The sequence below is a fragment of the Delphinapterus leucas genome, chromosome 2 (assembly GCF_059928025.1).
Source record: "Delphinapterus leucas isolate spDelLeu-1000000601 "Yukka" chromosome 2, BTC_Dleu_Yukka2, whole genome shotgun sequence".
Lineage (NCBI taxonomy): Eukaryota > Metazoa > Chordata > Mammalia > Artiodactyla > Monodontidae > Delphinapterus > Delphinapterus leucas.
This window is the reverse complement of record NC_143130.1, coordinates 113090698-113379055: the sequence shown is the minus strand read 5'-3', so window position 1 is coordinate 113379055 and position 288358 is coordinate 113090698. Positions and strand designations below refer to the sequence as shown.

The 288358-nt window shown below is 37.1% G+C and overlaps 1 protein-coding gene and 1 pseudogene across 1 annotated transcript; both read left to right on the top strand.

Annotated features, from left to right (window-relative positions):
• The first annotated feature begins 75625 nt into the window (after positions 1 to 75625).
• PRKD1 (protein kinase D1) lies at positions 75626 to 239735 on the top strand. The gene is made up of 18 exons (XM_089907541.1): positions 75626 to 77584; positions 156002 to 156133; positions 157477 to 157637; positions 167544 to 167567; positions 181393 to 181603; positions 181746 to 181823; positions 183626 to 183830; positions 187994 to 188117; positions 189653 to 189730; positions 192459 to 192738; positions 193805 to 193857; positions 196339 to 196411; positions 199086 to 199192; positions 215215 to 215376; positions 215945 to 216043; positions 216966 to 217233; positions 237667 to 237752; positions 238584 to 239735. The coding sequence occupies exons 1-18, from the start codon at positions 77470 to 77472 to the stop codon at positions 238800 to 238802; spliced, it is 2475 nt and encodes an 824-aa protein (XP_089763667.1). The 5' UTR covers positions 75626 to 77469; the 3' UTR covers positions 238803 to 239735.
• On the top strand, positions 190443 to 191463 carry LOC111164114 (thioredoxin reductase-like selenoprotein T pseudogene; annotated as a pseudogene).
• Positions 239736 to 288358: the final 48623 nt, after the last annotated feature.

Sequence of the window (288358 nt, the reverse complement as noted above, 5' to 3'; positions counted from 1 at the left end):
TAGTACAGGATCCAGCCTAGGGTCAGGGATTGTGTTTGGTGACTATGTCTACCTCCTTTAATGTGGACATTTCCACAACCTTTCTTTGTCTGCTACGACATTGACTTTTGAAGAATACAGTATACCTCACCCTCTTTTTTTTAGTAGAACATTCCTTCTTTGGAGGTTTGATATGTCTCTGTAGATTTTGCTTAATCATTTTTTTTTCTTAAACTAACAATGATTTGGATTTGAGCTAATAAGTTATTACCACATCTAATACAAGTAATTACTACATTAAAACTGTTTATTACTTAATTTTCTTTGAGTAACTTGATAATATTTGTGAAACTTCACACAGAAATAAAACAGATCTTTCAAAAAATATTTATACCCAAAAGAAGCAGATTGAATAAACCAATTTTTGGTGTTTAAATAGGCTCCTTATGGTACTGCAAGAAAAAAATACAATGCCTTCTATTGGGTTTTCATTAGTAAAATGGAACAAAAATAATTGTATTGAAGGACAGGTAAAATTTTTGTTTTATTTTAAAATAAAATGAAGTGTTTAGTTCAAGTGAACTATTCAATGTTTGAAATTTTAAATGTCAAGAAGATTGAATTCACCTCCAGTTCCATATGTTGATTAATTAAGTCTTTAAATAAAAGCTTTTGCTGTTATTTTGAGGAAGGTGTGCTATTTTTACTACAGGTACTTGTAAATTAATTCCTTGTAGAATAAAACCCTCAAGGTATTAAAACAATACATGAATATTTCATAGGTAACAAATATTTAGAATGTTTAAACAAGAAAGTAAATTAGCATCGAGTTAAATAAGCAGCTCTGGATACTCATCCCCACTATTGGAGAGAATTGTGTAGTTTGATATTTCTGTTTGTTGTTGTTTGTCATCTGTTCTGCCATCTCAGCTAAACTCATGAATTGAAAAGCATCCTGGGCTTATTTCCACAACATTCAGCCCTTACTGTGCATTTACATTTGCTTACAATATGCTTCTCTTTTCTTTGTAAGCATGGTCATCTTTCATTTTCACACCCTGGGTGCTCTGCACAGCCACTATATACAGTGCCGTCAAATTGTCATAGGCAGCAAGGTAGAAAGGATACTGTCAAATGCCATTTTTTAAAAAACTTTAATTTGTTTTTCTTTCTTCATTGTTTATGATAACCTCCTAGAAACCTGAAAATAGCTTTTCCTTCCCTGCTGTTTTTTGTCATTTGTGTTTGTAAGTCAATTTTTTTTTTTTATTTCTTACTTTTAGTGAAAAATAGTTATGTTGCCTTTAACTGAAAGGGAAAAAAACTCCAAAGCTCTATACACTTTCATTTTCTTCTGTAATAAAGATATTGTCTTGGTTTCTTATTGGATTTTTTGGTGGAGTTTATGAGAAGAATAAGGGAAGCAGTGGCCAGGAGAAGGCAGTTATTAAGAGCACGGCCTCTGAAGTCTTACTGCTTGGGTTCAGATATTGGCCCATGCAGTTTACTAGCCAAGTGGTCTTGCACAAGTTACTGCATCTCTCTGTTCCTCTACATTCTCATCTGTAAAATGGGTATTATATAACAGTACCGACTCATAAAGTTGTTATGAAGATTTATTGAGTTAATATTTGTAAAATACTTAAAAATAGTGCCTAGACTATAGTGAATGGTATGTGTTTGTTAAATAAAAACAGTGTTTCCTCCTCCCCCAATTTTACTACACTCATTCTTTTTCTTCATGGTATGACTTAGTGGAAAACAGAATGCACAGCTCCTCAGAGAGTCCTCCTCAGAGAAGTAGGGGGGGCCCTTAACTGAAGAACTGCAGGTCATTTTTGAAATTTAACCTTTTTAAAAGTTGAAATGTGTCAATGTGCCATTCATCCCTGTGCTTTGGTTGAGAGAAAGCATTATTAAAAGGTTAACTATTGTTTATTCACCCATGGGCTTCTACTTAGTCATGTGTGTCTTCATTTTGATTTAGAAGGAGCCCCACTGTGTGTTCTTGTGAAGAACATTTAGTTTAAAATTTCACAGATGTTAGGTATGTAAACTTGAAAGAAAACACGTTTTTAAAGATGATCCTAGGAGATATAACCTCATTCTTCAAACAAAATAAAAACAAAAACCCAGCTAGTGTGAAAGTAGAGTATATAAATGTGCATTTAGAAAAAATAGTTATAAACCTTCAGGCCTTAATATGTCTCTTTTATCTAAATGTAGTTAAAATGAGTCATCTTTGAAACCTAGTAGATCACCAGTAGTTTATATTTATTTTACACTGAAGGTAGCAACAGAGAAAGCATGATCTCTTGGACTTCCAGGAATGTGGAAGCATTTCAATGTGTGGAAACCATTTTTAGTAATCACAGGGTTACATGGAATAGGTTATTTACTTTACTGAGGACATAATATCCTGATGACAACTGTCTTAGTTCTGGTTGCCAAATTACCACAGACTGGGTGGCTGAAACAGCAAACAGTTGTTTCTCACAGTTCTGGAGACTGGGCAGTCCATGATCAAAGTGCCAGCATATCTGGTGTCTGGTGAGAGCCCGTTTCCTGGTTTGCAGATGGCCATCGCTTTGCTGTGTCCTTAGTTGCAAGGAGAGAGTAAGGAAGAACAAGCTCTCTTGTGTCTCTTCATGTAAGGGCGCTATCCCATCATGAGGGCACCACCCTCATGACCTAATTACCTTCCAAAGGCCCTGTCTCCTAATACCATCACATTGGGGATTTAGAGTTTGAACATATGAATTTTTGTGGGGGACACAAACATTCAGTCCATAACAACAGCTTTTACACTCCATTGAAATTTAACACCGTCAGCAAAGCTAAAGAAGCCTAGACCAACATCTTCACCCAGGACAAAGTCAAAGTAAATGTAAACTTCTGAAGATTATTAATGACGTGGCTGAGGATATATATTTACTGTTAGAAAAAGAAATCGCCTAGAAATTAAGGACAGTAGTTAATTAAAAGAAGTTCATATGTTGGGCAGTGAATAATGAGAACTTAAAAAGCAAATAACTTTCCAGGTTATTTAAATGTTGTGTTTGTGGGTAATAATTTTTCTATTAATTATGTTACTATATAAGCTTCATAGCAATAGATTTAACTAACAATAAAACATATTTTTAAAAAAGAATGAAAATCAACTCCCTACCACGGTGGTTCTGTTGTCATTCCTGAGTTTGTGGCACATGGTTAGTTCTTTTGTTAGGCAGTGGTGGTAGCTCAGGGAGCGTGGCTTTCTCTCCCTGCTGATTTCTGTAAATGCTGATAAAAAGCTTCTAAGAGGAGTATTGATTAATTACTGACATGGCTATGTTTCATTCGTTCAAGTGTTCCCTTTGCTTACACCTCCACTGAGGGTAGAATTACTTTTTTAAGTTAATGGAGAAGTGAGTATTATTAATATGTAGAAAACTGGCACCACATTTAAACTGGTAGACATAAAAGCTATTATAATTTCTGTAGTTTATCTGGAAATAAAAATGGAGTCTGAATTTGTGCTATTCCAACTGTGAGAAGCACAGCTGGAAGTATTCAGTGGACTGTGAGTCCACTTAAAGACTTGTAAAGAACATACATTGTTTATGGTCTGGGAAGCACCCCGTGATGAGTAGGCATGTCCCACTCTCCAGGGAGGCGGATACTACAAAATGTATCAGGCTGAGTTCTTATCGAATGTTCCATTGCAGAGTTCTGTAAATCGTTCCAGGCTCTCTAATTAAGTACCGCTTGGATTAATGATTAGATTGTTACCAGTAAATTTCACCACATTTTGTGTGTTCATTTTCATACCTCAGTTTGTGCCAAAGGCTTGTATTCTGTGCTTGAATTTTCTTCTCATTGTTGTGTTTAACATCTTGCGCTCAACAATTTCTCTCTAGGGACATTTTGAAACTGAATTTCTGGAATGGAGAGGTGAGAATATGCTGGGAGGAGGGTATAAATCATGAGACTCTCTATGGCATTCATGTCAATTATGATGTACTAGTGGATTAGAAATAGCTAATTACCGTATGATTGATTTATCTTAAATAATTTAGATATTTATAATGGTAGTTTTGCCATGTCGTGATTAATTATTTAATGGTATAGAAGTGTTCAGTCAACTGGTAATTTTTCTTTGATGATTGAAAGGTGATTTGATGCACTTTTAAAAGTAGCTCTTTAACTTTAAAGGCAGTGAGGAACCTCTGAAATAGAGCTAGGAAGAAGAGCAGGGAAGTTGGAGCAGCAAATGATTTCCATGGGACGCTTTAGAAAACTAGTTTCTAAGAATCAACACAAAACACTTTGCATTGTTTATCTATGTTAAACCACACATTTTGTCATCTTCTTTTGGACTGGTATTTATTTAAATATTGAGCCCTCCTTTACACTGTTTATATAGTGACACAATTCAAGTTGGCTCTTACCTATGTTTTGGTTAGTCATTAAAACTTTTGCATGTAGTTAATTAAATTTCATGAAATAAAATTCCTTCATTTCAAGTGCTGAGGAATCAATGGTAGAGTAGAGCAGAGGCAGGGTTTTTGTGGCGTGTAGATACAGAGCTGCATTTGTGTCAGTGCCAGCCCTGCAGGCAGCAGGGAATCACTGAGACGGGCGCGCAGCCAGCCTGGAATCTGCGCCTACGCCAGGTGGGGAGGGTCTGAATATACCTTTGAGGAAGTGTATGGAAGTCAGGTGTGCAGGCACAGGCAGACGTGAGAGGTGAGCGGTGCCAAACCTGAAGGCCGGAGATGGGCCAGGGAGAAGCCCAGTTCCTTAGTTCCCTGGCACAGTCAGAAGCACAGCAATCCACAGAACCTGGAGACTGCCAGCACAAACTAGGGCACCACGAGAAGGAGACAGTGATAGTCAGCCAGCGCTCCTCTCTGCCTGGGGAGGTTCTTAAATGCTTTTTGTTAGACTCCCATGCTCAAAGCTTGGCTAGACGAAGGCGCGGTAATTTGCCACACCTGGCAAAGCCTGACGGAGTTGTTGATCCACGTCCGACTGGCGCTGACAGTGATTAATTACGTAGCTGAGCCCGCACTATACCGTCAAGTGAGGTCGTGAGCAAAGTGCTGTTTTATTTGTGGTTCCTCCCCCTCTACTTTGATATGTTAACTCCAAAATGCAGCTGAAAGGGAATTTAGCTAGGAAAGAGAAAAAAAGCCAGGTTGGAGAGATGTCTGTGCAGATCCATTCATTAATTCAGTCTTTCATTCAACAAATATTTTTTGAATGCCTTGGTATGTAATTAGCCAAAGTGAATGAATATTCATCTGTCTTTGAAATTCAAATTCCATTTCACTAATGAACAGCCCAGTGGTTTACCCAGAGGTGCAGAGTTAGCAGTGGCAATATGAATTTGAATCTCAAACTTCTTTCATTGCTTAATCAGTTCTTCAGGTCTCTGCGAAGTTCTGGCTTGAACCAAAGGTGAGCTTATCTTGGCTATGAGCACTGTCTGGTGGAGCAAGAAATCGTAATTGGATGCATAATTTATATGGAGTTGGTGCTGAGCACTTGAGAGGTCAGAGTGGGAACAGGCTGCTATGGTTGATATAAATTGTTAAACTCTGGTGAGTATTTCCAGTGTGCTGGGCTCGGTGGTGTTCAGAGCATCTCTTCTTTTACCTTATTTATGGAAGTCAGGGTAGAATTAGGTGCCCTTTGGGCAGTTTCTGTTCCTGAGGCCCTATAGAAGTGGCCTTCCCCTTCCCCTCGGACTGTGACGAGATCCATCCCCTTTGGGTATTTGCTCCCATACACAGTCCTAAAAGGCAACATGGAATTCTCACCTGGCTCAGTTCCTTGGGAACTCAGCCTGGAGAATTCAGAGTTTCCCCATTATATTTGTGATGTCTCAGCATCTGACAGGGAAGATGTTTTATATTTGTATATAAAAATTAAGTCACTGTACCAGCATCAAATATGTCCTTTCAGTTGTAAATGGTACACTGGCCAACTCTTCGGATGCAAGAACATTTTAAAGTTGATTTTGTGCTCTTCCATACACACTTCTCCCTCTTTTGTGAATAAAGGTATGCTTTTGTGTAGACCACTTCAGTTTCCAGTGTATTTCTGTAGTTTCTTGATGGTGTGTTTTCATTTTATCTCAAGTAGATAAGAGAAGTTTCAACAAGAAGTAGAGCTGAACACATTCCTCCTGATAGTACGCTGGGTGGTTAACGTGCTGATTGCAGATTTGTGTTTGAGCTAGTTATTTCAAGGATCGCTCTTTTACATCATGTCAAGTCAAATTATATACAATTTAATGTTCTGAATATATCCAGGTAGAGGTAGTTTTGGTAATGATCTCCTGTATGCTGTATTTTGTCCATTTAATAGGCCTTGGACCTTTTTTCAAATTTGAGATAATTAAAATATTCAGCTGTAAGAAATAATACAGTTGTACAGTTGACATGGTTTCTCCCAGTGGTAACATTTTGCAAAACTGTAGTGTAGTATCACAGCTAGGATACTTACATTGATACAATCCACCTTTACCCAGGTTTACTCAGATTTTCCCAGTTTATACTTATTTGTGTGTGTGTGTGTACGTGTGTGTGTTTGTATTTAGTTCTATAAAATAAAAATAGGGAGCACATAATGAATTTGAATGTCATCCTATGTGTCTCTGTTGTTCAATCTAAGTGTGTATACTGCAGAAGTAAGCACAGGCCTTGGGTTTTTATATGAATCAGGGCTGGCTTCACGGACCTGTGACCAGAGCACTCAGTTGGAGTTCAGTGCTCTGGCTTTCCTGACTTGAAGTCCTTAGTTTTATGTTTGAATTTGTGTTTTATAAGTGAAGTCTGATAGGATAACGGAGGCTGGCCCGGAACTGGGAGCTTTAGTTTTGGTGGAAGCTTTGGTGTTTCAAAGCTGGAGCAGGTGCGTGCCTTGCTAATATCATTAGCAAGCATTTTCTTAAGTGCCTTGCTAACATCAACACGATGAGACCGCCTCCTTGGGATGGGTTCTCTTCTGCTCTCCACTGCTCATTTCCCCAACTCCTAGGATCCCAAGGACCTGGCCTCTTCCTCCCTGCTTCTTCCCCACAACTGCTGCTGCCTTCAGCCCCTGGCAGGGGAGGCTCAGAGTCTGGAGCAAGAGCCTAGGATGTCTCAGGACAGGACACTGATGCGGCCATCCACATCCTGGAGTGTCACAGCAGTACCTCAGTAGGGCGAACCTCTCACCCACCACAGTCCAGGTACCCAATCCAGGCACCTCCTTGCGTAGAGATTGCAGTGCTCCCGGGGAGCGGGGGAGGGTTTGTGGGTTGGGAGATGCCTGACTTGACTTAAGCTCCCCGGTTGGTGTGCAGAGCGCTGGTCTGCGGCTGGAAGGAGGGGAGCTCGGTACCTAGTGGGTGGGTTGTTAGTGTGCACTGTGGGAGCACACGTGGGGTGGTACCCAGATCTGCACTCACCCTGCAGGTATCCCTGTGCCGGAAGGATTGAAACATTGAGTAGCAAATAAACAACACCATGGCAGGTTGAGAGAGGAACTGCAGGAAAAAGGGAAACCTTGATACTTTAGTACCTTTACTAGAACTTTTACTCTGCATTTTGAACAGGGAACCTCACATTTTCATCTTGCATGGGGCCCTGCAAATTCTGGAGCCCATTCTGATAGGCACAGTGTTAACTTCAGCAATCATGTACTGTACACATTGCCCACTTGTTTCCACTGCATCATCCTATATTTGCTTCAAATTTCGTTGACATAATAAGAAGATATTCAGTGAGACTGTGTGGGGACTGGAGCAGCACAAAACCCATAATGATATAAATATGTGGTGGAAAATTACAATAAAACCCTTACATCTTCCACTTTAATTTTGCCTCAAGGAAATGGCAAAATGCCCAGCTGGCAATAACCAGTTCCAAATGAGCTGCCAAAACTGCTAGGTGCTGAAATATATAGTTTGTTGCTCTTCCCCATTTCGGTGCTTGACTATAGGTTTTGAGGTTGGTGTTTCAAAGCCGGAGCAGGTGCTTGCCACCTGGGAGTGTTTTCTTGAGTGCCTTGCTAATATCAACACAGTGAGACCTATTGAAGTGTATTTTTAAATAACACTGAAACTGCTTTACATGTGTATACATGTCTATTGAAATACAATCATAAATAGGCCTAAAATGTTTCCGTCTGGAATTCAAAGGGATATGATTTGTGTCTTGGAACAATGAAGGATTCTTATTAAAAAAAAAAAAAAAGGAACATGCTGATGAAAAACATTCAGATAAAATTAAAATATTTGAAAAGTTTGTAAATGTGGGTTGAAGTACTAGCATAACAAAATTAGATTGCTTCACCTTAGAGCCCTACAAATAGAGGTGCCTTGTAAATATCAGGCAGCAGTGCTCCTGGGGGCGAGGTGATGATGAAGAATAAGTACAGCTCTGAGGACACATTTCTATCTTGGAGACCAAAGGCCCTCTCTTGTTTTATTTGAAAAAAGTACCTTCATTTTGGTACCTGTAAATACATTTACATATCAGATCCTTTCGGGATGCTAGAAGGCAGTTCCTTGTCTCCAGTTAAGGTTTTCTTTTCCTTAAGCTAGTGCTAGAGTTTTCCGTATCTCTGCATATATATTGCATCAGGGATCAGTGAATGTCAAAAGTTTCTGAGGTCAGTTTTTGTTTTAATGCTTGTCTGAACAATCTGAACTGTTTTCCAGTTCTCATCTAAGCAAACAACTGCTTTGTTTATAGTTCTGCCTGACCTGAAGTCTACTGTGCATAATGTGCTAGCTGTTTTCTGATTCAGACTATATACTTCAGGCTGGGTACACTCAGCCCATTTCTTCCTCCAGCAACATGAAGCCCAGGCAAAGAGGGTGCATTGAATTCTAGGCTTAATAAGAACGTATTTTCATCATTAGTTTCACATGCTCGTCTCCCTGGTCCAAACCTATTGCTAGACCCCCAAATAAGAACAAAAAAAGCAAAAACAAATAAACCCCAAAACCCTGACTTAATCGTCTTCTCTTCTCCCTACTTTCACAAAGTTGCTGATTAGAAGCAAAATGTCCAAACAATCCTGTAGGAAGAAGAAAGAGACCTAGCAGGGGGCCCAGATAATCTATAACTTAGGTAATTTGTGTAAGGATAATCATGACTGTTGTCTTTAAGCGCTTTTTTGTATATTTGGTGGAAGTAAACTGTTCCTGTCCTCCTGTAGTTGGTGAGATCTACCACTTGACTTGCTTTCCTCTCTGGGGCGTTTATTTGCCAAGCAGATTGGTCTTCATTCAGTGCATCTGTGTCTGGTTGGATGATACTTCCATTAACACAGCACTCTCCTAAATCTATTTTTCTCCAAATATTACTTCCACTTTCTAAATTTTCGCTTCTCCAGCTTGTTCTTATTTCCTGTCTTACCCTAACTTCTCAGTTTTCCTCTTTCCTCTCCATCCCCTATTCCCCTTCACTGGCAACTTAAAAGTACTCTGTCACCTTGCAGTGATTCACACTTCCCATCAACACTGAAATGTGCCTGTGTTCCAGAGATCAGTCTCTGCTCTGGAGGCAGCCTGCCAGGAGTTGCATCCTGGCCCTACTACTCACCAGTGTTGTGACTTTAGGCAAGTTACTTAACCTCTCCTTGCTTCTTTTTTCCCACATCTGAAAAATGGGGATAATAATATAGTTCCTACCTCATAGAGTTGCTGTGAAGATTAAATGAATTATTCCATATTAAGTATTTAGAGCAATGCCTGACATATAGTAAGTGTTTAACACATGTTAGCAATTTGTTTACCTCAGTTACATGACCATTGAGTCTCCTATTAGCATCTTATTTTTCTGACAACACCTATTAATATCCCAGATAATTAGGGCTCCTTGGGATCCATTTGGAAAATGCTGCTCTTCGAGGTAAGTTTAGTATTGCCATTTTTTTCAGTGATTTTCCACGGAGGGCAGTTTGGGGTAGAAAATCTAGAAGTAGAATCTCTTGCAGTCAAGTCCTTCTTTTGTAAGCATCCCTCTGCCGATGTGCTGTCTTTCGCTCTTTCTCCTGACCAGTCAGTAATGTATTCTGTCATCTTGCTACTTCAGGGATGGTCTACTGACATCACCTGGGAGCTTCTAAAAATGCAGATCTCAGGCCCCACCCAGACCAACCGACTCAGAATCTGTGTTTTAACAAGATCCCCAGGTGATTCTTAAGCACCTTAATGGTTGAGATGCACCAGGCTAACATTTCTGCCCCTGCAGCACCAAAATTCTGCTCGAGGGAAATAGGAAGAAATCAACCTGAATTCTATTTTACAACACATAATATTGACTACCTCTACAAGTATAGCAGTTTAAGCCCTATGAGATTTCCTGGAAGACCTATGCTGACATTCTCTTGGGTGTAATTGTTATCGATTAATGTCATGATTAAAAGTGTAGCTTAGGTCTACTGGGAGCCTTAGCTCATTGAAAGAAAAAAAAACCCACCTCATTGATCTGAAGCCCTCAGCCAGTCATTCTTACCTTTTCAGAAAACACTTCAGATAAATAGCAATAATCTTAGCAGTGAGAGATTTGTCTTAAGGGATAATCTTTCCAACAATGACTTGCATTGATTAAGTTCATTGCTTTTTAACTGTTCAGTTTGTTGCTGTGGTAACTCTGTTTTAAAAATTAGAATGTATTTTCTTAGTCGGGGTTATATGTGGGGATGGTAGCACAAAGAAGCACATTTGGGCGGCTTCTACTACTGGTTTGGTACTTGCTGAGAGCGTCTAGTGCTCTTGATGTTTTCAGGTTAGTGCTTTGTTGAAAAAAGGTTCTGGAATGGGGAGACTTTGGACACGTGTAAGGGGTGGACAGCATACAGGAGGGTCAGGCTAGTATTACGGTTCTTGGTATCTCTGTCAGCTGTCAGGAAAGGACCAAAAGTGCTAGATTGTTAGCTGGAAAACTGCTTTTGAACAGTTTAGTCTTGTAAACCATGTAGAGTAGTGTTGTTAGATTGTTGCCTCGCCCTTTACATATTCCTGTCTATGGGTGGGTGGAACATTTGGAAAATCTCCAGCTTGCTGTGGTTGTGAAGAGTAAAGACTCAGCTTGCTAGACTGGATTTTTTTTTTTTTTTTAAAAACATCTTTATTGGGGTATAATTGCTTTACAATGGTGTGTTAGTTTCTGCTTTATAACAAAGTGAATCAGTTATACATATACATATGTTCCCATATGTCTTCCCTCTTGCGTCTCCCTCCCTCCCACTCTCCCTATCCCACCCCTCCAGGCTGTCACAAAGCACCGAGCTAATATCCCTGTGCCTTGCGGCTGCTTCCCCCTAGCTATCTACCTTACTACGTTGTTAGTGTGTATAAGTCCATGACTCTCTCTCGCCCTGTCAAAGCTCACCCTTCCCCCTCCCCATATCCTCAAGTCCGTTCTCCAGTAGGTCTGCGTCTTTATTCCTGTCTTACCCCTAGGTTCTTCATGACATTTTTTTTTCCTTAAATTCCATATATATGTGTTAGCATACGGTATTTGTCTTTTTCTTTCTGACTTACTTCTCTCTGTATGACAGACTCTAGGTCTATCCATCTCATTACAAATAGCTCAATTTCATTTCTTTTTAAGGCTGAGTAATATTCCATTGTATATATGTGCCACATCTTCTTTATCCATTCATCCGATGATGGGCGCTTAGGTTGTTTCCATCTCCGGGCTATTGTAAATAGAGCTGCAATGAACATTTTGGTACATGACTCTTTTTGAATTTTGGTTTTCTCAGGGTATATGCCCAGTAATGGGATTGCTGGGTCATATGGTAATTCTATTTGTAGTTTTTTAAGGAACCTCCATACTGTTCCCCATAGTGGCTGAACCAATTCACATTCCCACCAGCAGTGCAGGAGTGTTCCCTTTTCTCCACACCCTCTCCAGCATTTATTGTTTCTAGATTTTTTGATGATGGCCATTCTGACTGGTGTGAGATGATATCTCATTGTACTTTTGATTTGCATTTCTCTAATGATTAATGATGTTGAGCATTCTTTCATGTGTTTGTTGGCATTCTGTATATCTTCTTTGGAGAAATGTCTATTTAGGTCTTCTGACCATTTTTGGATTGGGCTGTTTGTTTTTTTAGTTATTGAGCTGCATGAGCTGCTTGTAAATTTTGGAGATTAATCCTTTGTCAGTTGCTTCATTTGCAAATATTTTCTCCCATTCTGAGGGTTGTCTTTTGGTCTTGATTATGGTTTCCTTTGCTGTGCAAAAGCTTTGAAGTTTCATTAGGTCCCATTTGTTTATTTTTGTTTTTATTTCCATTACTCTAGGAGGTGGGTCAGAAAGGATCTTGCTGTGATTTATGTCATAGAGTGTTCTGCCTATGTTTTCCTCTAAGAGTTTGATAGTTTCTGGCCTTACATTTAGGTCTTTAATCCATTTTGAGCTTATTTTTGTGTATGGTGTTAGGGAGTGATCTAATCTCATACTTTTACATGTACCTGTCCAGTTTTCCCAGCACCATTTATTGAAGAGGCTGTCCTTTCTCCACTGTACATTCCTGCCACCTTTGTCAAAGATAAGGTGTCCATATGTGCGTGGGTTTATCTCTGGGCTTTCTATCCTGTTCCATTGATCTATCTTTCTGTTTTTGTGCCAGTACCATACTGTCTTGATTACTGTAGCTTTGTAGTATAGTCTGAAGTCAGGGAGCCTGATTCCTCCAGCTCCTTTTTTCATTCTCAAGATTGCTTTGGCTATTCGGGTTCTTTTGTGTTTCCATACAAATTGTGAAATCTTTTGTTTTAGCTCTGTGAAAAATGCCAGTGGTAGTTTGATAGGGATTGCATTGAATCTGTAGATTGCTTTGGGTAGTAGAGTCATTTTCACAATGTTGATTCTTCCCATCCAAGAACATGGTATATCTCTCCATCTATTTGTATCATCTTTAATTTCTTTCATCAGTGTCTTATAATTTTCTGCATACAGGTCTTTTGTCTCCTTAGGTAGGTTTATTCCTAGATATTTTATTCTTTTTGTTGCAATGGTAAAATGGGAGTGTTTTCTTGATTTCACTTTCACATTTTTCATCATTAGTATATAGGAATGCCAGAGATTTCTGTGCATTAATTTTGTATCCTGCTACTTTACCAAATTCATTGATTAGCTCTAGTAGTTCTCTGGTAGCATCTTTAGGATTCTCTATGTATAGTATCATGTCATCTGCAAAGAGTGACAGCTTTACTTCTTCTTTTCCGATTTGGATTCCTTTTATTTCCTTTTCTTCTCTGATTGCTGTGGCTAAAACTTCCAAAACTATGTTGAATAAGAGTGGTGAGAGTGGGCAACCTTGTCTTGTTCCTGATCTTAGTGGAAATGCTTTCAGTTTTTCACCATTGAGGATGATGTTTGCTGTGGGCTTGTCATATATGGCCTTTATTATGTTGAGGAAAGTTCCCTCTATGCCTACTTTCTGCAGGGTTTTTATCATAAATTGGTGTTGAATTTTGTCAAAAGCTTTCTCTGCATCTATTGAGATGATCCTATGGTTTTTCTCCTTCAATTTGTTAATATGGTTTATCACATTGATAGATTTGCGTATATTGAAGAATCCTTGCATTCCTGGAATAAACCCCACTTGATCATGGTGTATGATCCTTTTAATGTGCTGTTGGATTCCGTTTGCTAGTATTTTGTTGAGGATTTTTGCATCTATGTTCATCAGTGATATTGGCCTGTAGTTTTCTTTCTTTGTGACATCCTTGTCTGGTTTTGGTATCAAGGTGATGGTGGCCTCGTAGAAGGAATTTGGGAGTGTTCCTCCCTCTGCTATATTTTGGAAGAGTTCGAGAAGGATAGGTGTTAGCTCTTCTCTAAACATTTGATAGAATTCACCTGTGAAGCCATCTGGTCCTGGGCTTTTGTTTGTTGGAAGATTTTTAATCACAGTTTCAATTTCATTGCTTGTGATTGGTCTGTTCATATTTTCTATTTCTTCCTGATTCAGTCTTGGCAGGTTGTGCATTTCTAAGAATTTGTCCATTTCTTCCAGATTGTCCATTTTATTGGCATAGAGTTGCTTGTAGTAATCTCTCTTGATTTTTTTTATTTCTGCAGTGTCAGTTGTTACTTCTCCTTTTTCATTTCTAATTCTATTGATTTGAGTCTTCTCCCTTTTTTTCTTGATGAGTCTGGCTAGTGGTTTATCTATTTTGTTTATCTTCTCAAAGAACCAGCTTTTAGTTTTATTGATCTTTGCTATCGTTTCCTTCATTTCTTTTTCATTTATTTCTGATCTGATTTTTATGATTTCTTTCCTTCTGCTAGCTTTGGGGTTTTTTTGTTCTTCTTTCTCTAATTGCTTGAGGTGCAAGGTTAGGTTGTTTATTCGAGATGTTTCCTGCTTCTTAAGGTGGGCTTGTATTGCTATAAACTTCCCCCTTAGAACTGCTTTTGCTGCATCCCATAGGTTTTGGGTCGTTGTGTCTCCATTGTCATTTGTTTCTAGGTATTTTTTTATTTCCTCTTTGATTTCTTAAGTGATCACTTCATTATTAAGTAGTGTATTGTTTAGCCTCCATGTGTTTGTATTTTTTACAGATCTTTTCCTGTAATTGATATCTAGTCTCATGGCGTTGTGGTCAGAAAAGATACTTGATACAATTTCAATTTTCTTAAATTTACCAAGGCTTGATTTGTGACCCAAGATATGATCTATCCTGGAGAATGTTCCATGAGCACTTGAGAAAAATGTGTATTCTGTTGTTTTTGGATGGAGTGTCCTATAAATTTCAATTAAGTCCATCTTGTTTAATGTATCATTTAAAGCTTGTGTTTCCTTATTTATTTTCATTTTGGATGATCTGTCCATGGGTGAAAGTGGGGTGTTAAAGTCCCCTACTATGAATGTGTTACTGTCAATCTCCCCTTTTATGGCTGTTAGTATTTGCCTTATGTATTGAGGTGCTCCTATGTTGGGTGCATAAATATTTACAATTGTTATATCTTCTTCTTGGATCGATCCCTTGATCATTATGTAGTGTCCTTCTTTGTCTCTTTTAATAGTCCTTATTTTAAAGTCTATTTTGTCTGATATGAGAATTGCTACTCCAGCTTTCTTTTGGTTTCCATTTGCATGGAATGTCTTTTTCCATCCCCTTACTTTCAGTCTGTATGTGTCTCTAGGTCTGAAGTGGGTCTCTTGTAGACAGCATATATAAGGGTCTTGTTTTTGTATCCATTCAGCCAATCTGTGTCTTTTGGTGGGAGCATTTAGTCCATTTACATTTAAGGTAATTATCGATATGTATGTTCCTATTCCCATTTTCTATATTGTTTTGGGTTCGTTATTATAGGTCTTTTCCTTCTCTTGTGTTTCTTGTCTAGAGAAGTTCCTTTAGCATTTGTTGTAAAGCTGGTTTGGTGGTGCTGAACTCTCTCAGCTTTTGCTTGTCTGTAAAGGTTTTAATTTGTCCATCAAATCTGAATGAGATCCTTGCTGGGTAGAGTCGTCTTGGTTGTAGGTTTTTCTCCTTCATCACTTTCAATATGTCCTGCCACTCCCTTCTGGCTTGTAGGGTCTCTGCTGAGAGATCAGCTGTTAACCTTATGGGGATTCCCTTGTGTGTTATTTGTTGTTTTTCCCTTGCTGCTTTTAATATGCTTTCTTTGTATTTAATTTTTTGACAGTTTGATTAATATGTGTCTTGGCGTATTTCTCCTTGTATTTATCCTGTATGGGACTCTCTGTGCTTCCTGGACTTGATTAACTATTTCCTTTCCTATATTAGGGAAGTTTTCAACTATAATCTCTTCAAATATTTTCTCAGTCCCTTTCTTTTTCTCTTCTTCTTCTGGAAACCCTATAATTCGAATGTTGGTGCATTTAATGTTGTCCCAGAGGTCTCTGAGACTGTCCTCAGTTCTTTTCATTCTTTTTTCTTTATTCTGCTCTGCAGTAGTTATTTCCACTATTTTATCTTCCAGGTCACTTATCCGTTCTTCTGCCTCAGTTATTCTGCTATTAATCCCTTCTAGAGTACTTTTAACTTCATTTATTGCATTGTTCATCGTTCCTTGTTTCATCTTTCTTTCTTCTAGGTCCTTGTTAACTGTTTCTTGCATTTTGTCCATTCTACTTCCAAGATTTCGGATCATCCTTACTATCATTATTCTGAATTCTTTTTCAGGTAGACTGCCTATTTCCTCTTCATTTGTTAGGTCTGGTGCATTTTTATCTTGCTCCTTCATCTGCTGTGTGTTTTTCTATCTTCTCATTTTGCTTATCTTACTGTGTTTGGGGTCTCCTTTTTGCAGGCTGCACGTTCGTAGTTCCCGTTGTTTTTGATGTCTGTGTCCAGTGGCTAAGGTTGTTTCAGTGGGTTGTGTAGGCTTCCTGGTGGAGGGGACTAGTGCCTGTGTTGTGGTGGATGAGGCTGGATCTTGTCTCTTTAGTGGGCAGGTTCACGTCTGGTGGTGTGTTTTGGGGTGTCTGTGGCCTTATTATGATTTTAGGCAGCCTCTCTGCTAATGGGTGGGGTTGTGTTCCTGTTTTGCTAGTTGTTTGGCATAGGTTGTCCAGCACTGTGGCTTGCTGGTCGTTGAGTGAAGCTGGGTGCTGGTGTTAAGATGGAGGTCTCTGGGAGATTTCCGCCATTTAATATTATGCGGAGCTGGGAGGTCTCTTGTTGACCAGTGTCCTGAAGTTGGCTCTCCTACCTCAGAGGCAGAGCCCTGACTCCTGGCTGGAGCACCAAGAGCCTTTCATCCACACGGCTCAGAATAAAAGGGAGAAAAAGTAGAGAGAATTAGTAGAAGTATGAGGAAAGAAAGAAGGAAAGGAGGAAAGGAAGGAAGGAAGAAAGAAGCAAAGAAGGAAAGAAAGAAAGGAGGGAGGGAGGGAGGGATGTAGGAAGGAAGGAAGGAGGGAAAGAAGGAAAAAAGACAGAAAGAAAGAAGATACAGTAAAAATAAAATATAATATAGTTATTGAATTAAAAAATATTTAGAAAAAAAAAGGGACGGATAGAACCTTAGGACAAATGTTGGAAGCAAAGCTATACAGAGAAAATCTTACACAGAAGCATACACATACACCTTCACAAAAAGAGGTAAAGGGGGAAAAATCATAAATGTTGCTCTCAGAGACCACCTCCTCAATTTGGGGTGATTCGTTGTCTAAAGGAGGGAAGGAAGGAAGGAAAGAAAGAACGAAGGTAAAGTATAATAAAGTTATTACAATTAAAATTAATTAAGAAAAAAATTTTTTAAAAAAAACCATGGACGGATAGAGCCCTAGGACAAATGGTGGAAGCAAGAGTATACAGACAAGATCTCACACAGAAGCATACACGTACACATTCACAAAAAGAGGAAAAGGGAAAAAAATCATAGATCTCGCTCCTAAATTCCACCTCTTCAATTTGGGATCATTCCTTGTCTATTCAGGTATTCCACAGATGCAGGGTATATCAAGTTGATTGTGGAGCTTTAATCCGCTGCTTCTGAGGCTGCTGGGAGAGATTTCCCTTTCTCTTCTTTGTTCTCACAGCTCCCAGGAGCTCAGCTTTGGATTTGGCCCTGCCTCTGCGTGTAGGTCGCTGGAGGGCGTCTGTTTTTTGCTCAGACAGGACGGGGTTAAAGGAGCCGCTGATTCGGGGGCTCCGGCTCACTCAGGCCGGGGGTGGGGGTGGGAAGGAGGGGCACTGCGTGCGGGGCGGGCCTGCGGCGGCAGAGGCGGCGTGACGTTGCGGCAGAGGCCGGCGTGACGTTGCACCAGCCTGAGGCCCGCCGTGCGTTCTCCCGGGGAAGTTGTCCCTGGATCCCGGGAACCTGGCAGTGGCGGGCTGCACAGGCTCCGCGGAAGAGGGGTGTGGAGAGTGACCTGTGCTCGCACACAGGCCCCTTGGTGGCGGCAGCAGCAGCCTTAGCGTCTCCCGCCCGTCTCTGGGGTCCGAGCTTTTAGCCGCGGCTCGCGCCCGTCTCTGGGGTCCGCGCTTTTAGCCGCGGCTCGCGCCCATCTCTGGGGTTCACGCTTTTAGCCGCGGCTGGCGCCCGTCTCTGGAGTTCCTTTAAGCAGCGCTCTTAAACCCCTCTCCTCGCGCACCAGGAAACAAAGAGGGGAAGAAAAAGTCTCTTGCCTCTTCGGCAGGTGCAGGCTGTTCCCCGAACTCCCTCCCGGCTAGTCGTGCACTAACCCCTTCAGGCTATGTTCAAGCCGCCAACCCCAGTCCTCTCCCTGCGCTCCGTCCAAAACCGAAACCCGAGCCTCAGCTCGCAGCCCCGCCCGCCCTGGCGGGCGAGCAGACAAGCCTCTCGGGCTGGTGAGTGCCGGTCGGCACCGATCCTCTGTGCGGGAATCGCCCCGCTTTGCCCTCCGCACCCGTCGCTGTGCACTACTCCGCGGTCCCGAAGCTACCCCCTCCGCCTCCCGCAGTCTCCGCCCGCGGAGGGGCTTCCTAGTGTGTGGAAACTTTTCCTCCTTCACAGCTCCCTCCCACTGGTGCAGGTGCCGTCCTTATTCTTTTGTCTCTGTTTTTTCTTTTTTTCTTTTGCCCTACCCAGGTACGTGGGGAGTTTCTTGCCTTTTGGGAGGTCTGAGGTCTTCTGCCAGCCTTCAGTAGGTGTTCTGTAGGAGTTGTTCCACGTGTAGATGTATTTCTGGTGTATCCGTGGGGAGGAAGGGGATCTCCGCGTCTTACTCTTCCGCCATCTTCAAGGTCCTCCCCTCGCTAGATTGGATTTTGACTTATATACCACTGACTGGAGTGTATTAACTCATTCAGCTTCCTCAGCTACCATGTGTTCTTTATAATTGCAACCATGAGTATTAATAGAAAACGATTTACTCGAGTTTTTATAACATTTACTGTAAAGAGAGAGCAGAAATGTAAGACTGGTGTCACCTGTCTCCTACACTTTGCCTCACAAAAGCAGTCTTTCTAAAATATAATTCACATCATGCCTCTCTCTCACTTAAAATTCCCCTGTGTCTTCCATCACCCCCGGGCAGAGCACGACTCATCAAGACAGAGCTTCTGGTTCAACCATATTGTGAGCTGATTATACAGAAAGGATTTTGATTTTATTTCTTTTGGTTTGTAATAAGAGCTAACTTACTTACCGTTGAGTCAGGCACTCTCTCTTAGGCACACGCTCTCTCTTTTTTTTTTTTTTTTTTTGGTCACACCGTGTGGCTTGTGGGATCTTAGTTCCCCGACCAGGGATTGAACCCGGACCCTCAGCAGTGAGAGCACAGAATCCTAACCACAGAACTGCCAGGGAAATTCCCAAGGCAGAGCTTCTGACCATTCCCTATGTGCACCTGGATTATACTACAGCCCCTAACCTTGCTCCCTTCTCTGCCTGGTGCCATAGCTTCAAAAGACTCAACCAATGATATCACCTCAGTGGAACCTTCCCTAACCTCACAGGTTGTTCACCTTGTGTGCTCATACTTCTGCCATGGCATTTATCATGTTGTATTAGTCAGGATACTCTAGAGAAACAGATCAGTAAGGTGTGTGTGTATAAAGAAGTTTATTTCAAAGGGTTAGCTTATGTGACTGTAGGAGTTGGCAAGTCTGAAATCCACAGGGCAGCCTGTCAGCAGGAACTGATATTACAGTTACGGGGCAGAACCTCGTCTTCCTCAGGGAAACCTCTGTTTTGCTCTTGGGCTTTTTGACTCTGGATGAAGTCCATCCAGATTATTGAGGGTAATCTCCCTACTTAACGTTAATGGACTGTAGATACTAATCACATCTACAAAATACCTTTATAGCAACATTTATATTTAGTGTTTGATTAAATAATTGGGTACTATAGCCTAGCCAGGATGACACATAAAAATATCCATTACGTGTGTCATACTGTAATTGTTTATGTACCTGTGTTTTCAACTTAGAACTGTGAGCTCTCTCAGTCATAAACAAACAATAACTTTAAATAATTGAAATATTATTTTATAGATTGTTCAAATTGTGAAATAAAAAAATGATAGTTCTACCATTTAAATGTATAGTCCTTAAAAACTTGAGTCAGTTTGCCCATGATTTATAATGAAGTTATCCATTAATAACTTGCTAATATTTTTAATTGAAGGGAAACAGAGGAAGCAGTATATTTATTAACAATATTTTATATATTATATATTCATAGGCATTCATTATGTGCTTTATTAAATTATTAAACTTGCAAAGTATAGGTATAAAAATGAAAGAAAAAGATCTGTGTAAAAATGGTGATTCAGCTTGTTTTAAAATTAAGAGATCTGTATCATTGTGTAAATATATGCTACCTTTATTTTCATTGAGAAAAGTCCCCAACTATACATAATATTAAGTACAATTATTTAATAAATATTTAGTGTCAGCTTTTTACCATGTTGTGTCACCACTGAAAAGGCAATCCCCTTATTTTGATCCTATCTTTGTATTATAGATGTTTGAAAATATAGCTCAAAGCACCTTTCTCTCATGAAAACTTCCAGGATTAATTGATATATTTTAATGTTCCTTTCTTCTCCTTAATATGTGTATATATGTTCACATTTGCTCTTTTAAAAAAAATTTATTGGTATGCTGTTCTGTACATTGCAAACATCATTTTTACGTGTTAATGGTTTGAATCTCTTAATATCACTGGTTAGCATCTGTAAGTGGGTTTACTATTTAAGGCCAAATTTACATTGTCTAAACCCAACCTATTTGTCTTTCCTGCTATCCTATGTGTGCTTTTTTCCCTGGCATGTGTATTTCTCTTAGTGGCACTATTATACTCCTACTCGTAACCTTGGAGTCCATATCAACATTTCTAGGCCCCTAATCTTTCACATTCAGTCAGATGCTCAGTGAATCCCAGTGATTATCCTTGCCTTAGGGTCTCACCTTTACATCTTCTATTTTTTATTCCAACAACCATCTTTCCAGCTTGGATTATTATTATCTCCTATGTAGACTGTTGTCGTAAACTTCATGTTTACCAGTCCCTCTCTCCTCAAAGACATCTACTGTGCTCTTAACAAATTAATTATGCTATTGTACTTACAATTTTGATATTGACCAGCTCAAAAGAAAAATCAAAACTTGGTGGCTTCCTATTGCCAATAAAATAAAAATCATTATCCAGTTTGGTCATTTAAAGTGCTCCAAATACCCAGTCTACCTGTACAATCTTCTTTTTCAATCTTCCTAAGATTGAATTAGAATAAATTGGATTATTGATTCTAATCAGTACATACATTGTGTTTCCCCATCTTGGAACCTTAGCTATGTTTTTCTCTCCATCAAGAATGGTCTACTCAAAATTTCTGCTCATTAAAATACTTATCCTCCATCTTTTTTTCTGAATCCTCTGGGTCCTTTCAGGCTTCAACATACAGGAATGACTCAGAGACCACTGCTGGGTAGGAGTACAGAAGGGCCTGTCAGGCATGGCCTGTCAAGCTGGCCTATCACATGACTGGTTCACTGAGGTACAGTTTCTGGTTCTCAGATTTTAAGCTCCAGAAATTTTATTTTTTCCTTCCAGCCAGAGTTTCTATAGCTCCTCAAAGACAAACGCCATCTAATAAAACTCACAAAAAATATCTTTATGAACCAGAATGCCTATTTATCAATTCACAGTGATTGATATGCCTTTCTAGGGCATTGCCTCGCCATAGCAAGAGGCCTATGAAGCAGCGTTAGTAACTGGAAAGTTGCTAAATTGGCTCAGAATTGAAACATAAGGAATTGATTAGTCTTGAGGGATATTCCATCTAGGTTATGCGAAAACCTCATTGCCTTATTGGGTCACCTGATAAGGTTCTTTTCCTTGGATAATTTGATATAAACATTGATGGATCTTCAGGTTCTAATCTCTTATCTGTCACTCCAACTGACTGAATTACAGTTCTCCTTTACATTTTCCATTCCAATAGTGTCATTCTAAAGATGTTGCTTTGTTACCTTGTTTTAAATTTTGCAACACTCTATCCTTATCAATTAATTTGTAAGGTAATCCAGGTTTACAAAACCACAATTAGATCCCTCTACTATGGTGTCTTTGGATGGCTGATCTCATATATTGTGCTTGGTTTTTGACCCTTCATAGTCTCAGAATGTGCCTCTTGTTTGTCTTACACCAGAATTCTTTATGCATTAGATGCATTTACTTCTGTATTGCTTTCTTAATATGTTTGTATTATGTTTATAAATGTTAGTATTTGCAAGCTGGACTTCTTTACCACTTGTCAGGTCTAAATTGTTGGAAAGCGGGGACTGTTTTTTGTTTTTGTTTTGTTTTTCACTTTTTTTTAACGTTTTTATTGGAGTATAATTGCTTTACAATGGTGTGTTAGTTTCTGCTTTATAACAAAGTGAATCAGTTATACATATACATATGTTCCCATATCTCTTCCCTCTTGCGTCTCCCTCCCTCCCACCCTCCCTATCCCACCCCTCTAGGTGGTCACAAAGCACCGAGCTGATCTCCCTGTGCTATGCAACTGCTTCCCACTAGCTATCTATTTTACATTTGGTAGTGTATATATGTCCATGCCACTCTCTCACTTCGTCCCAGCTTACCCTTCCACCTCCCCGTGTTCTCAAGTCCATTCTCTAGTAGGTCTGCGTCTTTATTGGGGACTGTTTTTTATTCTCATTTTTTTTCCTGTAGTCTCAAGTACTGTAACTTTGGGTTCTTCCAGAAGTGAACTTTGACATTTATTTCTTCATTTACTTATACATTAATTTTTTCCTTCCTTCCTTCTTTCCTCCCTCCCTCCCTTTCATTTTTCCTTTGTTCTTTAATAAGCATACTGAGGTTCAGGGAAGAAAAGTGACTTACTTAAAAATACACAGTTAGTGAGACAGCTGGGATTTAAGCCCAGGACTCTTGCCTCAGTTTGTTCTTTTTCCCTATTGCTTATTAGTGTTCATTGGAGGCAACTTTATGGGGTAGGGTACTGTGATTGTTAGTTATATGTGTCAACGTCATTTGGCTGTGGTGTCCAGTTGTTGGTTAAACATTAATATGAGTGTTACTGTGAAGGTATTTTGTAGTTGTGGTTTACATCCACAGTCAGTTGACTTTAAGTAATGATCTGGGTGGGCCTCATCCAATCTGTTGAAGGCCTTAAGAGCAAATACTGAGAAGAAATTTTGCCTCAAGACTGCTGCACTGACTCCTGCCTGAGTTTTCCAGCTTTCCTGTCTGACCGATAATTTTGGACTTGCCAGCCTAGACAATCGCGTAATACACACACACAGAATATATACGTACACACACATAACACTGTTGGATTCTGTTTCTCTGGAAATAAAGATTGATTAGCTGCTAAGCTCATACAGGTTCTGACAAGTAGGCAAAAGTATTACACAAAAATGTTTATTGCATTATCTTAAGTTCCCAAGTTAAAACAGTGTTTTAAATTTAAAATTCATATGGCATATAGTAATTTTTTTAATAAGGAGGATTGGTGCCAGTGGCCTTATCGGGTAGGGAGCAAGTGTGGAGAGAGAAGGAAAGGGATATGAAGGATTGGATTGTTTCCCAAAATGACTGAAATAGTGGGCTGAAACAATCTACTCATGTGATAGCCATCTAGGGAAAGATTTATAATATTGCTAAAGGCTTTTTCTTTCAAGGAAATCCAGCAACAAGAACAAACTCCGTTTTTTTTTTTCCCTTCTATTTGATGTTGGCATCTATCCATATATAGGTTTTGTAGTGTTCAAAATTTTACTTTTGGGATTTTTAAGGTAGAGCATGTCAAATATTTTCCTGAAACATGTTTTTTCCAAATCAGAAGATACTGAAAAGGAAAAAGAGTAGTGATTTTAGGAATTTGGATTGTATAAGAAAAGTAACGTTGTTAGACCCAAAATCACCATGGTCAATCCATAGAAGTAAAGTTTTTTGTTTGCTTGTTTGCTGTAGATTGGAGATAACACTCTTAATAAATCCCCAAATGTAAAGAACGGATTTTTGTTAAATAGAAATGGACAATATCTAGGAACAAAGTGTTAAAGAAATGTGAATGTTCTGCTTTTCTCCCCACACGGCCTCTCCTTGGGATGGTATACCATAGCCAAATTAATTAGAAATAACACAGTCGATGGTACTTATGCTCTACAAAGTTATTTTGAACACTGAATTAGTAAATATCAAACCATTGTTCATAAGGGAAATATACAAGATTGGTTTCTTTGAGCCTCTGACCACATTTTTGTCAACAAATCAATATGTAATCTTGTTTATGTGTGTTTTTGTTTAAAGACACCTTGTTTAGTATACTCATTGGCCACCAGAAGCCTTAACTCATGCCCTGAATGAAGCTAATCTGACTCACATATTTCTCCGTAAGGCCCATTACAACCTTCTTACACTCAGGCACACCGGACAGCACTTCAGCACCATTCTCAGGGGCCATTTTAAACAGTGAAATCATCAAAAGAAGCAAAAAAAAAAAAAAAAAAAAAAGTGGCACTAAATAGACGGAGAAAAAAGTATACTTGTTTACAGTATGAGAGGTGAAACAAGAAGGCAGAGCCTCAGCCTGGGATGTGCATGTTGGGTGACTCAGAACTTTTGCCACTCTGTAAATGACCCTGAAATGTCTGTGCATGACCCTGAAAGCACTGTTGAGTATTGGTTTGGGGGTTACAAATACATATTAGCCAATAAGTGAATTCACAAATACAGAATCTACAAATAATGAGGATCTACTGCAAATAGTTCGGGGCTTTCTGGAAGATCCATATATTTGTAGTTAAATGGCCTCCTGCAAAGCCACTCTGTAAGAGAGTACAGTGCTGTGAAAGAAAGTTGTTGGGCCTCTAAACATTTTATGTTCATTTGCAAGATTCTTTAATAAACATTTTTAATCCTTGCTATCGCAACCTTTTAGGAGAAGGAAATAAGTGCTATAAATAACAAAACTCCAAATATAGCAATAGGCTTTCCTCAGAAACCCTAGCAATTTCAGGTGTCTGTTTTGAACCATTGGCATGATTAATAAAATCAGCAAAAGTAAACAATACCTGAGCAAAGTAATTTGTCATCTTTTCCAAAATATTAGAGGAGAAGCAATTTGTTTTCTTTCCCTAAGATTTACAAAGTTAATTCATTAAAATGTCGCATGTTTAACCATGTTAAGACAATTGCTTGTTTAATTTAGGTTTTCACCTTTTAGTGATTTTCGTCATATTGAAATTTGCCAAGAAATTAGCAAGTCTACAACTTTGATACTTGCAAATTGTTTATGTGCTTTTAGATTGATACCAGTCCTATAATTCTTTATTTTTCAAGCACTTATGTACAAATTTCTGTGCTTAAAAGTCCTGAGGGACTTCCTTGGTGGTCCAGTGGTTAAGACTTCACCTTCCAATGTAGGGGGTGCGGGTTAGATCCCTGGATCCCTGGTCAGGGAGCTATGATCCCACATGCCTTGTGGCCAAAAAACCAAAACATAAAACAGGAGCAGTATTGTAACAAATTCAATGAAGACTTTAAAAAAATGGTCCACGTCAAAAAAAAAAAAAAAAAGTCCTGAGTTAGCAAACCAGGGCTTTTCTTGGCTTAAGCAGCTGCCACATCATGAAGGTACGTAGCCCCCGTGCCCACCCAAGAAAGAGGAGTAAATGGGAGATCTGCTCATTTATAGCTACTAAAGCAAAAGTAGAACTCAGGGCAGAAGAAGTAGATAGGCTCAAATACTGGTGAGATTATTATCAAAAAAAGAAGAAAAGAAAAAAAATGAAGAATCAGTGATATGGAAGATGATTTGAGTATTTTATTGTCTGTGTTTCAACCGCTAGACCATTGTACACTGAAGTGAAAGAAAGGTTAGGTTGTTATTTCTTTATTTTGAAAAGACATTGCAAACCACTTTCCTCAGCCATTTCATAAATTAGAATGGGAGAAAATAGATTTATGTTACAGCAAGTAGAATTTAGTTTAGACTAGTGGAAGGGGACACTACCAGAGGACTTTGGTTATGAATATTTATAACCTGAAATACATATAAGAAGTAAATTAGAGAAATTAGCATTGGCAATAATCATATTCATATAGTGACACTCTGACTTGGAGGGAATTATATTAGGTAGTCAGAAAACTTAAGTCTATTGCTGCTTGAAATTATGTATACGTGGATCCCTAATGTTCTGGGCTTGAATTTGAAAGGCTCGCTCATCAAGATTTTTAGACACATTATATTTGCTTTTGCAAATTAGAAGCTCCAACCACAGATGCAAGTATACATTGCCATGTGTGGAATTAATGCTTCAGACATCTTATGAATATGTATGTGTATTTTGGTGGTGCTTCTGCTACATAAGTCTGAAAAGCAGTGGGAAGTGGGTGGATCTGTGTGGAACTGCATATTGCTGTCAGAAAAGTGCAATTCTCAAAGAAAAAAAAATTATAGGGGCAAAATTTCATCTCAGACACGTCTTCAAAGACATAAAATTTTCCAGAAGAGGAAAGCTGATATTTGTCCATTTTAATTGTTAAAATTTTTGTTGACATTTTCATAACAACTTGGAAATAATCTGATGATAATCCTTTGTATTTAAGTGTGCATACATCTTCGTGATGGTTTCTGGAATGCCTTAAGTATTAATATGCGGTGAAATTTGGATGATATTTAGTTCTGTAGTTACAGTTGTACCTGATTGAATGTCTCTATTACTGGTATGCATCAGTTGGGTTCAGCTTAAATTTTAGTGTGAGGTTTCATTTCTGTATGTCACCTGGATTTGGGTATTAACTAGTGATTATCTCAAAAGTCTGTTTTGGCAAAAAAAGAAAAAAAGCAAAGTTAATGGTAGTGCAGTTGCAAAATCCATCTGTTTTATGGTCCCCCATTTAGATCATAGTCCCTGGGCAGATTGGGGAAGAAGAACAGGAAAGCTGAGGTGAGTGGCTGCTCGTCCAGTGATGTGTGTTTCTGCAGTGGTGGATGTGCCTTGAGATTTCCTGGGCTCAGTGGAACACAGGATTTCCACCAATTAATTGAGGCCCCCATGTGTAGTTTGAATTAATTATCCATTACAGTTCAGTGCAAAGAAGCCTCTTTCATAAAGGTTTTAGATGTTCTGAGAAACCTTGTTACTTGGTGACAAGTTGATGTAAGGGTGTGGCTAGAGCAGCATCAGATCATAGTTACATATTTTATATATTCTAACAGTACAATTCTGATACTTCAGACAGACATTTAAACCATTCCTTCCAGAACACATTTTAAACATCAAATTGAACTGGTGTGAATAACATCATCCTTCCAGGTCTATTTTATTGAATTAAGCTTATTATTTGACCAATCAACACCAAAGAGATTTTAATTTATCACTTACATATAGTTTGTTTACAAGGCATGCTAATATTCTCCCTAAAAGACCACCTAATACAGCTTTGCTTTTTTACCTGTTCTGGGAATAGTGTCCCTCAGCAGATTTCCCATTACCCCAGTATCATTTATGAAAGGGAAAAGAGCACTTGACTGTTGCTTTTGATATGTAGTTAGAATCCTGGTAAATTTTAACTACTTTGAGAATAGGGCTGGCCTAATTGAGGGTTGAAAGTTTTCTAGACAAAAATATTTTCCTACAGTTAGCCCAGGTCATCATTTCTTAATGCCCTTCCTCATTTAGAGCTTTAAATTGGATTAAGAAACTATGTTGTCTGGGGACTTTATAATTGTTGTAAATTTTCCATTGTCTTAAAAACAAACAAAACCCTCTTGCCTTTTCATCTTTCTTGCCCCACTAGCCATTCTTTGTTTCCCTTGGCAATGAAACTCACAAGTCTATACTTTTTGTCTCTACTTCTCCTTTAATTGTCTTTTAAATGTACTTCAATCAGATTTATGTCCCCACCACTCCACCAGAAATCTGATCAGGTTCAATAGTGACCTCACAGTCACTTGAATTGGTCAGTGTTTTGGTCATCTTACTTGATCTATCCCAGAGCAGCAGAGACAGTGCATTTTCCCAGATGCCCGTGACTCACTTTTTCTTTCCCCTTCTTTTGCTGTACATCTTCACATTGGAGTGCCTGAAGGCTCAGTACTTAGTCCTCTTCTCTTTATTTGCACTTATTGTTGGGTACTTCATTCAGTCTCATGACATTAAATATCATTTATAGGCTGATGACTGCCAAATTCATGTCATTAACCCAGAAGTCTTTCCCAAACATTCAGTTTTTCTATTTCAGAAATTATAGGAATCTCTGGTTCTACACCCTAAAATTTAAATAGACCAGTTTTGCATCTTCCACCAAAAGAAAAAGCCATCTATAAGATGATAAGTAAAGAACAAAAATTTAAAACATTGATATCATTATAATTAAACATTCATTCTAATTTCCGTATTCAGGAGTTGGGAAATTTAACTTCAGATAGACAAACTAGAATCACTCAATTCAGGACAACATCATACACGTTTAAATGATTTTTATGCATACTTGTTGATTGCTATTTCATGTTTAAATTTATTTACCTAACAAACTAATTCATACCAACATAATATACCATGTAATCCTATTGAGAGATATCATTTAGCCAGAGAATCATTTGCTTGTTTAGGAGAGTGTTACAAATATGCATAGCACCGTTATTTATATATCAATAAATAAAAGAATAATATAGCATTTATAATTAAGGAAGAAACATATATACTAATATGGCCAACTAACACATTTAAAATGATCTTAGTAAATTATTTGTTTTGCTTGCCTCCCTTTATAAACATTGTACTTTTTGCTTACCTACCAGTAAAAAATTAACTCACTGTTTCAACCAAGTTGAGATATGCAGTCCACAGCATACATCTTGTATTTTCAGGCTTAAAAATGTCCAAAGTAATAATGATGAGCATCCTAGAACATTTTGTGTCACATGTTTTAAATGATTATTTTAACACCTAGAGTTTGGGAGTATTCCAAGTTATTATATTTATCATTCTTAACTTCTTGGTCAATTTTGCAATAATTTCTCACTAGAAAATAACTCTGATTTGAAAGCAATTCCATATTACTTCATTTCAACCTTAGTCACCAAAATGTTTACTCATTATCTAAGTCACACAAGTACTAATTCTGCTGAAGGAAAGACAAGGTTAAACTGAAGATTTCGGAAATGTTTGTTGGAATTTGTTAGATGAAAATTAGGTGAGAAGATAGTGAGAACGTGAGTTATTTAATGCACAATGTTGTAAAACTGAGGTAAGAATATAGAAGTAGATAAATTTTCCCTATACCTCATGTGATTCAAAAACAGGAAGACATATGTAATGTACAAAACAGATTAAAATAATTACATATATGTACGTAAATATGTGTTATATTTAAAAATGTAAAAATAGAAGAAATACAAAAATTGACAAAAGCAAAATGGTTTGGGAGTGAAATTTTCTGGCTCTATATTTAATATTTCAATAAATTTAATAGTATGATGAAGTATTGATAGAGTTGATAACTAAGAAATTGATATTGATGTCATTTTGGAGAATTAATGTAAATTGTGAGATTCAAAGGAAAGATAGGTGTTCAAAGAATGAAAATAAATTTTCGTATAAATGAAAACACAAATATCAAAGTTGAAAAGTATCTTAGTAATATTACAGAAATGTAAATTAAAATAAGTGTGGGGTGTGTACTACTGTCTATTAAATTATTAAATAACTAAAAATTATAAATCCACTTTAGGTGAATTTGTAGGGATATATGTGAACTCACATATTGCTGCTAGTATTATAAATTGGAAGAATTTATCAGTATATCGGGAGGGTTACAACTGTGATCATACCTTTGACTCTACCATTTAGCTTCTAATTCTAAGACTTTTACTCAAGAAAATAACCGCCAAATTAAATACAGTGGCAGAGAGAGAGAGGGGGGAGGAGGGAAGTATCTAAATTTTTTTATATTTAAAGTGGTTTTATTTCAGTAAATTAAAAAAAATTTTTTTTATATTGGAGTATAGTTGATTAACAATGTTGTGTTAGTTTCAGTTGTACAGCAATGTGATTCAGTTATACATATATATGATTCTGTTCTTTTTCAAGTCCATTTCTCGTTTAGGTTATTATAGAATATTGAGCAGAGTTCCCTGTGCTATGCAATAGGTTTTTGTTGGTTATCTATTTTAAATACAGCAGTGTGTATAAATCTTTTATATTTATTATAAAGATGTAGTATAAATTGATGAACAGCCATATATGAAATAAATATATCAGTATGCAGCATTTTATCTACACAATGATTATAAACTTCTAAGGGTCTGTATGTGGAAGGGTAGTGAAAGGAAAAGGCTAAGGAAAAAAAAACCCAACCCTAATAATTTGTAGATGTTATATAATGTAATTTAGCTTTGTTTACTTCATTAATTTAAGCTTCTGGTTATAATAGTTGTTGCATATTCATACGTTAAAAAGAAATATGATAATTTTATATACTAAAATATACTCTACCATATATTGTAATATATAATATAAATCATGGCCCTTGTTTTGTATGAATAAAATTAAAACTTGAAAATAATCTGAAATAATTTTTTGAAATTCTGAGCCACCTTTTTAAAAATCAGCACGTTAACCTTAAATTACAAGTTAGATTTGAAACTAAAATATCTGTTAATATGTCTGCATTTTGTGGCAACAAAACGAGCTTAATCACCTTTGCACAGCAGAAATCCGCAAAATGCTAGTAAGCTTGACTTAAAATGGCCACAGTAAAAATCTGATGTTAGTAAATTCACAGCATGGCCCATGAATTGCTGTGTTGAGAGAAGGTACTCCTCTAGCTTGCTTATTTCCTGTCTCTCTCTTTAGCATTCCCATTAATGCAAAATACACCTGTACATGGAATAAAAATAATATTATGTGTTTAAGAAAAAGACCTAATTAAATTCTACATCTCCTTTTCTGTGGTTAGACAGCAACTGTGGATGACCTAAAACCCACCACTTCAGTAGAGTTACACAGAAGAGTGCTGGAGACCAGGTCCATTTTTCAAAGCTTGAGAAACTGACAACAAATGAAACCCCCTGGCCCCCAACCAAAAACAACCCAAAAGACCAAACTTGTACTTCTTTCTTCCTATTTTTATCGGAAATACCCACTGTTCATGGACATGATTATTTTAAACATGGTACCAATTTAAGTGTAAGAAACTTAATTGTTCAAACAAAATAGTGTTTTTACCCTCCCACCTTCCCAGAGAACACACATTGAACAGGTAGCTATGATATTCTTTACAGAATGGGGGATTTAAGTACGCAAGTATCTTAGAACAAATCAATTCTTGGTAGTGGCTTTTGTTTTCTTTAAGGAGAGCCTATCTCAAATTTCCCTGAAACAGGGAAATAAAGTGAACAGACGAAGTGTTTTCTTTGGTTATTGTAGTTTGGACGATTTTAAAATAGTCTGCTTCTTTTATTTTTCCTGTGGATATTTTTTTCTTGCCGGCATTTTAAAGATGACTACTGTACATGAGGTATAGAATTTGATATTTTTTTAAGTGCAATTCCATTTTCTCTTCTGCAGAAACACCTACCATTTAAATAAAATTACAGTGCTCCTACAAGCAAAAAATAATCTTTCGTTACCCTTGTATATTTATGCATATTTTGCTTTTATTTTAACCACAAGAGCTTTATCCAGTTTTGGCAGCGCTAATAATCTGCAGATTGTCATTTTTTTGTGATGCTTCTGTGAAGTTAAAAAGGAATCTGATTCATAGCTGTCTCTATATTGCCATTATATTCTCTTTTATTTTTGAATATATTTTATTTTGTGATTAGGTCACTTTTGATCCAGTGAATGTTAGAGGAATGTTTGGCTTTTTAAAGCAATGTCTTCAAATTGAACTGGTGTGAATAACATCATCCTTCCAGGTCTATTTTATTGAATTAAGCTTATTATTTAGCACTTTATATATAAAGCACTATATATATAAAGTGCTATATAATAGCACTTTAACATTGGCTATTTTACTAAAACCTTGCTAAGTGAATTCGAATAATTTTTCCTGTCTGTTTTCCATCATGTCATTGCTTTGTTTGCAGGTATTGCTGTGTCCTGGTATTTGGGAGTTGGTAGCAATTTCCATACAGATAATAACCTTTTTCTTTTTGCCTGAGTTCTTCAACAATGTCATGTTCTGGCACTTATGACATTTTAGCAATTTTCCTGACTGCTGCTGTTACTGAGATGGCAAATTATTTCCTCCCATTTTTTTGTTTTTTTTGACTTAGTTATCACGGTCATCAAATTTCAGCCTCCTGGTTGCAGTTTCACAAGCTCCAATTGTGCCAAGTATTGGCCTTGGAAACTTTAAATATTGAATAAAATTTTTTTCTACAAGGAAATCACTCATAATAACATTTGATAAATGTTATTTATCAAATAACAGAAATAAATTGATATGTGAAACATTTGAAATATTACTAATATTTGATAACTGTACTAAGAAGGTCTGTCATCCCGCCCCACTCTGTAGGATTACAGTACAAAATTTGGACCTTCTGACTCTGTAGAAGATATTTCGTTTTTTTATAATATTTCATATTCTAGTCTGTGTTTGGGATTAAAACTCATTTGCCTGCTAATTTTACTGTGATGTAAATCTGCATTATGAAAGTTCAATTATAATATCAAATGGCATAAGAATTTTGACATTTTTTAAGTTTAAAATTTGTATATTAGAACACAATTTTGTGAACTCTGAAGGGACTTTTTGTAATTTATCTCATTGGGAGGAAAACATGAGCAGAGCTTCATTGTTCTGATCTATGATGTGGAGATTATATATCTTTTTCATAGAATGAGAATTAAAGAAGGTATAACTATAGAATGGCTAAAAGTAAAATGATTTACCATACTCAGTGTCAGTAAGGATATAAAGGAAGTGGAACTCATACACTGCTGGTGGGGAATATAAAATGGTACAGTCATTTTGGAAAACAGTTGGGCAGTTCCTTAAAAAGTCATATATTCCAGCTATTCCATTCCTGGGTACTCACCCAAGAGAAATCTACTATACCTTGGTATGGTATGTCCATACCAAGAATTATATACAAATACCTATAATAACTTTGTTTGCAGTAGCCTTAGACTGAAAATAACCCAGATGTCCATTTCAGTAGGTGAATGTATACGCAAACTATGGTATATCCACACAATGGAATCATACTTGACAATGAAAAGGAATGGAGTATTGATATATGGTACAATATGGATGAATCTCAAAATAATTATGCTAAGTGAAAGACGCCCCATACATAAAAAAGTACGTAACAAATGATTCTATTTATAGAAAATCTCAGAAAGCATGCAGTCTAATCTGTAGTGCCAAATTGTAGATCAGTGGTTGCCTGGAATCAGAGGGTAGGGAGGAACCAAGGGAGGGATTGCAAAGAAGCATGAGACGTGATGCATATGTTCCTATCTTAGTCTGTCTGGGCTTCTGTAGCACGATATGATAGATTGAGTGGCTTAAACAATAGAAATTTATTTCTCACAGTTCGGGAGGCTGGGAAGTTTGAGATTATGGTGCCAGCATGGTCAGGTTGTGGCTTGCACACAGTACTTTCTTGCTGTGTCCTCACATGGTGGGGTGAGATCATCTCTTTTGTGTCTCTTCTTATAACGTCACTAACCCCATTCATGAGGACTTCATCCTTATAGCCTAATTATGTCCCATAGTTCTTATCTCATACCATCACATTGGGGATTAGGGCTTCAATGTATGAACTGGAGGGCGACACAAACAGTCTGTAGCAGTTCCTTTGGGATAAAGCATATATTTGTTATCTTGATTTTGGTGGTGATTTCAGTGATGTATTCACATGTCAAAACTTATCAAATGGTGCACTTTCAATAAGTATAGTTTATTATGTCAATTACGCCTTAGTTAAGCTGTTAAAAAATTTAAAAAGGTAATGTATATGAAAGCACCTACTATGTTGCCTAGGAAATGGCAATCTCACAATGCATGACATTAAACTGAAATGATAAAATGATGAGGTGGGGGAAAATCAGTTTCACTTCTACTACAAGGAAGAAAATGGTTAAACACTAGTTTCCCTTCCCGTGAGAAGATTGCTGTGTATACTTAAGGATTGTTGTATACACTGGCTTTTATTTATTTCTGTGTGTGTGTTCATTGAAGCCACTGTCACCCTGTTTTAGTCATCTGGTTGTCCACACATGTGAATGCTTATACTGGCAGGTTCTGGGGCTGAGGCCGATCTCACTGAAATGGCCCAGTTTGAAGAGGAGCTACGTGACTGAGGAATGTGGAGAGATACAGAAGGGCGGAACTGAACAGGTCAAGGATGCTAAGTTTCTCAATGGCTTCATGCAAACTGGAGGAATGAGGGGCCTAATATGATTGGAGCTGCCTGACCTCAGCCCTAGCTCTTCTCTTTCCTGAGTAGCATGGCAACTCCCATTTGGATCTCAAATAACATTTTAGAAGAGGAGAGCTAGAATCTAGGGAGGCACACACTGTTAAGGCTCTGATGAGCAGAGTCTACGATAAAGTAATGGTAAAGATAATGAAATGGACAGCTACAAGCTCTAAGGCCCTTTGTCGTTATTCCTGAAGCAATAGACAACATACAGTTGTTCTTAGCACATCTGGTTCTATTCATAATATATTCTAAACATGCCTGGTCTGGAGGACTAGGAAGATATTGAGCTGAATGATTTTAATTGTGTCATATCATCATCATTATCACCATCACTTCACTGAGTGGCTGCTATGTTCTGGGCCCCAGGCCATATGCTTTTCACGCATTTAATTTTCACAGTAACCCTCAGAGAAGACTTCCCTGAAAGCCTTTTCTCCCATCCCTCTTCCTCAAAGTCAGAACTTTATTTTATATGGTCTCATAGCATCCTGTACAGCTGTTTAACACTTGTGACCATTGCAGTCATATAATGGATTACATAATTAGTTGATTAATATGTTTATCCCCTCTAGAATATGGAACTAGATATGTCTTGTTTACAGCACCTTGTACATACTTAAAGTTTAATACTATTTGTTGAGTGAGTGAATGAATAAAATATCATCATAACATAACTTTTATAGAATTGCAGTAAAGACCCTGTGATACAGTGATTCCAAGTTCTGTATAAAGATGTTTAGTCTGGGGATAATTTTAGTTTTAAACAAGTGAAACAACTGAACAGAAATATGAGCTATGACATTGAAAACAAGAATAGAGATTGGGAAATTGGGATGTTATAAATAGGTTAAATCAGAAAAATCCCCTGGGACTGGCTAGTTCCAGGGACTGTTAAACTCAGTCAGTTGATGAATATCTTCATCACTGAGAGGCATCAGCTTTTTTGTTCAAAAAGCAGAAGTAAAGACCTAGTGGTATTTATGGCATATGATCAGCATGTTGTTGAATAAATTACAAATCTTCTGTTACAACTGGCAAAGTAAATAATAATTAGACTGTATCCACAATATACATCTTTCTTTCTCTTTTTTTTTTTTGTGGTACGCGGGCCTCTCACTGTTGTGGTCTCTCCCGTTGCGGAGCACAGGCTCCGGACGCGCAGGCTCAGCAGCCATGGCGCACGGGCCCAGCCACTCCGCGGCATGTGGGACCTTCTCGGACAGGGGCACGAACCCGTGTCCCCTGCATCGGCAGGCGGACTCTCAACCACTGTGCCACCAGGGAAGCCCCATCTTTCTTTTTGTCATAAGATGCTCTCTCAGCCAAGCATACATCATTAGCAAATATGACTTTTATGATATGTATTGCTAGATGCAACATACTTAGATGATGCTTCTAACCGGTTTTCCTCCTTACTATTAAATAAACAGTGAAGAGTTCCCAAACCAAATACAGCAGAAGATAATTTAAATATTAAAATTTTTCAAAGGAAAGATTCATAGTTATAATTCCCCGAAACTGTATAATTTACCTAATATAAAATCAAATTTTATATTTTGCCTCAGGACTTTTCTGTTGTTGTTAGTAACACTCAAAACTCAGGAGAAATCGCAAAAGTAAAATAGTCTTTAAGATAAAGCAAATGACCCAGAATTCATTTGTGAATCAGATCAGAACATATTAGTGCAAGTGCTCTTGAGAGCAGAATGTTTCACTAAGACACAGAGAAGCATCGATAGTGGTCAGAAATGTTCACTGGTACTTTAGAGTTTCTTTGATAACTTCTCTTCTCCATTGTCCAGAACCTTCTCAAAGCGAGTAGTTTTTCGGTCTTCAGTGGAACTGAGCATCACGATACAATGTCTTACAAAAGCAAATGTTTTTAGGTATTCAAGGAATATAAGGGCATAAAGAATGCATAGTAGATATATTTCATATATATGAGATACCTCAGTGCATTTTCCAAGAATATTCACAAATGATACAATTGTCTCCGTTTCAATGCTTTTCAGAGAGAATATGCTGACTGCTCTTTTTTCCTCTGTCAAGTTATTTAGTAAGAGTGTGTTCTATGATTATGTTATAGAAGTGTTCCTGTAAACTCAAATCCCTGAATATACAACATAAACAGTGAACTTAAAAAAAATTCCAACTCTAGCCAAACACTTTAGGCTCATCGTGACCTTATTCCAGCTGCCCTTCCACAATGTCCATCCTCTCTGGTCGTACACAGCCCATTCTCTCCAGCACGTGCCACAATAACTACCCTTCCTTTGTCGTTTTCACGCTCAATCCTACTTCCAATGCAAATAGAGAAGGTTTTTGGTTTTGTGACTGCTTCTCCCATGAGCTTATTCACATAGCATTTTTTAGGACTGTTCATATTTCACCTTTTCTAGGAAGCGTTTTCCATATACTCCAGCCAACTGATCCTTCCTTTCCCTGATCTAATATTTATGGTACATAAAACTTAACACTTCAGTGCTCTACTGTTTCTTATGAATGTGTATTAGTTTGTGTCTTTCAGGCTTGAAGTATGAGGCCCTGGGGGTTGGGGCCACAGTGGCTAACTGGTCATAATGGTTGGTTTTCATTAAACGCATAGTCCTGAATTAGTCATTTTGGAATAGTTTCCTGGTTATGTGGGTCCATCTCATAGTCTCATGTCTAGCTTGTGGTCCCTTATCAATTTAGTTCTCTCAAAATAGGAATAATCAATTTTAACAAGCAATGGTCAAAACTAATGAAAACTTTGAGTAAGTTGTTATGTTTCTCTCTATAGAAATAACATAAAATGTGATTGAATTATATAACAGTATATATTTATATATATATCTATCTTTTTTTTTTTTTTTTTTTGCTGTACGCAGGCCTCTCACTGTTGTGGCCTCTCCCGCTGCGGAGCACAGGCTCTGGACGCGCAGGCTTAGTGGCTATGGCTCACGGGCCCAGCCGCTCCGCAGCATGTGGGATCTTCCCAGACCGGGGCATAAACTCGTGTCCCCTGCATCAGCAGGTGCACTCTCAACCACTGTGCCACCAGGGAAGCCCTATATTTATATTTTTAAAAGGAAGTAACAAACAGCACAAATGGCTGTGATGAGTGCAACTGCTCATCAGAAAAATAGATCTGATGGTGATTTATGTGTCACCTAGAAATGCATTGTATATACCTATATAGCTCTCTTGGGTTGTCTTTACAACTCAAAGAGTTCTCTCTTTTTTAAAGCTAATTATTTCTGAAAGGATTATCTGAAAGCGTTGGCAGAAGGATTTAGCAAAAAGTATCTTCATTGGTTTTCCAACCCTTATTGTAAAACTATTTTAAGCAGTCCTAAAAAATCTTAAGATTTTATAAAGTACATTTTAACATTTAAGAAATCTTAAGGCACTGAGCACCAAAAAAAATTGAATATGTTAAAACAAAAAAATGAGCCCAAACAGGGAGACACTATCAAGTGAAGATAAAGAATGCAGTCATTAAGATTTCTCTAGAATAAAATCTTATGAAGAAAATTCTTGTTATCAGTTGTACTTCCTAAGGAAATGTAGAGAGCTGAGAACTGTGGAGGTGAACATGCAAGGGCTAACAAAGAGAAATGGGCACTGTATTTGCAGAAAAGGGGAAAGAAGCTAAGATTTCTGAGAAGCTAAATCCTGTAATCTTTGAAGGCATGGAAGAGTACTTTAATTTGTTTGTTGATCAAATGTGCATAATCACATAACATTCTATCTTAGGCAGAGCTTTGCAACCTGTGGGCAATTGTGAAATGTCAGTAGAGACAGGATTGGTATTAAGTAGGTGTCAGGAACATTTCAGATGATAAATAGAAGAAAAATGTATACTCAAACACATAAATTAATATGAAATATATAATATGTAAGCTATAATGTATGAAATATGATTTATAATATGTAACATAATACATAATATATATCATTTATTGAGAGTTATTTTCTATAATACACATAGTATTTAATAATTATTAATATGAATTTTTGTTTATATTCATATAGATAAATTTCCTGTATAACAGTCTATATCACTATTTTCCTGTACATTTATATGTATGTATGTGTATATAGTATATTGTTTCTTTGTTAGTTTCCTTAATATACCAGTGGGTTGGGGGTTGAGATAGCAAACTGCTGCTTTTTTCCACATAAAGGAAAATATTGGCATGGACTCCTCCTCAAGAAACTTTTACATAAATTCTTGCAGAGCTTAGATATTCCATATTAAAAAAATAGGAGAGAAAAGAGTGCCATATAGAGTCTCTCTCTGGGTGTGTCCCTGCATGATAGACCTGTGGTGCTTTGGTTTTCTCCCTCTGGTGATGTGTGGAGCTCCTATGACCTGCATTTCTGTCTTCCCCGCCCCCCCAAGACTCTTATCTGTTGATGCTTCTGTTATTTCCTGGTATTTGTACAAGTTACTGTAATGCTTTTAGTTTCCTTCTTATCGGCTAACATTGGGCCCAGGTTCAGCATTTTGGGGTGTGGGGAGGCAGAAGGAAATGTACAGGTCAGGGATTACAAGTGACTTGGTCTCCCAGATTCAGGACAGTGCATATCATGTTGGCCCTGAGATGTATGTAACCAAGGATGGTTATAACAGAGGGAGAGTATCTTTTAAAACTGGTTTCAGAAGTTTGAGGCATAGCATAATCTAAAATATACAGCATAACCTCAAATATACAACATCCTGCCAAAAGAGAAGGCATTTGAAACTAGTTTCATAATGAGATCATGGAAGAGGTAGACTGTTTGAAGACTGTTGTATGGTGTTCCTAGATGATAACAAGAAAGCAGAGGTACTTAATAATTGTTTTACTTGGATTTTTTTTTTTAAATCAAGGAGAAAGATCTTCAAATTCTAGAGGTAGAACGAAGCTAGCTAACAGGAATTTGATGCCTTAAAAGATGTGGAAACAGTGCGTGAACCCTTAGATAATGAAGGAGTTTTGTCTTGAGTCCAGATTTACCACTTAGGGATCTTGGAAAATCACTTAGTCATCTTTACAGATTCAAGGAATTGAAGAGTCCTAAGAGATTAAAGATAATTTTCCAGAAGGGGTAATAGAAAAATTTATATTGATAAATTACCAATTAGTTATTTTAATCTCAAATTATAGGAAAATTTCAAAACAGGTTATGAAACTGTGAGCACTTAGAAAACTAGCAGTGATTAATAGGAGATGGTACAGCTTCCAGAATCTAAGAGGAAATCATGCCATACCAACTTGTGTTAAATTAATTAGACAAGGGGTCCATTAGACTGAGGCAGTTCTAGTGCCTTAGTAGCCTATGTAAGCAAACCCAAACCTAAGCCTGTAATACCTCAAGGTTAAGAAATCAAAACCTAAGGACAACCAATCAAAAACAGCCAAAAAGGCTTTCCCAAATAAGGCAACAGCTTATAGTCAATCGAGTAAGTTTGTTCTAGGTCTTCCTTGTAATAATCTTGCCCCTAGCTCCTGTCAGTGGAGATGTCCTAACCACCTCTTGCTTGTCATTGCCCTGTTTCAATGGATTTTTACTTAAATATCTTTATCTTTCAACACTTGATATCTCTTTTCAGACAGTTATTTGATTGGGGGTACAGGGAATTTTGTGTATGTGGTGAGTCTGGATAGTTTTTACAAAATTTCTTTTGATAGTCTTAGGAAGTAGATGGAAAAGTGTGGACTTCCTGGAAATGGTTAACGTAGTTCTTAGTTGTGACGTTAATCCATCAAGGACTGTTGTTGAATGGGTCAGTGTGTCTTCGTATGGGAGGTTTCTAGTGTGTTGCAAGGTTTCTTCCTTGGTTTTGCCCCGTTCAGAGGTTATCAGTGACTTGGGTAAAGACTAGAAGGCCTACTTGTCAATTCTGTGTTTATCTAAAGTCGTGGGATGAGTAGTAAAGGGCAGGGAGGTAGAGCACAGACTTAGGAGTCAGATGAGGCATGAACACTGATTCCAAGGCAAGTTACTTTTGAGGTTTTGTACCTCTATTCCCTTATCTTTAAAATAACAATTTTCTTTGTTACAGACAGTAAGTACTCATCGAATGCTAACTAATTTACCTCTTGGTTAAAAGAATAAAAGATAAATATGTCAAGCGACTTGAAAGTTGGTTTATAATTAATAGGGTGATATTTATTATATATAAGTATAAAAGTAAACATAACTATTGAAATTGATCACTTATACAAAATATAATTGTGTGTGTGTGTGTGTGACAGAGAGAGAGAGAGAGAGAGAGAGAGAGGAGAGAGTGAGATTCTGAAGGTTTGCTGATTTTCACGTAACAGTGTAATAGCACTAACAAAAACAGGGTTTATTCCAGGCTGCATTAATAGTAATGTGGTGTAAGCACAAAGTACCATGTTGAGTTTGAGCACTTTATTTTGGAAAGAACATTGACAAAATTGAGTTCAGTCCAGTAATGGATCTTGAAACCATACTCTTTGAAAAACAGCTGAAGAAATAGAATATGTTTAACCTGGAAATAAGAAAATAGAATCCTCTCTCTCTATATATATCTATATATCTATATTATCTATATATCTATATCTATATCTATATATACCTACAAGACCTACATGAGGTTGAGAGATTGGAGATATTTTACATGGCTCAAAAATGTACAAGGGGGCTTCCCTGGTGGCACAGTGGTTGAGAGTCCGCCTGCCGATGCAGGGGACACGGGTTTGTGCCCCGGTCCGGGAAGATCCCACATGCCGCGGAGTGGCTGGGCCCGTGCGCCATGGCTGCTGAGCCTGCGCGTCTGGAGCCTGTGCTCCGCAACGGGAGAGGCCACAACAGTGAGAGGCCCGCGTACCGAAAAAAAAAAAAAAATGTACAAGGGCCAGCTGGTACGGCCTACAAGAAATAATTAGAACATCCTTACTACTACTCAGATTATGGATCTGTCCCATTGGAGTTTGGGTTCACTACTGCTGAAGGTTTTCAAGCTGGGTAAGCGTTCAAAAGAGATGAAATAGGTGGCATTATTGCCTGGGTTTGGGGAGACTGTTTTCTCGGAGCTGAAGAAACTGAATAGGTTGCTCAAGAGAAACAGGAAATTTGGGCAAGTTTTCTGTTTCAGGGACAGAAAAGATTCAGGAGAGTCTGATAACATGAAAATCAGGATTTAGGGGTAAGGGTTGGGCACTGTTATTAGGAATAATATAAGATTAAGTACAAGTAACTTTTAAAAACTTAAACATGACATGAAATACAAACCATTCCTTTTCGGAGAGTGCGTTTTAAATAAAACATGGTTTCATTTGGGAGAAGGAACAGATTCCTAACCTTAAGTAGAATTTCTCCCTCAAGACAGGGATTGATTAGTTAATTTAATTTTATTTTATTTTATTTATTTATTTTTTTGCAGTACGCGGGCCTCTCACTGTTGTGGCCTCTCCCGTTGCGGAGCACAGGCTCCGGACGCGCAGGCTCAGCAGCCATGGTTCACGGGCCCAGCCACTCCGCGGCATGTGGGATCTTCCCGGACCGGGGCGCGAACCCGTGTCCCCTGCATCGGCAGGCGGACTCTCAACCACTGTGCCACCAGGGAAGCCCCTTCTTCCATCTCTTCTTCCCTCTTCCTATTACTCCTTGTTCCTCTTCTTTTTAAATATTGTTATTATGAAACATAACATGTGACCAGGAGAGTCCATGAAGCTGAAATTATGGTTTAAATAATTACCATAAACACAAATCCATGCAGTTGTCACCAGCTCAAGGAAAAGAACATTGCCTGCTCTCCTGTGTGTCCCACCCCGCTTATAACCTCTCCAACTCCCCCATTCTTTAACTTTTTCTTTAGAATTTTACTATAGGGGCTTCCCTGGTGGTGCAGTGGTTGAGAGTCCGCCTGCCGATGCAGGGGACACGGGTTCGTGCCCCGGTCCGGGAGGGTCCCACATGCCGCGGAGCGGCTGGGCCCGTGAGCCATGGCCGCTGAGCCCATGCGTCCGGAGCCTGTGCTCCGCGACGGGAGACGCCACAACAGTGAGAGGCCCGCGTACCACAAAAAAAGAAAAAAAAGAATTTTACCACGATGTGTGCATATCTAAAGAGTATTATCTGATCTTACCTGTTTTTGACTTTTATGTAAGTGTAATCATACTATAGGAATTTTAGTGGCTTGCTGTTTTTCATTTACTGTAATGATGTATGTTATTGTGTATAATTGCAGTTTACTTATTCTCATTGCTGTATAATACTCTATTGTGTATACCACATTTTATTTATCCATTCTACTGTTGGTGGACTTTTGGGTTGTTTCCAGTTTGGGCTATTAAGAACAGTGCTGCTAAGAACATTATTGTGTGTGACTCTTGATGTTCCCTGTGCATGAGTTTCTGTAGGATGTATACCTTGGAGTGGAATTTCTATAGCATGTGTGTTTCTTCAGTTTTACTAGAAAAAGCCAAATGCTTTCCAAAGTGCTTTCCCCCCCCCCCAATTTATATTCCTATCAGAAGGGTATGAGAGTTACTGTCTCTCAATTCTCCAAAACATGTCCCATTCCCTGGCTTCAGAACCAAGCAATCAGGAGGGTGTGTAGTGTCTTTAATTGTGGCTTTATTTTGCATTTCCCTGATTATTAATGAGGTTGAGCACCTTTTCATGTATTTATTCACCATTTGGATTTCCCCTTTTGTGAAGTATCTATATAAATCTTATATAGGACTATCTCTATCCTAGACATTAGTCCTTTGTCTGTTACATGTATTACAGTTTTTTCTCCCATTAGGTGGCTTGTCTTTTCTCTTTCTTTATGATGTCTTTTGATGAACAGAAGTATTTTACTTGAATATAGTCACATTTACTTGTGTACCGGAATGAATATACCTTCTCCCAGAGGGAATCTGTATTTGCTTCTACCAGGCACCTGGAGGCACTTTGAGTCTAGCACCAACTAAGTTCAGGGCTTGAGTTTCTTTGGCTGACCCTCATAATGCCAATCAGGGCTGCAAATCCATTCTCTTTCACCTGTGCCCTGAATTTAAGTTGGGATTCCGAAAGGAATCTATATCTGCTCCTGCCAGAGTGATCTCCTATTAGATTCCCCATCCTGTGTCAACTTGGGATTTTGATTTCAAACACCTACTAGTGAGCCCGTTAAGAGAAAATTCAGATCTGTAGGAACTGTGAAATTTGCACTCAAAGAAAGGTGTTGTCCCATGCTAGCTTATCTCTCTGGGTTCTTGTTTTCCTTTCGGTATTGATCTGATAATTCCTTATTATCTTGTTAGCTCTTTGATGCTTTTGAAGTGATTTATTAAATGATAAAACTACCTAGCATTTTTTTTGCCAGTGGAGGGAGATTGGTTTGAAAACCTAGTTCGTCATTACTGCAAACTGGCACCTCTTTAGTGGTTCTTTATCAAGGGTGTACATCCGAACCAAATAGCGACTTCTTTTTTAACCCCCAAAATACACATGCTTGGGTCCCACCACAGCAATTCATGTCTGTGGCATAAGACAGGTCTAATCTTGAAAGTCTTCCTGGGTGATTCTATTCTGTAAAATGATTGAAGTATCATTGTGAAACAAAATCAATCTGTTACCTACCTAGAAAGAAACAATACAGGCTATCCTAATTTATACAATTAGAGCAGATTAAAATCAACAATTTATAGGAAGGGGAGGGGTAATTTAGGTTGCCTGGATTGCTTTGGGGTCCAGTGTGAGCCAAAATCCAACAGACAGCTTATCCTAACTAGAGCAAGAGCTGTTGCAGTCAGTTCTCTACTCTACGTATTCTTCAGCAGGAAGAATAACAGGGTAAAGCAGGCTTTTAGGTACTTGGTTCCCAGTCCGTTGTTTTTTCTATGGTTTCTCCCATGAGGCGCAGACCAAATCATCAGTACCTTGAACATCTGTGGAAGCTTCTGGAGCACCACCCAAGGCTCCAGAAGCTTCCTGGCTTTGAAGCTTCTGCCTTTTATTCTATGATCCTTCTGCCACCAGGACACTGACTTAACAATAATCAAATGGCTCCATTCTTCCTGTTACTAATCATAATTTACTTCTGAAATACTTCAGTACAGTCAGTAATATATGTGTGTGCTCAAGTTTGCTTTCCATGTAGACATGGTTGTTTATACAAGAGGAATCTTAGGGGGAGTCTGCCATCTAAAGTGGTCACTAAAAACACTTCAAATATTGCTCTATAAATATGAACCACAAAGTTAATTAATTAATTAATGGATGTTAGAAGTAATTCTCCGATAGTGAGATGAGCGTGGTTCGTTAGGAGTTATATAGGTACCTCCATCCTTTGCATGAAGGGTGTGTAAGAATCTTGCGAGTGGAGCAGCTAACACCCGCAGAATAAAGCCTCTGAACTGAGAATTCCAGTGAGTCCACTCAGGAGCATTCTGCCTCCTTGTTTGACTAGAAGGTTAGCTGATCCTCTGGGAATGGTGAATCTTTCACGCAGAGCGGTGGTTGGAGTGCCTAAAAAGTTAAGAGGGGAGTTCAAGAGTCTACAGCAACAGGTAGCATGGTGGTGTTTATGCCTGTTTGCTAATGCTCATTTGAACTGGCGGCCAAGTTCCATCTAAGACTTATTTTCATTGCAAACAGGTTTTGCTGATTATCCCAGGATACACATGTGTTTATCAAAAGAACTAGACAGTTGTGATAGGCCCAGTTGGTGTAAATCAGTTTGTAGCACCTCTTCTTCCTCCATTTCTCTTCAGGAAGCTCTTTACTTAGGGGAACCCATTTCTCTGCTTACAGGAGGAAAGAGGAGAACTCTTTTCTGTTTTATACGGGAAGGTTCCTTTTATTTGTTGTATCCTGTACCCCCTTTTTACTTGATAGACCACTGGCTAACATAATGATGGCAGTGATAGCATCAGCCTATAGCACAGGCAAATAGACAGTAACGATCAAATCAAGCCTGAGAACTCTGAATGTGCCGTGGTCTGGAGCTGTGAGACTAGAGGCAGAAGTTTCACCTGTCTCAGCAGATTCTGAGAGCGCTCCAGCCTTCTAGAGGAATGATGTGGACTTGTGTTTTTTGAGTGCTCTTAATTATCTAACTCAGTCATCCTGACAACCGTAAGAGAAATGTGTTCTTATTGCCATTTTGTGCATAAACAGGCCAGGGGTCAGACAATCCCAAGTAACCTGATGAATTCGAACAATGAGCCCAGGACTTTATTTATTTAAAATTTATTTATTTATTTGTTTGTTTGTTTGTTTATGGCTGCGTTGGGTTTTCATTGCTGCCCTCGGGCTTTCTCTGGTTGCGGCGAGCGGGGGCTACTCTTTGCAGTGCGCGGGCTTCTTGTTGCGGTGGCTTCTCTTGTCGCGGAGCACGGGCTCTTGGCGGGCGGGCTTCAGTAGTTGTGGCACGTGGGCTCAGTAGTTGTGGCTCGCAGGCTCTAGAGCACAGGCTCAGTAGTTGTGTCACACGGGCTTAGTTGTTCCACAGCACGTGAGATCTTCCTGGACCAGGGATCAAACCCGTGTCCCCTGCATTGGCAGGCGGATTTTTCACCACTGTGCCACCAGGGAAGTCCCGAGCCCAGGACTTTTGATTTTGATGCTCCATTGTGTTGCTTCCAGTAATTATTGATGTTGATTATGATGACTTCAAGCTAATGTTCAAAATTTAAGTTATGTTTAACAAAATATCCTTTGGAGGGAAGGAAGCATGTTTTCCATGTTAGAAATATTTCAATACCTGTTACTTAAAATAAGGGGTTAAACAATGCTAATTAAAAGTGAAACATTAGGAAATCTAGCCAACAAAGGTATGCCTAGGACCACCAATTCTGAACAAGCTTTGTTGGGATAAACTTTTACTATGTAGCTAATATAAATACAAGCTACCTATTATTAGGGTAGATATATGTGTTACAAAGGATCTAGAAAGACTGAAGAACAAAGTGGAATGACTGCATCATAAGGCTGGTAGAATGGAGCTACAAGGTAGTAATCAAGAAATAATTCACTAATATGCATGTTAACTAACATGTTTGGTGTTTGCTAAAGGTGAGAAAATTCCAGATGGTGATGAGACCTAAGTGGCACTTTATAGTGAATTTGAAATCCAGAAGCTGTTGTAATGCACCACTGTTGCAGGCAGGAGTGAGCTCTGTGTGGTCTCTTATTGGCAACTCAGAGACTCTGCAAACTAGAACACAGAACAATTTCTCCAATATGAGGAAAGAGGGAATTTTTGGTTGGCTGAACGGAATGCTGCCTATTAAAAGGAAAATTAGAGAGCTATTGAAAACTGCCATCATATGAAAATAGTAAACAATGGTTCTTGCCCATTAACTGGACACAATAGTCTCTTATTGAATAACATTGGGGAGGTCTGTATTTCTACAGCCTTTCCATGTGTTTAGTCAAGGGTCTGATTGGCCAGATTATTTTAACTTTTGACCATAAACCTGAATTTGAAAAAGTTCAAGTTATTTTTTATAAACAAAATATTTTGCCAGTGACTAATATGCAGTGTCTTAGTCGTAAAGAAAATATACGTACGAAACTTTTCTGCATGAGTGCCTCTTTAAGAGTTTTCACTTAGTGAATTTGCCACGATGTAGCAGCTTTTCACCTACATGAGGTTGGTGCCTGACTGCAGACAGTACCAACTTCTGCCGCTGTGCCGCTGTGGCCCTTACGTTTCCTATGTGCTTGGTGGGCTCTCATATTTCTTGCATCAAAGTACAATGTTGTACATTTTCATAGAAGCCCTCCCTTTTGTGCTTATTCTGAGTATCACTAAATTGTGCGACCTTCAAACTGCTGCCAAAATGCAGAGGGCTAGGAATGCAGTTGCTTCCTAGTCTGTAGTGGCTTCTGGAATGTTTATATTTTTAAATTAGTGTTAGGCCAGTGTTTAAAGTTACCTGAAGTGTGAAGATGCGTAACGCATTTTAGCAATGTGACCTGTTTAATGCTTGAGCTTGCCTTCATAATAATAGAAAGATAGCTATTTTTAAACTAAGTAGGGTTCGTTATAAGGGCCCTGTGCTTTTCACACACCAGATGATTCACATGCTCTTTCAGGTGAATTCCATGTGCCCTTGCATAGTCCCAATAACTACTCTTCATGGAGCCCAGAAAACCCAGCACAGTTACAACAGTCTCCTTATACTAGAGAACCCTGTGGTGGTGAAGACCAAAAGACCACCTAATATTAATGAACACCATCTGTAAAATGTTGATACTTTTGCTCTGGAGTGCAGCTTTATTCTCATATATGAAAGTTTATAAGTTGAGGGTTTGTAGGTATAGGAGCTCTTGTATTTAAAAATTTCTTTCTACTGGAAGAGAATGTGCTAATATCAAATGAATATGGTTACAGTATGGGAAATGATTGTGTGACGGGAGGATTCTTTTCTTGAGAGTGATAGATTGAGGTTCCAAAATTAGCAAGTTCTTTATCTGAAGAGGGAGGCTTCTCTCAGTCCCAACTTGGAATGTCAATGTGGCCAGATTTCTAATTTTTGAAAAGAAATGATGTGAAACCTCCCAGTTTTTAAATATTGGTCAAAAACGAAAAATAAAGTATAGACTACACCCACAACCTTGATGGAATTGACCTCCTGTGCTCTAAAGCTCAATTGAGGAATTGTCTCTTTGCAAATATAAGTCCTGATATGGCAGTTAAACTTCTCCAGTTATATATTTGCTAACTGTCCGCATCGGTGGAAAAAAGGAGTTCGGTAAGTCCCGCTGACCCTTTCTTGCCTTGGCTCCCTCAGAGAGAGAACAGGCTTCTGTTAACAAAAGTTATCTGAGGCCTATGGCCTCCTGCTGAACTGTCAGCGCTCTCTGGCAGTTTTACTGTAGTGGTTTGCTGGTCTCACTGGTAACCACCTTGAAGTCAGGTCTGCACAGCTGCAAAGGCTTGGTTCACTCTCGCTGGTGCTAATTATTCTCTTTCCACTTTCTGTGGGTATCACTTCCCTCTTCATCTTCCATATGTTCACTCTGCTCATTGAAGTATCTTCTTTTTTCTCTTTCTCCTTTCCATGCTTTTATCCCCCTCTCTTGGTAAGAAGAGATTTTTATTTACCCCATAGGAAACTATAATTTTGGCAGAAAATTACTAGCTTCTGAGCAGTGCAATCAGAAAGAGAGGCACACCCAGGAAGCAAAGCTTGCATCCTGGCATTTTGTACTCCCAAGAGCAGTTCTTCATCTTCTCCCCTAACTTCGCTCTTCCTCCGGTATTCCCAGTTTTGGAGACTATCAACATGAACTATCTAGTGGGTCAGCACTCAGATGTGAAAAATGTCCCTGTACACACTACACCCTCCCGATCAGAGCTGCTTCCCTTCACTGTGTCCTCACTGCCCTGCCCTTGGATGGTTCTCAGTACTTCCCGTTTGGATCTCAGCCACTCCCGCCCTCATTCCCTTTACTCCAGTCCGTGGAATGCCTCATCTATGATCACATTTCTATTGAAAAAAATAAATCAAACTTTTTTGCACCCATAATAAAACAAAAAGTTCTTGTAACAATTAAGGACTTAAAAAAAAAATCAAGGACTTTTCCCTGTCTACCTTTCCTGCCATTTTCCTGAAGTATGATTTGTTACAGCCGTATTCAGCTATTAGTCATTCTCAAGGAGTGCTGTGTATTTTCACATGCTCCTCTCTCTTTGCCCAGTGACGCCTCATACTTCGAAACTCAGCTGAGAAGACACTTCTGCCATGTAGCCTTCAGGTGGGCCAGGTACCGTCCATCCCTGCATTTAGCTTTATCACTGTGTACATACTGCTTGGTTCTCCAGCTCTTTCATTAGACTGTGAGCTTCTTGAAAGCAGGAAATATCTTTCATCCCAGAATCCTTAGAGTTTCGTGTGATGCCCAGGTACTGTGTTAGAACCTAAGAATGGTGAAACAGTTAACAGACGTCAGTTATTCAGCTGTTCAGGGTATGGAGCTGTTGCAGTTTACTAGCAATATGACATGTTAACTCTGGTGATCTTTATTAAGACTCATGTACAATAGATTCATTTAGCCCGTCTTATAATTATTATTATTTTTATATAGTTTTAAACTCTGAGTTATAATTATTTTTAGTCTTTTAACTACTTAGACAAATCTAAAATTTAAAACATGAGGTTTATATGTGATAAAGGTGCTATTGGTCTGAATGTTTGTGTCCCTCCAAAACTCATATGCTGAAATCCTAATGCCCAATGTGATGGTATTGGGAGGTGTGGGGCCTTTGCTTAAGTCATAAGGGTGGAGCCCTCATGAGTGGGATTAGTGCTCTTACAGAAGAGACCTCACAGAGATCCCTAGCCTTTTCCATCATGTGGGGAAAATGTGAGAAGTCGATGACCTAGAAGAGAGCCATCACCCCCCTGATCATGCTGGCACCCTGATTTCGAACTTCTGGCCCTTAGAATTGTGTGAAGTAAATTTGTATTGTTTTTAAATCACCCAGCCTGAATAGACTAAGACAAAGGGACTTCAAAGTCAAATAATCTGTTCTACCAGAGAGCATTCAAGTTAAAAGAGGCATTGAAATTGGTCTCTAGCCACTCTGCCCTTTTCATAAAATTCATGAACAGCTAACTCAAAGGGTAGTCCCTGATGATGAGTCCTGAGCCTCTCAGGTAGTTTCTGAAATACCCCATCTCCGAAGTCTGGGGCTACTGCTGTGGTTTTGCCACTGCTCAGGCTCGCAGAGCTTTGTTTGCAGGACCTCAGACTTTTTGATTATGTGGTAGAGACTTCAGTCTGCCGTGAAGGAGGAACCAATGGTGTAGTTCCTGAAATGAGTATTCAGTATCCACACTGATCCTATTTCCATCAACGACAGACTAAAGGACAAACATTGGACAGTTTTGGTGGAAGTTTTATCTTGCTTGATTTTAAAGTAATATTCCAAAGAACTGTCTATGCTCTTAGTATTTGAGGGTTTTAGTTAGTTAGTTTGTTTGTTTGTTGTATGTTGCTTTTATTCTTGAAAGCTTGATTGGTAAGAGATGAGCTACCATGTGCATATTTTCAAATCCTACTTCCCCCCAAAATCATCAAAATCTTGGATATACCTTTATTACTGAGTAAATTTTGATTTAAGAACATAGAAAGTCTTTATACACATCACAGAGAAAGAACACTTCAAGCAGACTTTGGCAGCATGTGTCATTGTTTCTAAATGTAAAGTTTTTAAACATAGCTTGGTACAACAGTTTGTTACAGTTAAAATTCCGTTTGTGTCACTTTTAGAAATCTAAACATTGTTTCTCTGTCATATGTCTTTGAAATGATATCATATGTTCTGGAAACTCAATGGAAGTATTGAGAGTGCCAGAACTTACTAGAGGAAGAAATAAATATGTATAACCACTATAGATATAGATATGACTATATATAAATATATGTTTTCCTTCTTTCTCATTAAGTTTATGAAACTGTAAAGTCACAATTGGGGACTACCTAAGGAAACTGAGTGATAAATGTGTGTGAAAATTGGTAAATCTCTATTTTATCTGCAAACCTCTGACACCGTGACCTGGGCAGTGTGGGGCTATGGTGATTGGGTGGAGAGCTAAAGAAAAAGCTTGGTTGTTCAGAGTCAAAAGATAGCCAGGTTCTGAAAGTGAGATCAAGACTACTGCTTCAGAGAGCTCCGTTCCGCACACCCGAGAGCAAGCAGAAACTGTGGGCTCAGGATATCAAGGCAAAGGCCAGGAGTCAACAGTTTCCCTCAGGGAACATTTTCAGGGGCAGGAGGTCAGTAATCCATCAAGAACCAAGGAGGATCCAAGTTTACAGGCCAAGGTATTAAGACCAAATTTTTAGGAATCGTGTGATTGCAAAAGTCAGAAACTAGTTGAGAAACATCTTCTTGAGGAACTCTTGGCACACCAAACTATGCTGACCAGGATTCAGTCTCACAAGGGCTTATTTCTTGGCTTTGTTGGCTCAGATTTGGGTCCAGCTACACAGTGAGCCTCTAAAATCCAGCGTCTCCCTTTATGATTCCATACCTCATATTCTTATGCTACTAAGCCAAGCAATGAAGAGCTTTGTTTATCATTCTTCACAAAAAAATTCTGGGTTTTCTGTCTGGGCCAATTAAGGTAATACAGCTAATCCCTAGACCATTCATTATGGCAAAGGTAACTGATTTCCTAATTGGTAGGGTTAAAATATATGGCCTGACTCTAGAGCTGGAGAAGGGTCACTTCTCCAAAGAAAAATGTCTGATTTGTAAACTTAGATGAAATGAGTCCATTTCTTAAAAGATATAAAATGCTCAAATTGGCACAAGATGCAGTAAGGGATTGGAATTAATCAGGTAACTATTACAAACACATAACCCAGGATCGGATGGCTTTATAAGTTAATTGCACCCAACTTTTAAAAAACTCTAATTCCTATTCTTGAGAGTTGCTCCAGAAAATTGAAAATGAGAAAAAGCTGTCCAGCTCATTTAATGAGGCTAGTATAATCTTAACTCTAAAGCCCAATGAGCACAATAAAGAAAAGATTACTATAGGCCTGTTTCTCGTATGACTATAGATACCATGGTCCACACAAAGGAAAACTTCAGCTAAGCAGATCCTATGGTGTATTATAAATAATGCGTCATGATCAAGTAGAGCTTGATATTTGATATTTAAAAATATGTCAGAGTAAGTCAACATACTATTAGATCAAAGGAGAAATAAAATCAAGTGACCATGTTTATCGATCCCAAGAGAGCATTTGATAAGGTTCAATACCTCTTTATGAAAAATGTATCTTGGGAATAAAGGATTAGAAGGGTATATTCTTAATTTGATAAATTTTATGTACAAAAAACTACAGAAATGATTATATTTCATGGAAAAATTTACAAATTATTATATTTCTTGGAAAAATTTACAAAAAATTACATATTTTGGAACATGAAAAAGTTAACGAGTAAAGGACAACACTTAAAAAAAGAAGTGGAAGGGGATTGGAATGAGAGAGATAAGACTCATTATTTGCGGATGAGATGACCATCTATCTTAAAAGAAAAAACCCAAAGAATTAACAGGGAAACTATTAGAATTATTAAAAGAGTTAACCAGGGTCCTGTATGCAAGATCAGCTTTCGTAAATCAATACTATTGCTCTATACCAGGAATAATAAACTAGAAATTACAATGGAAAAAGAGCAATACAAAGTGTTAAATACCTAGGAATTAACAATTGAGTTTATACAAGACTTCCATGGGGAATGTTAAAATAGAAAGCATAATAGGTGTTGTGTATAAAAAGAGATAGTCCATACTCTTGGGATGATATAATTTGATATTATAAACATGTCAAATCTGCCTAAATTAACCTTGATCTCAATTTCAATTGGATTAAAAAATACTAATTTGATTTAAAATATTTATGGAGAATAGAATTCCAGAAGCAATTGAATTAACCTTAAGAAGAGGAAAGCAGAGAGATTTGACCATCAAATATCAAGATATAATACAAAGTCATAGGAAAATTTTTAGAAAGTTTTATTGGTATAAGAATAGACAAGTAGTCTGAATAGATTGAATGAAGAGCACAGAAATAAACTGGTATATATGGACAAATTTTATATATGACAAAGCATCGCACCACAAATCAATAGGGAACAGATGGATTGATCAGTAGATGATGTTGGGAAAATTGGTTCAGCAATATGAAAAAAAGGAAACCTCATGCCTTCTTAATACCATATACAAAGACGTACCTCTTCCAAATAGGTGAAAGACCTAAGTATGAAAGGTAAAATTGTAAATTGAATTGAAAAAAATTTAGGAGACTATCTTGTAATGGAGAGAGGGAAGAAGGCCATCTTCAGAATTTCAAAAAGCAAAATCATAAAATGAAAAACTGATGAATTTTATATAATCAGTTGTAGGATTTCTGCTCATCAAAGGATACCATGGACAACATTAATAAGCATGTAGCTAAATGGGTGAAGATATTTGGAATATCTAAAACCCAACAAGGGACCAATATATAGAATACAAGGAGTTTCAAAAAATCAACTAGAGAAAGAAAGCAGCACCAATAGAAAAATAGGCAAAGAATATGAACAGCTAATTTATAGAGGAAGAAACCCCTAATGCTCGCAACCTCAAATTATTTTGTAATTAGATAAATGCAAATTAAACAAATTACGAAATGTCATCTTTCACCTGTTAAAGTGAAAAAACATTAAAGTTGGATAATGCCAGGTGTTGAGGATTTGTATAGTTAGGAAGCCTCAGGCACTGCTGGTGAAAATGTGTGACGGTACAACCATCCTAGAGAGCAATCTGGCACTATTAGTGAAATTAAACTATACAAATATTGTAACAGCATTTTTGGGTCCATATGTCCCCCCAAATCTTCTTTCACTGGTATATGAGGAGGCCTGTATCAGGATATCCATTGCAGCATTGTTTGTGGAGAAAGCAAGTTGGTAGAAATATGGGTGTCATCACTAGAAAAGTGCATAAGTAGATTATAGTGGTCATCAAGGAACATTATGCAGCAAGTAGAAATTGTGAATTTGATGTGCATATGGCAACATAGATACATCTCAAAAGCAAAAAAGAAATAAAATGATTACTTTGCGTAACACTGTTTTTGCAAATCAAAATATATGCATATACATACAAACTAAAGATACCCATGAAACACATTATGATGGCTTTCCCTGGGGTGGAGAGAAAAAGGAAGTAAGTTGTGGGTATAAAAGAGAAGCAGAAAAAAAGATATATCCCAAGGGAAGCAAGAAGCATAGATATTGTAAAATTGAAGAATGAATCTTGTCTGGCCAAAAAAAGCCAAGTGTCTGTCTCAAGAATGTTCAAGAGATCAGGACATCAAAAGTAGACTCTAATAGGCAGAGTATGAGAGAAGACTGTGTGAACACCAACCTAAGGCACAGAGCACTGACTTCATTTATAGTCATTATCAAATCAGCCACCCAAAGACCTGGGCCCCCCCCCAAATGTGGAGAAAATGGCTAGCTACTTAAATTTAAGGAGAAGGTTTGGCAAGCATTTGCAGAATGGATTCTGAAATATCATGGCACAGTAAGCCAGAAACTAATCATGTCACACACAGAAGTTTCTCCCTAACTCTGATAAAATTGGTTTCATTGTGATGCTTTCTTTCTGGCTTCTTTTGCTCTTCCTTTTTCTTTTATATGCCTCCTAGTTTTTTCTGTACCATCATTCACATTCCTTGGCTGTGTCCTGTCACAATTTTTTTTCCACCACATCAACTTGCTTTTTTCCACTTTTTTCCTTTCTCTCTGTATTAAAAAATGACTGTTATTTCTCTTTCTACACTTTTTCCTGTTCCAAACAGTCATACAGCCTCTGTCCCCATTTCTTTCTACTAAGAGATTGTTTTTCCTCAGCCTGTAGATCTATCCTGCACACCTCCCACACTGTTTTCCTAATATGACTTGGGGAGGAAAATGGTAGGAGGGAATAAACTACTAGGTTCCTTGATCTTATTTTCATGCACATATTTTAGCAATAGAAAGTAAATGTTATGAAAAAACTCAGGAAATCAGAAAAGTTCATTTCTAAATATACTCCTTTTTACGTTTTAATTTTTGGTACCGTAGGTTGTTCTTTGATGATTTCACAGAAATGAAAAAATTAAATTTAATCACTGTATCAACTAATCTCATTTTTCGGCCTTTGACCTTATGTTAAGTTGGTGATGCCCTCATGGATCCTCAAAAATGAGGCCCACATGAGAAATTGTTACCTGATTCCTATTTCTAATTGATGAAAACAGTTCAAAGAGCATGGATATAATAATAAATTTTAAGAATTGATTTCTCACTTCTGGGGAGGAATGCAAATAAAAAGTCCTTGTATTTGGAAATCCACCTCCCCACCCTACCTCCCACCATTATTCTAGCTTTCCCTGCAGGTGTATAAGGAAGTAGAAACCTACTTTCACTGATTATGTCATCCTTTTCCTATAGAGCTGAGCAGCTTTCTCTTGGGGAAAATAATTTATTATCTTTCTTTATGATGTAGAAATGGAAGAATCTCTTTTCTGTCTCAGCCTTTGGGAGTTCAGGGGACAAGGTGGCATGTTATCCCATACTCAGTAGTGTGCTGGTAAATGTTTAACACCCAACTCTCTGAAAAAAAAGTATTATAAATTTTAATGATATAAAAGGTGTAGCGTATAATTTACAAATAATAATAAAATGTACAATATCCTTTATTATAAATTCCAAATAGCCAGTTATATCTCACAGAATAACTTTGTCTTTTTTCCCCCTAAACTCTTGCATCCTGTGGATGCAACCTATGGTTGCAAATTATGAATAAGTATAGTTCTGACATGACTGTTGGTTTATAATTTTTTTATATGAACATGAAGATGAAAATGAAACAACAAAGGTGGAGGTCAGAACACATGCTCATCAGTGACATGAATGAGTTCTTTGCTGAGTTGAATAGCGGTTTTGAATACTGGAAGAAAATTTCCTGTGTGTGTGTGTGTGTGTGTGTGTGCACGCATGCACGCATGTATGTGCTCTTCACCTGGCAGTGGCAGGTGGCAGGTTTCAAAGGTAGCAAGAGAGGACAGACTCTAGTCTCCAGAGCTTGAATCACGTTTGCTTAGATCATGTTGGCCAAAGAAAGTCACACGGCCAATCTCAGAGTCAGAGTGAAGGCACTAAAAATTACAGGGTAACTGAATGGACATGGATACAGGGAAGGAAATAATTGCCAGTCATTTTATGTATTCATTCCATCATAGATGCATTCAGCTGCATCACAGAAAACCCACAGAACGATGTTAAACTATAGGGACATGTAAATGTATTTAGCGTGGAGTTTGTAGGTAGGCATTTCCAGGGTCTCTTCTACTGCTCCACAGTATCAGGTTGAGGGATGGTATCTCTGTGATTCTCTTGGCTTTATCCTCTTTGTCATAAGATAGCTGCCCACATTCTAGACATCATGGCCTTATAAAACTTTGAATAAAGGCAGAAGGTATCTGAGAGGTCAGGGCAGTGAGAGAGCTTAATTTGCATGACCCATCCTTTCATTAGGAAGGAAAAAGTGTTCCCAGAAGCAGCCAGTAGACTGCCCCTATGTGTCATTGGCCAGAATTAGATCACATGACCTCCCCTAGCTTTGGGTGGCTGGCATACCAATTTTCAGGCTTTCTCCAAGAAGGATGGGAATAGCTCTGAGGGATAGGCAACTGTGACTGAGCAGGACCCATTAATAGCCTAGGATACTATAATTAAGAGTCAAGTCAGTGTCCCCTCTCATGCACTTGTATGACTCAGTTCAAGGATTAGAGGAACAGCAGAGTTTAGTTTGCATAGCTTGGGTCATGTCATCACCCCTTTACCAGAGGAGGAAATGAACTGCTCCTTTTTTTGTACATCTGATGGACCAAAGATGTGATAGTAATTTCCTCTACCAAAAAGTGAAATGCTATTTCTCCAAGAGAGGGATGGATATAGAATGACAAAATGTAGTGACACCGCCATCATAGGACATATTCTCCATTATGGGGGACAGATCTTTTGAATGGGAAGATACACTTTTCTGACTAACTAGAAGTAACTTCTCTGCTACATCACATACTCTCCTGACACAAAAATGTATGATTTGAAGTTATGGTAAGCTAAATAAATGTTAAAATCCATAGATGATTTTTCACAAATTTGCTTTGCTAGAATGAACTGATTCTCTTACTGGGTGTCCCTTGGTTCACATTTGTTAGAATATTGATCACACCTCTGAGGGAGACTTATAATGAACTGTGATGCAGTGAACCTTATTCCATAGTGCAAAGACGAGGTAATAATTCCTTTGGCAGTTCCTCAGACTGTGCCTCGTGATACCTCTTTTATTGTGATCTGGAATACATTTTTCTAATATCTTTTGCTCTGTAATTTTTCATGTATGTATGGTATACATACCAACGAATTCTGCCAGCAACTAATTAAATTTTCTCTAAATCAATCTTGCACATGCAGGAGGAAAATAAATATTTGTGATTAAATAAGGGTTTAGAGGTATAGGGTTTCATCTTTCAGTTGCTGTTTTTATATTGTCTCCTTGTCTTATTTATTTATTTATTTATTTGCGGTACGCAGGCCTCTCACTGTTGTGGCTTCTCCCGTTGCGGAGCACAGGCTCCGGACGCGCAGGCTTAGCGACCGTGGCTCACGGGCCTAGCCGCTCTGCGGCATGTGGGATCTTCCCGGACCGGGGCACGAACCCGTGTGCCCTGCATCGGCAGGCGGACTCTCAACCACTGAGCCACCAGGGAAGCCCTCCTTGTCTTATTTATTAGTAAGTAATTATAGGGACTTCCCTAGTGGTGCAGTGGTTAAGAATCCGCCTGCCAGTGCAGGGGACACGGGTTCGAGCCCTGGTCTGGGACGATCCGACATGCCGCGGAGCAACTAAGCTCGTGCGCCACAGTTACTAAGCCTGCGCTCTAGAGCCTGCGAGCCACAACTACTGAAGCCCACGTGCCTAGAGCACATGCTCCACAACAAAGAGAAGCCACCACAATGAGAAGCCCGCGCACCGCAACAGAGTAGCCCCTGCTCGCCACAACTAGAGAAACTCCACACGCAGCAACAAAGACCCAACACAGCCAAAAATAAATAAATAAATTTATTTAAAAAATAATAATTATAATAATGTCGATTATTTATTACACTTTACTACATGCCAGGCCCTGTTTGACAACTTTACAGACAGCCACATGATTTATTTGCACATAGGTAAGGAAGATGACACCAAGCATGGGTCAGTAATGACCATTAAGTAATTGAGCTAAGTGGGCCTGACCTGTCCTTCCTGACCTCAGATGTGTTCATAACCCCATGGTTCCATCTTGGTGCTGGGAACTGTACTGTGGTGGAGGAAGCACCCCAAATCTGTTGGTAGGAAATGCGTCCCTGGAGGAGCGACCCCTATATACCATCCCAACATGGACACATGTACACACATACAGACGTATCTGTTGTATGTTCCAACCTGAATAGGCTGTAAAATTGTATCCTGGAAGGCGGATCACAACCCATAGCTGGTTCTTGCCTGTCTCTGTAACTGCCTGCTTGCCACCCCTCCATCTTTCTCTCCTCCTTTCCTGTGTATTTGAAGAATGGGGCTACAGTCTGGCACATAATGTGGTATGAGCTGGCTGGCTAGAGAGTGGGAGAAGAGATAGTAAGCAAAGTAATTTTAGGAAAACAGCAGAACCAAGTCCTTCTGCTGTACAGTAGCTTTTTCCCCCTCAATTATAAAGGGATTACACATATGTAGTGGAAAGTTTGAAAAATGAAAAAAAAATCTTTCACAATCCCATTCCTAGATATATCTACAGTTAATGTTTTTTGATTCTCTTCAAATCCTTTTTCTATGACTGCATTTAGTTTTAACAAAATAAGGGCGCCATTGTCTATATTATTTTATAATCTTCCTTTGCACTTACGGGAGCATCAAGACAAATTTCTCACAACATTAAATATTTCAGGTGGGGGGTGGGATGAATTGGGAGATTGGGACTGAAATATATACACTAATATGTATAAAATAGATAACTAATAAGAACCTGCTGTGTAGCACAGGGAACTCCACTTTGCTGTACAGTAGAAACTAACACAACATTGTAAAACAACTATACCCCAATAAAAAATAAAATAATATGACTGTTGGGAGTAGACAAGTCTGGATATAAATCTCCAGGCTATCATGTACTCGCTTTGCGTCCCTGGAAAAGTTGTGTCCTCCCTCTTAAAAAAAAAAAAATTAAATATTTCATTTCCCACTGTCCATTCGTTTGTTCGTTCATTCAGAACGTATTTATTGAGAACTTCGTATATGATTGGCCTTGGATTTTAAAGGTGGCATAGTGGTACATTAAAGTGACTCAGTTTATTTAATTTTCTATTAATGGCTATTAATTCACTCAATAGACAAATATATATTGAGCACCTATTATTAACCTGGCCTGTTGTAGGTGCTGAGGATATAGCAGTGAATGATGCAGATGAGATCCTTGCTCCTTGGAAGGTTACCCTGAGGGAAACAGTAGTCAGTCTCCATGTAAATATATGCACAGGACAGGTGAGGGCCTGTATGAGATCTGTTTGCATCAGATTTCCATCTCCTTGATATTTGTCAAAAGTTTGGTTCATTGATGGTTCTTGCCACTCCCATGTTCAGTGGTGACATGGATTAAATTCTCTTTATACAATACTGTCCTTTCAGTAGAATTTTTCGAAATGAAACATTAATGTTTCTGCTTCATCTGCCATCTTGAACCAGAAGGCTTCTTAGCTTAAATGATTAGAAAGGTATTTCCTAATCAAATAAATATACCCATATTTCTTTCTGATTTATTTATTTAACTACTTATCTTATATTTAATTCCTTTAGTATGTATTTTGGTTGGTTGTAGAGATTTCAATTTATTTTTCCCCAATATTTTGAAATCCATAATCATAGTACATTATATGTGTTCAGTAAATTATAACTGTTACTCTAATTATTAATAGAATCAGAATATTCTGATTTCTATTGGGAAATATTTCAATAGTAATTCTGTAGCCAGATTACACAGTGCCCATAGACATATTTGTTACATTAAGTATTTGGAGTGGTTTTGGCATATATGTTTAGGAAGAATTTTAAAGTGTAATTCTTTGAAGCTACTTACATTGAAATTATATAAAGTATACTGGCTGTAGGAACTTACAGAATGGAGTGAAGAAATTGTTCCAGAGAAGCAGTGAAACAAAATCCTAGACAAAGTCATGTCAATTCACAAATTAATGAAATATATTAATAATTGTTAGCTGTGAGTAGTATTTGTTTACATTTCAGTAATGTTCTCCAGATCAATAAAGTGTGTCATTTCATAACTAAGAAAGAAAATTATATTCTAAAGTAGATGTCAAAATAGCCTATTCTTAATAGTTTTGAAATAAATGAAAATTTTCTCAATGAATAATGAGGGGAACTAGCGTGAAGATGTGCTGTTTATGGAGCATTCATTCAACAATTGTTTATTGACTATCTGCTCTGAGCCTGGCCTTGTCCTGGATCCTGGGATAGAGCAGTAAACCAAACACATGGTTTGTGCTCAGATGAGGTCACATTTTAGTGATCAGAGAGATACGATACGTGCACGTGATGAGATTATAACATAAACATATTTGGGCATATACCAGTACCCGATGGTGTGTGCCAGTGGACTGTTATGTGGAAGAGTGTTTCAGGCAAAGGGAACAGCAAGAATGAAGACCATGAGTCAGTGTGCCTGGTAGTTGAAACGCCCCGAGAAGAGTGACAGAGGGGAGAGTGGAGAGTAGTAGTTGACAAGAGAGAGAGGTGAACTGAGCCAAGATCGTGTAGTTTTCTATTGATTTTGCGAATCAGCATATTTAGTTTTCCTTGCTTAATCTAAAGTTTTATAGAGGTGATAAGGACAAGATTCTCTGATAAGTCAACTGAGGAAATACCCATAGTGGCACAAAAACTGAGAATTAGGCCCCGGATGCCTGGAGTTTCTATATTGGGGAAACATGCTTCTCCAGTGTGAGCAGTCTGCCAAAGTCATTGTAAACATTTGAGTGTTCGAATGTGTCTGGGCTGTAACCTCTGCAGGGAAAGGAAATCCTGATTTCTAAAAATAAAGACTGCTTTTATTTTAAGAGTCAAAGGGGAACAGACTGTCCCAGTAAATATAGGCCATTGACATGTTTTAATTGTGAAATTAGAACATGAAGAGAGATCATCACTTTAAATCCGTGGATCGCTAGATACCACTTTTTTTTTTTTTTTAGACACCACTTTTTAAAATGTCTCCGAACATATTTTATAACCTCCATCGAGAAGTCATGAATTGGTTTTCAGTATTGATAGGTTGGTAATGTTAAAGGAAAATGAAACAGTAGTTAAATTCCTCTAATACTTTTGTGAGGTGAAATAGCTCGCTTTGTTGTGACTTATAAATTTATTCATGCATTCAGTACTTCATACTGAGCACATACTATGTACCAGACACTATTCTAGGCTCTTAAGTTATAATAGCGAATAAGATGGAAAAAGTCCCTGCTCTAATGGAACGTATATTCTAGTTGGGAAACAGATACTAATTTTTAAAAATGAAGATAGATACATTATATAACTTCAGATAGTGATGACTTCTCGGAAGCAAAAGGAGGCAGGATAAAAGAAATCAGTTAGAGGAGCTGTCATTTTACTTAGGGTGGTCAGGGAAAGCTTCACTGAGGAGGGGACGCTTGAGCAACATGAAGGAATTAGCCATGTGAACCTCAGGAAAAGGAGTATTTCAAGCAGGAGGAGAAGAGCAGGTGCACAAGCCCAGAGGAAGAATTTTTTATGATTTATTTGAAGAACAGTAATGGGGCCAGGGTAGAGGAAGAGCAGTAGAACATGAGAGCAGAGAGGTAATAGCTGGGGTAAGAGCACTGTGGGCTCTGGTTACCACTGTGGTGATGGTTTTAGGTATGAAGACAAGCCATCAGAGGGCTTTGATCTGATACTTGTTTTAAAAGGATGACTCCAAATCCTGTGTGTAGAATAGACCATGGGATCAAGAGTAGAAGCAGGTAGCTTGAGCAGTTATTGGGTTTTGGATGAGAGATGTGGCTCGGACTAGGGACATGGCAGTGGAGATGGTGAAAATTTTTAAATTTGGAGTATATTGTACTTTTTTGTAGAGCTAACAGAATTTGTTGATGGATCACACATGAAGTGAGAGAGAAAGAGGAAACTTAAAGATGTTTCTAAGGTTTTTGACCCAGCAACTGAATGTTGGTGCCATTCCTTCAGGTGTGAGCAGCAGGGAGGACATCAGGAGTTCCACTGTGAACAGGTGAACGTGAAGACCTCATAGATATATCTACGCAGAGATGTTGAGTGTTGTTAGATTGATCGGTCTGTGTTTCGGGGGAAAGCTCATTAACAGAGATGGACGTTTGTATCACCAGACTCAGAGTATGATGATACAAATGTCTATCATCATTAAAGCCAGAAGACTGGATGAGGTCCTCTAGGAGAGTGATTATAAATAGAGAAAATAAACTTCCTGAAGAATGAGCCCCGAACACTGTAGCATCTAAGAGGTTGGAAAGAAGAGAAAGTTTTGGTAAACATGACTGAAAAGTTATAGCTTATCAGGTAGGAGTAAAAGCAAGAGAATGCACTATTGCAGAATCAAGGGAAGAAGGTGTTTTGAAGGAGGAGGAAATGAATCACTGAGTCAAGTTCTGCTGAGATGTTGCCTATGAGGACTGAAAGTCACCCATGGAATCTGGCAATGTGAAGGTCATTGACAGTCTTAAGAGATTGGCTTGAGAGTAGAGGCTGGGCAGACAGCTTGCCTGCAGTCACTTCAAGTGGGAGTGTATGCATTGAGCACCAGTACTTCTTGTGAGGAGAATTTCTCTAAATGGGATGAGGGAAATGGGATGGACTTTGGAGTGCAATACATCTTGAGTGTTTTGCTGGCAATCTGAATCTGATTGTTGAGTTTGAAGTTTCATAAAGCATGGTGTTCTGATTCTTACCATGTTCCAGTCTCAACTAATGAATTTCCTTTTCTATGAATTTGAAGTGAGATATCAAATTTCTTTTGATTCTCATTTTCTTGATTCTCTGTGTTCAGGAAATTACAGTTTGTTTTCAGTGCTAATATAATCACTATGGCACACATATATATAGTGAACTTTAAAATACCGTATTCAAATGTTTGTTTTAATTTTTATATGCAGTGAAAAGGAATATGAATTAGTGCAGTGACTGGATCTAGATGAAATGACGTCATCACGGGCTGCACTCTTATAAACTCCCAGTTGCTTTGAGAATACTTTAGAGAATTTTGATAACTTGCAGTTGCTGGGCTATTCAGATCACCCAGATTTCTCAGATTTCACACTGTAAACTAGATTCCTTTCAAGAGGATTTTACTCTGCCCTCTTAAAGGCAAATAGAAACTTATCTCAAAATGTCTCACTTAAAACATGTTCCACACTGACTACCATCTTCACTGTGCTGTGATTAGTATAAGCAAATTAGATCATAAAATACCAAGGGAACAGGATGAAGAATGGCAAGAAGTTAGCTTTTGGGGGATTGTCTGTGGTAACTAAGATAAAGTCATGAATTTTAGGCAGAGAAAATAGAGAGGATATCTTAGATTTTCATGAAGGTGGGGACTATTTGTCTATTGTTTACAACTGTGTCTCCAGGCACCCAATAAAATAAAAATATAAACTTGTACTGGAATAACTTATGTCACGAGGTATTAGTATAGCTATTGGCAGCCTAGCTATCATTGTTTTTCTTCTTGAAAATACAAGTTATTTTATATTAGCATACATATGTATTTATAGGTGACCTTTGATATGTATGAAAAATGAAAGAAACTAACCTACTTAATGTTAAGTCATAGTATAGGGTTTCACCTTTATATTCATCTGTACTATCTACTCTAAATCAAAGAACACAAACATCTATAGTTGTTGTTTTTTTCCCCTCAATGTTTCATCCTTTACTTCCACCTCACTTGGGATCCAGTGTACTTGCTCTCTCTCACCAGTTTTCAGATTTAGTCTTTGCAAGTTATCTATATCTGCCTTTATGAGCGACAGTATCAGAAGGTTGGTCAGTTTTGCTGGAAATATAATACATTTCTCTATGACCCAATAACTTGAATCAAGGTCCAAGGCATCACAGATATTTGTAAGAGCCTTTGCAGGTATCTTTTTAATATAAGCTTAGACAGGTCTTTGTAGCTGGGGTCAAAACCTTTTCTTGACAAAGAACTCAGCTGAGGACATCTGGCCACTTAGAAATTAATTGAAAGGCTAATTTATTGTTACTTCTGGTGGGGTGGCAGGTGGTTTTATTATCTTTGGCCACTCCTGACTCTTAGAAAAGCTATAGCATTCTTTCCAGAAGCTGTATAGCATTTTACAAGGGGAGAAAAAATTCTTTCCTATCTTGGGGAACATCAAAGTAAATGAGAGAATGTTTTAATTTTGATCCTATAAATCAGATGCACTGCCTGCTTATCAGTACAAAGAAGAAAAAAAAAATACACCAGCTCCTTGGGGATTTGGTTTTAAGGAAATGAGATTTTTATCCATGGAACCAAAGGATCATTAACAGCACAATCAGACAATGGAATTCCGCAGTATGGATGCCAACATCCAAATCTATGGCCCTTGCTTGGTTCTAGTACAGTACTTGGAATTAACATTAACAGTATAAATTAACAGTATAAATTAACATTACAGTATAAATAAATCCAAGGAAGGGAGCTGTTTAAAAATCAGTTAATTTATTTTCACCAAAAATAGGTTAGTTTTGAAGAAACATATCTTACATATAATGAATATATGTATCAGAAAGTTCACAAAACTGGGAGTGAAGAAGGTCTTAGCCTACCTAGCCTTTTGAGTTCCAGGATGTGGCTAGAGTCAATTAGAAATTACATGAGCTGTATTGGAGCTACAAGGAGCCAAGCAGAAATAGCAGAACACTGAGCATGCCTGACGTATGCAGCTGAGTTGTCCCTCCTCTGGAGTTTTTGATGAAGAACAAAGTGGCTGGAAAATCTTGCTTTTATTATAGCTAACTTACTTATAACTAAATGTTGTAATTATTATCTATAATAACGACAACAGACACTTATCAAGCGTTTACCGTGGGTCTGGCCCTATTAGAAATACTTTACATATGTTCATTTAATCTCTACAGTGGTCCTGGGAGGCAATCAATCAATAAACAACTAAACAAGTATATGTGTGTATGTATTGAATATATATATGTATTCATATACATGGATGATGTATATCACATATATACACATATAGGTGTCAAATATAGAAATATGATTTGGACACAAGTTTCTTTGTAAACATTAATTATGATAATGTGCATGGTGGGTTTTCAAGAAGGGCATAGCGTATGACACATTTTCCAAATTTATTTCAAACCTTATTGTCATAGAGCTTCATAGAGCTTCTCATGGAGTAAATACATACGCTTTGAGAGATATTAATTTAGTCATTGAACTCAGGTCTAGGTCTAAGTCCAGGGGATTCTTAAATGAATGCGTGTTTTGTTGGGTTTCATGTGGTATCAGAGCTACAAAGCAGCTCCTGCCGCAGGCTTTGGACCCAGTGCGTATGACTATGGGATCTGAAGGGGTGATGGCAGCAATACTTTTTTCTACCCTTAATCAAAGGAGACTTAGAGCCATTATTTTTAAGGATAATAAAGAACATGTAAGATTTCTGCACAGATGCTTGCTCTGCTGGGAACTCCAGCCTCCTGCCACCCTCCATCTGAAGTTACTGAGTTTGAGCATTGGATCTGAGCTAAAATGTTATCTCTTCAGGGGAGTCTTTCCTAATTCCCTGTCTAGTCCTTTGTCATAGTCCTTGATTATATGCTATCTTAGAATGGCGCTCCATTTCTTTATAACATTGATCTCACTGTGCCGTTACACTCTCATTAGTGCTATATTGCCTCATGTCTGTCTCCCCTACTTGTGTTCTCCTGCTTATACAGCCTCCCCTGACTTATCTCATGACAATGGGGACCATCTGTGGTTTGACTTATCATCATATCTCTAGCTAGGGACACAGTGCCTAAGTGTCTCCTTCATTCCTGAGTGAATGAAGAACCATGAGCCCTTGTGGTGTGCCCAATATCTGTACCTACCTCTTGTGAGAGGTGTTATGTGTATTCTGTGTGCTGTGGTGATCCAGGCAAGCTCTCGTCATGAGTGTTGGATTCATGACATCAGCTTTTCAATTTCATTTGGAAAGCCAGTGTCTATACTCATTCCTTTTTCCTCTAAGGCATATCATTCAGATAGCTTTGGTAAGAAAAGTATTTTACCTCCAAACTCTTAGGAAATGTCTATTTCTGTATTTATGACCTGAGGTTCTGTATTTATGATCCAGGAAGTTCTCCTCTCTTCCGCATCTATCTCCAGTGTTGTTATAATCCCTGATTTTTACACGTACTTAGATCTATCCCATTATTCTTTTTAATGAAAATTACCTAGAATAAAATTTAGTAAAATTAAACATTTTATAACATGACAGTAAACAGTTAAAAAGGAGATGGTTTACTTATTTATTTAGTTATTTTGCTGAAGATTGATTTTTTTTAAACTGACTTTCATAAATTGGTAAACTGTTTATGGAGTCCGATAATTATTTGAAGTTAGTACCATCTTTAAGGATTACATATATACTTTGTTGCAAATGTGTGCTATTAAATCAGCATTTCCTAGTCATTGGCCTATGTATGTTTAATGTTAAAATTTAGTTTTAATATAATGGAAAATTATACTTCCTGCATCTGAAATACAAACCCAAATTGTGTACCCTAATAGAGTTAGCCTTTCTTTATCATCATCAATGAAGGTGGTATTCAGATGTACAAACTTAACAAATAAGAGTACATTTTATTTTTCAATTTTATTTTAGATAATTTAATGGAAATCTTTTCAAATGTATTATTCAATGCTATGTATATGTTTCTTTTTATCTAAAAGGTCAATAATTCTGTAAATATTAGTTGCAGTTCCATGTAATGCAATACTCCTTTGAGGGTGGGATGCATAAGGCTAACAGCCCCTTGTCTTAATGACCTCAGCCAGTTTTTCTGCTGCTGTAAGCTGCCATTCTACTGTCAGCCAGCCTTCAATGAGCTACCTCACTGTCACTACCCTTTTAATAACTTGTCTGTCTAGTAAGAACTGGAGATTGCCAGGGAATAGCTGCTACAAAGCTCATTAAGCCATTTTACCTTGGTTTGTTCAGAATCCAAAATCTGGAGGCCTGGGTCTGTACTTTCTGGCCAAGAAAAGTGCTCAGAATTTGCAATTCTGAGTCACTGTTTGCTGGACATTTGGCTACTCTTCCTGTATTTTCTTTCTAAGAGAAGCAGAACTGAGAGGAAAGATCAAGGAGTATGTTTTAAGAGACTAGGCCACTCACCTTGTTCTGGCATTACCTAGCATTGCCACCTTGGTAATATGTTCTGGGCATCAGTCTTCTTATCTCTAAATTACAAGATACATAATGCAGCAGTTTTTCTTTTCCAAAGTTAATGATTCTTAATTTTTGGTAAAACCTTTTTAGTTGCTGTCACAGTCTTCATTTTATCCAGTACATGCATCAATTATCGTTAGTTCATTAATGAGCAAACATGTAACCTTATTATGCAATGTAAAAAATCTACAGTATGCTATAATGACAGTTTTATTCAGAGTGAGACAAAGAGTGTGAAGTACATTTTTTTCCATTTTCAAGCTGCACATCCACACACCTAATTACTGTTGTGTGAATAATTTCACAGTGCCTACTAAGATTTCTAATAGCTATCAGTGACTAGTAATCTGTCAAGCTATAATGCAGGATAATATGTTTTTACACAACAATGGTGAGGCTCTCATTAATTATTACCACCTATAATTGCTTGATGTGAACCTTTATTCTAAAACTTAAAAATTATATACAACAAAATAATGATTTAAAATACTTCTAGGAAGTCTATACGCAGACGTTGCAGCATTAGAGTTAATGATGTATTAAGTCATTTCTTATTGCTTTTGTCTTTTTAATAGGTGACATATTATTCAAATTGAAATAGAATAAAAGTCTCTGCCAACAATTAAGCATCACACTTAGTCACATCTGCTGCCTTAAAGATAAGCATATAATTTATTAGACAGACTTCTTTAGCAATATCTGATACAGAACATCAGTATATGCCCAAGGAAGAAGAATTTATAGTCTAGCTTTATTCTCCAACGGTATTGCAAGTTCAGGTTTTATGCATGTTCTATGTCTTGTAGTATATCTGACTTTCAGATCTCATAATCAAAATCTACCATTTCACCTTTAATCTAAACTTTAATTCCAGAAGATTTCAAGCAGACCTCTTTTAGATAAAGTATATTCTTTCTTTTCTCAGATATCTTATTCCTTTTACTTTTTTACTGTAAAACATATAGAGGGCAAGGCTAAGGTCCAAATTTAAAATTATGAATGAAAATGATTGTTTAAACAAGGGGATTTTGAATTTAACGGAAAGGAGAAGGGCTAAAAAAGGAGGTCTAAGCAGAAGAAAATCCGTGTGTCAGATTCTAGATTTGCCTGTAGGAAGGCAAGAGTGGAATAAATTAAGGTTCTGCCTTGAATGAGAAATGGAAGTTTTTGGCGGTGGAGGGGGGAAAGGAGGACTAACTAGAGTGACTTGTTTCTAGGTTTGGACCTTGAAGATTTCTGAAGTTGATAGACCCCTGGTGTTAGGCATACCTTTTCAAAGGCAGCATTGGGTTTGTGGAATGGAGAGTCATATGATTGCAGGTGCTCATGTGAAAGAAGGAACGACAGAGGAAGCAAGGCAAGGATTGTGATTGTTTGCCAGGGTGATCTGCATTTGGGCAGTATGCCCATGGCCCGGAAAATAGCAAAGTGAAATGGAGAATGATGCTCTGCAGTGGACAACAGTGCCGTTTTTCATGGCTGGGAAATGTATAATGAATCTTCTTAAAGTCAACACTGTAATTATCATTTAGTCTTTATTTCAGAAACTGAAATTTTTCATAGGCTTTTAAAAACTATTTCATGAAAGTAGGTATTGCAGATTTATTTATATGAATCACATCTTTCAGACTGAGAGATGAATGATTCAACCAGGGATCTCTAGGAAAATAGATTGCCACTAGGAAAGATAGTAAAGTGCTACCTTTAATAGTAGTTCTTAGTTATTTTGATTCAGCGCTATTCATTTTCTGCCTAGCTTGGGTGGCATTGGGTGGAGGAGGGAGGGAGGGAGGGGAAGAAAAAAGAAAGGTCTAAAAATTTTTTTCTGGTTTCTGTTTCCTAAGATTACATTCAGACACTAGTCACATAGCTATGTGGTCATAGTGTGGAATTCTTTTCAAGTGCCTCCTTTTGAGGATATGAAATCACCAAATAAAAGATCCTGTGCCCAAATTTGAACACATTTCAGAACTATGCCTGCAAATAATACAGATTATTCACTTTATCTTTTATGCTTTCGTTGACACATTATAACTTGTGTTTCTAAGTGAAAATTTAGTGTTCATGCTTTTAGTGGGCTTGAACAATCTCATGATTTTTTTTTGTCATTATAGCTGTAGTGCTGTGTACATGACACTCACCCAATGTTTATTCACTGTGTTGTTTTTTCATTTACTTAAATTTTTATACACTTAAATTTTCAATCTGTTATTAGATGCTTTGTTAAAAAAGGGGATAGGTTTAATTTCCTAGGCAAAGTTAATAATACAAGTTTATGACTCGTGTCTTAGTTCTCGCCCATGAGACCCCTTGGAAGGATCCAACTGATCTTAAGGATCTACTGCTTTCAGAACCATCTTTAAGTGCCTGCCCTTTCCTGCTTTTTACAGCTCAATGGCCACATCACTCAGGTGCAACTCCTCCAAGGGAATCCAGAGATCACTCAGGTGCAACTCCTCCAAGGGGAATCCAGAGACATTTTCACCCAGTGGTTTAGGAATTCTCGTTAAAATAGTCGCTTACAAGGTGTCCATGTTGTCCTGTACTCCAGCAACAAAGGGAGAATTTTGGTCAAGCTAGGAAGCGGTAGCACCTTTTTAATTTCTTTGCTCATTAAGGGTGACCAGTCATGGCACTACTTGTTATAAACAGGAGAGTCCTTGGAAAATGACTTGGGAATCATCTTTGATGAGAAGAGTGCTGTATCCACCTGCCTGATGTGTTCTCTTATTGAGCAGAAAAACTTAATTTCAGGACTTTCGTCACCTTTTAGCAAAACTAAACTGCAGTGTATTTTCATTTCCTAATCAGGCCATTTCTCTTTCTTTTTCTGCTTGACTGAGTCATGGCTTAATTTATTTCTGATATTGCTTGTTCCTCGCCCTTTGTGATTGGCCTCAACTGTGGAGGAGCACCCTTTGTTCCCTAGAGTTCTCTTTGGCCAGGTCACATTTCAGCTACTCATTGAAACATATATTTATTCTACTCTGGATCACATTGTCTGGCCAGCCAAGAATTTATATAGTGAAATGTAACAGTAAATTGTGCTCTGTGGTCAAAAAATGCCAAATGATACACACAGCAGTACAGAGATTTCCAGCATAGGGTAGAATTAAAGAGCTAAGGACCAGTGCCAGGATTGTTGGCCGTATTTTCACAGTGGCCAGGTTTGTTAGAGTCGAACTTGGAGAGAGCTTGAAATCACTTATCTCATATGTTTGGGCTCACAACCACAAAGCCTCTGAGAAACACAGAACTGATCTTGTAATAAGCTCCAGCTGAGTTTACAAGCCTCCGAGCCTTTCTGAAAGCCTGTTTAGTTTAATGAGGGTTTTCAGATTCCAAAGCTCACACACCTTCACATAAAAACAGACGATTATGACCAAATTAGGGAATGTTGTTCCATGAGTGTTTTCCCCAATATGTTCTCTTCCCAGTTGTCAGGCACTGTTCCTTTACACTTTTCACCTTCCAGGCATCATTTTTAAATATAATTTTTGAAAGTCTTATTGTATATAGTTTCCATTCAAGCAGAATGTTACATTACATAAAAGAAAAGGTTTTCTCTTAACAGGGAAAGACAAATATGCATATATTTTATTCTGGTCAATAAAAAAAAAAGGTACAATCTTAAAAAAAATCGAACCCTTAACTTCTGCTGCCATGACAGCTGTCCTGAGAGGCTACATCTCCATGTTCACCCCTGTGCCCTGCTTCACAAGGCTCTACAACCTGTTCCTGAATGTCTTGTTAATGAAGAGAGAAAAGCCATGTCTGTGACCCAGTAGGAAGGAATGTGGGAGAGTGGCTATCCACACCTCAGTCATTTATATATTGGACAAACAACCTTCAAGAACATTTATAACACTAACTTCATTTTTTCAATTTAGCCTTTTAAAATAATAGCTTTAATGTGTGGCATATATTGGTGGTATTCTACTTATTCTGATTTTTCCAAATGTTTTCTGAGTCACCCTTAGAAAGAAACATAATTGGGATGTGAGGCATTCAAGCCTTACTTGAATACCAAATCTTTGATTACACTATACCCATGGTCTTACAAAGAAGCACGACACAGAGTGTGATGTCCACATGTCAGCAATACAGGACCACAAGGGAATGGTATATACAGATGTCCAAGGGACATGTGCATAAAGGCCAGGCTGCGCTGACATTGTGATGAGCCAGCAGAATCCTTGTCTCCTAAGCCCCTCTTCAGTATTCCCACCTATTCTGCCACCACACAGGCTCATTGACAAGGTATTTGTTAGACGATGCGGTAAAGTTTAGCTCTTCTTTGGGGAAACAATTGCTGTTTCATCTCTTCCTTTCCAGCTTTTATTTTCTATTCACTGCAGCTCAAGTACTGAATCTCTTGAATTTTCTCTTCTCTCTTGAGTCAGAATCAGCTACCCATGGTTTTTGAAAGAATATGGTAAGAGGACCTGTGCATTAATTAGTGTATTATATTTTGAAGAACATTTGTATTCCAATCAGGGACAATCCTTTAACAGTTAAAGTTTAACTCAGGATAGGTCAAACTATGTTTTGAGAGTTATATGATAATTATTAATTTGTAATTCTTATTTCATTAAATATACTTTGCATTTATTTCAATGTAATATTAAAAATGTACTCTTACTAACTATGGATGTTTTATTTTTCTTTAATTTACTTTTCTTGCAAATGCTATTTGCATAGAATTAAGTAGTCAGAAGTTTGGGTAGAAAAGATCGGTATTCTATATTTAAAAAGCACATGAGACTTTGGCTTTCATTCACAAGGAATATCTGGTATGGGACATGCTCACCTGCCCCAAACAAATAGAAAATAATACAAAATACATAAAATGCCTGTTATGGACACTGGCCAACAGGCAATGCAGGGTGACCCTTGAGAAAAGGAAACAAACAAGGTAGGTATTACAGTCATCTGAGGTTTAGTGCAGGGAGAGAGAACCCAAGAAGAGCCTAGTTCTGTGGCTGCATAGAGGAGACAGGTAATAGAGCTCAAGGTGCCCAAGTCAACAGAATTTTTAGGGGAAGAATACTGGAAAGGTAGGACTTATACAAAGGAAGAGCTCCAGAAATCTGGTTAAGGGTCCACTTGAATATTAGACTGAATACAAGTCCATAGGGTAAAAATCTATAAGGCAGAATAAAGAGCAACTGTTGGGAAGCTCTGAAATGAAAACTTTTCAGAGCCCATATAGGGCTGAGAGATGGTCGAGTTCCTACCAGACAAATAGAAGAGATTTCACTGAACATTTGAAGTGTTCTATAGAGATAAAGAGTCATGCATTAGTAGTGGGACTAAATTATCCTTAGAACAACTATTATTCTAGAGCTGCCATAACAAAGCTTAAAAGTAAGCCTTGAAAAGATAAAGCCAGTCTGCAAGTACCTTAATGTTTTGCCAAAACAAATATCAGTGTTCTTTAAAGGAAGACAACAACGTACAACTGCTCACATTAATTCATAAAATCTGGCATCTAATTTAAAAAACACAGGTATAAAAAAGCAGGAAAATGTGACCCATAACCAGGATTAAAAGAGCTAATAGAAACAGTTCAGAAATGGTAGAGGTGATGGACTTAGCAGAAAAGAACTTTCATGGTTACATGAAAATATGAGGTGAAAGACTTGTACACTAAAAGATCTCTGAAAGAAATTTAAGCAAAGACAGATAAATAGAAAACATCACATGATCATGTATTGGGAGAATTAATATTGTTAAAATGTCCATACTACCCCAAGCAACCTACAGATTCAATGCAATCCCTATCAAAATCCCAAGGCATTTTTTACAGAAGTAGAAAAAACAATCCTAAATTCATATGGAATCACAAAAGACCCCCAAATAGCCCAAGCAATTATGAGCAAGAAAAATAAAGCTGGAGGAAGGACACTTCCTGATTTCAAAATATATTATAGTAATCAAACAGTATGACATAAAAACAGATATATAGACCAATGGCCAGACTAATCAAGCAAAAAAGAGAGAGGACACAAATTACAAATATAAGAAAATAATAGACATCACTACAGACATTAAAGGGTGACAAAGGAATAATATGAAAAAACTTTTTGCCTGTAAATTCAGCAACTTGGATGAAATGAATTGGTTCCTTGAAAGATTCAAAATGCCAAAGCTCACTTGGAGGAAATTGAAATCTAAGTAGTGATATATGTATTAAGAAAATTGAATATATAATTTTAATCCTTCCAAAAAAAAGATAATTCCAGGCTCAGATGGCTTTGCTAGAGAATTCTACCAACCATTTAAGGAAGAATTTATACCAATTTTATACACATCTTCCAGAATATGCAGAAAATGAACCTCAATCCATATTTGTTTATTAAAAAATTACCTCAGAGTGGATCATAGACCCAAATGTAAAACCCCAAACAATAAAATTTGTGGAATAAAACATAAGAAAAAACCTGTTACCTTAGGTTATACAAATATTTATTAAATATTAAACCAAAACCATGACCCATGAAGAAATTTTGATAAATTGGGTTTCATAGAAATTAAAAACTTAAGAAAATAATGTTAAGGGGATGAAAAGACAAGCCACAGACTGGAAGAAAATATCTGTGAAACACGTATTTGGTGAACAGCTTTTATCTAGAATATATAAAGAGCTATCAGAACTCCACAATAAGAAAATAACTCAACTTTTAAAATGGGCAAATGAATTGAGCAGGTGGGTCTGTGTGTGTGTATGTGTTAAATAAGTACAAGAAATGATGCTCAATATCATTAGTCACTAGGGAAAAGTAAATTAAGACTATGAGATACCATTATACACCTATTAGAATGTCTAAAATTTAACAACCCAACATAGCCAAGTGCTGTCAAAGATGCAGAGCAACAGGAACTCTCATGCGTTGCTGGTGAGAATGCAAAATTGTATAGCCACTTTGAAAACGGTTTGGCAGTTCCTTATGAGGTTATCCAGATACTTCCATATGCCCCAGAAAAATAAAAACTTACTATGTTCAGGCAAAAACCTCTAAGTGAACATTTATAGCACCTTTATTTGTAGTAGTCAAAAACTGGAACTAACTTAAATGCCCCTCCACTGATTGAGGAATAGATACACTGTGGTCCATCCATACCCACAATGGAGCAATCCTCAGCAGTGAAAAGGAGTAGATCAATGATATATGCAACAGCATGGACAAATATCAGCTTCACTGCACTAAGTAAAGTCAGATTCAAAGTTATGTATGTACCGTATGATACCATTTATATCACATTCTTGAAAAGACCAAACTATAGGGACTGGAGCTGTTTTGTATCTTGGCTGTGTTGTGTATACTACATATACAGCATGTGGTTATGGTATACATCTTTCAAAACTTTCAGAACTGCACACTAAAAAGGGCAAATTTTACTGTATGTTTATTATACTTTAATCAGCCATTTATAATAGCATAAAAATATAAAAACTTAGAGATAAATCTAGCAAATATATCTAAGACATGTACACTGAAAACTACAAAACATTTTTGAGAGCAATTTAAAGGAAACTAATAAATAGGGCGATATGCCATCTTGTTCATAACAAAATAGAAGTCTCCACATTGTTAAAATAGAGATCTACCCAAGTTGATCTATGTTTCAATATAGTATCATTGAAAAATCACAGCAGATTTATTTTGTAGAAATTGACAAAGTGATTCTAAAATGTGTATGGAAATTCAGAAGACCTATAATATCCAAAGCAATCTTGAAAAGGAAAAAGATGGAGAGCTTACACTAACTGAATTCATGCTTAGTATAAAGCTCCAGTAATAAGTATAATGTGTTATTGACGTTAAGATAGTTATATACTCAAACATATATTTATACGCCCCAGAAATTCTTTTCCTAGATATTTACTCATAAGAAATGAAAACCACGTACCCATCGAAACACTCATACATAAATGTTCATAGATTTATTATTTGTAATAGCCACAAATTGGGGGAAAAATACAAATGTCCATCTGTGGGTGCACAGATAAGCAGTTATCCTAGATCCACATAATGAAATGGTAATAACATAATAAAAACAGGTGAATCTCAAATACCTTATGTGTAAATGAGTCTCAAAAACATAATGAGCAAAAGAAGCCAGCCAAAAAAAGAGTACATAGTACATGTTGTATGATTTCATTTGTATGAAATTCTATAGCTGGCTAACCTTTGCTGACAAAATAAAACTGTGTTGAGTCAAGATTGTGGGTAGCATCAACTGCAGGGGGTACAATAAAACTTGGGGGGTTGATGAAAATGTTTCATGGCTTGGTTGTGATTTTGATTTCACGTGTGCCGGGGCAAGAGTCAAAACTCATAGACTTATATCCATTTTATTTATTGTAAATTACACATCAAATGAGGTTGATTTTTAAAATAGTACATGAACTATTTGTTGCTGTAGTTTAGAAAATGGTATTTTAGTTTCTCCCTTTCCTTGCACTCTAATATTATTATTGGAGAAATTACAAAAAAAAAGGAACTATTATTTTTGTTTTAATTAGCGCAGTGGAAGCAGTGACATCATTTCAGCTGTTGCATTTTATTTTACAGAAGCCAACTTTACTAAGTGATATGCAGAAGTAGTTTTAAGCCTGGTTGTCAACAGACTCTTAAGAGCAAGAGGATGTTTTGTATATACTTATTTTTAATTCACACAAAATGTCTTACATGATTGTAGCCCCTAGTTTTATTAATAAGAAAAATAAGGACGAATGCATCATATATTGTATTTATCTTCAGAAGATCTCATATGCTGGACATTTCTTCATGTCAGTAGCTCCTTAAAAGTCAACCTTTATTAACATACGTGTCAGAAATATCACAAGTTTCAGGAACAAGACAATTTTCTCTCCTTGACTTATGACCTTTTTCCACACATGGCAAATATCAATTTATAAAAGCAATAACAATTGCTAATTATGTGAAAATATCATATACAAGAAAAGAGCCCTTTTCACATACCTACTAGCCTAGGTTGTTTGTTTTAATAAAAATATTCAATGCTAATACAGACGGATCTTTGCTTACACTGTTCCTGAGATTGTGGTTTGTGATAAGTTTGAAGTTGGCTTTAAGATTCTTAAGGATGTTCCTACCCTTTGATCAAATAATTCTACTTTTAAGATGGAATTCAACAACCAGGACTATGGTTTGAATTTAGAGTACTTTCTTGCATTAGAAGGAAGAGAGGAAATGAAAGGAATAATATTAATTGTTGATATTCTAATAGTTATTGTTAATATCAGAATTTTTTAGGTTCCTCATTAGAAAATATCATTCATTTAGCTTTCATTATATGCCTGCTATTGGGAGATAGTCTTGAGTAATAAACTCTTGGATTTATCCCTGTGAGGAGAATATAAGCTATGTATACTTAAAATGAATTGACTTCTAGCTATTGTACTTGTCTATTTAACCTAGATTGCATGAAAACTAAATGCAATGTATGGGCAGCAACAAAAGGGAGGGTTGGGTTGTCTCCTCTGGTGCTTTCCTGAATCAAAGAATCTAGATAACACCTCTGCCCACACACAGAACATGTTTAGATTTATTGAGTCATCTCTTATTTTTGAATATGCCAAAATGGACTGACCGTTGTTTTTTTTTTTGCAAATAAATTGCAACAATATTTGTAATGGAATTGTAACAAACTCCCATTTTAATGTAATTGAATTGCTATAAATCATGTGAAAATGCACAGTTCTTACCACCTGTTGTATTTCTTAACTGCCTTACTGCCAGGACTTTCTTTGAATCTTATCTCAGATTCTCTTGTTTTCTTGCTCTCTAATTAGAAGATCATTTTGTCATTATTGCCCTTATGATATGTGATTTCTTTCCTCCTGCTTTGGAGTCATGTCAATATCAATTTGGCCATTCATTTTTATTTTTTGATGTTCTAGATATTTTGAACTTTTCTAATTAGCTTGTGTTGGTGCCCTGACATTTGTTTATTTGGTTTTGATTAAATTTAGGAAGATTTTGACATTTACCCTGTTGTGGTATTTGTATTTACAGTTCCCTGAATGTGGTTTCTATGGAATGTATGATAAGATCCTGCTTTTCCGCCACGACCCTACCTCTGAAAACATCCTTCAGCTGGTGAAAACGGCTAGCGATATCCAGGAAGGCGATCTTATTGAAGTTGTCTTGTCAGGTAGTATACTTTTTCCCTCTATCCATAGATAAATAATTTGTATCTGGAGAATTCTTGGCCATATGTTTTTAAGGCATCATAGAAAGCGTACATCAAACCCGGCCCCATGAGGAAATTTTAGGGCTCTGTCTATATGAACTTTCAAAATTATTTTGAAAAAAGCAAAAGGTTTCCCTTGAATTGGCTGTTTCCCTAGCCAGTCCTGTCCCAGTCGCTTCTCCCAACTTCACGCTCTCCCCAGGCTTCCAACAACACACATGAATACCTTCATGCATTACCTCAGATCATCTGGAAGAGCAGTAAAAGCCAACAAAAACAAACTCACCAATAGTGAAGCTAAGACAGATGTCAGGGCCCCAAATGTACTGAGTGTCTGGAAGCCAAGGGCTAGGGAACGATTGCTTTAGACGAGTCAGAAATCCATTAACTACTAGCCAAGACCATGTTGGAAACCAGAGCTCAGGAGTTACAGCAGGTCAGGCTATGCTGTGTGACTTTATCTAACTCACTCCCTGAGAAATGGCTGCGTTTCCCTCTGCCCAGATTTATATTTCTTGTTTAGGATTTAGAAGTTAGTAATCAGACTGTGCCTGTCGATACAGAAAAAAATTTAACTTTTTAAAAAAATGCCAGAGAACACCTGTAGCAGGGATCCTAACAACAATGATCAGTGCAATATTCTGAAGAGGTACAGATTTTTATTGTTTATTTTTGTTAAAATTGAGTCATTATTGAGAAACACAGATTACATTGCTCTTTCTCCCTTCTTTGCTTGCTATCCCTTTGACTAAAGGAAATTCATTCGCTTTAAAAATGATTCTAGGCTTCATTTCCTCAAGTTCCAGAGCCTAGTACTTGGATGCACTGATTATAATTCACTTGGTCTTTGTTTTGATTCAGTCCAATTCATGTTGTCTGTATTGATCTATCATTGTAACAGGTCCTGGGATTGCCCCACTTTCATTGGGTAGATAGATCCTATAAAACAACTTGGTTTAGCTAGATAAAAGTAACAATTTTCCTGTTGTTTATAAGTTTGCCAGTTGCTAAACAAACCAAAAAAGGAAAAGTTTTCATTTTTTAAATTTGGGGGGTGGGGGTAGAAATCACTTGCTTTGAGTTCTCCTTTTTACTTTTCTCTGGCTCTTTTGACATTGGCTCACCGAGCCTGGCCACACAAAACTAGTGCCTAGACATGTTGTTCTTTAAGTTTCCTGTTTCTGAACACTAGGGGCTGCCTGAAATAAATTATTCAAGGACATCATACACCAGATCTATTCTCACCATGATTCATATTAGACTCATAGCAAGGCGGCTTCGCAAAGAATTTGCTTTATGAGTCTTTTCCCTGTGGCCGTGTCCAGAAATATATGAATATTTTCACGATTGCATTTTGAAATTATTTATTTTTCTTTTCATTTTACTTTTGTTATCAAGCCCTTCAGAGTAGTACCAGACAGATCGAATGCAAGCTGTGTGTGAGTGTTCTTGAGGTGGGGAAGAGGTGCTGCCCGTTTGCATGTTATTCCCACGCCCTCCATGAGCCAGACCTGCTCTACCCCACGTTGACGCGATGCAGCCCTCTGGAGGGCCCCTGGGCACAAGGATCAGCGTTCTGCTTTTCCTCTCCATCTTTGCAAGCCGAGAACCTCATTGTGCCTACACTCCACTTCTTTTGCCATCCACCCTTTATGTTCTGTGTCCTGCCTCTCCTTTGTCCCTGGCCACAGTGCTGAGGGGGCATTTAAGGGCAGCCCTTTTCCTCACCTGCTGTCGCAGCACCTGGCTCAGGAAAGCCTCTCCTACTCTGTCAGTAGCTATCTGGTTGCTAATTAAAAGGAGCCATTTTATAACAGCCTGATTCCAATTTTGAAGCTTGAACCTTTGAACCCTTTTCACACTCCACATAGTTGCACTTCACCTTAAATTATTCATATATATACACACACACATTCAATTATGTTTAGATCTCCAGCATTCACCTGTAACTTCTTTGGTATTCTCCTACCACTCTAACACTCAGCATTGTGATTTTCTCAATACACGGTAAAAATGTTTTTCCTGGGGCTTCCCTGGTGGCGCAGTGGTTGGGAGTCCGCCTGCCGATGCGCGGGATGCGGGTTCGTGCCCCGGTCTGGGAAGATCCCACATGCCGCGGAGCGGCTGGGCCCGTGAGCCATGGCCGCTGAGCTTGCGCGTCCAGAGCCTTTGCTCCGCAACGGGAGAGGCCGCGGTGGTGAGAGGCCTGCGTACCGCAAAAAAAAAAAAAAAAATTTTTCCTTAAAACCTCCCAGTCCTCCATATTACAACCCTGTTTCCCCCTCACAGCGCTTACCTTTGCTGGTTGTTGTCAGTCAGCTTCAGTGTAACCACAGACCTGACCTCACCAGTAAGGTGTGGCCCCCGCTCTGAGATCTTCACTTGAGCGGCACCCCTCCTCCATCTTGTCAATCGCCACCAAATGCACACACCCATTCCCTGTCTTTTTCACTTTAGCTTTTAATCACTAACTCCCTACCATTTTTGGACTATATTTTTCCCTTTCTTCTTTGCCCACAGCACATGGCCCACTATATTCATGTCTTACATCACTTTGATGCACTCTCGACTACTTGGGTATTCTCTTATACCTTAGCAGGCCCTGCTATACCTGTCTGTAATCTGAATTACTTTAACATCCATTTTTGCCATTCCTGTTCCTGAGCCACACATGACTGCTAGACGCACGGTCCCTTGCCAACATGGCTCAAGGCAGATATGTCTTTCACTTGGCTTTACTGTTGTTTCTCAATCTTCTTCTCCCCCCATCCTTTTGTTACCATAGACATGAGGTTCTGAGTAAACATATGTGGGTTGCTTAAGTGACTATTGGCTATCACATTAGAAGTTATCATGTATACAAAATTTTGTAAAAATACTGATTTGTTGTAAAAATATTGTTTTTAGATATAGACTCAAAACTAAACTGAAATTCAAGTCTCCTTGGTGTGCATTTACCCAGCCCTGACAAGAAATTAGTGCCTGTGATATGGGCAGGATTGTATCGTATTATAATGTGAGGCAAGACAAATGATAGCTACTAAGACACTTCAGGACATCGTGCAAAGGAGCTCATAAACATACTCGTTCCTGAACCAGTCCCTGAAGAGAATGGATGCTATGATTGGCCAGAGAAATGTGCCATTTCCTGGAGGTGTGGTTAAGGATCAGCTTCATTCAAAATGCAGTGGATAAGCGGGGTAGAGGAGCAAGACACTGAACATCCGCTCTGTGGCCTTTTGACCAGTTCCAGAACATAAACATGCTCTGGAAATTTTCCTCCTACAGACTATAAATATTTTACTGTTAAAATTCATTTCTCCATATTTTCTGTTTTTCCTCATTAAAAATTAAATTGGAGAACACAGCAGGTGCCTCATAACCTCTTGCTCTCATTGGAGGAGCGCTCACATTCTCAGGAAGCTGCACATGAGAGAGGTGCTTTTGCGGAAACCAGCGGTGTCTGGTCCAGCCTCCTCTGGGAGCGGGCAAGTGGCGACCCCACACTAACCCACGCAACTCTGTCCCGATCCCCAGATTCTCACACGGTGCCCGGACAACTGTGTGGCTGACAGGGTGTTGGTGCTCTGGGCGGGTGTCAGACCTGTGCCTCTGAGGTGGGAGAGCTGAGTTCAGGACACTGGTCCACCAAAGACCTCCCGGCTTCACGTAATATTAAACGGCACAAGCTCTCCCAGAGATCTCCAGCTGGTAAGACCCAGCTCCACTCAATGACCAGCAAGTTACAGTGCTTGACACCGTATGGCAAAAAAACTAGTAAGACAGGAACACAACCCCACCCATTAGCAGAGAGGCTGCCTAAAATCATAATAAGGCCACAGACACACCAAAACACATCGCCAGACGCCATCCTGCCCACCAGAAAGACAAGATCCAGCCTCATCTTCCAGAAGACAGACACCAGTCCCCTCCACCAGGAAGCCTACACAACCCACTGAACCAACCTTACCCACTGGGGGCAGACACCAAAAAAAATGGGAACTGCGAACCTGCAGCCTGCGAAAAGGAGACCCCAAACACAGTAAGTTAAGCAAAATGAGAAGACAGAGAAACACACAGCAGATGAAAGAGCAAGGTAAAAACCCACGAGAACAAACAAATGAAGAGGAAATAGGCAGTCTACCTGAAAAACAAATCAGAGTAATGCTACTAAAGATGATCCAAAATCTTGGAAATAGAATGGAGAAAATAAAAGAAATGTTTAACAAGGACCTAGAAGAACTAAAGAGCAAACAAGCATCAATAGGAATCAATAGCAGAATAACTGAGGCAGAAGAACGGATAAGTGACCTGAAAGATAAAATAGTGGAAATTACTACTGCAGAGCAGTATAAAGGAAAAAGAATGAAAAGAATTGAGGACAGTCTCAGAGACCTCTCGGACAATATTAAACACACCAACATTCAAATTATATGGGTCCCAGAAGAAGAAGCGAAAGAAAGGGACCGAGAAAAAATTTGAAGAGATTATAGCTGAAAACTTCCCTAATATGGGAAAGGAAATAGGTAATCAAGTCCAGGAAGTGCAGAGAGTCCCATACGGGATAAATCCAAAGAGAAACACGCCAAGACACATATTAATCAAACTATCAAAAATTAAATACAAAGAAAAAATATTAAAAGCAGCAAGGGAAAAACAACAAGTAACATACAACAGAATCCCCATAAGGTTAACAGCTGATCTTTCAGCAGAAACTCTGGAAGCCAGAAGGGAGTGGCAGAACATATTTAAAGTGATGAAAGGGGAAAACCTACAACCAAGATTACTCTACCCAGCAAGGATCTCACTCAGATTCGATGGAGAAATTAAAACCCTTACAGACAAGCAAAAGCTCAGCACCACCAAAAGCAGCTTTACAACAAATGCTAAAGGAACTTCTCTAGGCAGGAAACACAAGAGAAGGAAAAGACCTACAATAACAAACCCAAAACAATTAAGAAAATGGTAATAGGAACATACATATCGATAATCACCTTAAATGTAAATGGATTAAATGCTCCAACCCAAAGACATAGATTGGCTGAATGGATACAGAAACAAGACCTGTATATATGCTGTCTACAATAGACCCACTTCAGACCTAGGGACACATACAGACTGAAAGTGAGGGGATGGAAAAAGATATTCCATGCAAATGGAAATCAGAAGAAAGCTGGAGTAGCAATTCTCATATCAGACAAAAACGACTTTAAAATAAAGACTATTACAAGAGACAAAGAAAGACACTACAGAATGATCAAGGGATCGATCCAAGAAGAAGATATAACATTTTTAAATATTTATGCACCCAACGTAGGAGCACCTCAATATATAAGGCAAACGCTAACAGCCATAAATGGGGAAATCAACAGTAACACAATCATAGTAGGGGACTTTAACACCCCACTTTCAACAGTGGACAGATCATCCAAAATAAAACTAAATAAGGAAACACAAGCTTTAACTGATACATTAAACAAGATGGACTTAATTGATATTTATAGATTGTTCCATCCCTGAACAACACAATACACTTTCTTCTCAAGTGCTCATGGAACATTCTCCAGGGTAGATCATATCTTGGCTCACAAATCAAGCCTTGGTAAATTTAAGAAAATTGAAATCAAGTATCTTTTCCGACCACAATGCAATGAGACTAGATATCAACTACAGGAAAAAATCTGTAAAAAATACAAATACATAGAGGCTAAACAATACACTACTTAATAACCAAGAGATCACTGAAGAAATCAAAGAGGAAATCAAAATACACTTAGAAACAAATGCCAATGAAAACATGATGACCCAAAACTTATGGGATGCAGCAAAAGCAGTTCTAAGAGGGAAGTTTAGAGCAATACAGTCCTACCTCAAGAAACAAGAAACATCTCAAATGAACAACCTAACCTTACAGCTAAAGCAATTAGAGAAAGAAGAAGAAACAAGCCCCAAAGTTAGCAAAGTAAAGAAATCATAAAGATCAGATCAGAAATAAATGAAAAACAAATGAAGGAAATGCTAGCAAAGATCAATAAAACTAAAAGCTGCTTCTTTGAGAAGATAAACAAAATTGATAAACCCTTAGCCAGACTCATCAAGAAAAAAAGGGACAAGACTGAAATCAATAGAATTAGAAAAGAAAAAGGAGAAGTAACAGCTGATACTGCAGAAATACAAAGGATCATGAGAGATTATTACAAGCAACTGTATGCCAATAAAATGGACAACCTGGAAGATATGGACCCATTCTTAGAAAAGCACAACCTTCTGAGACTGAACCAGGAAGAAATAGAAAATATAAACAGACGAATCACAAGCACTGAAATTGAGACGGTGATTAAAAATCTTCCAACAAGCAAAACCCAGGACCAGATAGCTTCAAAGGTGAATTCTATCAAACATTTAGAGAAGAGCTAACACCTATCCTTCTCAAACTCTTCCAAAATACAGCAGAGAGGGAGGAACACTCCCAAACTCATTCTATGAGGCCACCATCACCCTGATACCAAAACCGGACAAAGATGTCAGAAAGAAAGAAAACTACAGGCCAATATCACTGATGAACATAGATGCAAAAATCCTCCACAAAATACTGGCCGACAGAATCCAACAGCATATAAAAAGGATCATATACCATGATCAAGTGGGGTTTACCCCAGGAATGCAAGGATTCTTCAATATATGCAAATCAAGAATTTGATACATAATATTAACAAATTGAAGGAGAAAAACCGTATGATCATCTCAATAGATGCAGAAAAAGCTTTTGACAAAATTCAACACCCATTTATGGTAAAAACCCTCCAGAAAGCAGGCATAGAGGGAACTTACTTCAACATAATAAGGCCATATATGACAAACCCACAGGCAACTTTGTTCTCAGTGGTGAAAAAGGGAAAAAATTTCCACTAAGATCAGGAACAAGACAAGGTTGGCCACTCTCACCACCATTATTCGACATAGTTTTGGAAGTTTTAGCCACAGCAATCAGAGAAGAAAAAGAAATGAATCCAAATCGGAAAAGAAGAAGTAAAGCTGTCACTGTTTGCAGACGACATGATACTATACACAGAGAATCCTAAAGACGCTGCCAGAAAACTACTAGAGCTAATCAGTAAATTTGGTAAAGTAGCAGGATACAAAATTAATGCACAGAAATCTCTTGCATTCCTATACACTAATGATGAAAAATCTGAAAGAGAAATTAAGGAAACACTCTCATTTACTATTGCAACGAAAAGAATAAAATACCTACAAAAAACCTACCTACCGAGACAAAAGACCTGTATACAAAAACTATAAGACACTAATGAAAGAAATTAAAGATGATACAAGCAGATGGAGAGATATACCATGTTCTTGGATTGGAAGAATCAACATTGTGAAAATGACTGTTCTACCCAAAGCAATCTACAGATTCAATGCAATCCCTATCAAACTACCAATGGCAGTTTTCACAGAACTAGAACAAAAATTTGCACAGTTGTATGGAAACACAAAAGACCCCAAATAGCCAAAGCAATACTGAGAAAGAAAAATGGAGCTGGAGGAATCAGGCTCCTGGACTTCAGACTATACTACAAAGCCACAATAATCAGGACAGTATGGTACTGGCACAAAAACAGAAATATAGATGAATGGAACAGTATAGAAAGCCCAGAGATAAACCCACACACCTATGGTCACCTTATCTTTGATAACAAAGGCAAGAATATACAATGGAGAAAAGACAGCCTCTTCAATAAGTGGTGCTGGGAAAACTGGACAGGTACATGTAAAAGAATGAAATTAGAACACTCCTTAATACCATACACAAAAGAAACTCAAAATGGATTAAAGACCTGAATGTAAGGCCAGACACTATCAAACCCTTAGAGGAAAACATAGGCAGAACACTCTATGACATAAATCATAGCAAGATCCTTTTTGACCCACCTCCTAGAGGAAGAGAAATAAACACAAAAATAAACAAATGGGACCTAATGAAACTTAAATGCTTTTGTACAGCAAAGGAAACCATAAACAAGATGAAAAGACAACCCTCAGAATGGGAGAAAATATTTGCAAATGAAGCATCTGACAAAGGATTAATCTCCAAAATTTACAAGCAGCTCATGCAGCTCAATATCAAAAAAACAAACAACCCAATCCAAAACTGGGCAGAAGACCTAAATAGACATTTCTCCAAAGAAGATATACAGATTGCCAACAAACACATGAAAGGATGCTCAACATCACTAATCATCAGAGAAACGCTATTCAAAACTACAATGAGGTATCACCTCACACCAGTCAGAATGGCCATCTTCATAAAATGTACAAACAATAAATGCTGGAGAGGGTATAGAGAAGAGGAAACCCTCTTGCACTGCTGGTGGGAATGTAAATTGATACAGCCACTATGGAGAACAATATGGAGGTTCTTTTAAAAAATAAAAATAGGGCTTCTGTGGTGGCACAGTGGTTGAGAGTCCACCTGCCAATGCAGGGGACACGGGTTTGTGCCCCAGTCCGGGAAGACCCCATATGCCGTGGAGCGGCTGGGTCCATGAGCCATGGCCACTGAGCCTGCACATCTGGAGCCTGTACTCCGCAACGGGAGAGGCCACAACAGTGAGAGGCCCATGTACCGCAAAAAAATAAAATAAAATAAAATAAAAATAAAAATAGAACTACCATAGGACCCAGCAATCCCACTACTGGGCATATACCCTGAGAAAACCATAATTCAACAAGAGTCATTTCCCACAATGTTCATTGCAGCTCTATTTACAATAGCCAAGACATGGAAGCAACCTAAGTGTCCATCAATAGATGAATGGATAAAGAAGATGTGGCACACATATACAATGGAATATTACTCAGCCATGAAAAGAAACAAAATTGAGTTATTTGTAGTGAAGTGGATGGACCTAGAATCTGTCATAGTGAGTGAAGTAAGTCAGAAAGAGAAAAACAAATACCGTAGGCTAACACATATATATGGAATGTAAAAAATATATATATATATATTTTTGAAGAACCTAGGGGCAGGACAGGAATAAAGACGCAGATGTAGAGAATGGACTTGAGGACACAGGGAGGGAGAAGGGTAAGCTGGGACGAAGTGAGAGGGTGACATGGACTAATATATACCACCAAATGTAAATTAGATAGCTAGTGGGAAGCAGCCGCACAGCCCGGGGAGATCAGCTCGGTGCTTTGTGCCCACCTAGAGAGGTGGGGATAAGGGAGGGTGGGAGGGAGACACAAGAGGGAGGAGATTTGGGGATATATGTATATGTATATAGCTGATTCACTTTGTTATAAAACAGAATCTAACGTACCATTGTAAAGCAATTATACTCCAATAAAGATGTTTAAGAAAGAAAAATTCAATTTTATTCTGTAGTTTGACATACACATAATCTGAGTCTTTTCATGTTTAACCAGTGTTCCACCAAAAGGAACATTTTCTGGAATAGTACAGTAATAAAAGGTGAGAAAATGTGGAAAATATTAATTTTCAGGAATGTTAAACACTCTTGTCTCTTCAGACAGCATCAAGAATTTTCTCTTGCTTATGTCATTTTCTGCTGAGACCTTTCATCATGTTAGTACTAACTAGACTGCTCCTGGCTAATTCGCTGGCTTCCCCCGCCAATCCCCGCTTTTTTTTTTTTCGGAAAACATGGCATGGTTGAGCTAATGCTTTTAGAACCAGTAAGCCAGGAAAAGGTTGCTCATGGGTGGATGGGTTGGGTTATGGAGGGAAAAAAAAAACAACTCCTTGGAACTTTCCCACCATATATACTCCCATGGCTGGCAAACTTTCTTTGTCTGTTGACCAAAGGGTTAGCATTGTTACTATTGTTATGAAGTAGGAAAACACTGCAAATGGAAATTTCTTTTCCTAAAGCCAATGTCAAGTTCAAGTGTATGGTACTGAACTGTAAATAAAGTTCATGGAATTTATCTGAAGTCTTCTGCATGATGGATCTCTGTTGAAGCATGGTAATTCATCCGTAGCAAAGCATATTAATAACAGGACTGAATTCATATGACTCAACCATTTTTTGCTTTGTTTTGTTTGGAGTTGAGCTCTAATAATTGTCTATATGTGTGTATGTATCAATCTTGTAGGTGATTAAATAGACAAGGACTACAAGAATTTCTCAAATAAAATCATGGTTTTAAAGTCTTAGAGCTAAGTGTTAGATCTTTCCTTCTTTTATTAATAGTAAAAACCCACATTTTTTCCTGGGAAATTTTTGTCATCTTTTACAGTAGATTATGCTGTATTATTTATAACTTGCAGAATGCTGTTTCCCCATGTGGTTATTTGTTCCCCACTATCTAGAGATGGGAGCCTCCTTAGAAAGCTAGTACTGTAGCCCAGGCAGAAGGGTATGGATCTATTCTCAGGCAGTGACAGAAGAGTTGGAAATGAGGTACAGAGATCAAGAGATATTTTAGAGGTAAAATTAAGGAGATCTAATAACCATTTGTATATAGTTGATGAAGGAGATGAGAACATGAAGGCGACTCCAAGGAGGGCTACAGCTACCTAAGCGTGATCTCATTTCCTTTCCTTCATCCCAAGTGTTGCCCTTATACAGTCTTCAACATGTTTGCCAAGTGGTTTGGGTACTGCCCCGAAGGGCTGAATAACTGATCATATATAATCAGGATATATAGTACCATTGATTTCCTTCGTGCTTTTGTATAAGTTGCATAACCTCTGGGATTCATGGGTTTTGTTTATTTTTTAATCTAAAAAGGAGCTTATACTGGATGAAAGTATCATACAGTGATAATAATACATGGATTCCATGTTTTCTTCAGCCTGCAAGTAAAGTGGTATGCATAAGGATTGAGTAGTTTCCAGGGCCAGATCATCTGGGTTCATATCCTTTTTCTGTGCTTCACCACTTACATCTTTGCTAAGACATTAAATTATTCAGCGATCCAGTTTCCTCATCTATAAAATGGGGACAACAATAGCACCTACATTGTATGGTTATTATAAAAATTAAAATAAATTAATGCACGTAAAGCACTTCAGAGAATTTCTGTGCATAGCAGCTGCACAATAGATGTTAGCTGTTTTGATTGCTCTCCTCACACTCTAAGTGGCCTTTCCCATGATGTTCATGGTGGTTAAACATACCACAAAAGGGAATCCTGGTCTTTGATAACTTTGAGATAACTTTGAGAAATGTTGTGTTAAGCAATGTTGAAAGAATTATTTACTGCAGGACTCTTCAGAACGCTGGCGCATGCTAATAGGAAACATAATTCTCCAATATCACTTCCCAAATTCATTGTATCACGAAATACTTTTTTTTCCCCTCTATCTGGGGAGTTTTGGGTCAGCAGTTCACACTGGAAATACTCCTCTAGGTCAAGCCCATAGACAAGTGATGTGAGATGATATATCCATTATCTTTATACAGGCCACTTCTTTCTCACAGAGGGCAATGTTTAAACCATGGAAAAGCAGGAGTTAAGAAGCAATAAATCATTGTTTACATAGTGGCACAGGCTTTTGAAGCAGTTTACATAAGTAATGTTTCCTTTGCAATGACGCCATGAGGTAGTGAAATCAGGTATCTTAAAAGCTATGGAGGGCTTCCCTGGTGGCACAGTGGTTTGAGAGTCCGCCTGCCGATGCAGGGGACAGGGGTTCGTGCCCTGGTCCGTGAAGATCCCACATGCCGCGGAGCGGCTGGGCCCGTGAGCCATGGCCGCTGAGCCTGCGGGTCTGGAGCCTGTGCTCTGCAACGGGAGAGGCCACAACGGTGAGAGGCCCGCATACCGCAAAAAAAAAAAAAAAAAAAAAGAAAAAAAGCTATGGAATATAAATTTTAACTTGCCCACATCCTACAGTGAGTAGGGGTAGTACTAACCAGAGCTTGAATCTCAGTGACTGAATTCTTCACACCGCTTCAAGTTAGCCCTTTGAACTTGTACCGGTAAACAGGAATTCTTGAGAACCTGTTCAAAGAATTCCTACTATAGTAAGACAGTTTATATTTCGAAGAAACATTGATGGTATTTGTAACAACAAAACCAGCAATGAGCTAGCTACAAGTTCCATTGACATGATTTTTATCACACAACCATTATTTCCCTCTTCCTCATAAAAAATATTTCATAAACATACAAATTGTGATCAGATTAGGAAAACTCTGGAGGCTCTTCTCTGTAGAGTTATGATACAAAATATGAAATAATAAAGTAACCATGTCCTTGTTTAAATAGGATCCCATCATGTAATTTCACAGCTCTGATCAAAATTGAAATAGTGCCTTAGGGTCACTATATTTAAAGTATTCTTATGCCCATGTTTTTCTATTAGTAAGATTCATTGTCTAAACTATAAGCCAGAAAAAATATATGGTAACAGAATTCCAGGTAGTCCTCCCTTATTTTATAGAAAGTGTAAATTATTGATTTATATGGTGCTATGCCAGTTATATCCATTTCTCTCAGATATAGTACATTGCCTAGCACTGTTATTTTCCCCCTCTGAAATATGGATGGAAGGGAGAAACCTCGAGAGTGATGTATTAGATCACTGCATTATTATTTCTCCAAGAGTACGTTATGTAGACATAAGTTTGTTTGCCTTTAAGAAGGCAGATTTAATCATGGAAAGCACCTCCCCAGCCGTAATACTGCTTGGATAATTGTATTTCTTTGTAGTTGTTCTTAGACATCTAAATCTGCCAGGCTGAGTGGTCCCAATTCCTATCCACCTTTAGTTGCAATTATCTGTGCAGGTGGTTTTTTAACAGTGGAAAACTTAAATGTGAGATTAGGTCATTACTCTTTTCTTCTAAATATGGTTTATGTTAACTGTGTCTTTAGTATTTCCATTTATTAGTAATATTAATTCTCTTTACATTCTCATCTTTCAGATAAATCTGGTTTTGGTCTCATTGTGCCACTCTAAACCATTTTCATTAAAAAGTGAATGCAAAGAGCAGACTGTTGGAATGTTTCCATAGATTTCCCATGTCCTACTTGTGACCTCCATGATCACAAGTAGGAAAAGGGGCCTTGGAGCCCTCCCTCCTTACTTTGATAGTTTTCTCGATTATTTGTCCTTTTGTTGAGTGTATTCTCCAAGGAGATATAGTACAATAGTGCATTGCTTCTCTGTCTTTTTTTTTTTTAAACTTAACTATCCTTAAGTGTCAAGGCAAAGTGAAGACATTCTTCCCAGGTCACATGGGGCATAAGACAAGCCCTAAAGGAAAAAAGTTCTTTGAAGAATCTTATTTCATTTGAAAATTTTATGCACATGTTGCATTCTGCTACATTGTATTTCTCTTAATTTTTTTATTGAAGTACAGTTGATTTTCAATGTTATGTTACCTTCAGGTGTACAGCAAAGTGATTCAGTTATACATACATATATATTTATTTTTTTCAGATTCTTTTCCCTTTTAGGTTATTATGAAATATTGAGTATAGTTCCCTGTGCTATATAGTAGGTCCTTGTTGGTTATCTATTTTATATATAGTAAAGTGTATATATTAATCCCAAACTCCAGGATTAACATAATTTTGAATAACTAATTTTTCTTCCCCATGTTGTTCTTTAAGAAAAAAAAATGATAACATTACTGATAGTGATATAAGGACATATAGCATTTATGATGTGTTAGGCACTGTTCTAACTGCTTTACATATATTCATTCAGAAATGTGCACATTTCTTTTGTGGCATATATCCTCGTAACTTCAATTTGATAAATAGTGGACTTCTAATAAAAGACTTCAGTTTAAACCGCAGAGCTGCCATTTGTTTCTTATATAGTGTATCGCAAGTCACCTCATTCCCCAGTCTTTATCTATCACCTGTCAAATAGCAATAACAGTATCTCCAAGATAGGGTTGGGTTATAGATTTCATGAGAATAAATAGAACGCCTTTCACAAGATGCCTGGCAAATGTGAAGTTCTCAACTTTCATGCCCCACCTCCACCCCACTGGACTACACTTTACTTGAAACAGGAACCGTTTATTTTGGTATTGAATCCTCAGGACCTAACATATGACATGTAATCGATATCTGTTGGCTCAGTGAATGAATGAATACTTAGGTAAACAAAATGAACAAACCAACAAATGAACAGTTAAATAGGTGCTCTGTATATGATGTTGAAAATTGCTGTTCTTTTGTAGGAATTGAATTTCAGTGCTTACTGTTGACTCTCCTTGGCCTAATCTGTTAGTAGGATTAATATTATTATCATCTGACTAATCCTTTTTTTTTCTGTTTTTTTTTGCTATCTTCTACATATCCTTAAAAACTATTTTTTGGAAAAAAAACAAACAAACTATTTTTTGGGAATTATTTATTTTTAGAAATTTAGTTTGCTTTCAAAACATTGCAATGTCTTTGACAACATTTCTCATGTACAATGAGACCTAATTCATAAAATACCAATTGTTTTCCTATCTTAATTCTTACAACTCCTTGATTGTGCTCATCACCGTGACCAAGTGACCTCATCTGCCACCGAAGTCCGTCCATTCATTCTTGCTTGAGTTAGCTTTCCCACCCATTGTTCTTTTCTTTCAAATATCCTTGCTTTCTTTCTAAAACATGTTTAATAATCACTTCTTTTTGATGCGCTCCCCCTCAATAGTAATCTCACTTTCCTTCATCAACTTGCCATCATTTCTTCATCTGGAGCCTCAGGGTTTCCTATCTGGCATTACAGCTCAGAGAGGTGACCATGGAGCTGGCCTCGGGCTCTGACCTTTCTATTTCAGCATTTGGAAGGAGTAAGGAGTGATATTCTGAGATGCTGGCTAACCTTTCCGGCCGCTCCCCCTCTTCTTTTCCCTCCTCACATTGGAGCTCTGTAGCTTTGTCCGTCCAGTAGAACAGCTGTCAGTGCCTAAGGGTCAGCTGGCAAAAGATCTATAGGAGAAGCTGCGTCACCCGCTCCAAACTGGAGTCTAAATCTCTATAGAGATCTCTGTCCGTGTACGTACTGTGGTTTTCAGAGAAGGACATATCAAGCCCCTCTGCTCTCTCAGAATTAGCCTAAGGTCTAGTTCTTAACCATCTGACAAGTGAATAGCCAGAAATCATACTTTTTCCGTCTCTTCTCTTTTAGTCTACTACTTCTGTAATTGAGGACAGTACTGTAAGTCATCCAGATAAACAGGAAAAGAACACATGGGTAATGAAAACCACACAGAGGGGGATTTTTCTCTTTATGTTCCGGTCTCTGTATAACCCCAAATTCCTTATAATTCTTCTTAGGGTGGACACTCAATGTCTCACATATATAAATCTTACAATGTTAGCATCTTAATGATACAACAAGAGCTCAGAGGACTTGCATATTCAGAATCCTTCTAGGAAACATAGTAAGATGTTCTTGTTCTTTTTGCCTTTTTACATTAATTTTGTCTTTATAATTGGTTTATAAAGCACACAAAAAAATGTCATTAATGTATCTTATTTATCAGATTTGACTCAGAATTATTTGGAGCTTATTTCTAAAAATCACACTCCAACTCAAAAATGAAGATTTTGACACATCAGAGATACTGAAATAGATGAGTTACAGAATCTGACCATAATATAAAAAATATTTTAAGCAATAATAGTATCATATAAATAGGTATTGCCTTGTCTCAATTCTATACAGAGGTAATACAGATTTTTTTCAAGTCAGAAACTTTGAACAAATGGTTAGTTTTCTGCCGAGTTAAATAACATGAAATTCTTGTGCTGTAGACTCAAACTAGAAAATAAAAGTGTTTGGGTTTTTATTTTGTCCATCTATTGTGAAAATATGAAATTGTATTTGTGAGAATAGGTTGAGGGCTATGCAGTCCAACCATGCCTCTGGCTGTTCCCTGTCCGGTGTGGTAGCCACTATGTGTGGCAATTTAAATTTCAATTAACTAGAATTAACGTAAAATTAAAATTTAACTCCTTAGTCACATGACTGCATTTCAAGTGTTTAATAGGCACATTGGCTAATAGCTGCCATATTGATACAGAACATTTTGACCATCAAAAGAATTCTATTGGACAGAACAGCTAGATAAATGAAATTTTACTCCTAAAACTCTGGAATACATTCTTTACACACACACACACACACGCACACTTCAAAAATGCTTTTAACTGAAATGTTTTTGGTATGACATACTGAGAGATGTTATAAATAACACAACTGAAAATTTTGGTAGCATATTTATTACTGAAATCTCATGGGAGTCCTTGTCTACTATATCATCTACTATATCACCCTTTCTTATTGGATAAATTCCTCAGACTTTAGTACCCAAAACAGCTCTATTTTATGAATAATATTACTCTTAGGACATTTAATTTTCCTTCTTGCTTTGGCCTTGACCTCTCAAATCTGAATTCATGGGCCACCTTTAATAATGGTGCAAGTCAGTATTACATTGCTTTCACTATACTAATCCTTTGTATTTGGCATGATATTCACTTTCCCCAGGGCTTCTTGATTTCTTTATCTCATTTCACTGTGTGCTACACAGAATACCCTAGTAGTTAAAAGCACAGATTCTGGAGCGAAACTGCCTGAGTCCAATTCCCAGCAGCCCATTTATTAGCTGTGTGGCGTTGGGAAAGCTGTTTTGTGTTTGGGTGCCTTCAGACTAAGGCTTGACTATGATAATAATGTAAAGTATCTAACACATTATGTAAGACATCCAGATCTTGTAAAATCATCCTAGAAAGGAAGGAGACAGGGAAAGTAGATAGTAGAAAAGAAATAGGGCAGGAAGGATAATGCAGCATGATGGTATAGTATATAGACTATTTGTACAGTATATGAATGGGTTCATTTCTTTGTTTTATCTCACATTTTTCCAAGGTATATTTATAATGGTTTACAAAAACATACAAAATATAATAAAATATCAGGGGTTAACAATGGATCTTGTGCAAGTTAGAAAAGACATTCAGTTAAGTACGTAAATTCTAAAATCTTTATTTAAAAAGTTATATAACCTTAGCCTCATACTTCATAAGGTGCCTTGAATCAGAGAAAAACCTGCTTTTGAAGGCCAAACAGTGCCCAGCTGTTTGTTCTCTGGAAAATCATGTCTCTGGGTTTGCAGGAAATTTACATAGTAGCATTCTGAATGCAATTTTTAAAATGTATTAAACAAGATTGATCAATGAAGATTAATATTGATCAAGATTGTCTCATGATCTTACATGGATTATTTTTCACTATGATGACAGGACATACTGAAATGCTTCTTGACTTCTTCCAAGATAATCCCCTTAGTAGTAGGAGAAATCGTAATATATACTTTGTTTCCATATTCCTTCCTCCCCCCTCCCCCCATCTCTCTTTCTGTCTCTCAACACACACACACACACACACACACACACACACACACGCGCATGCACACACACGAGAGCCCAGAGGAGGAAAGGAAGGAAGGAAAGGTAGAATTGTATGTACCATCAAAATCCGTGAAATAAAGTCATTGAAGCCTGCCTGTGTTGACAAAGGCCAGTTGGAGAATGGCTACTGAATGGCTATCTGAAGACTTCGTGGACTTGAATTATTTTTGCTTGAGGTAAAGGATTGGGCTTGACTTGAAAAGCTGCCAAATATCCCTTTTTGATGTTCCATGATTGGTAGCACATAGCACTTCAATTCAGTAACTCAGCCGTGCTACCATCTGCCCAGCACTCTCATTTTGCTGGTTGGCATGTCGTTTATTTGCTTTTAACATGCCACCCATATAAAAATCCCTCGTAATCTGCCAAAATTAGAAATGCAGCTGTTTTAAGTCTTAAACGGCAATAGACTATTCATTTTGCCAGTATGGAGGAATAAAATAGAAAGATGTATTTGAAAAGAGCAATACTATACCAGAATGTATTTGTACCTCCACTTCTAAGAATTTTTAAGACATCTATATACTGTTACCAGTGTTGACTTCAAGAAGAAGTCTACACACAAATATACCAAGTACCTCTTTTCCTACATATACTTTAATACAAGAATTGGGATTTGAGTCAAACTCTGAATTCATTTTTTTTTCATGTTATGAAGCAATTTCAGCATTTTGATTTCTAGAAAATGAAAAATTTCTAGCTAACTCTGGGTCTCATTCTATTTTTATTTTCCCCAGGAGTTTTTTGAGGTTCTGATCATTATAACTTGTTAATCCTGAGAACGTGATAATGTAGAGCTGTGTGGAGAATTCTCAATGAGAACAAGCAGTTGGTCCTCTGTTTAAAAAAAAAAAAAAAAAAGAGAAAAAAAATTTTCCCCACATAGTAATCCTGTGATGCTGAAAAAAACAAAATTAAAACAAATACTACCCCTTGTTTCACAATGTTACCCACAATCAGATTATTTAGGAATGATGGACATGAGGAAACAATAAAGATCTGGTATGGATCACTCTATCCAGAAGCATCTTTCCTCACAGTGACTAGACATAACCATTCTGAAACTCAAGTTGGATAGTTTGAAATTGTTCTGCTCCAGCCTTTACACTTTGACGTTCATATCGGTAAAGGTCTAAGTTGAATTCATTTGGTTACATGTTATGTTGCCCCCACATGAGACCTTACACCGTGTGAGTTTTGAACGCTCAAAAAAAAAAATCATGTATATTTTTGAAAATGACCTGTAAAAAATTACCTCCTGTGGAATCAGGGCATGAAAAGCAACAACAGAGCAAGACACAAGTTTGCTAAAATGAATGTATTGACATGCATTTATCTTATGTATCCAACAATATTAATAATACTAAAGAACAGGGACAATATGTTACAGTTCTTCAAAAATATGTATAACAATTAGCTCAGTGCCAGACATATAGTAGTCACTCTGTAACTACTTGTTCACGATATACTTAGCTTGGCAACTTAAGCCTTCATAAATGGATCTCAATTTGAAGGTTAAAATGTTTGGGTAATTCCAAAGTTAAAAGACACACTAGACCTTATGACATGTTGTTAATAACGATTGTTTTGAAAATTTTAATGAAAAATATTTGTTTAATTCTATAGCCTTCATATACTACCTTTTCCCCGAGAACAAATGTGTAATGTTTATATATCCAGCCAGATAGATTCATCTTGTCCTTCAAGCTTAACAGCAACCTCAGTATTATCTCATGTGTAAATCTCCACTCTTGCTGGTTTTATGCTTTCAAAACATTTAGTGCTGAGCAGAGGTCTTGGTTTGCTATCGCTAATGACTGAAATCTATTTTTGGTCTCCTGGAATACTTAACATGCAGAACAAGTGAGACAAGCACAAATGCATCTTTCCCACTTTGAAATCAGACTGGCCTCCTTAGATGATACCACCCTAGCAAGTGAATCAGTAGTCAAGCATGATAGATTTTTAACTAAACTTTTTATTTTTTGAATAGTTACAGAATTACAGAAAAGTTGCAAAGACAGTACAGAAAGTTCACCTCACTCAGATTTACTTTCCTCCAATGTTATCACCTTACATTGTCATGGTACATTTATCAAAACTAAGAAATCAACATTGGTCAAGGATTTGAACTTAGCAGTGTTTTCCCATTAATGCCCTGTTTCTGCTCCAGGACCCAATCCGGAGTATCGCATTGCATTTAGTTGTTAACGTTTCTTCCAGTTTCCTCTGGTCTGCCTCAGTTTCTCAGACGTTCCTTGTTTTTCATGACATTGGTGGTTTTGAGATTTATCTCTTCTCCATTTATTTATTCAAAACCCGATTTTAGGTGTTTATTCTTTTACTACATTTGATAACACAAGTTCTAATGTCACTTGTTACAGTAATATCTTTGAGTTCAGCTTTTTTTATTAAATGTATAAAGAGGATACACACACATATATATGTATAGTTCAAAGAGATAATTCTGAACACCAGTGAATACCAGTATAACCAACCATGATGGTTAATTTTATATGTCAGTTTGAATGGGCCACGGGTGCCCATATATTTGGTTAAACATTATTCTGGGTGTGTCAGTGAGGTTGTTTCTGGATGAGGTTAAAATTTGAATCAATAGACTAAGTAAAGCCAGTTGCTCTCCCCAGGGTTGGTGGACCCCATCTAGTCCCTCATAAGCCTGATTAGAACAAAAAGGCAGGGCAAGGGAGGACAGTCTGCCTGACTGCGTTTGAGCCGGGACATTGGTCTACTTCTGCCTTTAGACTGGGATTAGAACTAAATCACTGGCTCCCCAGTTTGCTGCTTGCTGACCCTGGGACTTGTTAGCCTCCATAATTGTGTGAGCCAGTGCTCTTTCTCTATTGATAGACATAGAGATAGAGATAATCTTCATCCTGTTGATTCTTTTTCTCTAGAAAGAACTCTGTTTATTATACCAACCATCCCACTGAAGAATTAAAGAAATACCATAAACCTGAAAACCCTTTGTGGGCCTCTTCCCTGACTCGATCCCTTTCTACACTCCTGAAATTTAAGTTAAATCATCTCCTTGCATTTATTGTATTATGTGATGATATTTTACAACTTATAAATTGGAATTCTTCTGAGATGGTTAAGTAGCTATGGTTCTTAGTCAGCAAAAGCTATAAAATAATTTTCTTTACACTTTGAGTTTGACTTTTCCCTTTTATTTAGGGGGATAAAAGGCATCTCTTCCTTAATGCTTTAGTAGTAAAGATGATGAATCAAACCCTGTGTACTGAATAAACTAACTCTTATGGAGTTTCTTTACTCCATAACTGATCTGTTTCTGAAGCAGGTACTAATCAATGGGTAAGGATCCTCTTATCTTTAGATCTGAAATTGCCATAAAAAAAGAAACTTTGCTTAAGGACAACTTTTTCAAGTATTGCAGTGCAAATTGAAGAAACTTGACACATTAATACTACAGTAAAAGTTAAGTTGCATAAAAATATGTCTTGGTATAAATATATAAATGTTTACTATCTTGCTGTAGAAGGAGTGATTGTAGCTTTATCTCAATTTAAAGACCTAGAGTTTTTTTTATAAAATAAATATTATAGCATAAAGATGCTGGGTGTCTTTACCTTACCGTGACTAATAGGTAAGGAAAAAATACTAAAATCTCTTATTTGACATCATGGCCACCGTATAAATTTTGAAATAAATTTTTTTAAAAATTCAAATATTTATGCACTTATAACAGTAGTCATACAATCACTAAAACAAAGTCTTGCAGGGTTTAAACCCTAATAGTTATCTCAATTCTCTAAATCATTTAAGTTTGCCCACTAAAGACTGCAAAATAATCCTAATTATACATTTTAATGTCATCCTTTAAATACTTAATCCCCTAAAGTCTCCTCTTTTCTGGGATGTGTTTTATTTTTTCACTTTGCAGGTACAATTTACTTCTTTACGCTTTACTCCCACTGCCTAGAACAGAGCCTGACAACTAGTAAACACAATACGTATCAGTTGAATGAATGAATGAATAATAAATTGGCAAGTTCTGTGATATTACCTTTCACTAAATATCTGCCTCTCTTACTGTTTTCTAGTTCAGATCACCATACTTGCCCACCTGCATCACTGGAATAGTTTCCTAATTGGTTTCCTTGCCTCTAGTCTTGTCCCTTCTCATTCATTCTCTTCCATCATGCAACGCTAGTAAATTCTAAAGCCTAAACTGGATCATGCCATTCCTCTGTATAATACCCTTCAATAGCACAAGGATAAATCCTCCTACATGCTTTAGGAAACTGATTTGCCTTCTGCTTATTTCTCCAGCCACATGGCCCCCTATTCCACTCCGTACCCTACCCAACTCTAGAATATGGACGTATGGAACTTCTTTCATTTCTTCCAATGTTTATAATATCCTGTTTTACTTCCAGTGCCCCTTTATACCTATTAGTCTTACAACCTGTGCTATTCATATGCACCTCCATCCTCTTTTGACTTGCCTGGCCAACTTCTATTCATCTTTTATGACTGGGTATATGTATCCTCCAGGAAGTCTTACCTGAAACACCAGGTTTGGAAGCTCTTCCTACCAGCTGCTCCCTTCACTAACACTATGTTTGTAACAACATGTTTATTGGTTTCTTTTTTTCTTTTTCTTTTTTTTTTTTTTTTTGCGGTATGCGGGCCTCTCACTGTTGTGGCCTCTCCCGTTGCGGAGCACAGGCTCCGGACGCGCAGGCTCAGCGGCCATGGCTCACGGGCCCAGCCGCTCTGCGGCATGTGGGATCCTCCCAGACTGGGGCACGAACCCACGTCCCCTGCATCGGCAGGCGGACTCTCAACCACTGCGCCACCAGGGAAGCCCATGTTTATTGGTTTTAAAGTAAATGATACCCTGTGAGTAAAAGGGTCATGGTTATCTAATATGCAAATATAATAGTAATATTATAGGACTATTGGTAAAGATTATATGAGATACTACTGTCAACTTCTTACATGTTTTAACTTTTCTTCTGATTATTATCATCTTCAGTGCCTTGTGCACCATATGGCAATAAATGTTCACTAAGTAATTATCCTTAAATATATTAAAATTCCACACTTATTATCATCATGGGCACTTAAATCAGATTTGGATTTAAATATGATACAGATGATAATCAGTTTAGAACATGATCATTAGTACTTGTCAACCCAAAGAGAAATTTTTCAAATGAATGTTTATGTGGGTTTTTAAAATTCATAACTTGAACAGCATCTAACAACAGTATTCCTAAAAAGCACGCATCAGTGAACAAGAATAAAGAACATATGGAATTAGTCTCCATTGAAGTTAAAAAGCTTAAAAAGAAGTGGGGAAACCAAATTAAAAACGGGCAAAAAATTTGACTAGAAATTTCTCCAGAGGGGTTACATAAATGACCAATAAGCACATGAAAATATGCTCAACATCATCAGTCTTTAGGGAAATGCAAATCAAAAGCATGTGAGGTACCACTTCATACCTACTAGAATGGCTGTAATCAAATAGGCAAAACAAGTTTTGGCAAAAATATAGAAAAATTGGAACCTTCATATATTGCTGATGGAAATGTAAAATGATGTGGCTGCTTTGGAAAAGAGTTTAGCAGCTCCTCAGAATTTCTCAGCAATTCTGCTCCTAGGTATATACCCATGAGAAAACACATTCATGCAAAATCTTCAACACAAATATTCATAGCAGCATTATTCATTGTAACCAAACAATAGGAAAAAAATTTTCATTAACCAATGAATGGATAAATAAAACGTGGTATATCCATTCAATAAAAATGAATGAAGTTCTGATACATGCTACATCATGAATGAACCTTGAAAACATTATCCTAAATGAAAGAAACCAGAGGCAAGTCTGGCATAGTGTATGATTCCATTTATACGAAATGTCCAGAATAGGCACAATTTTAGAGAGAGAAAGTAGATGAAAAATAAAAGAAAAAATAAAAATAAGAGAATTTGGCTTTTCTGTTCACCTAGAGGATAAAGGTTTGGTGAAGGGAGGATAAGGAAGATATTAGTGTATAAAAAATACCATGGAGGTTTTTCATACACAATTTCAATTGCCCTAAGGGCTTTTAATTGCTTACAATCTGTAGAATGTAAGGATTAAAGAGTCAAGAAGTTGAAAATAAGCTTTATTTCTGGGAACCTACTTAATGAAGGATCATTATTCAAATTATCTCTTCTGAGGATAGCCTGTCAATATAATTCAAAGGATTTGGCTATAGCACCTTGCAGTTCTGAAGTACAATATGCTTTGATTCTTTTGCAGCAGAGATTTTCCATTCTTGCCAATGCAAAGCTCTCTCATCTTCTTAACTTATACATGTTTATGCAGTGATACGATATTCTTGATAGAACAATACAACATCTTTAGCTTTGACAGGACAAAAATTGCATGGACTGAATTGTGTGTTAGTCTGTGCATGCGTGTGTGTGTGTGTGTGTGTACAATAATTAGTTGGTACTCTAATTATTTCCAGTGGTGTTTAACAGGTATTTATTTTTTTCTTTTTCACTGTGTCTTTGTTTTACGTATTACAAGCTCACAGATTTTTATATGTTCATTTCAGTTAAGAGCACTGGAAACACCCCCAAAATCCAATGGAGTGTGATGATTCACATGTAGCACTCTGCATGATCTGCATACCAAAACAGTGGCCACATAATTTACTTGCCATACTTGATGTAGTGGGGGGCTTCACAGAGGTGAAGTAGATTTCTTGAAGGATGAAAGGCAGAAAGTAAAAAGGAGACATTAGCTTTAGTCCACAATCTGGTAGATTTAGTCATAAATGTTATCATCATTTTTATATGGAAGGTGATGGGAGACTTCTGGATTTAAATGGGATAGCTCCATGAGCTGAGGATCAGTAAATGGAGACGAGGTAGCTAAAGAGAAAGCACAGACAAAGGATGATCAAAAACCCATGGGAAAAAATCAGGGATTGGCTACATGGCAAAAAAAAAATCTTAATAAATTCCTCAAAGTAGAAACCATCCAAGCTATGTTCCTTAACCTCAGTGCAATAAGATAAAATAAAAATCTAAAGGACAAACAAAATCTATCAACTTGGAAATTTTAGAAGATTGTACTAGAAATGCAAGTTAAAGAAAAAAAGCAAGCAATGAAATGATAGACTATTTGGAAATGACTGGTAGAGAGCACTGTACATCATGTACTTTTAGGATATTGCCAGTACGGTCTTAAGAAGAAAATAAATATTCTTAAATTCATTTATTAGAATACAAGAATGTTTAGAAATAATGAATTCATCATTCCACTCAAGAGCATGTAAAGGGAACAAGAAAATAAGGGAATTGTAAAATGTTAAAGAGGATACTATGCATTATTCTTACTAATACATTTGAAAATCTAAATGGGGTTTATTCTAGGAGTGAAGGACTGCACACTTTCTAGAGATATATTGATATAATTTCTTACATTAATAGATTAAAAGAGAATAAATGATATAATCAGCTCAACAGGTACTAGAAAAGCTTTGCATCCATTTATGCAATAAATCTAGCAAGTTAGGAATAAAGGTAAACTTCCTTAACTTTATAATGCATATTTTAAGAAACCTGTATCAAGCATCTCATGTTAACAGTAGAGTGAGAAAGAATCATTCTCATAAAAATCTGAAATAAAACACAGTAGACTGGTCTAATGCCATCATTATTAAATATTGTACAAGAGGTCTTTGCTAATGACATATGTAAAACAAATTGTATATAAGTATTGAAAAGAAAACCAACTATCATTTTTAAAACAATTTGATTCTCTAATAGTTAAATCTAAGGAATTTAACTGAAAAGCTCTTAGAGTGATTAGAGGGTTTAGAATAAGGTGAGATAATAGACCATAAATCATGGGAGAAATCCATAAAGCACATAGGAGTACACCTTAGAAATGTTAGTGCCTCTAAAAGAAAACTACTATACATTGCTGAAAGGCATTAAAAGGAAGAGCAAAGGAGATAGTTCCATATTCCTAGATAGGAAGTTTCAATAAAATAAACATTTCATTTCTTCCCAGAGTAACCATGAATTTATTGCAATCTTAACAATGTTTAAGAGACTTTGATTTAATCTGAAAAGCTGATTTAGAAGGGAAAATGTGCAAGTATAAGACTATTTGGTGGGGCTTCCCTGGTGGCGCAGTGGTTAAGAATCTGCCTACCAATGCAGGGGACACGGGTTCGAGCCCTGGTCCAGGAAGATCCCACATGCCGTGGAGCAACTAAGCCCGTGCGCCACAACTACTGAGCCTGCGCTCTAGAGCCCACGAGCCACAACTACTGAAGCCCACGTGCCTAGAGCCCGTGCTCCGCAACAAGAGAAGCCACCGCAATGAGAAGCCCGTGCACCACAACGAAGAGTAGCCCCCACTTTCCACAGAGAAAAGCCCATGCGCAGCAACGAAGACCCAATGCAGCCAAAAACAATAAATAAATAAAATAAATTTATTAAAAAAAAGACTATTCGGCATATTTAGATTATGGCCTTTTTAGGTGATTCTTAGAAGGTTGGAGGATTTATGTCTGACACAGGAAATATACAAGATAAGCTGGTCACATTTCATTGTGCCAGGAAGTGAAGAAGTTATCAAAAACTAATGAGTCTTGTCAGAAAGATACAGGAGCCATCATGAAGAGTTTCCCATTGAGTAAATGTGGCACAATTTAAGCATCAAAAAGCAATAAGTCCAATTTATGGAAACACGGAATATATATTTAAAAATCTATGAGCTCATGATATTTAAGACAAACCTAGAGTAAAAAAAGAAAAAAAATAGATAAATAGTTATTGAACACTACTGGAAATAAGTAGAGCACTAACTAATTATGAAAAATAATTACAAGTAAAAGGAAAGAATTAGGAATTTATTTTGCCTTCCCTATACTGACTGTAATGCGAAATAGCCAGATAGCACCAGTTTATGAGGAAAAGATATTCTTTATAGAAATATTCCAACTAACAATGTAGAATGAATGATAGAATTAAAATCGCTATTTTGCAGCCTCTAATGAGATCATTGATTCAGGCAGCGTTCATCAATGGATGAGACCATTACAGCATCAGTTCTGAAAATTTTAGTGTGCATCAAAGTCTCCCAAGGAACTTGTTAAAATACAGATTGTTGGGCTTCACCTCCAGAATCTCTGATTTAGAATGTTTAAGGTATGGCCAAGAATATGCATTTCTAACATGTTTCCAAGTGATGCTGATGTTGCTGGTCTGAGGACCACACTTTGAGAGCCTCTGCATTAGGTGAAATTTTGGTGGGGAACTAAAATGGAAAAATCAGGCTGTCATCAACTGAATCTATGCATCAGTCAGCGCAACTAAAGTAGGGCAACCAGATACTGTGAGTCTCCAGATGTCATGCAGAAGGAAGTACATAGTACTGACCTATATGGACAGGGTTCTCCAAAGAAACATAACCAATAAAGAGAGAGAGATTGATTTTAAGAAACTGGCTCATGTGATTGAGACTGGCAAGTCCAAAATCTTCAGGGTAGGCCAGCAGGCTGGAAACCCAGGGAAGAGTTGATGTTTTAGTTTAAGTCCAAAGGCAGTCTGCTGGCAGAATTCCCTCTTTCCTCGCGGGAGGTCAGTCTTTTCCTGTTAAGGCCTTTAGCTGATTGGATGAGGCCCACCCACATTATGGAGGGTCATCTGCTTTACTCAGAGTCTACTAATGTTAATGTTAATTTCACCTTTAAAATACCTTTACAGAAACATCTAGAATAAATGTTTGCTCAAATATCTGGGTACTGTGGCCTAGCCAAGTTGACATATAAAGTAACCAGCACATGAACATAAAGTGTTCTTGCCAACAAAGTTGAACCTGAATCCAATCAAGCCTCCAGAGCTAACTTTTCGTAATAAGAAAGATGGGAGAACGTGGAATAAGTTAAATGAGAAAACAAGATGTCAGAGTGATTAGGCTTCTTCAGTGTATCAGTGGTATGAAAGAAAGAAGGAAGGAAGGAGGGGAAGAAGGAAGGAAAGGAAAAGGAGGGGGATCTGCCCTCAACCAAGAGATTTAAGAGATATAACAACCACATGTGATGTATTGAATTAGTTTGGACTTATTCAAACAAATCAATTGTAAAAAGAAGTTTTGAAACTATTGGAGACATTTGTTTGTGGAATAGAAATGACCAAGAAATGAAGTTGTTAGTTTCATTTAGATGTTATTATGGCATTTGTGATTACGTATGAAAATGTCATTTTTATTTTAAGGAATTCACTCTGAAATACTCAGGGCTGTAATGACAAAATGTATGGAATTTGCTTTAAAATACTTCAGTTGAAGTAAAAACAAGAATTGAAAGGGATAGGTGAAACAAATGTAGCAACTCTTGATAGTTTTTGAATCTCGTGCTGGGCATGGAAGTTTACTGTACTGTTTTTTCTTCAGGCTTAAAAATTTTCATAATAAAAATTTTAAAATACCTTGTAAAAGAAAAATAATAGAGGGGCAGGGCATTTACTCCTCCAGATATCAAAACATACTATACATCTACATAATTAAACAATGTGATTTTAACTTATAGAAGGCAGATCAGTAGAAAAATATAGTCAAGAAGAGACATATTTGTGTAGGAAAATTTAGTTTAATTTTGAATCAATAGAAAAAAGAATGGATTATACAATAGGTGATGTTGGAACAATTGGATAGCCACTTAGAAAATAAATTTAAGCAGTCAAGAGCTAAGAAGCAAATCTTTAAATTTTAGGTAAAGCCTTCTGAAGTGTGACACAAAACTCTAAATCCATAAGGGTAATTATTGCCAGATTCGAACTTATTAAAATATTTAACTTCTGGGGACTTCCCTGGTGGCGCAGTTGTTGAGAGTCCGCCTGCCAATGCAGGGGACACGGGTTCGTGCCCCGGTCTGGGAAGATCCCACATGCCGCGGAGCAGCTGGGCCCGTGAGCCATGGCCGCTAGAGCCTGCGCGTCCGGAGCCTGTGCTCCGCAATGGGAGAGGCCACAACAGTGAGAGGCCCGTGTACTGCAAAAAAAAAAAAAAAAATTTCTGAACAATTAAAAAGCCATAAATATAAAGCACTGATGCAAGGATTGGAGAATGTTTTGCCATAATAGAGGATTGAGAGTTTGGATATTTGCGGAGCTCCTTCAGAAATCAGAACAAGAGAAATTAATCAAAGGAAAAGTATGCAAAGATCTGGATAGCCCACAAAAGAAGAACTAAAAATATATGCAAACAAATGGGGGACTATTAATAAACATTTGAAATGATGTTCAACCTCATTTTTACTCTAAGAAATGCACATTAATATAATATAGCTTTCATCTAGCAGATTGTCCAGACTTAAAAGCGGGGGGAATTCCCTGGTGGTCCAGTGGTTAGGACTCCGAGTTTCTATTGCAGGGGACCCGGGTTCGATCCCTGGTCAGGGAACTAAGATTCCACAAGCCGCGAGGTGTAGCTAAAAAAAAATCCAGGCAATGTCCAGTACAGATGAGGCTCAGAGAAGTCTGCAACCTCACATATTGTTGGTTGGAAAACAAATTGGTAAAGTTCTTTTGGTGGCAACTTGGTAGTTCCTTTCAAAAATCTTTAAAAAGCAAACTCATTGACCAAGCAATTCTACTTCTAGCAAAGCCTTTTTTAGAAATACTCTCACATGTAGAAATACTCTTTCAAGGTTGTTAGCAACCAATTAGAAATCCACTATAATAAGTCCTTAATGACCCAATAAATTTTGATACTTCATTGCCAGGAAATATTATTTAATAATTAGAAGGTAGAATTAAGGAGATCTATATTTACTGACATGGAAATATTCATAATATTGAATTAAGTGAAAAAAAGTCAGCACATTTCATCCTGAGTTATGCTCTTTGTTAAAAAGCTGCACTTGACCACATGAATCTATATTTGAACTTTAGCATCTAACAGGAAAAGACCTTCCTCATTTGCCCAAACAAAATTTCTTTTGCTTCATGAGGGCAGTACAGGCTGAGCTTTGTGTTTTGTGATTTTTTATGGAGTCCTAGCTGCTTTTGATTTTGTCCTTAATTTTAGGGCAAGTGGATCATGATTAAGTCGACTGTCAGGACTCACAAACTAGCAGTCAGTGCTGTTAAGATACTGCATGGAGCTGTGTCTGGAAGGCCTTTGCATTGTCAAATGGCTCTACATGCTTTCAGGCAGAGGGTTAGGATAATGTTCTTCCAATAAGCAGGGTAGACCCTCTCCCAATTTTAAGAGTAATAAATGTTTCTTGATTAGAGAGCTACAAAGGAATTGGGAAAGCCAATATTTCCTTGTAGCATTGAAACTTCATTGGCAACCTGGGAAGGCAGAAATTAATTCAAACGGCCAAACTATCTACCGTCTTGGATTTTTTGTAATAGATCATTTTCTGTTATCTCATTCTTTCCCTGTCAAGCTTGATAGAGCTTGATAAAGCTTGCTTTACAAAATTTCAAAACTGTAAGCAGTTTTCCTTATAAATAACACTGTTAAACTTGTTACTTTGCTCTCTTCATTAAAAGATGACATCCTAGGGAACTATGTCTACTTTACTTAGTTTTAGTAATTTAAAAGGTTTTATATAGTATCTCATGATCCAGATTATAGAAATTAGAAACATTTATTTATGTTTGAATATCATTTTTCAATTTTCCCAAAATTTAGTTTCAAATATCCAAATCTTTAAAGTGAGGAAACACTGGGTTATTGCTCCAAATATCGATGCTTGACAGATGCCATGTCATTAATGATAACAGGTTTTAGAAAAATTTGAAATATAGGGTGTAATCAGAAGGGCATATTTCAGTAAATTTTTTGAGCATCTCTTGTTTCCTTGTGAATTTTGACCTCAGGTTACTTTAGAAATGCATAATACTGCTTCAGATATTGCTCTGCAAGTTTGAATAGGCATTTATTCTCAGGTGCTCTGTCTTCTCTGGCATATAAAATTACAGGGTTCTTATATAATATCAAAAAAGTAGAAAGCTGTGGGAGTTATACAATTTTGTTATGTCAAACAGGAATACATTAAGGCTTACTGTTTGTTAAAGTTAAAAATGCATTTGCTGAAATTACTGGAGAAATTCAATTACAATCATGTCAAAAAAAAAGTAAAAAAGAACTGAAGTGTGACTACCTAAAATTATTTTAGTCCAGTTCATGAAACAGAATTTTATATTACTACCTTATTGCCTCTCCTCCAAAGTTATTTTGCACATAGATTTTAATAAAATAGATGTTTGCAGTGGGAGAAAATACTGTTAATCAGGGGCTGCCCTAAAACATTTTGCTTCATGAAATTTAAAATGTTACTAAAAGCAAATCTGCATACATGATACAGACATCCTTATTTTAGAAAATAGTAATTCAAATGACATTTTAACGTTTTATTAAATGTTTAATCTTACGTACATATATTCAATTATGCTGTTGTAACGCTGGGAGGTGTGCTGGTGCTATCACTTGCCAACTGAGTAGAAGTGGCCGTCTCCCTTGGAGCACAGTGTAAGAATAGTTTTCCAAAGATGCAGCCCCACGTTTTAGCTCTTAATACTGAGATTTTAAATTATCTGGTCAGAGTAGGAGTCGACTTAAATTTGGGCACATGATTTTTATTTTCTTTGACTATGTATCAAAATGTGGCAACAAACTGGCAGTGCATGGGCCAGATACAACCTGTAGACATGCTTTATTGAGCCAACAAAATGTTGTTTTTTCCAGAAACTTAGAGCAGACATATCAAAATACAGAGATTTCACATAAAATCTGGATTCCAGAATTTTCTTGAAAATCCAGAGGGCCTGGCGCTCAGGCTCAAAACATTCCATGGCAGCCACTTCTCAGAGCAGGCAGCCTCTCTTCTGATGGATCTTCCACTCTGCTGTCATCTCCACTCTCTGTTGTCTTCCTGGCACTGAGGCTGAGTGTCCATTACCACTAATCTTTGCAATGGCAAATTGTATCTCTCGTAATTCAGAAATATTTAGTGGCAACTATATCTCTAGCAAATGACAGAAAACAAAAAATTGAAATGGCTGAATGTTTCAAGCAGAATGTGTTGAAATAATATAAATGATTCACTTCATTTATTTTTGTTTATTTTCTGCCAGGTCTTACAGACATTTAAAAATATCTTTATTGACATATAAATCATATACCATAAAAGTCAGTCATTTAAAATGCATAATTAATGGTATTCGGTATATTTACAAAATTCTGCATCCATCACCATCTAATTTTAGAGATTTTCGTCACCTCCGAAAGAAACCTTATAACCATTAGCAGTCTTTATAGACATCTAAAAGTATGAACCTGGTAGAAGATGTGAAACAAAGGAATCAGCTTTAGTCCGTAATCTAGATTTTATTTCAAAATTTGGGGAACTCAGTTTTCATGTCTCATGAACACCTGGCCTTTCCTAACTTGGTATGTACTTCAGATTTCATTTCTCCATCCAAAATAATGATTTGAAAAAAAAGCAAAACCACAAAAATCTTGTACATGTGCACAAATATAGATAAGTACTTGGCTTAATGGAGTATGACTAGATGCTTTCCTAGTGATACATATGAATTCATTAATCAGCAGTTTATATGTTTAAAGTTCAGCCCGTATTTTTTTGTTTTGTTTTTTAATTTATTGGGCTAACCCAAGACACTCTAACGTGTGTTTTGCAGAAAACAAGATGCTTCGTGCTCTGGTTATTCCCTTGTCTTCATACACCAAAAAGAACACTTACTCCTAAGACTAAGTGAATTTATTTGGCTGAAATGAATGAACTGATCACTATTTTTGTTTCCCTCAGGGTTTCCAACTTGTCTAATAATCCAATAAGAAATTTATATTGTAAATCTATTGGTTTATCATTTTCCCACTTTCTTCCCCCTTTTTAAGATCTAGGATAATATGTGCCAGTTTTCATTGCCTGGCAATCTTCCTCTTTTCTGACATTTCCCTACAGATTCACTCTAAACTTTTTCCAATTTGAAGATGTCCCCCCTGAACTCCAGACTGTCATATCCACCTGCCTCCTCAGCATCTCCATCTGGAATGTCTAATAAACTTTGCAAAGGCAACACGTCTAAAACTGTACTCCTCTTAGTTTCCTCTAGACGTGCTGCTCTCATACTCTTCCCTTCTGGTTGAATGGCAACTCCATGCTTTCTATTGCTCAGGCTATGAATTTGGAGTCATCTTTGTTTTCTCTCTTTCATACCCTACCTCTGCTCATCAATCATAATCTATTCTGCCTTCAACATATATCCAAGTGCTGATCACATCTCCCTTTCCCTACTGCCTTCACCCTGGTTCAAGCCAACATCATCTCTTACCTGCTTCTGCCCTTGATCCCATACAGTCTGCTCACAATACAACAGCTAGATGATCTAATTAAATTCTAGAATTCAGTGCTTGTGGAGTAGCATTCAGGGTATCCTGAATTGGAGGAAGTCGAAGACAGTGGATAAGTGTCATATCAGACCACTGCCATCCTTATTAAAAAAAAAAAAAAAAACCCACAGTGCACATTTCCAGTAATGTACATTCATACTAAACTTTCATTACAAAAAGAAAATATTCTGGTTACCCCGCTAATCAAAATTTTAAATTTCCTTTTTCTGATGGCCACCAAATTTTGCAGTTCTTTCTCTCCTGCCTCTAAATAAAAATAATCCTTTCCCTAGAAGCAACCCCAAGAACTGTCATTCTGTGAAGTTTTCCCTGATTAAAACCCAGTCCTTAAGGTACAGCACTCTCTTGCTTCTAAGAACACAAATGAGGTTAAGTGCTAAGACAACTTAAAGTTCTAAGGATATTTAATTTTTATTTAACTGTGTACACTGAGAGATTTAAAGGCAGGGATTAAATCATCCAGGGATTAAATCATCCAAGACTAAAGGCTTGCTGGGACACTTCACTTTCTTTTGAGCAGAATTTTTTAAAATGAGTGGGAAGTCTGTTGTGAACTCCATTTGAAGACATTTTTAAATTCCTAAAATGCCCCTCCCAAATTATTGTAATGGGGATAACTTATAAGGTCACTTATCTCAAGCACACAGTATCATCATAGGAAGATTTAAGTTGTACTCAAAGCTTGACTGTGTGGCTTAAGTTTTACATTTAAAATATTGCATTTATATGCATCCATGAAAATTTAACATGTTAGTTATTCTGGTGGAACACTTGCCTAGAATTGTATATGTGCATCTTTAAAAGCCCTAGAGGAAGGCTGCCTCTTCATTAAGGTAGGCAACGGGGAGGGGAAAACATCTTTTTTAAATAAGCTCTCATAGCTGTATGCAAGTGCTGTTGGAGAAATGGCACCTATAGACTTGCTGGACACAGGGTTGCCACAAACCTTTAATTTGTAGAAATCAAATTGATGAGTTTGACTTTGAATATCTTAGACAACATCTAAGGCTCCTGTGAACTGAACAAATGAGCTGTGGAATAGTAGCTGGTCATACAAATCTAAAACTCATAACTGATGTTGGGTCTAGGGATGACTTGGGGAGTATAAACATTCATAGGATAATTAAACCAGGGGAGTGGATGACATTCAGAACGTGAGAAGAGAAGAGGAGCCTGGATTTAAAAATTTCAGGAATAAAGGAGTTTATTAGTGGGCATCCCTGTCCAATACCAGTACATTGGACATCAGTATACCTAGGTTATAGTTCTGGCTTTGCCACTTCTTATAACTATGCCACGGGCAAGTGATTAAATGGTTCTCATTTCATTTTCCTAATCCATTCCTGGAAAAGCCTCTGCCTCCACCTTTGGTAATGCTCCATCAAAGTTGTCTATGTCCTAATCCCTGGAACTTGTGAAAATGTCAGGTTACATTGCAAAGGAAAATTAAGCTTGCAGATGGAGTTAAAGTTGCTATCAGCTGACTCTGAAATAAGGAGATTATCCTGGATTATCCTGGTGGGCGCAATATAATCACAAGGGAGAGAGGCCAGAAAGAGAGAACCAGAGGTAGCATCATGAAGAGAACCTGGCCTGAGTTACTGGCTTTGAAGGTGGAAGAGCGGGCCGTGAACCAAGCAAGGCCGGCCACCTCTAGAAGCTGGAAAGGCAAGAAAACTGATTCTCTCCTGGGAACTCGAGGAGGAATGCCACTTGCTGCCACCTTTGATTTTAGCCCACTGAGGCTCATTTTGGACTTCTGACTTACAAAACAATAAGATAATAAATGTGTGTTGCTTTAAGACACTAAGTTTGTGGTACAACAGCACAAACAGTGGAAACTAAGGAAACTTGTGTTAGGAAACTAATACAAGTGATGGGCAGATGAAATGAGATTATGGCTATGAAATAATTTTAAAGACAGCAAATGGATATACAAATGGATATGCTTATGAGGGCACGTTTATGTTTTCCTCTACTGATTTCAGTGACAGATATTGAGCACTAGGTGGGGGTGAATTGTGCCAGATGTGATTGGTTTTAACATTAGACTTTTAAGCAGTTACTAAGTAACAGGGAAAATGATCAGAAGACAAATGTCGCATGAATATGCAATCGATGATGATAATTCTGGTATTGAGATATCTGTGAAGTGCCAGGTAGTGTGTCAGAGTGGTTGTGATAACTGAAGACAGCTTCTCTACCCTACTCAAGGACTGTCCACATTCAGGGCTCCCTTTCCACCTACAACAAATTGTGCTGGAGTCTTAGGTGAACTTGGGCCTCATGCTGTTGACCCTGAAGAAATTAGCAAAACATTTTGAGCCTAAAGTGATACTAGCCTGTGGAGCTGTTGTAAAGAGATAAGTATATACATGATTAATCCCTTTTCCCTCTTTCTTTCCTCTCCACTCCTAATTTCAACCCTTCTCTCTTCCCACCAAAAATATGAAGACAGCCAGTTTCAACTGGGCTTTAGCACAGCTGGTAAAATAGCTTCAAGTACTTATCTTCTGTTATTAGTATATCATCGTAAGAGACTAAAGTGTGTTTTCTAAGAATATGCAAGAAGTTTTCTATTCTGATAAAATTTTTAAGTCCGTATTATGGAAAGAAATATGTTGTAGATGGTGACATCAGCCTCAAGAAATGCCCAAAGAGTCGGGGTGGCTGAATGCTTAGGAGGGCTCAGGCTAGCAGGTCTTAGAACCTGGGGCAGGGAATGGGTAGTCAAGGCCAGGCTGTAGAGAACGAAGTGAAACAGACTGAGCTTTAGGAATGGGATGGAAGGCTCTGACAACAATACAGTGGCGCATTCTTAACAGTCAGCTGGTAGTAAGTTCTGTGCCGTGGTCAGCATAAACCCTGTTTAACCTCAGGTAGAAAGAAGGGTAATGATAATGGATTTCCTCCTTGAGTATTTAACTGAGTGCCAAGTGTTGTCTTAATTATATTACAAAGAATCCTCAAAATATTCTGTTAGGTAAGTAATGTGACGATCATTCACATTTTTACAGATGGAAAAACTGAGGCACAGAGAAGTTTATGAATCTGGCCAAGGCCACATAGCTGGTAGCTGGCTGGTAGAGTTACATGACCTACAGACAAACCCCTTGACTGGGAATCCAGAACATCTGTCAGATGCAAGGCCCCAGCCCCTACTTAGTGTCTGTGGCTAACCAGTGAGGGGAAAACTGGCAAAATCAAGATGGGGCAACAGATGTAGAGGGGATTGTCTGTATCCTAGTACACACAATGGGAAAAAAGATTCAGCCATCAGAACTGGATGCTTAGAGTACTCTGGATGTCGAGAAGAAGACTGAAGAAGTACGTTTGTCACAATTGACTGACTCACAGGGGTAGCTGGGTATCACATCAGAATGTAGAGCACCAGCTTGAAGCCCCCAACCCTCTCCCAACTGACCACACTTCCTGTAGTCACTCCCCTAAATGCCTCCACCCAGAGACCTTGTGAGAATCCTGGTGTTTGCTAGTTCGCCCAGAGTCAGGCAAGTCAAGCAAGCATGTCACCAGCTGAATTGGGGAGCACCTCTCCCCTCAAACAAGAAAGTACCCCAAAGGATACAGATTAAGAGGAGGAGGTTTCAAGCCACCAGTGGGACAGGAGCTCTGTATCCCATTTCACAAAACCAATAAAGAAAATAGGAAGCCCCTTGAAGAATTGTGCAAACTGAATCTAAAACTGCATTATGCCTTCCCCCCTGATAATACTGTTACTGTGGAAAGTTATTATATGTGTGTCTCTGAAGACTTTAAAATGGAAATAAACATTTTCCCCAAATCAGCTGTCATCATCAAAATGAGAATCTGTCTTACTGTTAGAAATTCTGAGTTTAAAAAGTTTCTATTTCTAAAACTAAATGCTGATGAGAGCTATACAGTCCAAAATAGAAACATTTTTTTCTTCTAAGAATAAACATCTGAAGTTCGAGTTATAGTTAGCTGGTCCAGTATTGCATAGAAAAGACTGTTAATACACACACATTCAGAGTGAGCATAAAGATACATCTTTGTTCATTGTCTGAATTATAACTATCCATCTTTCTAAAGTATTAAACTAAAGATCCACAAAGGATGCTATTTGCTTCCAAAGGTTTATCACCTTTCCTGGAAAATATGTCAGAATGTTGATCACAGGATTGGGAATTTTAACCACCCACATTTTTGTTCACTTGAACAAGATGGAGCTAAAGCTGAATAAGATGGTCCCCTTGTCGTAACAGAGTTTGTGATGCCAGATTCATTTCCATGCAATTAAAGGAACACTTTACTTTTTTTCCTTGGAGAGGATATAAAACTGTGCTTGTGTAAGAACACTGTTCAGTTTAATATTTCAGAGAGATAAACGCTGATTATTTACGGAAAATTTTAAGGTAAAAACTTACGGTGTATGAGGAAAGTTCAGTTGTAAAAAGCTTCATTACTGTAGTCTTTTTTTCACCAAAATGAAACTTTTTAGATGTTTGCGTGTACTATACTATCATTTCTATCAAACCGAAGTTCCACTGCAGTTGCTGTAAGGAAGAGTGGTTTTACATGCATTTAGTTTGGCACTTGCTTTCTCAGGTACACTTGGAATAATAGTATGGAGTATATTTAAACAAGCTGAAAACAAGCACTCAAAGCAGGGGGAAGACGTACTTTCTAGCAGTTGTCAAGTCAGATGTTCTGGATACAAATAAGGTGTCCCTAGTCCCAAGGGCAGTCAAGCTTTGGCCGAGTGGGCAGCTCCTTTGCCCTCTGAGTGGAAAAGAAGTCACGTTGAGTCTGTACCTGAGAAGTGCTGCCGGATGGAGACAAGCCAGGGAACTGGAGGGGCTTACATTTTGGAGTTGGTCTCAATCTTACTCTAAAGAGGACTTCATCTTTGTTTTTTACCAAAAAAAAAAAAAGTAAAGTTTTGTTTGAGAGGCTTTTTTTTGTAGAATACTCCCTAGAAAGGGGAAAAATTCTTTCAGACTTCAGAAACCAAAGAACGAAAGGCAAGAAAGCCTTCTAAAATAACTTTAAACGTCTCAACCATTGGAAAGATTGTATGCCATAATTCGCTAACAGTTTCAGGGGTCTGATAACTGTGTGAGAAGCCAGGTATAATTTCAGAGCTTCTAGCTTGGAACAGCCCTCCTCAGCCCCACCCAATGAGCAGGGTCTTTCCTTCCTAGTCGTCCATTCAAGCTTTTTGGTGGGCTGAGGATATCTTTCTGCTCTCTTAGAACCATCCTGGTAAATCCATATAACTGAGAACATTTCTGCTCACTTAACCCTCAGCGCAATTCTGATTTCTTTTAGAGTCTGGAGGAATGGGTTAATTCACGACAAATATTTCCTCACTGGGTATACCACACCTCTCACTGACAAATTGCTTTGTCGGGTACAGAAGAAATATACAAGGTGATAAATCTCTGTCTGAAGGCACCAGCTACTTAGCTGAGTGAGAACAATGCACTTAAATCTTTGGTGCATAACATAGGATGTTACATAAAACTAATGGGTCTTCTACGTGTTACATAAAACTAATTGGTCTTCTACGTCTTGAAAAGTAAAATGCTGTGAATGTTATAAAGAGGATATTTGGAGAGTCAGAGTTATGGAAACGATGGCTCTTGAATTAAGCTCTGAGGGCTGGTTTTGAGGAGTGAGGGACATTTTAGCTAAAGAAACCTCACAGCAGCGGGGCATGTGGCCACAAGGAATTTGTTAACTGTGAGAAAATGATCATCGGGGTCCAACCACTCTGAATGCATCCCTGCTCTGCCAATAAAAACTAGCATTATGTCTTCAGACAAGATGTTTAAATTCCGAAAGCCTTAGTTTTTTTATCTGTACAACGACAGTAGAATCTACCTGTTGTGATTTGGTGTCAGGAATAAATGAGATCGTACCCAGAAATCGTTTAACGTAGTGCCTGATGTATGCTATGTGTGTAATAAATGTTCGTTATTATTTCTCAGTCTGTATCCTACTCCATAGCCATCTTTGCAGTATTTGATAGTGGTTTAAAAACTGTTCAATTTGGACATCACTTCTTCCTTAGCTTCCATTGAACTCCTGCCTCCTCTTTGACCATGGCTCTTCCATCCCTTAGAGGACCTCCAAATGGCCTCTTTACTCTTTCTGTTGGTGACCTTTTCACTCCCATGCCTTTAGGAACTACCTGTGTGGTGGGTGACTTCTCCAATCCTGAAGCACATTTCTAACCACTTGCTGATATTTCCACTTGGATATCCCACTGGCACTCTTGGCTCAATATATCCAGAACAGAATTCACTGTTCCTCTTCCTCAGCTCACACCTGTTGGTCATCTGCCATCCTTAATGGTGCCAGCTGGTTCCCAGTCAGTTGTAAGGGTTCAGTGTCACCACTGACTGCTTTTCTCAGTAACTTCTCATTGCATAAGTTGTCAGGTCTATAGCACGCATTTGTTTTTCTCTTTGCTTCCACTGCTAGAATCCCTGTAACTCCTTCTGGCTGGTGTCCTTGCCCCTCTGCAGTCCATCTTCTCTGCAGACCATTGACATATTAATCTTCCCCAAACCTGGCCATGATCTGATACCACCTCTGCTCCAAGGCTTCCGTTTCCTCCCTGTTCACTGTCTGCTGAATACAGCTTCCCTAAGCAAGTGTCCAATCCACCCAAGTCCTGACTCACCTTCCACATTTTCCCTGGCACACTTCTGTACATCCCATTTGGGTATTCCATGATCCAATCAAACTGAATGGCTATACTCTAAACTGCCCTTTGCTTTTCTGATTCTGGGCATTTCTTTCTGCCTGGAATACCTGCCTCTTTCTAGCTTTTTTTTGTGTGTGTGTGGTACGCGGGCCTCTCACTGCTGTGGCCTCTCCCGTTGTGGAGCACAGGCTCTGGACGCGCAGGCCCAGCGGCCATGGCTCACGGGCCCAGCCGCTCCGCGGCATGTGGGATCTTCCTGGACCGGGGCACGAACCCACGTCCCCTGCATCGGCAGGTGGACTCTCAACCACTGCGCCACCAGGGAAGCCCTCTTTCTAGCTTTGCCTCTCACGTTTTATATTTCCCCGTCAAGATCCACCTGAGATCCCAAACTCTGCATGAAGTTCTCCCTCTTCTGTTACAGTATTTGTCACATTATACCTAGTGTAATTTTATGCACATTTTATGTCTTCTACTAGACCATAAGCACCTGAGCCATATTTTACTTCTCCTCTGTTAATATCCCCACCTCTCCTTTCCTGCCCACTTCCTAGTATTATGTCTTCTGTATAGTTGCTGTTCAGCAAATGTTTCTCGAATCAGTAATGCAGTGAGAAACATAAAGCCATTTCATTTTAAGCAAGGGAGGGGTAGTGATGAAAATGGTATTGGAGGAAGATTAGTCTGATACTAGTTACATGAGGGATCTGAGCTATGTTTTCAGAATATTTGAAACTTAAAAAGGGAAGTAAAATTATTTTATTGAGACCCTGAATCCAATTTATCCTTTCAGGCATAGGGAAGGCCTAGAAAAAGCCTTTGAGATGGAGGTTAAAGGAAATTTCTCTAATTTGTACTGATATGCATAGTTCAGTATCTAAACTTTAACCAATGCTAAATAAATAAGTGCATAATAATTACCAAACCTTGTTGATATTCTCAGACATGACATTCACATTTTAGATGACCTAGTATGATGGAGAACCCGAAGTCAAATCTCATACCTAAATTCTTAATTACATGAATACTCACACACACAGACACACTACTTTATAATCAGTGGGTATCAAATTATGCACTATGATCCGTGGTCATTTTGCTAGTTTTTACTTTCCATTTGTTCATTATCTTTAGGTTCAGTGTATTTTTTTTGCCATGGAAAATGTCATTGGTAGTGTAATTGAGAATTACATCTATACTCAGCAATTTTGAAAGCTTAACTGCTCATTTTCTCAGCATCCTCTTAGTGTTATTGGCTTGAACTGATCCTTCTGGAAGAATTTCACCATTATGTGAATTCTTGAATATAATTTGTGCCAGCTTTCAGGTTTAGAATCAAAATCACAGAATCAAAACTATGATCCACGAGGGCAAGTTTTGGTTCTACACAAAGGACAATGTAACTATGACAAAAGGGAAACATCTCTCAGATATTATTTTTTCTTATTTTACTTAAAGATATTAAAGTATATAATTACTTGACGTGTCTAAGTGCCCTCCTAATAATTGCAGCGTAATAAGTCTCTGCTTCTTCACCATACTCAGAATGCAATGGAGAATAATGCCTGTCAGAATGACTTTCCAAATACACACTGAATGGGGACATGAGGAGGGCAGGGTTGGTCCTCTGTGGACATTGTAGCAGTGACACAGACAGTTTGTTCACCTTTCCCTTCCCTCAGTGTGAAAGTATTACCCATCTCTGTTATGGACACATGTAAATATAATTAATTTATGATTACTCAGAAACAGAACGAATTTTCCAGGATACTAGGTTCTTCCCTCTTTTTTCCTTTTATTGTTGAACTTTTTAATTCATCCCATATTCTCATTTTCATGAAAAGACAAAGGATCAGGAAGCAGACTTGAAAGTAACACAGAAAACTTTAAATTTTACTGGGGGAAAAAATTGAGGGCAGTAGCTAAATAAGGTTTGGGGCTTTTCTAATGCATTAGTCTTCCATTTTTGAAAGCAAGAAAATATGAAAGAGAGCAGGCAAGCAAGAAGTAATACCTTATTTGCAGCAGGAAATTTGTCCCAAAATACCAGTATAGGACTCTACAGAGCTAAACTGAAATACATGGAACAGTGCATCTCTGTATTAGTTTTCTTTTGCTGCTTTAACAAATTACCACAAACTAATTGGCTTAAAACAGCATAAATTTCTCTTAACAGTTCTGCAGATCAGAAGTCCAAATGGGTCTCACTGGGCTAAAATGAAGGTGTTGGCAAGGCTGCATTTCTTTCTGGAGGCTTTAGGGGAGAATATGCTTCCTTGCCTTTTCCAGTTTCTAGAGGCTGCCTGCCTGCAGCACTTGGCCCATGGCCACCCCACCATCTTTAAAGCCAGCAATGAAGAATTGAGTCCTTCTCATTTTGCATCATTCTGCCTTTGACTCTTCTTGCTTCTTTCTTCCATATTTAAGGACCACTGTTATTACATTGGGGATTAGATAGTCCAAAATAATCTCAGTATCTAAGACCAGCTGATTAGCAACCTTAATTCCAGCTACTACCTTAACTTCTCTGTGCCACTATACATTCACAGGTTTGGGAGATTTAGATGTGAACATCTTTGGGGAAGGGGTGATAATTCTGCTTATCACATTTTCTCTCTGGCTCAAAAAGATTCACATTCATCCCACATCCCAAGATCCTCAAAAGTCATTGTAGAATCAACTCAAAGTCCAAAGCCTCATCAGCTCCCTCAAGAGCCCCAAATCTCATTATGTGCATTTGAATCCACTGGTTATCTTGTTAAAATGTAGATACTGATTCAGTATGTCTGGCAGAGCAGGGATAGGAGTGAAGGGTACGGATGACTGTGATTTCTGTGTTTCTAATAAGCTCCCAGGTGATGTTATATTGATGCTGTAGATGCATGGACCACATTTAAAATAGCAAGAATTTAACTTCTCTTCTAAAATGCTTGGTGGCTATTCTTAGAAAACTATTCCTGAAATTTAGGTGTAGACTTTTAGATTGAATACGTAGAGCAGGTCTTTGACAAATTTTAATACTATGGTATCACACACACACACACACACACACACACACACAGACACTCAAGTAAAGAAAGGAATGGAGGGAGAAAAGGAGGGAGGAAGTAAAGAAAAAAAAGATTATAAACAACAACAAAAAATAGTTTATACTTGCTGCATGTTTACTGTTTGCCAGGCACTGTTCTAAGAGCTCATTCAAACCTCAAAACCAACTGCGTCTTATTTTTATTCTCAACTCCTTTGTCACGTGAAGAAACTGAGGCACAGAGAAATATGTAATTCACCTAAGGTTACCTAGCAGATGAGTGATGGAGGGGCCAACGGTTTATGCCCAGGGCTCTGACCCCAAAGCATGTGCTCTTTGGCTATATCTTAGATCTCTCTTATTTGCTCTACTCCCATATTTGCTATAGTGCAATGGATATACTAGCTTCAAATAAGATCAAATTGATGAGGGCAGTAGTTTAAGCCATAGGTGGCTGCAACAGACTAGAGAGAATACCATGGAAGGCTGTCCTCACCTCTCACGTGCAAGGTAGGCTGCAAGGAAGACTGGAGAGAAGAGACCACACCCCTGCCCGTAACAGACTTTAATCTTCTGAATGTCACACTGGCCAAGAGCAAAGTGTGTATGTTAGAATCCAGAGAGGAGACTTAGTTGTCCTAGCAGCTAATTAAGGTAGAGATGTCAGGTAAGGAATAGTACATGTATGGCCCATGTTCTGCCATCAGCACTTCCTATTCTTGTGGGAGAAGCTCACAGCATTGCCTGTGGAGAGTAGTTGCTGAATTCACAGGCAAACACTGACCAGGTGGTAAAGGATGCACGGAAGATTAAAGAATTTTACTCCATGCTTCATTGCTTTATAGTCTCACCAGGCTTATGTTAAGCTAGAATATTCTCTCCCATACTTTGAACAGTAGCATCAGGCATATAGTTTTGACTGTGTTAGCTCCCATTATTGTCATCATACAATTCAGCTCTGAGTCATGTATGTCTTTTGATGTTCTTAAAATTGTTATATAGAATGTTGTTTTATTTCTCCATCTAGCAAATTATGGATGGCAATCACATCTTGCTTTAAATATGCTCCTTAATACCTTGAAAAATAATGAACCAATGCTAGGTTCTAAGACTTTGTTAATTGAATGAGTTTTGGAGACCCATGAAAATCAGTGAGGTCACTCTTAAGCAGTGATTCTCACCCTGAGCACTCATGAGAGTTTATATATATATATAAATTAGAATGTATAATTTATTAATTTTATATTAATTATATAAATATATAATATATATTAATTATATATATATATATATATATTCTCTCTAACCCAGAACAATTCAATCAGATTTTCTAGAGGTCAGGTCCAAAGCTTTCCATTGGTTTAAAGCTTCCCAGGTGATTTTAATGCACAGCCAAGGTCAAGAATTTCTGCACTAGATAATTTGTGAGAAGGAGGCATAGGGAGGTTTAGGAAAGGCCAACTGCTTTGGCAATTGAATAGGAAATATGTATTGGTTTTTGTTTCTTCTTCTTAAGGCGTGAAGAGGCTGGAACGAGAGAGTGGTGATGAATGTCTCAGCACTGCTCTGGGCTTATTCTAGGTGCCAGAGGGCTGCTTATGGGTTTTCACAGCAGAAATATCATTACATGGCTGCAATCCAAGGAAATTTCCTCTTCCTCCCATGACCGAAAGAGATCACTGTGGACTTCTGCTGTCCTTTAATGCCAATTACTGTGGATAAGAGAAGCTTAAATATATGATATTCCTTTGGAATTCTAAGTGAGGGAAGAAGTCCCTGCACAATCACTTTCTCTTTTTCATCCTTTTCTTTGTCAGCTTCCATCAGGCTGGACTCTGCCCCTCTACTCCCTCTCACAAAACTCTCCAACTGACTTGATGTTAAAAAATATGCAGGTGTGTTCTCAGGCCGCACAACTCACCCTTCTCCCAAAGCTGTCATCTTTACTTGCCTGTGACACAGGGCGCTTCTGTTACCCCTCTGCCCTGTGTTTCTACTTCTGACAATCCCTCCATCTGTTTCCTTCTTAGCTCTCAAGCCTCAAATCTTAACTCTTTACTTCTTACTTCTCAAAAGGCTCATGTAGTCTCAAATTATTCAGCAGGTGTTTGGGGAAATTATTTCTTGAACTCCTATCCTTCACCTTGGCTTCATTGTGCATTTTCTTCTACTGATGTAGTTTTCGCACTTAAATGTCTCATTCCCTCAACTGTGGATCTAAAATACAGGCTTTCCCTTCAAACCTTCCTTTCTTTTCCTATTTCTTTTAGGGGTACCAATATTTTGTTTCATTAATGCCAGAACAAGTCAAATTAAAACAACTTCAAAAATAAACAAGCAAAACAAACACAACAGATTGAGTCATATTTGCCTTCCAATTTTTTCATAACAGTGTACTATAGGTTTTTCCTTTCTTCTATATTCCCACTTCTCCTTTCTTAGTCTAAGGCCCCCGGGATTCGTATTGCTCTCTAAAGCATGTCTTTTTGTATCTCCCTGGAAATGCTCCTGAACATCCTTGACTAATCTCACCAAAACACAGACACTTCTCTATTTAATCCACCTACCTGCGAAAGGGATCATAAGGTAGCTTCAGAGGTAATGGTGATTTTTCTTTTTCTTCAGTTTGATGGACATTACAATGGCTGTTTATTATTACTCTTTAAACTACACATATGTTACCTATGCTCTTTTGTGTATGTGATACTTTTAACTAAAATGAATTACAGTCATTTTTTTAAAAAAAAGTTCAAACTATGTCTTATTGTATTCTAGAGCCTAAGCTTGAAATACCAGAGTTGGCCATCAGCTAATCTCAAATAAACTGTCCCCTTTCTCACTGCTTGGCGATAGTAACCTTCCCTTCCAGTCACATTAATTCCTTCAGTATCCCTCACTTCCCACATGTGTTTCCTCTTCTGAACCTTATTCCCACTGTTTTTCTATCTGAGAAATTATGTTCCTTCTTCCTTCCAAGATTGATAGTTTCCTTCATCTTTCATAGCACATCTTTCTGTACACTCTCCCTTCTCTTTGCCTGGAACCCTTCCTGATGGTCAAATCTCCAAATCTATGTTTGGTTACATGCTGTGTTATAGTCTTAACTGACCTAGTTTTTTTGTTTTTTAGTATATTTATCATCTTTCCTCAGTTAGAATATAAAATCCTAGAGGGCTGACCATGAATCTTATGCTACTTTGTTCTAAATATGCTGGAGTATGCTGTTTTTGTTTGGTCTAATCATGTCGAGTGTCGAAATAATTTGGAGAATGTTACCGTAAATGTTGAGTGAGCCAAAAAATGTTGAAGGCCAGATACAGTCTTTAAGTGTCAAAAACAATGGCCTTTGAAAATGAATTCAAAGCTTTACCAAGTGTAATAATCCTGCAGGCAAAATCACCTTTTGGAACGTTTTGTTCAGAGTCACTTGTGCTAATGTTATGTTTATAGCACACTTTAGGAAGATGGGCTAACGTTGCCATATGGTACATGTTTATTCTCTGCTTATCATCAAATCAGTTTTCTTCCATTTTAAATTTCCATTTTTAGGTTCATTTCATCTGCTTTTTTGATAAACATGGCACATGACTTGGTTTCTGAATTTTGTACTATTTTTCTTTATCATTTTCATCTAGGAAAATTACTTAAAAGTGTCCAGGAAAATGACTGCATTCTCTCCTGCCATGTGGCCTTCTGATTAACAGGAAGCTTTTAATAATGGCTGAAGCTTTTAACTCACCTAAAGCTGAAAGTTGATGTACAAATTGTCCTTTGTTTTTAATGTTTGTCTTAATGCTTACTTATTATCATTTTGAATAATGTTTGTTTTAATGCTTATTATCATTTCAAGTATCATTTCAAATAATATCTTATGATTTAAGATGAGGATTATCATGTTAAATGTATGCTAATTGTGTTGTGACCCAAATATTCACAGTTTATTAATTTAAATCTGACCGTTTATGTTAAAATTCATTATTTTTATAAGAGATACAATTAAAATCAATTATTGAAATACATTTTAAAAGTAAGGTTTATCCACTGTATGATTTTGGTTCTAAGAAGTTATTGGAATGTCCTCTTTACTCCCTGGTAAACATACACACACACACACACACACACACACACACACACACTTTTTGATAGAAAATGAAATTTGCTCAAGATGTACAAAGTACCCAAATTTTCCCTCAAAAAAAAAAAACCCCACATTGTTAAGGCAATTTTTATTTATTATTTTGGGCTGTGTTGAGTCTTCGTTGATGTGCATGGCCTTTCTCTAGTTGTGGCGAGTGCAGGCTTCTCTTGTTGCGGTGGCTTCTCTTGTTGCAGAGCACGGGCTCTAGGCACGCGGGCTTCAGTAGTTGTGGCACACGGGCTCAGTAGATGTGGCTCGCGGGCTCTAGAGCGCAGACTCAGTAGTTGTGGTGCACGGCTTAGTTGCTCTGCAGCATGTGGGATCTTCCCAGACCAGGGCTCGAACCCATGTCCCCGGCATTGGCAGGTGGATTCTTAACCACTGCGCCACCAGAGAAGTCCTAACTAATCTTTTTATTGTATTTTTATAAATTTATTTATGTATTTATTTCTGGCTGCGTTGGGTTTTTGTTGCTGTACGTGGGCTTCCTCTAGTTGCAGCGAGTGGGGGCTACTCTTCATTGCGGTGCATGAGCTTCTCATTGCGGTGGCTTCTCTTGTTGCACAGCACGGGCTGTAGGCGTGCGGGCTTCAGTTCTTGTGGCTCATGGGCTCTAGAGCGTGGGACCAGTAGTTGTGGTACACGCGCTTAGTTGCTTCATGGCATGTGGGATCTTCCCAGATCAGGGCTCAAACCTGTGTCCCCTGCATTGGTAGGTGGATTCTTACCACCGTGTCACCAGGGAAGCCCGTGTAGGCAATTTAAGTGAGATTTCTGTCAAACACTTAAGCAGAAACTATTTCAGAACACATAAAAGTTGAATATCTTGTCCAATACGTTATCTAAATCTAGCAAAATTTTAATACTGAAACCTCGAAAAGAAAGTATACAAAAGAAAGGGAAATTGCAATGGGTTGAATGTTTTTGTCCCGCAAAATTCATGTTGAAATCCTAACCCCCAATTGATGGTATCAGGAGGCAGAGCCTTTGGGAGGTGATTGGGTTGAGAGGACCCCACCCTCATGGCTTTAGTGCCCTTTTAAAGAGAACCCAGAGGGCAGAGCAAGAGCACCCTCCCCCCTGCTGCGTGAGGTAAGAGAGAAAGAAAGTCATCTTTCAACCAGGAAACAGGTCTTCATCAGACACCAAATCTACTGGAGCCTTTATCTTGGGCTTCTGAGCCTCTAGAACTATTGTTTGTAAGCTCCACAGTCTGTAGTATTTTGTTATAGCATCCCAAATGGACTAAGACAGAAAGAAAACTGTAAACCATATGCGCTAATGGAATGGTTAATGTTTTTGAGTGTTTACTATTCACTAGGCACTATGATAAGCCTTTTCCAGAGGTGTAGAGACATTAAATAATTTGCCAGGAGTCGCCAAATTACTTAGTAGTAAAGTTGTACATAAAACCCAGGAATATCTGAAATCAGAACCCATTAATCAGGCAAAATGAAGTATTATTTTTGCTTCCTGGATGCAAAAGTTTTAAATAAATTGTTGGGAAAAATAGAATCCATAGGAAATCAAAAGAATAATACAAAATAGCCAAGGAAGTTTATTCAAAGAATAAAAAGATGATTTGGCATTGTTAGTAAATTAATTCATCGTCATGAATTTTATTACTCTTTTAAAGTAATAAGGAACAGCTAACTCACGTCAACAGCATCATATGAGGTATAGTCCGATCAAGCTTAAGGAGAAAAGAGCTGTCTTTACTGGAATTCAGCATTGTTCAGGAGATTCTTAGCAAATGCGATAATGCCACAAAAAGAAATGAATTGGAAATATTGGAAAGGGACAGCCAAAGTGATACTTACTTGCAGTTGATATGATGACTGGAAAAATCCATATATAAGTCTGGATTCAAATTGATCTAAATTATTCTCCGGAACTTCTCTGTTATTAGTTTGTAGCCTAATTTGTCCACAAAGTCTTAATCTCTTCATCTATAAAATGATGGTAATAATAGCACTCATTTTGTGAATTTGGGAGATTAAATGAAATAAATAATATGTTGCTTTTAGCATGGAACCTGACTAAAAGTAAGTGCTCAATAAATGTTAGCCTGTTATTACTAAGTGCAATACTTATAAAGCTTGAGAATAAAAATGAAACGTAAGCTTAGAAAATACATGTAGAAAAATCACTCTGTGTTTTATGTGCCAGCTACAAGATCCTTGTACTTTGCTAAATGCTCTCTCTAGAGCAGTGCTGTTCAATACAGTTTTCTGCAATCATGGAAATGTTCCATGCTTTCCAATATACTGGGTTGGCCCAAAGGTTCGTTTGGGGTTTTCAAAACCCAAATGAACTTTTGGGCCAACCCAATAGCCACTGGTCACCTGTGACTATTGAGAACTTGATATTTAGCTACTGTGTCTGAATTTTTAATTTTATTAAATTTGAACAAATTTAAATCAGAATAACAACCTGTGGCTGGTGGCTACCATACTGGAAATTAAAGCTCGAGAGGATCTCATAAATTCATATAGTTTTAATTACTGTTGTTATGCTGTCGATTCCCAAATTAACCCTTCAGCCCACACCTCACTCTAAACCTCATTGTGTATCCATTTGCCTACTCCTCACCTACCTCTGCTTGTATTTCTCCGGTTTTCTCAGTTGCACCTTGCTCTTAGCAGATCCAAAATTGAACTCAGAAATTGATCCCACTGATGTTCAAGAAAATGAAAAATGTTTAAAAGTCCACTGTGAAAGAGACTAGTTGCCTCCCAGTATCCATCTGCTCCTCCTTCTTTAGCCATATGAACCCCTATTTTTTTTTTTTTTTTGGACACATTTTCTGCAGGGTTCCTTGCAGTTGGTGGCTTCCAGCAAGTGTGAGTAAAGGGAGGCGGGCTGTCCTGTCTCTCTATCCTGCTGCCTAGAACTAATGTCCGTTTTGGAGCTGGAGGACAAACCAACTGAGGAGATACCCAGGTGGTAAGCTGGAAGGAGCATAGGTTCATGGAGTAGCCATAGCAACATGGAGCTTCCTACCTCTTTGTGAGAGTGTAACACATTCCCATGTTGTTTATGCCACTGTTATTTTGGGTTCCTTTGAAATAAACATATGAACCTAATCCTATCCTAAAACAACAACAGGACCACCATTATAAAAACATTAAGGACTTCAAAAAATTGAATAAATGGAAATTCATACAAAATAACAATAATAATGATCATCATATTAATGTTTGACATGTAACCTGAAGATATAATAAGTGTTAAAAATTTTTTATTTATCTCAGCAACAATAAATACTTGTTGAATGAATGAACATTCCTTTGAGAAAGATAGAGATAATGCATTTGTTCAACATATATCTACTGAGTAGCTGAAATGCTAGGCAATGTGCCGTTTTAAGAATAAAAATGAAACAAAAGAGGGGCTTCCCTGGTGGCGCAGTGGTTGAGAGTCTGCCTGCCGATGCAGGGAACATGGGTTCGTGCCCTGGTCCGGGAAGATCCCACATGCCGCGAAGTGGCTGGGCCCTTGGGCCATGGCCACTGGGCCTGCACGTCCAGAGCCTGTGCTCCGCAATGGGAGAGGCCACAACGGTGAGAGGCCCGCGTACTGCAAAAAAAAAAAAAAGAAACAAAAGAAAACAAAGACAAGCAAAGAAAACAAAAACAGGGAAGTAAGATCCAGTACCTTGGTATAGTTCTTTTCATTGATGATTTGCAAATGTTGACTTGAGAGTTAGCTGAGATAAACTTTCAATTTAGAAACAGCATTTTAAAAATTACGCTATGAAAGCTAAATGAAAAATTGTTACACTGTTTCATGTCTGCGATATTCACATAACGTGAAAACAAATGAATTATAAAATGAATATGGGAGAGACCTTCAAGATGGCGGAGGAGTAAGGCATGGAGATCACCTTCCTCCCCACAAATACATCAAAAATACATCTACATGTGGGACAACTCCTATAGAACACCTACTGAATGCTGGCAGAAGACCTCACACTACCCAAAAGGAAAGAAACTCCCCACGTACCTGGGTAGGGCAAAAGGAACAAGAAAAAACAGAGACAAAAGAATAGGGACTGGGGCTTCCCTGGTGGCACAGTGGTTGGGAGTCCGCCTGCCAATTCAGGGGACACAGGTTCGTGCCCCGGTCCGGGAAGATCCCACGTGCCGTGGAACGGCTGGGCCCATGAGCCATGGCCACTGAGCCTGCGCTTCCAGAGCCTGTGCTCCGCAACGGGAGAGACCACGACAGTGAGAGGCCCACGTACCGCAAAAAAAGAAAGAAAGAAAAAAAAAGAATAGGGATGGGGACCTGCATCTCTGGGAGGGAGCTGTGAAGGAGGAAAAGTTTCCACACACTATGAAGCCCCTTCACTGGTGGAGACGGGGTGTGATGGAGGGGAAGCTTCGGAGCCACGGAGGAGAGCACAGCAACAGGGGTGCAGAGGGCAAAGCGGTGAGATTCCCGCACAGAGGATCAGTGCCAACCAGCACTCACCAGCCCGAGAGGCTCGTCTGCTCATCTGCAGGGACGGGTGGGGGCTGGGAGCTGAGGCTCAGGCTTCAGAGGTCAGATCCCAGGGAGAGGACTGCGGTTGGCTGCGTGAACACAGCCTGAAGGGGGCTAGTGTGGCACAGCTATTCAAGGGGTAGTCTGGGAAAAAGTCTGGACCTGCCTAAGAGGCAAGATACCATTGTTTCAGGGTGCGTGAGGAGAGAGGATTCAGAACAGTGCCTAAACAGGCTCCAGAGAGGGGCACGAGCCATGGTTATCAGCGCAGACACCAGAGACGGGCAAGAAACACTAAGGCTGCTGCTGCAGCCACTGAGGAGCCTGTGTGCAAGCACAGGTCACTACCCACACCTCCCCTCCCGGGAGCCTGTGCAGCCCACCACTACCAGGGTCCCATGATCCAGGGACAAATTCCACGGGAGAACGCATGGCATGCCTCAGGCTGTTGCAACGTCATGCCAGCCTCTGCCGCAGCAGGCTTGCCCCACATTCTGTACCCCTCCCTCCCCCAGCCTGAGTGAGCCAGAGCCCCCTAATCAGCTGTTCCTTTACCCCCGTTCTGTCTGGGTGGGGAACAGCGCCCCCAGGTGACCTACATGCAGAGGCGGGGCCAAATCTAAAGCTGAACCCCAGAAGCTGTGCGAACAAAGAAGAGGGAAATTTCTTCCAGCAGCCTCAGGAGCAGCGGATTAAATTCCCACAATCAACTTGATGTACCCTGCATCTCCGGAATAGCTAAATGGACAATGAATCATCCAAAAATTGAAGTGGTGGGCTTTGGGAGCAACTGTAGACTAGAGTTGGGGTTTGCTTTCTGCATCTAATTTGTTTTTGGTTTTATGTTTATCTTAGTTTAGTATTTAGAGTTTATTATCATTGGTAGATTTGTTTATTGATTTGGTTGCTCTCTTCCTTTCTTTTTTATATAGAGATATATATTTTTTTTCCTTTTTCTCTTTGTGAGTGTGTATGTGTATGCTTCTTTGTGTGATTTTGGCTGTATAGCTTTGCATTTACCATTTGTCCTACGGTTCTACCTGTCAGGTTTTTTTTTCTTTAACTGTAGTTTTCAGCGCTGGTTATCATTGGTGAATTTGTTTTTTGCTTTGGTTGCTCTCTTCTTTCTTTCTTTTTTTTTTCTTTTTGATAATTTTTAAAATTTCTTATTTTAATAACTTTTATTTTTATTATTTTTTTCTTTCTTTCTTTTTTTCTCCCTTTTCTTCTGAGCTGTGTGGCTGACAGGGTCTTGGTGCTCTGGCTGGGTGTCAGGTCTGTGCCTCTGAGGTGGGAGAGCCGAGTTCAGGACATTGGTCCACCAGAGACCTCCCAACTCCATATAATATCAAACAGCGAAAGTTCTCCCAGAGATCTCCATCTCAACGCTAAGATGCAGCTCCACTCACTGATCAGCAAGCTACAGTGCTGGACACCATATGCCAAACAACTAGCAAGACAGGAACACAACAACACCCATTAGCAGAGAGGCTGCCTAAAATCACAGTAAGATCACAGACACCCCAAAACACACAACCAGATGCGGTCCTGCCCACCAGAAAGACAAGATCCAGCCTCATCCACCAGAATGTAGGCACTAGTCCCCTCCACCAGGAAGCCTACACCACCCACTGAACCAACCTTAGCCACTGGCGGCAGACACCAAAAACAAAGGGAACTATGAACCTGCAGCCTACGAAAAGGACACCCCAAACACAGTAAGTGAAGCAAAAGGAGAAGACAGAGAAGCACACAGTAGATGAGGTAGAAAGGCAAAAACCCACCAAGCCAAACAAATTAAGAGGAAATAGGCAGCCTACCTGAAAAAGAATTCAGAGTAATGATAGTAAACATGATCCAAAATCTCAGAAATAAAATGGAGAAAATACAAGAAACATTTTCCAAGGACCTAAAAGAACTAAAGAGCAAACAATCATGAACAACACAATAAATGAAATGAAAAATTCTTCCCTAGAGGGAATCAATAGCAGAATAACTGAGGCAGAAGAGCAGATAAGTGACCTGGAAGATAAAATAGTGGAAATAACTACTGCAGAGCAGAATAAAGAAAAAAGAATGAAAAGAATTGAGGACAGTCTTAGAGACCTCTGGCACAACATGAAACGCACCAACATTCGAATTATAGGGGTCCCAGAAGAAGAAGAGAAAAGAAAGGGACTGAGAAAATATTTGAAGAGATTATAGTTGAAAACTTCCCTAATATGGGAAAGGAAATAGTCGTTCAAGTCCAGGAAGCACAGAGAGTCCCATACAGGGTAAATCCAAGGAGAAACACGCCAAGACACATATTAATCAAACTATCAAAAATTAAATACAAAGAAAAAATATTAAAAGCAGCAAAGGAAAAACAACAAATAACACACAAGGGAATCCCCATAAGGTTAACAGCTGATCTTTCAGCAGAAACTCTGGAAGCCAGAAGGGAGTGGCAGAACATATTTAAAGTGATGAAAGGGAAAAACCTACAACCAAGATTACTCTACCCAGCCAGTATCTCATTCAGATTAGACAGAGGAATTAAAACCTTTACAGACAAGCAAAACCTAAGAGAATTCAGCACCACCAAAGCAGCTTTACAACAAATGATAAAGGAACTCCTCTAGGCAGGAAACACAAGAGAAGGGAAAGACCTACAATAACAAACCCAAGACAGTTGAGAAAATGGTAATAGGAACATACATATCAATAATTACCTTAAATGTAAATGGATTAAATGCTCCAACCAAAAGAAATAGACTGGCTGAATGGATACAAAAACAAGACCCGTATATATGCTGTCTGCAAGAGACCCACTTCAGATCTAGGGACACATACAGACTGAAAGTGAGGGGAAAGAAAAAGGTATTCCATGCAAATGGAAATCAAAAGAAAGCTGGAGTAGCAATTCTCATATCAGACAAAATCGACTTTAAAATAAAGACTATTACAAGAGACAAAGAAGGACACTACATAATGATCAAGGGATCAATCCAAGAAGAAGATATAACAATTAAAAATATTTGTGCACCCAACATAGGAGCACCTCAATACATAAGGCAAATGCTAACAGCCATAAATGGGGAAATCGACAGTAACACAATCATAGTAGGGGACTTTAACACCCCACTTTCACCAATGAACAGGTCATGCAAAATGAAAATAAATAAGGAAACATAAGCTTAAAATGATACATTAAAAAAAATGGACTTCATTGATATTTATAGGACATTCTATCCAAAAACAACAGAATACACTTTCTTCTCAAGTGCTCATGGAACATTCTCCAGGATAGATCATATCTTGGGTCACAAGCCTTGGTAAATTTAAGAAAATTGAAATCGTATCAAGCATCTTTTGTGACCACAATGCTATGAGACTACATATCAATTAAAGGAAAAACACAGTAAAAAACACAAATACATGGAGACTAAACTGTGTGCTTCTAAATAACCAAGAGATGACTGAAGAAATCAAAGAGGAAATCAAAAAATACCTAGAAACAAATGACAATGAAAATATGATGACCCAAAACCTATGGGATACAGCAAAAGCAGTTCTAGGAGGGAAGTTTATAGCAATACAAGCCTACCTCAAGAAACAAGAAAAATCTCAAATAAACAACCTAACCCTACACCTAAAGCAATTAGAGAAAGAAGAACAAAAAAAAATCCAAAGTTAGCAGGAGGAAGGAAATCATAAAGATCAGATTAGAAATAGATGAAAAAGAATGAAGGAAACAATAGCAAAGATCAAAACTAAAAGCTGGTTCTTTGAGAAGATAGAGAAAGTTGATAAACCATTAGCCAGTCTCATCAAGAAAAAAAGGAGAAGACTCAAATCAATAGAATTAGAAATGAAAAAGGAGAAGTAACAACTGACACTGTAGAAATTCAAAGGACCATGAGAGATAACTACAAGCAAGTATATGCCAATAAAATGGACAACCTGGAAGAAATGGAAAAATTCTTAGAAAAGCACAACCTTCCCAGACTGAACCAGGAAGAAATAGAAACTCTAAACAGACCAATCACAAGCACTGAAATTGAAACTGTGATTTTAAATCTTCCAACAAACAAAATCCCAGGACCAGATGGCTTCACAGCGAATTCTATCAAACATTTAGAGAAGAGCTAAAACCTTCCTCTCAAACTCTTCCAAAATATAGCAGAGGGAGGAACACTCCCAAACTCATTCTATGAGGCCACCATCACCCTGATACCATACAAAGATGTCACAAAGAAAGAACACTACAGGCCAATATCATTGATGAACATAGATGAAAAAATCCTCAACAAAATATTGTCAAACAGAATCCTGCAGCACATTAAAAGGATCGTACACCATGATCAAGTGGGGTTCATCCGGGAATGCAAGAATTACTCAGTATACGCAAATCAATCAATATGAAAAACAATATTAACAAATTGAAGGAGAAAAAAACCATATGATCATCTCAATACATGCAGAAAAAGCTTTTGACAAAATTAAACACCCATTTATGACAAAACTGCTTTTGCTGTCCAGAAATTAGGCATAGAGGGAACTTACCTCAACATAATAAAGGCCATATATGATAGACCCACAGCCTACATCTTTCTCAATGGTGAAAAATTGAAACCATTTCCTCTAAGATCAGGAACAAGACTAGGTTGTCCATTCTCACCACTATTATTCAACATAGTTTTGGAAGTTTTAATCACAACAATCAGAGAAGAAAAAGAAATAAAAGTAATCCAAATCAAAAAAGAAGAAGTAAAGCTGTCACTCTTTGCAGATAACATGATACTATACATAGAGTATGCTAAAGATGGTACCAGAAAACTGCTAGAGCTAATCAGTGAATTTGGTAAAGTAGCAGGGTACAAAATTAATGCACAGAAATCTCTTGCATTCCTATACACTAATGATGAAAAATCTAAAAGAGAAATTAAGGAAACACTCCCATTTACCACTGTAACAGAAAGAATAAAATACCTAGGAATAAACCTACCTAGGGACACAAAAGACCTGTATGTAGAAAACTGAGACACTGATGAAAGAAATTAAAGATGATAGAAACAGATGGAGAGATGTTCTTGGATTGGAAGATTCAACATTGTGAAATGAGTATACTACCCAAAGCAATCTAGAGATTCAGTGCAACCCCTATCAAACTGCCACTGGCATTTTTTACAGAACTAGAACAAAAAATTTCACAATTTGTATGAAAACACAAAAGACCCCTATTAGCCAAAGCAATATTGAGAAAGAAAAATGGAGATGAAGGAATCAGGCTCCCGGACTTCAGACTATACTACAAATCTATAGTAATCAAGACAGTATGGTACTGGCACAAAAACAGAAATATAGATCAGTGGAACAGGATAGAAAGCCCAGAGATCAACCCACACACATATGGTCACCTTATTTTGATAAAGGAAGCAAAAATATACAATGGGGAAAAGACAGCCACTTCAATAAGTGGTGCTGGGAAAACTGGACAGCTACATGTAAAAGAATGAAAATAGAATATTCCCTAACACCATACACAAAAGTAAACTCAAAATGGATTAAAAACCTAAATGTAAGGCCAGAAACTATTAAACTCTTAGAGGAGAACAGACAGAACACTCTGAGATAAATCACAACAAGATCCTTTTTGACCCACCTCCTAGAGAAATGGAAATAAAAACAAAAATAAACAAATGGAACCTAATGAAACTTAAAAGCTTTTGCACAGTAAAGGATACCATAAAGAAGACAAAAAGACAACCCTCAGAATGGGAGAAAATATTTGCAAACAAAGCAAGTGACAAAGGATTAATCTCCAAAATATAGAAGCGGCTCATGCAGCTCAATATCAAAAAAAACTCAACCCAATCCAAAAATGGGCAGAAGACCTCTAAATAGACATTTCTCCAAAGAAGATATACAGATTGCCAACAAACACGTGAAAGGATGCTCAACATCACTAATCATTAGAGAAATGCAAATCAAAACTATTTGCAAATCTGACTCACACCAGTCAGAATGGCCATCATCAAAAAAATCTACAAACACTAAATGCTGGAGAGGGTGTGGAGAAAAGAGAACCCTCTTGTATTGTTGGTGGGAATGTAAATTGATACAGCCACTATGGAGACCAGTATGGAGGTTCCTTAAAAAACTAAACATAGAACTACCATAGGACCCAGCAATCCCACTGCTGGGCATATACCCTGAGAAAACCATAATATAAAAAAGTCATGTACCACAGTGTTCTTTGCAGATCTATTTACAGTAGCCAGGACATGGAAGCAACCTAAGTGTCCATCAGCAGATGAATGGATAAAGAAGATGTGGCACATATATACAATGGAATATTACTCAGCCATTAAAAGAAATGAATTGAGTTATTTTTAGTGAGGTGGATGGACCTAGAGTCTATCATACAAAGTGAAGTAAGTCAGAGAGTGAAAAACAAATACTGTATGTTAACACATATATATGGAATCTAAAAAAAAAAAAAAAAGTACTGAAAAACCTAGGGGCAGGACAGGAATAAAGACAGACTTGAGGACACGGGGAAGTGGAAGGGTAAGCTGGGAAGAAGTAAGAGAGTATCTTTGACATATATACACTACCAAATGTAAAATAGATAGCTAGTGGGAAGCAGCCACATAGCACAGGGAGATCAGCTCGGTGCTTTGTGACCACCTCGAGGGGTGGGATAGGGAGGGTGGGAGGGAGACGCAAGAGAGAGGAGATATGGGAATATAGCTATATGTATAGCTGATTCACTTTGTTATAAAGTAGAAACTAACACACCATTATAAAGCAATTATACTCCAATAAAGATGCTAAAATGAATACGGACAGAGACAGAGTAAGCTAGACAGGACAAGCTCACTTTGCAAATATCATAGTATGATAACAATAACTTTAAAGTGAGACTAGAGAGCAAAAAATTTCCTAAATGTTAGCTAACATTTTTTATAAGGTTATTACATGCTAGTCACTGGTCTAAATGCTTATATACATATTGAATACTTCAGCAGTGCTGAGGGAATTTCTTTTATATTCATCACTCTCATTTTACAGATGTGGTAACTAAGACCTATGCAGTTAAGGAATATAGCGAGGCTCAGACACTTAGTGAAGGTGGATTTCAAAACCCAACATTCCTGCTCCAGAACTGGCGTTCCTAACCCATTACATGGAATGAAACAACACAGTCCTTTCTGCCTCCATGTTATCTACATGCTCAGCACAAAGTAAACTCTGCTATCACATGGAATAATAGTCACAGGAGAATATTCTTCTAGACCAGGAAATCAACTGCTATCATAATTTCAAGGGTAGATATATAATTTGAAAACTGCTTTGTTCCCTTCCCTCCCAATTCTGGAACATCACTGGGAAAATATTACTACTGTGTGAGAATCACTTACCTAAACAAACCATAAAAGGAAACATCAAATTTAGATTAAAATTTACATCTCTCTCCTTTAAAAATTTTTTCCTACGCTGTTTATCCTTTATTGTCCTGAAACCACTGAATTTAGAATTCTGGTAGAGAATTTATATGATAATGAAATTAACCCCTTGTTTTTTAATAATAATGACATTGTGATTTGTGATTTTAGAAAGGGAGAAAGGATAGTATTAAATACTAAAATCAGGTATGACTGTATTAGAACAAGGTGAGAATAAAGTACATATTAAATGATTAAATGAACAAAGTTGAAATAATAATTCACTTACCATATACATGCAGAGCATTTTGATAATCAAAAAATGAGTATTATACAAAATTAATTAAGGGCTGTCCAAACATAGTTAATTTTATATTAAAAACCATAACCTGCAATTACTTGTGATGTTTTCTAAAAATTGTTTGGCAATGATGTCTTGATCTTCCAAAATATTCTCTTAAGTAGGACTATAGTTTGTGATTTCAGTTACAAAGATGGAATATGGTATAATGTCCTAGGACAGACATAGATTGCCCTGTGTATGGGTGAGTTATATCCCCAAATGTATTAATTTGTAAGTTAAATATTTAGAACATGAATGATTTTGGATTGAAAGAGTTTCATAAATGGTGATAATGATCCCAAACTAGTTTACTAAAGACCACTGAACCACAGTGTACTTCAGTGAACTCGGTTTCATGTGCTTCTTTGCCATCCATGTAGCTTCTTTGGTCAACTTGTCTTTTCAAGCCTTTTGCCTATTTTTAGTTGGTTCTTTTCTTAATAATTGTTAAGAGTTTTTAATGGAATCTGGATACAAGTCCTTTATCAGAAATATATTTTGCAAATACTTTTTCCCAGAATGTAGCTTTTCTCTTCATTTTTAAACAGTTTTTCCGAAGACTAGAAATTTGTAATTTTGATAAAGTCTATTGATTTTTATTTTATTTTATTTTCTGCTTTTTAAATTTTTGTTTCATATTGGAGTATAGTTGATTAACAATTTTGTGTTAGTTTTCAGGTGTACAGCAAAGTGATTCGGTTATACATATACATGTATCTATTCTTTTTCAAATTCTTTTCCATTTAGGTTATTATAGAATGTTGAGCAGAGTCCCCTGTGCTATACAGTAGGTCCTTGTTTGTTATCTGTTTTAAATATAGCAGTGTGTACATGTCAGTCTCAAACTCCCAATCTATCCCTCCCCCTCTGGTAACCATAGATTCATTCTCTAAGCCTGTGAGTCTGTTTCTGTTTTGTAAATAGGTTCATATGTGTCATTGTTTTTATATTCCACATATGAACAATATCATATGATATTTGTCTATCTCTGTAGGACTTACTTCACTTAGTACGAAAATCTCCAAGTCCATCCATGTTGCTGCAAATAGCATTATTTCATTCTTTCTAATGGCTGAGTAATATTCCATTGTATGTATGTACCACATCTTCTTTATTCATTCATCCGTCGATGGACATTTAGGTTGCTTCCATATCTTGGCTGTTGTAAACGGCGCTGCAATGAACATTGGGGTGCATGTATCCTTTCAAACCATGTTTTTCTACGGATATATTTCCAAAAGTGGGATTGCTGGATCATATGGTAGCTCTATTTTTAGTTTTTTAAGGAACCTCCATACTGTTCTCCATAGTGGCTATACCAATTTATATTCCCACCAACAGTGCAAGAGGGTTCCCTTTTCTCCACACCCTCTCCAGCATTTATTGTTTGTACATTTTTTGAAGGTGGCCATTCTGACTGGTGTGAGGTGATATCTCATTGTAGTTTTGATTTGCATTTCTCTAATAATTAGTGATGTTGAGCATCTTTTCATGTGCCTCTTGGCCTTCTGTATGTCTTTGGAGAAATGTCTGTTTAGGTCTTCTACCCATTTTTTGATTGGGTTATCTGTTTTTATTATACTGAACTGCATGAGCTGATTGTAAATTTTGGAGACTAATCCTTTGAAAAGGGATTAGCAAGCAAGACCCTATTGATTTTTTTGTTTTTTTTGGATATTTATTTATTTATTTTTTGAATTTTATTTTATTTTATTTTTAGAGAGCATGTTCTTATTAGTTATCGATTTTATACATATTAATGCATATATGTCAATCCCAGTCTCCCAATTCATCCGACCACCCCCTCCCCGCCCCACTTTCCCCCCTTGGTGTCCATATGTTTGTTATCTACATCTGTGTCTCTATTTCTGCCTTGCAAACCGGATCATCTGTACCATTTTTCTACATTCCACATATATGCATTAATATACGATATTTGGTTTTTTTTCTGACTTACTTCACTCTGTATGACAGTCTCTAGGTCCATCTATGTCTCTACAAATGACCCAATTTCATTCCTTTTTATGGCTGAGTAATATTCGATTGTATATATGTACCCCATCTGCTTTATCCATTCATCTGTCGATGGGCATTTAGGTTGCTTCCATGACCTAGCTATTGTGAATAGTGCTGCAGTGAACATTGGGGAGCATGTGTCTTTTTGAATTACGGTTTTCTCTGGGTATTTTCCAAGGAGTGGGATTGCTGGGTCATATGGTAGTTCTGTTTTTAGTTTTTTAGTTTTTTAAGGAACTTCCATACTGGTCTCCATAGTGGCTGTATCAATTTACATTCCCACCAACACTGCAAGAGTGTTCCCTTTTCTCCACACCCTCTCCAGCATTTGTTGTTTGTAAATTTTCTGATGATTCCCCTTCTAACTGGTATGAGGTGATACCTCATTGTAGTTTTGTAGTTTTTATTTATTTCTCTAATAATTAGTGATGTAGAGCATCTTTTCATGTGTTTGTTGGCCATCTGTATGTCTTCTTTGGAGAAATGTCTATTTAGATCTTCTGCCCATTTTTTGATTGGGTTGTTTGTTTTTTTAATATTGAGCTGCATGAGCTGTTTATATATTTTGGAGATTAATCCTTTGTCCGTTGATTCATTTGCAAATATTTTCTCCCATTCTGAGGGTTGTCTTTTCGTCTTGTTTATAGTTTCCTTTGCTGTGCAAAAGCTTTTAAGTTTCATTAGGTCCCATTGTTTATTTTTGTTTTTATTTCCATTACTCTAGGACATGGGTCATAAAGGACCTTGCTGCGATTTATGTCAAAGAGTGTTCTTCGTATGTTTTCCTCTAGGAGTTTTATAATGTCCAGTCTTACATTTAGGTCTTTATTCCATTTTGGCTTCATTTTTGTGTATCGCGTTAAGGAGTGTTCTAGTTTCATTCTTTTACATGTAGCTGTCCAGTTTTCCCAGCACAATTTACTGAACAGACTGTCTTTTCTCCATTGTATATCCTTGCCTCCTTTGTCATAGATAAGGTGACCATAGGTGAGTAGGTTTACCTCTGGGCTTTCACCCTGTTCCATTGATCTATATTTCTGTTTCTGTGCCAGTACCATGTTCTCTTGATTACTGTAGCTTTGTAGTATAATATGAAGTCAGAGAGTCTCATTCCTCCAGCTCTGTTTCTTTCCCTCAAGATTGCTTTGGCTATTCAGGGTCTTTTGTGTCTCCATACAAATTTTAAGATTTTTTGTTCTAGCTCCATAAAAAATGCCATTGGTAATCTGATAGGGATTGCATTGAATCTGTAGATTGCTTTGGGTAGTATACTCATTTTCACAGTGTTGATTCTTCCAATCCAAGAACGTGGTATATCTCTCCATCTGTTGGTATCATCTTTAATTTCTTTCATCAGTGTCTTATAGTTTTCTTCATACAGGTCTTTTGTCTCCCTAGGTCGGTTTATTCTTAGGTATTTTATTCTTTCTGTTACAGTGGTAAATGGGAGTGTTTCCTTAATTCCTCTTTCAGATTTTTCATCATTAGCATATAGGAATGCAAGAGATTTCTGTGCATTAATTTTGTACCCTGCAACTTTACCAAATTCATTGATTAGCTCTTGTAGTTTTCTGGTGGCATCTTTAGGATTATCTATGTATAGTATCATGTCATCTGCAAACAGTGACGGTTTTACTTCTTCTTTGCCAATTTGGATTACTTTTATTTCTTTTTCTTCTCTGATTGCTGTGGCTAAGACTTCCAAAACTATGTTGAATGAGAGTGACGAGAGTGGACATCCTTGTCTTGCTCGTGATTTTAGAGGAAATGCTTTCAGTTTTTCACCATTGAGATTGATGTTTGTTGTGGGTTTCTCATATGTGGTCTTTATTATGTTCCCTCTGTGCCCACTTTCTGGCGAGTTTTTATCATAAATGGGTGTTGAATTTTTCAAAAGCTTTTTCTGTACCTAATGAGATGATCATATGGTTTTTATACTTCAATTGGTTAATATGGTATGTCACATTGATTGATTTATGTATATTGAAGAATCCTTGCATCCCTGGGATAAATCCCACTTGATCATGGTGTGTGATCCTTTTAATGTGTTGTTGGACTCTGTTTGCTAGTATTCTGTTGGGGATTTTTGCATCTATACTCACCAGTGGTAATGGTCTGTAATTTTCTTTTTTTGTAGTGTCTTTGTCTGGTTTTGGTATTAGGGTGATGGTGGCTTCATAGAATGAGTTTGGGTGTGTTCCTTCCTCTGCAGTTTTTTGGAAGAGTTTGAGAAGGATGGGTGTTAGCTCTTCTCAAAGTGTTTGATAGAATTCACCTGTGAAACTGTCTGGTCCTGGACTTGTGTTTTTTGGAAGATTTTTAATCACAGCTTCAATTTCATTTCTTGTGATTCATCTGTTCATATTTTCTATTTCTTCCTGGTTCAGTCTTGGAAGGTTATACCTTTCTAAGAATTTGTGCATTTCTTCCAGATTATCCATTTTATTGTCATAGAGTTCCTTGTAGTAGTCGCTTGTGATCCTTTGTATTTCTTTGGTGTCTGTTGTAACTTCTCCTTTTTCATTTCTAATTTTTTTGATTTGAGTCCTCTTCCTCTTTTTCTTGGTAAGTCTGGCTAAAGTTTTATCCATTTTGTTTATCTTGTAAAAGAACCAGCTTTTAGTTTTATTGATCTTTGCTATTGTTTCTATTTCATTTATTTCTGCTTTGATGTTTATGATTTCTTTCCTTCTACTAACTTTGGGTTTTGTTTGTTGTCCTTTCTCTATTTCCTTTAGGTATAAGGTTAGATTGTTTGAGATTTTTATTGTTTCTTGAGGTAGGATTGTGTTGCTATAAACTTCCCTCTTAGAACTGCTTTTGGTGCATCCCATAGCTTTTGGATCATCATGTTTTCATTGTCATTTGTCTCTAGGTATTTTTTGATTTCCTCTTTGATATCTTCAGTGATCTCTTGGTTATTTAGTATCATATTGTTTAGCTTCCATGTGTTTCTGTTTTTTCCTTTTTTTCCCCCTGTAATTTATTTCTAATCTCATTGTGTTGTGGTTGGAAAGGATGCTTGATATGATTTCAATTTTCTTAAATTTGCCAAGGCTTTATTTGTGACCCAAGATGTGATCTATCCTGGAGAATGTTCTGTGTGCACTTGAGAAGATAGTGTAATCTGCTGTTTTTCGGTGAAATGTCCTATAATCATCAGTTAAATCTATCTGGTCTGTTGTGTCATTTAAAGCTTGTGTTTCCTTATTAATTTTCTATTTAGATGATCTGTCCACTCGTGTAAGTGAGGTGTTAAAGTCCCCCACTATTATTGAGTTACTCTCGATTTCCTCTTTTATGGCTGTTAGCAGTTGCCTTACATATTGTAGTGCTCCTATGTTGGGTGCATATATATTTATAATTGTTTTATCTTCTTCTTGGATTGATCCCTTGATCATTATGTAGTGTCCTTCGTTGTCTCTTGTAACATTCTTTATTTTAAAGTCTATTTTATCTGATATGAGTATTGGCACCCCAGCTTTCTTTTGATTTCCATTTGCATGGAATATCTTTTTCCATCCCCTCACTTTCAGTCTGTTTGTGGCCCTAGGTGAAGTGGGTCTCTTGAAGACAACATATATATGGGTCTTGTTTTTGTATCCATTCAGCAAACCAGTTTCTTTTGGTTGGAGCATTAATCCATTCAGATTTAAGGTAATTATCGATATGTGTGTTCCTATTACCATTTTCTTAATTGTTTTGGGTATGTTTTTGTAGGTCCTTTTCTTCTCCCATGTTTCCCACTTAAAGAAGTTCCTTTAGCATGTGTTGTAGAGCTGGTTTGGTGGTGCTGAATTCTCTTAGGCTTTGATTGTCTGTAAAGCTTTTGATTTCTCCATCAAATCTATATGAGATCCTTGCCGGGTAGAGTAATCTTGTTTATAGGTTCTTCCCTTTCATCACTTTAAATATAGTTTTAGAGTTTCTGCTGAGAAATCAGCTGTTAACCTTTTGGGAGTTCCCTTTTATGTTATTTGTTGTTTTTCCCTTGTTGCTTTTAATAATTTTTCTTTGTCTTTAATTTTTGTCAATTTGATTACTATGTGTCTCAGTGTGTTTCTCCTTGGGTTTATCCTGCCTAGGACTCTCTGTGCTTCTGGACTTGGGTGGCTGTTTCCTTTCCCATGTTAGGGAAGTTTTTGACTATAATCACTTCAGATATTTTCTTGGGTACTATCTCTCTCTCTTCTCCTTCCAGGACCCCTATAATGTGAACGTTGGTGCATTTAATTTGTTCCAGAAGTCTCTTAGGCTGTCTTCATTTCTTTTCATTCTTTCTTCTTTATTCTGTTCTGAAGCAGTGAATTCCACCAATCTGTCTTCCAGGTCACTTATCCATTCTTCTGCCTCAGTTATTCTGCTATTGATTCCTTCTAGTTTGTTTTTCATTTCAGTTATTGTATTGTTCATCTCTGTTTGTTCTTTAGTTCTTCCAGGTGTTCATTCTTTAATTCTTCTAGGTCTTTGTTAAACATTTCTTACATCTTCTTGATCTTTACCTCCGTTCTTTTTCCGAGGTCCTGGATCATCTTCACTATCATTATTCTGAATTCTTATTCTGGAAGGTTGCTTACCTCTACTTCATTTAATTGTTTTTCTTGGGTTTTATCTTGTTCGTTCACCTGGTACATAGCCTTCTGCCTTTCCATCTTGTCTATCTTTCTGTGAATGTGGTTTTCATTCCACAGGCTGCAGGATTGTAGTTCTTCTTGCTTTTGCTGTCTGCCCTCTGGTGGATGAGGCTATCTGAGAGGCTTCTGCAAGCTTTCTGATGGGAGGAACTGGTGGTGGGTAGAGCTGGGTATTGCTCTGGTGAGCAGAGCTCAGTACAACTCTAATCCACTTGTCTGCTGATGGAAGGGCCTGAGTTCCCTCCCTGTTGGTTGTTTGTCCTGAGGCAACCCAGCACTGGAGGCTACAGGCTCTTTGGTGGGGCTAATGGCGGACTCTGGGAGGACTCATGCGAACGAGTACTTCCCAGAACTCCTCTTGCCAGTGTCCTTGTCCCTGTGGTGAGCCACAGCCACACCCCTGCTGTGGAGGGTTGGAGACCCTCCAACACTAGCAGGTAGGCCTGGTTCAGTCTCCTTTGAGGTCACTGCTCCTTCCCCTGGGTCCCAATGCACACACTACTTTGTGCCCTCCAAGAGTGGAGTCTCTGTTTCCCCCAATCCTGTTGAAGTCCTGCAATCAAATCCCGCTAGCCTTCAAAGTCTGATTCTCTGGGAATTCCTCCTCCCATTGCCGGACCCCCAGTTTGGGAAGCCTTACATGGGGCTCAGAACCTTCACTGCAGTGGGTGGACTTTTGTAGTATAATTGTTCTCCAGTTTGTGAGTCACCCACCCAGTGGTAATGGGATTTGATTTTATAGTGATTGTGCCCCTCCTACCATCTCATTGCGTCTTCTCCTTTGTCTTTCGATGTGGAGTATCATTTTTGGTGAGTTCCATTGTCTTCCTGTCAATGATTGTTCAGCAGTTAGTTGTGATTCCAGTGCTCTTGCAAGAGGGAGTGAGCGCATGTCCTTCTACTCTGCCATCTTGAACCAATCCTGGGCCTATTGATTTTTAAAAATGAGGTATATTTTTGGCATTGTATCTAAGACATCTTTGCTTAAACCAAGCTTATAAACATTTTCTCTGAGGTTCTCTTCTAGAGTTTTTATAGTTAGGCTTTATATTTAGGTCTATTTTGAGTTAATTTTTGCAAATAATGCAAAAACATAAGATTAAGTCTACATATGCATATTTGAGAAAATGTCTATTGTGTTTTACCATATTTTGTGCACTACCACAGTGTAGTGCCAGTTACAATGCTGTTATTTCAAAATATTTTCTCAATGAAATGATTATGCAACTATTCTTTGAGTTAATAATTATACCCATTTCAAAGATGAGGGAAATGAGATACAGAGAGATCTTGCAGCCTAAAAGTGGTAGCCACTTTATCTCACTCTAAAAGTTATATGCTGTCCACTGTTGTAAAAAGATAATTGTTTTCAGCAATAAAGTTCCCATGCTGTGAATGACGTGTTCAGATCATAAATTATTTCTTTCCACCTCTTTCTCCCTACTGGAGCCTGGGCTCTGCACCCTAGATCCCTACTGCCCTCAAACCCAGCATGACCCTTGGCCCTAATGCCCAGATGAATGGATAAACTGATGCCCTTTTCAAAAGATTCAACTGGTGAGTGGATAAGCAAACTGTAGCATATCAGCCAAATGGAATTTGACTCAGCACACAAGGATGAATTTCAAATGCATTATGCTGTTAGAGGCTACACTCCAAAGACTACATTTATATGACATTTTGGAAAAGGGACAGAAAATAAATCAGTGGTTGCCGGGGAATGGGGGTGGGAAAGAGTTTGTCTCCAAAGGGGCCCAGGGGAATTTGGGAACGGTTGAAAAAAATTGTTCCATATTTCGATTATGGTATTGGTTACACAATTGTATGTGTTTGTCAAAAGTGTTCACAACAAAGCATAGGTTTTACTTTAAGTAAAATATTTACTCAGTAAGTGTGACTAAAAAGCATAAAAGCAGGTTTTCAATTAATAAAGCTCTTTTATTCTGATAAATCAGAGCAGACCAACTGAGTCAGTCAGCCTGATTCTTCTACAAGAATACAAGGAGTCCCTTAGCAGTAGATTCCCTCCTCTGGGCACCCTTGAGCAGCAGCCAGAACTATTCCTGTTCACAGCAGGTGCCTGGTCAGCAGGCATTGAGTTGAATTCAGCCATCATTGAACTGTTGCTTCTTTGGGAGTGGGAATATCCAACAAATGTCACAGCTTTTAAGGTTTTTGTTTGTTTGTTTATGAATCAAGAGTAAGCATCTGTTTTTAAGAAAAGTACAGTGAGACTTAAAGAAACTTGAAGCAAAGCATATAGGACCTCAGCATGTTGTCTCTATATGCAAAGATATTTGACAACAGTGATGCTATTTGTTGCCAGAAACCCCGCTGCCTATAAGAACATTTCATTATAATACTGTACCTAACCTTTGTCTACCAGCCTTTTGTAAGCAGTCTAAAGGGCAGTTTGTATGCTGGTATTCCTCATTCAAATGAGGTCATTATCCTTTTAAAGGTATAAAGTCTCCTGTATGTAATGGAGCTTTCTAAGAAACAGGCTTGACCTTTCTTTCCCCTGTTTCGGGTGCCTGCAGAGCCTGCACTCATTAGCTAGAATTTGACTCCATGACATTTTTACTTAATTTTCTTTTTCCTCTATGTTGGACACATGGGGCAACAATTTATGTTCTTTCTTGACCCGAGATGCTCTCAAATCTCTTTCCAGCTGTGGCATTTTTCATTCAGTCACATCAGGATATAGTGATCCTTCTTTCCCCTCTGCAATTCCCAACTGTTAATTGTTTCATTTTAGAGAAGGGACTAGACACAGTCCTATGGACTTAGCACCATTTAATTAGCATTAACCAGAACAGTGGAAAGAAAAGCAATTTCCTCTGGAGTGGAAACATATTCTTTATGAGGCAGTAGAGGAAACGAATAATAATAGTTTTTAAAGGCCTTAATTTTTTTATGTGCTGTGATTGATGATGGATTTAAAAGCAGTACTTCCCTCTATTAGTATTGATGATGATGACAATAATAATAATTACAAATAACAAATAATAATTGGGATTCAAACCCAGATCTTTCTGATTACAAAGCCCATACTGTTAATTATTATGCTAAGAAATCCCTGTGATAACTACTACCAGTATGCCAAGGACTGTGCTAATCACCTTGTGTCCTCCTCACATCCTACCTAACAAGGTGAGCTTCGCTAAGCCAGTTTGAGAGAGAGGGACACTGAGGTTCAGAGAGGGGAAGTAACACATCCAAGGTCACCCATTTGCTGTGACTGGGATCCGAGCCCAGATATGCTCTGACACTTAAGTCCGTGCTTATCACCACTGCCTGCACCACTCTGCCTATAGAGTAATGAGACACTAGCAAAGACATCTCTGGAAGTGTCAAGGACATTGCTAGTTACTTTTTAAAATGTGCAAATTGTGAGCCATGTTATGAGTCTGATGGGCTTTGGGCTTTGCTTCTGAACTTGAAATACTATATTTACAGATTATTAGGACTTAAAATGTAGAACCTTAGAACTGCAGGCTAGCAATATCAGTTTTAAAGACATTGCTTCATTTATTCAACCATGGACATTAATTGATTGCTTAATGTGTGCATAAACTCAGAGAAGGTATACTCTCTATCCTTCAGCAATCTGCTAATGTCAGGTGTGAATGCATAAAGGGGTAAAGGGTGTCAGTATAGCATGATACATTTTATGATACGAGTGTGCCCAGGAGCTTATCAGAACATAGAAGAGGGCAGTTAATGTCAGGTGGGGGTGGGCTTATCACTGAAGGCTTCCCAGAACAGGTGATACTGTGCTGAGTTGTGGGATGGGAAGCAGAAGGGAAGGTTTGTGTGAAGGGCAGGGAGGCATATATCAGTAATGACTGGATCAAAAAGTATGTTGAGGGGAGTGTTAATATGAGGGTCTTTGGCAACTTCTTAATATGGAGGTGGACAGATATAATAACTCGTCTTACAGCGCTCTTCCTTTAGTTACATAGAGTTCCATTTTGTATCTGTTTCATCCCAGGAGCCTTCCTGGCAGAAGACATTGCTACTACTGTAACAGTTATTCTGCAGCAGCTACAGAGCTCAGTTGCCTGAGAGGGAAACAAAGGATTGATTGCTCAGGTGTTAACTGTAACTCTCCAGGTTCATGAACAGATCCTAAACTTCTTGTGCAGAATTTTTAGCCCTGCCATCATAACTCCTACTGTCCTGCTGCTTGCCTCTGGTTAAAAAGAAAAATAAAAGAAGGCAGATAAGGATCTGTTTCCTTCTGAGAAGGAATGAATGAATACTTGTGAACTTCCTTAATTTTCATACTAGAACATAGGCCTTGTCACCTGCATGCCTGACATTTAACAAGCGTAGGGATCTCTCCTTGAATGTTTGTGATTATATTATAAATGCTTGAAAGTATTGAACATAATTCTGTGACCTAGCACATATAATTATTATAAATAAACCTATACTAAATAAAAGAGAATATTACATGACTCTTAAGGCACGTCAGTCAGTAGTGCCTGCTACATGATCATGCTGATAAATCTTTCCCATTTGATTTTCCATCACTTTGAAGATTTATGAATTTCTTTTACTTTCTAAAGTCTTTTTTTCCTCCAGAGATTTGATAAGCACTCACTTCTGTTTCCTTCTAGTTTTTCCATGGTTTGTTATTTTAACTTTTTACTCATCAGGTATTTTATATATATATATATTTATATATTTGTATAACATAGGAGATAAGCTTCTAAATTGTGTCCCCCCAAGTAGCTAAATGTTACTAATTGTTAATCATTTGTTAAATTATGTTTCCCTGCTGCATTGATTTATGATATCTATTCTATCATATTTAAAATTCATACATAGAGTAGATTTCTATGTTATCAGCTCTATCCTATTGATCTCTTTTGTCTTACACAACCACCACTTACTTTTTTTTTTATAAATTTATTTGTATTTATTTTTGGCTGCGTTGGATCTTCGTTGCTGCGCGCGGGCTTTCTCTAGTTGCGGCCAGCGGGGGCTGCTCTTAGTTGCGGTGTGCGGGCTTCTCATTGCCGTGGCTTCTCTTGTTGCAGAGCACAGGCTCTAGGTGTGCAGGCTTCAGTAGTTGTGGTGTGCGGGCTCAGTAGTTGTGGCTCGCGGGCTCTAGAGCACAGGCTCAGTAGTTGTGGCACACAGGCTTAGTTGCTCTGCGGCACATGGGATCTTCCCGGACCTGGGCTCGAACCCGTGTCCCCTGCATTGGCAGGTGGATTCTTAACCACTGCACCACCAGGGAAGTCCCACCACTTACTTTTTTTTTTTTTTAATTTATTTATTTTATTTTTGCTCTGTTGGGTCTTCGTTTCTGTGCGAGGGCTTTCTCTAGTTGTGGCAAGCGGGGCCAACTCTTCATCGCGGTGCATGGGCCTCTCACTATTGCAGCCTCTCTTGTTGCGGAGCACAGGCTCCAGACACTCAGGCTCAGTAGTTGTGGCTCACGGGCCCAGTTGCTCTGCGGAATGTGGGATCCTCCCAGACCAGGGCTCGAACCCATGTCCCCTGCATTAGCAGGCAGATTCTCAACCGCTGCGCCACCAGGGAAGACCCCCACCACTTACTTTTAAATATCATAGTTTTGGGCTTCCCTGGTGGCGCAGCGGTTGAGAGTCCGCCTGCCAATGCAGGGGACACGGGTTCGTGCTCTGGTCCGGGAAGATGCCACATGCTGCAGAGCGGCTGGGCCCGTGAGCCATGGGTGTGCTCCACAATGGGAGAAGCCACAACAGTGAGAGGCCCGCGTACCGCAAAAAAAAAAAAAAAAATCATAGTTTTATAGAATATTTTGATATCGACTAGGGCTAAATTTCTTCATTAACTCTCCTTTCAAACTCTTCCATTCTTATCAGAGTATTTTCTATTTTTCTTACAGAAGGCCTTTGGCATAATTCCACAAGCCCAACAAGAGTCTGTTCGAATATTGTGGTAGATGTTTTCATAAGATTAAAAATAAATTTATATAACTCACCTGGGCCTATTGAGAACAGATCAGATTAGATAATCTTTGTTCATCTACCCTAGACTTTGTTTCCTTCTTGAGTATATTTGATATTTCTTCTTCCCTTTATTTATTTATTTAGTTTGAATATAGATACTCCTCTTCTAGAAAAGGTAGAAGCAAAACTACAGTTGAATAGTTTAGCTTTTTCTACTTTTTTAGCATTAAACTCTTTTTTCCATGGTGCAGGCCTGTCTCTTCCTCATTCTTGCCACATATGACACACAGCTAAACGGCCTTTTGTTCTTTCCAGCTTTTTAAAAGCTTCAGCTTTCTCCTCCTGTTAGCCTTCTTAAGGTGGTTCTCACTGGCCAGGCCACTATTTGCTGTTTCCCTGACTCTGCTGCTCCTTCTGTAGCTGCATTCTCTTTCTGAGTATAAGCCTAACAGAGTTCCCTGGGCAGTTACATCAGTTTCTCTAGGTACTACCCCTTCTTCTCCCTAATTAGGGTAACTTGTTATTGTGCTGTCACTCTGGCTTGTGAGACCTTTTTATTCCTCTTGGAGCCTTTTTTTTTTTTAAACATCTTTATTGGAGTATAATTGCTTTACAATAGTGTGTTAGTTTCTGCTTTATAACAAAGTGAATCAGCTATACATATACATATATCCCTATATCTCCTCCCTCTTGCATCTCCCTCCCACACTCCCTATCCCACCCCTCTAGGTGGTCACAAAGCACCGAGCTGATCTCCCTGTGCTTTGCGGCTGCTTCCCACTAGCTATCTATTTTACATTTGGTAGTGTATATGTGTCCATGCCACTCTCTCACTTCGTCCCAGCTTACCCTTCCCACTCCCCGTGTCCTCAAGTCCATTCTCTACATCTGTGTCTTTATTCCTGTCCTGTCCCTAGGTTCTTCAGAACTTTTTTTTTTTTTTAGATTCCATATATATGTGTTAGCATATGGTATTTGTTTTTCTCTTTCTGACTTACTTCACTCTGTATAACAGACCCTAGGTCCATCCACCTCACTACAAATAACTCAATTTCATTTCTTTTTATGTCTGAGTAATATTCCATTGTATATATGTGCCACATCTTCTTTTTAAGAGTCTGGCCATATACTTATAAAATATTTTCCCAGAACTTTCTGAACTGCCTGATCAGCATATCTAAATACATTTTATGTTTCTTCTCTTGGCTGCTGTAATCTTTGGGATGATATATTCACAGCCTCCCAAGTTCCCATCATTGCTCCTCACTAATGTTTTTCTGGTCATATGTGAGTGAAAAATTGAAATTTCTGTCTTTTTTTCTCTAGTTATCTAAAAGATGCTTTTGTAAGTGTCTCAACAAGAATTTGTTTAATGCTCTTGTTTCTGAAGAGCTATGGGACTTTCCCGACTCTAGACATCTCCACGGATAACAAAAATGTGAACCGTGTGATTAATTTGAACAGTGCTTGCATGAAGGGAGTATCTGGTACAACAGTGGCTTGGAGAGACTGGGATCAATGGAGAAGCAAAAAGAAATGACCAACCTCAGGGTGTAGGTATTAGGTAGTGGAATGGGGGGAAGGCAGGTACACATCTGCAGGCGTAATTTTTCAGGCACAGAGATATCTGGGCCAGGATAGTGTGTAAATGATCTATTGTAATTTCTCAGATACCTGTGTCATGGACAATTTGTTGGAGTCACTCTTGCTAACTGTCCTGACAGTGCACCAATGATCAAGAGCCTACAAAATTATAATTATAAAGAAATGTGTAGGTAGTCTTACAAGTTTTCTATAATTAAATAAAATCAGGCTATACAAAATGTTTCCTCTTTCCTTTATCCTATTCTTTGCTTTTCAAAACACTCTTCATCCTTCAAGATTCTGTTCAGTGATCCCTCCTTGATGAAGCTTTCCCTGATAGACCCAGGCAGCCTTAGTTGCCCTTTCCTTTGTGTTTCCATCACTGCATCTTGTATTATGATTATTTATGGGTCTCTCATCCTCATTTTGACTTTGGACCCTCCACAACAGATACTATTCCTTGTTATTTTTCTATTTCTAATATATACTATATTACAATACATATATATTACTATATAGTAGGTTCTAGATATATTAGTAAAACATAATATTAATCAACTATATGCTTGAAGGTATTAGGCCTGCTTGACTTACATGAGCTGATTTAAGAAAGACACAAAAATGTCTTAATTTAAATGCTTGCTTTTAGAACTGTCACCTCCAAATAGAAATTACAGAGTAGTGTTTGGGACTCAATATAAAAAAATATTTCTAATAATTTGAGATATTTACGAATACAGTAAACTGATTTGTGAATAGTTATCATTCCACTAATGAAAGCTCTCACGGAACAGAGGATTATTTATGTGTATCTATTATGTGTGTGTATGGATGAATGATAGGATGTTAAAGTGGATATGGTTTCTTATCCACAGAATACCTTAAAGCTGATGAGTATTTGTATTTATGTGGGGAGAGTGATATTCAGAAGCTATTTTCAATATTCCAGAGGTTAAGAAAAAAACAAATTTATCTACAACAAATCTTAATTTTTAAAAGCTTCATAATATTTTGCTTTGGGCCAGACTTATCAATTGAATGACACTGGTTATCATGTAGACACAAAACTCGAATTGGGTGTTAGTTATCATTACCTTTGATTTTTGTAAAAAATTTAAAACCAGTTATTGTAACTAACTCCAATTTGTTTGGAGGGAGAAGGATTTCAAAAAATGGAGTATATGCAGAAAGCATGTTAAAAGAATTTTTGATTATGAACTGAATTAATTTCATTTTATACATTATTTCATGGACTTTTTTTCCTCAGTATTTTTTGCATCTCTGAGATAAGGATGCACCTTACAATAGTGGTGTGTTGTATTTAATTGCAGTGTTTTTTAAGCCTTTGCTAGTAATTCATAAAATAAAGATGCAGCTTTATAATCCACAGAATTTTGATGGTCAGAGAATATGATGATTAGATTCAGAGTCGATGAGAGAATTTGTATGGTTCAGCTGTCAGGCTGTCTGAATCAAGATTCTGCGTTACCTAGGGCAGCTCCTTAATTTTTCTGAGACAGTTTTCTCATCTGTAAAGTGGGGACAATAGTATCTACTTCATAGAGTCCTTGTGAAAAATTGAATGAGATGATACTTGAAATGTGTTAAGCTTTTCTTCTTCTTATACCTGTTCCAACTTGGCAATGCCAGAAAGAGTTAACACTTCTCCCAAATTGCCAAAATTACCAGTAAAAATAAATTACTAAGAATCTTGGAAGATAGGACATTATTTGATTTTATTATGCAAATATTTTTGACCTCCAGAGATTATTTATTTTGCTTTGGAAGCCTGATTTCTTCTGTACTGCTAACCAAACAGTTTATTCCATTTTGTGCAACAATTTATCATGAACCTTAAAAGAAGTACTGATTATCTTAGAGTTTTTGGCTCAATTACCTGTTTTAAATGCTCAGTGACTAAGGAAAGCATGTTATTTTCTCCTCTCCTGCACGGTGGAGTATAACAATAGACTGTGAACAAAGCAAATCAAAGATACACAGGTACCAGTATAAGGGGCCCATTGTGTTTAGTTTGTAGCCCTGTCATATGGTTTTAATTTAGGTCACCTGATTGATTATGACATACTGACAGATAGCACATTGTTCTCTCTTGGAATCTCTAGACACTTTAGTATTTCTATTCTTATCTGTCCATTTTGCTTCCAAACCTTAAGTGAAATGGAATTACAGCATTCACTTTGTTTTCCTGTGCTAAGTGATTATCTCTGAAGTGCAATTTTGTGATTAGGCAAGATGGCATGCATACACTCAGCTAATGCTGATTTCCCCCAGGGTGCAGAAACAGGTAAATTCATAATGAATGGATGTTGTGCTTTGATTTCAAATGCATGTGAAACCTCACCACACTTGGTAGTTTTATTTTAAAAAATGTATTTAATTATTCGAAAATTAACAGGAGAATATTAAAATTGAACTTTAGAAAATGGCATTTAAACATAAGTCAAGGGTGCTAACTGCTTATGAATGTTAATCCCCTTCAGAAGGTGAAAAAACAAACGTACCTGACATAAACTGGATTTGGGGGGGGGTCATTGAAAATCTTCTTTTTAATTATTTATATTCTTTCTGATTAATTCAAAAAATATCTGAACACATCTAGGTATTAGTATTGTCAAATTTTAACATTCCTTATTTTGAAAACTACCTTAATTATTCAACTAATTGCTGTCATGGTATTGTCACCATTGTTTGGGTGACATTTGGCAGGGGTGGGAGATGGGGGGAGAGGCAGGGGAGAAGTTAGGAGTTAATGGTTGGCGCAAAGTATTTTCTTTAATTATTTTCTTTGATGTTTTAAAAACAAATTTGTCCATGACTGTGAGAGACCAATTTTAAAGAAGATTTAGCATTTACAAAATTAGACACACTTTGACCAAATTATAAAAGTAGTTGATTGGAACCCAAACCATACTTTTTTACTGATTTACTTAGAATAAGCGTTGACTGTAATATTGTGAAACTTGAAGTGAGAAACATAATAATACAATTTCCCAATCTTATTTCAATTGAAATCCTTTTTGTAAGGAACCTTGACACTCATCAGAACTCCTTGTAGGCAATGCTAGAGCAACTTACTTGGCTGCACTTCTTTGATTAGCTCCTTCTTCCCACACTTTAATCTCTTAGTGTAGTGTCTGGTATACAGTAATAGCTCAATAAATCTTAACCTTATTATTATTCTCATTATCTTTCCATTGAGTAAAACTAGTACCTTTAATAAGTTGATGGATGATTTCCAATAGTAAAGCGTATTAATTTGGAATAAAGTACTTTTATTCAAGGGAAAACTGACCCATTAAAAATTTTAATCTCTTTTTATGGTCCAGATATACGTCTGTGAACTATCAGTAATATCCTTTCTGGTTGAAGTGATTCACTTTCCTGCATGTTCTGTTGTCACTTGCCCTGAGGGATGTGATACCCTCAAAGTTGTCCTCATAATTTTGGACACCTATCTAGCAGAGATGAATCGCCTACAGTTTCAGCGTTCACTCTGTCACACCTTGCATACTTACCAAGGTAAGCACTTCATAAGTATACTCCACAGGTGATTCCTTAGCCCATACCTGCTATCCAAGACACCATCAGGAAAACTGCAGATGTTTATTTCCCTCACCATGGGGCTGTTGGATAGAACTCTTTGGGCAGAGTTAGGAAAGGTAAGATGTAACACTGGTATGATGAAGAGGACAGTGGATTGGGGACAAAACACTTGTGGGTTGTAGTCTTAGTTCTGTTTAGTAACTTAGGCCAAATTTTGTAGCGTCTTTGAACCTTAGAAGTTATTTTATAGTTATTGTGGAGTTTTTTTGTTTGTTTTTATCTGCCTTTCTGCTGGTCTGGTAGGCTCTGTAAAGATGTCTTACTTATCTTTACATCTCTGTCCCTGGAATGGTGCCATTGACAATATTGAAAAGGTGTTTAACAAATGTGTGTTGAAAAAGTAAGGCAAGAAGACAAACAGGAGGAAGAGAAGGGAAGGCAGAATAGAAAGATGTATTTAAGGCCTAAATTTTCCCCCAAATTCTCTTTGCATAAAACCTTACGAAATCAAGTGCACATGGTTCTATTCTAAGTTAATGGAAGTTTACACCTGAAGGGTTAGGAGAAGTCACCATTGGTCAGACCTTCTCTTTTTATGTATGGGAAACTGAGGCTCGTGATGATTAAGTGAGTTGTCAGTAAGGTAATGGCAAAGCCTCATCCAGCTCTTCTCACTCGTAGGTCAGCACTCCCTGGACTATTACGGGCAGCCTTAATATCGGGCTATATGTGTAAATAGATCCAGAAGGATATAGCCCTACACACTAGGATTTGGGGAAAAGGGGTGGTCTTTCACTTTCATTTATCTGTACCTTTCTATTTCTTGATTTAAGCAACACCAAAACACCGTGAACTATTTTTATAACATAATAAAAATATCATGTGGAAAAGTATAATTTTTAAAACATAATGAATTTCAATACTCTGTACGAATACCATATGGGATAAATAACAATAAGCATAACAAAAAGTACCCTATAGCATGAATATGATTTGCTGAAGTATATTTATCAGAGTGGGCTGGAATTCACCAGTGTGTGTATTAAATCCCTCTGTTTGGCATATTGATGAAGAGGCTGCCTGTTATTTTTAGGTCAGGATTTAAATGCTTGGTTATATTGCCTAAGAGTTCAAACAACTGTATCTCCCCAAAAGAGGCTGCCCAGATTTCTTCCAGTTGGGCCCCACCCTTCTAATGTACTTCTTCAAGGTCATATTCAAGTACACTGTCTTCTGATCTGTCTAAATTCCATTCATCAAGTGTTTCCTTTCCATTAATATTTCTGAATACCTCTCTGGCTCATTTAGGTAAGAGAAAAAGCAAAGTGTTTTAAAGCAACATCCCGTATTTATAGATTGAATTGAGTTATTCTTTCATTCATTCTTTGTTCTAGCGTTTTGGCTATTTTTGAAGTGGCCTGAGACCTTGTTAAGCAGGAAGACAAGAAAGAGGTTCCTTTGCCACCACTTATAAAGCTGTGGTTGAGAAGAATGGAGTGGAATGGCTAAAAGTCAAGCAGTGTTGCATCTTATCTTTCCTGACTTTGCCCAGTTATACCCATACTTGCATGTTAAGTATCTTGCATACTAATTATCTACAGATGAGCGTATTTATTCAACTTATTTTTCAATGTTATTATTTTCACAGCTTCCGCCACCTTTGAAGACTTTCAGATTCGTCCCCACACTCTCTTTGTTCATTCGTACAGAGCTCCAGCTTTCTGTGATCACTGTGGAGAAATGCTATGGGGGCTGGTGCGTCAAGGCCTTAAATGTGAAGGTAAGGTATTCCTTCCCCAGCCAAGTGGAACGCATGCTGGAGTTAGCTACTTATGTCGTGCCCTCTTCTGCAATGCCTTCTTTCCTTCAGATACCTTCCAGGGATCTGGGTACTGCATGGATTCTGTTCGGTTCATTTCCTATCTTCAACATGTTAGCCCTGATCTGGGAAGCCAGATTCTCCTATCTTTTCCCCTATATCATGTGGATATGTTTCTCTCCCATAACGTGTTGTTTATTTTGCTAACAGGCTAAACATATAATTTGCATCTTAAGCCAGAACTTGGAATAGTAGGCATTCAATAAATGTTTGCTGAAAGGAGCTGAGATTCAGGAGGTTAATCAAACCATCCAAGGTCACTCAGCTGTTGAGTGGCAGGCTGGAACGTGTACCCAGTTTCTACACCAAGATCATAGTTCTGTCATCCTCCATGGACAGAAATCCTTGAAGTGCATAATTCAGGTTTATAGGATACCATGATATAATCTTAAAAACGGACCAAATCATACCTTGCTCCTTTTTGATGAAGGGTGGGGCGGGGAGGGATAGAGCTGTTTGAACTTTGACCAAAAACCCCAAGCTTTTATGATGAAATCCATAAATAAAATAACCATAATTTCTGAATTTCTGTCTGTAAGAAGGGAAGTTAAGAGACAGTGATCTGGAAGAAAGTCTACCTAAAGTGTAGTTTTATGAAAATTTGCCTGGCCTGCTATGTGACACATGGGGAAATTCTGAACAGTAAGATTACGTGATAGAACTATGAACAGTGGAAATATTGAGAGGAAAATGGTGCTTTTTCCTAATTATCTACCATGTAGAAACTAGCATGCGTAGTATTTTACATATTTTCTCAACAATTCTGCAAGGTAGTTATTATCCTCATTTTACAGACAGGAAAACTGAGGTGAAGTAATTTTTCCAAGGCCATGTAGACAAACAAGTTGTGGAGCCATGATTCAAATCAGTGCAAGTCAAAAGTTGTGAAGCGTTATGATTAATTTTCCCTTGCAATAGAACTTGAGGCAGCTAAAAATAGGTCATCTCACTGGAGTTTTATTGCTAGATCCCTCAAAGCCCAAGTCCCTTATGTTAGAAAACATTTTTTTAAATGATAACCAGGGTAGTTGCTGGGCTCATCCAATAAAATCAGATGTCAAAACCCAGCTTATTGACAAATTGGGAAAATAAATCAGAAGAGCTCAAAAGAAAATTTAAATTTTCGAGCAGCCACAAGAAAAATGGAAGGAGTACTGTTTCTAAAAATTCATAATCTACAACTTATACTAAAATAGCTTTTAATTTATAGTTGAACAAAAGTCATTTTTACTTTCCCCTTCCAGGATGTGGGCTGAATTACCACAAGAGATGTGCATTTAAAATCCCGAACAACTGCAGTGGCGTGAGGAGGAGAAGGCTCTCAAATGTTTCCCTTACTGGGCTCAGCTCTGTCCGCACAGCATCTGCCGAGCTTTCCACCAGTGCCCCCGATGAGCCCCTTCTGGTATGGCCTCCTGTTTATCCATTTGCCCGTTTACATGAGAAGTCTGTAGGACGATGTGGTCACAGTGGTAATCAATCCAAGACAGCGCCCTGGGAGAGAGGACACAGCCAGGGTGTTAATGACTGTGTTTCTTCAGGGCCTGTGCTGTAGATTGGTTAGTGCTTCAACAAATATCCAACAGCTTCGAGTTTGCTTTTATCTGTGAGCTTAGAGCAATTTTAAAATCTGTGAGGTTTCATCATGGTCATGGAGCCAGAGCAGCACTGACTAATACGTGAATGTGACAAAACATAATTTGTCAAAATTTGGAAACCAGAGATAAAAGATTTTCTTCTCTGATGATTATTAGAGTATTTCGTGGCATGGTTGACTGTTTATTCTGGGAGAAAATCTGAACTTCGCTCATATGAAAAGATGAAAGCCTTTAATTGTTTGGCATTAAAGGCGTACATGCTGATGTCAAAGTGACACTGGTTGACAAATGCCATGGGAAAAATAGCATTTAATACTTTAAGTATTTCCATTGGCTCTAAAATATATATCTGTGGATGTGGCTTAAATATTTTTCTTTAAGAAAGTTAAATTTTGATTTTCCAAACATTGAAAGCAAAGTAAAAATTGTGGTAATTACGTGCACTATTTAAAATAAGAACATTATCCTGAAATAAGCTAATTGTGTGAGCTTAAGTTTCCTATTTTTACTCCCTCTGCTAGTGGATATTACAAAAACTCTTTATAATCTAATAATTACAAAAGTCAATTAAAGAGAAAAATAAAAATTATGAAACATTTAGGTTAGATAAATCCCTGGGGTGGAGAGGGGCAATGCATTTTGAAGCCATCTCTAAAAAGCTGTATTAATTACTCTGTTGTTCAGAAAATATTTCATTGTGATCTTTAAATCACTTAAATTTTGTTGCAACATAAGCCAGACATATAACTCAAATGAATGCTTATTTTGATAAATAGGAAAAGTCCGTACTCTGTGTTTCTGTGACTTTTGGGTGGGAGTTTGTTGTGTTTTCATGAAGTGAACCTGTTAGGGGAAGTCAGGCACTAAATCCCACCAGTAACTAGAAGAATATATTATATTTTGGTGACTATTCAGAATGCATGTGTGGTTGTATATTACTTTATAAAGTTGTATTAGTTAGAATTAATGATACCCTTACTGAAAGGTGCTTAAGTCAAAATCTATTTACTTTTTCAAATAACTCTCATATTATCTTTCCAACTATGAGATTTCTTGATTTCGTTTGAATTTTTGTAGGTAGTGATTTTATAAGTTAGCAGTTACTCTTGCTTTTAAGTACAGTCTCTGAGAGTCATACTGTTTACAGAATAGACATTTTTAAACAAGTTTAAGAAATAAAATTATAAGTTAATGTGTATTGGTTTCAGTTTCACCAGGAAAAGATTTTTAAAAGTTAGTTAACATCTCATAAGTAATCTAAAGCTGTAAACTAAAGTTATTCATCATTAGAATAGATTAGAATCTAGGTAATTAATGCTAAACATTCTTCCTTTAAAACTCAGTTTTTCAAAAAGAATTAATAGGAATATGTTTAATTGTTTGCCTGGAGAATTCAGACCAGACTTCCAAGATGAGGTGTTACTTAAGCTGATCTTTACTGTGCTTTTTCATTTATCAGTGGTTTGATTTTCTATATTAGGCTAAGTGTTTGATCTCTTCAAAGTCATACAGGGTAATTTTAAAATGATGGCTTTTGTGCAAAGACTTCATAAGTCAATAGAAAGAGTTGCATGTATATAATCTGTTTTAATGCGTTTCTTAATATATGCTTGATGTATTTAAAATTAATTTTGTGTGAAATTTGAATACTAAAATTAAGAAAAAAACCTATCTCAGTTTTTAATAATATATACATATATGCACATATGTATGTATACATACACATGTGTGTATATATATATATATATATGCTTCCAAACATCACATATGTATCATTTAGATTTTATAAATATAAATGAAATTATTATATGCATGCATATTTATAAATGTGAATGTATAATTTATATATAAATTTAATTTAGGTTACTACAGTCTTTAAGCAGGTTTTTGTGTTTTTCAACCGAATTATTTAATTGCTTTAATTGCTTTATTTAATCAAATTACATAATTATTTAATTATTCGAATTACTTGATTACAAGCTATATTGTACATCAGATGTTGAAATTCATTAGCACTTTATTGCTGAACGGAATTTTTTTTGTAGTAGAATGCTTAAAAATGTTTTAAAAATACATTTTAAAAATCACATTTTAACTATATCTGCCAAGAATGCTTACAAAAGTTTGATCAAATCATATATTTATGAGGTGAGAAAATATTGGGGCCACAGGATACTTCGAAAAATGTTATTATGAACTTTCATAACCTTATATAAAATGCCCTATGGGTAACCTTTAAATGAAAAATGCCTTTGGTAATAGTGTTGGTGACACACTGGCTCTCAAATGCACGTTTTACATTCATCATAGCACTTTTTGCCCCTGTGGGGTGCCTGTATGTCTCTCTTTGCATGCTCGGAGTGCAGCTAATATGTCTCTTTTCATCCCTGTGCAAAACATAAAAGGCCAGTAACTATAGTTTAAAGGTTATAGTGAATGCCTAGTCAAAGGTAACATTATGGTAATGATAGTAAAACCTTTTAGTCCGTATACAATAAACAATATTTTCCATTTCTGAAAAGGATGATGGTCTATATTAAGATGGCATTGCTAAGTAATGCCATTAGACCACCCATGTTGCAAGTCTGCAATAAGTATAGATTTTCTGCCCAAATGTAAGAAAATGATTTTTCTATTCAACATTTGATTGCCTATTTTGACTGGAAAATCACCATTTCACATATGGATTAAAATACTGGTAATTCTATTAATTTACCCATTTCTGGCAAATAAATTGAGTCTTGGATTTCTATACTGCTGCTCACATAGAAAAAAAAGTATAACAACATAGATCTTATGACAAGCTTTGTCTGTCGTCAACTTCGGCACTAAACTGTATCCATTATTCCAACCATGATGCAGTCCTTTTTTGAGAAAATCCAAAATGTAGGCAATTTATGGCATAAGAGCTCTGCAAGGGTGTATATCTTTTTGTACATCATCACCTATGTTAGAAGGAAACAAGAAAAACTCAGTAGGTACTTAAGGAGGACACACTAATATGTTGTTTCATTATGTATAAGTATACTTATTAAGATTATATCAGTTTTATAAACTTTTAGACAATTGCATAGGAGAAGTCAAGATTAAATGATCCTATAATATCTCTGTTTATCATCTATATCTTTTTAAAAATCATCTCATCTTTTTAAAAATTTGCAGATGTTCTTGTGGTGTTTGGGAAAAGTTAAAGCCATTTGAAATCATGTTATACAAGGCTTAGTCTTAGGCAAAAAAGTTAATAATCTGTTCCAGAACTTCTGCTCCTAGCTATGAAGAAGCTTGTATCAGACCACTCTCCTGTAAGGGACAATTATAAAAGCTGAATACAGTATAACAGAACATAACAAAACAATATTTAAAGGTACCTGGGAGCAACCAAGGCAATCAGGATTTGAGGGACAAATGTCTCAGAAATAAGGAAATCACAGAGAGGTCAATGTACAGGACAGCCCCCAAACAAAGAAGTAGCTGGCTCAAAATGTCAGTAGTGCTGAGTTTGAGAACCCCTGATGTAGAACAAAGCTGGAGAATTTCCAAACATATCATAAAGCCGTAGTTAAGACAATGTGGTATTACACCAGAACAGAAAATAAACCAATGAAACAGAATAGAAGGAGTCCAGAAACTATGCGCATATACAGGCCAACTAAGTTATGACAACAGTACCACTGCTGTGAGAAAAGGATGGTTTTTTTCAACAAATATTTCTGGAACCAATGGGATATCTATATGGAAAATATGAATCTTGACCTTACCTTATACCATATACAAAATAAATCCTAGGTAGATTAGGAGCTTCTAGGAGATAACATACAAGAGTATCTACAGTAACTTGGGTCACGAAAACCTTTTTCAAATAGGACTCAAATCACTGATGACAAAAGAAAAAAATTGGTAAATTGGGCATCATTAAAATTAACAAATTATTTTCAGCAAAATATACCATTAAAAGTGTGGAAAAGCAAGTCACAGAATGGGAAAATATATTTTCAATGTATATAATATGTATATATATCTTGTAAAAGAGTCATATCCAAATGTATAAAGAACATCTATAAAAGTTGAAAAGACAGACAACCTTATTTAAGATACAGGCAAAGTACTTGAATGGCACTTTACAAAAGAAGACAGCCAATAAACATGAAAATGTATTTTACATCGTTATTTATCAGAGTCTAAATTTAAATCTACAATGAGATACCTGTACACCAGAATGTCTAATGTTGGGGGAAAAAAACTGACAGTAACAAGTATTGGTGAAGATATTGAGCAACTAGAACTCACATACACTACTACTAGGAATATAAATTGGTTCAGCAACTTTGGAAATCCGGTTGGCAGTTGTCTTCTAAAGCTGAACATATGCATATCATGCGACTCAGCAGTTTTACTCCTAGGTATATATTCACCAGAAATGTGTATAGACATGCATGGAAAGATATGTACCAGAATTTTTTTTAATTTTTAAAAATACGTACCAGAATTTCTAAAAATTTTTTAGACTTCGCTTTTTTAAAGCAGTTTTAGGTTCACAGCAAAACTGAAAGGCAGGCACAGAGATTTCCCATATACCCCTTGCCACCCACACATGCATAACCTCCCCCATTATCACCATCACTCACCAGAGTGGTACTTTTGCTAACACTGGTGAACATACGTTGACATACACATCATAATCACCCAGTCACATCATAACCAACCAAAGTCCATGGTTTGCTTTAGGGTTCACTCATGGTGTTGTACATTCTGTGGATTTGGACAAATGCATAATGACATGTATTCATCATTATGGTATCATGCAGAATATTTTCACTGCTCTAAAAGTCCTCTTAGCTTCATCTGTTCTTCCCTCCACCCCTCCAGCCAACCCCTACCAACTACTGATTTTTTTTACTGTCTCTATAGTTTTGCCTTTTTCAGAATGTCATATAGTTGGAATACAGTATGTACCCTTTCCAGTTTGGCTTCTTTTACTTAGTAGGACATACTTAAGTTTCCTCCATGTCTTTTCGTGGCTTGATGGCTTATTTCATTTTAGAGTGGAATAACATTCCATTGTCAAGATGTCCACAGTTCATTTATCCATTCACCTAACAAAGGACATCTTGGTTGCTTCCACGTTTTGCCAGTTATGAGTAAGGCTGCTGTAAGCATCCATGTATAGGTTTTGGTGTAAACATAAGTTTTCAGCTCTTTTGAGTAAGTATCAAGGAGTGCAATTGCTGGATCATATGATAAGATTATGTTTTGTCAGAACTGCCAAACTGTCTTCCAAAGTGGCTGCACCATTTTGCATTCCCACAGCAATGAATGAGAGTTCCTGTCGTTGCACATCCTTGTCAGCATTTGGTGTTGTCGTTATTTTGGATTTTGTGTTCTGATAGGTGTGTAGTGGTTTCTCATTGTTTTAGTTTGCATTTCCCTGATGACATATGATGTGAAACTTCTTTTCACATGCTTATTTGCCATCTGTATATCTTTTTTGGTAAGACGTTTGTTAAAGTTTTTGGCCCATTTGTAAATTGGATTGTTTGTTTTCTTATTGTGGAATTTTAAGAGTTCTTTATATATAGATATATTATTTAATATTTATTTATTTTGGCTGCCCCTGGTCTTAGTTGCAGCATGCGGAATCTTTAGTTGCATCAGGCGGACTTCTTAGTTGTGGCATGCAAACTCTTAGTTGTGGCATGTGACCTCTTAGTTGAGGCAAACATGCAGGATCTAGTTCCCCGACCAGGGATCGATCCCAGACCCCCTGCATTTTGAGTGTGGAATCTCACCCACTGGACCACCAGGGAAGTTCCAAGAGTTCTTTGTATATTTCGGATAACAATCTTTGTTAGATGTGTCTTTTGCTAATATTTTGCAAATGTTTTCTCCCTGTCTGTGGCTTGTCTTTTAATTCTCTTAACATTGTCTTCTGCAGAGCAGAAGTTTTTAATTTTAATGAAATCCAGCTTATCATTTATTTCCTTCAAGGATCATGTCTTTGGTTATGTATTTTAAAAAGCACCACCATATCCAGGGTCACCTAGGTTTTCTCCTATGTTATCTTCTAGGATTTTTATAGTGTTGTGTTTTACATTTAGGTCTATGATTCATATAGAGTTAAATTTTTTAATTTAAATTAACTTAATTAACTTGCATTAATTTACTTTTTAATTTAAGTTAATTAAGTTAATTCATTGTAAGTTCTGTGTCTAGATTCATTTGTTTACATGTGAATCACCAGCACCATTTATTGAAGAGACCATCTTTGCTCCATTGTATTGCCTTTGCTCCTTGGTCAAAGGTGAGTTGACTGTATTTATGGGGGCTTATTTGGGGTCTCACTGTTTTACTTCATTGATCTATTTGTCATTCTTATACCACACTGTTTTGATTATTATAGCTTTATAGTAAGTCTTGAAGTTGGGTAGCATCAGTCCTCTAACTTTATTCTTCTCCTTCAGTATCATGTTGGCTATTCTGGGTATTTTGCCTCTCCATATAAACTATAAAATCACTTTGTTGATATCCATAAAATAGTTTGCTGAGATTTTGATTGGGATTGCATTGAATCTATAGGTCAAGTTGGGAAGAGCTGACAAATTGATAACATTGAGTTTTCCTATCTGTGAACATGGTATATCTCTCTCCATTATTTTGCTCTTTTATGTCACTCATCAGAGTTTTATAGTTTTCCTCATATAGATTTTATTCATATTTTGTTAGATTTATACCTAAGTATTTCACCTTGGTGGGGTGCCAGTGTGAATGGTATTGTTACAAGCATGTTTTTAACATTTGTATTCATTGTAGCTAAAAGCTAGAAACAAATAAATAGTGGTAGAGTCATACAATGGAATAGTATACAGCAGTACAGCAATAGAATTGAGGAACTGTTGATTCATTCAGCAACATAAATGAATCTCACAAAATAATATTTAGGGAAAAAAAACAGACACAAAAGATTATATGCCTGTGAATCCAGTGTATGAAGTTCTAATCCAGAAAAACTGATTTATGGTGAGAGACATCAGAATAATGGCTCCTCGTAGGTGCCCACTTAGAGAGGGAGCAAGAGAGAGCCTTTCTGGATGCTGGAAATATTCTATATCTTGATCTGGGTAGAGGTTACATGCTTATATGCGCATGTAGAACCTCATCAAGATGTACACCTAGAATTTTCTGCACTTTATTCCATATAAATTATACCTCAATAAAAAGATTTTATTTATTTATTTATTTAATATGTGGTCTTAATTATTTATTTATTTATTTATTTTTGGCTGTGTTGGGTCTTCGTTTCTGTGCGAGGGCTTACTCTAGTTGCGGCAAGTGGGGGCCACTCTTCTTCGTGGTGCGGCGAGCCTCTCACTATCGCGGCCTCTCTTGTTGTGGAGCACAGGCTCCAGACGCGCAGGCTCAGTAGTTGTGGCTCACGGGCCTAGTTGCTCTGCGGCATGTGGGATCTTCCCAGACCAGGGCTCGAACCCGTGTCCCCTGCATTGGCAGGCAGATTCTCAACCACTGCGCCACCAGGGAAGCCCAATAAAAAGGTTTTAAAATGACAATAGCAAGTTATAAAGTCATTAGGTTTCTTCATCCCAAGTCATGTGGTAAAAGGATGAAATATTATATCAGAAAAGTTAATAATTTAATTTAATTCTGAGATTCCTATCAGTCAATTTAAAGAAAACGGGGTTATAGAAATTACATTATTCAGTAACAGGAAACATAAATTCTTTGGGTGCTAAATGAAAGTAATATGCCACATCACCCTAATATATGTAGTATTCATTTACATAATAAACATTTTCTACAGTAGTCTTCACCACAGATACACAACTGTGATTCATATGATCTTCTTTCAAGGGAAAAACAAAAGTAAAAACAAAGCTCTAGTAAAATATTACAGCCAACTACCAAAGGAATAGGTGGCTCTCTTTTTCTTGGCGACCTATGGACATTTCTGGTGATTCTAATTTGATAGCAAGGGAGAAATACAGAGGTGTGTGTTTCCCAAAATTTTTTCTTTAAAATAATGGTGCTATAAAATATTATGCAAAAAATCCTTCTCCTAGTCAAATAAGATTGGGAAGTACTCCTCAGTCCACCCAAGTACTGGACATCACAATATTCATTAAGCATAGTTATGGCTCTCAGAAGTCTTGCAATAATGAAATCAGTGTTCCTAAACTGACTCAACTATGGAATCCCTTTTTCTCAGGAAACCTAGGAATACCTAGTGGGAAAATAACATGCACTTTTAGAAATGGTAACTTAGAGGAATAAGTCAATTAATGCATGTTGCATAGACCATCTTCAAATATCGTGCAGTAAACCAGCACTAAGCTGGAATTGAATTCTGCTGATAGCCCAGAATAAAGACATTCAGGGCTACAAACTGGAGGAAAACCCTGAGCTTTGGATATTAGGTATGTTGATGACAAGGATAATATCTTATTTTGGAAATTGAGGAAATTTGATTTCTTCTCGCAAAGGGAAAGCTTTGCCTCCTCTCTATGAAAATGTTCTATAAAAGTACATTCAAACAGGGTTATAATTTCTCCTCCAAAGTCATGTTTGGGTCTGGCCAAATGAGCAATTGTTGCTCCTGAATTCTGCTCATGCTTCCTGTTAATCCAGAAGTCTAACTGGTATCACTAGGTAACAGTTAATTTTAGCAGAACCTCAATCTAAATGTACATCCCTTTCCAAAGTGTCTGACAAAATGGATTAGCTGTAGATTGCAAATTAGGATGCAGGGACTGAGAGCACAAATAATAGGATTTTTCTCAAAGTGTAATGTTTATTCAACACTGGAAGTATCATGGATTTCAAAACACCATCATACATTTTTGTTAAGAAAAAGAGTCAACTGTATTTTAGTTTTGATTTAATTTCTAGTTATCAGATAGAGCTACCCCACAAAGCTTGAGGGAACAGAGATGAAAAAGAACATATTCAGCATAAATTACCAGATGCATGTCTACTTAACCAAAATGTTTCTTAGATTTTTCATTGATACTCCTCCTCTTAAAAAATTTATCATAACCTTTCTACTTTTGAATTATATTTCAACCTTAAATGAAATCAGACAGAAAGCAATGATATGCAGCGAAGACTCTAAAATGAGCAAAGAATACACTGTAGACATATTTCTCTCATTAAAACTCTAACCCACTATTGGACTTTTCAGGTTTGTAAAGCACTGACTGATACTGATTATTCATCAACTTATTCTTGCCTGCAGGCAGATAACTATGTCACATTTGATTACTTTGATGACCTTTTTCTTTCTTTTTCCATTGAGAGTATGAATTATTGTGAAGAAAATCTGATCTTTCACTTAAAGGTCAAAATGCTTCTTTCTGACTCTCATTTATTTTCAAGAAGGTGAATGAACCGTCTTTCATCACTGACACTGTGACAAGTAGATATTTTCTTTACCTCTACCAACTCAAAACTTTAAACTGTGTTTTTTGTAATCTTAGTGTCTGTAGTTCCATTGAAATGTTAAAAAGTAGTTTCTAACCCAGATGTTTCTGTGCCACAAAGACTGATTAGTATCACATTTTGCTTTTTCTTGAAAATCTATTATTTTCTAATAATATTATTGAGTAACATGCATTGCTTTCCTCCAATAACACGGTTCTCTTGTCTTCTGCCTCCCCTTTTCTGCACCTTTGTCTGCTTTTTGCTCTTACGACTTCATGTTTCAGTCTCCTGTGAGTCCTGGCTTTGAGGTAGGTACTAACTCTGCCTAGGAATGTGCTTCACCATCTTTTGCAAGCCAACATTATAATATTAAATTAACATCAGACAGTCATCTGTATTGACTCTATGAGAATACTCAGGTCAGAATTTAGCTCAGAATCCCACCTGTTGAACAGCAGAAAGCCCATGGGTGGTGGTGGTGGTGGTTGTCTTTTCCTGGTGTTATTGTTTAAGTTTTCACAGTCTTCAAGAAGACAAAGAGCAGTGCAGGCATTAGACCAATAGTTGGTTTATTAGATAAAATTTTGCCCTCAGATTACTTGATTCCATAACATTGGTGTCTTTTCTATGAAGCTGGGCAGGCCAGTTGAGAATAGAACAGAACACAGTCAGCACTCACTTTACCTGGTAGCATATTAACTGAAATGTGTGCATGCTGGAACTGTGTCCTGGTGCTAGGTACCATAGAACTGTGCCAAGTGAGGTCACCATCCTGATATCCAGCAGTTTTGGTTGGCACCATAAGGCACAAAACAAGGACTGCCTGAAGAGGACTTATAACTTTTCAAGAAAGGAGCTTTGAATCGTAATGTATTATCACAGTCTATTTAATTATTTTTTAAAAGGATGGTACTAGTGTATGTATTAAGGTCTCAATCCAAGAAGAAATTATATATGGAAAACCACACATTTCCTTCATAAAGGTTTTAAGTAAGACCCCCTCCAAAATTGGCCTTTTGTCTATCTTAAGCAATTAATAACCTAAACATGGAAAAGTCAAGCATTAAAGCAGGCTATACAACAGTGCTCTTCTTGTGATAACTTGTTTTGACCAGTTGACTTGTTAATGTTTCATTTTTCTTATTTCTGTACCTCTGGTGAGTTGAGAGTTGACATATTGTTATTTTCTTTCATGAGACTGTAAATTTCAAATACCATTATTAGTGTCCATTCTAAGATGGTATTGTTAAGGTAACTCTAACATAGGAAGCAAATCAAAATACAACCAGAACATGTTCTGGGTTAAAGAAAATTAACAAGTCAAGATATCTTTTTTTTTTTTTTTTTGCGGTACGCGAGCCTCTCACTGTTGTGGCCTCTCCCGTTGCGGAGCACAGGCTCCGGACGCGCAGGCTCAGCGGCCATGGCTCATGGCCTAGCCGCTCCACAGCATGTGAGATCTTCCTGGACCGGGGCACGAACCCATGTCCCGTGCATCAGCAGGTGGACTCTCAACCACTGCGCCCCTGGGGAAGCCCCAAGTCAAGATATCTTGATTCATAAGATGTAAAATGAAGAGATCTGCTTCAATAATAGTGAATTCCCATGATTGAAAAATTATCCTAGTTCAAAATGTGCCGTACTTAGAAAAGTCTGGGGTGAATGCTAGGTCAGTATAATTTTTGATATTCTTGTAAATTTAAATTTTGTAATTTACAGTGCCATTCAGACATAATTTTAGATGTGGACTAGTATCTTTCCCTTCAAATTATCCTTTGGGAATAAAGCCAAAAAAGGGCGGGAAGCGTTTTCCACTTCCCTCTCCTGCACTGAAATCGGAGCAGATGGTGTAAAAGAGGACTGAAGGGTAGTTTGCTTTTCTGTGGAAGTTGTACAACTTAAAGGCAGTCAGGCCTTCACGGGATAGCTCCTGAGGGAAACAAGATGCATTTTCTGCATAAGCTATTGTTCTTGAAGTTGTTTATAGCTGGTTTGTTGAAAAGGTAACAAACTTTTCTTCTTTTCTTTATAATGTCCTGGAAGATAATTATTCATAAAATTTGACCAGTATTTCAGAGAAATATTCTAGTGACAGTTTGTGAGTTGCAGAACTGTTTGAGAAACCTGGTCATGGCTCCATGTTCAGCATGTCCTAGTCAGAGTTTATATTTTCAGGTTTGTAACTCAAGGATGCAAAAGTATACAAGTGTAGGTCAATCCTCTGCCCTCATGGACTTGCAGGAATGGACACTATGGAAACAAAGAAATGTGTTTTTGTAAAAGCTTTCTGGTATTACATTGCAATGATATATATTAATTTACTTAATGTCCTCTATTGATTAGATTGGTTCCTTTTTTTTTAAACAATGTGAAAATAGGCATCTTTGTCTGTATTTTTTGCACACTTGTAAACATATTTGTAGGTTTCTCAGTAAGTATTTATCGAATGAATCCAGTAGGTTATATCCTTAGAAGCCAAGTAGACTAAAGAATATACACATTTTTTTTTTGCCAACTAGTTCTTCAAAAGGATATAAAAGTTTAAATTTATGACTTCACTGACTGCAGTGTATGAGAGTTTCCTTTTCCTCATAGCCTTCCCAACAATCGATTTTATCAGTATTTTAAAAGGTTTTTTTTTTCACAAATTTGATAGATAGGCAAAATAATTTCTATTCCTAAATATGATTTCTTTACTGGAGAAGAGAAACAACTTTTCATATATTTTTTGGACATCTGTATTTCACCTATGGTGAATTGCCTGTCTCTTTCTCTATTGAGTTGCTTTGAATATATATATATATTTTTAAACTTAAAAAAAATTTTAACATCTTTATTGGAGTATAATTGCTTTACAATGTTGTATTCGTTTCTGCTGTATAACAAAGTGAATCAGCTATATGTATACATATGTCCCCATATCTCCTCCCTCTTGCATCTCCCTCCCACCCTCCCTATCCCACCCCTCTAGGTGGTCACAAAGCACTGAGCTTATCTCCCTGTGCTATGCGGCTGCTTCCCACTAGCTATCTATTTTACATTTAGTAGTATATATAGGTCCATGCCACCCTCTCACTTCTTCCCAGCTTACCCTTCCCCTCCCCGTGTCCTCAAGTCCCCTTCCCCTCCCCGTGTCCTCAAGTCCATTCTCTACGTCTGCATCTTTATTCCTGTCCTGCCCCTAGGTTCTTGAGAACCTTTTTTTTTAGATTCACATATATGTGTTAGCATACGGTATTTGTTTTTCTCTTTCTGACTTACTCCACTCTGTATGACAGACACTAGGTCCATCCACCTCACTACAAATAACTCAATTTCGTTTCTTTTTATGGCTGAGTAATATTCCACTGCATATATATGCCACATCTTCTTTATACATTCATCTGTTGATGGACACTTAGGTTGCTTCCATGTCCTGGCTATTGTAAATAGAGCTGCAATGAACATTGTGGTACATGACTCTTTTTTTGAGTTATGGTTTTCTCAGGGTGTATGCCCAGTAGTGGGATTGCTGGGTCGTATGGTAGTTCTATTTTTAGTTTTTTAAGGAACCTCCATACTGTTCTCCATAGTGGCTGTATCAATTTACATTCCCACCAACAGTGCAAGAGGGTTCCCTTTTCTCCACACCCTCTCCAGCATTTATTGTTTGTAGACTTTTTGATGATGGCCATTCTGACTGGTGTGAGGTGATACCTCATTGTAGTTTTCATTTGCATTTCTCTAATGGTTAGTGATGTTGAGCATCCTTTCATATGTTTGTTGGCAATCTGTATATCTTCTTTGGAGAAATGTCTATTTAGGTCTTCTGCCCATTTTTGGATTTGGTTGTTTGTTTTTTGATGTTGAGCTGCTTGTATATTTTGGAGATTAATCCTTTGTCAGTTGCTTCATTTGCAAATATTTTCTCCCATTCTGAGGGTTGTCTTTTCATCTTGTTTATGGTTTCCTTTGCTGTGCAAAAGCTTTGAAGTTTCATTAGGTCCCATTTGTTTATTTTTGTTTTTATTTCCATTTCTCTAGGAGGTGGGTCAAAAAGGATCTTGCTGTGATTGATGTCATAGAGTGTTCTGCCTATGTCTTCCTCTAAGAGTTTTATAGTGTCTGGCCTTACATTTAGGTCTTTAATTGAATATATATTGTGATAGTAATCCTCTATCTGTTAATCTGTGATGGAAGTATATTTTCAGTTTTACATGTGTTTTTCATGGCTTTTTCCCATACTGATATTTTAATACAGAGAAAACATTTTCACTCATTTTCTTACTCTACATGGAATACTATTGAAAGTAAATCAATGTAGGCAGATGAAGCATAATATTCTTTTCAAATGATTCAAGAGAATAGTCTTTTCTTGACGTAAATGAGCTGAAGTCAAGGTAGAAAATGAAGCAGAATTAAAGACACTGGTGTCCTTTGCAACGACAGGATACAATGATGACACAATATTTTTTTAAGTTAAGTAGGCCTTATGAAATTTTTTTAAAATTTAAGAACTTTACTAAAGTTATTTTAAATATTTTTAAATGTCTTTAAGGAAACATTTACTATTACAGCTTTGAAGTTAAGAGGCTCTAGAGAGAATTTTTTTTCTTTTTTTTTTTTTGGTGAAATTAAATGCTTCTAGACTAGTCTTCTTGGTAATTCTTAACAGTCAGACTGCCTTACAGTAAGATATTATTAGGAAATACATTGCTCATTCCAAAAACTTTCTCTATGTTTGACTGTTTACCCTTCACATCCTTTAGTTTTTACAAAATTTGGACGATATTCAGTTTAACTTTTTATGTGAGGGTGCATATTTTCTAAATAATACTTTTCCATAAACCACTATTATTTTTATAGAGTTTCCTGAGTCACATTTAATTCAGACAAGTATTGTAGTAAAAGGAACTCTTGTCTGCATACTCTCCTAGAAAACCTCCCCCCAAAATGACTCATTCAGTTACTGTTTCTGTTCATTAATAAATAAGTAAAGACGAGAGAATACCAGTATTGCATTACCTATCTGTAATTGGGTATGATCCTGATACACTTTATAATAGTTAAGGCAGATTCTTTTCAAATGAGCAAATACTGGGGAAAAAAGTTATTTCTAATGAAACTATGGTGAAATTTCTGGCCCAATAAATATTTTCCAGGATATTTTCCAAAGTAGCAAAAGTCTGTCTAGAGGTAGACACTTTAATTGTTATGCTTGTGTTCTGGAGTTCCAGGAATCCTGGTGATTCATCTGAATTAAGAAGTCGTTTTTCTGTTTAAATATGAACCATGACATCCAGTACGTTAGCCAGATATTGCAAGATTTCTTTTGATGATTGTACAGACTAGTTCTCTAAATTCAAACCTGGGCAGTGTATACTTCCAGTGAGGAAAAGACATCCAAGAATCATTTAACTGGCACTTTTCCACCTCCTGAGAGGCAGAAGAGTATGTGCAGTGGTGCGTTTGTCGGGAAGGAGCCCATCAGTAAAATTAAGAGTGTGAGGCCTTCTTTGATGTGCTATTAATCAGCTATTGCCTGATTTCATTCAATTTGTCTGGCTTGTCATCTGTACATTATTATTTCATGTTCTGAACATAGACTTCCAGATGTGTAATTCTAAGTACGAACACAGCTGGAGAGTTCTTCATGAATTCCACTGGGGAAGAGGGCATCAAGTACCACTTGTCCACAGTTACAAACATACAGGTCTTTGGAACACATGGATCTTTAGTGAAGTCCCTGAAGGGCCTGCACTCACATCAGGAAGGTACCTTGGCCTCCGTAACACTCCGCACTGCCATGACTTAAGACACAAAACATTGCTCTCTGCTTTAAGATGCAAAGCAACCCCCCCACCACGCACCCAGTTACCAGTAACAGGCATTTGCTAAGTGGCTATCTGTGTCCATCTAATGTCATGCCAGGCCTGTCAAATTTAAGTCTCTGCTCCTTAAATTCCTCACCAGTCATGACTACTAAGCTCCAAGGCAGTAATTGCTGGGAAATCTCTTTTTAGATTATTTCATTCAGCTTTCCCGTTAGCTAGTAAACCGAGGCCAGGCGCCTGTCAATTCAGTCAAGGTCAAATACCATGAGAATATGTGTCCCTAAAATCACTTTTGAATTTTCCACATGATCTGCTTACCTTCCAGTTCACTTTCTATATGACAGTCGAAGCCCTCAACTTGTTGACATGCAGAGTTATTTTCTTCCTCAGCGGAAATGCTTTTTTATTTTATGAATGTATAGTGTGTGGAGTTAAGGTTGCATTGCCTTCAAGTATAAGGAGAGGCAGTACTTGTATTATGTCTCCCCTTTCCTCCAGGAACCCAGAGATTTGGAAGATGTCAGTAACTGACATTTTGAAAGAACAGTGCATGTAATTTGTAACAAGTTCTCCAAGGGTCTAGTGCTTTCCCTGGAAAGGGTGGATTGCTTAAGAAAATAGTAAGGTTCCTTTATCCTTCATTTCTGTTTACTTAAAAAGAGTGAGGCAGTATAAAAGTTAATGTAACGTCTAAGACTGCTTCAGCACTCAGCAAATCCAGATCACCATGTATTTTTAATCAGAGATTATATATGTTGTTACTATGAAATCTTTCACAAATTGCTGCAAACATTAAAAATGGATTCTCCACTGTACAACAGCATCCATCACCACTAAGCAGGGGGCACGCTTTTTTTTATTTCTGCTCTGTGGCAGTCCTTTTCACTGTTATGAAAAGGTGTTGATTAGATTTTATTTATGCTACATATTTAGGGTATCCAACTGAGGAACCAAACTCATTTATCTGGCACACTTGGCAGGTAGTTCAAGGCCTGTAGAATCAGAATTGTAACAGAATAGCACTGAACAATTTAAAACTCGCCAAACACCCTACCCTCTACTCAGCGAATTACAGGGCATGGCAACATGCCATGTTCACATGTTCGTATGTGAACCTCAATTCCCAGGAGTCTTCAGACTTGTCTGTTGCCCAAGAACTGCCCTGTGCTGGGAAATCCTGGGCTCCCCATGTTTGAGGTGAAATATTTATCTCAGTGTTGTTGACAGAAGTTGATTGTTTCTTTTTTGCTTCGTAAAATAGCCTCAGACGAAGCATTCACAGCCGTGTTTTACTAGCAGTGACAATGGGTGGCATTAGATAATCATTTCCAAGTGGGATAAACAGGTTTCAGAGCATATAAAAGAAATCTCTAGGCAGTCTGAAGATTAGGAGGACTGAGTTGTCCTAAACAGAATTTTAACTGCTAATAATAGTCAACATAGTCATTGCATGGCAAGACTCACTTCAGGATCCACACCCAATGCCTCTTCTTCAGGAAACTCCTTTTCTGAATGACCCCTTTATCTCCATCACGGAAGTGGTTTATCTTTTCTTCGAACCTTCATACATATGGGCACTTATTCTGTGTGAGGCAGTATTCCAGAAGTTGGTGATACAGTGATGAACAAAATTGTCAAGTTCCCCTTCTCATGGAACTTATATTCTACTGAAGGGAGACAGTAAAAACCTAATAAACAAAGAGGTAAATAAGATAGTTGTGCTCTGCAGTAATGGCTCTGGAGGGGACATGATGATGTGCCAGAGAGTACCACAGAGTGGAGGGGATGTGGGCAGGAAGTGAGGTGATCTGGAGGCGTCCTGGAGAAGGTGATATATGACCTGGAATCTGAAGAATGAGACAGAACCATCTATGCCTATAGAAGGGAAGAGCACATGTTGTTGATAGTAACAGTTATGTTGTGTCCAGAATTCTATTGAATAGTAAACTCATTGGGCAGAGAGACTGTTATTTACTGGTCCTTGTATGTCCTGTAGCGTCTGACTTGAGCCTTTAGGTAGGATTTGTCCCAGTAAGCACTTGTTAAATTAGATCCATCTGGATGGCAGTAGGAGCAAACTGTTACAAGGTGCTATTCTGCACAGTTCTTTGATAATCAAAAAATGCTAGATCTTAAAACTTCTAGAATAAAAGATTAATGTTTGGTTGGCTGTGTTTCACATAGCTGTGCTGGTATCTTTGAAGCATAACAGCACCTGAACAGGAAAGTTGGCAGGCAACTGAGTGATACTTATACAATAGAGGCTGTGTATTATGCTAATCATTATGTTGTAGAAAACATGCAGGACTCAGATGCTATCCTCTGGGCACAGACAAGTTGCTTGAAAGTCTCTTCTGTAGGTCAAGGTTAAGGGGTTCACAATATTTTCACTTTGCACTTTGGCAAGTAGAACATACTATTACTTGATTTTTCTTGTTTCCTGTGAACTCTTCCTTCATGACTTAAATGAAGGGAAGAAAATATTAGCATAAAACCAGGGGATATGAGAACTGGGAGAGGCTATAAAGAGAGGAATCATTATTATCATCTGGAACAAGAATACCTGGGGCTTCCCTGGTGGCGCAGTGGTTAAGAGTCCGCCTGCCGATGCAGGGGACACGGGTTCATGCCCCGGTCCGGGAAGATCCCACATGCCGCGGAGCGGCTGGGCCCGTGAGCCATGGCCGCTGAGCCTGCGCGTCCGGAGCCTGTGCTCCGCAACGGGAGAGGCCACAACAGTGAGAGGCCCATGTACCGCAAAAAAAAAAAAGAATACCTGAGTTCATAGTTCTGCTTCTACGGGCTGTGCGATCTTGGGCAAATGATGTAGTCTCTCTATGATTCAGTTTCCTTATCTTTAAAAAACCTGGTGGTCATGAGGTTTAAATGAGTTGATGAATGTAAAGTGCTACGAAAAGAATCTGGCACCTACAAAGGTTATAGAAAGTGTTTTATGTCGTTATCTAGTTCAGAGGTCTCAGACTCCCCGTGACCAGATTTATTCCCCAAATCAGTTGACTGGCACAACGTTTCAGAATTTTTTCAGAGTCGCTAATGTCGAGAAATAGAGTTATTTCATAAAGCAACTAGATCTTCTGCTTCTTTTGCAAAACTAAGAGGTCAGGAAACATAGGGCTTTCATACTCACAGCCATTAGCAGTCTTTGATCCATACCTTTTCAACCGAGCCTGTCCTCTCCGATTTACTGTAGTCTCCACCATTCTCTATTGCATCCCTGACACCCATTAGTATTAGCAGCCTACAGGTATTATTGATATTTGAGCTTGCCACCTGTCCTCTTTCCAGAGCAAAAGGGTTCTGACAGATTTTGTTTTCATGTTGGAGATGCCAAGTAGGGACGAGGAGCAGGTAGACAAGTACAGAGAACAGTTCCAGTGGAAAACATTCCTTAGTCAATTGTACTCACTTAAAATTGAAACCCTGTAGAGCAAGTGTGTCAATGTTACAGTGCTTGTAATACTAATTTTTTTTAAAAGCTTATATTAACAGTCTGTATTTTGAACATCTCTATTGAAATGTCTCATCCATTATTTGCATGCATTTATTGCTTGAAGACATTCATTTTTGTTTAGCTCAAGCAATGCTTATTACTTATCTTTACCAGGCACTTCTTTCCATTAAGAGAGGACAAACATGATTAAGACGTTGTCCTTCCCTTAGGAGCTTATTGTGTCCTTCCCTTAGGAGCTTATGATTAAGACCAAAAAGAGCCCCAAAAATGAGGAGTCCAAAAAGTGATGTCAACACGTACACTAAAGTGTTCTCTACTTTTCTATTTCTCTTTGATTCAAGGGGAGTTTATGTCACCCCAAATCCAGTCCCCAATATGGGTCTGTGAAATGGATTTTAGTTAACAAACATAAATATCTTAATAGTGGAGAAGTTTTTATTTGAATCTTGTTTTTTAGACAGTGACTTTCATCTCTCAGGAAGTCTTATGTTTGATTTTTCCATAAATGACAAGAAACCACAAGTAAGGGCCATTTTTCCCCTCTGTTTTCTAGCTTAACTAATAAAGAGAATTCATTGTGAACTGTGAAGTGGAATATACCTTGTTGGGAAATTGTTTCATGGTCCTGTTGAATGTTTAAAGATGTGCTGGCAGTTGGAGTTTCCATAATGTAATCTAACCAGCCATTTCCTGGGATGGTTCCAAACTTGCTGAGTCATCAATTTAATACACCAGGTTAAAAAACAAATTCAGTCTCTAGAAAAGCAAGATGCATTGCCTCTGTAAGTAGGTGTTCAGTGCATATAGTTTTAACTTTGGCAGTCATTTCAAATGAAATATTGTTAGCATGAGGATGTTACAGACACTTCAGGACACCACAGTCTTTTAAAAAAAGTTTAATCTGTATAATATTTATTTAATATCTAATCCCGCCTTTAAATTCAGCTTTCATCATTTTTTTGTTCTCATATTCTCTCTCATCTATGATGTGATACCTCTTACAATGAGAACAAGAGATCTTTATACTTTTCGTCATCTATAATTTGCCAAATCCAATCATTTACATCAATCCATCCCAATACCACATTGTACAGTGATGTCAGTTCTCACAAAAGTTCCACACCTGTAATGTGATCCAAACTCCTCCACTCAGGAAGAGAACAGTTCATAGGACCAGTGGCTAATGTAAAAATGTAAATTTTTAGAAGCACATCCTCCTGCAAGTGCCTACCATAATTATAGAGAAGAGAATTTTATAGCTTTTCAGAGTTTTGAGCCAGTTTTTGTCCTGCACATAAAAATGAAGCAGAATGAAACAAAATGTTGCTGTTCCCTTTCCAAAACATTTCAACTTTCCTCCCTGTTCCCTTAAAAAAAAAAAAAATAACCACTCATTCTGCAGATTGCCCAGGTTCACCAAACACACAGTGCCAAACTGGAGCAGCAAGTAACAGTGGAAATGAATTTAAACACCATTTAGTTAACCTAGTAAAACTAGTGTTAATGGGTAAGAGAGAGTTTTCTCTTTACCAGAATTAAAGAAAGATTTTATTTAAAACTGTAAAGTTCTATACATATTATAATTAAGTATAAAAATATACAAATAAATAAAAAATAAAATGAAGTTAATGAAGAAATACAATGATACCATATCTCTTTACTTTGCATAATAATGCATAACATCCATAAAAGCTGTTATTTAAATCAACATTACCCTTTGACTTGCTAAGTCTGCTTTCATATTGAAGTTATCTTAAAGTCCAAGCTAGCTGGATTTAGATCAATGAGATTTTTTAAACCATCCCGTTTCATTTAAAATTACTAATTTCTGAATTTTTGCCTACTCTGTAGCTTGATGCATCAAACAAAAATACTGTAATTGTGGATTTCTGATGTATATACCTTCAAATAAAACTTCACATAAAAATTGAAATTACAACTAGTAACTTTCTTAAAATAGTAACTGAATGTGAATTATTAATCAAAATCTATCACTGATTCTGAAAAGCCTTAGAAGCATTTAGTTTGCTTTCATATTATTGGAAGGAATAATTGGCAGGATTCCAGAAATGATGGTTTTTGAACACTTATGTAAACAGTGATATATAGATAGATATTATAAATATAAATTTATATTACAGGTCAATGGCCTTGTTTCATAGGATCTTATTTTTCTGTTTGTTTTACAAGTAAGGACTCTGGGCCACAAAGTAACAGCCAATTTCTTTTCCCTAAACTCGTGTAACGTTTTAAAATTCCTTATGTAATCTTGCCTTGAAGGTAATAAACGAAATGACTTCTCAAGAATAATTCTGGTTCTTGTAGTTTATGGCAGTGTTTATGTGAATGTTATCATGTTGGATGAAAAGAAAACATTCCGTTTTATCAGATTGCTTCTTGCTCTTCTAAGTGAATTTGCCCCATGGTATACTGAGTAGTCCTACATCAAACTGGCTTTGTTAACACAGCCAAGAATTAGGTCTCTTTAATTAAGGAAAGTAACTGAAAGGTGATTTGGTCAACTTTTCATATGATTTTCCAAATCTGAGAACATTTTAAGTCTGCTAAGAAAGTGTGACATCACGTCAGCTTTTATTCTGAGTGTTGAAACTTTCCAACTACGGAAAAACATAACTTTTCATTTTAGTGTATGCTTAAAACTGGCCCATTGGATATAGTTAAAGCAGGGACCTAACCCTACAGATTTAATTATTTTCCAGTAAAATTCAATTCCATTGAAGATATTTATTCAATATATTTATGATTCTGGTTTGGCAAACCTTTGGCTCATCTTTAAAAGTGTCCTAGATCTCTCTGCAAGAGTTGAGCCCTTCCAGAATAATTATGCTTTGTAGTTTTATTTTATGGAATTGAAATTATAAATGTAACTGTAGACATAATATCCCTAAGTAGAACCTCATCTCAAATTTCTTTTTATTGCAGCTGGTGAATCTGCAAATCAAAAATTTCCCATTTGGTAATAAATGGTATTACCTTTTGATGCAGATAGGCATTGAAAAGGATGGAAATTGTCTGTAAATATGATTTGTTTCTCATCAGTAATTATTTCAAATTAGAATTTAACTGAGTAATGTGATAATACAAGGGCTCTAGAAGCAGACAAGTGTAGGTTCATGTTTTGGCTCCACTGTTTACTAGCATTTGACCCAAAAGAGTATATTTAAACTTTATGAGCTTACATCCTCAACTATAGATAGCCAGGCCTGTCTTGTAAGGTGCCTAACACAGTGATTATTAAGAGTTAATACTAAGTTAAGAGCTTAATAAATGAGATATATAATCATAATAACTGTTAAAAAGTAATTCAGTTCTTTTATTCCAATGATTATTTTTCCTGATGATTCCCAAGTACATTTCCATGATATCAAGAGATACCATGAAATTGTTCAAAAACATTGTAAACACAGTTAAATTTATTTTATTTTATTTTTTTAAAAACGTTTATTGGAATATAGTTGCCTTACAATATTGTGTTAGTTTCTACTGTACAGCAAAATGACTCAGCTATACGTATACATATATCCCCTGTTTTTTTGACTTCCTTCTCCTTTAGGTCATCACAGAGCATTGAGTAGAGTTCCCTGAGCTATACAGTAGGTTCTCATTAGTTATCTATTTTATACATAGTATCATTAGTGTATATATGATACTATATACAATAGTGTATATATGTCAATCCCAATCTCCCCATTCATCCCATCTCCCCTTTCCCCCTTGGCATCCATATGTTTGTTCTCTGTGTCTGTGTCTCTGTTTCTGCTTTGTAAATAAGATCGTCTATACCAACTTTTTCAGATTCCATATATATGCGTTAATATACGATGTTTCTTTTCTCTTTATGACTTACTTCACTTCATTTATTTTTTTCAATCTATGTACTGGGCTGATTAATTACAAAATGAGAAACAAGAGTGCGCAGAGATATAATTGTAACCGAAACATTAATATTTGTGTGTCTTATATAACCCAGTAGTCACTATGTTTTTCAATTATATAAATGACAGTATAATTTTAACCCTTTACTTTTATGGTTGAGGAGTAAATTTAAATTATATAAATGATAGTATAATTTTAACCCTTTACTTTTATGGTTGAGGAGTAATTTTAAATTATATTCATTTTTTTCTGGGGGGGAATCCAAAGAAGCTGTAGGCCCTGTTCAGATGAAGTACTAGATTGGACAGATTGGGGGAATTTACTTTTCATTTTTTATCTTCCTGAACTGCTTGCATTTCCTATATGTAAAACTTTAGAAAATGTCAATGAAGTAATATATGGAGTGGGATTAAGAATGATCTTTTGGTTTGCTTTCAACTTTATATTTCTGTATTAAACTGATGAAATTGAAAAGCTGCAAATTATTTGAAAGTCCTAGAAGTAAGGTTCAAATAGTCTGATCTCCAATTCTCTTCTTTTCATACTTTAAAAATAAAGTAACTCAAAAAAGAAATTAAGGGGAAATAAATGACATTAATTAACAGAAACATAGTTTTAGTTTATTCCTCTCACATTCTTAAGGATCAAACCACTAAATACAATAGTAAAATAAAAGGCAATTTAAAAATACACAAATATATTATGCTGTGTCAGGGTCGCTTGCATCTTACCATATCACTCTGAGAACATCACTACTATATGAACAGCTGGATGTGCTTTATTGGGAAAATGATTTTTTCTCTTTGTGTCAGTATTTCTGCACTAGTGCTTTGGCTCAATAATGAATATGTGAGACCTTTTGTTGGAAAATAAATAAAAATGAAAATAAAAATATATAAATATATAAATCAGATATATCTTATTGTCCTTTATTGTTTTTCAAACATATAGCAAAAGTCACCATCAGAGTCATTCATTGGTCGAGAGAAGAGGTCGAATTCCCAGTCATACATTGGACGACCCATCCAGCTCGACAAGATCTTGCTGTCCAAAGTTAAAGTGCCGCACACTTTCGTCATCCACTCCTACACCCGGCCCACTGTGTGCCAGTACTGCAAGAAGCTTCTCAAGGGGCTCTTCAGGCAGGGCCTGCAATGCAAAGGTAAGGACGATCTTGCCACCAAGTATTTGTCAGCCGCCGAAGTTTGAGCCTCACCTATTTGAAATGACTATTTTTCCCACACCTTCTCTTTCTGATGCATGCTTGGTTTTGATTTGTTTTCTTTTAAAATGATTGTGATTAGATTGCAGATTCAACTGTCATAAACGTTGTGCACCAAAAGTACCCAACAACTGCCTTGGCGAAGTGACCATTAACGGAGGTAGGTAAAAGGTCAGCTGTCACATCTCTGCTTCTTTTCCCTCTTAAGGCATGTGTCAGTTAGGACTTAGCGGGATTTTTTTACTTTTAATTTCTTCCATTCAGATACTCGTGACCCAAACCAAAGTAAATTACGGCCTCTGTCCTACTTTACTCTAAAAAAGCACCCATCATTGCGTTGTGATAAAGACCAGACATTTTCTTGATTTTTACATGGTGAACCAGCTAGTACTGAAAACTTGGATATCCAGGATTACTTCCCCAGCTCTCTTATTTTTCTACACCTATTCTAGTTCATTCAGAAGCGTAGAAATTGTTGGAATGCCTCCCAGTTATAGCTATCAGTCTCATCCTCCATGCTTTTCATTCCCAGCATTGAGACAGAAGTTAACTTTTCTTCCCTGTCTGTCAAGGAAGGGAAGAACCACAGAAATTGACCTACCAGGAAATAGTTACAACTTTCTTCCTCCACCTGCTTACTATTCTCATTATGTATGTGCTTGTTAACCCGCATCTTTAATAATAATAAAAGGAACTTTAATTTAGACAATTAAAAACTACATATCCTTTTCTATATTGGGGAATATTCCTTTGGGAAAACTTTAATTGTATAAATTAAGATTGGAGGAATTCTAAGAAAAACCCTATATCCTAAAGGAACAGCTCTCATTTTCTTCCCTGGTAGAATTGCTGATGGATTCTGACCAAAATATTTGACTTAGTGTCCCAAGCTGACTTTTTCCATAGATAGTAGACTGTGTTATATTTTCAGTCTGTTATCAGTTTGCTGATTCCTCTGGGAATAAAACTGGTGATAAAAGACTGGAGAAACAGGTTGAGTATTTCTGTTGCTAAAATCCTGAAGAACAAGTGATTATGTATGTTCTCCAACTTTCTTCTCTAGAAGAAGAAGAGAAAACTCTCTAGGAAAACATTCCCATAGTAGTTTCTGGCTTCAAGATGCATGAATTAGCTGCCAAACTCAAAAGCTTGGCAATCTTCCCACTTTCTGTGGCATATGGTATTGATTTTGTTCAGGCCCAGGAAATGTCAATGTGTACTTGATAACTAGAACCAAAGGGAAACAGTGTAGTTTATGTTATGTTGATTAATTTGAAATTGCATTTTTCCATACAGTCAGAAAAATCTGGAAAAATGTGCATTTTCCAAGCTTGGCAGGCTAGGGTCTCTGATCAATCTGTTTTCTAACTTTAAAGTAAGCACTTTGCCTTAGTAAGTAATTATAATTTACTACATTACCATCAGCTATATAATGACAGGATTCAGTATTACTTCGAATATCAAATATCTTAGGCTTATGTGACCATATATTAGAATCCATGATTTTAAAAGTTACTGGAATATCAAGAATCAGTGACCTTGAGTTTTCTTGCATGTCAAAGTTTCCCATATCCTCCCATGTATTTCTTTTTCCCACCAGGGCTGTACTACTGAAATAAGATTCGTATCCTCTTCACTGGTGCCTGGTATCACTTTGCTTCCTAGCACTTTGTTTCTATCTCACCCTTGGCTTCCTTCCAAGGCTCCCCATGACTTTTCATGCTTTTAGGCTCAGGGGCACAAAAAACGAGCATCTGCTCGTAAAATTATATATTCATCCTCTCATTCATTCAGGTGACTATGAACTAAAATTTAAAAGGAAAGCGAAAGAAAAGAAAAATTCTTCACATAACTATATTTTTAGGGCTTCCAATTGATTTGCTTTAAGATTGCCTAACTTTCTCTTAAGTCCTGGCTCCAGGATTCCAGGCTTATCTTCATGGGCGCAAAACAATTTTTTAGATTTGCTTAGCCCTGGGGCAGAGTCTGATGTAGTCATGGAAGAAGGGAGCGATGACAATGACAGTGAAAGAAACAGTGGGCTCATGGATGACATGGAAGAGGCAATGGTCCAAGATGCTGAGATGGTCATGGCAGAGTGCCAGAACGACAGTGGGGAGATGCAGGATCCAGACCCAGACCACGAGGACTCCAACAGAACCATCAGGTGAGGGCTGCAACCCCAGCCTTGGTCAAACAGGGGAACCCCAAGTGGTATGTACTTTTTAAAGCTCTTTGATATTTTTATCTGTTATAGAAGAAACTTAAAGTGTGCATTCACAGGCATACCTCATTTTATTGTTTTATTGCACTTCAAAGATATTCCTTTTTTTTTACAAATTGAAGGTTTGTGGCAACCTAGGGCAGTGCACGTCTATCAGTGCCATTTTTTCCACAGCGTGTGCTCACTTTGTGTCTCTGTGTCACATTTTGGTAATTCTTACAAGATTTCAAACTTTTTCCTTATTATTATATTAGGGTAATCTGTGTTTAGCAGTCTTTGAGGTTACTATTGTAATTGTTTTGGGACACCACAAACCATGCCAGTATAATACAGTATACTTAATCGATAAATGGTGTGTGTGTTCTGACTGCCCCACCAACCAGCCGTTCTCCAGTCTCTCTCCACTTCCTCTGGCCTCTCTATTCCCTGAGATACAGCAATATTGAAATTAGGCCGGTTAATAAACCCTACAATGGCCTCTCAGTGTTCAAGTGAAAGGAAGAGTCACACGTCTCTCACTTTAAATAAAAAGCTGGCAATAAGTAAGATTAGTGAGGAAAGCATGTCGAAAGCTGAGATGGGCCAAAAGCTAGGCCTCTTGAGCTAAACAGTCAGCCAAGTTGTCATGCAAAGTAAAAGTTCTTCATAGAATTAAAAGTGCTACTTCAGCAAACACGTGAATAATAAGAAAGCAAAACAACATTATTGCTGAAGGAAAGAGTTTCAGTGGTCTTGATAGAAGGTCAAACCAGCCACAACATTCCCTTAAAGCAAAGCCTAATCCAGACCAAGATCCTAATTCTTTTCAAGTCTGTGAAATCTGAGAAAGGTGAGGAAGCTGCAGGAGAAAAGTTTGAAGCTAGTAGAGATTGATTTACACGGCGTTTAAGGAAATAAGCCATCTCCATAGCATAAAAGTACAAGGGGGGGAAGCATTGTACTTTTAGAATAGAAGCTTCAGCAAGTTACCAAAAGATCTAGCTAAGATAATAAATGTGGATGGCTACACCAAACATCACGTTTGCAATGTAGATGAAACAGCCTTATATTGGAAGACAGTGCCATCTAGGACGTTCACAGCTAGAGAGAAGACGATGCCTGGCTTCAAAGCTTCAAAGGACAGGCTGACTCTGCAGCTGGTAACTTTTAAGTTGAAACCAATGCTCATTTACCATTCTGAAAATCTTAGGGCCCTTAAGAATTATGCCAAATCCACTCTACTTATGCTCTGTAGATGGAACAGCAAAGCCTGGATGACAGCATATCTGTTTACAACATAGTTTACTGAATATTTTAAGTCCACTGTTGAGACTTATTGCTTAGAAAAAAATATTCCTTTCAAAATGCTACTGCTCACTGACAATGCACCTGGTCACCCAAGAGCTCTGACAGAGATGTACAATGAGATTCATGTTGTTTTCATGCCTGATAACACAACATCCATTTTGCAGCCCATTGATCAAGGAGTAATTTCAACTTTCACGTCTTATTATTTAAGAGATACATTTTGTAAGGTTGTCACTGCCATAGATAGATGGCTGTTCTTCTGATGGATCTGGGCAAAGTCAACTGAAAACCTTCTGGAAAGGATTCACCATTCTAGATGCCATTAAGAACATTCATGATTAATGGGAAGAGGTCAAAATATCAACATTAACAGGAGTTTGGAAGAAGTTGTTTCCAAACCTCACGGATGACTTTGAGTGTTTCAAGACTGCAGTGGAGAAAGTAACTGCTGATGTGGTGGAAATAGCATGAAAACTAAAATTAGAAGCGGAGTCTGAAGATGTGACTGCAATGTCATGATAAAACTTTAAGGGTTGAGCAGAGGAAGTGGTTTCCTGAGATGGAATCTACTCCTGGTGAAGATTCTGTGAAGTTTGTTGAAATGACAACAAAGGATTTAGGATATTACATACATTTAGTTGATAAAGCAGTAGCAGAGTTCGAGAGGATTGACTCCAATTTTGAAAGAAGTTCTGTGGGTAAAATGCTATGAAACAGCATTGCGTGCTACAGGGAAATCATTCGTGAAAGGAAGAGTCAATCGATGCTGCAGACTTTATTGTTGTCCTATTTTAAGATATTGCCACAGTCATACCAGCCTTCAGCCAACACCATCCACATCAGTCCACAGCCATCAACAACAAGGCAAGACTCTCCACCAGCAAAAAAATTATATCTCCCCTGAAGGCTGAGGTGATGGTTAGCATTTTTTAAAGCAATAAACTAATTTTTAATTAAGGTAGATACATTGGTGTTTTTAAGCATAATGCTATTACACACTTAGCAGACCACAGTATAGTATAAACATTACTTATATATACACTGGGAAACCAAAAAATTCATGTGACTCGCTTTATTGCCATATTTGCTTTATCTCCGTGATCTGGAACCAAACCTGCAATATCTCCGAGGTATGTCTATAATTCGTTTATAAATGAGCTGTGTACTATGGAGGAGACTCCTAAATTTGGAATTAGGAGGTCGGGATTCCCTTGGAGAAATGTAGTTTGCGTCCTTTCCTGGTATTGCCTCATTCTTTGACCCATTTTCTTTTGCATGTGAGGGTTACATGTATGTGCAAATGACAAATTTACTACTAAGTTAATATTCATTCAAAGCTCATTGTGTAAGGGTAAGCCAGGACAACGTGAGAGAGTGGCATGGACATATATACACTACCAAATGTAAAATAGGTAGCTAGTGGGAAGCAGCCGCATAGCACAGGGAGATCAGCTCGGTGCTTTGTGACCACCTAGAGGGGTGGGATAGGGAGGGTGGGAGGGAGGGAGATGCAAGAGGAAAGAGATATGGGAACATATGTATATGTATAACTGATTCACTTTGTTATAAAGCAGAAACTAACACACCATTGTAAAGCAATTATACTTCAATAAAGATGTTAAAAAAAAAAAAAGCTCATTGTGTGCACATACAGAGATCAGGGATCAACCTCAGCGGACACCATCTATTTTTATAGCTGGTCCCTATTACAGATATCACATACGTCTGGACCTTACTGTTCTTGATTTTATTTCAGAAGTGTGTGGAATTTCATATTTGTCATCTAATTATCTGTACTTTTTGATTTGTAGATGATCCCCATTTTTTACATTAGTGGTCAGCACACTATGGCCCGAATCAGGCTGCTGTCTGTTTTGTAATAAAGCTTTATTGCAACATAGCCAGGCCCGTTCATAGCTATGGCTATGTCTGCTTTTGCACCATAATGACAAAGTTAAGTATTCTGCAAAGCCTGAAATGTGTATTACCTGGCTCTTTATAAAAATAGTTCCCAAACCTCTGATTTATGTTATAAAGTGTATTCAGACTTTTGTGTCCATTTTACAAATACCATATTCATTGACTGACTGAAATTGTTCATGAGAGGAGAGCAATAAAATAATTGGATTTTATTCCATTCAATAGCATGAGAAATATTTTTTAAATACTGGAAAATATTAGTCTTATGACCCCACTGTCTTTCAAAGGTGTACATTTCTTTAGTATCAAAAGATTGGTGTGGGCAGGTGGGCCTGTGGTTGGGGGCAGTGAAGGAGAGAGGAAGACACAGAGACAGAAAAGACAGAGAAAGAAAGACACGAAGGATGGGCATAATTCCATGAGCAATAGTTGTTTAAAAGACAGTTTCAACAGCAGATTCTAATTTTTGTGAAATTATCCAGAGAGAGACTGAAATTCACAGTAACTGATATTATCTCTAAACGATTAATATTATGGCTGTAATATGTAGCAAGCAAATAAGCGTTCATGTGTGATTCTGAATACTGTGGCCTCAGTACACTAAAACTGTAATCTACCCAATGTTCACCCCAAAACTGAGCACCATGCACTTCAACCTGAAAACCGAGGAGCTTATTATCCTCCCTCGGGATTGCTAAGGTGTACATATCAAGTGTCTATCACTCTTCAGAGTAATCCAGATTCTGAACTAGGGTACTCTGGCAGTACCATTCACTAAAAATGGGATATGAAATATTTTTTTGCCTTTCACTTTGAAATAGCTGAAATAAGGTTTTATGCAGGAAAAGAAGATCTGTATCTAAAAACATTTCTTCCCTAAAATATTTTGACTTTTCAAGTCCATCAACAAGCAACAATATCCCACTCATGAGAGTAGTGCAGTCTGTCAAACACACGAAGAGGAAAAGCAGCACGGTGATGAAAGAAGGATGGATGGTCCACTACACCAGCAAGGACACACTGGTAAGATCCACAGCAAGAAATTTTCTCTTGTCTTGCAAGCTTTAATTAGAGGAGCTGCTGATGCCCTGTCAACACTGTGGGATGTCTGGGTTACCAGGAGCAAACCTCAGTGCAGGCAGGACACCGGATTGGGGGAGCACGTTCACAGTCACTGAGTGTCCCAAGTAGTTGAGCAAACAACTGAGTTAGAAAAAAGTGTAGACAGCAATCTCAGGGAAACAAACTCATTTCCCTCCATTACTTGAGATGATTTCCAAACAACTTGAATGTCTTGCCTGTCATTTTACAGGCTTGCTTTCAGAGCACTCCTCTGTGATTCAGGTTTTTTTTTTTGAAACACTTCATTTTAGGGAGAGAAGAAACAATGATAACTATTATATACTTCTTAAATCCTTAGGTGTTCACTTAAAAACTGACCTATTCAGAAATACAGGAATCCTATATTTTATTAGATAAAAGACAACACATATTAATTTTTTCATATAGTCTGAGTAGTTCATTACTTCTTATTTTCCTAATAGTTGATGAATGAGTTTGTGCATGTGTGTAAGAGAGAAAAAAATTTGATGTATGTTTCAGTTAAGCTAATTGACATTTAGCGCTAAGCTTCTGTCTCAGCTATTGGTAGTGTTTTCCTCATCACGCCCTAGCTATAGGATTCCTATCATTTTTTTAGATAAATGGGCATCTATAACCTAATCGCTCTAGCTATAATCTCAACCTTCTCTTCTGGAGGGAGATTTACATGACTTACTGTAGGACTCAACTGAATACTATCCAGTCCTTCCTAGACATGTTAAAATATTTGAAGCATATGTAGTGTATTTGACTGGTCTAAGATAGGTTGTGGAAGAGACCAAGAATAGTATTAGGGCGTTTTGGCCTAAAAAGAAGAAACACATACACACATACAGACACACAAGGACCTGATCACCAAATCATAGAAGTTTAGATCTGCAGTGAGCTTAAGAGAGAATCGAGTTATTGATGCACTCTCGTGATGTTGTTAAGTTGATGCCATGGAGTCAACCTTGCCATCCTACAGAACATTCTTTAGTTCTGCTGTAACAGTCAGAGCTCTTCCATCTCTAATGGAAGCCAGAATACCTGGCTGGATCAGCATGGCATGCCTTATGTTCTAAAATAATAAGAATATATAAATATTATATCTCCTGTTAAGCCTTTTTATTTTATTACAGCTACAAATCCGCTTTTAGCTCTTCAAGCCATCAAATAAATTTTAAAATGGAGTTTTCTATTTACTATACATTCAGTAAGTGCCAGGCACTGCTTGGGTGCTAATACATCATCTCCTTTATTATTCATAACTCTCGGATGTAGACACAGACTCACCACACATTTGCTGAGTAGTCACCTTCTAGAGTCTTGAAATTGAGTGTCAGTCTTCCTGGTCCAAAGCCCATGCACTTTCCACCATCGAATCTTATGTCCCCAGTGGGAAAATGTTTTGATTTTTATCTATCTTGGATATTTTTTAAGTTTTTAAAAGATACTAAATCCAACTTCTGTTTCAGCGGAAACGGCACTATTGGAGATTGGATAGCAAATGTATTACCCTCTTTCAAAATGACACAGGAAGCAGGTACTACAAGGTAAGGGTGGCTCTTTCCTTGACTGAAGTTTCACACCCCCTCTTTCTTTCTCGTGGGAATGTAGAGTATCAGAAATACAAAATACATCCAACAGACATGACTCTTGGAGCTTGCTCCAAGGGATATTTTTTCTTCTCTGTAGTTTACACACTTGGGGGGAATCAGGTTGTGACCCCATGTTAGTCATCTGTGAATTTCAAATACCCCTGTGGAATGCTTCTGGCCCCATGTGATGGTGGGGCAGGAGGGGGAGGGGGAGAGAAGAAGCTTAACTGACTATTTTAGCAGAGGTGTGTGATTTAACTAGAAAATTCAAGGTCACAGAAGATTAGCAAAAAGTAAATTCCTGAAATCTGTTCTATCCAACTTTCTTTGTTTTGTTTTGCATCTGTAGCCTTGCCGTACGTCACTGGGGGTTAAGAAACATTATATGATTTCTCCATGTATTGTCAATATTCACAAGGAACACTTTCCTCTAGAAAAAAATTTGTCAGCTATTTTCATTCTGTCTCTCTACATGAAATAATACAGGTGTCATATGACGTTATCACCCAGTAAAACATGGTTCCAAAAGAAATTCATACTGAAGACAGTATATACTTGCTCCTTCAAGATTAATGCAGGCTCAGGCATAGTTGGTGTCATTCTCCATGGCCCCTTTACACAGATCTAACAGAAAAAAAGGAGACCTCATTAACTTTTCAATTAAAAATTTGTTTTAAAAGTTATTATTTCTTAGTCACTCTGTACCTCCTGGAAGACAGTGTGGTGATTAATTTTTTTAGTATCTATATTGTCTTAAAAGCAACTACTTTTAGAGTCTGAGGGCGGCCGAAATGGCTGGCTTGTTTTAAGATGAGGCTTCTGCTACTTCTCCTGGTGGCGGCGTCGGCGGTGGTCCAGAGCTATGCCTCGGCCAACCTGGGAGGTGTGCCTGGCAAGAGATTAAAGATGCAGTACGCCACGGGGCCGCTGCTCAAGTTCGAGATTTGTGTTTCCTGAGGTTATAGGTGGGTGTTTTAGGAGTACACGCGGATTGTTAGCTAGCGGTACCCAGGCATCCTCACTGAAGGAGAGAATTATCTCCCTCAACCAATATATAGACACATAGCATCTTTCCTGTTGGTCTTCAAGCTAGCCTATTAATTAGGCTTAATAATAGTTGGCAAGGATCCTTTTGCTTTGTTTGGCATGCAAGCTCCTAGCATCTGGCAGTGAGGCCAAGAAAATAAGGTCTCTGCATGCATGATGGTCTTCTTGAGCAACATGATTGAGAACCAGTGTATGTTAACAGGTGCATTTGAGATAACTTTGAATGATGTACCTGTGTGGTCTAAGCTGGAATCTGGTCACCTTCCATCCATGCAACAGCTTGTTCAAATTCTTGACAATGAAATGAAGCTCAGTGTGCATATGGATTCAATCCCACACCATCGATCATAGCCCCACCTATCAGCACTGAATACTCTTTTACATTAAGGGATTTTTCCAAGAGCAGCATGAGTGACATTGTGAAGGCCTGTACTGAAGACAGCAAGCCGTTAGTACAGACCAGATGCTTTCTTGGCAGGCTCGTTGTACCTCTTGGAAAACCTCAACGCAAGGCAGTTTTTCAGTGCTGGCACATTTTGGGATTCTGCACATTCGTGGAGTGCAATAATACTGTATAGTTTTTTTTTTTTATTCCCCAAGTCCACTCGGTTAATAGTTTTTTTAAAAAATGCAGACATTATTACTTGTACTTCTTTTTCTCTTGGTCATATTTGAAAAAGTAGAAAACTGAGTTGCAATTTGATTTTTTTTTTCAAAGATGTCTGTTAAGTCTTGTGATTTTATATGAATTTTCCTTTTTCATAGGTTAAAATTGATCTTTTCAGGACTAGAGCTGAAGTTCCCAAATACTTTGTAAGAGTTTATCAGACATCTCTAATTTGGTCATGTCCAATTTATATAGTTTTCAAAATACTGCAGATTGTGAACAGCACATTATATAAGATTTTGGGGGGAAATCCTATATCCAGAGTACTGTACAAATTTGTGTATGTGTGTGTGCGCGTGTGGGATTACCAGAGAGCTACTAAAAGACCAACCACTTTTTAAACCCTGTTAATGTAGTTCAAGTGTCCTGCCTTGACTGTCAATTTAATGAGTTGATTAGCTGGGCTTTTATACTTAACTCAATAACAAACTAAGCAGATGTAAGTTCAAAACAAAACAAAACAAACAAAAAGCAACTACTTTTAAAACCACTCTCTGTGGTTTTTCTCATTAAAACTATTCATGTGGCTATATTATTATATTAACATCTATCAAATCAAATTGTATGATTCATTTTCAGTGCCTTAAAGAATAGTTGAAATTTAAAAACAGCTGCGCATACCCAAATGCATTTCAAAAGGGTCGTGATTTTACCTCACCGTTATAAAAATTATCATTTACATTCTAAGTCTTAGATTTTGATGCAGATTCAAAATTATTATTCTTATTCATACTTATTCTTACCACATGAACATAGTAAAAAAGTCACTTGAATTTTTCTGTAGAAAGGAGATGATAAATTTTCCCCTACTAAAGATATTTTTGTATTTTTCTTAGTAATATTCTGTGTCTTACTAAAACATTTGATGGCTGATTGTAATGCCATTTCTCACATGTCCCTGGCATGAATTTTATTTGAAAGTTTACATAGTTTTGATAAACTGCGTTTAACACACTCTTTCTTCCACAGGAAATTCCTTTATCAGAAATTTTATCTCTGGAACCAGCAAAACCATCAGCTTTAATCCCTAACGGGGCCAATCCTCACTGTTTTGAGATCACTACAGCAAATGTCGTGTATTATGTGGGAGAAAATGTGGTCAATCCCTCCAGCCCACCACCAAGTAGCAGTGTCCTCACCAGTGGCATTGGTGCAGACGTGGCCAGGATGTGGGAGATGGCGATCCGGCATGCCCTCATGCCCGTTATTCCCAAGGGTTCCTCCGTGGGTTCAGGAACCAACGTACACAGTGAGTCTGCTAGTTTTCTGACTGTCTTTAGAACAGGTGAAGAGAGACTCTTTGGGGATGATTTATTTTATTGGCGGACATAGGGTCTCCAAATAAAAGCTGCTGCTACACATACTAAGATATGTCATTCATTAAATGACACTATTTTATTTTTCATTTTACATTAAAATTCTGAACAAATGCATGTCAACCCAATATATTAGGCAATAGCAGAAACCTAGAGCTGTTGGTCATAAAAGAAGAAGTAATCTAGTCAGCTTGAGCTTGACCTGGAATGCCGGTCTTGCCATTTGCAAATGTGAGTTTAACATATGTCCTCAAAACCACCTAATATGCTATTCTGGGCAGGACACTTAGTGTGCAGAGTACCTGGAAACTCTTGATCATTTTATCCCAGGAAGAAACCCCTGTTCATTGTAGAATGAGATAAATTTTACCAAAATGCAAACAGGATCAAGTATTGAGGATGAATTTCTAAAAGATATTTTAGAGGAGTATCTATTTAAAATGCAACTTAAAATCTTATAATGGCTATTAATAATGAAGCCTATGGCAAAAAGCCCTCTGTTTTCACATCACAGTGTGTTATCTAATGATCTATCACAACTTTTTAATTGATCTCTACAACCAATATACATATTAATAGAATATATATGCCTAGTTGGGTGCTAAGCATTTTATGTGAGGTCTCTATTTTCATGCCTAAAATAACCCCAATAGGTGGATGTTAATGATTAGCCTGTTTTACAGGTGAGGGAATCAGGCCCTAGAGACATTAAGTTGTCTCAGCTCGTACCAGAGTTACGACATGGCACACCAGTATTTGAACCCAAGTCTTTATGACTCCTAACTCTAAACTGACAAAATATTATTATTTTTCAAAGCCAAGTACAGAGTGAATCTGTAACTGTAAAAGGAAAGAAACATTCTAATAGACATTTTTCTAGAAAAGTCTAATCATTATGGTTTTAAAACAGCCCTGCAGCTTGATTAATAAGCATGTATTTACTTGTTTTGCTATTATCTCTCTCACTTATTTTGTGTATTTTTGAACATGTATTTCCAGGAGATATTTCTCTGAGTATTTCGGTATCAAATTCCCAGATTCAAGAAAATGTGGTGAGTGTGTACCTACTAATATAGAACTTGCTACTGTGATCCTTTATTTGAAAATAAGAGCATCATAAAATACATTTTTATTGATCTGAAATTTTAATTTTTTAGTGTTTTCTAGAAAATAAAATAGGGTCCTTTTGGATGTTTTTCTTCTATAAAATTTTAGAAACATTACACTGTATCAATTCTCTTAGTGATTTTGTATCATCTGTTCTGCAGGGTGGAAAGTTAAATACCTATTTTTTCATCTCAGATAAACAATTACAACGCAGTGCCTGATTTTTCACATGTTTGCGCATCTTGGTACTGGAACTTTAAATGGTTGATACTATGTAATACCAGATAAAATGAAATAAATTATTTGAGTTGCATGAATAGCTTAAACATGTCCTTATTCTCATTCCTTGATTGCTACCCAGAAGTGCTGTCGTATGACAAGGAGCTGCATGTACTCTTACAATCACTTGTACTTAACAAGGAGACCTCAGAAAGCTGCATAAGTCAGATTTTATGGATCCACATTCTAGCACCCTAGTCAGCTGTGCCACATAACTCCATCCTTTCAGCTCAGTTTTTGAAAATTGTAGATCATACATATTATGAAATAATTTACACTCTGTTATATGTTTGCTTCTTTTGGTTACACTTTGTCACTGTAGCAAGCAGCCCAAAAGTAATAAGTCCTTTTCTACCTCATCCTGTGACTCGATCTTTCCCTCTATTTTGAAAAAGTTTGTAGCCTTACACTGATCTGAGTCTATATTTTAAAGAATAAACTCCATGAAACTCGATTCATCACTAGCATAGCTTTGCAACCTTTGCTAAATTGGCATAAAGTAAACTGAAAACCAAATATGATTGAGAGAATTAGGGAAACTTTGTAATGAAAATTAGACATATTCTTGTTCTGTCAATCATGAGCTAGATTTCTAAAGACCTGAAGGTTCCTGTTGTTCTTGCTTAGCCAGAGAAGACTTTGGGAAATACTGATCTACCTATAAGCCTCTTGGGAAATTCTAGATTCCTGTGGGGTTCTTCCACCCTGTTTGGCTGAAAATTCTGGGTGGCCATTGAGCTATCAGAGAAAGATGGAGTAGCAGTTTGGACTCAGAATACTGGAGTAGTATTAATTCATGTTCTTGTCTTCAGACAACCTTGAACTCTGAACCATGGATACTCTGAAGGGATCACAGGATAGAGAGAACTTGTAGTTGTTTTCTGCGGGGAAGGACAAAGGGAAAGGATAGCAATGTATGGAATATGCAGAGGGTAGGATGTGATGTAAAAGGACTTTTATTTTTGTTTTTTTAAAAATGTATTTATTTATTTTTGGCTGCGTTGGGTCTTCGTTGCTGCACGTGGGCTTTTCTCTAGTTGTGGCGAGCAGGAGCTCCTCTTCGTTGCAGTGCGCGGGCTTCTCATTGCAGTGGCTTCTCTTGTCGCAGAGCACGGGCTCTAGGCACGCGGGCTTCAGTAGTTGTGACACACAGGCTCAGTAGTTGTGGCTCGCGGGCTCTAAAGTGCAGGCTCAGTAGTTGTGGCGCACAGGCTTAGTTGCTCCGTGGCATGTGGGATCTTCCCGGACCAGGGCTCGAACCCATGTCCCCTGCATTGGCAGGCGGATCCTTAACCAGTGCACCACCAAGGAAGTCCAGGACTTTTATTTTTGAAAGGACAAAGAGTACAGGAGTGGAGGATAGGCAGAAAATTCCATAGGATGTCATAGGAATACTGAAAGTGAAAAAGTATTACATTGCGCTTTCATGAGTGTGGTCATCAAAATCACAGACTAAGCATAGTCATCTAAAACAGAATGCTTTACTTAGCAATTATTATTTCAAAGAGGAAAGAGTAGACATCTGGAGACTTGTTAACCTCCAGAAGTGGTAAAAGTAGAAGAGTGTGGTTACCTCACAGATGAGAATTTCATTGTGGATTGTCATCTTTTTGTGGTGTCTCTGGCTCACTCACAGTGATTCAGCCCCCTCTTCCTTCAGTTTAAATTCATGTGGATGTGGATGATTGATAAAGAGGCAGCCACAGCATTTTAGCCATAAAGAATGAAATGGTTGGAATCAGGACTCACACAGACATATGCTTGGGAACCATGATTATTTAATGTGAGATTTCTGAATAACCATTGCAATAAGCAAATCACTTTTTGAATACTGACATTATGCATGTAAATGACATATAGTTTTAAGTCTTTTTTCTCTCTCATGAAACCTATATAACTGAACATTGGAAAATTTCTGCTGCTTAAGATTAGAATAGCTGTCCAACATTACAATATTATATTAAATCGAAGAGTGGGTTTTTAATATTATAGTTATATTGTAGATTTCATCTAGCATTTAAATTTTAATTGTTTATTTTTAAAATATTTATCAGTGTTAATGATATATTTAATAAAATTATAGAGCTTATTAGGACTAATCTTTTGTTCCACTTCATGTTTGTTTTTCTCTGGACTTGCACCTATAGGACATCAGCACAGTTTATCAGATTTTTCCTGATGAGGTACTGGGTTCTGGGCAGTTTGGAATTGTTTATGGAGGTAGGTTAATTCACTAAGTATTTTTATTAATTTAAAGTTTTAGCATTTTTGTTTAGAAAAGTAATATCTCCAAGAAAAATATAAAGGACCTATATGTAGATACGTTTTTATGTATGTCTCTCTGTGTTTGACCTCTTTAGAAATTTCTCTTGAGGTAGTCACTAAATGGAAATTTGGTACCTTTCTGTTTTGAAAGAGAAATTTTTCTACTACTAAATATCAACAAACTTTTGCTTAAATATCGACAAACTCTATACACTATACTGGTTAAATATTGGTTTATTTAGACAAAATATTGAGAAACAAGGCAGCTGTAATCATAAAGATTCCTTTTCCTCTTAGCATATTTGATCAGAATGCTATAGAAGTCCATTCAAAAATTCTTTAATTCTAACATCTTTAATAATATTATGTATTTTGGTATGGTTTGCATTTTTTACATTTTTGAAGTAAAATACTGAATTTTTACCTTTTTCTTATTGTCAAGCTATTTGGTGAATTTAGTTAAAACTTCTGCTGTTTTTGATTCTAGCCAGTTCAATGACATTTTTAAAGTCTTTAAGAAAGATTTAATATCAATGTTTCACCTGCCCTATAAAATGACATCATAACTTTCATTTCCTTAATATAATCAGTAACAGATTATCTTTTTTTGGTGAGGTTAGGGTGCTCTGAAATAATCACAGTGTCTCATTCAATATTATTTATCATAGTATAATATTGTGCTTTTTATTTAAAAGCTAATTAAATTCTACTCTAAAAGTAATTTTGATTCTTACAAAATGCACAGATTTTTTTTTGATAGAAAATCTATCAAGTCAGCAACCATTGTGCTTTTTGTTAAGGCATAACTATATAATAGAGGAGACCAAGTACTACATAGAAAATTCTTCTGCAGTGTAATAATTGCATGCAAAGAAATCATGGTATACAAAGAATAGTAAATATACATAACTGCATATAGTGTGGAGGTGAAACAGGGATAAGAAATGAGGTTAGAGAAACCAGCAGATGCCAGGTAATTGTAACATCCAACAGTGAAGGAGCAGGCATAGGAAGAGGCCTCCGTAAGCTGTGACAAAGTGAGAGAGTGGCATGGACATATATACACTACCAAACGTAAAATAGATAGCTAGTGGGAAGCAGCCACATAGCACAGGGAGATCAACTCAGTGGTTTGTGACCACCTAGAGGGGTGGGATAGGGAGGGTGGGAGGGAGGGAGATGCAAGAGGGAAGAGATATGGGAACATATGTATATGTATAACTGATTCACTTTGTTATACAGCAGAAACTAACACACCATTGTAGAGCAATTATACTCCAATAAAGATGTTAAAAAAAAAAATGTTACGGCTGGACACATATGGGATGAGGCAGATAAGAACAGTCACAGAAGAGAGGTCAGTTGCCATAGTGACAGAAGCATAGAGACAAAAGAAGCTGCAACCTTGAAGACAGTAGATGCAATAAAAGTCTGCATTGGAATAGAGATTGCAGCGAGTCACAGAGTTAAAAAGTGATGTGAAGAAAGTAGAGAACATGAAAGCAAGACAATAGTTTTGTCAGTTGGGAAGGGAAGTATTCTGGAAGGAGTTGGAAGGAATAGTGAAAGTGGGATGTAGGGGAAAGGAACGCTAGATTTACACCAAATGTAGAAATAATGGAATTTCAAGTTAGTTTGTATGCGACCAAAAAAATGAGTAATTAGGTTCATTTTCAAATTCAATTAGCATTCCTATATTCTATACCTTCTATAATCTAGTAGTGTAGGAGTTAAAAGCTTGAGGGTACCCTGTGATTCCCTAGAAAACTTGCTGTGAGAATTAAATGGGATGTGATGCACGTAAAGGGACTGTCAGGTGATGACAATGATGATGATGATGATAATTCATATTTTTGAGCGTGTATAGTTATCTGGGCACTCTGTGTACTGTACGTATCTTATTACACCTAATTCTCACAGCAACCCTACCATTGAAGATGAGGAGCTCAGAAAGCGTAAGTGATTTGCTCAAGATCATGAAGCTAATAAGGGACAGAGCCAAGACTTTTATTCGTTCCATTATAACATACATTCGTTTTTTAGGACTTTAAAATTATACTTTTTTTTTTGTGGTACGCGGGCCTCTCACTGTTGTGGCCTCTCCCGTTGCGGAGCACAGGCTCCGGAGCGCAGGCTCAGCGGCCATGGCTCACGGGCCTAGCCGCTCCGCGGCATGTGAGATCTTCCTGAACCGGGGCGCGAACCCGTGTCCCCTGCATCGGCAGGCGGACTCTCAACCACTGTGCCACCAGGGAAGCCCTAAAATTATACTTTCTTAAGGAGAGGACTTTTGCCCGTGGTATGAATATTTTCTATATCAAGTAGCTCAATATCCTGTTTCTAAAACATATATTTTACAAGAAAATATCAGGCTGTTCATGCAAATAGCTTTTAATGTCCTAATTCTTTTGTGTTCTAAATTGTAGCTAATTTTATAGTGCATATTTGATGTAGAAAATGAAGCTAAGAAGTGAAATCTTTATGGATATAAGTCGGTGCTCATCAGAAATGTTAATTTATTCAGTAAAGCATCTTTATAATTCCAAACGGTTTTTATGAATTCTGGTATTCTTTAATAGAGATGATATATAATAAGATTATGCTAATATTTCTCTTTTTTATTTTAAAGGAAAACATCGTAAAACAGGAAGAGATGTAGCTATTAAGATCATTGACAAGTTAAGATTTCCAACAAAACAAGAAAGCCAACTTCGTAATGAGGTTGCAATTCTTCAGGTACTTTTTTGTTTTTTTATGTAGGGGCTATAAAATGTCCCCTCAACTTCTGCAAAACAAAGAAAACTTATCCAAATATCTGTGGCATAGATATTTAGGAACATTTTTAAATAACCGAAAAGGCAGATCAAGCATCAAACTGCAGCCTGTGTAGTATCTTTCCTGAGTCTAGGCAGCGTTTGTTTTTTTTCTATGTACTTAATTCTAGGTTTTAATGTATTATTAATTCTCATTAAATGGGTAATGTTTCAGCATTTGCTCATAGTGGGCACGCTGCGACCATTTTGTTTTACATTATCAATGAACTTGCCTTCATGAACATTCCTCCTTTATGCAGTGATAATTATATGAATTGAGTACGTAGCTGTCAGCATATCAGGTAAAAGAGTAATACATGTCTGAGAATACATGATCTTGATCTTATTAATGTCCTCTGTGTCTCACTGTAAGCCTTTTATTTAACATTGAGACTGTTCCTTAACTCTTCTCATTTTTAAAGCCAGTCCCTTTTTAAAGCTAGAATTTGTTAATAAAAGGTATTATGTGATATATATAATTTCTATAACTATTAAAACTTTTTCTGCAGATCAAAAGGAAATGGAGCAGTTGTTTGCTAAATGTGGTCAGCCTAGCTATCTAGTCTAGACAATTTAGACCATTGAAAGTGCTCAGTTTTATATAACTTCCATAATTCTCTACTTGTCATGCAAGCTGATCGTAATTTCTAATTTTTAGTTTTATTGAATAATTTTCATTTGAACATTGCTAGCAAAGCAAAACAGATTACATTTCTTCATTTATTGTTTCATGTAACTGCCATTTATTGAGTTTATACAGTAAAATGTTGAAAAAGATATGATTTCTGCCCTAAAGGAGCTCATGTGTACAGACAACTGAAAATAATTGCTGCTGTACATAAAAAATGACATAAACTTTTCTGGGACTCATATTTTCTAAAGGTGGTGTTCTTGTGCCTTTGGACAACTAATGTAACGCAGAGAACTACCACAGTGTTCTCTGCTTTCTTGGAAGAAGGTAACTACAGATCTTAAGCTGACAATTCATAGATTCATAGCTGAGTCCTTGCTAATCAGATTCTTTTTTTATTATTATTCTTAATTTGGCTGCATTGAGCTGCAAATGACATCTTTCCACACTTGGACCCTGCTGTCCTGGTCTCCACCCTCACATAGTGTCCTGAAGGCAGACTCCTTTGCAGCTTGCCACAGCTGGCATAAGGATAAGACATTTATCCTTCCTTTCAGGACATAAGAGGAGTTTCCCGGTTAACATGGATGGTTATATCTTTCTACATTTTATTGCAGCTGCAGAGGATGGTCTAGTTTTCTGTGTATAGCCCTTTAATTGGCTTTCCTGAGCCTGTCAACACATTATCAGCTGCTGACTCTGTAGTAGGTAGAAAAATAAAATACACCATAAACCGACTCCATCTCCTTTGCAGAAGAGTAGCCGCAATCAACAACTGAGATGCAGTAAACATACATTTGGCAAAAATTCCATTGTAATGTGAAAAAAAGAGTTTGCTTAGGTTGAAAGTCAAATTCTGCCCCTTGAGCATATGAAGAGTTTGAGCAGCTCTTATATTATGGCCTGAAATCTCAAGAATCCTCATCACTTATCACTCGTCCCCATTGTCCCCAACCATATATCACTTCCTTCATCAAACTCATATTTATTGAGTACATATCATGAGCTAAGCACTGTTCCAGGCTCCGTGGATACAGTGGGGACAAAAACACACAAGTCCTTCCTGTCACGAGTCTTTAAATTGTATTACTCAGGCTTACTTCTAGTCTGATGTTTGCAACATACTTACGTGTAGAATTTTTAATTACAAAACCTGTATAAGGAGTCTTATTAAGGCTTGGCATAAATATATGAGGTTCAGGAGTTCATACTTTATCAAAAGTTGACATTTGTTTCAAACTTGTTCCTGAAAAATTACTCTGACCTATGTCCTCTTTTTCCCATGACACTTATCATCTTCTAGCCTATTACAGAATTTCATTTATTATATTTGCTGTGGGTTTCTTTCCCCATCCCCTACCCCAGCCCCTCCACTGGAATATATGCATTTCAGGAGGGCGGATATTGTTGTTTTGTTGTATCCCAAACACCAGAGACTGTTCCTGACAAACATTAGGTATTTAGCAAATATTTGTTGAATGAATGTTTGTTGAATTAAAATTGTACAGAGACATCATCCTGTCACATAAGAAGACATATTGATACATAGTATCCAACCAGGTAGCAAAAGTCCAGACTCTATTTTCTATTAATGGTTAATTGGTTAGTTAAGAAGGATTGTGTGTGTTTCGTTCTTTGAAATCCCTCATTCCCTTGTTTTATATTGCTTATCAAAAGAAAGAACTCATTTTTTGAACCTGAAAAGACAAAATGGTAATGAGGCAAGCGATAAGGGAAGGGTTCTGACTCACTAAGTGATATGTTCAGGAAAAGTACCATGATTGAAATCAGCTGAATGGTGGGAAAGGTTTTCTTTTACTAACCTTGAGGAACAGAATTCTGTCCCTCTGGATATAAAAGTGATAATCAGAAGCATTTGGTATTCTCTGCCCTGTGGTCTGTAGCTTATGAAAGCTGTTTTCCTGGCTTATGGTTATACCTGGAGTCTGACAAGTTCTGCCCCATCCCTTTCCTCTTTCTGATTCTCCAGAGGGGATCAAGTGGGCCGAAATGGCTGATGGGAGAAAATTCCCCTCATGCAGTTCCGTTAGTCTTCTGGTCGAATTTTTATTTGTTTCTGTTTTTGTAAAAAAAAAAGCACCTTAGCTTATAGAAAACTTCAAAGTTGTATAAATGCAGAATGTGTAAAAAAGTAGACTTCTTTCTTTTTCTATTTCATCTTCTTTACATAACCTATGTGAAGGCTTTCCAAAGTCTGATTCAGTCATTGGAAAACCAAGCTCTTTAGATATTTTTGAATAGTTGGAAAATTAAGGCAAGTGTGAATCTTTTGGCATAGTTATCCCTTATTTATATCTTTTCGAGTAGCTATTTTCATTATCTCTAAATGCTTCATTATTATTATGTTTCAGAAGAATGTTAATTAATATAGACGTTAAACTTGGTTCAAAAATTCCCAGAAGATCCTATTTATATTGTTATTTTAAAAGTTGTATCTTGATTTTTAAAAAGGTAAATTTGAAATTACTGTTTTTTCTATTCATGTCAACAAAATAAGAATAAAAAGATAGTTTATGATTATTAAGGGTGTCACAGAAAACTGACTTTTACAAGGAGGTGCAATTACATCTTAGAAGGCTTAGAAACTTAAAATCTAAAATAAGCGATGTGGGCGTGATATATTTAATATAATTTATCAACACAGGCTTGTTCGGTCTAAATTAATTTTTATTTTCTAACATAGTATCACAATGCATAAAAAGCTTTAGGATAATAATTGATTTACTATTATTTTTAATTGATTTACTATTATTGAATATAATATATGAATATTATATTCTATGTGATTTGAATATAATTCTATATATTCAATTGATTTACTATTTTGAATTTAATTCTAATTGATTTACTATTATTTTTCCTCTTTATCTTAAATATCAACTTATTTAAGGAACAACACTAGAGCTTCTGTTTATAATACAGTATATTAAAGCATTTTGGAATTGTAAAGATGCTGAATACAAAATGTAGGAAACAATATGTAAGAATTTTACAGGCCATCAATTCAGTGTATCCCCTTGCACTTATCTCCTGAAATTCCCCCATCATTCTTATTTCTCTGTTGTGTGGCAGTCCTCTTCCCATTTTAACTTTAAAACAAAATAACAGCAATAACAAACTGTGAGCTCGATATGTCTGCCACCTCTCATAACTGCAGCACGTTTTATATTGCCACACTTCAGATTTCTGCTCTGTGCTACTTTCCATTCTTATTCATAAATTCCTTTCTTTGATTTCCACACCTTTCTTAAACTACAAGGCCCTTTGGTCTTCTACCTCTGCCCAACTATCACCCTTTGGCTATATTTTAGTCTTTACCCTAGTTGACTAGTCTCAGTCCTTCAACAGCATTGATCATTTGCTCCTTTTTAAATCTCACTCCTCACTTCATCCCTGCACTTATCAGGCCCCGTTTCACCTTCCCTGCTAGCTCCATCCTTCTTCTTGAACTTCTTCTGTTCGTCTAAATGATGTATGCTAATCTGGAACTCATTCCCAGAGTGAGCTCATCCACTTTAAGAGAGTTGTCTGTCATCTCTTCACAGGTCATTCCTTAATTTATCTCTTGAGCTCCGTTTTTTCACAGACACCTCAGTCTCCTGTTTCTGACCTTAGGACATCTCCACTTTGCTGTGCCAGTCTTACCCAAACCAACCAGCCGAAAACCAAACGATTATTCCTAATGTCTTTCCCTGCAAGTTATTCTTTCCCTAATTTTGTCTATTTTGCCATCATTCTCCCAGTTTCTAAGCCTAGTATCCTTTGCCTTCAATTAATAAAAATATTAAGTCATTCAGCAGTACCCTGAAGCACTTCCTTCTTTGATACAAAGCGATTTACTGGGCCTCTGGGTCATATAACAATGAATGAAACCTTTTAGGATGTTTATCATCTATTTGAGCAGATAGATACAAGTAGCTACAAGTCAGGATAGCTGTGGAAATATCATATACTTATAGCTGATTCACTTTGTTATACAGCAGCAACTAACACAAAAATGTAGAGCAATTATACTCCAATAAAGGTGTTAAAAAAAAAAGAGTCATGGATTATGACAGAAGTCAGGGCATTGGAATGAAGGATTACTTCAAAGAGAAATATAGCATTGGTGAAATCTTGAAAGATTCACTGCCTTTTGGTAACCAAAGAAATGTTGGAAAGGGTCATTAGGCTGAGGGGCCACCTTAATAAAATAAATATACTATGAAATGTAAGTAGAAAACTAGATCATTTTAAAAGAGTGGCTTCAAACCATTTCATGTGTCCTCAGAAAGAATTCTAGAAACCTTTATTTCTGCTTGTGTATTTTTAAGTTGACAGATAGAACTATTTTGTCAGAAGTTTAAAGAATTTTAATTTTGTACTGTACTGAAAATATTGATATTTGAAAATGAGCTGCTATATAACTTATTTAAGTATACTCATTAGAATCTAAATATCAGAAACATTTGATATTTTTTAACAATCATTTAAAAAATACATGCATAGGCTTTTTAAGCAATAGTTTATTTTACAGCATTCCTTGTTTTCTTTGACTACGTAACACTTTTCCCACAGAACTGTATTCCAATGTAATGTATTTTTATACTTAAAAGTCTTTTACTGGTCCCCCTTTCATACTTATTTGCAGTAAACATAAGTATATATTTTTAAATTTCTTGATTACAACACTAAATGTTTAAAGCATTCTCCTGGATGAATTTATCGTTACAGTTATTATTAGTAAACCCTTTATCCAGCAAAGATAAATATTCTAAAAATTTTGATCTATGTTTGTTAAACATAAAAAATGTAATGTTGCTGAAAATACATTATTTAATGAGATTTTTTAAAATTTAGTTCATAAATTGGTGGGTGATTATTACTTATTGTTTGAGTTAAACAGAGTTCAGCAACAACTTTGTTTTTCTAAATTGTAGGAGCCCAGCTGTAAGCCCTCCCAAAACAAGACAAAACTATCCCAGTGATTTATCTTCGAAATTCATCCTCTCTCTTTTAATTCTCTCTCTGTTAATAAATCTATTAAATGCTTCTCTAATTTTGGTGAAAGCATGAATTAGAAACTAAGTTGCAAAAGAACTGATTTCCAAGTTATTAGGGTCATTCACTTCATATCAACACAATGTTTCAAATTTTCCTTTTATTTTTCTCCCAGACAATTTTCTTCCCCATGGCAAGGTACCCTAGTAATATTTGGAATGTGTGAGAAGCATGCCTTCCTTTTGGAAAGTGGAAGCAAAATTATTCTGAAAGGCAACTTGGGGTTGGAGAATTTGAAGACTGTGGGGATTTTCTCAAATAGATCTGTATTAGAAGAATATTTATAGACTGTTAAGATTCATTCATTCATTCAAAGTATAGTTATTGAGTACTCACCATGTTCCAAGCAGTAGAGACACAAATGTAAACAAAGCACATTTTCTTAAAACTATCCCTCTGCTCACATATCTTTAAAATCTTCTGGTACCCCAAAAGTATGCCTACCATAGTTTAGAGACTGCTGTGAAAGGACAGAGTACGCTTAGGTAAGACTGGGAAATGGCTTTCATGTGAGTTCATAGAGAACCTTAGATATTGTGCCAAGTCAACTGGATTTTATTATGCTTTGGTGTTTGTGAATTATTGAAATATTTTGAAAAAGAAATTGTTATGATCAGATCAGTATTTGGGGATGACATATTATAGAGAAGAAAGTTTAAAGGCAAGAAAACTTTCTTAGAAGCTATTTTCAGCTAGTTGTGACAGTCAAAATGCCCCCGTTCTTGTATAAATAAATAATTACATTTTAGGCTCTAATTAGAAAACTATGATGTTTTATGAGGAGGAAGAGTTTGTAGAGTGGCTGCTCATTGTTCCAGATGTTACAGCTGTCTCAGAAGCTTAGACCTGGGGGGAAAAATTGGGCATCGGGTGCAAAAGAAATCAGAGAACATGTCAGAGTGATACCTTTAAAGGCAATGGAACCTCAAGATCAGGAGGGGATTTGGTAACACAGAACAACACGGTGGCGGTACATGAGCTTAAAAACAGAATAAGCTGTAAGGAAGAAGTTCTTCCAGCTAGGAAGGCGAGGAATCCAAATTGTCAAGGTGGATGTCATAACAGGTACAGAGGACACTGCAGTGAGAAGACTGACAAGGCAGCATTCAGAAATCCAGACAACATACTCAAATGCACTCTGAGAGCAAAGTGAGGAGGCTTAAGTAGCGTGGCCCCTGAAGCACACTAGTTAGAACAGGCAGGACAGGCCCTAAATGGATTTGAGTCCAAGGAAAGCATTGAGGCAATGGATAACATAGAGTTTAGAGAGCCTAAGTTCTGGGGTTAGACTGCCTGGGTTCTCACATCAGGCTTAAGAGTCTTAGGAGCTTGGATAGGTTACTTAAGTTCTCTGACTCTCACTTTCCTTATCCAGAAACCTTGAACAGATGTTATAAGAATTGAGTGTGATAATTTTGTGAAATTCTTAGTGCCTAGCATATAGTAAAGATTCCGAACTTATACTACTAGTATTGCCACCACTAAGTTGTAAATCTAGCTCCTAGGAACAAGTTCAAATAACTTGATATTGAGAATTTCCTAAATAGAGAACATAGAGACACATAATTTCATTGTAACAGAGAACACAGTTGACTCAAATCCTGGGGTAAAGCTGAACATATATACATTAACATTTGCATGACCCCTGGTAGACACTCAGTAAATATTTGTTGAACAAATTATTTAGCCACAGCTCAAGGAAACAGAGGGATACAGAATCACAGAGCATGCCAATAAGACAATAAAGTATTCCTTACCTTAATTCCTTTTTTTTTGTTGTTTCAGGCAAGGCTTTATTTGGGACCCCTGCTGCAGCAGGGGGGAATGAAAACAAGCAACAGTTTCCCTTGCTCGCTCCCCAAGGCGGGTGAGAGTTGGTTCCTTATATGGGGTGAGGGTAGGGATGTATCCAGTGTTCGGCCAGAGGGGTGCGTAGGTGATTTACCACCCCTTAGGTAGGGGCATGCACAGTACCCAGCTTTTGCTCCCTACCCCCTGCTTTTGCTCCTAGCTCTTCAAAAGTGGCAGATGGGTTTTTTGGTCTCATTGTATCTTTTGTCCAGAATTTGCCCCAACTGCACATGCATGCATTCCTCTTTGACTACAAAACATGGTAATTTGGGCTTCCCTGGTGGCACAGTGGTTGAGAGTCCGCCTGCCGATGCAAGGGACACGGGTTCGTGCCCCGGTCCAGGAAGATCCCACATGCCGCGGAGCGGCTGGGCCCATGAGCCATGGCCGCTGAGCCTGCACGTCCGGAGCCTGTGCTCCGCAACGGGGGAGGCCACAGCAGTGAGAGGCCCGTGCACCGCAAAAAAACAAACAAACAAACAAAAACAAAACCAAAAAACATGGTAATTTATCTTCACAGAACAAGATTAAATATACATCTTGTAAATACCTGGCTTTGTTCTCTTAGTCAAAAAAGACGATCAAGAGTAGGTGGAAAAGAGGTAATCATGATAGAAAACCAGAGAATAATATTGCTAAATATGAGTGGGAAAATGAAAATTTGCACAAACTGGTGATTTTACTTAAATCATGAAAGAGTCAACTTTTCTTTCTCTAGAAAAAATATGCAAAATTTGAGTTCTTTCTCTTTTGTGTGTACTGACAGGTTAGTTTATACTTCTTTTGTTTCATCTTACATGTTCATCATATTTCTTCAAATATTTTTCTTTTTTATATTACTGCATGAAGAATTTTAGTGAAATTGTTTCTTCTGAAGACATGTTCTGCAGCTCTAAAGTAATCTTGTTATCTTCTGCACGTTCCAGTAAATAAAGCCCACAGATTATGTGTATATATATCTAAGATAGAGGGAAAAATAAAACAAAGATCTATTATAAGGAAAAGAAAACAAACTTAGAAAATTTTCTGAATAGGTATTGTGTTCCCTAAGAAGTTAGTCATAGTGAAAACTTAGTGTCAGAAGGTCAGGTTCCAGTCAAAGCTTTTCCATTTTTTGGCAACCCTCTTTTTGTTTCCTTAATTATGGCTTAGAATTCGTCTGACTTGGTGTGCTTGCTTCTTCACAGGAATGTTTTGGGGGGATTAAATTAAATAATATATAAGGTGTTTTATATTTATTTATTTTTTTAAAAAATTATTTATTTATGTATTTATTTATTTGGCTGCGCTGGGTCTTAGTTGCGACACACAGGATCCTTCTTTGTTGCAGCATGCAGGATCTTTAGTTGCAGCATGCGGAATCTGTAGTTGGGGCAACTCTTAGTTGTGGCATGTGGGATCTAGTTCCCTGACCAGGGATCAAACCTGGGCCCCCTGCATTGGGAGCGTGGAGTCTTAGCCACTGGACCACCAGGGAAGTTCCTATAAAGTGTTTTTTAAATCAATGTTTCCCAACATATTTTTGGAAGATCATGTCTTTTGAGTTCCTTCATGGAAGAGGGTGGAGGTTAAGATGTTCTCATGAAGACAGTTAAGAAAATATTGTGTACTACAACCAGGTCATCTACATCTTGGAAGTGAATAGTCTTTCACTTATTAAAGATTCTGAGATGCCACATAATTAAGAACTTATTTAATTTTGATAATATGCTAGTTAAGTGCCACAGAACCCTTACACAAATGTAAGATATCACAGACTGACCTTTTTGCACATAATGTTCTGTCTTCTAACCCTGTACAGTAGACTTTACATGGTCACTCCAGTTCCCAATATCCAGTACTTAAGACATCAGAGAGATTATGTGTCTACACAGGTCATTTAACCTTATAATAGAATGTTATGCTTTCTGGGGTGCTGACATTTAAATATAGTAACTGGGCTACAGTGATATGAATTGTTAAAAGTTACACTTTAAATCTAACACCAAGGTAAGATGGGATTCATGTGTTCATGTTTCCAATCAGGCAGGTTAACAGGAAATAAAAATGTTTTCCAGATGTTGTCTCCATTGCCATGCGTTTGTAGCAAATAGAAAAAAATATCCAGATATTTGATCCATTTTTTAACTTTTATGTACAGTAAACACACCTTGACCTACAAATTCCAATTTCCTTATTTTAACATGCCATTCTTTTAATTCTTGCCTTTCCGCTAAAAACAAACAGTAATGGCATAGAGGAAAGGGGGTCACACTTTATGGGTAGAATGTTTACTAACACTGATTTTTTTTAAAAGGTAACAATCAGTTATTAATTTTCTGCCTTTGAAGCCTTTGCTGCTTGTTCTCAAATATTACGTCCTTTTGCCTAAATTCAACTTGGAACTCCGGCCTTTGTCGGGGGCTAGGGGATAGATACTAGGATGTATGCAGGATCCTTGCTGTGTAAGGGTCTTTCTTTTGATAGAAATCACTCCCTCGACCACCAAAAATTATAGTAACAATTTCACGCATATACAAACATCAATGCCAGTGAAACCTCAGTGTATGTATGACTCTAGATGGTGGGCTTAGGAATCTAGATTTTGCTTTTTAAATTTGTCATTCATACCTCTAACCTGAAAGTTTCCTGGTGATGAGTAGAAAATATCACATATTTTTATACTGTTTCTACCTACTGAAAAGTCAAGAAAGGCTAGAAACATGAGAGATGATGGAAGGGTTTTTTAAGTGTATTTTTTACATACTCCTCCCTCTGCATTCGGTCTCTTCTCCTTTAATAAGGAAAGGAGAGGACTCATTCTATTTATCATGTGTCTGCACAGCCCTGGAATCTAAAGCTAGATTAAAGCATTTCCAGAAGAGATGAAGTGCAGAATGACTGAGAGGGTTGTATATAGGTTTATGGATATATGTGAATACAGAAGTTTTATATCAGGTGTCACCTGATTTTTTTTCTTCCATGCAAATATTGAACTGGTCCTTTAAAAAAAATTTTCTTGCTCCACTGTTACTTAATAGAATGCAGAGGACTTACAGCTAACTTAAGATGAAATAATGGTAAATTTCGCATTATAATCCAGCCACCTAAAAGTTGACTCCCTTTCTTGATATCCAGACACAATATATGTATTGTCATTAGCAGTCAATGGAGATGCTTCAACTTATTTCTTCCACAAAATTTTGAACTATTTAAACCAGGGTCAATCTGAGCTAATTAGTGCCATACAAAAAAAGTAACATTACACTCCAGTTCTGATGGATGGTATAGGCAGACAGTTTTTACCAGGAATGATCTGGTCATTTCTGAGTTCTCAGAGTCTAATAGGTTAAATTTGGTTGTGGCCCCATTGATCTAAATGTCAGCCAGTGATACCTATTCACAGGAGGGTGGATTGTTACATCTGGTCTTATTGAAGTAATATTGGTGCATTTATTCCTCTGACAGTATATGTTAGCTTTATTTGGTTCTAGGTTATTATCAATGTGCATTTCTAAAATTTTACAGGTGAAATTTCCCCAAAAAATGCTACCTCCAAAAAGATAACCACTAGAGTATGAGCCTTTTTAAATTGTAGGGTTTTTGCCAACGGAACATGAAATAGGGATACGTTCACATGCAACAACCAAACGATCTCCATCCTCATGTTATATCAGGAGGGCTCTCACATGGTGTAACGCAGCCCTCACCTGTTGACTTCACAGTAGAGGCACCTCTGCCATCACTGAAGTTTGAAAATACAGCACAAGGGAAGACAGGGGAGGACAAATTAGAAGGTGCAAGTTTGTGGCAGTTCATACTTAGCTTAATGTAGCCTCCTTTAGGTGAAACACAAAAGGAAATTTTCTTTTCTGCCACTTACTTTAAATTCCCAGTTATCAAACTAAAGAGAGAATTTAGGAGAGATAGCTGAGTTTACTGTATCAATTTGGGTATTATCTTTCGCAAGTCTTTTTATAATTATCTGCTCTCTACACGATGACTTTTCAGCATCTATCAAGGTACTGTTACACACTGTGTCCCCTTCATAAGGCATTAGGTGATTATGACTTCTAGGACCAGTAAATGAAGCATAAATTGTAAGAGACTGTGTTTAGAAAATTCATAAGATGGTATGTTTATCCCTCATCCGGGAATGAGAATCAACAAAGCCGTTGCCATGGTGCTCTGCCTCCGAGAAAGGCACCTCTCTTCCCCACCCCCATTGCTGTGCACCACTGTGCTGTGGTATATTCTTCTGTCTGCTCTGCATGCTATTTAGAATTTAGATCCTGGATTCTTCACTTTGAAGTTTCTTTCTTTCTGTCCCAGTATGACCTAAACCACTTAGTTGTTTGATAGAAAAGTAGTCAGAAGTTCCCACATTAAGGCTGAATCCTAAATAACCTGTTGAAAAGATACATTGATTCTAATTTTTCTCTTTCCTATCTCTCATATGTTTGAGTATAATAATCCTGAAGGTAGAAGAAAGGAAACACATGACATTAATTTATCACAGCTAAATATATAGAATGAATTTGCAATGCTAGATTTACAATAAAGCAAAACTATTAGAATCAAAGATTATAAGTACAAATTAAATATTCCTTAATACAAATCCAAAAAAAAGTAACATAAAATAGAAGGCACGCATAAACTAAAATTTTTAATTAAATGTTTTTATAAAATGTTGCTGCTTTTATAAAGTCCTTTGCTTTTAGTGACTAGTTTCCATTAATTACATAAGAATTCTCTTTGCAATTTGAGTCAGGAGAATTTTTGTCTTGATCTCCAAATGGCATTTCCTCCCAGTCTTCGAAACAACTTATATTCACCCCATGGATATGTCATCAATCTGTAATGTGTGAATAGACACTATTCTTTCCTATATTTGACCAAATGTTTCATTTCCTGAAAATTAAATTACTTAAATGCAACAAACAGATGGTCAGAAAGTCCTGTAGTAGCTTACTCTGCCATGAAATTTATTGTCCAAATCCCTGAGCTAGGCCTGAGAAGTTAGCAAAAATTCTTTCTGAACTCTACTATTCCACAGTTGATGTTACAGTCATCAAACCATTTTTAAGTTAAGTTACTTTAGACTTCAGAAGGGAAATGTTGAAAAGCTATTTCATATTTTATATACAAAATTAAAATTGTGAACAAGTCACATCAACTACTTTGGTTAAAGCTCATCTTAGAGTTGATCTTAAGGTATTAAAAAGATAATATGAATCATACATGACAGAAAATAGTGACTTTAATTTTTTTCTATCTCTAGTCTTCAAATATTATCTTCTCTAGGCTAAATAAATGCTTCTCATCAGTATAGTAGAGAGAATTTGGATGATGAAGGCATGATTCTTTGTATTCCATTTTCTTTTGTTATTGTCAAATGTAAAAACAAGTTTGGTCATTTGGTTCAGTGCAAAAAAATTATGGGTCTTGAGTAGGCATCTATGATGGCCTTGTCTCAACCATATATAATAAACCCAAAAAAATATCAACTTATTGTATATCAGCTATACAGAAAAAATGAAGTCATTTTGCTATTGGAAAGATTTTTCAGCTACCACTCAATGTATTCTTTAGCAAACCTATAAAATATAAAGGTTTTGGTAAAAGACCAAGGGCCAGTTGCAATGAACATATGAGTTTAAACTTTTCTAAGACACTTTTTTTTACCAGTTGTGTATACATGACCTTTAGTTCAATGCATTCATTGACTATACTTTTTTCTAAAATATATACCTAACTATATTCAAAGTCCTATACTTTTTTCTAAAATATATCCCTAACTATATTCAAAGTCCTTTATCGAGAAATAGAAAAATTTTCCCTTATCCTTTTCATAAAGATGCTGTTAAAGGAGAATTGTACAGTCCTTCAGAGTCTACAGGGAACATGGCACAAAATAATTGACAGTAAACAATCTCATTAATCTATTCCATACTTTTGGCCTGGAACATTTTAGGAATATACCAATTAGATAAGCACATGTTAAAGTCCTACCTTCTGAATAGGGGCCTCTCAAGTCTTCTTGTTGAGTGGTGGAAAGGAAAAAGGAGTATACTGACTGAAGGACTTAAGTACCACTAGGAACTCATATGCTTAGAAAAATACAAGTAGAGGCGCATGAGGGTTGACACTGTGCATATATTCGAATAATTTAGGTAGGAGAGATTCCTGGTCATCTTCTGACTCTCCCCCCAACCTTCACAGCCTACGACAAGGGCAGCAGAAGCAGCAGGCTGAGCCACTACCACACCACTTGTGTCCTCCCCTGCCCTCCTTGGGTCCTGGAGGTCTCACTCCCTTAACTTTTGTCTTCTCCTTCACGCTCTAGGTTTTCCTATCTAAACACAAGGGACCTGCTTGCTTTGCTGCCTACTTCTGTTGGTCTGCTCCTTTCCTATTCATTGTTCCCACTCCCCACCTAGACAAGGCCTTGGCCAATTAAGGAAGCCAAACTCCCAAGAACACTGCTTGAGTGCTTAAAGTTAGAGTAAATAGAAGAAAGAATCAGTTAAGAAGATACTCAGAAGAGGAAGGTATACTTATCACATCTCATAGTGGACTTGTCCCGGGAGAATCATGACTCTGGCAGGACTCTCATGTCATCCTTAAAGCTTCTTCTGTGATCACTGATTTAAAAGAGGACAGCTGAGATGCTTGGATACCCAGAGGCTGGTGGTCTGTCTAGTTGTTGTGACAGCCTGGGCACAGGTTCAGGTATGAACCATGCTGTCACTGGTCTTCCATACTGCGTATCGAACAGATATATGGAGTCATTAATTAAAGTCTCCCACCTAAGGATCTGGCACTCCCACAGTGGTCAAAGCCAACCAGCTATCTGGTCCTATTGGTAGGCAGTTGGGACAAAGAAATTTAAGAGTAGTGACAGTGTGAGCTTTGTTAATCCCACAGTTGTCCCATGTACTTGAGCTCTGACCAGGAGAGAATAACTCTGGGGGCCTAGTCTATCTGAAGTAGCAAGATTTGACAGTTTCAAGAATAATCACTCCAGCCCTCGAGAGGTGAATGGCCATTGGGTGGGTGTGCAGGCATCTCTCAGACTACATTCAGTACCTTGCTATACCATGACCACATTATACTGCATGATTGGGCACCAAGGCCTCAGAATCAGAAAGACCCATCAGATGTCTGAGGTGGAGATCACAATTGCCAAAGTAGTGGAAGGGCACCCAGAGAGACAGGTTATCATCACGGGAGCTACTGCCAACCACAGCCGTAGCTCCATGTTGAGTTGATGCCAGGCTCTCTATGCCGATGAGTAGCATGGAAGACAATGACAGTGCAGATTCACCCACATCCCCTCTACTGCTCACCACCCAGCATCTGTCTGTGAGGTCTGAAGAGTGAACCATTTCAGGTTTCCAATAATTGGTGGAATTTTAATTTTATTGCTCGCTGAGATTTTTTTCCCCTAGAATAAAGGATGCAATTTCTTCTGCCTGTTCAGCTGTTAGCACATTAAAGTTAGTCCCTATTTTTTTCTTTTGGTGGTTTTTATTCGTGATGATTTTTTTCCCCATTTTTCATTGAAATATAAGTGGAATATGTAATAGTTCTTTTAATGTTAGGATTTTTTGTTGTCATGTGCAGAAAAAAAATATTAAAAGTCAAATGATCAAAGGCTTTTGTTGATGACCCCAGACCAACATTCAGACTTAAGCATCATTACAAGGGCCCATCTAATGCTAAAAGTAACTTTACTTGACATGTGTGACAACCTGTCAAGCCAAATTCAGCCTATCATTATTGGCCATTACTTTATTGTGGAAATATTTATTGAGTGCTTGAGAACGATGCAGCACTACAACATAGCATGGTGTCCTGAACAAAACAGGGCTCAATAATCATTTCTTTTCTGTTTTCATGGGGGTCTTTACTCTGTGTAAGAGCTTCTGGAGCAAACTAGAGCAGCCTCCAAGAGCAGAGCAGTGCCAAAAGGTTTTGACTAACGTGCTTCATCAGTGCAGTCAGATGCACTCGATGAACATACTTCATCTTGTCTACCTTAAATTTCTACGAAGTGTGTAGAGATGGCCTAGTAAACTTATTTAGGACAGTATGCTTAATATTGGAGATGATCCTAAGAAATTACAGATTTCTCAGTATGGTATTCTAATTAAAACCTAATTAGCAATTCACTGTGTTGGAACTTGGATTTGTAGCATAGAAAAAAAAAATTCACTATGCACAGAAAGTAAAGATGTATTTTTTGGAGACATTAGAATTTCAAAAATATAAGGCAGCACATGTGGAATTTAGAGGTGTTAAAAATCTTAAGTGTGGGTTTCTCCACAGCTTTAAACGTGAACAGTTTTGTATAATCAGTGAGCTTGCCAAACAGTATCAAAAAACTCATTTTCTTCAAGTGCTTTATTTATCTTTAATAGAACCTTCATCACCCTGGTGTTGTAAATTTGGAGTGTATGTTTGAGACGCCTGAAAGAGTGTTTGTTGTTATGGAAAAACTCCATGGAGACATGCTGGAGATGATCTTGTCAAGTGAAAAGGGCAGGTTGCCAGAGCACATAACGAAGTTTTTAATTACTCAGGTAAGAAATCAATTAGAGTCAGAAAAAAAAAGGTAATATCTAATATCAAATGTTATCACTGTTTACCTAGAGCTTTCTACCCTTGTTGTTTAGTCCCTACCTCCCCAGTCTAAACTACACTTAAAAAAAAAAGTTGCAGTGGCTTATCGTATTTTCTAATTTATATCTGTAGCATCCAGCGTTCAGGATACGTACCAAATGAATAATGTGTGTGCAGGCTCATGTATTAAAACTACTCATGAAATTTTAAAATGCACAGTGACTGAGTCCTCATTCTTTGAAAATATTAAGGAATATATATCCTTGTTAGATATCATTGAATTCTTTTATCTACACCTGTTTTGGTTGCTATATGGATACCATAATATGATACTTTTTCCATTAAAGTTTCCTTAGAAACCTGCTGTGTTAATTAATCTAGCTCATTTCAGGAACTGGAGTATAAAGAAACTCAGCCATTCATTTTGAGGTTTCTCTTGACCCTCTAAATTTATGTCCTAGTAGAAAACATATTGAAATAAACTTTTAGACTAAAATAAAATGATTTTGATGATTTTTTCCTTTATAGATACTTGTAGCTTTGCGTCATCTACACTTTAAAAATATTGTTCACTGTGACCTCAAACCAGAAAACGTGTTGCTAGCATCAGCTGATCCTTTCCCTCAGGCAAGTATGAAAGCCTCTCAGCAAAAAAGCCAGCCGACAGCATCACTGGTTCCCCTGCAGCATTCTGTCACCCTTTCTCCTCAAAACCTTTGTTTCAAGTCTCACCTGTCTGTTTTCATCCATTTGTTACCCTTCTTATATTGTGGGGACTGCAGCTTTGTCGCTCTGCATCTCAGCTCAGCCTGCCTTAATAATGCACACTGAGCCTCTCATTGTGCTTCTGCTTCTGTCGTGTGGACATCCTGGAGAACTGGCAGCACTAGGTCAATGCTGGGAGCATTGGCCTAAGAGGGAGACACTTAAGAGTCCTAGGGATGCTACCAGCTCTCTAATGTTAGGCAACATATTGCAGTTCAGTGTTGTTCTCAGGGGCAAGGAAAAAAGTTTCTTCTTTTCCTCAACTCAGAGGATGCAAAACAACTGGATCTCTTCCCAGGAACTGTCATATCTGAAGTGACTGAGGTGGCTGTTCTGCCCTGGCTCCCTGATACCCTCAGGTCCTGGCTAGGTGTCCGTGCAGAGCTAATTTTGAGGAATATTGTGGATGGCATGATGCATCCTTGTGCTTATCCTTCAACCTTTCCTTATCATAAGCCCTTGAGTTAAATCCATCAGTTTGCATGATGTTTTCCTGCCTGGCAAAACACTATTACCCACTTCTGTGTATACATATTTTCACATTTATCTCTGGTTTTACAGAGGAGGGAAGGAGAATGTTTACATGATATTTTTTATGAATAAAAGCATACTTTTGTATCAGTACCTAAACCACTATCTTCAAGTACATAAAATGGAAAATAGCTATTCTACCGTGAGAAATCCATACAATATATGTAAAATATTATAATTGTTTTTTAGCAGTTGTGGACTAAGACACACAGTTTGTGACCTTACTATATCTCCAAACCATTATTATCAACAGGTGAAACTTTGTGATTTTGGTTTTGCCCGGATCATTGGAGAGAAGTCTTTCCGGAGGTCAGTGGTGGGTACCCCAGCTTACCTGGCTCCTGAGGTTCTAAGGAACAAGGGCTATAATCGCTCTCTAGACATGTGGTCTGTTGGGGTCATCATCTATGTAAGCCTAAGTGGCACATTCCCATTTAATGAAGATGAGGACATCCACGACCAAATCCAGAATGCAGCTTTCATGTATCCACCAAATCCCTGGAAGGAAATCTCTCATGAAGGTAATATCTTCCATTCAAAAGTGATAATGATTTAATCATTGTGTTATATTATTAATTCAGTTGTGAATTTTTAAATTGATAAATGCTTATTGCAAATTGCCCACTAAGGCAGGGGCACAAATTTATTGAGGTGGATGGAGCAGTAAAGGAAATGGAGACAAAAATATCTACTGGTAAAAAGTATATGTATTATAGAGAAATTGAGAAATACACATTAAAAGGTAAATGAAATAAAGAGAAACTGTTAATATTTGGTGTATTTCCTTAGAACTTATAAATGTTTACACATTGATATAATGGTAATACTTGATCTTTACTAACAGTACTCTTTTATTTACTATATGCCTATTTCTATGTTAAGCACTTTTAACTTATTATGGGCACAAGAACCTTATGATATTGATATTTTAATTGTCACATTACATATATTAGTATACCGCATTCTTTGTATACTGTTTTCCTATATGTGACATTAGAGCATGTATAATATTTTATACATATTCCCTGCTATTATATTTTTAGGTTATTTCTATTTGTTCAGTGTTAGATAACCTTTATGTATAATTTCTTATATGTATCTCTGATGCTTTTTTTTAGGATAGATTACCTTGGCAGTGTTGCATTATTTAAAATTAAATTCTTCTTAATAAATGTTTCCTTCTCAAAGGAAGAGTGGTAGATAGTTTTAATTCCTTCTTAAAGGAAGAGTGATAGATAGTTTTAATTCCTTCTTAAAGGAAGAGTGATAGATAGTTTTAAAAGAAGTGGCGGGGCAGTCAGGGCAGTGAAAATGGCTCACTGCATGCTTCAGAAAGCAGTTCCTGGGCTCCCCTGGTGGCGCAGTGGTTGAGAGTCCGCCTGCCGATGCAGGGGACACGGGTTCGCGCCCCAGTCCGGGAAGATCCCACATGCCACAGAGCGGCTGGGCCCGTGAGCCATGGCCGCTGAGCCTGCGCGTCCGGAGCCTGTGCTCTGCAACGGGGGAGGCCACAGCAGTGAGAGGCCCACGTACCGTAAAAAAAAAGAAAAAGAAAGCAGTTCCTCATGAACGTGCTTTAGAGTTTATTTAAATCACACACACACACACACACACACAAAATGTGAAGATAGGTTTAACTATTATATCTATATTTCAAGTGAGAACACTGAATCAAAAGAAATGAACCACTTGGCAAAATCACAAAGCTAGTAAGTGGCAGAGCCAGAATTTATACCCAGATGTTCTGAGCGTACATTCTGTAACCACTGGTCCTGCTTCCTTTTTAGTTTTCAGGCAACATCTAGCTCTAAGTTTGTTGAGATTTTCCACCACTTAAAGAGGCAAATACATTCATAGATAAACATCTGTTTGATACCTGTTATTGCACATGGTGGTGCAGAAATTGGAAAAGAGCATGTATAAATTGCTTGGACAATTAGTTCTTAGACTACATTCATATTAAATGGCACAGTCCATCTATTATCAGAGCTTTGAGTTACTATTGGCAGCAACCTTTTTAAAAAAATTGTATTGAAGTATAGTTGATTTACAATGTTGTGATAATTTCCTCTGTACAGCAAAGTGACTCAGCTATACAAATATATATATATATATATACACACACACACATTATATATCTATATACACATTATATATCTATATATATCACATTATATATATATACGTTTTTATATTCTTTTCCATTATGGTTTGTCACAGGACATTGAATATAGTCCCCTGTGCTATACAGTAGGACCTTATTGTTTATCCATCCTATATATAATTGTCTGCCTCTGCTAATCCAAAACGCCCATTCCTTCCCTCCCCTCCCCTCCTTGGCAACTACAAGTCTGTTCTCTATATCTGTGAGTCTGTTTTTGTTTTGTAGATATGTTGATTTGTATCGTATTTTAGATTCCACATATAAGTAATATCATATGGTATTTGTCTTTTTCTCTGTCTGACTTACTTCACTTAGTATGATAATCTCTAGGTCCATCCATGTTGCTGCAAATGGCAATATTGCATTGTTCTTGATGGCTGAGTAACATTCCATTGTACATATATACCACATCTTCTTTATCCGTTCCTCTGTCAATGGCCATTTACGTTGCTTCCATGTCTTGGCTATTGTAAATAGTGCTGCTGTGAACATAGGGGTGCATGTATCTTTTCGAATTATAGTTTTATCTGGGTATATGTCCAGGAGTGGGATTGCTGGATCATATGGAACTCTATTTTTGGTATTTTGAGGAACCTCCACACTGTTTTCCATAGTGACTGCACCAATTTACATTCCCACCAACAGTGTAGGAGGGTTCCCTTTTGTCCACAACCTCGCCAGCATTTATTATTTGGAGACTTTTTGATGATGGCCATTCTGAGTGTGAGGTGTGAGGTGATACCTCATTGTAGTTTTGATTTTGTCAACAACCTTTAACATCATTTAATTAGTTGTAAATCATAGCTAGGTGGATATATTTTGAAGGAATCTGTGACCTTAAAAAGAACTACCATGTAGCCAAAGGATTAATGAAATATTTAGGATAATTCAATAGATAAAAGGGAAGTGTAATTCTTTTACTCATCCAGGAGGCAGAAAGGAGAGAATTATCAAATAACCTTGTGACCTAACCTTGTCAGGGAACATTACCTTTAAATACAGTTAAAGGTATGTTTGATATCTATAATCTAGAAATCCAGTAGGATAACTTGATGTTGTTACCACAGTGCAAATCTGAAATATCTCTAAAGCCAGTCATACATTTTCCTGTTATGCAAGAATAGGACATTAAGAAAATAACCTTCACATTAAAAATTTTTTTTCTTGCAGTAGTGGAACAAATGATGCCCACTCTCGGAAATATGCTGGCCTTCTGTGTAGATAGAAGCTATAGATTATGAATGTTTAATTATCACTAGTAATAGAAACCAGAGGCATAGATATCAATAGCTCAAGAAACTCTTGTTGGGAAACCACAGTATACATGCATAAGTAATATGAATGTAAAGGGCAAAACATAAAATATCCTTCAAGTTTTCATAAAATGCCCTTGAAAGTTTGTTGGGGAGATGAGTTATATGAACTTGGGAAAATGATCATTTATTTCCTTGAATTGTTAGCTTGGTATAAAATCAGGGTCTCCAAGTTCAGAGGAGGGAGAATCACTGTGGACTTGACTAGTCAGAATTGCATTTTCAGGGGAGATGGAACTTAGGCCAGTCACTGAACAAAGAAAAGGAAGAGATACAGCGTTTTACAAAGAGGGAATTACATGGGATTATTCAAGGGGCATTTATATTTGACCAGAAAGAACACATTTTACTTGGCTATAGATATGTCTAAGCACTAAAAATGTCCTGCCACTCAGACAAGGTGATGTGGAAACCAGCTCAGGTAGAATCTCCTTCTTCTAAATGACTCAGGTATCAGTTTGGGGGTTAACTGGCCTCTCTTCTCAGTATCTTTTTCTAGTTCATCCTTGCCTTTGAGGCACAGGAGTTGTACTATTTGCTAAATGAAGCTCAGATGGCAAATGAGTTACCTACCTGCTGGTGTACGAACAGAAGTGTATTATTGAATATAAAGAAAAGCGAATTAAATTATGTCATAATATTAGCTGAGGTGTTACAAAAGTAATTACCGGCCCAGGTTCTATTCCACTGTCTTTTTGGGAACTAATAATTTCCTGATTAGATATTATCACAGGGCCAGTACCAAATAATTTTAAGCACGTAGGATCTGATGAATACGCAAGCAAACTAGTATCGGGCCAAGGGTGGTCACAACTGAAATTAGTGAATTTTCAGTCTCAGGATACTGTAAACCACACCAGAACCACTAAAATTCCAGATGCAAGGAAGTAAACATCTAGGCACCTCAGTGACTCTGAATCAAAGGTAAGGATCAGCAGTGAAGCAGTTTGTGATGTTGTACTTCCTGCCATTCTAATTAGCCATCACTTACCTTTTCTGAGCTTCAGTTTCTCATCTGTAAAACAGGGTAATGATTCCTGCCCATATAATGAAGTTGTAATAGAGACTGAAAGAGATAAAAGATGTGAAAGGCATTTATAGAACGCAGGTGTGGGGTGAGCCAAGGATTTGGATCTAGGAAAAGGATAGCAGAACACTAAGCTAAGCAGTTGCTCTGGCGAGTAACCAAGAATTGATTGTATAATTTTAGAAATTATATGCAAACTGATGTGCACATTTCCCAAGTGTTCTTCAGAAAAATTGTTAGTTGTACTTTTTTTCTTGGCATGAAAAAGCAAAAGATAAAAGAAAGTTGTAAGGTCTTTGTAACGTACGTAGATGTGTCAGGAAGAGAAAATTCCTTTATCGTGCTTTTTTTTTTTTCTGTTAGTGTAGACATGGACTCAGTAAAATATAATACTATATATTGAAGTGCTTGAGCTATCATTGTGTCATTTGATCCTCACAGCAATCCTCTAATAAGTAACTTGATTTAGTCTCTATGTTAGAAACCAGAAAGGTTCAATAATTTGCCTAAGGTCACACAGTGGTAGGGCTTGGACTTGAAATCATTGGTTTCTCTCCATTCTTTACAGCATACATTGTTGCACACCAAAGGGTGCTTATTTCTAATGTCTTGCTATTTAGCAACCTATAGGGACTATTTTAAACTCATTAATTATTCTTGCTATTATAATATAATAAGCTGAGTATTGGCATTAGAGATACGCTTACCAATAATTTATCAGTGAGTTAATCAGGACTCTTGCATGCAAATAATAGAAACTTATCTCTAAGTTAGACAGAGATAATTTATTGACTCACACAACTAGGGAAGTCCAGAAGGTGAACTCCATTCATCTGGATCCTATAGTTCAAGTGTCACATTTCTCTCTCTTACCTCTGCTTTACTTTATGATGGCTTCCTTCTCAGGTGGGCTTTTCATGTGGTACAAAGTGATCTCCCAGCAGCTCCAGGCTTACAGGCTACCCATTGTACATGACTCAGAATGAAACCATAATTATCTGTCAGTAGCTGTAGAGTCTCTGAAAGGGGCACTGATTGGCTGCCCTTAAATCCTGTAATACCCTGGGAACAATCACATTGTCACTGCAGGAGCCTGGCTCTGATTGGCACTGTGGATGATGGAGAGCCCCTCCAGGTTGGAGAGAGGAAGTTCCTGCAGGGAAAAGATACTAGGCTAAAAACAAACACAAAAGCATTAACAGATGTCCGTTATAAAAATAGATTTTTTTGTGAATTAAAGCATGACTTGAAAAATGAGAAAAAAATTGGGGAAAATTTAACTCAGCAAATGTTACAGGTAAAATGGTAATAGTTAAATTAAATAAATTAAATAAATTTTGAAAGAAAAAAATAAGAATAACTAATCTTCTATAACCTTTGCACTGTAGCCAAGCACTACTTTACACACTTTACATATATGAACTTATTTAATTGTCCCCAACCTTTGAGTAGATACTGTAATTGTTTCCATTTTAAAGATGAGGCACTGCAGACATAGAAGGTTAAGTGGCTTCCCTGGGTGGGGCTAGGGTGCAAATCCTGTCAGCCTGCTCCAAGGCAGATGCTCTTACTCATTGCATTTACAGCCACTTGATTATCCTTTCTAATGGATTTAGCCATGCTGTCACATTAAATTTTTAATATGTTTTCACTAGCTTCGAGCTAGTGTAGCAACACAATTTTTAATAATGTCTAAAAAGAGAGGGAAACAGGATCATGTTGTGATAAAGACCTGAGTTGCCTCCACTCAGCATCTTGGTGACCTCATCCAAGTTACTTATTCCTTCAGGTCTCAGTTTTCTTGTATGCAATATAGTTACACTAGTTACTGACTCACTGGATTACTTTAAGTATTAAATGAAATTGCACTGGAAAGTGGTTAGCACAGTGCCTGACATAACTAGACTACCTTAAATGTGTTAAACACTATTTCCAATCACTTTACATGATCAGTCGATCCCTCTGTGTATATACATTTTAGTTCTACACACATACATACAGTCATATAATTATGTATGTAACTAAACACATATTTAATCACAGTTATATATATAACTACTTGTATAAATTATATATTGCTATACATATATAACTAAATAAAAATGCATGTATACAATAAAACACTCCAGAATGAATCATATGATTACAAATAATTGCACAAAAGGAGACTTTAGGTAATCATGGGAAAGGAGGAGTTTGAGAACATTTCAGTTCATTCTAAGGCAGTGTGTTGTACCTTGTTTCATTTCATCATTGTGACTATCTGATGGCCATTTGACCATCCAGTTTATCCATTACTACCTGTCAGTAATTAGACATGGCCTCACTCTCACCTCCAGCTTTATCTCATACTAGGTTAAGCTTAGTCCTCATCACATAGGATGGCTATGACATTTCTCAGTTCCCTGAAAGGACTTGTTCACCTATTTTCAAATAGTTACTTGATTAGGCAGATTTACTTCATCTTATGGAATAGGCAGTCCATTGTCATTTAAACGTTTTTTTAGATAATCAGATGAAACTAAAGAGAATTGCACCTTATTTGATCATGTACCAATATGCCCTTTCTTTCATTGCATTTTTAGCAATTCCAAAATAACAAGAGATAGGCCAGGTTGTCCTCCATGTTTGTCACATCTAGTACATAATAAGGGTGAATCCTGGATGGACATGGCCAAAAAACCAGAAAATTGCAACCAAGTCTCAATCTATAACTTAAGAAATAGGTAAGCAGGGCAGTGGTTGAGAGTCCGCCTGCCGATGCAGGGGATGCAGGTTCGTGCCCTGGTCCGGGAAGATCCCACATGCCGCGGAGCGGCTGTGCCCGTGAGCCATGGCCACTGAGCCTGCGCGTCCGGAGCCTGTGCTCCGCAACGGCAGAGGCCACAACAGTGAGAGGCCCGCGTACCGCAAAAAAAAAAAAAAAAAAAAGGAAAAGAAATAGGTAACAGGGATGTAGAACTTAGAAACAGGAAGCGGAAAAGCTACCTAATAGAACACAGGAATATTTGCAAGGTAGGGGATTACTAATAATTTTGCCAAAGAACCTCCTTGATCATGGCTCGTTTTAAACTACCTGTAATTGTCTCGTTCTAAATGTATAGCAGACAGTTTTTAACTTTGGCATGCCAGCGGTTAATCAGAGGAGCTAGTTAATAATGGAGATTCCCAGACTCCACCCCCATAAACTGCCATCTTGCTCTGAGACTATAAGAAGTCCATGGAGCACACTTTCTAAAACACTGCTCGGGAGCCCTGATCCCCTGAAAGACCTAACAGCTGACAGTGCTCTAAAAAAATTTTTAGTAAGTTTCAAATTTAGATGAACTAAAAATTTCTCTCATTCGTAACATGTTTTTGTATCCACATCATTTTCTTTATCAGATATTTAATATCAGGACGTGTAATTTGTTCCAAATGTTGAATGTATTTCAATATAGACTTCCATGAAAATAGTAAGAAAAAAAATAAGAAAAAGCTTCTTGACAAGCTTCCTATGTCAAGATGAAAGAAGAAAAAAGAAACTCCAGGAAATGCAAAAATTTGTAATAAAGTTATGTGTAATAAAGAAGAAACTAACATGTGTGTCATGATTTTGAGCGATTAAGGGAATATAGGAAGAGAGAATCCTTTTAACACTTGAAAATTCTCCTTTGAGTGGGCATAGGTGTAGAAATTTGATGTTACAGGTTGTAGGGTTATAGGTTATAGACTATAGGGGGTATGAGTTATAATCCTATAGTTCATAATAGTTATATATAATTATTCCACATATTGCTTATTAATTTTAAATTATAGAAAACCTTTAGACCAAGCATATCTGACTTCATTATAATTATGCAAAAGGATGTGTAAATAGTGAAACTTCTTTCACACTGGAAAGGAGGACAGAGAAGAGGTGAAAGGAGCTGTAAGAGCTGTAACTTGCACAGAGTTGATATCCGATTCTGCCGAGGTGAATGGATTGGCTTATGTATTGTGTTGGCCAAAAGGTTCATTTGGGTTTTCCCGTAAGATTGTACGGAAAATGCCGAATGAACTTTTTGGCCAGCTCAGTACATTCACATGCATGATTTAGTATACGATTTAATCATAGAGTTAATCCTTTTGAATAAATGTTTTATATATACATATGTATATATATATATATATATATAATCTCCTGTGTTGTGCACCAGGCACTGTTCTAAATTACAACAGTAGCCAGTACATTAATTTAATGTAACTAAATTAATTGCATAAAGGAGGACAATGAGGTAGAAAAAGCTGAAATGAATGATTCATTGTCCTTAATGGAAGAGAATCAATGTTTTATTTTGTTTTTAAGGTGGTTCTTCTCAAACTGTGTGATAAAGGACCAGTTTTATTTTATTTTAATTTCCAAACATATGGATCAGTACTTTGTGAAATATAATAAAAATGTGACAGCAATGTCAGGATGCTGTGAAAGTTTCCAAAGACTTAGTCTCACTTTCTATACTTATCTCATTGTAAACTAATAAACATTTCACAGACTGGCATTCATCCATACTCTGAATAGCTTAAAGTTAGTGAATCAAGCATAAATGATACTGCACATATTTTTTTAAGGTGTAGAGGTAATCAGAAGAAATTTTTTACATAGTTAAAAGAGGTTTAATAATGAGATATTAGGTTTTATCTTTCAATTTGAACTCTTCCTACTGATTGATTTAGATCTTTTACCAGGTGCATATGACACTTTTGTAAAAAATAATAATAAGGAACAAAAGTGCAAGAAAGTTCCAGGAATAAGTGGAGTACAACCTTTTGTGTGACTTAAATTCTTGCACATCTGGTCTAAAAGTTGTCTATCATGTTAAATATACAAACTCTATCTATGTGTCTGTATCTATCTATCTATCTATACACACATATATATATACTATTTTATATGTGAAATATTACTGGAGAGTTAGGGGGTTATAGTTCCTTTTCTATAATACCAATTCTTGCATGGTGACTGAGCAGATGAAGAAGATGTAATCTTAAATCTCTAAACCTGCTTTGCCCACACAGAGGAGAATTTGCAAGTGTGAGAGTCAAATTAATTCTCTTTTTCTACATTCCTTCAGTTGGTCAAGATCCTAACACATCTTAAATTATTCTATTTTATAAATGGCTTTTTTATACAGCATTTTTTACCCAAGAGTTTATTCTTAGCAGGAGAAGAGAGATGACACAGGTAACCATGTGAGGTGGGTTATATAGCTAATAAGGTGAAATATAATTTGCTTCAGTGCAAATCATCCTACTAGGAGAATGATGACAAACCTGCAGTGATGGGAAAGCCTCTGTTAGAGTAAAAGTACACTACCATCATCAGATTGAATTGATGTGTTCAATTAGAGATACACAGTAAATTTGAGGAAGGTTAGTGATAGACCATGATGATCGCTGGATAAATTACTATTTTTTCCTTCTGAGTTTTGATATTCCTTTATATGCCATTAGGGAGGCAAGCAGGCAGTAATCAACACAGAGGCAACCTCAGAAATTGTCTCACAAAGAGCCCACGACCCCCGCAGACAGAGATCATTTTCTGTGCTTGCAGGTGAAGTCTGAAGAAGCACCTATTTTCATCTCACCTGCTGTGTTGTCACTGCTCAGCTTCAGAGTCACATGGTTAGTTGATATAATCAAGAATTAAGATCAGACATGAAGCCTTGACATATGTGAAAAGGAAAAAAAAAAGAAAAGGAAATGCCCTTGCATTAATCCTATAACTTATCTTTAGTTCAAAATTATCAACTTGGGATGGTGCACCCGTGACACAGGTTTTTTTCCACTGCACGATCCAACAGTCTCAATGGTAATATTTCTGCTGCTTCTTTCCCCTGATAAGTGCAGCTGTAGTTTATTCTTCCATTTGGTCTCAATCCTCTGCTGACATTTATGTTCAGTGCAGAATATATGGCATCCCAAGGCATAGAATGGCTATAATAATATACCACTAAATTTATCCAAGCATCTAAATTTTATTTTAAAAGCTATTTTTTTTTTGCCATTCAATGTGGTAAATTCAAATAAAATTGGTCACAAGTGCGTTTTTCCCCCAGAAATTGGAGATGAAAAATACAGCCAGTACAAACACAAAGCAAAGCTAAATAAAAGCCTAGCACCATTACCACATGGTATGTTTTCAAAATCCAACAGTGTTCCAGAACGCTAAACACTTAAGTTGGAAGTAGCACTTTGCCATGAAAAGGAACCAGCTGTAGGTCCCTCTTTCACTACATATTGTTCAAAACAAAAAATAACCCTATTGAAAATAAGCCTCGGGTAGATGAGACCCAGAAATCCAATGGTATGAGAAACAAAAGAAGGACAATTGTCATTTAAAAATTAAACTGTGTTTGTAACAGTTTATGAGCCTTGCAGATCCAGCAAGCCTGCTGAATATTAATGAATAGATTGATTTGTCAACATATTAGCACCACTGTCAGACATAACAGCATGGAGGAGATGCAAGGGGACTAGGCAGTAAAGTACTTAAAAATGCTGGACTGGGTACCATGAGATTCTATCATGATTGATAAACTATAGTGAATGATGTGGGTCACAACTTCCACTGGGTTTTAACATTTTAAACAACCTCTATTTGAAATTCTAGGATTACTTGCGTTTAATTTTTTTGAAAAAGAGTATGCTTTTTGTTCAGTAATAAGGAACTTTAAAATTATGAGCCAGAGACATACAGTGGTTTAAATGATATCTACTTAGTAGAGTGAATTTTTAAATATATGTATGTGTGTATGTGTTTATATACATACACACACATACATATTTCAAAATCCAAATGAGTTAATATCTGAAAAGGTGTCTGTCCCACCAGGTAAGGAACCTTTGATAGCAAATAAAATATAATCAGATTTTTTTCCTAAAAAATGATAATTTGTAGAGAGAAACTGATCTGAAGAAGTTTTAGCCAGAACATTGGTATTATAAGTGCTCAAAAATTGGCTGTTTATTTGTGCTCCAAACTGAAATGTTTCCTATATATCCCAATAATAAAAATAAAATTTCACTTCTGAATGTATATCCTAGTTGAGTTGAAATGTGACATCTAAATATATGTGGAGATGTCAGGATATAGGAACAACAAATGTTAAATATTCTGTAAATTCGCTTTCTTTCACAATAACAACACAGAATAATATTTCAAAATACAGAATATTAAAAATCTTATCCTACCCCTGTACTGCTCCACAATACCAATCCACTGAGCAATTATCCAGAATACTCTTATGTTGCTACTGTAATAGAAAGTGTACAATTTCATGAGGAGCCCTGTTTCTTCTCAGTTTGAGCCTAGCACAATGAACAAAATGTCTCTGGGTTTTTACCCACTGGTAGAAACAAACCCAATCCTTTTTCCAAATAAAAGCTTATCTCAGAGGTTTGAAAACAGCCATCATGTCACCCCAAGCTTTCTCTTCTCCTGGGCAGTGAGTTTTTTCTTTAACCACCTGTTCACTCTGGTCCAGACACTCCCCTCTTTATGTTCTTTTTATTTATTTATTTATTTTGCGGTTTGCGGGCCTCTCACTGCCATGGCCTCTCCTGTTGCAGAGCACAGGCTTCGGATGCGCAGGCCCAGTGGCCACGGCTCACGGGCCCAGCCGCTCCACGGCATGTGGGATCCTCCCGGACCGGGGCACGAACCCATGCCTCCCGCATCGGCAGGCGGACTCTCAACCACTGTGCCACCAGGGAAGCCCTATGTTCTCTTTAAATCAAACCTCAAAACTGTTCTGACTCAAGGTTCAATGAGCCTGAGAGTAACGTGAATCCACCATTCCTTCATTATAAAGAACACATTTCTTTTAGCATGGCATAAAATAACACTTGATTTACGTATAAAATGTAGACTCATGTTGAGTTTACTGTGCATTTAGGACCCTGAATTTTTTCTTATAAATGTTGTTGATAAGCCACATTTTTCAATTCTGTACTTAGACTGGTTTGGTTTCGGGGCGGGGGGTAGCTAAATAGAGAACCCTGTTTCATTTGTCCCTGTTAAATGTTATCTTACCAGTATAGCTATATATGTATATAGTTATCTTGGAACTTATTTGTGTAATCCAACTTGTTTGCTCTTCCTGTCGGCATCCTCTGAGTAGAAGCTATCCTGAAACCTTTCTATTGTCTTCGTTCCAGAATACTGAACAAGATGGGGCCTTCTCTATGTTTATATCCATCTATTCTGGGGCCCTTTGAACAACATTAAACCAGTTTTTAACTACTTTCAATGTTCTCATACCCCTAGTCCTTTGCTATTCAAAATGTGGTCTAAGGTTCCACCTGGGACTCTCAGGCTCCTCCCCAGACCTACGTAATCAGAATCTAGAGCTTAAGATCCCTAGATTATTCATATGGGTGTAAAAATCTGAAACGCACAGCTTAGCACAGCCTTTCTCAACCCTAGGAGCACATATTAGAAACACCTGAGGTGCTTCTAAAACTGCCAACACCTGGAGGCCCCTAACAATTTTTCACTTGACCTTTGGCTTGAGTATCAGCATAAAAAAAAAAAAACAAAAACCAGAAACCCCTCCAAAGTGAAAATGAAAAAAAAAAATTCACCCCAAACTTCATTAAACTCATATAAATATATTTTAATTTAGACTTTAAATTTTGAATCAATTTGGCATCAGTTTGGGGGCTGCTGTATGCTGTGTTTAAACAATTCATGATTTCCAAGATTGTCTTTCTAGCCTTCAGGAGGAAATTAAACTGAATGTAAAGCAAAGGACTACCCAATGATAGAATAACTTTCTACAGAGGAAAGAACTGGGAAAGGAAAGACCCTGCTTGAGCCTCTAAAGGTCTTGCACTTCATTGGATTGCGGTAATTGACTCAGGAACGAGTGAGATGATGATTCCCAGCGCCCTTGTTTGCTGCCGGCAGCCTCTGGTTTCAGCCCCTGAGAGGAGCGTCCCACTTAGTGTTGCCGGGCAACAGCTTGCTGGGTTGAGAGCTGGAATGTGAAGGGTTGCAAAATGATTTTTTAAATAAACACATAACTTACCATCAGCATGAATCAAGCCAAAGAGAGAAGTACTGAGCCTACAGGGTGACAGGCAGTGAGGCAGAATGGAAAGGGAAAAAAGCAAACAAGGAGCTCAGTAGTGACAGATGAAGACTCCATCACTAGAGTGATAGTTCGGACCTGGTTTCTAATTTGAAAATTTGTACCTCAATAATTTGCAGCTGGACGAAAGACAGTACGGAAAAAACAATTTTTTCTAAACTGCCATGTCTGGACAAAACAGGTCAGCCCCAGGGTTTCACAGATAATTTCTCTTGTGTCAAATAAACATTGTAAAGTAAATGTGATCTGTATTGCAGATCCTCTCAGCATTATTCTGATTTTCTGATGAAAGTCATTGATCCTGTGATCCGTTTGTAGACGTGTGATGTCCTACCATCCAGGAGTATTTTTAGCCAAAATATACAAACTATATGCACATAATGTGGCTATTAAAACATAGAGCTGAGAAAATGGATATTTAAATTTCTAATTAATGTATTCAATCTATCAAATGCTATTTAGCAAGCATTTTCCTAATACATTAAATGATGCATTTGATTTTAAATATTTATGAAATTGTGCAAAAATGAATACACAATCTGTGGGACCTTAAAAGAGCTAAAATCTAGTGGGGAGAATGGGGGGACAGGCAGGTACCTAAAATGAAAGATGGGAAATGAGGGAATTTCCAGGGGTTAAGACTCGGTGCTTTCACTGCAGGGGCCCAAGTTCCATCCCTGATTGGGGAACTAAGATCCTGCAAGCCTGTCGGCCAAAAAGAGATGAAAAATGGAAGATGACTGAGAGGTGTGACCTGAAGGTCCTATTATGTCTTCACATATGTCCAGTTCCATTCTTTCTGTAGGATTTTCTCCAAGCTTTGGATGCTGTTTAGTTTAGCCATAGCTATGACACATGCAAATGTCCCTTCTGCATACTAAGAACCTATTGTCCATACACATGGTATTTGCTTTGAAATGGAGAATGACTGCAATATAGTTTCCACAATTTCAAAGATGATTCTGAATTTTGACACCCTAAGAAAATAGAATCCATAAAATTAACACCGATGGAACGTTTCTTTTCATATTAAAACATAAAGCCCTCAGCACCTGCGTATACCATTTAATTTTGTTTTTGTTCATATATACTTATGCAGAACTTCAGCTATCCCAACATCTGCTGAAAGTCCCATTCTGGTAAAAAAAAAAGTTTGATAAATTTTCTCTTCACTTTCCTGACATTTCAGTCTCTCAGCTGATGGGGCAACAAGAGAAATTGCTGTACAGGAAGTTAGGGGAAAAGTAACTTTGTTAGCCAAGAATTTGTTGTAGCAAAAAAAAAAACATTAGCGTCATAAAACAGATTTTCTTTGCTCTTATTTTAATTTATAGGAAACATTAATATAAATCCATGGCCAGAGACATTTTAGAAAACACAAAACTGTGCTTATGAGAGAGGGGATTCTTTAAAATAAAAATCTGAACCATACAATTGTTTAAATTTTTCTAATAAGAAAGAAAAAGGAAAGACTTCGCACATTGCCCGAATGTAGCTATTTGAGGTGTTCAGAGAGCTCAGCCTTAAGACAATTTATTAAAAATATGGAAGGAAGGGATTGAGTTTTAGGATGAATAAGAGAACAGAACTCTCAGAATAATATTAGAAAGGCTAACTCTCAGAGTAAATGGGCAAGTAGAATCAGAAAATAATCCTACCACTCTCTGAAAAAGTTGCCATCATATTTACCGCAAAGAGAAGGAGGAACTAACCACTGCCTGTTTTGCTCCTGTTTTCTTTGGGGGTGGAGAAGCGGCTCTTCAAATTGAGACAATAAGGAAAGGAGGGTGTGAAACAAAAAATATAACTCAGAGAATGGAGGATTTTCCTGCACAGCTTTGGCCCTAGGTACAACGACAGCTGTTTTAAATTACATCTGCTTATTGCCCCAAACTGGAGAATCCAGCACTGTGTAGCAATAAACCTTGACCTCATGAAAGGCAGGTATTGGGATATGTACTTTTTGCTATATTTATGGAAGGAAGTATGGGGTACCAGGAATTTGCGGCAATCTCTGCTTCCCCAAATATCTCTTTATCCTGGGGCTCCAGATCTTCCTGGTGCTCCGGGGAACCTGGAGTTTCTGTATCCTTCTAGTTTCCGCCTTGGGTGCTAGTATCCTGTTCTGCTGACATGCCAGCATGTCACCTTTCCTTCTGACTTCCCATTCTGCTGCAGTCCCCTTCCTTACTTCCTATTTCCCACAGCCAGACCACCGTCCCTTTCTCCTTTGCTTTGTTTTTGAAAGAAGTTCACAGAATGGCCCAGTTTCATATCTGTCTTTCCCATTGTCTCTCCTTCTCCGCCCCCAGCCACCCTGCAGTTTCAAAGACAAACCCTGTCAGATTCCCTCTAGGTCAGAATTCTGAGTCTTGATTTGAGTTTTGGAACTGGAGTTGAGATCCCATTTGGAATTTTTTCCTGGTTGTTGACTCTCTTGGGACTGCTGTAGCTACTCCAGTTTTACTAGTCTTTTTGCTCCTTTGCTATTGGCTTCCTTCCTCCCTTAACTTGGATCCTTTACATTTGAGGGTTACCCATAGCAGTCTCAGCTGGGAGCTAGTACCTAGGGGGGAAATAGTGGTATCACAAGAGCGCACTCAATGGCAGCTGTAAACTATGACTGATGTTCAGAACAGGACTTACTGCATATTGAAGAGGCTAACAGAGGTGCTCCTAGAGCCATTGTGGGTAATTAGTAAATCATGGATAAAATGAGAGAGATACCAGAATACTTAAGACAGGCCAGGGTTTTCTGAATTTCTAAAAGGGGGAAAGAATGGATTCTGTAATCATTCAAGAAGAAGCTTAATATTTGTCCTTGTCAAAATCCTAGAATGAATGATTAAATGAATAGTTTGCAAATATTTAGAAACAAATCCTGGTACTGAGAAGGAAATGACTAAAAACCAATACTAGTCAATATTAGTTTACTTAGAATCTATTACTCCAGAATAATTGCATTCTTTTTCAATAAGATACCTACTGCCAGATAGGTAGAATGAGTAATACCAAGGCCTTATGTTTCTTAACTATAATAAAACATTAGAAAAACATCTCCCACAGTAGCCTTTGGAGAAGATGATAACATATGGACTGAATGGGATACTCCTAGGATGAAACATTGCTCATTTATGAGTGTGTTCAAAGAATAATTAATAGGCATGGCAGTTGGACGTGTAATCTATTGGAGAGTCATCAAGTCCTATGTTTAAGCCTTATCCTGAAAAAAGGTTCCTAGTAATTTGATTAATACATAGCAGATAGGCTTACTCAGTTGGGAAGTGGTGGAAAGCTAGAGGATTAGTCCCTTCGTTAGGAGAGATCACATCACATTCAGAATAGTCTTTGCTGAAATGTTGAGCTAAGGTCACAAAGATAGATAGGTAGATAGATAGATCGATCAATCGATCAATCCAGGCACTTATGTACATAAAAGTATGGTGGAAACATGACTAAGAAGAATTTAATGTTCATTATTGGAAATTTTCTAAATTTAATTAGTTTTTGAGATTATCGGTTAATAATAATGAGTTAATGGTATGATGTGGCTACTGCATGCCATAGTATTTAAGAGCATGGGCTTTGGAGCCAGTTACCCTGGGTTTCAACCTCAACTGTTACCTGGGAACTGTCTGACTTCGACCAAGTTATATGACCTTTTGAAGTTTCAGTTTTTCCTTTTATATAAAATAGAGATTCAAATAGTAACTACTGGGGCTTCCCTGGTGGCACAGTGGTTGAGAGTCCGCCTGCCGATGCAGGGGACGCGGGTTCGTGCCCCGGTCCGGGAAGATCTCACATGCCACGGAGCGGCTGGCCCCGTGAGCCATGGCCGCTGAGCCTGCGCGTCCGGGGCCTGTGCTCCGCGGCGGGAGAGGCCACGGCAGTGAGAGGCCCGCGTACCACAAAAAAAAAAAAAAAAAGTAACTACTTTCATACGTTTGTTAGGAGAACCTAAGAATATGAATGTGAAATTTTTTTAAAAAAGCAAAACCTTCCATCCTAGGCTATATGAATAATATCACAATTAAGTTGTCAGTTAATTGTGAGGAAAATTCTGGTCCATTGTGAACAGGGACATGGAAAAAGAGCTAGTGAACATAAAAAGCTCTCATATAGAATAGTCAAGTTCTCCATTGCATCTACAGCATAAATAGGATTAATGTGGGTAAGTTATAAAAAGACAACTTTGGGCACAACATAGGAGAAAAGAATTCTTGTCACTGGTATCCTGCAACACCGTTGAGATGTGAAATAGATTGGACTACTGCAGTTAGTCACTAGGACCCTAGCTATTTATATTTAGGGAGCGCTAAAGAAAACATTTTTTTCTTTGAGTAGGATATTAATTAAAGGTCAAAGATTTTAAATGGTGCATTTTTTTTTTTTTTTTTTTTTTTTTTTGCGGTATGTGGGCCTCTCACTGCTGTGGCCTCTCCCATTGCTGAGTAAATGGTGCATTTTGTCATGTTATGTGTGTGTGTGTGTGTGTGTGTGTGCGCGTGCACACACGTGTGCATATTTTGCCTTTGCAATTAGATTGGGAGCTTTTCAGGGCTTTATCATTACCTTTTTTATTCCCAATGTCATTGCCAACAGTAATTCCTTAAGGAATATTTGGTGAATGAACAGATAAATGAATGATACGTATATGCGATATATACATGGTCAATATAAAGAATATTGTAAAAAAAAAAACAACAGTAGAATCTCTTTTTAAAAGTGAGCTTAGTGAAAGGCATTTTGGGTGGTATATTTAATGCTGGGTTGTATGAGCCTTGATTAATGAAAAGGATGTTTTAGGAGTTCCAGAAACAGTGACCAATAGAATGGAACTCTCAAACACTATGATGAACCTATTTTCTCAGTAACACCGGGTTCCCAATATTTAACTACAGTGTCCAACATTTAATAGTTAATTATTTCTGTTTTCTGCTATCAAGAGCCATGGAATATATTTATAAATACACAGATACACCCACCCCCACACCCCCACACCCCCCACACCCACACCCACACCCACACACACACTCCCGCTAATTCTCTGCTTAGGTCCTAAACTATTTTCTCTCGGAGGTACTTGTCATTGGCTTGCTGTGCTTATTCAGGTCAGCTGTGTACTGTGGCTGTAGTGAGACTTGTGATTATATGCTTCATTCAGCAGAGCAATTTTTTCATCTTCACATATTCCATTCCCTTCAGACACATCTAGTTTCTCCCCTGGCCGTACTTCCTTCCCCATTAGGCAGTGTGATTCACTGTTGGGGCCCATTTGGGCACAAACCAGACTTTTTGTCGAGTTGCTGTACTCCTACCTTCCTAATTATAGAATTCAAAGCAGAAGGAGTGAATTAATAACATGTCTTTATTCCCTGCAGTGTGTGGGGAAGCATAATGCTGCGGCATGCTTACGGTAGCACATGCATTCTCCCGTCTCCCCTTATTCTCCATTTTTGCTGTGTGACTTCACAGCAGCAAGAATGGAAGGTGCACTTTACACACCAGTGAGTAAATCATGTGAATGGATGTTTTAAAGCCCATGCCCAATACACAGTTCACTGAGAGAACTATACTTTCAAAAGCCCTCTGAGAACACATGCTTGGAATTTGAAATTGTACTAAATACTGTGTTTCCTAAGGTATCCTAGCGAAGGCAAGGGTGTAGGGGCATAGACAGCATTTAAACATGTGCTATTACATTTACTTTCTCCAATCAAGCAATTCTTAGATGTTTGATTCTACAGTCCTTCCATGCAGGCAAATACTTGGAATATTAGTATCAAAGTGATACAATTCTAGATTACCAAAAGCCTGTAAAAATCGTTTCTCTTTGCCTGATAACGAGAAGGATTCTGATTCCTTCTGAGGGAATAAAGTGATCTTTGTTCCAGGTGGCCTCAGGACTCCTGTGACACTGTATTTTCAGATCCACACAGACTGATGTAGACCAAACAATGGAGTCAAAGCCCCCTCATTCAGGACTTGATGGTTGAGGAAGTTGGGGAGTTAATTTGCATCTTTATCAGATACCTGTTAAAGGTTTTTGATAGAAAGATCCATCTCTCAAGAAACTTAATGACCAGGGTTGATTAAGGGAGGGAATGGACTTTTTGGTGGAATGTGAATGCTTTCATTAGTTTGGCAGATTTCACCAAGTTCTTTTTGGGAAGAAAATGCTAACAGGAAAGAAAGAAATGGGAAGTCATTCCAAGAATGAATGGGAAGCATGAGGTAATGAAGTTAATAAATAGTGAACAATTAACGGTATAGGCTGAAAATAATAGTTTTCAGAAAGGTGAGTGAGAACTCTGTTACATGGTACTCTGGGTAAGATGCTTTGTAGACTAGATAACTAGAAGAATCACTTTTTTTCCTAAATTACACTCTGTTGAAGTCCCAGTCAGAGGCAAAGTATGAGGCTGGATGGTTTGTGATTCTAACCTCTTAGAAGAATTATTGTTAGACAAGTTGATTACCTGTCTTCCCTACGAAAGCAATGAAGGCTGATATAATTCCAATTCATAGTTTTTTTTATTTGTTTGTTTTGTTTTTTGTTTGCGGTACGCAGGCCTCTCACCGCTGCGGCCTCTCCCGTTGCGGAGCACAGGCCCCGGACCCACAGGCCCAGCGGCCACGGCTCACGGGCCCAGCCGCCCTGCAGCACGCGGGATCCTCCCGGACCGGGGCACGAACCCGCGTCCCCCGCATCGGCAGGCAGACTCTCAACCACTGCGCCACCAGGGAAGCCCCATGGATTATTTTTAAAAGTAAAGAGAAAGAGACAAAAGTGTTTCACCACTGGGCCATTGGTTTTTAGGCTCTAAGTTTATCATGAGTCATGGCCTATGTTATGCTTTATTTTCTTCCTTTTAAATGTGGCATCCAGATGTCTGTCACTTAATTCAAGACTACGGAGCCCATTATGTGTATTCAAACTTTAAACACATTTTGTAACAAAATTAGTAAATGCTTTCTCTTGAATATTAGTTTTATCCTGCCATTAGTGCTACACATATTTAAATGATGTATATTTGAACAAAACTCCTACTTCAGAAAAATGTATTAGAAACTAGACTAAGAGAAATTCACATCATACTCACAAAGAACTCATACTCCTTCCTCTACAATTATTTCCGATTCATTTTTTTGCATCTAAAATTAAATTAAGGCCAAGGTTTTAGAATTCTCAAGGGGAATTTTCTTAAGGTTCTAGTATCTGTTATCACTGTGTTGCATTTAACTGTGTGAAATAGCAGATGTGGAATAAACTATAAATGAATTATGCATATGTTCCAGATATGTCATCTGTTTTTACCAATAAAAATTTTTTTCAGCCATTGATCTTATCAATAACTTGCTGCAAGTAAAAATGAGAAAGCGCTATAGTGTGGATAAGACCTTGAGTCACCCTTGGTTACAGGTAAAAATCAATCACTGGATATTTTCTCAGTTGAATAAGCTTCTAAGTATTTAAGATTCTGATACTATATATAAAAATCTTTTGTCATATTTTTTAAAGTATAATTATAATACCAGTTTGTTTGCCAAAATGCATGCAACTTCATAGGATTTAATAACAATTTAGTATTTCTAAACCTCTTTCTCTACCAGGAAAATTGGATAAGGGAGAAACACACCATACCACACACATACACACACACACACACACACACCAAAAACAAAAGACAAAAAAAGAAGGGTCAAAATGAAACTCCAAGGACCAGATTTCAAAGGCATCTGTATGTGTAATCCTGATAAATATCCAAGTAGATGCCCACCTGGTCATGCACTGTACTTGTTTGGAAGCTGTATATTTAAATCCAAGGCAATACTTGTAAAAGAAATGCATGGTAGATGTAAAGCATATGCATGTGTTTGTTCTCTCTTAAATATTTTATTTTCACACTGAACTTAGAAGTTTAGAAAAACGATCCTCTGAAATACTGAAGGATTATTTGTAGGCATTAAATTCCAAAGGAATACCAACATTCTGCTTTGTTTGACTGCAGATATTAATTGCCCACCTTCTGATGCCTGATATCCTGTAAACAGTATGCATTTGCACAGTTTAGGTAAATAGGATGGCTTTGGTGCTGATGCTGTCACCTCAGGGTGCCTGATGAAAGACATAGCACGGTGGGAGTGGAAGAAAAAAGGGTAACATATATGTTGTGGGAGCTGACAACAATGAAAGAGTGTTTAAATGAGTTTTAATCATATCTATGGTAATATTTTGCACTTTCTTCCTCAGGATTATCAGACCTGGTTAGATTTACGGGAGCTGGAATGCAAAATCGGGGAACGCTACATCACCCATGAGAGTGATGACTCAAGGTGGGAGCAGTACGCAGGCGAGCAGGGGCTGAAGTACCCCACACACCTGATCGATCCAAGCACTGGCCACAGTGACAGTCCTGAGACCGAAGAAACAGAGATGAAAGCCCTCAGTGAGCGTGTCAGCATCCTCTGAGTTCCATCCCCTATAATCTGTCAAAACACTGTGGAATTAATAAATACATACGGTCAGGTTTAACATTTGCCTTGCAGAACTGCCATTATTTTCTGTCAGATGAGAACAAAGCTGTTAAACTGTTAGCACTGTTGATGTATCTGAGTTGCCAAGACAGATCAACAGAAGCATTTGTATTTTGTGTGACCAACTGTGTTGTATTAACAAAAGTTCGCTGAAACACTAAACTTGTTATTGTGAATGATTCATGTTATATTTAAGGCATTAAACCTGTCTCCACTGTGCCTTTGCAAATCGGTGTTTTTCTTACTGGAGCCTCAATTTGGTAAGAGTCTACAGAGCCTGTCCATGAAGTAGTTCTGTTCTGTGTGTCCCATTGGTGTTGTCCCTATAAGCAAACTCTTGAAGAGTAGATTATTACCAGTGTTCTATGAACAACTCCAAAACTCATGTGGAAAAAATGAATGATGGAGACTGGGGGCTCGGGGGGATGGATATGCAATCCTAAGACACAAATGCATGAAACAGTTTTACTGTATAGTTTCAAATCCTTTGCCTGCCTGGTGTGCCTCAGTATATTTAAACTCAAGTAAATGGGCCTAGGTGCACCTACTACTTTTTAAGCCTAAATGCCTTAGAAATGTAACTGCCATGTATAGAACAGGTTTATTTTCCCCTTTCTTACAATACCCTGCTGTACTATGGAAAATCAGCAGCTAATCAACCTTTTGCCTATGTGTATTTTTCAACAATAACAAATAAATATTCTTGGCAAAATATGTGTCCATCCGACTGAATTATTTTCATTTGTGATCCATGCTAATGTTCTCTGGCCAAATAAGAGCAGGGGTATGTGCTCAAAAAGACCAGAGAAAGTCTCAGGGCCTAGAACTTAGCTTTGTCTAGTCTGCAGCCACAAAAGTATGTTTCCAAGTATACTGAAACCTTTCTGTCTTGCATGTCATCTAGTTTCCAGTAGAAAGGAGAAGAATGAACAAAGCCAAACAGAATACTTGGAGACATAAGAATATTACAAACAGCAATCTCAGTGTAGCCTCCTGATTTATTAGAATAATGACTCTAATAATTTCTTTCTAAAAAAGAAGATTCTGAGGTGAACTATAATAACACATCAATACTGGAAAACTCCTGAAGAGAAAGCCAACTTAAGTAAAGTTCTGTAGCCTGGGGAAGACAAAACTAGTATTGGACTTAACAGACTTCAGGTGTGTGGAGTGGATAATTGTGGGCTGTTTTTCTTTGTAGCAGGATGACAGTGAATTATCATGTATTACTGTTACTATATAACAGAAAAAAATTTGTAATAAAGGTTTGGAAGAATTTTATGTGTTGTAAGCCACTTGAATATGTTACATAATTATGTTAAGACAACAGACAATATTTGCACTTGGAGGGATGGGAGGAAAATAGTTGATCTTTCCAATGGTTAATTACTATTCTGTATTATTTTAAGGGATTTGGAATTTATTCTGTGTTAAATCTGAGGAAATCATTCAGACTTTTTAAGCAGAAGAATAATCAACATCAACAAGTTCACTGCCAGCAAGACAGAGTCTGGACTGAAGCCAGGGCAGGGGTGAGCCAAAAGACCAGGTAAACTATTGTAATAACACATCGGGGATGATGAGGGCATGAACTAAGGCAGGAGTAAATAGGAAACTAGGTGGGGAGGTATATATAAGAGATGTTGATGGGTGGAATCAGCGGGACTTGGTTACTAGTTGAATGTGGAATTTAAAGGAGTCCAGAGTGAATCCTAGGTTTTAGCTCAGATGAATGATGGAACTATTAATCAAAAGGAATTATAGCCTTAAAAAGGGTAAGTTCACATTTGAACATGTTGAATATAAAGTTCCTGTTAGACATCAAGTTTGAGATATCCTGAAGATATTTAGATATGTGTGTAGAGTTTAGGGAAGAATTCTGGAGTTGAAGGTACAGATTTGGGAGTCAATAACTCACCACAAGTTGATTAGAATGACTCAGGTCCTTGGGGGTGGAATGAGAAAGAATGATCATAGGACACAAACCTGAGAAATATCAACATGAATGGTTCAATCAGAAAAAAAGGAAAATTGAAAAGGAATATTTAAAGATAGAATTACATGAAGTAATATTATAGAACTCAAGGGAAGAAGTAAGTTCAGGAATGAAGTAGACAATAGTAGAAAATATTATGGAGGAATAATGGTTTCAGCTTTTTGGGGGGCAGCCTTACCAACTATTCCAGCAGTTTGTAACAAACATTACTCTTTCTGTTACATTCAGAGTAGCATGTCAAAAGGATATCTGTGTGGCCATGCTACCGACACAACTTATTCAAGCAAAGGAAAGAGTAAGTAACTGCTAATGTTCAGAAAAAAAATGGGCCGCTGAAAGTCATGCCACTTGCTTCCATCCAAAATATCAGTTGATACTGCAAAGAATCCAATTTCACTGAACCAGCACCCACTTTTTATGCTAAATATCATCAATGCAGTTGTCCACACTTCACATCAGTGGTATATCATTGTGTTTAATGACATGGGCAGTAGTCTGTGTTTAATACAAGAGGCAGAGCAACGTTTTTGATACAGAAGAATCTTCTGATTCTGACAAAGATGAGAGAAATGACTGACGCATGATTTAGGGAGGATGTGTCCTCTGTCATTGTTGCAGTGGCGCTATTCCTTAAACGACATTATCAGTCTATTCAAGATGTCATAAATTTGCTGATCTCTATATATCCAGAACCACTAGAGCAAACTCCCACTATTCTTGCTTCTGGCCTGAGCAAGAGGACAGTGCTTAGAAAAATATTTTGATCAGTGATGCTTTCGATTTGTCCATTAGCCCTAAAGAATCTTTGAGTTTAGTGAATACTCACTGTCGTGGAGACTTTTTAAAAAAATATATGGTCAGCCATTGTACTGAATGTGTACAATAAGTACAGCAGTGAGAATAAGAAAGCCGTCTGCCTCCTCTTTGCATCCATTATCCAGTCAGTGTTAAGTTTGACTACCTCTATGAAGTGATTACATTTTACATACTGTCTGTTTAAACCTGTTTTAAGGAACCAAATACTGGTTCCTCTGAAGATACACTGAGGCCCATGGAGAAGGGCCAACTGCTTTTAGTTGCCAAAAGGGAACAGGCTCTTTCATCTCAGTCTTTTCACATTGTCTGAAACACTCAGAAAATGTGGGGTGTCCTCTCCACCCTACCCTCTTGCCTTGTTAACTCCTGTTTATCCTTTTACCATGCATTTGACATGTCTCATGTCTTTTTTGTTCCCCTGCTCCTCTTTATCTTCTTTTTTGTTAGATAGTTATTATTAATGTAACATTTTAATTCTTTTGTTGGATTTTTTACTATTTTTAAGTTATTTTTTAGTGATTGCTCTAGAGATTTTAATATGCATCTGTTCTTATCACAGTCTACTTCACATCAGTAATAACTAAATTCTGGTGAAATATACAAACTGTGCTCCAATATAGCTCCATTCCCTCCACCCTTATTTGTGATGTTATTATCATATATGTTATAGATTTATATGTTATAACCCAATTTTTTGTAATTATCATTTTATACAATTATCCTTTAAATCAGTTGAGAGAAGGAAGGTAAAAAAATATATCATCTTTTATATTTACCTACCTTTTCCATTGCTCTTTATTTCTTCATGTGAATTCAGGGAGGGTACTATCTAGAGTCATTTCCTTTCTGCCTGAATGACTTTCTTGAGGATTTCTTTAAGACATGTCTGCTAGCAACAAGTTCTCTCAGTCTTTGCATATCTTGTGAATGCCTTTATTTCACATTTATTTTTGAAGGAAGGTTTTGCTGGATATAGAATTCTTGGTTCACGGGGTTTTTTGTTTTTTGTTTTTTTCTTTCATCCTACTGCTTTTTAGCCTCTATTGTTTCTGATGAGAAGTCACCTTTAATCGTATTGTGGTTCCCTTATATGTGATGAATTATTTTTCTCTTTCTGCTTTCAGTATTTTCTCTTTGTCTTTCAGCAGTTTAAGATCATGTATCTAGGTGTGGATTTCTTTTTTATCCTACTTGAGCTTATGCTTCTTAGATGTGTAGATAATTTTTTTCATACAATTGGGAAGACTCAGACCATTGTTTCTTCAAATACTTTTCTGCCCTTCTGTCTCTCTCCTTTCTGTCTGGGGCTCTCATTACATATAAGTTGGTGTGCTTGGTGAGTTTTACAGGTCTCTGAAACTCTGTTTTTGTTTTGTTTTGTTTTTGTTTTCATTTTCTTTCTGTCCTTCAGATTGGATAATCTGTACTGATTTATCTTTAAGTTCACTTACTCTTTCTTTTGCCAAATCAAATCTGATGTTGAGCCTCTCCAGTGAGTTTTTTATTTTACTTTTTTTCAAATGTAAATTTTCTCTCTGGTTATTTTTTGTTATGCTTATCTTTCTAAAAAGTATTTTCTATTAGTTGAGTCATTATCATACTTTCCTCCAATTCTTTAAATGTGGTTTCCCTGAGTTCTTTGAACATGTTTGTAATAGCTACTTTGAAGCCATTGTTAAGTCCAATTTCTGGGCCCTCTCTCCCATCCTCTACCCCACCAGAGACAGTTTCCATTGAATGCTTTTTTATCCTGTGTATGCATCACACTTTCCTCTTTCTTTTCATGTCAAAATTATGGATTTTAACTAACATATTGTAGCCACTCTGTATTGTGACTCATCTCTTATCATCCCCATCATAGTTATTGTTGTTGCTTTTGTTTGTTCAGTAACTTATCAGGATTAATACTCTAGAAACTGTCTTCCCTGAAGTACGCATCTGCTTATGTCTCTGCTCAGTTTTAGTTTGTTTATTTTTATTTTTAAGACTGGCTTCCTAGATGCCACATCTAGGACAGCATAGGTTAGTGGTCAGTGATAGTTCAGAGATTGTGTTTAAGCACCTTGAGCCAGTTAGACTTCTGTCCTTTGCTGGTGAATCAAAGTGTGGGTTAGGTTCAAGCAGTTAATAAGTTTCTTTCCCTGAGATGCTTTTATTCTCTCTGTGTGCAAGGTCTTTCACTCAGGTGAAAAGTAGATGCCTAAGGCTCAGACTCTTCTGTGTGTATACACCTTTGTACATACACATAGCTTTTGAGCCACGAGGGGTATGTGAAAACCTCCTCTGTATCTTCCTAGTAAATTTCTGGCTGTTCTACCAATCCGTTCATTATCCCAATCTGTATTGCAACCTCAGGATAGCTGTAATGTTGTCCTTAAATGTTTGTTCATGATGAGATTGCTATTGTTTTTGACAATAACTCTAGAAGTGGGTTTTCCGTGTTCTGCTCCAAATCAAGTCAGCCATCTGCTGTCAGTAAGACCCCTGGTTTTTCCTAGCCTTCCCCACCCTGGTAGAACTCCCTTGCCACAGAGTCAAGGGGAGAGGGGAGGAGGGGAGCAAGCTAAAAGGCCACAGACTCCCATTGTTCTTAGTAAGGGTTGGTTAGTTTTTCCTGAATAAATGCTTATCAGTTCATTGTATGCCCTTGGCCAATTTCCATGGTCCTAAAGTGGTTGTTTTGGGAAAATTTGCTAGGTGTATTATTGCTCTTTGGGAAAAGATTTGCTGAGCTTCTCACTCCCCTGTTATGAAAGTCTTCAGAGTTAATAATATTAACCTCACTTTAAGAATGTCCATAGGACTTTAAACAAACACCCTGAAAACATATATAATCTATTATAAATAAAAAGAGAGATACATTAGGAGAAAATATTCAGAGAATCCAAATTTTTCTCATTTATTCAGACTTCTTATGATGAGCAAATAAACTATCAGGTAATTAAATTTCAATTATATGTGAAATTGAAATGTCTCATTTAAAATTTTCACTTAATCTATTTCTCCCTCATTTAAGGCTCTGCGTGTCCGAACAACATGACTCCCGGTACTCAAGTGGATAAAAACATTCCCTATCTCCACAATAAGGGATGAGTGGGTGTGGGTGGGGCCTGCATGAACCTTCAAACCCTTAACACTAACCTCAGCTAACAGCAGCATGCTGCTTGAGGAGAATGTTCCAAATTGTTTTTCGAAAGAGAAAGGGTTGGCACTAGTGGTAGCTATTTTGCATGTTTTCCTCAGCACCTCCAGCTTCTTTGCTCCTTTGTCCCTTTGGTTTGACTTGTTTTTCTTTCTCCCAGCTCTGAACTTTTCTTGCAGGTTCAGAGAAAGAATCTTTTTTAAATCTTCTCAAAGGCTAAGTAACCCTCCTACCTGAACTCTTCTGATTCTTTCTTGCCTTTTTTCAGACAGAACGCAGCCCCCAATTAACCTTGCTCTGTTTGGTATCCATCAACAAATTATCTTTTGACTTAAAACAAGTTCAGCTTCCCACCTCCAACAAAACCTAAACAAATCAAGTTGGGCCTTCCTTCTTCTAGCAAACATCTAATTACTGTCTTTTATTTCTCTGGAAAATTCCTCACTCCTTTTTCTTCGGCTTCTGTATTTATATTCCATGGAATAAAATGTTCATTTTTGTCATCAATGAATCTCTTCTCACATGAGTCATCAGTGGCTTTAAACTCAAAACTGATGGATTTTCTCAAGATAACATAGAGGTTAGAAACCCAAATGAAGAGACAGACTAACTTTGTCTTGAATTCTGGGTGACCATGAAAACATTGTGATCTCTTATTGGGGTATTTTGAGAGATTGAACAGGATAATGCATATAAAACTCTTTAGTGCATCCTTGATCTGAGACATCCATCAATCAGTGATAATTATTATTCTTTAATCATTCAACAACTATTTTTGACCACTTTCTATGTGCTGGGAATATAGCAGATGAAAAGACAGATGTGGTTACTGCCCATATTCCCTCTAACTTCCATCTCTGGTGTCCTGCCTCCATTTGTTTTGATGGGCTACGGGAAAGGCCTGAATTCTGAAGCTTAAGAAGCCTGGATCCAAATCCCAACTCCATTCCTTGTTTAGTGAATTTAGACAAGTTCCTCTAAAGTCTCTCTGTCTACTCAAAAGTAGAATGGCAATGATGTATGTTTCAGAGTGCAGGTGGGATAACTAAGATAAGTATTTAAATTTCTTAGCCAAATTGCTGGCATATGTTACAGCTCAACAGATGTTAACTTCCTCCTCTCTCCTACCTCTATCTGCATTTCCCAAGGTTTTATTATTTTTCTCTTTCAATATTTTCTTCTTTTGATATGACTTATTTCCATGAATTCAACTGTTACTTTAGCTAACATTCCCAAATCCATATTGACCACGTCAAACTCTCAACATTCCAGTTACATCTCTCTATAAATCTATAGATAATCTCCATAATCTATATCTATCTAGAGGTTCCCACCCCATGACTTAAATTCAACACATCTAACAATCACTATTATCAATTTATTTTCAAATCAGCTGCAATGTAATGTTTTCTAAGTGAAATCTTCTCCTTCAGATTCCTCTCCGTATCATCTACTCTACACACCTCTGCTAGATTTACCGTCCCCCAAATTGCTTTAATCATTGTACTCATAGGCTCTGAAATCTTCAAAGACTCTGCTGCCAGTTACCTACAAGATGAATTCAAATTACTTACTGTTACAAAAGCTGTGGGATCTAAAAATTAATAAAGTACTATTCAGTAAGAATTCCATGTATTCCACAGATTTCTGAACCACATATATGAATGTCAGGGCTTAGACAGAAACAATTTTCACCTCTTTGAAGTTCATTTCTTGTTTCTATAGCAAGACAAGAAGCTGGGCAAGCTGACTTCTAACTTACCTTCTAATTCATAGATTTCATGAAAGCATGGTTTAAGTTGAATGTCAGCAAGATGTCAGTGATGCATATGTTTTCTAATTCTCTGGGGGCAAATGCTGTTTTGAAAGAGGAAAAGTCACATCCTTCCCTGGACCTCATTTGTGTCATAGATTGTGTCTAGGGACTTTTGACAGTGACAGTTTCTTTAAATGAATCTGGGCCACCAGCTACTTTCTGTTGAAAAGCGTGAACATTTGCCTCAAAACTTCTTTCTGTACCTTGAATGAAATGGTAAGATTTTGAATTAAGATTGATTTTTTCTGGGAAATGAAAGGATCTTCATGTTTTATACTCTTTTTTAATAAACCTGAAACCCTTGGATCTCTTCCTTTTGAAATACTCAACTTGTTTTGGTCTGAGAACTGAGGTTACACTTTAGTTGAGCTTTGGACACTTAGTGATCTCAATTTTCAAGGAGATCCAAATAGATTATTTTTCTTTTCTCTCATAATTTTGTCTCCACTCTTGAAGGTGGATAACTGTCTCGTATTGGTTGACTACTGCATTCCACTACCTTCCAGAGAGACATGGGTTATTAGAAGCAAATACCTGAATGTGACCTATATATAGGTCTACTGCAAAATCTCCAAAAAACTGGGTTCATTGTGGGTGCTTTCAGCCCTCTAGATGGAAGCAGAGGAGCAAGAGGAATCACTTGAAGGATAAAGAAGTAAGAATGAATTGAACAAAGGAAAAGCTCTTGATGAAGTAGAGGGTTAATATGGAGGTAGATCCAGGAAATAACATTGTCCAGGTTAATTAGAGCAATACTAACAAAGGCCTCAAAAACTAGGAAGAAGAATTCACACTTTGTCCCAAAGTATATAGGAAGCTATTGGTTATTTTGTCAAGGGGAATTGTGGAATCCCTATTTTACACTTAAGAAAGTAAAATAAAAATTTTGTTTGGAGTCCAAGAATTTAAATATTAAGTCATGCTTTTGTTCATAATGAGATTAAAAGCCTTTTTTTAAAAAAATAAGTGATACGAGCAGAGTCTAAAATTAAACTGACTACACTTTCATTACTCCCTTTCGAAGACAGAGTGCTCTTTCCATCAGATGTGAATTTTTTCGTCATTCTTAATTCCCTCTATTCAGGCACCCAGATAAACAAAGAACATCTCAGAGGAGATAGTGACTTGAAGTATGCTCTGTAGGCAAAACTGCAGAATAAGTCGCACTTGGACATCATAAAACTGTGGCTTGTGTACATAGAGAAATAATCATTAGAGCCAATTATCTTTAGACAGACTGATATTTCAAATTCTAATTACAAAGTTTTAGCCTCATTAACACATGTGTTTCATTTTGTATCTTGGCTACCACATTTTATTGTTACAATTCATTAAAAATAATGTGAAAAATGAAGATGATCATAAACTTCATCATATAAGCAAAAGAAAAAAATAGTGCCTGGGTAATGATATAGCAACACTTTATATTTGCATAGCAACTTCCTTTTAAGGAGCTCAAAGCATTTCGCAAACATTATCTCATTAATCCTATAAGTACAACAATACAAAATAATTTTTTAGAACTCTAAGCTAGGGAAATTGATGCATTAAAATGGCTACAGTTTGTTTCCAGTGTCACACATTGAATTATGAACAAATGAAGTAAGATATTCAGATTCATTTATTATTATTTTAAAGTTTACATACAGTAAAATTGACTTGTTTTTTTTTGGTCTGCGCTTCTCTGAGTTTTCACACATACCGATTAATGTAACTACCAAAACAAAAACGCTGATTCGAAGATACATGCACCCCAATGTCTATAGCAGCACTGTTTACAATAGATAAGTTATGGAAGCAGCCCAAGTGTCCATCAACAGATGAATGGATAAAGAAAATGATCTGTAAAAATAGTTAATCATTATGCTGTACACCTGAAACTAATAATATTGTAAATCAACTATACTTCAACAAAAAAAGTATGTTTTTTAATTTCCAAGTATTTGGAGATTTTTCAGTTATCTTTCTGTTATTGATTTCTAGTTTAATTCCCTAATGATCAGACAGTATACTTTGTATGATTCAATTCCCTTGAATTTGTTAAGATGTTTTTATGACCAAGAGATGGCCAATCTTGAGAGTGTTCCATGTGTACTTCAAAAGAATATGTATTCTGCTGTTGTTGGGTGGAGTGTCCTACAAATGTCAACTAAATCCAGTTGATGGATGATTTTGTTCAGTTCTTCTATATCATTCTGGTTAGTGGTTAGTGTTTGCATGGTACATGTTTTTCCGTCCTTTGGAAAGGATGGAAAAGATGTATATAGAGAGAGTTTCTTGTAGATACCATGTAGCTGGGTCTGGGATTTTAAAAATTCATTATGAAAACCTTGGTTTTTAATTGGTGTGTTCAGACAATTTAAATTAAATATAATTATTGATATTTTTGGATTTAGGCTACAATGATATCATGTTTTCCTATTCGTTCCTTTTGTTTTTTCATTCTTTCCCTTTCCTGCCTTCTATTGAATTATTAGAATATTTATGTTTTAGTATTCCATTTTAGTTTGTATGTTGAGTATTTTACTATATCTCTTTGTAATTTTTTATTATTGGTTGATCTAAGGATTAAAATATACCTAGTTAACTTTTTACAATGCACTTAGAATTAATATTTTACACTTCAAGTGGAATATTGGAACTTTACTACCTTATAGGTCCTTTTACCTTCCCCTATTTATATTGTAGTTGTAATATGTATTACATCTACATATATTGAAAACCCTATCAGACTGTTATAATATTTACTTTTAATCATCATACATAATTTAAAAAGCTAAGAGGGGATATTTGTCTGTTATGTTTACCCTAACGTTTACTGTTTCTGTTCCTCTTCCTTCATTGCTGACATTCCAAGTTGCCCTGCAGTGACATTTTTCTTTAATCTGAATAACTCCGTTTTGCCTTTTTTTAAGAGTATTGCTGCTGGCAACAAATTCTCTAGTTTTTCTTCATCTGAGAATATCTATTTTTCCTCCATTCCTGAAGGATAATTTCACTGGATAAAGAATTCTCAGTTGACAGTTTTCTTTCAGCACTTTAAAAATGCCCTGCTGCTTTCAGACTACCGCCCTCTGGATTTTGATAAGAAATCTGCTGCCATTCGAATTGTCTCTGTATATGCATGCAATGTTTCATTTGGCAGGGGCGCTTTCAAGATGTTTTGCTTGTCATTTGTTTTCAGGAGTTTGATTAGGGTGTTTCTGGGCATGGATTTCTTTGCATTTATCCTATTTAGGTTTCACTGAGCATCATAAATCTCTAAGTTCATGTCTTTGGTCAGATTTGTAAAGTATTCAGTCATTATTTCTTAAAACAGTTTTTCTTAACCATATTCCTTCTATTATCCTTCTGGGACGTCAGTGATATTGAACAACATTTTGGTATTGTCTCGCAGATCCCCAAAACTCTGTTCATTGTTTTTTCAATCTTTTTTTAGATTGGATACTTTCTATTGATCTATGTTCACATTTACTGACTCTTTCATCTCCATTTAGTTCTTGAATCCATCCAGTGAGTTTTTAGTTTTTGTTGTTGTGTTTTTCAGGTCTAAAGTTTGCCTTTGGTTCTGTTTTTATGTCTTCTATTGAGACTTTCTGTCTTTCCATTCATTTCAAGAGTGTTTGGCATTGCTTTTTTTTTTTTTTTTTTTTTTTTTTTTTTCTGTGGTACGTGGGCCTCTTACTGTTGTGGCCTCTCCCCTTGCAGAGCACAGGCTCCGGACACGCAGGCTCAGCGGCCATGGCTCATGGGTCCAGCAGCTCCGCTGCATGTGGGATCTTCCTGGACCGCGGCACGAACCCGTGTCCCCTGCATCGGCAGGCGGACTCTCAACCACTGCGCCACCAGGGAAGCCTGGCATTACTTTTTGGAATACAATTAAAATATCTACTTTAATGTCTTTCTCTGATAATTTTTACCTTTTGCCATCTCAGTTTTGGTGCCTGTTGATTGCCATTTTTCTTGTGTGATATTTGAGATTTTATTTTTCTCTGTAAGTTAAGTGATTTTAGGATTTTATCCTGAACATTTTTAATATTATGATTTTGTTTTGTTTAAATATTATGAAGAATATTGTTTGTAATTTTTTTTTTCAGTAGTTATTGATCCTGTTAGATTCTGGCTACAAATTTCTAGTTGCTGTCTGTGGGCTGTAATTTCAAAGTCAGTGCAGTTTTTGAAGCCTTTACAAAATGTGCTATCTGAACCTGTCTTTTGTGTGCTCCACCCAGTAGCAGTCTAGCATCTGGAAAATGGTTACCCCACAATTTAGTTCTGAAAGTCTTTGATATGCTGATTAGAGTCGGATTTAAGTGTGCACAACTTGTGACTGACCCCAAGGGTTCATATATAACTTTCTGGAATTATTTTCCTGAGCTGCCTCCTCTCTGTGATGTCCCTGACTCCTCTATCTCACAGGAGCACCTTTCATGGTCCTTTGGCTAAAATGCCAGGGCTTTAGATTCCCCACACTGCTGCATAATTACTATGACTGTGTCCATCTCCTGGGCCAACCAGCAAGAGGATGTATTGGGTTGGCCAAAAAGTTTGTGTGAGTTTTTCTGTAACATCTTACAGACTTTTTGGCCAATCCAATACAAAGGTAAAGAAACAATGGGGCTACAGTCTTGGGACCAGAGTTCCTGTGGTCAAAAAAAAAAATGTTACTTCCTTTGAGTTTTAGGTACCTGCCTGACAGTCACTGCCATTGCTGTCACTGCTCATTCGGGATTGTCTGGGGGCTAGGGTGAAAGACAACAGAAAAAAAAAACACAAAAAGAGGATTTTCTCCAACTTTCTCTGACCCTAGGGAACCCCCTTCCTGCTTAGTGGCCAGAAAATAGCTTCTCTTGGCAGTGTTTCTATTAACATTCAATGCATAGTCCCAGGTTTTAGGCTCTTTGAGTTTTCATTGCCAAGAGATACTAGAGAAGAAAAAAAAATGCGAAACTCATCACTGATTTGGTGCTACATCAAGTTTTGGTTTCTTTCCCCAATCTGCCTACTACCATTTACTTTTCAGAGTCCTCAAATAGCTGCTGTATGTATTATGTCCAGGGTTTTTAGTTGCATTTGGAGGAAGAAGTAGGATGTTATGTGTTTATTGCATCTTGATTGGAACCAGAAACCACGGTTTAGATTTCTTGAGCCCTAGTCGTCAAACCAATCTTGAAAGTATGCTTTAGTCTGGAGCCTAAAACAAATGTCCAAACAATAATAGTATGTGAGATTTAAGCAACAAAGGTGCCCAAAATTCAAGCGTTTTATTTAAAACTCTGAGGGTTATGTGATAGGTGTTTTATATATTTTTACTTTACAGATAGGGGACTGAGGTACAAGGATATTGAGTAACTTACCCAAGGTCACACAGTTAATAACTGTTGGGGGTCAGGATTTGAATCCAGGTAATCTGGCTCTGGACACCAAGCTCTTAATCATAAACATATGTGCTTAGTTGTCTATTTATATTTTCTTTTTTTGTTTTGTTTCAGTGCGTAAGATATTGTGCATTTTGGGGAGGGCATTAAGTGTAATTGCTATAGCTACAAGCTTAACTTATTTTACTCTAAGTTTGGAAAGGAATAAAGATTAGTTGACAAAGAGACGATATTACCACTTCTCCAAAAGGGTGAGGAAAAATTGGAGGGATCAAAATAATTTTAAAGTCCCACTGATAGACGTGTATGGGCTGGATTTATTCACACAGTCCCTTTCCCCTCAGACTTTTAAACTCTAATGTTAAATGGAAGGGCATATGGAAGGTAGGCGGTTTCCACAAGAATCAGCTCTTGCTGGAAAAAAAAAAAAGTTTTTAAATTAAAACAATCAATAGGTTTCAATTATTCATAAAACTAAAATCCCAACCAAAGCACTAACATAGTGCTACAGGAACTAAAATCTGTGGAATAAGGCTGATCTTGGGCCACCGCAAGATGAGTACAGAGATCGAAAGCAAGTGTTTAGGAATTTTTATGGCAGTTTGATAAGGGTAATTTTATGTTGTTGAATATAATAATTAAAAAGTAGACTAATATTTTATTGTCTTTATTTAATTGTAGTAATTCATTTTTACAATATTTTCCAAAAGTATAACTATGCAATGGATTGGGAATTAAAACCAAAAAATGAAAAACTGATTCTTTACCATAACCAGTTCGAGAAGTGCTGCACTAAAGCACAGTGACTGCCTTCTAATTTTAAAAGAAACAATGGCGAAATGAATTCAAACACAGGGTTGCTGACAGGATTTTCTTTCTTCAGTGATTCTTAACATTTCTAAAAAGTATGTCTGGCATTTTAAATAAAGTTGTGTTTGTTATTAAGAGACAGAGGCCTGGAGAAAGGTCCCAAGAGTTGATTTCAAACCTGTCTGAAGGGTCAGCCCCTACACTCCCATTATGAAGAGCCCCAAAGCTGCTGCAGCAGGGGAAAACCACTGACACCAGGTCCCAGCCTGGTGTTTCTCAGGGAGCTGGAGGCCCCCTTGGAGGCATAGCACTGTAGTCTCAACCCTTGCAAGATAAAAGGGAATGAAGACAAAAGAGAAGAAGTGGAGGCACGTGCATCCCAGTACATGTTCACTATTTTCCTTATTACTCAAACTTGGTGAGTGACAAACAGCTCCTACTCCTTTAATCTAATCTGTTCAATTAACAGGCTACTAATATTTTCTGACAAGTGTGCTACATAAACATCCATGCCTAGTTAAAAATGACAATTAACCAACTTCTCTGGAGGTTCCCTATGTATCTAGAAGTAGATCTTTATGTAAGATAATGTATTGCAACACACACTAAACATGTTCTTAGAGAAAAGAACTGTTACGGGTGTGGAGATTGTGTTCCTTATGATAAAATTTTACAACAACATTTCATCAGAAAAACCCTGTCTAAATTTGTTCAAGACTTTTTTCTTTTTTTCACTCTAATCGATCCAAATCTTAGTATTCTTAAAAAAAAAAGCATTTACAGAATTGGAAAATTGGGATGTATAAATGTCTCAATTTGTTCTAACAAAAATACTAAGAATTAGTCAAAATACAAAAAAGAAAACTAAATCATTAGTTCTATATATCATGTTCTATGAACTAGTCCATCAGTGTTGGTTTATAGCCTTCAGGTATCAGTTGCCTCAGTATCTTCAAGTCTTTCAGTCTACTTGAGGCACTCTAACCTGTAAAAATTTAATGTTCTTTGTAAGATAGGAAACACAGTGTTTCCTGGAAATTCTTGGGTTACTCTGATGTTTCTCTCAGTGTGACATCTCTTTCTGCTTGAATAAATATTTTTGACCTCCCTGTGTTTTCTCTAGTCTGCATTTACCTGAATGTAAATGGAATATAGCCTCTAACTTCTCCAGATTATCGCTTCCATGAGGCACCTGCATGTTGTAAACCTTTCCTGAAGACTGGGGTTCACAATAGTTCCTACTTCATAGAACTATTAAAAGCATAAAGTGAAGTTATGAAAGTAAACTACCTCGTATACGGTAAGCATCTAATAAATGTTGGTTGTTATTATTTGTTTAGGGATAATGGTGTGGAGCTACATCACATCAGATAGAATGAAATTAAATATTAGACATCCAAATTCCTTTAGCCTGTTCAACCATGGGCATTTCTCACTAGGTCAAACTGGCTTCTATAACATACTTATTACTATTTCAATCTAGCTGTCCATATCTCAATTCTAGTTACTTTCCTTAAGCAGAGGAACTGAGCGTGCTCTCGTTCTTTTGCTCTCACTTGTCTCATGACACCCCTGTCCTATGGTGTGGTGGAGAGGAGAAAGGATTGGGGTCAGATATGGGACCAGGAATCATTTGATAGACCCTTTCATCTTCCAAACTCAAGTGACCCATCAAGGAGGAATTGTTCCACTACCCTAACAGCTGAAGGTCAGATAGGGTAATCAATTATGAAATTAAAGGTTAAACTAGCTCTCAAATTATTATTTGACTTTAACCAAAACTGTTTCCAGTAATGAATCCATCACTGAAGCAAGGAGAGTTTGATACTGTGGAAAATTACTCTTAGACAACTAGTATCAAATATTGCTCCACATTTAATCTTCTAATAAGTGTCTAATGTGTTTCTTATATGTTTCATTGAATGTAGTGCCTATTCTAATCCAGAATGGTCTCATCTTTAGACCTCTAGCTTAATTACATCTGCAAAGAACGTTTTTCCAAATAAGGCCACATCCACAGACTTGAGGAGTTAGAATATAGACACATCTTTTTGAGACCACAAGTCAACCAACTACAGCTCAGAAAATGAATAATGCACTGATTTGGGGAAAAAAAAAAACAAACTTCTAGCAAAAATTTCATTCATTGGGTAGAATTAATGTCAGTATGAAATAGTAAAAAAATACTTGAAAATTGATTATATTTTAGTATATATAATAATTTTAGCAATGCTAACAATCTGTTAAGTAAATTATAATATCAGTGAAATAAGAATGGTACCCTGCAAATTTGAAAGCAACTCCTTTCTTCCCTTGAGTATTCTTCACATTATTATGTATGATTTTTTATATTGTTAGCAGATACTTTCATCACCGGTTAAAATCAATATGAGTTGAACCCTTTTGAGTAATCAAAAATTAGTTAAGTTTGAATTTATAAAATAAAGCTCATAATTTTTTAAAGTTGAATGAGGAATTCCATAGTTGAAGAATTAAAACTTACCTAAATTCACTTGGAGACTTGCTTATTTCAATACATATTCCTATAGGTTAATCTTATTACATATTCTTGAATAAGTCCAAATTTGATGAGCTTAATAGGGGATAAAAGGATATTAAAGTCTTACATCTTGACCTACAATATCACATGTATATTGGAATATCAATAATTTTTAACCAACTGGCTAAGCAAACTAAAACTCATGACTTTTTATATAAGATAATTAACACAAAAAACATGGGTCCTTGTCTAAGGCCTACTTGTCTAAGTTAGGTTTTGATCTAGAGAATTCTCAAGCGCCTTCAGAGTAAATCAGTAGACTATCATAATGTGTCTTTATATTCAGTAATATTTATTTGGGAAAAGTATATCAGTTTCTATTTCAAGAACAAAAGCTAGAATACTAAACCTTGCTTTTGTCTAGAACATTCAGTTTGAGGCTAATCTCTTCAAGACCGTTCTCTGAAGAGATTCTTGTGCTTTAGCAGTTCAGTTACTGAAATATAACAAATTTGCTCTATTAAATTATAACCAATTTCTCTAGGGAGTACCCTATTTAGAGCAAAGGTGAATAATTTTAACTTGGTTTAATAATTTGCTTCATCATTTTCCTGAGGCCATATAAGCATGAGGAGTTAAGGGGTATGGATCAAAACAACTATCAACATAGGATGTCAGTGGCTTCATAGCCACCAGCAAAATCGCAGAACCCCAGTCCTGAACAACAACATCAGCGGACTTTTATTTAGCACTTACTTTGTGCCATCCACTGTCAGCACTTTACATGCATTAACTCATGTAATCCTCGTAACAGCTCTATTATTGTCACTCCCATTTTATACACGAGGAAGCTGAGGAGCAGAGAGAATAAATCATTTATATTGAGAAAGTGACCGAACAAAGATGTGAACCAGGTAGTCTGGCTCCAGAGTCCTCTCAACTCCCCCCTCAACTTTGTTGTTTCCTTAATATTATACAGCAAGCATTTTTCTAAACTGTAACATTATTTGAAAACATTATTTACATAGCTGTACAACATTCTTAGAGTTTTACTGTAATTCATTTTACCATTTCTATATAATCTTAGTTTTCTGGGGTTTTTTTTTTTTTTTTGCTATTATAAATAATATTTGTACAAATGTCAGACCAGCTTTTCAATGACTTACTTTTCAAAAAAGTGAAATTGACAAACACAAGAATGTGAATTTTCTAAAGCACTTAATACATTATGCCAAAAACGTCCAGAAAGCTTCTATGGGTTTATATTGAATATAACCCCAGGAGTACTAGCTAGATAACAAAATAGCATAAGCAAAGGCACAGAAGGGTGAGAAAATGTGGTAAGTTCGGGAGAAGGGTGTAGAATAGTGGCAGAGGCTGAAACCAAAGAAGTGGACAGGGTCCAGACCATGAAGGGTACAGGGAAACCAAAAAATAGATAAAAACAGTCCTAGGTTTCTGACTTGGGTGTCACCAACCATTGGATTACCAGAAGTGAAATCAGATAAAAGGAGTAGGCATTTTGGGAGGAAGAAAATGAGATCAATTTTAAATACATTAAATATAAATTGTGTATGGCTTATCCACATGGCTATTTGAGATTTTCTGGCTTAGGACTCAGGGAAGCCAGAGCTTCAGCTGTAGATTTGAGAGTCAGTATTATATATTAGGTCATTGAAAATTGGTTGATCACTCAAAGTACGTTACAGCGAAAAGATAAGCCAGAACATGGAGTTTTGGAAACAACAATATTAAGTCTTATAATCTAGCTTCTCTAAACCAAAAATTTTTGAACTATAAATAACTGTAATTTTGTGATAACTAGCACTAATCATATAATCACATCGTGGTTCTGAATTTGGGTAGCAATACCGCCCACTTTCCAACTGACTCATGTATACATATGAAATGGATTTAAAACATTGTAAGAGAGAGTCCTAATCATTTTGCCTTTAAAATACACATTTAGGATTTAAGAAATTCAACTTTGCTCTAAAAAGGAAAAATTTATAATGAATTAGAGTAGTAACGATACACACACTCATCTCAAGAACCGGGAATTTGGAATAATTACCAAATTTTGAGAAATTAGTATAATTTTGATATTCTCTGGCCAGCAGACAGTCATAAGAGAAGCCCTCCCCTCCACAGCCCCTCCCCCGTGCTGAAAGACATTTTTTTCTACAGGAAGGTCCCATCTAAATGATGTAGATTTGTATACTTTGCCACCTTGTGGTCATTGTAGTTATTTGCATGACTCCATCTGTACTATGGCTTGAAGATTTTTCCTGTTAAAATGGCTAGATGTTCTTATATATTTAATAACAATGCGAGCAAAAATATATTAGAATAAACTTGAATGACCTTGACAAAAAGGTGACCATGTCCAAGATGAATACCTATGAGATGAATTTATTATGGGCTGGTATGACTGCTTGATGACCTTTCCTGGACCTTTCTTAAATGTTTTTTTGCCTGCATGTTGCTACAGTAGTTATTTTGAAACAGAATAAATATTAATAAAAAGAAAAGGGCTATTACTCTTGAGTGAATATTGACATAATCTCTTTTTTGCATTTCACTAAAGTTTTAAACAGAAAATAAAACTCATGACATCATATATATGGAACATATATATGAATAAATGATAACCTTCTGTGAAACTCAAACCAAAGCATCCCTGAACACTTAGGTCAAGCTCTAGTTTCCATATTTTCCAGTTTAATCTGTAAGAAATAAATGTGCTGGAGAAATGAATATTTAAGATGTTTCTAGAGGTTCAGTAGCTATTGCCAGTTAACTAATGTGGTACAGATGCATTTTTAAGAGGTTTGGGTTACTTGCAAGATAATAATTACTGTATATTTCATTATATTGTTTCATTTTTTATTCCTTTTGGCATGAGATTTGATTTTTCTATGTTTGTAAATCAACCAAATATTCAAACATTTGTTTTGGAAGCTACTCAGAATCATCTTGGTTTTAGTGCTCTTTCTTAGGCATAAACAGAGGATTTTGCCATTTCAAGTCACTAGTTCTCTGTATCTTGAGGCAATAAACTGGGTTTTAAACAACAGATTTGGGACTTCCCTGACGGTCCAGTGGTTAAGACTTCACCTTCCAATGCAGGGGGTGCGAGTTCAATCCCTGGTCGGGGAGCTAAGATCCCACATGCCTTGCGGCCAAAAAAAACAAAGCAAAAAACAGAAGCAATATTGTAACAAATTCAATAAAGACTTTAAAAATGGCCCACATCAAAACACCTTTAAACAGCAGTTTCATAGACATGGTCATTCTTAAGACGCATTTTATTTCAAAATTCAGGAAACGTTATTTAAATGTAGTGAGTTGAACAGCTCGGCTAAATGTTCTTAATTTTTTTTCCTTAAAAAATCTCTACACTTTTGACTCATTTAAGCTTTGGCATTAGAGTTGATAGGCTGCATATTTACTCATGTTATTCAGCTGAATGGACTTTCTCAAAAGTATATCAGTAGTACAGAGCCCTGTAGAAAACACACAGCCTTGACTACAAGATGGGGAGAAATGTTTATCATTCTATTACTAGAAAACCAACCCAAATTACAGATGCTCTTGATGTTAGGTCCATAATGGCTGTTCTACATGATAAGCTCTCAAGAATTATTTGGCTCATGTGTCCAATAAGGACAAGTCCCTCCAGAAGCATGAAGTAGCCAGGGCACACAGGCTTCTGCTACATATTTTTTCTCAGTTACCCACCAGCTTTAGCTGAAATGAGGAGGGAGATTTCTGATAGACTGTCCTCTGCTGTGTATTGGAAACAAATTGTAGTACCTTGTTTAATTCTGAATTAGGGAGATTGGGTTTTACCTCATAGAATAAGAGGCTTTACTTATGCAGTGAGGATGGTCATAGCAGGCATACATTGAAAAACATAAGGATAAAAAGGGATAAAAGGAATACACTTTTGTTCACATACTAAGGAGCTTTGATGCAAAAATAGTAGCTCCATTCACATGCAAGTCCCATTATATGTGATACAATAAAGAATAGTTCAAGTGAAAAAAAAATCAGTTCAGATGAAAGCTTGATTTATACCCCAGCTCAGCCATTTCCTATTTAGGCAAGTATTTAGACGTCTCCAAGTCTCAGCTTTCTCATCTGTAATATAAAAATAATTACACTTGCCTCAAGTGAACTCATGAACATTAAATAGAAAAAAAAATATTAAAAGTTATACAAATGTGTGAGTCAGGATAGCATAGACTATGGTGTGGTAAGAAATAAGCCCCCAAGTCTAAGTGGGTTAACAAAAAAAATAAAGTTTATTTCTTGCTCATATTACAGTCTGATGCAAATCTAGTGAGACTTTTCCAAGTAGAAGCCCAGTTTCTAGCAGCACAAATGGAAGAGAGCACACAATAGAAATACACCCAATTTTTGCTGTCCAGAATGGAAAGTGATGCACCACTTCTAAATTTGATTGCTGAGAGATAGTCACATGATCTTATGTAGAAGCATGGCAGCTGAGAATTGCAGATGAGCACGTGGATATATTGCAAAAACCAGCAACCCCTACCACAAGCAATGTATTTTTATTGTTGGAAAATTAGAGAGTTCAGATGCACATAAAGAAAAAAATACACATTAAGCATAATCTCATTGTCCTTTCAAAATTTCAGTATCCTGTCAAACTTTTCTACATATGCATTTTCATATAATTTTTAATGAGCACAGGTTTTCAATAAATGCTGTTTCCTTCTCCTTTGGAGACTCCACCCATTTTCCTTCCATGCAAGAAAAGCATGCAAATTGGGAACAAGAATGACACGATAGGGATAAACTTAAATCTGCTCTAATTTCCTTCAAATGCACACCAATTACACATGTCTGTAATTATTGGCAACTGATTACTTGTGATACAACTTTTTCCCAAGACCATGAAACAATGTGTCCTGCTTCAGAGGGTGAAAAGCCCTTCTTGCAGAACTTGCCAGAAGAGTTAGGTGGTGATGGAAGGAGTCATGAAACCTGGAACATATTTCCCTGGCTTCCTGTGTTCTACCTTAATTTTCCATGACAAAGTAGTGTGTATGATTTTTCATTGTTTCCTAATCATGTTCGTATATGCAGTAAGTCAAACTGCAGCATTCAATAACTCCTATGTTCCTGTTCAAAACAAATTATACTGCACACAAGTTTATTTTCTGTCTTTGGTCTCACTTCAAATCGGGTAGCTCTTATAAATAATACAAAAAAACACGTTATTTTAGAAAAGTACAGAAAATAGCGTCACCTCTTACAATGTTACAGAAATATGTGGCTAGTTGGAAACCCTAAATCTAAACTCTTATGAATAAACATCCAAATGGACTCAGGAGAAGTAAGACTGACTTTTAAAAATCATCTTTTCTAATTTTTAATACTAAGGTAGATGTTTCATTGTAGGTTAAGCATGGCTATAGAGATGTATAGACAAACAAGACAAGACAATATATTCCTGCCACCAGTACAATGAAGATGATTGTTAAATAGTCATAGCAGTTTACTTTTTGTAAAATATAAGTCCTGAGTGACATTCTTAGAGCTGGTAAAATACATTGTTGGTAGTCATGAATACACTCAACAGAATTAACTTAAATATTCTTTATTGAATTTAATTTAGGGTAGTGGTAGCAATAGATGCTTAGGCTCAGAAGGAAACATAACAGCCAGGATAGGAAGAGAAAATGATCCTTCTAGAGACAGAGTGTGCATTCAAAGACAAGGAGAGAGTAGCTTCAGATCAATTTCATTCTCCCATGAGACTCATCTGTATAACAATTCCCAACTTGGTTTCTTGAAATTTCTACTCTAATTTTATTTTTTTTCTTTATTAACACCCTACTATGACCAACTTTTTTTTTTTTCCTTTTTAGTTACCTTGATTGGATCTCTCAGTTACTTGATCCCATAAGGAGCCTTTGAGAGGTGACCATCTAGTCTGAAAATGTTCATGATGATTGGTCTCTGAAGACTTCATGAGGTAGGACCCTTCACTTGGGAATCTGATAGATGTTTGAAATTTTTTTAAAGCTGATAACAATGTACCCATTTGAAGAGACATTTATTTCTATTTATCTGGAATAAGTAATATGTTATCTCACTAGCATTCCGCAGTCCCTAGGTGGTAATTACCTATGTGAGAGGAGCTTGAAGAACAGTGCCTATCTGATCAAAACCCAGTGGCTAGGGTTTTGATTACTTTGTTAATGAAAATATTTCAATTTTTAGTGGCCTATAAGAGCAGGATAAGATACTGCATTTGAAGGTTAAGAATTTCTAGTTCAAGATACTAAGTCCTTGCTCTGCTAAAATGAACCGCTCACTTAGGAATATAGAAGTTTCCCTAGTTCTACTTGTGTAGACAGGATGAGCCCAAAGGCTGGGCTGGAGACATTGCCTTTCACCATAAAGGTTTGATGTGAATCAGGGTCAGAAATTAAGACTAAAATTTTTTAGTCAAAGATGGAGATTTCTGGGACCTGGCAAAGCTTGTGTCCTGCCACAATAGTATTATAATTAGGGATGTGTTTTAGGAAGTTTGAAATAAACCAATGATAAAACATTCCTAAATCCAGGGAAACAATAAACTCACAGAATATATCTGTAGGAAACCTACCATATAATTTAAGCAGCTAGAATTAACAGGGAAAGATGGAGGAGAGAGAGAGAATGATACAGAAAGAAGATAGAACAAGAAGAGAGGAGACTTGGAGAGAAACAAATAGATATGAAAAGTCAAGATGTGGGCAAGTGTCTGCTCCAATTCATAAAGAGTTTCCTGTCCCAATACTAGATCACATGTAACTTAGCTGTACTTCATATAATTTAGCTGTACTTCATTTTGATGAGTCCAATATATCATTAAAATAAGAATATTTTTTCTTGAACTGATGTAACTGGATTTCTCATCTTTGCAACAACACACGCACACACACCTTAATACATACATTAATTTTCTTAGTGTTTCAAGAAAACTTACTGTGTGTAACAAAGTAGTGTATTCTCTGTAAATAGTGTGAGCTAAAACAAGAGTTGAATCCTGCCTGGTGTGATGTGATACAATCAAGATAATACTAAAGAATGTATTTATTTTTTAATGTATTTTTTGAAAAGCAGCATTTATAGAACATTCCCTGATGTTCTCTGGGAATTTGTAGACGAGCAATAAAAAGACATAATTTCCAACCTGGAGAAGTTTGAGTCCAACCGTGGAAGTTCACAGTCTGGCAAACCCTGAAGTGTAACACTTTGGACTAGAAATATCTCTGCCAACCAATCACTCTGTCAAGGTTGTGGGCTGTCAGAGCTGGTAATTTCTGCTATTGATGTCAGTATCCTGTCCCTCTGTATCATGATATTGTTAGCTTTCTTACTCCTTAATTGCACTTATAAAGGAATCCATTACCAACCTGAATTCTTCACCATGAGATTCTGTTTTGCTTGCGAACAAACCTGATGTTCCTGCTGTCTAAGTCAGCTTGGGCTGCTATAACAAACATACCAGAGACTGGGTGGCTTAAACAACAGAACTTTATTTATCACAGTCCCAGAGGCTGGGAAGTCTGAGATCAAGGTGCCAGTAGGTTTGGTTCCTGTGATAATCCTATTCTTGTTTGCAGACTGTCACCTCCTTGCTGTAACCTCACATGGTGGAGAGAGAGAGCTCTGGTCTCTTCATCCCCTTCTTAGGGCACCAGTCCCATCATGGGGGTGCCACTGCTGTTACTTCCAAGTACCATCACACTGGGGGATTAGGGCGTCAACATATGAATTTGGGGGGAAACACAAACATTCAGTCCATAGCACTTGTACAGGGTCACCTTTAAAAAGGGTATTAGTTAAAGATGAATCATGTGTCTGATTTTTAGATAAAATTTTAGCTAAGATATGAAATGGAAACATGTTCTTTTGCCCAATTGAGATAAATATACTTGACTCCTCTTTCCAGAAATCTAATCAAATGGAGAGTTCTCACCCTGGCCAAGTTTTCTGAAACATTCAAAGCACTCTGTTGACCTACATCGTTGTGCATTGTTCGCAGCTGAAAACATAACATCGCAGTATGCTAGAGTTACAAAATGTTTTGAAATCGTTCTAGAGACCTGGTTATGCTTATATAGTGCAGCAAGATATTAAAGATATTAAGTCCTGCACATATTTATTGATGTCCTACTATGCATTTTGTAGGCACTGTGCTAGATAGTGAGGACTCAGCCCTCAAATAGAGTCTAATCCAGAAGATGAAAAAACCAAAGAGACAACATGTCAAAAGTCTCAGAGATAATGGCCTGTAGCATTCCATAGATGTCTGATTCTAGAAGGGAACCAAAGCATCTGGTCTAGCCCTTCACTGTGCAGAAGTTGAAGCTGAAGTTCAGAGAATGTCCCTCATTCGGGACCCGGGACCCCCTGGGTCTAAAACCCAAGGCTTCTGATGGTCCCACAAGCATTGTTGATTTGTCAGAGAGTGGATGCATGGCACAGATCCTAAACTCACATATGGGTTTGTTTGGGGGACTCATTTAAGTTCCTGGTTTTTGTACTTTTTATAGGAGTCAGGGTCTAACTACAAAGAATATTATGATCATCCAAATTCAAAAAAGCACAAAACAATGCTGTGAACATTTTACAGTACCAGCTTGTAAGTTATTCCTAATGGCCCCAATATTGTTCGATTTCTAACTCCTAGAAGGAAGGAAGTCATACACGCTGATACCCTCACGACATGGAACACACATGGTACTTGGTGTTAAGTACCAAGCTCTTAGATTAATTAATTAATATATAAACTGGGGACAGGGAAGTGAGAAGCTGGGGTTTCAGGAAGAAGTAACTGAGTAAGTTATTCTGGAAAAAAGTTTACCTCATAGCAAGTGTATCCACCTGAGTTATAAGTAACTGAAAATAGCACCTCCTATGAAAGCACAAATCTTATGTATAGTAGCCTTGCAAGGCAAAATTCTGTAAGATTTTCAAGGAAAATGGTATAACAAATGACAGAAAAATGGGTGGTACTATACAAAGGTTAATACAATGTTCTTGCTTTTTTGTGCCTTCAGATTTCAGACATACTTAGATTGAACCTCCACCCTTACAAAGACATCTTGGTCTCCTCAATGATACCATGGGACCTCAGTAACCCTTGTTCTATTTGCATGTAACTTTCCCCTGGCCTCCTCCTCAGGCCATGAGCCAAGGCACAAAGTCATGCCTGCTTCCACTGCAGCTCCAGGGGAAGCTCGGGAAGGCTGCAAATGATCGGCATTATCACTAGCTCTTCCACAGTCATAGAATTTCAAACCCTCTTGGTTTTTTGTTTTCCTTTTAAAAGTTCTGACATGACTTTCAGAGAATCAATCTAGAATGAGATTATTCATTCATATTAGATTACTTAAGTCTCTCCTTCTGATACCGAAAAAAGAGTCTCCAAATACACAGAACATTAATATTTGTTTAAAAGGCATGGGTTTATAAAAATAGGCCCTAATTTCTAACAGGTGTCACTGACTGAGTAGCATGAAAACTGCCAATTATTTGAAAGAAGACTCTGTATTTAGAAAAGATTTAGAGACTAAATAATAATAATTTTAAAGTTCTTGGTCAGGGTTAGTGCTGGATATTTTCCATCTGTCCTTCCAGATCCACCGTGCCACTTCTGGACTCTGCTCTGTGCTCGGTAGATGGAGCTTGTGTCCTGCTTCTCCTGGGCTTCCTGTCCTTGGGCTACAACTGGCTTCAGTCTGTGGAAGGAAAGAGCAGGAGAATGAAGGAGGGAACTAGAATTCTGGTAAACTACTTATTCCTTCCCTTTTCCTCTAGAGGCAGGGATGGTAACAACTCCCCTTGTTGTGAGCCCCAGGGTGCTGCATTATCCTTTGGGTTTCCTTTCTTCTCTTGACAGATACAGAAAAACTTAAGCAAAAACATAGAGCTAATTAAGCTCAATGAGGTTAGGAATTTCTGCTTTGCTCAGAGCCTAGAAGAGTACCAGGCAAATAGTAGGCACTCAGCACATACTTGTTGAATAAATTGTTATACACGTACATTCTTATGAAAATTATAATTGTTAAATAAAGATATGTAAAGATAATATTTATGATTTGTAAACATAGAAATTAAAAATAAATTCCTACATGCATACCAAAAAAACCCCCCAATCACATCCATTTTTATCATATGTACTTGATTTTTGCTGCAAGTATATGAATAAAAAGGTGTTAATGAGTGAGAGTGACACTGGCAGTGCCCTAATGAAAATACCTGGAGAAAGATGGTCGCTGCTTAAGACAGAGTTTATTTAACCTTTGTAGGTAGGAGATAGTTTATGCTTTCTCTCTCAACTCCCCCAAAATAAACTGCACACTTATACAATCCCTTATGTAATAAATGTTTATCTAGTCCAGACTGGGCTTCCGCACTGCTCTAGAAGCTGGGAGTATAATGAGGAATAAACTAGATCCTATCTCTCTCCACCCTATGGAAATGTGATGGGCTATGGGTGGGGTAGATGAGTATCGAGTGTTTTGGGAGCCCAGGAGAGGATTATCTGATCCTTGCCTTAAGGCTTCTTAACAGGAGAGCTGAGAGATAAGATGAGGTGGGGCAGGAAGGTTTTCCAGGCACAGGGGATAAGAGTCTGCACAAAGTTGTGGAGAGCGAAAGCATGCCTCACTCAGGCAACTGGAAGAAGTTCCTTATGGCTGGAAAACAGTGAGAAACGGGGATGGAGAAGTAGGTAGGTCAGACCATGAAAGGCTTTACATAAGATTTAAGGGAGTTGAGATTTCAAACCCGCTAAGCGCTCATAGAAAAGGGGGAAAAGAAAAGTAAGGAAAATGATTATTCTGTCCATATTCTCCAAAATATAAATATACATACACATTTTATATCTCCCAACTGGAAGGAAGTTAAGGATCCCAAAAATTGCTGTAAAGCAATGGTTTTCTAGTTGATACTAACCCATATTCTTTGATTTGTTTAAATAACAACTATGGTAAAGCAGTTAGTAGTTACTGTGTGTTTGCTATGATACAGGGAATGTTCTAGGAAACTTACAGGTGTGATTTTCTTTAGCAATCAAGATAACTGGATAGATAACCTTTGGAAGTAGTTACTATTAGTATCCAAAATTTAGAGATAAGGAAGAAGAGGTAAAGGGAGGTTAAATGGCTTATTCAAGGTCACACAGATAGTTAAGTGGTAAAGTTTTTTAAAAAGAGAGGGAGTAGAGCAGTTGCTTTGCCTTACCTGTTATGAAGGTAGGGTGGGCATTGATATTGAACATGAATAATAAAGGCTCTGCTGATAAGCTTTCTTTATAATGAGGCAAAAAACTGTTTATGCATCTTATACCATGGCAGAGAGAAAAAGCCTAGTGAATGGGTAAATTAAGACTTTATCTGTTGAAATCTATGTAATCACAAACACAGCAATTAAATTGCTTTTCTATGGGGAAAGTTTAACAGAATTTTTTAAAGTCAGGAGAGCCATGGAAACTAAAAAAGGAAGCTTGAATCGAAACAGATCAGGAATCAGGAAGTCAAGGCAATGTCTGGTGCCTCCATTTTCCTCACTTTAGAATAAAGTCACATTTTATATTACCATACTAAAGTGTTTAAGAATTATGCACCAGACAACCACTTGAAAATAGTCTATAATTCTATAATTTGAATCAAACAACTTCTAAGTCTTTAGTTTTAATACATGTGTACCATTTAATCTTTTTTAAAGAAGTCTTTGGTTGTTTGACACCAGCAGATGGCACCCTAACAAAATAATTTGTGTGCCATAGGTGAACTTTGTATAGTCCTTTTACATGCAAATGCAAGGGAAGCTCATTGGATCTGGACGTGCAGGGTAGCAAAGAGAAAAACCAAAGACAAGACTTGATTTTTTAAGTCAGACAACTTTTATTTGCGGAGGAAAAAGCAGAAAGAACATTTTTCTTATTATTCTTTATTTTGTGAATAAAGAATAGTTTGAATCATTATTGTAAGAAAACCCTCTATAAATCTGCATTAAAGAGCTAACTATAATAGGTAATGTGATTACATTGAAAGGAATAAAATGGATTGATACATATATTTTCCAGCCAAAAAAAAAAAAAGAATTTGAAGAACCACATATTCTTTTTGATTGCTTTGACTTTCAGAGGTGACCCTAGAGTTTTGTTTTGTTTTGTTTCACAGTTTAATTGAGAAGAATTTAAACAGAAGTCTGCACAGAAACTACTTGCCACAATACCCATCTCAACATCAGGCCCATTCAGTTTGAATTGTTCCAATTAGGTAATTGGTGTTTGAATGCCCCTTTTGCTATTCATGTGTTAACTGTTATTTTTAAAGCAAATACAGATTATTGTGTCAAGATCATGATAAAGGCATCTATAAGGGATGAGTACCTTCCTGTTTTGGAAGGAGTCAGGGTTACCACTTTTCCTTTCTTCTTCCTCTCCTCGTCCTTTCACTTAATTCCAGGTATTGGCTTTAAGAAATCAACCATATTTGCAGTTTGCCTATCATTTTCTTGTCTCTGAAAAGAATAACGACTTACGTTATTAGCCTTTTTACTAAGCCTTCTCACCTGCCTCAGTTTCCTACCAAATAATTATTTCCTCTATAAAGGTATCAGTTTATAATTAATTTGCAAGAAGCCATAATAAAAGAACCAAACTTTGGTATGAAAACTACCCCGGATCTAAGAGCAGCCCTCTCTCTAAGATGGAAACTCCAGGTTTGAGGCAGCAGCAGCAGCAACATTCTATAATCAGGATCCATCCACTTGCCTTGGGCACTGCTGCAAAGGGGGAAGAAAGACATAGAAGGTTGTGTAGGGCTAACTTCAGAGCAGGCACCAGAAGATGTGGCCCGTTTGTGAAGCTGATCGTCACTGGTGAGGATCTGAAAGAAGAACTGAAGGTTCCTCATTGCCTCTCTGCCTCCTAGCTCTTGCTGAAGAGAAGGGCTGAAATTAAATATATAATTCCATCCTCTTTAAGACCTTGAATGAGAAGACTCAGGATTTGCTTTCTAAAAAGAAGGAATGGTTACAGGAGGCAGAGCCCTCCTAAATGAGAAAAAGAAGCTCAATTCCACCAAAGCCTTGGCAAGCAAGTGAAGCCAGAGCTTGGAAGATGAAACACACATTGAAGAAAATGAAGCTCAGTGAATTAACAACCTGACTTGAGAAGATCACTCAGCTGCAGATAATAATGGTTAATGTTTATTGAGCACAAACTCTGACTTGAGGACTCTTTAAAATATTTTACATTAGTTAATTGATGAATTAATTAAATGCTTATGATAGTCCATGATCTTGGTGCTACTGTATATATATTTTGAAGTTGAGGAGTCTGCAGCACAAGCAACTTTACCCAAAATTGCCCAGGTGGTCTGGGTCCACTTTTAACCACGAATTCTTACCATCTTTCTAATAATTTTCTATGAACCTTTTGTGAGATTGCATTTATTCTGGGAGAAGTCTATATACCCTACTCCTATCACCACTGTCTAAATAAAGATGGAGAAAGACTGGGGTTTTATACAGCAAAAAAGAGAAGGTGTTTTTCTTTCATTTTGCAGCAGTGGAGCTTTCTGGATTGATAACAAAGCTCAACATTGCCAGGTTTCTTCATCATTGGGAAATGTGATTCAGCTGTCCTGCCCCAGAGTGCCTGGTTAGCATAGCAGATCCATCAGAGTCTGCAGAAGGGGAAAGTTTCCGCTCCTCAAGAGTGATGTCAAGGTAAGTGTGCTTCAAGAGTTAGTGGGAGGGACTTCCTTGGCGACGCAGTGGTTGAGAGTCTGCCTGCCAATGCAGGGGACACGGGTTCGTGCCCTGGTCTGGGAAGATCCCACATGCCTCGGAGCGACTGGGCCTGTGAGCCATGGCAGCTGGGCCTGCGCGTCCGGAGCCTGTGCTCCGCAACGGGAGAGGCCAGAACAGTGAGAAGCCCACGTACCGCAAAAAAAAAAAAAAAAAAGAAAGAAAAGAAAAAAAGTTAGTGGGAGGCACAGAGAGAAATGTGACAGCAGGTAGGGACTGAGTAAAGGAAACTGGTGTTTTAAACAAACGCAGAAAAGCCATTTTCGAATCACTGGGAAGGAGTGGTCAGTCAAGAAACATACCAGGATGGTTTCAAGTCAATGAAGTCAGGGCTTCACTCTCCATACAGAGAGACTCTTTTCTGGGTATAAGAGAGAAGAGTTATCAGTTGAGTCTTGACGACTATTCTAGCATTCTAAAGTGTGAATCATGTCTGGGGACTCCTTGTCCAAATGTCGAGTTATCGGTGTCACTTGTCAGCCTATTCTTCCACCAAATAACAATGCAGCCAGTCCTGCCAAGTAACTCCTTGATCAATAAAGAGCAATCTTAGGCCTATTTTCTTCACTTTTTCTTTCCTTCTTGAGATGCCAAGATGTGGATGGTTTCTGGGTCTTCTCCTTAGCAACTGTCTTTCACAACTCACCTCCCATCAGCCCAATTTGTTTTCCCATTTTATCCTAAAGTACTTCAATGAGGGAAGCTAATAAAAACCATGAAAGGCAGAAGTTGGGTAACTACAGTCATTAGCGTCTCTGAAGTTTTTTTCCCCTTCTGTGTATTATCACCATCAAGGCTAGGCTGATGTTTAGCAAAGAGCACCTGTCAAAACAAAAGAAGAGTTTCACACCTCACAATTTTAAGCCCCAGGTAAGAAACTCAGCCTGGTGGATCGGCAAAAAGGAAGACAAGAAACCCGAAACTCGTAGACTTGGAGTAGAGTTAAATGAGTTTCCTCTGGGTACCAGCAGCCTTTTGTTTAACACGATTAAATCCTCTTTGTTTCATTACAGACATCAGTGCGAAAACAAACAGTGTGATCAAGATAAGGGCCTGGAGCAGCATTCTGTTTCTCTTTCTCTTTCTTCTTTTTCTCAGAGAGCTATCACCACCTCTCAGTGGACAGGCTTAAAGGAACTTAACTGGCTCACAGAAAATTGATGAGCTGAGCTGAGCAGGTGTACAGGAAAGCTTTGGGCTGCCAGGTTAGGGGATGGAAAAAGTGTGAAGCACTTATGTCCATGACCAGATTGAGTGATAAGAGGACAGGCTTCCTTTGCTATCTAATTAATTGTCTTTCTTTTCAAAACACAGTCTTTGATTTCGAGAAGCATCTGAAAAAGATAAGACCTAGTCCTGGTGAAATACAACAAGCAACTCCAAAACTCATATTGAGGTTGGAGTCAGGTGGTGGGAGGATGGAGTGGGGAGGAGGGAGATGTTACCGAGTCAGTAACCAAAACAACAAACTATTGACCGGTCAGGAGACAGCAGTCAACTGAATTCTATCAGGGATGCAACAAAACTGAAACCTGTGTGCATTTCCAAGGCAGTCCTTTCTATATTATTAAATTGCTTCTTTTATTGTTGTTAGACAACACGAACTCCTCTTCTTAAACAAAACATAGACATTGTCAGTGTAACAGCTACACTGAGCTGACAGAAGCTGGGGTCATCCATATACACATTTTAATTACCTCTTTTCAGTCAGGAACATCATTAGAAGTTTATTATTACCAGCCACTATCTTGTGATCTTAATTGGCTTCCTTCACAGACGACACCATGATGCCAATGCAGAAGCTCTGGCAGCCTCCCAGAGATAGTGACCAGATCGGTGACACTTTACACTGATACTGTCTTCAGCTGAATAACAACCATCAGTTTAAGTTTTAATGCTAGACATGAGGTGGAAGCTTCTTTTAACACCTGTATGCAGAGATGTTCCTGATTCCGTGGTGTTGAAAAACACACTGAGAGGGAAGACTTTTCACACACCCTTTTCTAGAGTTACAGAGAAATTATCTATAGGATAAGAGAGGGGTATGCCAAGCAGCCAGTTATTCCCTGTGGCTCTCTTGGATACTGGTAAAATGAAAAAAAAAAAACAGTTTGCTTACCAAATGGAAAAATCTGGATCCATTGACTCACAAATTAAATCTGCAACATGGACCATGGTTATCTGGCTGCTTGCTACTCAGAAAGTATGGAAACACCCTTAAATTAATAGTTTTCATTAATAACACTGGGCTTGAATGAATAATAATTATTAACTTAGTTTTCAAAGCACTTGCAATCATGTTGGAGATAATGGCAAACTTTGAGGCAGGGAGGAAAAAGAGAATGATTATCAAATAAACATATCGTCAGGTCCTGGGGTGGATAGGAGAGAGAAAGGTCTTTCTGTGAATAGAATTAGTATCTTTCTCTTTGCAAAGGAAAAGAAATAAGTCCTGAAGTTTTAATTGCTGGGGTTAACTCTCTGTAAGATCAGGCTTATGATATCTCTGGGAACAAGGTTACTTGGATACCTTCTTATTACAGATAATTATATTGTTGATTCCCGGCCCTTTGGGCCATTCTTCAGACATTTGTAGAAAATGAGCTAAGTCACAAATATTCTAACTTTAGTTATCAAAATTCAGTAAAATTTTGAACTCCACCAAAGAGAAAAAAATCCGTTTAAAAAGCTACAAATATCAATGGATTACTTATTCGAATAATAATGGTTAGAAAGCTTGTTGTTATTTTTATAGTTAAGATTCAAGTAATTTTGGTATTATCAGTATATTCCTGACATTCTTTTAAAAGAGGTTCTTGTCATTCATCACGATCTGCAGATTTAAGGGATACATCTACAAACATCATCGCAGAAAGAGCCTAGTAAGTGGGTAGACTCCTAGCAGTAAAATTTCCCATTCAGTGAATTGAATTAGTGTAAACATTAAGGTCTTTGGAAAGAGCCATCAGTCCACTTTGTTCTCTCTCTAGAGTTTTGGTTATCAGAGGATTAGTACATCTGCTTTCTTTCTGGAGTTTACTCTCTGGTGACCCAGAACACATAGGATATTTCCCCAGGACATTATATTTTACTTTTTAATAGCACTCCACCTTTTAATTATAGGTAAATGTTATGAAAATTTTTAAAGTATAAACGGCCAAAATAACTTCAGTTTATGGAATTCCTGGAATATGAGGTCATGTCATGGTTATCCATATATAAGTATAATTTCCATGCCATATGTATAGGTTTAAATTTTAAAATGTCTCTTAAGACATGACATTGATATATTCCTTCTACAAATATAGCTGAATTCTCTGTGAGAAGAATCTTGAAATAAAGAAAAAAATTGGATGAAAAATTCAAATCCCCATAATTATTATGAGACTGCTACATGTGGTTTATACTACACACAGTGAAATGGAGACATAAAATGATTCTTTTCCTCCACTACCAAGCATAACCTCTTGGCGGCTCCACTTCTGTTGCAGGAATGGTCATCTTTTGCCTCCAGAAAATAGTTTCCTTCTCATCCTCATTTTTGTTTACCTGATGGATTTCCTCTTTTTAGGGAGACATGAAAATTCTCTTTACATTTCAACTGCTTTACTGTATTGAAACAGGATGGTGAAAATACAGCTGTTTAAAACATACTGTGTGCAAAACGGAAATATTATTTTTAAGAAGAGTTATCAAAATCAGAGTGCCAATCACTCTTAAAAGCAGGGTAAAAATTACTTGTACTTCAATATTTATATTTATATTTATTATAAGAAAAAAGGTTTTTTTTTGGTGGAAAGAAGGTGCAGAAAAGGGCACAGTATTAGCTAAATATTGTACCTTAGAACATCAGTCATTTCCTTCTCAATAGTACTGAAAGGGTCTAATTTATAAGTTTTTCCATCTCCCTGTTATGCTGGTTTGTAAGTTCTGACACTGCTACTGGTATGTTAATGAGAAGCTAGCGTTCCATTAAGAGAAAACCATATGCTCTGCTGCCTACTGTGAAAGAGAAAGCATGTAATGTGGCTGTTGCCTTAGTAACACATTAATTCATTTTGTCAGTGTTGGCACAGATCATTTCATTTATAAGAAAACAAGTATAATAGTTTACCACATCTATAATATTTACAGTGTTTCTGTTACAAAACAGTGACAAAATGAGTTTAAAAAATAGAGTTGGTATATCATTAAAATACGGAATTTGTGGTAAAATTTTCCCTGTAAAAATGAAAAAAAAAATAAAGATTGCTGTAAAATTTCCCTCCACAATTCTACTTAAAACATTTTAACACCAAACTGTTTGCTTTTTAGCATATTTGTATTATACTAATAACGTGCGTCTGCTGCAAAAAATTTAGTCCATGAAAAACACAACTACATTAACAGTTTTTAATGAATGCTAAACAAAATATTTCATACAACAGTTTTGTTAAATTACAACCATTATAAACCTAATCGTATGCTAGTGTGTTACTCATAACAAGGCTAAACATTTATCTAGTTTTATCTGTTCTTCCAGATGTTTATTAGTATTCTAGCACTCCTAAAATATTTAAATTAAGCCACTCCATTTTCTCATGTGAATGCATTTGGGGTTTTATTCACAGAAAATCTAGTCACATGTATATCTAAATAAATATAGTACACTGTATATGCTTTATGCACAAGTGATACTTAATGTGAATTGAGATAATCCAAAAGCATGATAAAGGAGAGAAGTGATTAGAGGAAAGACAAGTTCCTGTTTATTAAAGTCTGCACCTGCAGCAGGATATCAGTTCTACCCATCCTTAGGGTATTCCACACCTGTAAACACACATTCTTAACAACAAACATTTTGCATCTGTGATGTTCACCTACCTTCTTTAACCAATAAAAAGGGACCTGTGTACAAGATAGCGAGCAACTATCATTTACCAGTTTATGTAATGATTCAAGTTTTATCTCATTTCAAAGGAAGCATTTATACATTTACATAACTTATACAAATGGGTGCAAGGCACTGTAGAGCTGGCCATCTAAGTAATGAATGGCCAATTATACTTTCAACATTAAGAAATACCTTCTTAATATATGTGTGCAGTGGGTTCTTCCAGAGCTTCATGAACCAAATGTGGGTGTTTTTGTTTCAGTTCTCTCGATTATATTCACAGCAACGCTCCAAGTTTGATGGGATTCTTTCTAATTAGAACCCAAGACCCAAGAGGACTTTTGAGAGTCTCCCTTACAGACCTGCAATGTGATTACTCTGGGAAACACTTTAGAAAATAAAATTTATGATTAGCTTTAATGAAAATGACTTTAGTTTTAACTTCATAATATCTCTGCTTTGATATGAGTAAAATACTTTGAATGGCTACATCACCAGAAGAGAAAATATAAGCAAACATCAATGTGATTTATATGATGGGGAATTAAATGTCTCTGAAATGTAATCATATCACATTGACTCACCCAATAAAAGTAAGTTAATGAAGTATTTTATCTAATTCACATGTTTTTACTTATTAGTTTGTGGTGCTTGAAAAAATAAAGCTGTAAACTTTTCAAGATCCTTCTTTCAACTCAAGCTATTTCTATCAATAAAACTGGTTTGTCAGCAGTTAAATGGCACCACATTTGTGCTTTAAGTACATGAAATTACGGGTATCTTTATAATAAGATTCACTGATTAGACTTACTATAAATAATGTGATACATATTACTATGACTTTGGTTAAATAAAAAAATTATCTTGTGGTTGGTAACACCTCAAATTTTAAATTCCTTTGATTTTAACAATTTATTGTTACTTATGTCCCTCCATTAATTAATATGATAATTAATGTAAGATTAGAGATTAAAGTTATGAACTGGAAAATATACATATATAAGTGTATATATGTATATATACACACATATTTTTATACTATTCAATATATTATTATTTTCTCTTGAGAAATAAAATCACATATTTTATATCTGTATAGTCCTAGTGAATTCTCTTATTTTTCTCATGATTACTTCCAAAATCCACATACAATATTAAGAGCAAAGAAAGCTATTGTCGTATCTACATGACCATAAAAAGGATAAAATAAAAATTCACCAAAAAAATTATTATGCTTAAGTATATTATACCCTGTAATTAGGTTAACTATCCTTTCCTCTCTGGTAGCATCAGCTGTGTTCACTTTATTTCCACACAGATATGTGAGTAATACAGAATGACAATTGTGAAGGTCAACTTTGCTCAAGGTCAGTTTTATGTATACATTTGTGAACGTATCTGAGTCTAAGGAGTTCAACTCTGATAATATTAAATTATTATGTTGCTTCATAACTGCTTACCCACAATATTATAAAATGATATAATCTTTGATCTGTAAATAATATTTATTATAATCACTACTTTGAAATATACATGAAATACAATCAATATATATCAAGTAAAAGTAGATTTTTTAGCTGTTTGGAGTACTTTAAAAACTTTGAAGGAGAATATAGTAAATATGTATTAAAAACCCCAACATTAAAATATTTTAAAAATCATACATGTCAAAAAATAAATGCTTCATTAATGCTTGTTGAATAAATGAATGAACATAAAGTATGTAAGTATACTTGCATTTATACAAACCCTCTTAGTCACATATGTGATAAATTTATCATATAAATAAACTTATTGGTGGAGCATTTTGACTATAAGAGTGCTGAAAGTGAGTATTTAAAACTTAACAGTAACTAATCAAGCTTAGCCTTTGAAGTTAATCTCTTATAGAGTAATGCTTCAGTCCAGTTTAGTTCAATGTGAATTTGCTATGTGGTGAAGGGAAGACAGAATTAATGACCTCTCAAATTCTTAAGAATTTTAAGATTTCAACAGATAAACATGCCAGTATTTGGAGAAGGATTAAATAATGTTAGCTGCATATGTATGCCTTTTCAATATTTATCTTCACTTTTGTTTAATGGCATATAATTCAACAAAAAGTTGGTCAGTAGTTTTAGATGAACTCAAATTCGCATTGTAGTAAAACCTCAATTTACCCAAGAGACAAATCATTTAAAATAAATGTCTGAATACTCATTATTCCTGATTTAAGTAGAGCAGCACATTTATATATTTTATATAACATGTGAAAAATTTATACATAATATATTTTATCATAAATTAAAATAGTTATATAATAAGAATGCAAATATTAATAGATATCCAAAGATTTTAATCTGAGATATAATTTTTTATTGTCATAATTTAACACAAAATATGTAATATGATACAAATACTAAACTTTAAATAGTTGAACACAGAAAAAATTGGTCTGATGCATTATGGGAATAGAAACAGAAATATGTCAGTATAAGCATAATGACAAGATTTGGGTTGTGTTGTTTTCTGGGAAAATCAAGATCCCTGTTTTAAGTTTGTCTTGTTTATTATCTACTTATATTAATAATATTTCCTAATTAAGTGAGAAATTAAAATTCATGTATATGCTGTAATATTCTAGAAGATATATGTAGTATTATATTATTGTTCCATTAATTTATACACTAACAATTGCTGGCTACTAACTTATAACTATTCCAGTGATTAGGGTATTCTAAAGAATCTAGTCTTGGGATATTGTTTTCTAAGCTATATGGTATAGGAGGATATATTACAGCACATGTGACCCACACTTTTATGATATAATTAGTATATAAAAAGGCTTTATTTAGAAATACTGGCACACTAGATATATATTTCGGTAAGTTGACTTTAACAGAATATGTTAGAGATAAAAATTTTTCCAAGTTGATGTAAAGATTATTCAAACATACACCACACATTTTTTTGAGTTTTGTCTCCTTTTTAACTTTTGGTCAAATTGATGAGCAGCCTAGCTTCATAGCAGTGTAATATGGAGGCATAATCATGTCAGAAGGCTAGACTTTTGACTCCTGGAATCTTATGTTCTAGCCAGTCCAGCAGGATTTTTCTTTTGCTTGTTTGTTTTGCTTTTTCCTCTTTTATACAGAGAACGAATTTTATGCCTAAAAAAGAAAGATTCTTGTGGGGAAAAATGTAGTAAAGAACACAGTATCAAATTTGAACTATTCTCTAGAAAATGAAATTTAGGCATTTATACATATAAAATACTTTTATCACTAACTATATCCCCATAAACTATACCTTATTTTAATAAAATCAAAGAATATTTTCATAAACAAAGAGTATATACTGAGACACTCATGTCAGAACTGGACCTTTTCATCTTTAATATACAAATGCTACTTGCAGAACTTTTACCATGATAAAATTTTCTCTTATGTTAATCAATAAAGGGTAACATAAATTTTCTATAAATCCCACTCTATTTAAGTCCTCTCAAGGCTACTTTACTGGTCATATTTACAAACTTTTGGTTATAACACTCATGCTGAAATGTTTATTGAAAATATGATGATACCACCCAAAGCAATATATAATTATTTTAGACTTGGTGTATGAAGAATGCTAGACCCGTGGCCTCACTAGAGATTTAATCAAGAAGACTTGAAAGGTGGGTTTTCTGATTTGTGCAAGATTAATATTCATAAAACAACCAACATTTTTTCTTCATTTTCTTTTTGTTTGAAAACAGATCTCCAGTTCTTTTGCTCGGTTCACTCATGCTCCAGGAGTGTGGGAATTTTGTCTTCATCGGTATATTCTTCATAGTATGCTAAGTCACTGCTCACTAAACATTTGACAACTTGAACTGAAACCCTGTAGTAGGTGAGTTTGTCTTTACTTATAAGGGATGATGTTGCACTTTGTGTTAAAATGTTTATTAAATTTACAGAAATAATTAACTTCATAAGCTAAACCTAGACAAAATGTAATTCCCCTTCTTGGTTGTCATGTACTAAATGTATAAGTAATTTGGGCCATAATTGCTTTAGTGAATTGTTAGCCTATGTAAAATTTTAAATAATATCCAGGTGATTGTATATTAAAGGTTTCAAGAAATACACATGTCATAATGTGTTATGCTAGAGTAGGCAAGTAATCAATGCTCACACCAAATAATTTTCATAAAATTAACTTTGACATTCAAGAACTCTTGTATATATATTTTATTATCAATGATGATCAATGTACTTATAAACTATCCAATTACATAGGGAAGTTTCCACTCAATTGAACATCTAGTTGTTGAGTTTCATATGTAATTCCAGAAAGATTATTTATTCAAGATTAGAATTTAAATACTACTTAAAATTCAAACTTTTTGCCAGTTTAGATTATTTCTAGATATAGCTAATTTAAAAACTTATAATCATAAAATTGCAATATTAAGTACAATATGGTTGGGGTGAAGAAGTAAATAAATCTACCCTGAAAATTATAAAACAAACTCATTTCTCTTTCACCTGTTTAATGTTAATTTTCCTGTTGTTAAGCCCACAATAAATTATTCACTGAATATAATACCATATAGGTACAAATCAATCATTACTTACTAACACAGTAATTCACTGAGATTATATGTTTGCTAAAGTTATTTATCTAAGTTTACCCCTAAAACACAGTATTACCATAAAAAATGTTAGAATTTTAGGCTTTATCAGGATGCTAATAGGGCAAATACTTACCACCTTGGTTTTATAAACCAAAGGTATTTTAGAAAGTCCTATCTTACAAATAATTACAAGCTAAAACTTGGAAAGTAGATTTCTGGAATTTGAATATAGCTTTCTACATGTATAATATTATAATGAAGAAAAAGGAAGAGGAAGAAGCTGAGAGAAAGAAAGAGAAGGAGGAAGGAAGAGGAAGGAGGAAGGAAGAGGGTGAATGAGGGAAAAGAGAGGAAGTGGGGAAGGAGAGAGTTCTGGAGGAAATTTTCCTAAATTACTGAACAAAAGTAGAAATAGAAAAAAGAAAATTTAGAAGGATGGGTGTGTTTGTGTGAGAAAGAGATTAACCAAAGCTAAGTCTGGTTATGTGTTTAAAATCGGAGAGAATGAGGGGCAAGGAGAATGCTTCAGGGGACTCATTCCCCTCAAAGGAGGAAAGAGATGGAGAGAAATGCATGAGGCAGATAAGGGCCAACAGGTGGCACCAATGGATTGAGACAGTTGAGTTGTTTGGCAAGTGTAGCTGGTCAGCTTGGAATTGGGAAGAGAAAAAGACTGAAACTACTGCAGGAACACATATTTGTCCTGAAGAAAGATTAAACACAGAATGGTTTCTCTAGTTGAAAGAAAAACAGGAAATTAAATTTATTCAACAAATAATTATTGAGCACCAACTAGTTGCCAATTACTGTTACAGGCTCTGGAGTTTAGTGGTGAGCAGATAGACATAGCCTCATGGAGTTTGCCGTCTAATGAGGCCAGTAGCCAGTACTTATCAACACATCACCAAATAAACATTTAAGTATAATCGGTGATAAGTTGTTTGGAGGAAATGTCCTAGGAGTGTGTTTATATCACAGATGTAATACTTGTCCTGGGGGTAGCATTACTTCTCTGTGGAAGTGATGTTTGAGCTGAGCTTGGATCAGAAGAGGAGTGATCTGAAGAGGCAAAACGTGGTAGAAGAAAAATGTGCAGAAGACCCCTAAAACAGGAAAGAAATTAATGTATTTGGGGGACTAGACAAAGGCCAATGTGGCCCACAATTTGCTGAGAGGAGTGGTTAGACACAAGATTGGAGAAGTAGACAAGGATGATCAGGCAGAGATTTTATGCAATGTTAGGGTTCTATGTGTCATAGAAAATGTTTGAAAGTTCTTAACTAATGCATTATTTCATCATATTTGTGGTTAAAAAAAAAAATCACCCTGACTGTAACTTGGAGAAAGAATTCAGAGCCTGTGTTTGGGGTGAGGGGGAGAAGGGGTGGTAATGGGGAAACAGAGTAGAATTAGGAATACTGTTTTGGAGGCTCTTATAATAACCCAGAAGAAAGATGATGGTATCATCAACTAGGGTGGTAACGGTAAATGTGGGGAGGAGGGGGAAGATTCAAGATGTATTTAGGAAGTAAAATTTACAAGAATGGCAATACATTGAGTATGAGAAGTGAGGAAAAAAAGGATGTCAAAGGTTACTTTTGGGATGAGGGACCTTTTCACATATCATAACTGAGAATTATTTTCTCTCAATATCTTGCACTCTGGTTTGAAATTCATATATGATTGTAAAATTAAAAAACATGATTATTTGCAAGGGATCCCCAAATAGGAAAATCACATTGCATTGGTAGCTCTGGAAAATATATTGTGTCCATTTCCAAACTGTGAGCGATTTAGTGTTCTGTTGCTCCCAAGGTTTCCCTCCTGAAGGTGAGAATGACAAGCATGCCAGTTCCCTGGTTTCTCCTCTGACATTCCTTTGTCCAGGATGCCCCTGAATTCCATCATAGATCACTGACTTTTATTCTTTACAACTGGTTCCCAGTTGGTTATGGTAAGACTTTGTAAGTTCAAGATTGTTTCAGCTTCAGGAAAAAAAACTGTGGCTCTCTGCTCCTTGTTAGCCAATTTTGCTATCAAGAGAATTTAATTTAAATAAATTATTTAAGTTAACAATAAAAGTATAAATAGAATTCACATTATTGAATTTTCTTATTCTCATTTGTTATGAACATTAAGCATGCCATATATAATTACACTGTTTTTAAATTTAAAAGATAAGGAATTAGCAGTTATTGATATATGGCCATCTAAATAAAGCCACTTAATAATGTTAAATTGTGTTTTGAGTCCACAACTCACACTTAAGCTGTTTTTCTAATAATAATGGCTATAATTTTTAAGCTTCTACTAAGGGCAAGGAAATTGATATATACATGATCTCATGTAAATCTCACTAAAACCCTATGAGGTAGGTTATTCTTATTCCCATCTTTCAGAATAAGAAACAGATTATTATTTTTTAATCAAGTAATTTTTCCAAACACAGGTCTGTGTCATTTCAAAGTTTTGTGTTATAGCATATTCTATTTTTTAATATCATATTCTTAAGAAGAAATTTCATGTTTATATCTTTATTGAAAACCTCTGTAGAATGAATCTTGGAAAGAAAACACTTTTCAATATTCTTTTTGTGTTTTGAAATTATGTTCAGTATTCTTGGCCTAAAACAAAGTTTTAGAAATAAATTTTAAGAAGTACACATCACTTGCTCTTTGAAAAGCGTTCACTGACATCTGACTTTCAAATACAGTTATGTGTAAAGCCCATGGAAGCCACATGTTGGCTCACAGGTCATACAGTGATGCACTAACTTTTGTCTCTAGGCAAGTTATTTAACTGCTTTACTCATTAATTGTTTCATTTCCAAATGTGAATAGTAAAATTTGCTTCTAGGAAATCCAGGATGACCAATGAATATAAAAGACAATTGGTTAGAAATTATGAATAATTTATGAAAGAATGATTCAAGCTAATTTAATGTATTCTTTATCTTTTAGCTATCACATTGGGAAAGGTGCTATGACCCTAAAAGTTCTCAAGAAAGGTTGAAAATAGGATCTTTTCACAGCATCTATTATTTTCTTACCATGTACATCAAAGTAGAATAAAGTGATGGTAGAATTAGATCTTTCCTAGGTCTTTCCAATAATTACCCAACACAGGGAATGGTATTGTCATAAGTTTTCTGCCTCAATTTCAAAACATGACATAGTCATAGCTTATTAAAAAAGAGATAAGTTAATTTGATCAGGTAAAATATAAAACATTTCTATCGAAAAGTTATAACCTGGATATATTAAATTGTTTTAGAAAAAACAAAGTAAATAGGGAAAAAGGCAGTTGCATTTTTGGAGACTGTCACAAGAGGGCATTTATGGACTAACTCAGTAAATTTTTCTATATGTGGAGACACTGAAACACATTTGCAACTCCCAAAAGCAAACTAAGAATAATTATTAATAAAAATTTAAAGAGAAAAAGAAAGTCTCCAAAATTTTTATTTTATATTAATTCTGCTCTAGGAAATTGGCTGTTCTTTTTCAGGTGTCTATCAAATGAAATGTAGTATATACTTTCAAGTGTTAGATGCTAGTAACTCATTTCTCCAAAGTATTGAGATCCAAAAAATATTGTATTAACTAAAAAAAAACAAACCACCCATATTTTGTTTCTAGCATTTGTTTGTATACTATTATAAAACAAATATGTAAAATAAATCCTATTACTACAGCTGATAAAAGGTAATTATGTTTTTAAAACATTTTATCTTTTGTGCTGAAAAACAAGCTAAACAATATTCCTAAGTATTTTGAAAACTGGTGCCATTTAGACAATACAAGCACAAATGCCTTAATAAAATAATGAAAAGCTTGGTTTCATTAGGAAATAGGTAAAGTAAATTTCTAGAGAGTGTTTGGGGGCCCAGTTAAGGGGAAAAAAACCATACTGAAACAAATGTTAAAATATCTTTACTCGTGAGATCTTGATTTAAAAGCAAGGTCTTTGACATCTTCATCCTTGCAATACCAGCCCAGCATGGTGCTGAGCATACAGTAGGTACTCAATGAATACAGCTAAATGAATAAAGAAAAGAATGTCTTTAATTGAGGATAAATTTAGAAGTGGCCACGCAAGGGAGAATTTTCAGTGATTATTTATTAAATTAATGACTTTCTTGTTGCATTAATTGATGTCAAGCCTTCAAATACAAAGGGAAAACTTCATCCAATCACCTGGGGTTTCCAAATAACTGCAGCGTTGGTGCCATATAAACAAAACATCAGGAGAGCTAATGTGATGATTGGTGTATGTTCAGTTGGCGAGAACAAAGAAGTTGCAAATACAGGAGCAACAATGTATATAATACGATCTGGGAATCCTAGAGTTATCTGGATATCCTAGAGTTCATGATCATCTGACCTATCCCAATAATACCCAGTTTATATCATGAAGAATCACTATAATTTTTACCCAACTGGTCCAATATTTTGTAATATTTTCTTTTTATTCATCGAAGACCTGCAATGGGCTATAAGAGTGTTTAATAAGCATTAGGTAATCCTTGTTATCATATTATTTTATATAATTTCAATCAAAAGTAAAGAAATGTGACATTTTAGATAACCTGCAGTCATATTACAGATAAACGTACAATGTCCTTTAGGCATTTTGGCATAATTAAAACAAATTTCAGATTTGTTTTCCTACTTAGGCCAAAGCACAAGCTTTGGAAAACCATTTTCATTATATCATACTCAGGGAAGACAGTGAGATACAGAGAAACAGGCTTATTGTTTACTTCTGTTAATAGCCCTGAATTTAGAACTCACCTCCAGTACTTATTAGCAAAATTATTTTCCTTAAATCTGTTTTTAATCTATAAGACTGGATAATATTGCCTACTTTCCTATAAGTCGTACAGTTGTAGGTAGTAAATTTTAGTACTGTAGGTAGTTTTAATGTGTGTAAATTGCCTGATAAATAGAAGGTAGTCAGTAAATGCCAGCCTTTATGATTAGAGATTTTAGGACCCCTGTTGAGAAATTTGAGATTGTGGCAGATATAGAAATGATCACAAAATATCCCATGTGCTCTTTTATATTTCTCAGACACCTTTAGACCATAAGAATAGTTCTGACCAATTGGCTGTGATGGTAATGGTGTATATCACTTTCTGGCTGAGATAATTTAAAGCTATATACTCCCTCCATCAACATCGTCCCTTACCATGGTGCCCTGTGAAGCCTGGTCCTGAGATTCAGGTGGTGTCTCAACATAACAAGACATCCACCAACTGGGGTGCTGAGTGACAGAACCTTTGCAGGCCAGTATTGGACATGAGAAAGATTTTACATTTGTGTGTTAGGCCACTGATATTTAGGAGTTAAATGATCAATGCAGCATAATTAATAATCTGATTTAACCCAAACACTCCATTTTGTTAATAAGGAAACTAAGGTCCAGAGAAGTCAGTTTGTATAACAGCCAAGATTAGACTGCAAAAAATAAATGAATACAGAGGTATCATGGGTCCTTTCTTAAGTTATGTATTACGAATCACAGAGCACTTTCTTAAGTTTCTCTGTATAAATATACCTAATATAAATTCCTCCACAATGAAACTGACACCTCAAGTTTTTTAAATTATTTTTTTCTTCCTTCCATCCATTTTCAATATAAAGTCCTCCTGATCAGGTCAGATAGTCTTCTGGGGAAAAAAAACACCTTCTTTCTGTCTATTCTGGTCTTCATCTCAATCCAAATATCATCATTATTTTTGTGTTTTAAACTATGGTCCAGATTTCAAATCCTATTCCTTAAGATGTATTTGGAACCAGAAGTTCTTTTCCCGGATATTTTTGTCTGACTAATCATTGGCTGAATTTGCAAAAAAATTAAATATGACTTTAAAGTATTTTAAATTCTAAATTAAATCGATCAGATACTACATTCAATGTTGTTTTATGCCATTTGCTCTTAATGGAACTTTTTATTGTGCTGATATAGGTGTGGGCTAAAATTTCTGGTTATAATTTGAATTTGTTTTTCCAATGTTTGGTTACTCTTGAAAGGACTGGCTCATTTTTGTAATCATAGTACAGTGATGAAAAGTGGGATTATTTACATCTATATTTGTTATGCTCACTTACTTTTTCCTCAATCCTCTTTATTCCTTTGCTCAGTAATTTGAAAGATTTAAAACAGTCTTCTGAGTACTTGATGGAAGTGGGAATTATTGTTAAGAATGAAAATCTAGTAATAACTTTGCAGGACACATACATTTAAGAGCAAAGTAGATGAAGAGGAGCTGGTGAAAAAGAAAGACTAGGTGCAGTCAAATAAGTAGAAGTGTAAGCAATAAAATAAGTTTTTAAGAATCATAGGATAGAGTTTCAAGAAAGAGATAGTAAACATCACATGAGTCTACGAGATAAGGATTACAACTGAGGAAAAGCATCTGACTTTGATGTTAAAGACATCTTTGGTGGTTTTTGAACGTAGTAATTCTTAAACTTCTTCTCTCTGTAAGGTAAGATATGTAGCCACTCCCATCAGCAACAGTGCATTATCACAGCAGGAGATGATCAAAAGCAGTATCTGGTATCAGAATCTCATAGTAGGATATGAGTAGTTTAAAACCGTTTCAAGTTATTCCGATCCACTGCCCCAGGTGGCCACGTAACTGTTTTTCCACCCCGATAAGAACCATTATTCTAAAGTAGTTTCCTCATCCTACCCTCTGTGCAGTCCACAGGTTCATAGGGTTAGCCTTTGGGTCTTATGAGCTCACCATGAAAAACATTTTAATTTTATGTTTTCATTTTATTTGAAAATCTAAAAAATAATATAACCATAAATTGCACTATTGAATATCTACCTGCTACATGGTTAGTGCTCATGCTTGCATCTAAAACAAGTAAAGGATGGGTTTCATTTCCATCAGTCTCTGCTGTCCTGATGATGGTTACATAGTACCTAATGGGGATGTGTTGGGGGGACTTAGTTTGCCATGCACTTCAGAGTATAGGTGTCCAAGCTCAGAAGCAGCGGAGCAGTAGCAGGTCACTCCATATTCAACCTGTAAGCTGTATTGTGTGAATTCTGTCTTTGTTCACGTCAGTCCTTAACAGTTATACTGAATCTAAATACCTTAATGAAGAACTTTTCTGTTTCTTCTTATTGCACTAATTGGGTCACATAGGCATTTAACATAGATTCCAACAATATAGCAGTACTAAATCTGTCTTAAACAAAGAAGACAAATTTAGAGAGTTCTCAAGGGACAGCTAATTAAAACTGACATTTTAAGATTGCTTCCTCAAAGGGTTTAGGTTAAGTATAAGGTCTGATTATCATGAACCAGAATTCAAAGACTAAATATTATTTACATATCTTCTAAAACTGGATTGTACAGAGAGGTATAAGTATTATTGATGTTAAAATAAGGAAGCAGATTAGATATAAATGCATATATAATTACATTATATTATTACTAAACATAACTAAATATTTTCCAAAATAAAAATATCATCTAGATACTACATTTATATTTTACATTTATAATTTACTGATTTTTCAGTTTGTATTTGATTTATATATTTATGGTTACATTATCATAACTGATAACAATTATACAGAATTTAACTTGAATTTGTATTTATGCGTATTTAGGTAACACAAAAATGCAAATAATTTAATACCACCAATATGTTAGAAGAGGATTCTGTTACAAGAGGTACATGTCTCAAATATAAGAAAAACTGTTCTAAAGTTTACTTCATAAAGTAATGTGGATGAAAGCCAGATTCCTTTCATCTAAGGAGAGTCTGCGGTAAGAAAACAGTGGTTGTGACGATATAAAACATCAATCAGAGAAATGTGATGGGAAAAGGAATAAGAAAAATAGAGCTGGTGCTAGAGAAATCAGCTGAGCTAGGCAGACTGGGCCAAGATAGAGGAAGGAAGCCAATGCAGTTAGAAAGCCATGGAGGGAGAGGCCAGGAAGAGCAGATTACCATGGAACAAGATCTGTCCTGAAACCTGCCATATGGAAACAGACTAATAACACATGGTAACTTGCCACATGGCTTCAACCATGAAGCAACACTGGGCAAAAACCTGAGACATCATCCCCACTGTCCTGCTCCACTTTCTGCCAGAGGTCTCTCGTTGGTAGGGATCCCCAGGCTTGCCTGGTGAGAAGTCATTGAGGATAACTCTTAAAATAAAATTCCCCGATCCCATGCCAAACATTCTGAATCAAAATCTTCATGAGACCAGTCTGGGAAGCTATGTTATTAATAGGTTTCTAAGGCATTATGATCATCTGGTACTTTTTGTGGCATAGTTAATAGTGTTTCTCAAAATGTGGTTCACAGACCAGCAGTATCAGCAATATTTATAAATATAAATTCTTAGACTCCACTCCAGATCCCTGAATCAGAAACCCCAGAGATGAACCATAGAAATCTGTATTTTAACAAGTCACCCAGATGATTTTGAAGCCTGCTAACCTTTGAGAACCACTGGATTCATGGGAAACCATTTGAAACTGGATCTCTGGAAGTGGAGGCCCAGGCATGGATGTTTTTTAAAAGGTTTTTTGGGTGGTATTAATATGTAGCTGTGGTTTACAGGCAGAGCCCATGCTTAATTTTCTGCATATTCTTGCTCTAATTTCATCTTTCTCAACCCAGGAATAATTGGACTACAAGTTGATATGAGTGATGATATAGATAGAAGTAACTTTGAGTCTGCTTTAATCTGTTTAAAAAAGTAATTATTTGAAAAATGCAGTGGTTTGTTATTAGCAACAAATTACTTGAGGCCCACCACAGTTCATCAAGGCACACCACAATATTGAGACTGAGAACAACAAATTAACATGTATGGAAACTGATAAGGTTTTGGACTCCAGCTGAGAGCCCTTTAGCCTAAGAAACACAAAATTATTTTGTCCAGAAAAGAATATATACAGAGGGGTTAAGTCCTGGTGTAAATGGCCTTAAAGTGAGCCTGAAGGCTTCACTCATTACCCTAGTTGCCATAGTCAGTTTCCTTTAAAACTAGGCCCCTCCTTTTTTGAGACTTAGTAGGAGGGCTTGGAAAAAGAGTTACACAAAGGAAAGAGCTGTCCTTTTTTTTTTGCTATCTAGCATAGACCTGGGATGAACTGGTACAAAGCATTTGTTGGGTCATATATCGGCTGTTGTCAGGATTATCATATCGGAGACCCTCATTTTATATATGAAGAAACTGAGACCAAGAGAGTTTGTCCCTGTCCTTCCTCTCTGTGTGTGCCATTCTCTTAGATATGAGTCAGTTCAGAGACAGTGTAGGTGAAGATGAGGAAGCTGGTCTCTTTGCTCTTTGTGACACATCTCCTGGGCTTCTAACTCATTATCCAGAGCCTTGGAAAGTGTAACTCTTGACTTCTTAACAGAAGATAGGAGGAGTACTTGTCACTGAGAAAAAGGAAAAAAAAAAAAAGAAAAAGAAAAACCCTGAATTGAGTGAAAAAAGAAGGAAAGGACTGGAGTCAGTGAATTAAAGGAAGGGAATAAAGGCACAGAAAAAAAATGAACATGAATTGCAGATCACTAGATAAAAGAACATTATTTTTAGGTAATACATCAAGTATTACTTCCAGTTTATGTAGAATTCTTTGTAAAAGAAGTTATTATATCTACACTGTCACATAAAATAGGTTATTATGTCATACACTGTCATAAACTTCTCAGAGAAG

Excerpts from the sequence above, each read along its gene's own strand:
- PRKD1 (XM_089907541.1), top strand. The coding sequence starts at position 77,470 with ATGTATGATAAGATCCTGCTTTTCCGCCACGACCCTACCTCTGAAAAC. Across the intron at positions 192,739-193,804 it reads TTCAGGAACCAACGTACACA|GAGATATTTCTCTGAGTATT; the intron begins GTGAGTCTGCTA and ends ATGTATTTCCAG. Across the intron at positions 217,234-237,666 it reads GAAGGAAATCTCTCATGAAG|CCATTGATCTTATCAATAAC; the intron begins GTAATATCTTCC and ends AATTTTTTTCAG.